Source organism: Macaca nemestrina, chromosome 20, assembly GCF_043159975.1.
Source record: "Macaca nemestrina isolate mMacNem1 chromosome 20, mMacNem.hap1, whole genome shotgun sequence".
Classification (NCBI taxonomy): domain Eukaryota; kingdom Metazoa; phylum Chordata; class Mammalia; order Primates; family Cercopithecidae; genus Macaca; species Macaca nemestrina.
Genome location: NC_092144.1, coordinates 58,463,580 through 58,714,699, shown reverse-complemented (window position 1 = coordinate 58,714,699; position 251,120 = coordinate 58,463,580). Strand labels below are relative to the sequence as shown.

At 53.3% G+C, this 251,120-nt stretch overlaps 11 protein-coding genes and 1 long non-coding RNA gene across 38 annotated transcripts in view; 5 read left to right on the top strand and 7 right to left on the bottom strand.

The window, feature by feature from the left end:
- The first annotated feature begins 13,932 nt into the window (after positions 1-13,932).
- On the top strand, positions 13,933-42,976 carry LOC105478643 (lemur tyrosine kinase 3). 6 transcript variants are annotated; one of them, XM_011736156.3, is made up of 16 exons: positions 13,936-14,082; positions 16,018-16,130; positions 17,037-17,170; positions 17,457-17,607; positions 18,118-18,194; positions 18,658-18,776; positions 24,623-24,710; positions 25,032-25,180; positions 25,812-25,896; positions 25,970-26,091; positions 26,229-26,378; positions 27,404-29,946; positions 34,534-34,949; positions 37,056-37,191; positions 37,330-37,467; positions 42,452-42,976. In XM_011736156.3, exons 1-16 carry the CDS (start codon positions 14,042-14,044, stop codon positions 42,466-42,468), a joined length of 4,479 nt encoding a protein of 1,492 aa, XP_011734458.2. In that variant the 5' UTR covers positions 13,936-14,041; the 3' UTR covers positions 42,469-42,976. The 6 variants fall into 6 exon arrangements, with proteins under 6 accessions (XP_070943445.1, XP_011734458.2, XP_070943443.1 ...); XM_071087342.1 differs by having other exon boundaries at positions 13,936-14,151; XM_071087343.1 differs by having other exon boundaries at positions 13,947-14,049.
- A 5,342-nt stretch (positions 42,977-48,318) lies between these two features.
- LOC105478640 (cytohesin 2) lies at positions 48,319-58,751 on the bottom strand. 2 transcript variants are annotated; one of them, XM_011736152.2, is made up of 12 exons: positions 58,355-58,751; positions 57,385-57,532; positions 57,216-57,282; positions 55,114-55,232; positions 54,175-54,255; positions 53,540-53,652; positions 53,234-53,382; positions 52,606-52,717; positions 49,413-49,489; positions 49,213-49,284; positions 48,966-49,120; positions 48,319-48,584 (listed from the first exon to the last, which is right to left on the bottom strand). In XM_011736152.2, exons 1-12 carry the CDS (start codon positions 58,371-58,373, stop codon positions 48,497-48,499), a joined length of 1,200 nt encoding a protein of 399 aa, XP_011734454.2. In that variant the 5' UTR covers positions 58,374-58,751; the 3' UTR covers positions 48,319-48,496. The 2 variants fall into 2 exon arrangements, with proteins under 2 accessions (XP_011734454.2, XP_070943448.1); XM_071087347.1 differs by lacking the exon at positions 58,355-58,751 and adding an exon at positions 57,838-58,018.
- A 251-nt stretch (positions 58,752-59,002) lies between these two features.
- On the top strand, positions 59,003-62,234 carry LOC105478641 (uncharacterized). 3 transcript variants are annotated; one of them, XR_011617753.1, is made up of 4 exons: positions 59,825-59,906; positions 60,549-60,717; positions 61,226-61,264; positions 61,897-62,234. It is a non-coding gene; the product is annotated as an uncharacterized lncRNA (long non-coding RNA). The 3 variants fall into 3 exon arrangements; XR_011617751.1 differs by lacking the exons at positions 59,825-59,906; positions 60,549-60,717 and adding an exon at positions 59,003-59,591; XR_011617752.1 differs by lacking the exon at positions 59,825-59,906 and having other exon boundaries at positions 60,303-60,717.
- Positions 60,851-74,075, bottom strand: LOC105478642 (potassium inwardly rectifying channel subfamily J member 14). The gene is made up of 2 exons (XM_011736154.2): positions 65,381-74,075; positions 60,851-63,674 (listed from the first exon to the last, which is right to left on the bottom strand). The coding sequence occupies exons 1-2, from the start codon at positions 66,092-66,094 to the stop codon at positions 63,078-63,080; spliced, it is 1,311 nt and encodes a 436-aa protein (XP_011734456.1). The 5' UTR covers positions 66,095-74,075; the 3' UTR covers positions 60,851-63,077.
- A 140-nt stretch (positions 74,076-74,215) lies between these two features.
- On the bottom strand, positions 74,216-83,522 carry LOC105478637 (glutamate rich WD repeat containing 1). The gene is made up of 7 exons (XM_011736150.3): positions 82,523-83,522; positions 82,215-82,332; positions 81,874-82,036; positions 77,507-77,720; positions 77,225-77,367; positions 76,826-77,023; positions 74,216-75,390 (listed from the first exon to the last, which is right to left on the bottom strand). Exons 1-7 carry the CDS (start codon positions 82,707-82,709, stop codon positions 75,073-75,075), a joined length of 1,341 nt encoding a protein of 446 aa, XP_011734452.2. The 5' UTR covers positions 82,710-83,522; the 3' UTR covers positions 74,216-75,072.
- A 1,114-nt stretch (positions 83,523-84,636) lies between these two features.
- LOC105478638 (glutamate ionotropic receptor NMDA type subunit 2D) lies at positions 84,637-137,351 on the bottom strand. The gene is made up of 12 exons (XM_071087341.1): positions 135,707-137,351; positions 129,207-129,826; positions 120,938-121,052; positions 120,475-120,686; positions 120,026-120,194; positions 119,057-119,210; positions 115,864-115,989; positions 115,431-115,660; positions 112,994-113,154; positions 86,760-86,947; positions 86,334-86,566; positions 84,637-86,115 (listed from the first exon to the last, which is right to left on the bottom strand). The coding sequence occupies exons 1-12, from the start codon at positions 137,150-137,152 to the stop codon at positions 84,778-84,780; spliced, it is 4,992 nt and encodes a 1,663-aa protein (XP_070943442.1). The 5' UTR covers positions 137,153-137,351; the 3' UTR covers positions 84,637-84,777.
- Positions 137,352-143,333: 5,982 nt separating this feature from the next.
- LOC105478636 (KDEL endoplasmic reticulum protein retention receptor 1) lies at positions 143,334-151,882 on the top strand. Its single transcript, XM_011736149.2, has 5 exons — positions 143,334-143,618; positions 144,347-144,447; positions 144,770-144,928; positions 149,688-149,940; positions 151,123-151,882. The coding sequence occupies exons 1-5, from the start codon at positions 143,528-143,530 to the stop codon at positions 151,155-151,157; spliced, it is 639 nt and encodes a 212-aa protein (XP_011734451.1). The 5' UTR covers positions 143,334-143,527; the 3' UTR covers positions 151,158-151,882.
- Positions 151,883-158,864: 6,982 nt separating this feature from the next.
- On the bottom strand, positions 158,865-170,560 carry LOC105478635 (synaptogyrin 4). 4 transcript variants are annotated; one of them, XM_011736147.2, is made up of 5 exons: positions 170,427-170,560; positions 169,035-169,234; positions 161,472-161,709; positions 159,492-159,631; positions 158,865-159,157 (listed from the first exon to the last, which is right to left on the bottom strand). In XM_011736147.2, the coding sequence occupies exons 2-5, from the start codon at positions 169,125-169,127 to the stop codon at positions 158,924-158,926; spliced, it is 705 nt and encodes a 234-aa protein (XP_011734449.1). In that variant the 5' UTR covers positions 169,128-169,234; positions 170,427-170,560; the 3' UTR covers positions 158,865-158,923. The 4 variants fall into 4 exon arrangements, with proteins under 4 accessions (XP_011734449.1, XP_011734447.1, XP_011734448.1 ...); XM_011736145.2 differs by having other exon boundaries at positions 170,405-170,545; XM_011736146.2 differs by having other exon boundaries at positions 170,260-170,429.
- Positions 170,561-170,698: 138 nt separating this feature from the next.
- Positions 170,699-196,462, top strand: LOC105478634 (transmembrane protein 143). Of its 3 annotated transcripts, XM_011736141.2 has the most exons (8): positions 170,699-170,902; positions 171,269-171,509; positions 174,730-174,834; positions 189,042-189,236; positions 190,867-190,997; positions 191,516-191,795; positions 194,626-194,815; positions 195,391-196,462. In XM_011736141.2, exons 1-8 carry the CDS (start codon positions 170,880-170,882, stop codon positions 195,603-195,605), a joined length of 1,380 nt encoding a protein of 459 aa, XP_011734443.1. In that variant the 5' UTR covers positions 170,699-170,879; the 3' UTR covers positions 195,606-196,462. The 3 variants fall into 3 exon arrangements, with proteins under 3 accessions (XP_011734443.1, XP_011734444.1, XP_011734446.1); XM_011736142.2 differs by lacking the exon at positions 174,730-174,834; XM_011736144.2 differs by lacking the exons at positions 194,626-194,815; positions 195,391-196,462 and adding an exon at positions 193,062-194,597.
- A 1,806-nt stretch (positions 196,463-198,268) lies between these two features.
- LOC105478633 (epithelial membrane protein 3 (MAM blood group)) lies at positions 198,269-203,967 on the bottom strand. 2 transcript variants are annotated; one of them, XM_071087340.1, is made up of 5 exons: positions 203,855-203,967; positions 202,246-202,338; positions 201,232-201,334; positions 199,335-199,475; positions 198,269-198,524 (listed from the first exon to the last, which is right to left on the bottom strand). In XM_071087340.1, the coding sequence occupies exons 2-5, from the start codon at positions 202,321-202,323 to the stop codon at positions 198,355-198,357; spliced, it is 492 nt and encodes a 163-aa protein (XP_070943441.1). In that variant the 5' UTR covers positions 202,324-202,338; positions 203,855-203,967; the 3' UTR covers positions 198,269-198,354. The 2 variants fall into 2 exon arrangements, with proteins under 2 accessions (XP_070943441.1, XP_070943440.1); XM_071087339.1 differs by lacking the exon at positions 203,855-203,967 and adding an exon at positions 203,566-203,848.
- A 1,784-nt stretch (positions 203,968-205,751) lies between these two features.
- Positions 205,752-234,337, top strand: ODAD1 (outer dynein arm docking complex subunit 1). Of its 13 annotated transcripts, XM_071087334.1 has the most exons (17): positions 207,745-207,824; positions 207,944-208,019; positions 209,066-209,105; positions 209,485-209,577; positions 211,063-211,162; positions 211,322-211,511; positions 217,268-217,390; positions 217,718-217,831; positions 224,130-224,197; positions 226,342-226,529; positions 226,698-226,832; positions 227,387-227,469; positions 227,624-227,792; positions 232,455-232,618; positions 232,698-232,795; positions 233,130-233,208; positions 233,280-234,337. In XM_071087334.1, exons 4-17 carry the CDS (start codon positions 209,508-209,510, stop codon positions 233,820-233,822), a joined length of 2,124 nt encoding a protein of 707 aa, XP_070943435.1. In that variant the 5' UTR covers positions 207,745-207,824; positions 207,944-208,019; positions 209,066-209,105; positions 209,485-209,507; the 3' UTR covers positions 233,823-234,337. The 13 variants fall into 13 exon arrangements, with proteins under 13 accessions (XP_070943438.1, XP_070943439.1, XP_070943436.1 ...); XM_071087335.1 differs by lacking the exons at positions 207,745-207,824; positions 207,944-208,019 and adding an exon at positions 205,797-205,812; XM_071087331.1 differs by lacking the exon at positions 207,944-208,019 and having other exon boundaries at positions 207,697-207,824.
- Positions 234,338-242,643: 8,306 nt separating this feature from the next.
- LOC105478631 (zinc finger protein 114) overlaps positions 242,644-251,120 on the bottom strand; it is a 9,269-nt gene continuing 792 nt past the window's right edge. The window contains exons 2-3 of the mRNA XM_011736138.3: positions 248,828-248,954; positions 242,644-244,807 (exon numbers count right to left, since the gene is read on the bottom strand). Of these exons, the coding sequence (XP_011734440.2) occupies positions 243,690-244,807; positions 248,828-248,954 (1,245 nt within the window). The 3' untranslated portion in view covers positions 242,644-243,689. The remainder of the gene's footprint in view (positions 244,808-248,827; positions 248,955-251,120) is intronic.

Genomic DNA, 251,120 nt, shown 5'->3' with positions numbered 1-251,120 from the left:
ACCAAACTCTGGACTCGCAGAAATCATGATATAATAAACAATGATTGTTTTGAGTTTGGAGATGATTTTTTTTAATTTAATTCAGATGAAATAAAAAATAATAAATCATTATTGTTATATGCTTCTTTACTAACATTAAATAACAAGAGCTAGCAGATCTGGCCAGGTGCAGTGGCTTATGCCTATAATCCCAGCACTTTAGTAGGCCCAGGTAGGAGGATCGCTTGAGCCCAGGAGTTTAATTAACCTGGGCAACATAGGGAGACAATGTCTCTATTTTTAAAACAAAATCAGGTTGGGTGCAGTGGCTCACACCTGTAATCCCAGCACATTGGGAGGCCGAAGCAGGCGGATCACAAGGTAAGGAGTTCGAGACCAACCTGGCCAACATGGTGAAACCCTTTCTCTACTAAAAATACAAAAATTAGCTGGGTGTGGTGGTGCGTGGCTGTAATCCCAGCTACTCAGGAGGCTGAGGCAGGAGAATCACTTGAACCTGGGAGCCAGAGGTTGCAGTGAGCCGAGATCACACTATTGCACTCCAGCCTGGGCAATAGAGTGAGACTTCATCTCAAAAAAAAAAAAAAAAAAAATCTAGCAGATCTAATAGCAAGTCTAATAACTGATATTTCTTTTTCTTTTCTTTTCTTTTGTTTTCTTTTCTTTTCTTTGAGATGGAGTTTTGCTCTTGTTGCCCAGGCTGAAGTGCAAAGGTGCGATCTTGGTTCACTGCAACCTCTGCCTCCCAGGTTCAAGGAATTCTCCTACCTCAGCCTCCTGAGTAGCTGGGATTACAGGCACGTGCCACCATGTCTGGCTAATTTTGTATTTTTAGTAGGGACAGGGTTTATCCATGTTGGTCAGGCTGGTCTCGAACTCCTGACCTCAGGCGATTCACCTGCCTCGGCCACCCAAAGTTCTGAGATTACAGGCGTGAGCCACTGCGCCCAACCTATAACTGATATTGCAAAACAGTGAGGAAGCAAAAGAATATTTCAAGAATTTGCAACAACCATGATGTGATTTGGAAATATCTGTGATTTATGTTGCTAGAATAATAAATTCCAGAATAAACAAAATCATAAGTCTTGTTAATGTTACCTATATTCATAATTGTATAAGTTATCTATTGCTGTGTAACCACTGCAAAACTTAATTGCTTAAGACAATGGTAATTATTTATTTTGTTTGTAGGTCTTCAATTTGGGTGGAGTTCAGAAGAAGCAGCTCATCTCTGATCAATGAGGCAACAACTGAGGCAGCTCCTCTGGGAGCTTTCTGATTTTATTTTTATTTTTCTATTTATATCTTCAGTGCCTCTAATAAGAAACCGCTTTCAAGATAGCTCACATGGCTGGCAAGTTAGTGCTGACTGTTGGCTAGCAACTTAGTGGGGACTAAGGGCTGGGGACATCATTTTCTCTCTTTGTGGGCTTTCTCGTGGACTCTTGAGCTTCCTCACAGCATGGAGGCTGAGTTCTAAGAATTGATGCTAGCTGTTGGCTGGCAGCTCAGAGGGAATTAAGGGCTGGGGATTTCATTTCCTCTCCATGTGGGCTTCCTCAGACTCTTGGGCTTCCTCACATCATGAAAGCTGAATTGTAAGAGTGTTTGTTTTAAGAAAACAAGGCATGGCATTTTTACAACCTGGCCTCAGAAGTCACATAGAAGCACTACTGTTGAATCCTTGTTAGTTGAGGTAGTCCCTTCAGGTTCAAGGTGTAGAGACATAGTTTTCACTTCCCAATGGGGAAGTGGCAATATCTGGAAAAGCATATAGTATGGGAAATATTATTGAGGCTATCTTTGGAAAATACAATCTGCCATGAAAATAGGAAGAAATACTAGATATCAGTTAGAGCTTAGTGAAAATAAAAATGTGATTTTTCTTCTTATCTAAGGCCATAGACCCCATGAATTATATCTACAAGCCTTTTAAGGGTCCCTGGACCCCAGGCCAAGAACCTTTCGGGTGGGTTCAGTCATGAGAACTTCTGGAAGGATGGAGGAGGTGCTATCTTTCAAAAACAGCGCTAGAGTATTCATTCATTTGTTCAACAGATATTTATTGAGCTAGCTTCCAGATCTTACAACTACAATCAAGACCAAGGTAGTCCCTGCTTGCCTGACACCAGCAGTGTAGTGGGAGTAGATATTTATAATTGCACTACTTAATTATATTACTCAATATAATATGCTAACAAAATAAGATGCTCTGAAATAAAGAAGCCAAGTTCTTTGAGAGCACATAGTAAAGGAAATAATCTAGATTGTGGTGCCAAGGAAGTAATCTCTTTAAAAAGGGACTGGTAAGCCAGGCTTGCTGGTGGATGCCTGTAGTCCCAGCTACTTGGGAGGCTGAGGTCGGAGGATTGCTTGAGCTCAGGGTTTCAAGGGTATAGTGTGCTATGATTATTCTGTGAATAGCTGCTGCATTCCAGCCTGGGCAACATAGCGAGACTCCTGCCCCTGAAAAAAAAGAAAAAGATTAACTGCTGTGCTTGGGTATGGATGTTCTACCTCACTCCAAAACCTCCCATGGCTCACCACTGCCCAGAGAATACAATCTAAGCAACTGACCTGGCATTCAAGATATTTTATGAACAGGCCTAACTTAAAATGCAAAGCCTCCTTATTGATACCCAACATCAATTATCCACCCCTCCTCCTCTTCTCTCTCCTTCCTCCTTCCTTTTCCTTTTCTTTTTCTTTCTTTTTTTTTGAAACAGGGTCTCACTCTGTCACTCAGGCTGGAGTGCAGTGGTGCGATCTCAGCTCACTGCAACCTCCACCACCAGGGTTCAAGCAATTCTCCTGCCTCAGCCTCCCCACATAGCTGGGACTATGGGTGCGCACCACCACACCCAGCTAATTTTTGTATTTTTTTGGTAGAGACGGAGTTCTGACCTGTTGGTCAGGCTGGTCTTGAAATTCTGACATCAGGTGATCCACTCAACTCGGCCTCCCAAAGTGCTGGGATTACAGGCATGAGCCACCACGCCTGGCCACCTATCTGAATTTTAAACTGACAATTTAAAATATATGGCGGCCGGGGCCAGGCACAGCGGCTTACACCTGTAATCCCAGCACTTTGGGAGGCCAAGGCAGGTGGATCACGAGGTCAGGAGATCAAGACCAGTCTAATCAACATGGTGGAACCCCGCCTCTACGAAAAATACAAGAATTAACCGGACTTGGTGGAGCGTCCCTGTAATCCCAGCTACTCGGGAGGCTGAGGTAGGAGAATCGCTTGAACCCGGGAGGCGGAGCTTGCAGCAAGCGGAGATCGACCACGGCACTCCAGCCCAGGCAACAGAGCCAGACTCCATCTCAAAAAAAAAAAACAAAAAAAAACAAAAAAAAACCCGGGCGCGTTGGCTCATGCCTATAATCCCAGCACTTTGGGAGGCCCAGGAGGGTGGATCATGAGGTCAGGAGATTGAGACCATCCTGGCGAACACGGTGAAACCCCATCTCTACTGAAAATACAAAAAAATTAGCCCGGCGTGGTGGCGGGTGCCTGTAGTCCCAGCTTCTAGGGAGGCTGAGGCAGGAGAATGGCGTTAACCCGGGAGGCGGCAGAGCTTGCAGTGAGCGGAGATCGCGCCACTGCACTCCAGCCTGGGCGACAGAGTGAGACTCCGTCTCAAAAAATAAAATATAAATAAATAAATAAATAAATAAATAAATAAATAAATAAAAATGAACAAAATAAAAATATAAGCATACTCAGTATGTATGAATATATTTTTCTTTTCAAAAAATTTGAGGCCAGGCACAATGGTTCACGCCTGCAATCCCAACACTTTGGGGGGCTGAGGAGGGCAGATCGCTTGAGGTCAGGAGTTTGAGACCAGACTGACCAACATGGGGAAACACTATCTCCACTAAAAATTCAAAAAAAATTCAAACACTATCTCTACTAAAAATTCAAAAAAAAAAAAAAATTGGCACATGCCTGTAGTCTCAGCTACTCAGGAGGCTGAGGCAGGAGAATCACCTGAACCTGGGAGGCAGAGGATGCAGTGCATGAAGATCATGCCACTGCAATCCAGCCTGGGTGACAGAGAGAGACTCCATTTCAAACAACGACAAAAATATTGAATGATACAAACCTCACATTTCATGTGCACCCTCAGTTTCATTACTATACTATCCTTGCACACCTTTTTCTGGGCGTGTGTGTGCATCAAAAAGCATCTTTGGGGCCAGGTGCAGTGGCTCACACCTGCAGTCCCAGCACTTTGGGAAGCAGAGGCAGGTGGATCACCTGAGGTCAGGAGCTCAGGACCAGCCCGGCCAATATGGTGACACCTTATCTCTACTGAAATACAAAAATTAGCAGGGCGTGGTGGTGCACGCCTGTAGTCCCAGCAACTTAGGAAGCTGAGTCAGGAGAATTGCTTGAACCCAGGGAGCAGAGGTTGCAGTGAGCCAAGATTGTGCTACTACACTCCAGCCTGGGCGACAGAGCAAGAGTCAGTCACACACAGAAAAAAGGAGCTTTGGTGGGAGGCTGAGGGGGGTGCGGATCACGAGGTCAGGAGTTCGAGACCAGCCTGGCAGACATGGTGAAACCCTGTTTCTAATAAAAATACAAAAATTAGCTGGGCATGGTGGTGGGTGCCTGTAATCCCGTCTACTAGGGAGGCTGAGGCAGGAGAACCGCTTGAAACCAGAAGGCGGAGGTTGCAGTGAGCCAAGATTGCACCACTGTACTCCAGCCTGGGCAAAAGAGCAAAACTCCATCTCAAAAAAAAAAAAGGAAAAAAAAGGCAGCTTTGGATTGTTGTTGCTTTCTGTTTTTTTTCTTATTTTTAGAGATGGGAATGGGATCTTCCTTTGTTGCCTAGGCAGGAGTGCAGTGACACGATCATAGCTCACTGCCACCACAAATTCCTGGGCTCAAGGGATCCTCCTGCCTCAGTCTCCTGAGTAGCTGGAACTACAAGAAAGGTTCCCATGCCCGGCTTGTTTTCTTCTTATGTAAATTGTATCACACTATTCTCATTGTTCTGTGACTTGCTTTTTTTCACTTCACATTATATCTTGGAGCTCTTGGAGCTTTCTCTTCCCAGGCCATCGTGTTCTCCCTCATTTTTTTTTTTTTTTTTTGAGATGGAGTCTCACTCTGTTGCCCAGGCTGGAGTGTAGTGGAGTGATCTCGGTTCACTGCAACCTCCACCTCCTGGGTTCAAGCAATTCTCCCACCTCAACCTCCCTAGTAGCTGGGATTACATGCATGCATCACCACACCCGGCTAATTTTTGTATTTTTAGTAGAGACAGGGTTTCACCATGTTGGCCAGGCTGGTCTCGAACTCCTGACCGCAAGTGATCCACCTGCCTTAGCCTTCCAAAGTGCTGGGATTACAGGTGTGAGCCACCACACCCAGCTTTTTTTTTTTTTTTAGAGACAGGGTATCACACCGTCACCCAGGCTGGAGTGCAGTGGTTCGATCATGGCTCACTGCAGCCTCCAGCTCCTGGGTTCAAGTGATCCTCCTGCCTCAGCTTCCTGAGTAGCTGGGACTACAGGTGTACACCACCATGCCCAGATTATTATTATTATTATTATTATTTTTTTTTTTGAGACGGAGTCTCACGCTGTTGCCCAGGCTGGAGTGCAGTGGCGCGATCTCGGCTCACTGCAAGCTCCGCCTCCCGGGTTCACGCCATTCTCCTGCCTCAGCCTCCTGAGTAGCTAGGACTACAGGCGCCCGCCACCGCGCCCGGCTAATTTTTTGTATTTTTAGTAGAGACGGGGTTTCACTGTGGTCTCGATCTCCTGACCTTGTGATCCGCCCGCCTCGGCCTCCCAAAGTGCTGGGATTACAGGCTTGAGCCACCGCGCCCGGCCCAGATTATTTTTTAATGTTTATTTTTGTAGAGCCAGGGCCTTACTATGTTGCCCAGGCTCGTCTCAAACTCTCAAACTTTGCACCAAAGTGCAAAGTGCTGTGATCACAGGAATGAGCCATCATGCCTGGCCTCAAACTGTACCCTTAAGATCCCTGCTTGCTGGCGGAGCGTGGTGGCTCACGCCTGTAATCCCAGCACTTTGGGAGGCTGAGGAGGGTGGATCACTTGATGTCAGGAGTTCGAGACCAGCCTGACCAATGCGGTGAAACCCCGTCTCTACTAAACAAAAACAAAAACAAAAAATAGCCAGGCGTGGTGGTGCATGCCTATAATCCCAGCTATTTGGGAGACTGAGGCAGGAGAATCACTTGAACCTGGGAGGCAGAGGTTGCAGTGAGTCAAGACTGCACCACTGCGCTCCAGCCTGGGCGGCAGAGCGAGACTCCATCTCAAAAAAAATAAATAAATAAAAAATAAATCTCTGCTTATTATTGTTTTAAATTATACCTCCATTAAAAGTGAAATAGGCCAGGCTGTGGTGGTCCACACCTATAATCCCAGCACTTTGGGAGGCCAAGGCAGGCAGATCACTTGAGGTCAGGAGTTTGAGGCCAGCCTGACCAACATGGTGAAACCCCGCCTCTCCTAAAAATCCACAAATTAGCCGGGCGTGGTGGCACACGCCTGTAATCCCAGTTACTCAGGAGGCTGAGGCAGGAGAATCTCTTGAGCCCAGGAGGCGGTGGCTGCAGTGAGCCAATATCGTGCCACTGCACTCTGGGCAACAAAGAGAGACTCTGTCTTAAAAAAAAAACAAAAAACAAAATAGGCCCGGGCGCGGTGGTTCAAGCCTATAATCCCAGCACTTTGGGAGGCTGAGGTGGGAGGATCATGAGGTCAGGAACTCGAGACCATCCTGGCTAACATGGTGAAACCCTGTCTCTACTAAAAATACAAAAAACTAGCCGGGCGAGGTGGCAGGCGCCTGTAGTCCCAGCTACTTGGGAGGCTGAGGCAGGAGAATGGCGTGAACCCGGGAGGCGGAGCTTGCAGTGAGCTGAGATCCGGCCACTGCACTCCAGCCTGGGTGACGACAGAGTGAGACTCCGTCTTAAAAAAAAAAAAAAGGCCGGGCGCGGTGGCTCAAGCCTGTAATCCCAGCACTTTGGGAGGCCGAGATGGGCGGATCACGAGGTCAGGAGATCGAGAGACGATCCCGGCTAACACGGTGAAACCCCGTCTCTACTAAAAAATACAAAAAAATAGCCGGGCGAGGTGGCGGGCGCCTGTAGTCCCAGCTACTCGGGAGGCTGAGGCAGGAGAATGGCGTAAACCCGGGAGGCGGAGCTTGCAGTGAGCTGAGATCCGGCCACTGCACTCCAGCCTGGGTGACAGAGCAAGACTCCGTCTCAAAAAAAAAAAAAAAAAAAAAAAAAAGTGAAATAAATGCTGTTTTGGCAGATATGGGAAAAGAAAAAATTTAAAAAGTAAAAACAAAAAAAAAAGTGAAATAAAATACCATTATTGATATTGCTGTCCCTTCAGCTTCTTTCTTTTCTTTTTTTCTTTTTTTTTTTTTTTTGAGACGGAGTCTCGCTCTGTCGCCCAGGCTGGAGTGCAGTGGCTGGATCTCAGCTAAATGCAAGCTCTGCCTCCCGGGTTTACACCATTCTCCTGCCTCAGTCTCCTGAGTAGCTGGGACTACAGGCGCCTGGCACCTCGCCTGGCTAGTTTTTTGTATTTTTTTTTTTTTAGTAGAGATGGGGTTTCACTGTGTTAGCCAGGATGGTCTCGATCTCCTGACCTCGTGATCCGTCTGTCTCGGCCTCCCAAAGTGCTGGGATTACAGGCTTGAGCCACCGCGCCCGGCCCAGCTTCTTTCTTTTCGTCCACCCAACCGGCCTGCTGGAATGGGGGCTTGTTTTGTTTGCTGAATGGATGAATGAATGAATGAATTAGTGAATGAAGTCTGAGGCAGCATCCTGGCCTCATGGAATATTCCTCCCCCAGCCTGTCATACCCTAATGGTCCTTCAGTTTCATAAAAGAGGAGGAGGCCGTGTCCCCCCAGTCCTGCAGCCTGGTCACCCTGGTCACCCTGCTTGCACACACACTCACTTTCCCAGTGGAGACTCAACTCCTTGGCTCTGCAGACAGAGCCTCTGGCAACCTCACCTCTGCCCACTGCTGGGGCTGTCTCTCCCTGTCATCCTAGCCTCATTCCTGCAGTCACACTCACTGAGACTCTTCTGTGTACCTGGCGCTGGGGACATAGCAGGAAACAAAAGCAAAGATCCTTGTTCTCCAGGGCTCCATGCACGAATATGCGGCCCCAAGTCAGGTGGAGCTGATTGCAATTATGAAAAATGATACTGGGACTGGCCGCGGTAACCCCAGCACTTTGGGTGGCAGAGGCGGGAGGATCACCTGAGGTCAGGAGTTCGAGACTAGCCTGGCCAACATGGTGAAACCCTATCTCTACTAAAAATAGAAAAATTAGCGGGGCTTGGTGGTGCCTGTAATCCCAGCTACTCAGGAGGCTGAGGCAGGAGAATCGCTTGAATCTGGGAGGCAGAGGTTGCAGTGAGCTGAGATTGTTCTATTGCATTCCAGCCTGGGTGACAGAGCAAGACTCTGTCTTAAAAAAAATAATAATAAAGGACGCTGGGTATCGTGGCTCACGCCTGTAATCCCAGCACTTTGGGAGGCCTAGGCAGGTGGATCACCTGAGGTCAGGAGTTTGAGACTAGACTGGCCAACATGGTGAAACCCCATCTCTACTGAAAATACAAAAATTAGTCTGGCGTGGTGGTGGGCGCCTGTAATCCCTGCTGCTTGGGAAGCTAAGGCAGGAGAATCACTTGAACCCGGGGAGTCAGAGGTTGCAATGAGCCGAGATCGCATCATTGCACTACAGCCTGGGCGACAAGAGCAAAACTAGGTCTCAAAAAAAAAAAAAAAAAAAGAAAGAAAGAAAAATTAAATGGGTTAAGGGACAAGAAGGGCATAAGGGTCAGGGTTGCTGCCTTGGTAGCCAAGGAAGGCATCTGTGGGGAGGCCACACGTGGGCAGAAGCCTAATTGAAACAAAGACGTCAGCCAGGTGCAGACCTGGGGAATGGGGACTCCCCGGAGAACACAGGGCGCTGAGTGCAAAGGCCCCGAAGCTGTTTCTCGCCTGTGCAGTGTTGGAGGAACAGGGAGGCCAGCGTGGCTGGAAGGGAATGAACAGGGGGAAGTGTACCAGCAAGAGGGTAGACAGACTTGGAGGGGCGGATCATTTAGAGTCACGTGGGCCATGGGGAGGATGTTGGCCTTTACTCCAAGTGAGATGGGAGCCGGGGGAGGGTTGAGAGCACAGGAGGGACGTGAGCTAACTTCGGAGTTAAGAGGCTTTCCTGGCTACTGTAGCAAGAAGAGATGATGGGGTGAGGAGCCGAGTGTGGAGGTCATCGAGGAGGCTACTGCAATAGTCCAAGCAAACAATGAGGGTGGAAGCAGAGGTGGTGAAAGGTGGCCAGATTCTGGAAATATTTTGAAAGTAGAGTCAGCTAATGGACTGGACGTGGAGGTGTGGGAAAAAGACAGCCAGTCGGCGATGACTGGGAGGTTTGGGCCAGAGCCACCGCGCTGGGGAGGCGGTGGGTGGGGCAGGTGCAAGTTTCCTGAAGGTCCCAAGCGGTTCCACAGCTCCAGGTCTTTGTGCTGTCTGTGGCCCCTGCTTGGAATGACCTCCCTGCTCAGCTCCCCACCCCCAGCCTCAGCCTCAACCCTGCTCCCAGCCACAGCTGGGCCTAAATATCATCCTCTCTGGAGGCTTCTCTGCAAGGAACCCTGGTTCAGTGCAGTGCACCCTTCTGCGTCCTCATGACAACTTTCTCTTCCTCTTCCCTGGAATGGACAGTCATAGTCCATCAGCTGGGAACTTGTGCTGAGTGGACAACACCCAAGGGACAGGGGAGTGCTCCTGGCTTGAATCAGTCATCAAATGCACCTGCAGGAAATAACCTTGTTCTTTCCTTCATTCAGCAAATTTATTGTTGTTGCTATTTTTGAAATAGAGCCTTGCTCTGTAACCCCGGCTGGAGCGCAGTGGCACCATGTCAGCTCACTGCAACCTCCACCTCCTGGGTTCAGACAATTCTCATGCCTCAGCCTCCCAAGTAGCTGGGACTACAGGTGTGCGCCGCCACGCCTAGCTAATTTTTGTATTTTTTATAGAGACGAGGTTTTCCCTTGTAGGCCACGCTGGTCTTGAACTCCTGACCTCAAGGGATCCTCCCACCTTGGCCTCCCAAAGCACTGGGTTTCCATTGCAAGTTAACTTATAAACCTATTTTTATAAAAATAACTATTTGGTGGGGTGTGGTGGCTCAAGCCTGTAATCCTAGCACTTTGGGAGACTAAGGCGGGTGGATCACCTGAGCTCAGGAGTTCAACACCAGCCTGGGCAATACGGTGAAACCCCGTCTCTACTAAAATACAAAAAATTGGTCAGGCATAGCGGCCGGCGCCTGTAATCCTAGCTACTTGGGAGACTGAGGCAGGAGAATTGCTTGAACCTGGGAGGAGGTTGCAGTGAGCCAAGATTGCACCACTGCACTCCAGTCTAGGCGACAGAGCAAGACTCTGTCTCAAAAAAAAAAAAAAAAACAAAACTAAAAGCTGGTCACAGTGGCTCATACCTGTAAGCTCAGCACTTTGGGAGGCCGAGGCGAGTGGATCACCTGAGGTCAGGAGTTCGAGACCAGCCTGACCAACATGGTGAAACCCCGGCTCTACTAAAAATACAAAAATTTCCAGGCCTGGTATCGGGCGCCGGTAATCCCAGTTACTCAGGAGGCTGAAACAGGAGAATCACTTGAACTCGGGAGGCAGAGGTTACAGTGAGCTGAGATCACCCCCATTGCAATCTAGCCTGGGCAATGAGATGAAACTCCATCTCAAAAAAAAAAAAAAAAAACCATTTTCAAAAAAAACTCAGTGCATCGCGTGGCATTGTGTCATTTGGAAAATTTTTTTTTTTTTTTTTTTTTTGACAGCATTCCACTCTGTCGCTCTGTGGCCAGGCTGGTCTCAAACTCCTGACCTCAAGTGATCCACTGGCGTCGACCTTCCAAAGTGCTGGGATTACAGGCATGAGCCACTGCACCCAGCCGCACATCTCTTTAATGTCTGGCTGGATCCTTGCATCTGTGTCTGTCTTCAGTGCCACCATTCATTACATGTTGGGCAACTTCTGGAAACTTCCACTGTCCACTCATGAGCGAACGAGAATAAAAAAGGCAGTTAACATCTCAGGAGGGTAATATACAAATAATTTCGACCTCATGGATCCCTCGAAAGGGTCTCAGGGACTCCTAGGGAACTCTGAACCATGCTTTGAGAACCACTGACATGTAGTTTCAGTTATTTGAAATCAATAAAGTGCCAAAAAGGAAAAAGTATTAGGATAAATTTGGTGATAAAACTGACCCAAACAGACTCATAATCTTTTTCTTTTTCTTTTTCTTTTCTTTTTTTTTTTTGAGGCAGTCTCGCTCTGTCGCCCAGTCTGGAGTGCAGTGGCACAATCTCAACTCAGTGAAAACTCCACCACCCAGGTTCAAACGATTCTCCTGCCTCAGTCTCCCATTACAGGCGTGAGCCACTGCGCCCAGCCGATTTTTCAGATTTTAAACAAGGTCACAGGAGTATCTACTGCTTCTGTTGAACAACCCCAGAGGGGCTTGGCAGCCAACCTGTCATCCAACACTGGAGTATGTCCATGGTGAGACTTAGTTAGGAACAATCTCACCTTACAAAAGAAACAATTTAAGAGTGTGAAGCCTGGGCTAGGTGTGGTGGCTCACACCGCTAATCTCAGCACTTTGGGAGGCCAAGGGGGGTGGATCACATGAGACCCGGAGTTCGAGACCAGCCTGGCCCACGTGGTGAAACCCTGTCTCTACTAAAAGTACAAAATTATCCGGGCGTGGTGGCACACACCTGTAATCCCAGCTACTAGAGAGGCTGAGGCAGAAGAATTGCTTGAGCCCAGGGGGCAGAGGTTGCAGTGAGTAGAGATAATGCCACTGCACAGCCTAGGCAACAGAACCAGACTCCGTCTCAAAGAAAAAAAAAAAAAGAAAGAAAGAAAAGTTTCATATATGGGCCATGCACGGTGGCTCAGGCCTGTAATCCCAGTACTTTGGGAGTCTGAGGGAGGTAGATTGTTTGAGGCCAGGAGTTTGAGACCAGCCTGGGCAACACAAGGAGACTCCCCATCTCTACAAAAATAAAATTTTAAAAATTAGCCTGGTGTGGTGGCATGCACCTGTAGTCCCAGCTACTCCAGAGGCTGAGGTGGGAGGATTGCTTGAGCCCAGGAGTTTGAGGCTGCAGTGAGCTATGATTGCACCGCTGCGCTCCAGCCTGGGCAACAGAGCAACACCCTGGCTCAACAACAACAACAAAAAGTTTCATACATTAACATTTCCTTTATACTGAGCATGCAGTCTGCTATGGCGTTCTAGTTTATTCTATTCCATTTTTGTTTTTTTTCTTTCCTTACTTTTTTTTTTTGAGAAGGAGTGTTACTCTGTCGCCAGGCTGGTGTGCAGTGGTGTGGCAATCTTGGCCCACTGCAACCTCTGCCTACCGGGTTCAAGAGATTCTCCTGCCTCAGCCTCCTGAGTAGCTGGGACTACAGGCAACTGCCACCATGCCCGGCTAATTTTCGTATTTTTTTTTTTTTTTTTTTTTTTTTTTTTTTTGAGACGGAGTCTCACGCTGTTGCCCAGGCTGGAGTGCAGTGGCGCGATCTCGGCTCACTGCAAGCTCCGCCTCCCGGGTTCCCGCCATTCTCCTGCCTCAGCCTCCTGAGTAGCTGGGACTACAGGCGCCCGCCACCGCGCCCGGCTAATTTTTTGTATTTTTAGTAGAGACGGGGTTTCACTGTGGTCTCGATCTCCCGACCTTGTGATCCGCCCGCCTCGGCCTCCCAAAGTGCTGGGATTACAGGCTTGAGCCACCGCGCCCGGCCCGTATTTTTAATAGAGACGAGGTTTCACCATGTTGGCCAGGATGGTTTCGATCTCCTGATCTCGTGATCCGCCCTCTTCAACCTCCCAAAGTGCTGGGATTACAGGCGTGAGCCATCACGCCCGCCCCATTAAAAAAAAAAAAAAAAAAAAAAAAAAATTGCTGATTGCCACGGAGTATTTTTTGTCTTTCTTTCTTTTCAGAGAGTGACTTTGTTTCTGAGACCACCGAGGATCTTGATATCACCCCTGCTAATGGCTGGGCGCTCACAGTTTGAAAAGCTCTAGGGAACCCCCTGTTACTCCCCAGACAAGACCCACTCCATCCCCACCCTGACTCAGAGGTGCCTGGCAGTGCTTAAGCCCTAATGTGCAATTATTCCACTCGTGGCTGCTTTCCTTGAATCCTCGAGACTTCCAGAAGTTGAGGGAACACGTCTCGCTTGCTTCCTGCTGCGGCCCCAGCTTCTGGCCCAGCGCCTGCCTAATCACATAGTGGGTGCCTAATAAACGTTTGTTGAGTGAATACATGAACCAGCGAGCTGGGGCCAGAGTCAGGACTGCAGCCCCGCTTGTGCCACTCCCTAGGACTCGATAATTCTGCTCACGTCACTTCCAAAGACCCATGCAGCGGACCCTCCCTCGGCTTCTGCTACCCGCATCCAGCCGCGGCTTAACCTGAGCCTCCTTACTGGGTTGAGCAGGACTACATTTCCTACAAGTCTCAAGGCCAGGACTACACTTCCCATAAGCCTCTGCTTCCGCCAGGTTCTGTGCCCTTCAGCCACCGGGGCAGCAAATTGCGTCTTTTCTCACTCCCCGCCCCCCGATTGCATCCCCTCCACCCTGCAGCCCTTCCGTGCGCCCCCTCCCTCCCGTGATGAACCTGCCTCAGTTTCTCCAATGAGACACCCCGAAGGCAGCCCCTTTCCCCTTCCCCTGAGCCCCCAGATGAGGAGGGCTGCGCTCTGCGGGGAGTGTGCACTGCCCGGCCGGTGTGCGCCACGGCTGCGCGTTTTGGTGGAAAGCCCTGGGCCCCTGCTGGGGGGTTGGGGTGGGGGGCTGGGTCGCCTGCGCCGAGTGTTGCTGAGGCTGCGTCTTGGGTGCGCAGCTCCGGCCCAGCCTCACCCAGGGGAACGCCTCGCAGGTGCTCACGGACGATGGAGAGGTCCGCGCCCAGGGTGGGAGTCCGCGCTTCCGGGTGTGTCTGCAGCTCGGGGCGCTGGAGGGTGGGATGTGACCCCGAGACGGCGGCGGCCTGGCACGTGATGTATGTGTGTCCTTGTCTGATGTGTCGGTGTCCCCGATGGACCGGGTTCCAGTCCCAGCTTTGCCACTTCCCGGCTTGTGTGCCTTGGGGCAGGTGACTACCCCGCGCTGTGCCTCAGTTGCCTCATCTGTACAATGGGCATGATTTAAAAATACCTGTCTCAGAGGGCGGTTATGAGGATTGCAAGGTAATTCTGTACGTGTAAAACGCTGCGGACGATACCTGGCACAGACTAAATACTCATAAGAATAAATACATTAAATAAACTATGATCATGTATCTTTTGTATGAGGCAAGTGCTGTGGTTGTGTAATGTCTGCGAAACCTCACGGGAAACGTGGGTATTTGCGATCCGTGTGACTGTGCGCGTGTCTGTGTCTGTGTTGTGGGTGTGTGAATCTTTGTATGTGTTATGTGTGCCCGTGCGTGTTTCTGCATGTGATGTGTGACTGTGGTGGGGTTCCGTGTCTTTGTAACCTTGTGTGAAAGGTGTGTGTATTTGTGATGTGTGTGTCCAAGTCTGTTTAGGTATGTGACACATGCATCTCTGTGTGTCTGTATTTGATCTGTGTGCCGATGTCTGTGTTTATGTGTAGTGTGTGACTGTGTATATGTGCATGTTATATGTGTCTGTGTATATCAGTGTGTGGTGTATTTATGTGCATTTTTGCATGTGATTTATGTAGCCCTGTGTGTATGAGTTGTGTGTGCCTGTATGCATGTGTAGGTGATGTGTCTGTATGTATCCATGTGTGTGAAGTGTGTGTCCGTGTGAATGATGCATGTTACATGTCCATATATATGCATGTGTTACGTTTCTGTGTACTCACGTATGTGATGTGCCGGTCTCTGTGTAGCTGCTGGGTCCGTGTCTATGTTAGTTCATATGATGTATGTGTCTGCGTGTGTCCATGCAATTGCTGTCTGTGCATGTCCATGTGACATGCATGTATGTGATACTTGTGTCTGTGGGTATTCTTTGTTGCTCATTTGTCTAGGGGCTCTCTGCGTGGCTGTGACTGTGAGTGTCAGCATGTCACAGTGGTGTCCGTGGGGATCTTTGTGCTGTGTGCGTCTGTGGATTTGGGGCTTTACTTTGTCTGGGGCATGTGTGGGTCTTTGTGATGCTTTGACGTTCCTGCGTGGCCGGGTGCATCTGTGCTGGAAGCCGGCCTGCCTGTGCGTTTCCAGTGCGGTCCCTGCGTCTTTGTGTGTGACGTGTACGTGTCCCCGTCTGCTGATGGCTGTCCACCTTTGTATGTGATGCGCTTGTCTATGAGGGTCCCTGCGACGTGTGTCAGCTGTGTGTGGGCTGCGCGTGCCTGACATCTGCATCTTGGCGTGTAGCACATGTGTCCATGCTGGTGGCATGTCACAGCGGTGTCCGGGCCAGGCACCCGTGGGCCCTGCCCCCCCTTCCCCCTCCCCGCCGCAAGCGTGTGCCAGTCCCTGTCTGTCCTTCCCCCTCCCATTTCCTCCCCTCCCTCCTGGCAGCCAATGCTACGGGGGAGCCAGTTGCCATGACGACGCTCCATCCTCCCTCCTCCCACCCTTCCTGTGACAGGCTCTCTGCTCCCCCAATCCTGGCTGCCCTCGGGGGCGGGGCCCTCTTTCTCGCCCCCCCCATCCTACCCTCTCCCCCCCACCCCAGCAACCCCGGCTCCCCAGCTCCTCTCCTCTGTCCGCCTCTCCATCCCTTCATCCGTCTGTCCCTTCAAAGAGGGGGAGGGGGGTACCTGAGCCAGCAAGCAGCCCCTCCCTCCCCCTGTCCTGCGTCTCCTGCCCCTCTCCTGGGCCGGGAGGAGGCCAGGGTCGCGCGGGTCCCCATGGCTGGGGGCTGAGGGCCCGCCCCCCCCTCCTCCCCAGCCGCCACCACCTCCACCTCCCTGCCATCCTCGACAAGATGCCTGCCCCCGGCGCCCTCATCCTCCTTGCGGCCGTCTCCGCCTCCGGCTGCCTGGCGTCCCCGGCCCACCCCGGTGAGTCTGTCGGGCCATCCGTCTGTCCGGCGGCCCCCACCCGCGCGGCGGCCTCGCTGTCTTCCCAGGGGTCTGTCTGCAGGTCCTGCCCCGTCACCTGGTGCGCGTCTTCCCGCAGCCCAGCCGGGCCCGGAGCGACGGGGACGGTGCCTCTGTCAGCAGGGCCTGTGGGAGGCAGGCTGAGGGCTGGGTGGGGAGGGGGCTCCGTTTGGGCAACATGTGTGTATGCGTGCACGCATGTGTTTGTGCTGGTGTGTGCAGGAAGCCGGGGAAGGATAGGGCCTCTGGGAGAATTGGGGGCAGAGGACAGGAATACTATTTCTAAGGGGGACACAACACGAGAGGCTGTCTCTGGCTTCTGAGGAGATCCAGGGCTTGCGGAGTTCCCTTCTTTGGGTCTCGGGCTGGGGATAGAGGACATCGGTGTGCGCCAAGCGTCCCTAAAAGAGACAGATCTTAACCCCACAAACTGGGGGGTTCCAGCATGGGCAAGAATCCTCTCCCAGCCTGCAGCTTAGAGCTCGTCCTCCTCCCCAATGAGGGGTAATGAGGCTGTCCATGGGAGCGTATTTTAAATTCTGCAAGCTCCAGGCTTCACTATTACTCCTCTTTCCTTCAGCCCTCACTGGAATTCATCCAAGCCTGGGGTGAGGGGATGGGGTGGGGTGAGGTGGGGGGGTCCCAGTTTGGGACCAGAGGAGAGACCCCACCCCCAATCCAACCACTTGGGAAGGCCCCAAACTACAACTCCCACAATGCCTTGGGCCACTCTGCACCTCTGCCAAGGGACCCTGGTCGCAGAGCATCATGGGAGTTGTAGTCCAAGACGTGCCGGGACGGGAGGGGGCATGATTCCGGTATCCAGGGACTTGAAGCTGGGACCCCAGCCCAGCCCTGTGCCCGCAGATGGATTCGCCCTGGGCCGGGCTCCTCTGGCTCCTCCCTACGCTGTGGTCCTCATTTCCTGCTCCGGCCTGCTGGCCTTCATCTTCCTCCTCCTCACCTGTCTGTGCTGCAAACGGGGCGATGTCGGCTTCAAGGTGAGGTGCATGAGGGGATTCAACCTGGGGAGAAAGACTCCAGCAAGGCCTTTACCCCCAACACAGGTGGTTGGTGGGGAGAGGGGGGCAGTAAATCCGAGAGCACCTTCTAGCTTGAAGCTATGGCAAGATCTGGAGCCTTGGGATGGAGAAACAGGGGGATGGAAATTGGGTTGGGACTGGGAGACAGTTACAAAAATGAAGGGGAGACAAACGTAAGAGAAAGACGATGGCGTGTCTCTCATCCCTGCGTTCTCCAACTCCTCCTCGCCTCTCTCGGCCCCAGGAGTTTGAGAACCCTGAAGGGGAGGACTGCTCCGGGGAGTACACTCCCCCTGCGGAGGAGACCTCCTCCTCACAGTCGCTGCCTGATGTCTACATTCTCCCACTGGCTGAGGTCTCCTTACCAATGCCTGCCCCGCAGCCTTCACACTCAGGTACTGCCCCACACCATGACCGGAATCCCATGGTGTCCCGGGAAAGGCCAGAAGATGATGAGTGTCTTCCTTTAGGGGCTGGGGCGGTTGAGACCAGGGTCAGCCAACGAGAAAGGCATAGGTGGGAGCCCCGGAATCCTGGAAGCAGCCTATGGGAAGGCAGACAAAGATCATCTTGGTGGTAGCCATTGCTTAATCCAAAACCAGATTTGGGGATTCTTGTGGGGCAAGCAGTGGTGAGATTAGCATAGAGCACAGTCTCAGAGGCAACCAATGGGAGGCTGAAATCACATCATAGGAGCTTGGGATGCCAAAGGGAAGGACTGATTGGATGCTGGAGTCTTGCGAGCAGCCAATGAGGAAGCTGAGATTCTGACATGGAATGCGGGTGGCAGCCAATGAAAAGAGAGTGATGTCTGCTCTGACCCCAGTCCCCACTGACTTGGGGTGTGTTGGTGGCACTCGGGAGGGGGGAGAGGCTCAGGGGCTTTCCCCTCTTGCCCTCCCCAGACATGACCACCCCCCTGGGCCTTAGCCGCCAGCACCTCAGCTACCTGCAGGAGATTGGGAGTGGCTGGTTTGGGAAGGTGAGTGGGCTGGGGAGGGGAGGCAGGGCTCCATGGATCCGAGCTGTCCTGTTCTGTGTCCACACCCCTGCTCTCACCACTTCTCATCTATCCCTCGCCTCCTCCCCGTACCCCCTCAGCCTCCCATTCCCCCTCCGTCCACCTCTCACCGGCTCCCACCCGCCCCATCCCCGACATCTGTCAGTCAGCGCCTCCCTCCTCACTCCATTGACCACTCCGCCGCGCCACCCGGCTCTCCACGCGTCCGTCCGTCTGTCCATCCTTCCATCCGTCCCTGCGTCCATCGGATTCTGGGCCCGTGAGTGTCTCACCCCATGTCTGGTGTGGGTCAAGGGTGGTGGGATGTGGAGGGAGAAGCTGGGAAGGAGCCGGGGGTTGGGAGCTGTGTGGTGGAGTGGAGCTGGTCCCAGGGGACGGGGCTGGGGAACTGGCACTCGCTGACTCCTGGGTTCCCCTTGACCAGGTGATCCTGGGAGAGATTTTCTCCGACTACACCCCTGCCCAGGTGGTGGTGAAGGAGCTCCGAGCCAGCGCAGGGCCCCTGGAGCAACGCAAGTTCATCTCGGAAGCCCAGCCGTACAGGTACTGGGGGTTTTTCAGTGGGTGTGCGCCTTGTTGAGGTGACATTCAGGAGTGGAAGGAGCGCTCTATGGGTCAAATGTGGAATCTACCTCTTCCCAGCTGTGCCGCTCTGGCAGGAGAACTTCCCTCCCTCAACCTCAGGTTCTTCCTCTGGACCGAGCTAAGGGTGGGAAATGAGAGGCAGGATGGTGGAGGAGGTGGGAGCACAGAAGCTGAGCTAGAGGCCTGTTCCTCTCCCCTCTGAACCTCCGGATGTTCATCTGGAAAGTCAGTCCAAGAAGCCCTAGTGTCCTCATGAAGTGGGCAGCTGAGAGGATGTGAGATTCCCATGTTCAATGTTGGGTACCGGCTGGTGCTTCCCTTCCCCAGGCCACAGACTAGGTTCCTGAGCAGGCCACTGTGGAGCTCCATCCCTGCCCTGCTTGGTCTCTACTCCACTCTCAGTGCTTCTAGGATGGTGTCTAGGTAAACACTTGCCAGATAAATTCCTTGTGAAGTAGTGAGTTCCCTGTTTTGGAAAGGGTGTGTTCGCAGAGACCCCTTATCAGAGCAGTTGTAAAGGTGGGCTTTACCCTGAGAAACACATCGGGTCTTGGCACTCCCTTGCTCCAAAACCTCCCATGGCTCCCAACTGCCTACAGGACACATCCACATCTGCTCCTCCTGACAGCCCACAGGCCCTGCAGAGTCTGACACAGTCCCCTTCCTTCCATTGTCCCCCTCACCCCAGCCACCCTGGCCTCCCCACTGACCCTCCCCACGGAAGCCTCTTCCCTGCCCCAGCGCATTGCTCCTTGCTATATCCTTTCTCTAGAATGTCACTCCTTGCACACCCCTAGGTGTGGATGGGGACCCTTCCCTTCCTCAGGCCTCAGCTCAGAGACACCTTCCCTTACTCCTCTCCTCCTTCCAAAGAGGGGCCTGGGATGCTCCACCCCGTCATGGTGTGTGTTTTCTTCATAACCCGTACCCCAGGTTGTCACTGTATCATCTGCTTACTTGCTTATTGCCTGTCTCTCCCTAAACCTGTGCCAGCAACCACTGGCCACATATGCCTATTACATTTAAGCTAAGATGGGCAAGGTGGTATACGCCTGTAGTCCCAGCATTTTGGGAGGCCAAGGTGGGAGGATCATTTGAGGCCAGAAATTGGAGGATGCAGTGAGCTATGGCTGTACCACTGCACTCCCACCTGGGCGACAGAGCAAGACCCTGCCTCTATTATATAAATAAATACATAAAATGTAAGCTAATTAAAATGCAATCAAATTAAAAACACATTTCCTCAGCTACCCTCATCATATCTCAAGTGCTCGATAGCCACCTGTAGCCAGTGGCTCCCCTGGTAGGCAGGGTTGGTCCAGAACATTCCCACCTTTGCAAAGCTCTGTTGGACAGTGCAGGTCTCTATGAGCAGCAGCTCGGGGTCCGTCTCGTTACCCCAGCACAAGTGCTGTTGGCTCTCTGTAGACGTTTGCCGAGCAAGCCACAGACCCGAGATGAAATCCCAACATTCCCATCATTACCAGCTGTGTGACCCTAGGCAAGTCACTTCACCTCTCTGAGCCTCTGTTTCCACCTGGATCAAATGGGGATCATCATCCTGCCTAGCAGGTTGCTGGGAGGATTTGACAGCAGAGCGGCCGGCCTTGGCCAGATTTGTGGGTGTACAGTGAATCCTGGCTTCCTCCTACAACAGCCGCCCCAAGTGCCGGGAACTCCAGCCACTGTTTAAGCCTCACACATGGCAGGAGTCTTGTGAACACTTTGTTGGACCGGGTACGGTGGCTTTGTCGGGCTGGGCACGGTGGCTCACGCCTGTAATCCTAGCATTTTGGGAGGCTGAGGTGGGCAGATTGCCTGAGCTCAGGAGTTGGAGACCAGCCTGGGTGAAACCCCATCTCTACAAATATACAAAAAAATTGGCCAGGCACAGTGGCTCACACCTGTAATCCCAGCACTTTGGGAGGCTGAGGCAGGCAGATCATGAGGTCAGGAGTTCGAGACCAGCCTGGCCAACATGGTGAAACCCTGTCTCTACTAAAAATGCAAACATTAACCAGGTGTGGTAGGCGGGCACCTGTAATCCCAGCGACTCGGGAGGCTGGGGCAGGAGAATCATTTGAACCTAGGAGGTGGAGGTTGCAGTGAGCCGAGATCACACCACCACATTCCAGCCTGGGAGACAGAGCGAGAAAACAACAACAATAACAACAACACTGTTGCACAATTCTTCCGCCAAGCAGGAGCAAGAGACCCTGTTCTCCTGAGAAGGACACACAGCATAAACAGCAGAGCTGTGGTTACACACAGGCAGTAGACGGCTGGGTACCGGGCAGCGGCCCCACAGCACACAAGTGGCTCTGCCTCCCGCCAGGCACCCAGTAGGAAAATAACTAGTAAGTTACTGTGCACCTACTCCTGGCCAGACCCTGGGCTGCAAGCCTGAAATATTATCTTCCTCCTGCAGACTTCCAAGCCAGTACTTCTCTCCGCATGTGTTTATTCAGCATCTACTAGCCTAGGCACCGGGGACACAGGCAGGAAGACACACCAAATTCTCATCCTAGGAAAGCTCACCCCCTAGTGGAAAAGGCACACAACAGATAAATAGAGACTTTTTTTCCTCCCCAAGGCTCACTTTAGCCTTGAGCTCCTGGGCTCAAGTGATCCTCCTGCCTCAGCCTCCTGCATAGCCACCAGGCCTGGCTAACTTTTATTTTTATTTATTTGTCTTTTTTTTTTTTTTTTTTCCAGATGAAGTCTTGCTTTGTTGCCCAGGCTGGAGTTCAGTGGTGCAATCTCAGCTCACTGCAACCTCTGCCTCCCGGGTTCAAGCGATTCTCCTGCCTCAGCCTCCCAAGCAGCTGGGATTACAGGCACCCACCACCAAATAATTTTTTGTATTTTTAGTAGAGACGGGGTTTCACCATGTTGGCCAGGCTGGTCTCGAACTCCTGACCTCAGGTGATGCACTCACCTTGGCCTCCCAAAATGTTGGGATTACAGGTATTTTTGTTTTGTTTTGTTTTGTTTTGTTTTTGAGACAGAATTTCACTCTTGTTGCCCAGGCTGGAGTGCCATGGCACGGCCTCAGCTCACTGCAACCGCCACCTCCCGGGTGCAAGCAATTCTCCTGCCTCAGCCTCCCAAGTAGCTGGGATTACAGGCATGCAGCACCACACCTGGCTAATTTTGTATTTCTAGTAGAGACGGGGTTTCTCCATGTTGGTGAGGCTGGTCTCGAACTCCCGACCTGAAGTGATCCACCCGCCTCGGTCCCCCAAAGTGCAGGGACTACAGGTGTGAGCCACTGCGCCTGGCCTCTTTTTTCTTTTTTAATTGTACAGATGGATTTTTACTATGTTGCCCCAGCTGGTCTCAAATTTCTAGGTTCAAGCCATCCTCCTGCCTCGGCCTCCCAGAGTGCCAAAATTTCAGGTGAGAGCCACCATGCCAAGCCATAAATCCATTTTAAAAAGAGAAACTGTCAGCCAGGCGCGGTGGCTCACACCTGTAATCCCAGCAATTTGGGAGGCCGAGGCAGGCAGATTGCCTGAGGTCAGGAGTTCAAGGCCAGCCTGGTCAACATGGTGAAATCCCATCTCTAATAAAAATACAAAAATTAGCCAGGCGTGGTGGCACATGACTGTAATCCCAGCTACTCAGGAGGATGAGGCAGGAGAATTGCTTGAGCCTGGGAGACGGAGGCTGCAGTGAGCCAAGATTGTGCCACTGCACTCCAGTCTAGGTGACAGAGCAAGACTCTGTCTCAAAAAAAAAAAAAAAAAAAGAGAGAGAGAGAGAAACTGTCAGAGAATGACAAGTACCATGAGGAATTGAGGCAATATGTGACAGAGATAGGGCCCACTTTGGACAGGACCATCAGGGAGGCTGGGTTGATCTGGAGGAGTTGGCCATGCAAAGCACCATGGGAAATGCAATCCAGACAGAGGGAACAGCAGGTGCAAAGGATGTAGGATAGGAAGAAGCTCATGGAGAGTGAATATCCCGGAAATACAGTTAGAATGCAGGGTGAAGGCTGGGCACGGTGGCTCATGCCTGTAATCCCAGCACTTTGGGAGGCCGAGGTGGGCAGATCACTTGAGGTCAGGAGTTCAAGACCAGCCTGGCCAACATGGTGAAACCCCGTATCTACTAAAAATACAAAAATTAGCTGAGTGTGGTAGCGTGCACCTATAATCTCAACTATGTGGGAGGCTGAGGCAGGAGAATCACTTGAACCTAGGAGGCAGAGGTTGCAGTGAGCTGAGATTGCACCACTGTACTCCAGACTGGGTGAAACAGCAAGACTCTGTCTCACAAAAAAAAAAAAAAAAAAAATGCAGGGTGAAAATAAAATCAAATAATATGTTGCCATTAAAACAGTAATTGCTAGGATCTCAGCACATACCAGCTTTTCTCAGATCTCATGAAATTCCTCGGAGGAAGTTGCTGTCTCTGTCCCCCTTTTACAGATGAGGGAAACCAAGGCAGGGAGCGGCGAAGTGACTTGCCTGAGATGACACACCTAGGAAAGTGGGAGTCAGGGTTCAAACCCCCCGAGTCTGACTCTTTCCCACAGCGTGAGGGTAAAGGGGGGTATCCAACCTGGTATTGCGGGGCAGCGAAGCTTCCAGGGGAGATGATGTTGAGGCAGAGGCCTGGGGGTGCCAAGAGAACTCCGATCAGAGGAGGGCGTTCTGCAGAGAGAGAACCATAGGTGCAGGCAGGGCATGGTGGCTCACGCCTGTAATCCCAGCACTTTGGGAGGCTGAGGTGGGCAGATCACTTGAGGTCAGGAGTTTGAGACCATCCTGGCCAACATGGTGAAACCCCGTATCTACTAAAAATACAAAAATTAGCCAGGCTTGGTGGCGTGCACCTATAGTCCCAACTACTAGGGAGGCTGAGGCAGAATCGCTTGAACCCGGGAGGTGGAGGTTGCAGTGAACTGAGATCACTCCATTGCACTCCAGCCTGAGTGACAAGAACAAAACTCTGTCTCAAAAAAGAAAGAAAGAAGAAAGAAAGAAAAGAAAGAAAGAAAAGAAAAGAGAGAGAGAAAAAACTGTAGGTACAACGGCCCGGGCCTAAGCAAGGGCCTGCAGGTTTGGGAAACCCACATAGGATAAAGCTGACTCCTGGGCCAGCCTGAGGGGCAGGAGGAATAAAAAAGCTGGTGCTCTATCCTGGGGTGCTGGGGAGCGACAGAGGGTTGTGTGCGGTGAAAAGCAGGTCAGGGGCAAAGGGAAGGGTAGAGACTGGAGCCAGGGAGGCCAGGAGGAGGCTGTGGGGATGAGGAGGAGAAGACTAAGAGTCAGGGGCAGGAATGAAGGTGGAGGTGAGGTGTGAGGAGGAAGAAGAGGTAAAGGGGTCCCTGGGGATCTGGCCCCAGGAGCAGGTCAGTGAGGGCCATCCAGAGATGGGGATCTGGGGAAGGACTGGGGTGCGGTCAAGGAGAGAGACTCTGAGGTGAGGAAACAGATCAAAAAGGTAAGAGTGGGCCAGGCTCAGTGGCTCACACCTGTAATCCCAGCACTTTGGGAGGCTGAGGGTGGATCGCTTGAGGTCAGGGGTTCGAGACCAGCCTGGCCAACATGGTGAAATCCCGTCTTTACTAAAAATACAAAAATGAGCCAGGCGTGGTGGCGCATGCCTGTAATCCTGGCTGCTCAGGAGGCTGAGGCAGGATACCAGCCTGGGCAACAGAGCGAGACACCATCTCAAAACAACAACAGCAACAAAAAAAGGGTGGAGGCAGCAGTTTGGCTGTGCTGGGAGGTTGGGGCTGGATGAAGAGGAAGGGGCTGTCTTCCCAACCCAGCCGCCTCCTCACTCCACAGGAGCCTGCAGCACCCCAATGTCCTCCAGTGCCTGGGTCTGTGTGTGGAGACACTGCCGTTTCTGCTGATTATGGAGTTCTGTCAACTGGTGAGGGTCTTGGGGGGTTGGGGAAGGGCAGAGGGGAGAGCTGGACGGGGCCGGGGCCAAGCCTGGTGCCCCTGGGCTTCGTCGTCATCATCATCGTAGATGATGTGTGGCATGAGCTAACATTTCATGAGTGCTGACTGTCCTGGGGGTTGCCCTGAACAAGCAGGCAAGATAGGTTGTGTTATTACCTGCTGCAAGCAGCAGGCAAAACTGAGGCTCAGAGGGGCTACCCAGTGACAGCAGAGGCCATTCCATCCTCCGGGCGGACTGGCTAGAGGCCTGAGCGACTGGTGCTGCTGACCTTCTTTGCTTCCCTCCCAGGGGGACCTGAAGCGTTACCTCCGAGCCCAGCGGCCCCCCGAGGGCCTGTCTCCTGAGCTACCCCCTCGAGACCTGCGGACGCTGCAGAGGATGGGCCTGGAGATCGCCCGCGGGCTGGCGCACCTGCATTCCCACAACTACGTGCACAGGTGGGCGGGCCGGGGAACCGCGGGAGGAGCTACTAAGGGAAAGGGAGAAGGAGGGGAGGCTGCAGGAGAGGGGCTAAAGGAGGGGCGTACCCATGACTGGCTGACACAAAATAGGGACGAACAGAGGAGGGTCTGGAGGAGGAGGGGCCAGGAGGGGAATGGGAGGAACCAAGTGAGGGGGAGGCAGGGTCAAGTGATGAGGGGAGGGGCCAAGAGAGGAGGAGGAGGAACCAGGGGAAGGGGAGGGGTCAGGGGAGGAGGAGGGATCAGGAGGGGGGAGGGGCCATGATAGGAGGAGGGGCCAGGAGAGGAACGGAAGGAGCCCGGGGATGGGGGGGGGAAGGCAGGGTCACGTGACGAGGAGAGGGGCCGGGAGAGGAGGGGGAGGAGTCAACAGAGAAGTAGGAGAAGCCAGAAGGGTCAGATGAAGAAGAGGAGCCAGTGCAGAGGAAAAGGAGAGGAGACTTGGAAGAACCAGGGACGGGGAGAAGACAAGACAGCAGGGGAGAATGAAAGCAGTCAGAGGGGAGAGACAGATCAAATGGAAGGGGTGGAGTCAGTGTGAAGGGGCGGGGACAGGGCGTGGCTGGAGGGCTGCCCCTGCGCTCACCTCCTCTCATTCTTCCCGCAGCGACCTGGCCCTGCGCAACTGCCTGCTGACCTCTGACCTGACCGTGCGCATCGGAGACTACGGGCTGGCCCACAGCAACTACAAGGTAGGGCTTCCTTCCGTCGGGGTGGGGGCTGTGGGGTGCCCTGACTCGCCTGACACCGCCCTGGTTCCCCCAGGAGGATTACTACCTGACCCCAGAGCGCCTGTGGATCCCGCTGCGCTGGGCGGCGCCTGAGCTCCTCGGGGAGCTCCACGGGACCTTCATGGTGGTGGACCAGAGCCGCGAGAGCAACATCTGGTGAGGACCACGGGCCGCGGGGGCCGAGGCAGGCCAGGAAGATGGAAGGGTTACTAGATGCCACCGGGTCTACAGATGGGGAAACTGAGTCCTGGGCGGGTCAGGGCTGGGCTCTGACCTCTCTCTGCTCTCTGCAGGTCCCTGGGGGTGACCCTGTGGGAGCTGTTTGAGTTTGGGGCCCAACCCTACCGCCACCTGTCAGACGAGGAGGTCCTCGCCTTCGTGGTCCGCCAGCAGCACGTGAAGCTGGCCCGGCCGAGGCTCAAGCTGCCCTATGCGGACTACTGGTGAGGGCTAGCCCACTCGGGGCTCCTGGCCTGCCGCACCCCACCCAGGATGGTCCCAGCTCCCCGTCTCGTTTCCCACATCACCCACATCCCGTTTGCCCTCCATACCCCTCAAGAGTGAAGAGGAGCTGTCCCCCCCATTTCTGCCAGCATCTGCTACTTGCAGGGGGACACAGGCAGGGAATGGCAGAGCTGTGATTTGAACCCACTTCATCCTAAGAGACCCCTGCTTCTTACCTGTCTGATTCCAGTGCTCACAGCCCAAACGGGGACACCACCACCCTTACCAGCTGTTCCCATCTGCTGCTGTGTCCCCTCTGCCTCCAGGTCCCTGTTACCCTCTCTCTATGGGCATCTTACCCCTACCCTTGCTTCTTTGGGTCTCAGTACCTAGCTCCCCAGCCCAGTTACCTCCTCTGAATCTCTGTCCTCTTCTGTCCCCTCTTCTCCCTGGATCCCTGCCCCACTTCTTGGGTCTCTGTCCCCCTCTTTCTGGGTCTCTGTCCCTCTCTCTCCTTTTTTTTTTTTTTTTTTTTTTTTTTGACAGAGTTTTGCTTTTGTTGCCCAGGCTGGAGTGCAATGGCACGATCTTGGCTCACTGCAACCTCCGCCTCCCGGGTTCAAGCGGTTCTCCTGCCTCAGTGTCCCAGGTAGCTGGGATTACAGGCAGGTACCACCACACCAGGCTAATTGTTTGTATTTTTAGTAGAAACGGGTTTTCACCATGTTAGCCAGGCTGGTCTTGAACTCCTGACCTCAGGTGATCTGCCTGCCTCAGCCTCCCAAAGTGCCGGGATTACAGGCATGAGCCACCAAGCCTGGCCCTCTGTCCCTCTCTCTCTGGATCTCTGTCCCTCTCTCTCTGGGCCTCTGTCCCTCTGTCTCTGGGTCTCTGTCCCCCTCTCTCTGGGTCTCTGTTCCCCTCTGCATCTCTGTCCCCCTCTCTCTGGTTGTCTGTCCCCTCCCTGGGTCTCTTTCCCCTCCCTGGATCTCTGACCTGCTCACTCTGCCCCACCTCTCCCCAGGTATGACATCCTTCAGTCCTGCTGGCGGCCACCTGCCCAGCGCCCTTCAGCCTCTGATCTCCAATTGCAGCTCACCTACTTGCTCTCCGAGCGGCCCCCGCGGCCCCCACCGCCGCCACCTCCACCCCGAGATGGTCCTTTCCCCTGGCCCTGGCCCCCTGCACACAGTGCACCTCGCCCGGGGACCCTCTCCTCGCCATTCCCCCTACTGGATGGCTTCCCTGGAGCCGACCCTGACGATGTGCTCACGGTCACCGAGAGCAGCCGCGGCCTCAACCTCGAGTGCCTGTGGGAGAAGGCCCGGCGTGGGGCCGGGCGGGGTGGGGGGGCACCTGCCTGGCAGCCGGCGTCGGCCCCCCCGGCCCCCCACGCCAACCCCTCCAACCCGTTCTATGAGGCGCTGTCCACGCCCAGCGTGCTGCCTGTCATCAGTGCCCGCAGCCCCTCTGTGAGCAGCGAGTACTACATCCGCCTGGAGGAGCACGGCTCCCCTCCTGAGCCCCTCTTCCCCAACGACTGGGACCCCCTGGACCCAGGAGTGCCTGCCCCTCAGGCCCCCCAGGCCCCCTCCGAGGTCCCCCAGCTGGTGTCCGAGACCTGGGCCTCCCCCCTCTTCCCTGCACCCCGGCCCTTCCCAGCCCAGTCCTCAGCGTCAGGCAGCTTCCTGCTGAGCGGCTGGGACCCCGAGGGCCGGGGCGCCGGGGAGACCCTGGCGGGAGACCCTGCCGAGGTCCTGGGGGAGCGGGGGACCGCCCCGTGGGTGGAAGAAGAAGAGGAGGAGGAGGAGGGCAGCTCCCCAGGGGAAGACAGCAGCAGCCTTGGAGGTGGCCCAAGCCGCAGGGGTCCCCTAGCCTGTCCTCTGTGCAGCCGCGAGGGGGCCTGCTCCTGCCTGCCACTGCAGCGGGGGGACGCCGTAGCAGGCTGGGGGGGCCACCCTGCTCTTGGCTGCCCCCACCCCCCCGAGGACGACTCCTCGCTGCGGGCAGAGCGGGGTTCCCTGGCCGACTTGCCCATGGCCCCCCCCGCCTCGGCCCCCCCCGAGTTTCTGGACCCCCTCATGGGGGCGGCGGCGCCCCAGTACCCCGGGCGGGGGCCACCTCCCGCTCCCCCCCCCCCGCCGCCACCTCCTCGGGCCCCCGCGGACCCGGCCGCGTCCCCCGACCCCCCTTCGGCCGTGGCCAGTCCCGGTTCAGGCCTCTCGTCGCCGGGCCCCAAGCCGGGGGACAGCGGCTACGAGACCGAGACCCCTTTTTCCCCCGAGGGAGCCTTCCCAGGTGGGGGGGCGGCCGAGGAGGAAGGGGTCCCTCGGCCGCGGGCTCCCCCCGAGCCACCCGACCCAGGAGCGCCCCGGCCACCTCCAGATCCGGGTCCGCTCCCGCTCACGGGGCCCCGGGAGAAGCCGACCTTCGTGGTTCAAGTGAGCACCGAGCAGCTGCTGATGTCCCTGCGGGAGGATGTGACAAGGAACCTCCTGGGGGAGAAGGGGGCGACAGCCCGGGAGACAGGACCCAGGAAGGCGGGGAGAGGCCCCGGGAACAGAGAGAAAGTCCCGGGCCTGAACAGGGACCCGACAGCCCTGGGCAACGGGAAACAAGCCCCAAGCCCGAGCCTCCCAGTGAACGGGGTGACAGTGCTGGAGAACGGGGACCAGAGAGCCCCGGGCATCGAGGAGAAGGCAGGCATCGAGCAGAAGGCGGCGGAGAATGGGGCCCTGGGGTCCCCCGAGAGAGAAGAGAAAGTGCTGGAGAATGGGGAGCTGACACCCCCAAGGAGGGAGGAGAAAGCGCTGGAGAATGGGGAGCTGAGGTCCCCAGAGGCCGGGGAGAAGGTGCTGGTGAATGGGGGCCTGACACCCCCAAAGAGCGAGGACAAGGTGTCAGAGAATGGGGGCCTGAGATTCCCCAGGAACACGGAGAGGCCACCAGAGACTGGGCCTTGGAGAGCCCCAGGGCCCTGGGAGAAGACGCCCGAGAGTTGGGGTCCAGCCCCCACGATCGGGGAGCCAGCCCCAGAGACCTCTCTGGAGAGAGCCCCTGCACCCAGCGCAGTGGCCTCCTCCCGGAACGGCGGGGAGACAGCCCCTGGCCCCCTTGGCCCAGCCCCCAAGAACGGGACGCTGGAACCCGGGACCGAGAGGAAAGCCCCCGAGACTGGGGGGGCGCCGAGAGCCCCAGGGGCTGGGAGGCTGGACCTCGGGAGTGGGGGCCGAGCCCCAGTGGGCACGGGGACGGCCCCCGGCGGCGGCCCCGGAAGCGGCGTGGACGCAAAGGCCGGATGGGTAGACTACACGAGGCCGCAGCCACCACCGCCACCGCTGCCACCGCCACCGGAGGCACAGCCGAGGAGGCTGGAGCCAGCGCCCCCGAGAGCCAGGCCGGAGGTGGCCCCCGAGGGAGAGCCCGGGGCCCCAGACAGCAGGGCCGGCGGAGACACGGCACCCAGCGGAGACGGGGACCCCCCCAAGCCCGAGAGGAAGGGCCCCGAGATGCCACGACTATTCTTGGACTTGGGACCCCCTCAGGGGAACAGCGAGCAGATCAAAGGTGAGGAGGCTGCGGGGCACAGTCAGGGCTGAGGTCCGGCTGTTTCCGAGGCTGCGGAGGGTGAGTGTGGGTAAAGATGTCGCATCGGGCTGGCAGTGATGAATGCAGGCCCTGAAGCCCGCACCACCTGGGCTCACATCCTGGCTCGGTCCTCTCTCTAGCTCTTTGGCCTCGGGCAAATGTCCTTGCTGCACGGTGCCTCAGTTTACCCATCTGCCAAAAACGGATGGCAGGGTTAGAACCTACCTCATAGGGTTACTGTGAAGGTTAAATGAATGAGGACGTCCAAAGCACTTAATCAGAGCTGGGGATTCAGTAAGCACTTGCTTTTATTATTGCAATTCACTTAGACCAGGGGTCTCAAACTCATGCCCACAGGGGCCAGAGGACATAGGGAAATGGATGAAGCATGCTGGGGAGGCAGAGTGGGGCTTCAGAAGAAAATGCCCTGTGTAAGACGGGGCAGCCACTTCTCAGGAATGTGCACCTGGTGTTGGCGAATCTGCTACTTTTCCCTTTTAAACCAGAGCTCTGGTTTTTGTTTAGTTTTGTTTTTATGGTTGCAGCCAATTCCAAGGAAGCCTGTCTGTGGATGGCTCAAGGCCCCCAGGCTGCCAGCATGTGCTGATTTAAACTTAATAAGCTGGCTGGGCTCAGTGGCTCATGCCTGTAATCCCAGCACTTCGGGAGGCCAAGGTGGGCGGATCACCTGAGGTCAGGAGTTCAAGACCAGCCTGGACAACATGGCAAAACCCCGTCTCTATTAAAAATACAAAAATTAGCCAGGCTTTCTGGTAGGTGCCTGTAATCCCAGCTACTCGGGAGGCTGAGGCAGGAGAATCGCTTGACCTCAGGAGGCGGAGTTTGCACTGAGCCAAGATTGCACCACTGCACTCCAGCCTGGGCCATAGAGCAAGACTCTGTCTCAAAAAAAAAAGAAAAAAAAATTAGCCAGCGTGGTGGCGTGCACCTGTAGTCCCAGCTACTCGGGAGGCTGAGGCACAAGAATAGCTTGATCCTGGGAGTCAGAGGTTGCAGTGAGCCGAGATCACATCACTGCACTCCAGCCTGGGTGACAGCAAGACTCTGTCTCCAAAACAAAACAAAACAACAACAAAACAACAACAAAAACAACTTTCCAATAAGCTAAGGCATCTATCCAGTGTGCCAGGCCCCCTGTGTGCCAGGCCCTGAGCTGCCCAAGGCTGGGACCCAGGGAGCGTCAGACCCTGCCCTGACCCAACTCCACCACCATGGGACTAGTGAGCTGGAAGGCACAGATATGCCTTTTCTGAAAATTAAGTTTTGGTAGGAATGCAGGAAGTGTTTTGCCACAGAGAAAACTGTTTAAGATAAATGAAGGGTGGCCGGGCGCGGTGGCTCAAGCCTGTAATCCCAGCACTTTGGGAGGCCGAGACGGGTGGATCACGAGGCAGGAGATCGAAATCATCCTGGCTAACACGGTGAAACCCCGTCTCTACTAAAAAATACGAAAAACTAGCCGGGCGAGGTGGCGGGTGCCTGTAGTCCCAGCTACTCGGGAGGCTGAGGCAGGAGAATGGCGTGAACCCGGGAGGCGGAGCTTGCAGTGAGCCGAGATCGCGCCACTGCACTCCAGGCTGGGTGACAGAGCGAGACTCCATCTCAAAAAAAAAAAAAATATATATATATATATATATATATATGAAGGGTAAAAATAAATAGCCCTTGTTTAGATGTGGACATAGGAAATACAGTTCCAGCAGAATCTCTGGGAGGCGCAATTTCCTTAAATATGGGTATGAAAGTTATAAGTGGCTGGGTCCTGTTTTATATTGGCAACCTCACAGCCACGCTTGAGGAAACAGTTATCATCTCCGGAGAGGAGCCTGTGGCTCAGTGGGCAAGAGTCAGGAAGTGGGCTGGACAGAGGACGTTTCTTCCTCAACGCCTGTGGTGTTCGAACACTGTCACTTCCTTGAGATTGTTGTAGGGAGTTTGTGACCAGCTGTATCAGGAAACAGCCCAGGCAGCATGAAAATGTTGGGAGATGAGCAGCTAAAATGCCTCAGAGGATCTGGGTTGGATTAGAACTGGGGGGTGAAAAGAGGCAGAGAATAGCCTGCTTTTTTCCAAGTGAACTACTCATCCTTCAAGACCCCAAATTTCCCCTTTCCAGGAAGCCTTCCTAATTTTTAAAGGTGTCACCCTGACCTTTATCTGCATACTCATAGCTCCAGAAAAACCCCTCTAGACTGGGCGCAGTGGCTCTCCCCTGTAATCCCAGCACTTTGGGAGGCCGAGGTGGGAGGATCGCCTGAGGTCAGGAGTTCGAGACCAGCCTGGTCAACACGGTGAAACCCTGTCTCTACTAAAAATACAAAAATTAGCTGGGCATGGTGGCAGGTGCCTGTAATCCCAGCTACTCAGGAGGCTGAGGCAGGAGAATCGCTTGAACTCAGGAGGTGGAGGTTGCAGCGAGCCGAGATTGTACCACTGCACTCCAGCCTGGGAGACAAGAGCGAGACTTCGTTTAAAAAAAAAAAAAAAAAACAAAACTCCCTCTATGCAGCATCCCCCATAACCCCATCACTCCGAGATGTCTGGTTAACAAAAGTGTGACTTTTGAGCAGATGTGAAGGAAAGGAGGGAGTGAGGCAGGTGGACGTCGGGGGGGAGAGTGTTCTAGATAGAGGGCACTGAGATGGGCACTGGCTCACCATGTTTAGAGAAAGAGTAAAAGAGGCTGGGCGCGGTGGCTCAAACCTGTAATCCCAGCACTTTGGGAGGCCGAGACGGGCGGATCACGAGGTCAGGAGATCGAGACCATCCTGGCTAACACGGTGAAACCCCGTCTCTACTAAAAAATACAAAAAACTAGCCGGGCGAGGTGGCGGGCGCCTGTAGTCCCAGCTACTCGGGAGGCTGAGGCAGGAGAATGGCGTAAACCCGGGAGGCGGAGCTTGCAGTGAGCTGAGATCTGGCCACTGCACTCCAGCCTGGGCAACACAGTGAGACTCCGTCTCAAAAAAAAAAAAGACATTAGCAAAAGGTAGTGAAACTTGAGTAGAGAGAATGAGGACCAGAGAGGGATCATCTGCATTCATCTTTCTACCTGCCCCACCTAAATCTTCCTCTTGCCCCTGCCATCAGCCCACAAAGGGCAGTTCACTTATGCAGTAATGGAGGGATAAGTGACCGCTGTTCGTTTGCCAGTGAGGAAACAGAGGCTCAGAGAGGTGGATCTAGCTGAGTGTGGTGGCTCATGCCTGTAATTCCAGCACTTTGGGAGGCCAAAGAGGGCAGATCACGAGGTCAGGAGTTCAAGACCAGCCTGGCCAAGATGATGAAACCCCATCTCTACTAAAAAATACAAAAATTAGCCGGGTGTAGTGGCACGTGCCTGTAGTCCCAGCTACTCAGGAGGCTGAGGCAGGAGATCTGCTTGAACCTGGGAGGTGGAGGTTGCAGTGAGCCGAGATCACGCCACTACACTCCAGCCTCGGTGACAGAGCGAGACTCCATCCCCCTCCCCACCAAAAAAAAAAAAAAAATAGAAAAGAGAGAGAGAGAGACAGAGAGGTGGATCTGTTTGCCCAGGGACACACAGCAAGCAAAGATAAACTTGGGATTCCAAGCCAGGTTTCCTCCTCCAGGGACCTCAAGTCCTTCCTTCCTAGCAGACTAAAATCGAAAAGTCTTAGAGCAGGGAAGGGGCCTGGAGATGGTTAGACACCCCAACTTTGGCGATCAGGCGCCAGACAGGGGAAGTGCCTTGGTCATTTTCATACAGCGGGAGCATTCACTCATTAATCCTACAGATATTGACTGAGTACTTCTATGTGCTTGGGGCCTGGAAATGAGGCTATGAATGAGCCAGACTCGGTCTCTGTTCTTTAGCGAGGCAAACACACTACCACAGAAGTATAATTACACGCTGAGAAAATCCGCTCAGAAGGAAGGTGCTCGGTGGATGGGGTGCAGAGTGGGTGCTCCTAACCTCCCAGGAGCCCTAGGAGATCTCTGAAGGCTTTGAAAGCCCAGAGCTGGAGGATGTGCAGGACTTGCATTAGAAAAGGCAGTCCAGGCCGGGCGCGGTGGCTCACGCCTGTAATCCCAGCACTTTGGCAGGCCGAGATGGGCGATCACGAGGTCTGCAGTTCGAGACCAGCCTGGCCAGCATGGTGAAACCCCATCTCTACTAAAAAGACAAAAAATTAGCCGGGCATGGTGGCGCGCGTGTCTGTAGTCCCAGCTACTCGGTGGGAGGAATGAATGGTGGGGTGGCCCATGTGGCTAGATGGACGTCAGGCCAAAGGAGGTGGGGACAGAGGCCAGAGAGATCAGAGGGCCAGGGCATGCGGGCCTGGTGGGCTATGGGAAGTTGGGGCTTAAAGCCGTTGGCACTGGGAAGCTCTGGGGAGGTTGAGCACTGGAGAGGACCTTTCCCACACTGCCTGGAGAAAGGCCCCGGGGCAGCTCTTCCGTTCACGAAGTGGGTGCTGAGGCCCAGATTGTGCGGAGGGCTTACCTGAGGCCACACAGCTAGGGGGAGGGCCTGCCTCAGTTTCCCCGGGACAGGGGCTCACCAGGTCTCTCCCCTCGCAGCCAGGCTCTCCCGGCTCTCGCTGGCGCTGCCGCCGCTCACGCTCACGCCGTTCCCGGGGCCGGGCCCGCGGCGGCCCCCGTGGGAGGGCGCGGACGCCGGGGCGGCTGGCGGGGAGGCCGGCGGGGCGGGGGCGCCGGGGCCGGCGGAGGAGGACGGGGAGGACGAGGACGAGGACGAGGAGGAGGACGAGGAGGCGGCGGCGTCGGGCGCGGCGGCGGGGCCGCGGGGCCCCGGGAGGGCGCGAGCAGCCCCGGTGCCCGTCGTGGTGAGCAGCGCCGACGCGGACGCGGCCCGCCCGCTGCGGGGGCTGCTCAAGTCTCCGCGCGGGGCCGACGAGCCAGAGGACAGCGAGCTGGAGAGGAAGCGCAAGATGGTCTCCTTCCACGGGGACGTGACCGTCTACCTCTTCGACCAGGTGCGGAACCCGCGGGGGGGCGGCCTGGAGGGAGCCGGAGCCTGGAGCGGGGCGGGGCCTGGAGAGAGGCCGAGCTTAGAGTTGGGCGGGGCCTGGTGGGAGGCAGAGCTGGAGTAGGGAGGGGCCGAGCTAGGGTGGGGCGGGGCCTGGAGGGAGGCCGAGTTAGGGTGGGGCGGGTCCTGAAGGGAGACCGAGCTGGAGTGGGGCGGGGCCTGAGGCGGGGCCTGGAGGGAGGGCAAGCTGAAGTGGGGCGGGACCTAAGGGGAGCTCGAATCTAGAGTGGGGTGGGGCCAAGCTAGGGTGGGGCGGAGCCCAGGGCGGGGCCTGGAGGGAAGTCGATCCTAGAGGAGCAGGGCCTGGGGCGGGGCCTAGACGAAGGCTGAGCTTACAGTGGGGCGGGGTCTAGAGCAGGGTTTGGAGGCAGGCTGAGCCTAGAGCGGGGGCGAGGCCTGGAAGGAGACCAAGCCTAGGATCGGGACAGAGTCTGGATCGGGGCCTGAGGGAGGCCAAGCCTATGGTGCGGCAAGAGGAGGCCTGGAGAAAGTCCACGGCTGGAATGGGGGCGGAGCCTAAGGCGGGGCGGATCGAGCAGGGCGCAGGCAGGGCCTAGGGGTTGAAGGCGGGCTCTGGGAAGAGACTGGTCAGGGAAATGGGGCGGGACTAGGAAGATGGGAGGAGGCTTTGAGTGTGAGGGCAGGCCTGACAGTGGGGCAGGGCCGGGAGGACGGGCCGAGCCTAGAGCTGGGGTGGGACCTAGGGTGAGGGCAGGGCTTGTGATGGGGGCGGGGTGTAGAGGGCGAGGAGAGGCCTGGAGAGTGAGGGTGAGTCTGGAAGGAAAGAGGGGGTACTGGGTAGTCAAGTATGGGATCCTGGAGAGACTAGGGAGGAAGTGTTGAGAAGAGGAAGTGTTGAGAAGTGGCCTGGATGGTGTGGTCGGGGCCTACTGAGAGTTTCGGCATTGTTTGTTGACTAGAGTTCTAGTATCTGTAGGGCTGGTTCCGGAGGGAGCAGATCTTACCCACTAGGGAAGGGCCATGGCTAGGCTGCAGGCGGGCTTCAGAGATGCAGCAGGCAGTCTTAAGGTATTTTGGGGTGGGGTCAGGGATGAGCGAACCTAAGGACTGGGACGGCTCTTTAGAGAGATGGGTAGAGGATTGTGTTAAGAGTTAGGCCAGTCGCGAGTGGCTCACGCCTGTAATCCCAGCACTTTGGGAGGCCGAGGCGGGAAGATCACTTGAAGCCAGGAGTTCGAGAGCAGCCTAGCCAACATGGCGAGACCTCATCTCTTAAAAAGAAAAAAATTATCTTGGTGTGGTGGTGCGCATCTGTAGTCCCAGCTACTCGGAAGGCTGAGGTGGGACGATCGCTTGAGCCCGGGAGGTTGAGGCTGCATTGAGCCATGATCACAACACTGCTCTCCAGCCTGGGCGACAGTGAGACTCTGTCTATAACAAAAAGAAAAACACGGATGGTGTTGAAGAGAAAAAGGGAGGGCGAGTGGTGCTGAGGAACTGGGGCCTTGTCTAGATGAACCTGGGGCGGGCATACCGGGCTGAGATTGTGAGAGAAATGGAAATAAGGCCAAGAATTGGGGACTGGGCCACTGAAATATATTCAGAGGGGTGGAACTTGGAGGTCGGGAGCAGGTCTACTTCTGAGGGAGGGTTCGGGGGCAGGGTCACTGCGTCCAGCATGGGATGCGCTCAGGATGGGGCAGGGGTTGGGAGGGCCACTGGAGCAGGTCTAGATCTCAGAGGTGGGTGGGACTGACAGGGACGGGGTGGGGCCTATGGAGATCGCCTTGGGTTAGGGGATCGGGTGGAGGCCGCGCGTTAATGAGCCAGGAGAGAATCCTTACGTTGGGCTACTTAGCTGTGCGTGGGGCTCAGCTGTCAGGTAAGTAGCCTCGGGCCAGGTTGAGGTTAAGGCTGGCCCGAGGCTTCGAAGCCAGATTAGGGGCTCCAGCCACCCCTCCAGAGCGTGTGATTATAAATTGGGATTCCTAGAGCCCCAGAAATATTAGCCAGTTTTGTTGGTTTTGGGGGATGCGGTAAATGGGACGTGACGGTTTGTCCCCTCTGGCTTCCCGCTAATCTGCCTTCACAGGAGACGCCAACCAACGAGCTGAGCGTCCAGGGCCCCCCCGAGGGGGACACGGACCCGTCAACGCCTCCAGCGCCCCCGACGCCTCCCCACCCCGCCACCCCCGGAGATGGGTTTCCCAGCAACGACAGCGGCTTTGGTGAGGGCGGGCCCAATGGGGCAGGAGGGGGCGGGAGCCATGGGGCGGACGGGGCGGGGCCTATGGGGTGGGAGGGGCGGGACCGGAGGGCTGGAGCGCCGCAGGTGCCTGCGGCCTGACTGCGGTCTTCTGCTGCAGGAGGCAGTTTCGAGTGGGCGGAGGATTTCCCCCTCCTCCCCCCTCCAGGCCCCCCGCTGTGCTTCTCCCGCTTCTCCGTCTCGCCTGCGCTGGAGACCCCGGGGCCACCCGCCCGGGCCCCCGACGCCCGGCCCGCAGGTACCATATCCTCGGCCCTGCCCCTCCTCTGCCCATCTCTGTCCCCTTATGTTCCACTGCCAACTTCTTGTGACCATCTTTCAATGTCCCTGCCTCTCTCTTCCCAGTCTCTTCTCTCTCCCCTCTCAGTCAACAGACACCCCACCCAGCTCTGGAACCAGCTCAGACCAGGCGATGTCCATCAGACGGTCGTAGGCAGGCAGGCCGGCTGTCCCCAACCCCTGAGCCTCAGTTTCGCCTTCTGTGGGGATTCCCCCCACCCCCAACTCTTGCCCATCTTTGTCCCATCTCTGGGCTCAGACTCCGGTCTGGCACTTGCCGGATCCTGATCCCACCTCTGGGGAACACGGTGCTCAGGGGCAGACAAGGAGAGAGAAACCCAGAGTGCTCAAAGCCGGCTGGTGTGAACCAGAGCAGGGAGGACACAGCTAGGGGTTAGAGAGCAGTCACAGCGGCACCGCTGCTCTCACGTGGACCCTGCAGTGCCTCACCACAGTTTAACCCATTTAATGTTCATTGCGATCCCATGGGGTGGATTCTAGTCTCGTCCTCATTTTTTTTTTTTTTTTTTTTTTTTTTTTTTTTTTTTTTGAGATGGAGTCTCGCTCTGTCGCCCAGGCTGGAGGGCAGTGCTCAACGCAACCTCCGCCTCCTAGGTTCAAACGATTCTCGTGTCTCAGCCTCCCAAGTAGCTGGGTTCACAGGCATGCACCACCACGCCCAGCTACTTTTTTTGTATTTTTACTACAGACAGGGTTTCACCATGTTGGCCAGGCTGGTCTCTAACTCCTGACTTCAAATGATCCGCCCACCTCGGCCTCCCAAAGTGCTGGGATTACAGGCGTAAGCCACCGGGCCTGGCCAATCTCGTCCCCATTTTACAAACGAGAACACCGAGGCACGGAAAGAAGTGAGGAGCTGGGATTCAAAGCGGCAGTTGCTCGGCCTCTGAGTCTGTGCCCTCTTTAGTAGTGAACATTGGTCAGGTTTCTTTCCTGGAGTTTCATATGTACCATATCGTTACTCCTCGTGGCCATGTTGGGAGAGGGGTCATGTCGCCCCTAGTTTCCAACTCTTAGCTATGCTAAGGCCACTCTCAGGGAGAGGAGGGCACATTGGCAGGTCCCAGCGCAGGACTGGAAAGGGACTGGGCTCTCTGCTGCCCCCTGCTGCCGAGCCAGGGAACACCCCAGGACACAGGGCTTGTACGCATCCCGGCGGAACAGGTGGTGATCCCCAGTATCAGAGCTAAGGTAGAAGGCGCCACTGGAGGGTTTCACTCCTATTTCCCCAATCTTGCCTGAGTCCAGATATTGTCCCTGCCATTTCTTAGATGTGTGACCTGAGGCAAGTCGCTTTCCCTCTCTGTGCTTCAGTTCCCTCATATATAGGGTGGGAATGATAACAGGATCTAATTCATAAGATTGCTGAGGGAATTAAATGGCTTAATCCTCCCGTGTATGCATGTATGCAGCACGGAGTCTATTCATGCAGCAGCGGTCTCTAACCATTAGCAATTATTATTATTTAGTTAGTTAGTATTTTTGAAATGGAGTTTTGCACTTGTTGCCCAGGCTGAAGTGCAATGGCGTGATCTTGGCTCACTGTAACCTCCACCTCCCGGGTTCAAGCAATTCTCCTGCCTCAGCCTCCTGAGTAGCTGGAATTACAGGCGCCCGCCACCACAGTCGGCTAATTTTTGTATTTTTAGTAGAGACGGGGTTTCACCATGTTGGACAGGCTGGTCTTGAACTCCTGACCTCAGGCGATCTGCCGGCCTCAGCCTCCCAGCTGGGAATACAGGCATGAACCACTGTGCTCGGCCCTGTTAGCTATTATTATTATTAGCTATTACTGCACTTAAAATTAAGTCGATGTTTTCTGATCATCCTCTGCGTGCAGGCGCCATGCTGGGCACGGGATTCTGAGTGGAGCAAGATGGGTGAGCCTGCTTGGTCCTCCCTGCAGATGCTGACCACACGCTGCTATGACAAATGAATAACTGCAAACTCAGGCTTGCAGAGGAAGCAGATGACAAGAGGAAAGGGTTTTATTTTCCCCTTAGAAGTGTCATTTAAGGCCAGGCCTGGTGGCTTACGCCTGTAATCCCAGCACTTTGGGAGGCCAAGGCAGGCGGATCACCTGAGGTCAGGAGTTCAAGACCAGCCTGACCAACATGGAGAAACCCTGTCTCTACTAAAAATGCAAAATTAATTGGGCGCGGTGGCGCATGCCTGTAATCCCAGCTACTTGGGAGGGTGAGGCAGGAGAATCGCTTGAACCCGGGAGGCAGAGGTTGCGGTGAGCTGAGATTGTGCCACTGCCCTCCAGCCTGGGCAACAAAAGCGAAACTCCATCTCAAAAAAAAAAAAAAAAGTGTCATTTAACTGGGGACTGGAAGGGTTGGTTGTCATTGACTAGGTGAAGGAGAAGGGGACTGCATGCTGGCAGAGGGGACAGCTTGCACACAGGGCCAGAGGCAAGAGAGAGCTTGGCCTGCTCAAGGAACAGAAGGAGACTGGTGTGGCTGAGGGTTACTCAGAGCGCATGGAGGGCTGAGGAGTGAGGGCAGGGGGTGCACTGAGGACTGGGACTTTGTCCTGGGGGTGCTAGGGAGCCATGGAGGACTATAAGCAGGGGAGGGAAGTCAATGTTGGGTGTAGGAAGACTGCTCTGGGGCCTCTTGGGGGCAGAAGGGCAAGAGTGGGAGCTGGGAGGCTGGGGAGAGGCTGGGGAAAGCACAGTGAGCCAGGGCCATGGGAATGGAGAGGTTGGACAGGGCAGAGAGTCAAGGGCGGGCGGGACAGGGCTGGGGGCTGACTCTTCCTTCACTTGGCTGCATGCTCAGGCTTCACTCTGAATGTCACTTCCTCCCTGAAGCCGTCATCGCGGGGCCCCTGTGAGGACAGAGTGGGGGTGCATTCCAGGGTATGGGGATACTGCCAAGTGGTGAGTCAGGGCTGAGCTGGCGGGGCCGGCAAGCAAGAATGACTTCACCTTTAATCATCAGCAGAGGAGATGGAGGGCGCGATCGTGCCAAACCCCAAATCCCTTCGCTCAGCTGACAAATACTTCTGCAGCAGCGTGGGCGACGAGCTACTGCGCCTGTCTGGCTCCCAAGACCATGGCGTGGGGGCCTGAGGCGGGTCCTCTTCTCTGCCCCGCTCAGTGTGGCTCTGTCCACTTAGCAAACATTTACTGGGTACTAAGAGATGCCACATAGCCCAAAGTCTTCATGAAGCATGAAGGTCATGCTTCCCATTGAAAGAGGGAAACTGAAGCTCAGGGGCTGGGAGTGAGGGCAATGATTTGACCCAGGCCCCCCAGGTAAGAAGTACAGGGTGGAGCATGAGGGAGCCTGATATGAGGCCCCCAGCGAGAACCTGCACCTCCCGGACCTTAGTTTTCTGGTCTGTGCAATGGATGGGGCTTTCATTCCGCTCGCCCAGGGAGGTCAGAGCTAGAGTCATGGGAAAGTTTGGTCGGAGTTCTCGGGGACAGCTCTTTCCACAGGGAAAAGGGGTGCCTTGTGCCAGACGGGATGCTGGGGACACAACAGTGACCACAGCCCCTGTCATCACTGAGGTTACATTCTATAGGAACAAGCAGACAGGAAGCTCCTCCCCAAGGACAGGGTAGGCCAGGCGCGGTGGCTCACACCTGTAATCCCAGTACTTTGGGAGACCGAGGCGGGCAGATCATTTGAGGTCAGGAGTTCGAGACCAGCCTGGCCAATATGGTGAAACCCTGTCTGTATGAAAAATACAAAAATTGGCCAGGCGCGGTGGCTCATGCCTATAGTCCCAGCACTTTAGGAGGCTGAGGCGGGTGGATCACGAGGTCAGGAGACCATCCTGGCTAACACGGTGAAACCCGTCTTTACTAAAAAAAATACAAAATATTAGCCAGGCGTGGTTGTGGGCGCCTGTAGTCCCAGCTACTCAGGAGGCTGAGGCAGGAGAATGGCATGAACCCGGGAGGCAGAGCTTGCAGTGAGCTCAGATCGCACCACTGCACTCCAGCCTGGGTAACAGAGCAAGACTCCATCTCAAAAAAAAAAAAAAAAGAAAAAGAAAAATTAGCTGGGTGTGGGTGTGGTGGCAGGCACCTGTAATCCCAGCTACTCAGGAAGCTGAGGCAGGAGAATTGCTTGAATCCAGAAGGTGGAGGTTGCAGCAAGTCAAGACCGCGCACTCCAGCCTGAGCAACAGAGCGAGACTCCGTCTCAAAACAAACAAAAACCAAAAAAGAAAAAACAAGGACAGGGTTGGCCGGGCACAGTGGCTCATGCCTGTAATCCTAGCACTTTGGGAGGCTGAGGCGGGTGGATCACGAGGTCGGGAGATGGAGACCATCCTGGCTAACATGGTAAAACCCCGTCTCTACTAAAACTATAAAAAATTAGCTGGGCGTGGTGGCGGACACCTGTAGTCCCAGCTACTTGGGAAGCTAAGGCAGGAGAATGGCATGAACCCGGGAGGCGGAGTTTGCAGTGAGCCGAGATTGCGCCACTGTACTCCAGCCTGGGCGACAGAGCGAGACTCCGTCTCAAAACAAAACAACAACAACAAAAAAAACAAGGACAGGGTAATCCCAGAGTGACAAACGCAAAACAGTCAGAGGGAAATGAGTGAGAAAGACCAGAGCGTGCAGGGGTGACTGCTCGACTCAGTATGGTTGGGGAAGGACTCAGTGGAGGGGATGTTGCAGGTGGGGCTTTAGTCACGGGGGAAGAATGTTCCAGGCAGCGGGAACAGCACGTGCAAAGACCCTGGGGTCGGAGCGTGCTGGGAGCACTGGAGGAACAGCAGGCGGCCCCGTGGCTGGAGCAGACGGGGGAAGAAGGGTAGGTGAGGACAGAGAAGAAACGCAGATCTTTTGGGCCACGATGGGTGAGGGCTTTGCTTTTCCACTGAGTGACTTAGAAGGCATGAGGCTGTCCCCCTAGTAATTTCCTTTCTCTCTCTCCTCTCTCCATTTTCAGGCCCCGTGGAGAACTGATTCCCCGAAGACCCGACCCCCCTGCACCGTCAGAAGAGGGGTTGAGAATGGAATCCTCCGTGGACAACGGCGCCACTGCCACCACCGCAGACGCCGCCTCCGGGGAGGCCCCCGAGGCTGGGCCCTCCCCCTCCCCCTCCCCCTCCCCCACCATGTGCCAAACGGGAGGCCCCGGCCCCCCGCCCCCAAGCCCCCCAGATGGCTCCCCTGACCCCCCTGACCCCCTTGGTGCCAAATGAGGCAGGAATCCCCCCACCCCTCCATAGAGAGCCGCCTTTCTCGGAACTGAACTGAACTCTTTTGGGCCTGGAGCCCCTCGACACAGCGGAGGTCCCTCCTCACCCACTCCTGGCTCCAGACAGGGGCCGCAGGCTTCGGGGACCTGGACCCCCCATTTCGCGTCTCCCCTTTCCCTCCCCAGCCCGGCCCCTGGAGGGGTCTCTGGTTCAAACCTTCGCGTGGCATTTTCACATTATTTAAAAAAGACAAAAACAACTTTTTGGAGGAACACGGGGCCTGTGCGTGTTTCACGAGGTGAGGCGGGGAGGATGTAGGGAGGGAGTGCGACCCTGGCCGGCCCGCATGGCGGATGGAACATCCATGCTCAGAGAGGCGGAAACTCCCGCGCAGTGGCGAGGCCCTGGCTTCTCTGCTTCTCCAGATCCTACTCTGCGCCTAGTGTGCGCATCACCCGACCTCGGCTGCTACAGCAGCAGCACTGCAGACTCAAGAATCCATAAGGATGAAGCAAGAGAATCGCTTGAACCCAGGAGACAGAGGTTGCAGTGAACCGAGATCATGCCACTGCACTCCAGTCTGGGTGAGAGTGAGACTCCATCTCAAAAAAAAAAAAGGAATCCACTGGGGTTGGGTGGGGAAGGTGCAGGCTGTGGTCAGAGCCACGTTTCTGCAAGGTGGCCCGCAGTGGTGGCCAGACACTATCCCAGGGCCAGGGGCTAGTGGAACAGGGACTCAGAAATGACCTGCTCATGCCCACACTGGATTATGATGACATCCCGCCCGCCTCAGGTCGGCACTGCCTGTTCCTTGAAGGTCCGGGTCTACCTCCCTGTCCACCGTGGTGCTGCCTCAGTTTACCCGTTTCTTCATGTGACGCCCACCTTGCTGACATTGTCATCCCTTGCTTTTACCTAACCGCACCTCTCCGTGTGGCGCGCTTTCTCTCATTTCCGTCCTTCTGGCTCCCCGTCTCACCCTGCCCCAGTTTTGGTCTCCATCTGATCTGGAGTTTTCCTGTCTCCCCATCTAAGTCTCTTGCTCTCGGCCTCCTCCTCCCTGTCTAATTCTATTTCGATGTCTTTGTCTCGAGTTCCTCCCTGCCTCCACATTTTTTCTCCTTGTCTGTGTCTCCCTGTCACCTCCTCCTGTCTCTATTATGGCCTTCTGCCTTGTGCTTTTGTCTCTATTTCCTTTTTTTATGAGACCATCTCAGTCTGTCGCCCAGGTTGCAGTGCAGTGGTGCGATCTTGGCTCACTGCAATCCTCCAGTGTAGGCATGAGCACGTCATTTCTGAGCGCCTGCCCCACTAGCCCCTGGCCCTGGGATAGTGTCTGGCCACCACTGCGGGGCACCTTGCAGAAATGTGGCTCTGATTCTCCTGCCTCAGCCTCCCAAGTAGCTGGAATTACAGGTGCCTGCCACCAGGCCCGGGTAATTTTTGTATTTTTAGTAGAGACAGGGTTACACCATGTTGGCCAAGCTGATCTCGAACTCATGACCTCAATGATCTACCTGCCTCGGCCTCCCAAAGTGTTGGGATTACAGGCGTGAGCCACCGCGCCAGGCTGTCTCTATTTCTTGTTCTCGGTTTCTCCTGGATTCTGTTTCTCACTCTTTTTCCCTCTGACCGGGTTTGTCTTTGCAGCTCTGATCTCTTGGTCTCAACCTATCTGCCATCACCTTGGTACCAGGTTCACTGGTGTATTTGCGGGATGTAGTTTGGATGCGGGAAGAGGGAAGGAGCAAGGGGTGGGAATCCAGTCCTTTCCCTCTATTAGGGAGGCTGTAGTGTAGACTCCGGCCTGGGAGTTAAGGTGACGGCAGCATTAGGGTCGCATGCAAGTCCTTGGCGGTGCCTGAAGTGATCCTGAGACATCTTCCACAGGGTGGGTGCTGCATGAACCAAACCAGGGGGAAGGTGACAGCTGGACTTTCTGGGTCTGAGAGGAGGGGCTGGGGGCCTAGACTCCTGGATCTGAGGGAGGAGGGGCTGGGGGCCTGGACTCCTGGGTCTGAGGGAGGAGGGGCTGGGGGTCTGGACTCCTGGGTCTGAGGGAGGAGAAGCTGGGGCCTGGATTCCTGGGTCTGAGGGAGGAGGGGCTGGGGACCTAGACTCCTGGGTCTGAGGAAGGAGAGGGCAGGGTCCCTAACTCCTGGGTCTGAGGGAAGAAGGGGCTGGGCCTGGACTCCTGGGTCTGAGGGAGGAGTGGTTAGTTCTCCAGGGCTGACATAACAACGTACCTCAAAATGAGTGGCTTAAATCACAGAAACTAATGGTCTCCCAGTGCTGGAGGTCAGAAGTCTGAGATGAGGGTGTCGGCAGGGCTGGCCGCTCCTGAGGCTGCGAGGGAGGATGAGTCCCCGGCCTCTACCTGGCTTCTGAGGGTGTGCTGGCAGCTCTGGTTTTCCTCGGCTTGTAGAGGCATCACCCCAATCTCTGCCTTCACCTCCACACGGTGTCCTTTCTGTGTGTCTGTCTCTGTCCAAACTTTTATAAAGACACGCATCCTACTGGATTAGGGTCCACATGAATGACTTCATCTGAACTAATTATATCTGCAATGACCTTATTTCCTAATAAGATCACATTCTGAGATTCTGGGGATTAGGATTTTAATATAAAGTTTTTTGTGGGGGTGGGGAGACACAATTTGACCTGTGCTGAGTCCATTTTGTGTTGCTCTGACAGAAGAACTGAATCTGGGTCTTTATGAAGGAAGAGGTTGATTTGGCTCAGATTCTGATGGCTGGAAGGTTCAAGACTGGGCAGGTGCACTCACTGAGGACCTCCCTCACCCCTGAGGCTGCTTCTGCTCTAGGGGGAGGGCAGAAGGATGTCGCTGTGTGCACAGAGATCACGTGGTGCTGAAGGAAGCAAGGGAGAGAAAACCAAATTCCCAAATTCCCAAGGGTGAGAACTGACTCACCCCTGAAGGCAGGCATTAATCTATCCATGAGGAATCCACCTCCATGACCACGTAGCTCCTATCAGGCCCCACATCCCAACACCTGCCACACTGGGGCTTGAATCTCAACATGAATTTTAGTGAGGACAAATGATATCCAAACCATAGCCACCTGAAAGAAGTGGGCTGAGGCCGGGCGCAGTGGCTCACACCTGTAATCCTAGCACTTTGGGAGGCTGAGGCAGGTGGACCACCTGAGGTCCGGAGTTCGAGACCAGCTTGGCCAACATGGTGAAACCCCATCTCCACTAAAAATACAAAAATTAGCTGGGTACGGTGGTACACATCTGTAATCCCAGCTACTCGGGAGGCTGAGGCAAGAGAATTGCTTGCACCTGGGAGGCGGAGGTTGCAGTGAGCCGAGATGGAGCCATTGCACTCCAGTCTAGGGGACAGAGCGAGACTCCCTCTCAAACAAAACAAAGACCAAAAAAAAAAACCCCAAAACAAAACAAAACAAAAAAAGAAGCATGCTGGGAGCTTAGGGGTCCTGGGCGAGGAGGGAGCCAGAAGTCAGAATCCTCAGGCCCTGGGGGAAGATGGACTGTGGGCAACGCTGAAGGTCAGTGTGCAGTGATGCAGCCTGGCTGGAATGTTCCACAGGTATCTCCAGCTTAATTTGGTCAAAACGGAATGACTGATTTCCCCTAAAATACTCCCTTTCGACCACCTCAGCCATGGCACTGTCATTCACCAGCTGCACAGCTCTCAGCAAGTCCTTTTGGCTCCTCTTTCAAGACTCCTAGCGTGGCCCATCGTTCTCTGCCTCCACAGCCACGCCATCCTGCACCGCACAGTCTCCTCTCACCTCCCTGCTCGCCTCCAAATTATTCTCTCTGCAGCAGCCAGGGGCCCCTCCTGCAACTTCAATCCAAACATGTCAGGCCCCTGCCTCCTGCCCTTGCACGGCATCCATCTCTTAAGAATCCATCCAGAGGCCCTCCCGGGGCTGCCGAGGCCCTCCCGGGGCTGCCCAGGCCCCACGCGACCGGCCGCCTGCCTCTGCCCTCCCCTCCCACCACATTCCCCTCCCACCGCATTCCCCTCCCACCGCACTCCCCTCTTCGCCAGGAGCGGGCTCCGCGCCTTTTCCTGCCTCTGCCTGCAACAGAGCCGGCCGCCCTGCACGCAATTCATCCGGGGAGGCGGCAGGAAAGGGTGACCTAGTGGCAGGACCCGCTGTTTACCCCGGGACCTCATCTCCCATGACCTTCTTGGGTCGATGACTCCACTTCCCTGGCACCTGTGGGAAAGAGAAGTGGGGAATTCTATTTTCTCATTTGGAACTCCATTTCCCACCAGCCCCTGGGGCCACGGCGGTCAAAGCCTCCTCTCTACCCTCCACAAAAGTACGGGATCGAACCAAGAAAAAGAAGGCAAACACCGCCACAGTCTCGGGAAACTGCGACGCCCGGAAAACCTCGGGTCTGGGTCTACCGTGGCGGGGGCGCCGCACAGCCTGCCGGGAACTGTAGTCCATCTACCCGCGGAGGGGAGCAGGGTACATGCACTGCGGTACCCTTCAGGCCGGCGGGTGCCTGTGGCCAAGGGCGGGACAGGGATAAAGGCCCAAAATTCCCAAGCGCCAGACCCCATCGGAGAGCTCAACAGCGAACACAGCGGGCGGGAGGGACTACAACTCGCGGCACGCCTCGGGGCCACCGATGCCTCTCCACCCACGTCCCTGTCCCTGTCCCGGGCCCTGCGGGGAGTTGCAGTTTTTTGTTTTTTGTTTTTAACTAAAGAGCTCCTTGGCTTCAAAGGCGGGCATGGGAGAGTGACATGGGACCTCCCAATCCGCCATTGCACCCTTCTCGGGATCCACGAGCCCTTGTTCTTTGGGGACACCACGCATACCCCATCTGGAGGGCAAAAAGGCACAGGCCTTAGCCCAGGATTCAGGGGTACCCCGCATGCCAAGACTTGACCTTCATAGAGGTGATCCTCACATTTCTTTGGCTGTCTAGAACCTCAGGTAAGACGTTAAGAACGCCGGTCCTCAGCCCTATCCTTGACACAAAATGTCCTCCAAAGGAGGCTAATCCTTTGGGGACAGACAAGCCTGGCTCTGGCACTAGCCCATAGTGCCGCCCTCTTGGCCCCATCTAAGGGTGCCCAGCCCTTCAGGACATCCCATCAGCAAGGCCATTGCAGAACACGGCCACCTCCCCGCTCATCCTTCCCTGACCCTCCAAGGTGGTCGCATTTATAGTTCTTCCAGCTCCAGGTTGTCCTCAAGGCCCTGGCCCAGCTCACCTCATCAGTTTTATCTCCTGCCCCTCAAAGACCTCAAGCCCCATGAAAGCAAAGATGGGAACCAGCTGATGGCTGTAGCATAACTGGCTGATGGCTGTCAGGCAACTTCTAGAATGAACGCTAGACCTTAACCCTGAACCCCTGCATTCTAAACTCCGTTTCTGGCCAATTCCAACTCCAGACTTCCACCACATGAACCTTCTCCCTTTCCTCCACTCCTGCTGGGCTCGGGGTGAAACCAGAACAGGCCCATCGGGACAGGCCCCAGGAGCCACACCCAGGCAGCACCCACAGACACAGGCGGGTCAGGCCCCTGTCCAGGGAAACAGGCTGGCTCCACCGAGCACCTCAGCTCTGTCAATCCCAAGAAATGAGGGGGTCAGCAGGCCAAGTGGTTAAATAATTAATAAGATTACCAACAGCGTGTTAATTACAAAGAACAGAGAGGAGCTAGAGGTGGTGCATTTTCCAAACAGGGAACCAGGATCCACAGCCCCAAGGCCCAGGGGTCCGGCCACCGAGGCGGGGCAGCTCCGTAATAAATAATGGAGTTGGGGGCAGGGGGTCAGGGCTGCTCCTGCTTCTTCTTGACTGAAATCCGCTTCTTTCTCGCTGCCAGCATCTCATAGAAGGGGTCCACACTCACAGCCGCCCTGCAGAAAGGGAGGGGTCCCAGGATGAGGGCCAAGGAGTCCAGGCCCCCAGCCCCTCCTCCCTCAGACCTAGGAGTCCAGGCTCCAGCCCCTCCTCCCTCTGACCCAGAGGCCCAAGCCCCCAAGCCCCTCCTCCCTCTGACCCAGGGGTCCAGGCCCCAGCCCCTCCTCCGTCAGACCCAGGGGTCCTGACCCCCAGCCCCTCCTCCGTCAGACCCAGGGGTCCTGACCCCCAGCCCCTCCTCCGTCAGATCCAGGGGTCCTGACCCCCAGCCCCTCCTCCGTCAGACCCAGGGGTCCTGACCCCCAGCCCCTCCTCCGTCAGACCCAGGGGTCCAGGCCCCAGCCCTTCCTCCGTCAGACCCAGGAGTCCAGGCTCACTGGATAGACTTGATCCACTCATCCTTCTCCTCCTGCGTCGGGGCCGAGATCCGGTACACCATGTGGTTCCCCTCTACCACTCGGCCGTCCGCCTCGGTTTTGCAGGCTTTGATGAGCTGCCCCTTATTGTTGGGGATGTAAAGTTCAAAGCAGTTCTGGGGACGAGAGAGGAAGGGTGCAGGTTAAGAGCCAGCCCTGGCCAGAGGAGGCCCCGCCCTGGCAGGAAGGTGTACAGAGAGGGTCTTACTGGTTTCCGGGGGTCGTCCACCTCTCGGATGCTCAGATTCTCCAGGGGGATGATTCCTCGGGGCTCCTTGTCCTGAAGAAGCAAGTTGAACAGAACTCAGACTTCCAAATCTTCACCCCAGCCCGCCTCCCTCAGCCCCAGGAGTGCAGGCTCGCAGCCCTTCCTCCCGGAACCCAAGGGCCCAGCCGGGCCCCGCTCACCGTGGTGTACTCGAAGTAGTAGAGGCAGTTGTCTGTGAGGATAAACCAGCGCCGCTTCCACGTCTTCACCCGGCCCCCTAGAAGGGAAGGGGCGGGAGGGGCCTGGGCTCAACGGGGGACAGGGCCTCTGGGAGATAGGAGGGGCATGAGAAGCAGAGCAAGAGCGGTAGAGGTGGGGCTCCTGGGGCCTAGGACAAAGCCACTGCGTGGGGGGAGACAGACAAGCAGGGCCGGGCGTGCTGGGGCTCCAGGAATCGTCCACCCCCAGCTTGGGGCTCCACATTTTCTAAGTCTGTCAGCCCCAGCCCAGGATCCTGAGCCCCCAGCCCCCTCCTGTGGGCAGGAGGCCAGGGCGCCAGGGCAGCCCCTCCCCTCGTCTAGTGATGGGAGACAAAGACAGGTCGTGTACCTACCTCCTGGGGCAGACAGCGAGAAAGCAGGCAGGACCAGGTGCAGGAGAAGGGAAGGCAGGAGAATGGAGCACCCCCAAGAGCCGCAGACAACAGAAATAGGGTGGGCGCAGGGAGGGATGCGCAGGGGCGGGACAGAGAGGCAAACACAGGAGAGAAACACGCAGAGAGGGAGGAGAGGGAGAGAGAGGGAAGAAAACCAGTTACATCCACATGAGGGGGCGATGGTCGGGGCCCCTCCCTCCCAGAGAGGCCAAGGGCCATGAGCCCCAGGTGGCAGGTGGCAGCCTTGAAAACCCCTTGCTTCGGTACAGGGCCCCAGCCTACTCCCTAAGGTCTGTCCTAGACCAGGAGGGTCCTCCCTCGACATGGTAAAAGTGCCTCTCCCCTGGAGGTGGCACCACAGGGGAGAAGGCAAAACCCCTAGTCCTTGGCCTGAGGAGGCCGTGGGGGCCCATCTCAGCTTCTGCACAAACTGGCTGTGTGACCTCAGGGCACTCTCTTGGACTCTCTGAACTCCAGCCTGGAGACTCACTTCAACCTCTACCTTCCTGTAGCAAAATGACCTGCTTCTGGCTTCCTTGTGGGCCCAAGGTTAAACAATGACAGTAAGAATGGCTTTTATTAGGCATGGAGTAGCAACCACCATCACCAATCTCCACTCCTGTATTTCCATCGTTTAAGGAAGGGGTCCTGGAGAACTGGCACAAAGGGAACAGAGGCCCTCTGGTCAGAGACGTCCCTGGGCTGGGCAGCCTTAGATGGGACTCAAAGCCAAACTGAGGCGTGAGCCTCAATTTCCTCATCTGGGAAATGGGAAAGGTTCCTGCTGACAGGGGCAGTTTTTTTTTTTTTTTTTTGAGACGGAGTCTCGCTCTGTCGCCCAGGCTGGAGTGCAGTGGCGCAATCTCAGCTCACTGCAACCTCCACCTCCTGGGTTGAAGCAATTCTTGTGCCTCAGCCTCCCAAGTAGCTGGGATTACAGGCGCCCGCCGCCACGCCCGGCTAATTTTCGTATTTTTAGTAGAGACGGGGTTTCACCATGTTGGCCAGGCTGGTCTCGAACTCCTGACCTCAGGTGATCCGCACGCCTCAGCCTCCCAAAGTGCTGGGATTACAGGCCTGAGCCACCGTGCCCGGCCTGACAGGCGCAGTTTTGAGGGAAGCAGTTCCGCGTGACGCTGGCGCCTTCCTGCTTCTTTCTGGCCCACTCACTCCCAGGGGCGCCTCGAGGACTCTCAGATTCCCCCAGCAGTCTGCCTCCCTTGGATCGAATGCGGGGATCTGGACCGGAGTGTTGGTTGGACAGTGATTTGCATGTTTTACTTTTATCTTATAGAGACAGGGTCTTGCTCTGTTACCCAGGCTGGAGTGCAGTGGCAGAATCACAACTCACTGTAGCCTCGACTGCTTGGGCTCAAACAATCCTCCTGCACCACCAGGCCCGGCTAATTTTTTAATTTTTTGTAGAGATGGGGATATCGTTATATTGCCCAGGTTGGTCTCAAACTCCTGACCTCTAGCAATCCTCCTGCGTTGTCCTCCCAAAATGCTGAAATTCCAGGGGGGGGCCACTGTGCCCAGCCTGACTTGAGTATTTTACATTTACCAGGAAACCCTGGCATCTGTGGAGGCGGTGATGCCCTGGTTTAAAAGATAGTTCCACATGGAGAGGCCCCCAAGACTCAAGAGGCCAAAGCTGCCTTGTCCAACCTCCTTCTGAGAAGCCTGGCCTTGACTCCCTTCACTGAGCTGGAAGCTTCCTGTGGGCTCTCCTGCTGCCACGGGAAGCCTCCACTATTGTGCTGGACTGTAACTCCCCAGATCTGTCTCTCTGAAGCAGCTGTGCACCGCTTCTCCGTTATAAACCACATCTCACACACAGGTGGCACCTACTGTTACCAGGCACGGCTCCAGGCCAGTGTCTCTCAACCTCAACTATGCATTGGGAGCTTAAACGGTGACTGATAGCCCTTCTGCTCCTGAAAGCCTGACTTCAGGAGTCTGTGGCCTGGCCACCGGAGTTTTCGAGGTGCCCAGGCAAATGTCATGTGCAGCCAGGGCTGAGAACCACTCCAGTCCTCGTGCTAACCCCTCATCATGCTACGATCCCGTCTGATCCATGCTAACCAACCTTGAATGTGCCAGTGCCACATGTTACAACGAAGACTCCCCCCTCCATCTCAGCTGGGTCTCCCGACTCATCTGCACCAGCCCTGGCTATTCCCGCCCCAGCCGGGAGCCAGAATCTGGGACAGGTTTCCTCGCCTGTTTGGCTCTTTTCTGCCTGTGGGTGGTGTTTCGGGAAGGATGGCTCCTGGATCAGCCAGTGCTCTGGGCCTGATGCCTTGGAGTGCGGGCTCAGTCCTGCCTGGGACCCTGGGAGTTCTTGCCAAGGGGAATAACATGCTCCGGGGGTTTGGCTCCCTTGGGCTGGGTTAACGCAGTAGAGAGAAGCCTCAGTGAACTCTTCCCCCACAAAAGGACAATGTCACCTGCCTCTCACTGCGTCCTCAGCCCAGCTCAGGGCCTGGCACAGAAGGGCTCCATGAACATTCGTGGGTAAAGAAAAGGGGTTGGGAAGTACTTACTACAGGCCAGGCCCAGCGCACGGGCCTGATTTTATTTTCAGCACCATTTTTTGGGTGTCGAAAACTGAGGTTCAGAGAGGTCGAATCATTTGCCTCAGTTCAGGCAGCAGGTGTGTGTGGAAGCTGAGTCCAGGGCCCAGGCCCACGAATGTCCCCCTGTGGAGGGACCAGCGGGGTCAGGAGGTCACGTACCCAGCTTCAGGAGCCAGCCCTCCCGGTCTGGGTTGAAGAAGGTGTGGGTCAGGTCGTTCCCGTCATCCTCAGGAATCTTGAAGGGCTCATTTCGGATGCTGTCGTAGAGGTTCTGAGGAGTGAAGGCTCCATTAGCCATTCAAGGCCCCTGGGACCCCACCCCCCGCCAAGGGTTACTCAGGGTGGGGGGCAGCGAGACCAGGGGTGGGATGACTCATGGTGGGGAAGAGAGGGGGCAGACTGGGGAGGAGGGGAAGTGAAAGGCAGAGAAGTGAAGGGAGGCCGAGGTGGGGGAGGAAAGAAGAGATGCCCTGGTGACAGGTGGAAGAGCCGGCTCCGTCCTCAGAGAAACAGACAGATGGGGAATGAGGCCAATCAAGGGCCAGAAAGCATGACAGCCAGAGATAGAGCAGACAAACAGGCCAAAACTGTCAGGGCCAAAGCCTGAGAGAGACAGTCAAGAAGAGAAGCAGCCAGAGTGAGAGAAAAAGATCACGCAGGAGTTGGCAGGATCGCACCATCTTGGGGGTGACGGCAGACAGCTCGGGCACTAGGAGACCACAGGTGGGGCGGGGGTGTCTGTGGCAGGAAGAGGGACAGGGCTGAGGGGCAAGGAAGGGGAGCTGACCCTGAGCAGCTCCTCAGGCAGGTCCCCGCCCTCGTTGATGCCCCGGTTCATGGCCACAAAGCGCTCCAGGCCTGGCTTGTCCCGGACATTGGGATTGTGGAGACTGGTGTTGAGCATGATGACGGCGAAGGACAGCACGTAGCACGTGTCTGCACCAGACAGGGCAGGTGGTGACGACCCAGGCATGTCAGCCCCCAGTGCCCCCACTCCCCAGGACCCCCAGCTCCCAGCCCCCTCCCTCCCTCAGACCTAGGGGTCTGGGCCCCCGTCTCCTCTTTCCCAGGACCCAGGAGTTGGGGCCCGCACCTGTGGACTGGAAAACCCCAGGGTTGCACAGGCAGTATCGCTGGGCGAAGGCCTCCATCATCCGGTCAATTTTCTGGGCCTCTCCGGGGAGGCGAAAGCTCCATAGAAATTGCCTGGGTTGGGGAGGGGCCAGGAATGGATGCTAGGGCTGGCGGGAGCCTGTCCCCACTCTCAGTCCCTGCGATAGGAACTGGTCCATGAGGAATCCCAACCTTCCGGCCTCAGCAGGTGGTTCAGGTAAGGTCACGTGATCCAATCTGACCAATGGGCACTGGCCACAGGAGTGCTGTGGAGCGGTACAGAAATAGCCTCTTTCTGCTAAGTTTGCTAGACAGGTCTGGGGGTTGGTTGTGGCTTGTTATCAGGTAAGAGGGGCTGCAGACAGCAATGCTGGCATAGTGGCAAATACAAGAGACAAAGAAAGTCGACTTTCTGACCACCATTTGAGCTCCCGGATATAGCTATGCCTGAAGGAGGCCATAACCTTGGACTTTGATGGTGCAGGACGCACTCGGTTCCCTAGTTTTTGTTTCTGTTTTGCTTGTTTCTGTTTTTTTCTTAAGGTTTGTCACTTGTAACTAGGAAGGCCCTGACAGGTACATTCCTGGCCTTCCAAACCCCTCCCGGTCACTCACCTGAGGGCCTGCACCAGATTGAGGTCGGTGAACTCATGCAGATCCACAAAAGCATGGAGCACCGCCAGGTTCAGCTCTTCCCTGGAAGGACAGGACAAAGTCAATGCAGTTTGGAGAGGATAGAGCAGGAGTGGGCAGGAGGCAAGGCCCTGGGGAAGTCGTGCCCCTTCTACTGCACCACAGCTGCCCTCTGCGGAGGGTGAAGTTTCCTGCTGGGCTCCCACACAGGCCTGCCCCCACGGTGGGGGATGCTCAGAACACACTCTTGGGAGGAATATATGGCTTGGGAACCCAGGTTAAGCCAGACCTTTGTACAGTTGGGAGAAATCCCGCAAACATGTATGCTACCTACTGTCACCTCTCTCAAACGATCCCCACGCTCCCCAGGTATCCAGACACAGTCCCCATCTCCCCCAGACATCCAGAGATGCTTCCCACACACCCCAGATCTCTGTAAATCCCTGATTCCCAGACGTCTACAGATGGCCTCCAACCATTTGCTGTCCAGTCCCATGCATTCTAGGCTTCCAAATGACCCCCACAACTCCTAGGCTCCCCACAAGGGCCCAGTGGTCCCCACAGCTCCCAGATGGCAACCCAGTGCCCATGCACAGCCACGGTCTACCCCTGTTCTCATGCTCCCATGACCCTTGAGAGATGCTCTCCACCCTTCTCAGATATAAATGGATGCTTCCCCACAACCCCCAGGTAATTCCAGAAGGCCCCGCATCCCCAGATGCTCTCGGGTGGCCGCAGGCTCCCCTAGCCCCTGTGTCCGTCCATTCTGTCACAGTCCAGTCAGAAGACGCATCTGCCAGGGCCTCTCTGTGGGGAGGCTGCAGGGCTGTTCCACCTGCGAGCTGCCGGTGTGAGGGCAGGAGCTGGGCGCAGGTAGCGGGAGGGGCGGGCCCCACAGGAGCTGAGTGGTGGCGGCCGTACCTCTCCCCCAGGTAGTCCCCGATGGCTGTCTTGTTCAGCCCCTCGCCCTTGTACAGGAAGCGGGCAATCTCCTCGGGTGTGTTCTGCAGCAGTTCGTTCTCCACCAAGAACTGGATCCCCTGGTGAGTGGGGACAAGGTCTCAGTGCTGAGCGCCAGAAAGCCACCCCCCTCACCTCCCTGGGAACCTCAGCATCCAGACCTACCCCCACCCTCAACAGACCAGGGCCAGGTTTCACTTTCAGCCTTCTCAAGGGTCTTAAATAGGATTCTTCCCAACTCATGGCCTTTGCACCTCATGGCCTACCCTCTCTGCCTTTGCCTGGTTAATTCCAGCACCAACAACAGGGTCTGGCAAGGAACAGGTGCTCGGTACATGTTCTTTTCTTTCTGAGACCTGGTCTCGCTCTACTGCACAGGTTGGAGTGCAGTGGCGTGATCACAGCTCACTGCAGCTTCGAACCGCTGGGCTCAAGGGATCCTCTCCCTTCGGCCTCCTGAGAAGCTGGGACTATAGGCATGTACCAATACACCTGGATAATTTATTTATTTTTATTTTTTCTAGAGATGAGTTATCACTATGCTGCCCACGCTGGTCTCAAATTCCTGCCTTCAAGCAATCCTCCCGCCTAGGCCTGTCAAAGCACTGGGATTACAGGCATAAGCCATGGAACCCAGCCAATAAATGTGTGTTGAATGACTGAACAGAATTCCAACTGCTTCAGGAAAGAATAACGTGACAACCTTGAGCAGACGCAGTCCCTCAAGGGCTGTGAACTCCAAGCCCTTGCTAGACTGGAGGCTTCTCTCGCTCTCTGTGCTATGAAGCCCTCTCTACTGCTGCCATATCTCACTCTGAATTGGGGTATCCATGTCCAGGGGCTGAGCACAGGGCAGCATCTAATTCTTCTTTGGGTCCCCAGCATTGCCCTATACAGGATCAGGCTCTCAAGAGGCCTCAGAAAATGGGTGTTAAAGGCTGGGCACGGTGGCTCACGCCTGTAATCCCAGCACTTTGGGAGGCCAAGGCGGGCGGATTACGAGGTCAGGAGATCGAGACCATCCTGGTTAACTCGGTGAAACCCCGTCTCTACTAAAAAAATACAAAAAATTAGCCAGGCGTGGCGGCGGGCACCTATAGTCCCAGCTACTCAGGAGGCTGAGGCAGGAGAATGGCGTGAACCCAAAAGGCAGAGCTTGCAGTGAGCTGAGATTGCTCCATGGCACTTCAGCCTGGGCGACAGAGTGAGACTCTGTTTCAAAAAAAAAAAAAAAAAAAAAAAGAGAACGGGTGTTAAATGAGTATGTGAACAGGCCGGACATGGTGGCTCATGCCTGTAATCCCAGCACTTTGGGAGGCTGAGGTGGGCAGATCATCTGAGGTCAGGAGTTTGAAATCAGCCTGGCCAGCATGGTGAAACCCCATCTTTACTAAAAATACATAAATTAGTTGGGCATGGTGGCGGGAGTCTGTAAGCCCAGCTACTTGGGAGGCTGAGGCAGGAGAATCGCTTGAACATGGGATGGGGAGGTTACAGTGAGCCGAGATCACATCACTGCACTCCAGTCTGGGTGACAGAGCAAGACTCTGTCTCACAAAAAAAAAAAAAAAAAGTAAGTGAACAAAAGCCATTCCTCCACCTAGTGAACACCTACTCATCCTTCAAACCCGACCTGAATGTCTCCTCCTCAAGGAAGCCCTCCCTGACTCCACCAGCCTGCCTCCTCCAGAAATCTACTACCCTGATACCTCCCTCTGTCATGGCACCTTTGCAGGAGGGAGGTCAACTCTCCTTTGTGCATATCACTTTGTCTACAGCCCTACAAGACTCGAGCTCATCTTGGGACTAGAAGTGCGCCCATACAAGTAGAAAGTGGAAGACAACCTTCAGGGCAGGGGACGAAACATAAGCGTCAGGAGGGCTGGAACACTTGGTCAGTGTTCAGAGAACAAATGGACAGCCAGTATCTGAATCCAGGGATTAGGACCAAGTCTGTCCACCTAGAATAGACCCGGAACCATCACGCTTCTGGAACCCGGAGGTGCCAGAAGCCCCTGCCCGGATGTTTGCCCAGCGGATCCCAGTCCTGTGGCCCCAAGCACCTTCTTGGGGTCCATGTTGAACTTCTTCCTGCCCATTGCCATCTTCCGGTTCCGCTGCAAGGTCTTACTGCAGGAGCAGAGAGCAGGGTGGGGGATGGGGGGTCAATGCCTGGGCATTCCTGGCCTCAGTCAACCCCACGCCCCCCAGGTCACCCGCCCCAGTCCTCACCTGCCCTCATTGGCCTCCAGCCCCTCCACCTCGCTCATGGCTTCACTGAGCTCCTCCCGCAGGCGCTGAATCTCCACCAGCAGCTCCTGCTTCCGCCGCCGGATGTTCTCCAGCTCCATCCGCTCCTCCGGAGTCAGGTCTGGGGGTTCTAGGGGTCGGGGTCACGGTTTAAAAGTCAGTGCTGGGGACCATGAGCCTGAATTCCTGCAATCTGGGGGCGGACAGAGCTGGGAGAGGATGCATAAGGGCCTTCCATGTCTGCACAGAAGACTGCGCTGGGGGCCTGGATTCCTCCGTGCAGAGAAGGGCCGGGGCTCTAAACTCTTGAGTCCTGGGGGGAGGAGGGGACTTGGGGCCCGGATTCCAGAGTCTGAAGGAGAAGGGGAATAGGTGCCTGAGCTCTTAGGTGTGAGGGAAGAAAGGGTTGGGGGCCTGAGTTTCTAGGTCCATTACTTGGAAGGGGACTGAGGCCTTGGTTTTCTGACTCCATTACTGGCGAGGTAGCTGGGGACCTGGTTATCCGGACTCCTGGGTCCATGAACAGTCACTACGGCCGGGGGAGCTGATGACAGCTCGGGAGAGTTGGGAAGACGGGGCGGGACATCGAAGGCCCCCGCCCCCCAAGATTTCTCCCCTCCCCGCAACCCGAGCGCCCCTCCCCGGCCCCGGCAGACGCTGGGCTTGCCCGCCCCTCCAGCGGGAATGGTTCCGCCCCGGCCTCGCCTCCACCGCTCCATCCCGCCCCTCCCGCCGCCACCGGAAACAGGATCAGCCCAAACAATGGCCTGGAACGCCCCGCTTTCGGGCCCCGCCGGAAGCCCGTCCAGCGCCCCACAAAAGCGGCGCGACAAGTCTACTACTGGGCCGAAAGCTTCTGGGCTGCGCGCTCCAGGGGGAAACGTTCGCGGCGGAACGTTCAGGAGAAAACGCTCCAGCAGCTCCCAGCCGACCCCGCCCCTCCCCGACCTACCATAGACGCCGTCCTCCATGGCGGCTAGGAAGGCCCGCGGGGAGTCCGGGGCGGTCCCGCCGGTCGGGCCTGGATCCGCGTTGGCCCGCGGGCTCGGGTGAGCCCGCTCAAACGCCCCGGGAGCCACCGCCGCCTCCTCAGCGCCAGACCTCAGCGCTGAAAAGACTCTCCCTTGGTCGCCCAACCGCCCCTTCAGTAGGGACCGTCCCTCTTTTTGACACCGTCCAATCCACAGTGGGCGCTTTAGTCCTCCCCGCCCTCGCCACCAAAGGATCGTCTTCCAGGGCCAACAGTCGTACAAAAAGCTGATGTAGGTATGTCCGGCCAGAGGTAGACGGCCCGCGGGGCCAATCGGAGTGCAGGCAGGGCAGCAGGCCCCGCCTCCGAAACAACAGAAAGCACTTGACAGGCTTGCTCTCCAATGGGAAGCCCCAGAAAGGTGTTGCGCGGAGGCGGACCTACGCGGTACAGACATCTCTGCGCCTGCTCAAAGGCCCTGGACACTCGGAGACTAGGTAAACCGAACCCCGCCTCCAATAATCCGTTGCTAGGGGGCGGTACTTGGTTAATCTTGTTGCCAGGAGGCGGGGCTAGAACTGGCTTGTTTCCGTAAGCCACACCTCCTAGCAGGCCATGCTGGCTTCTGACTGCAGAGGTTACCATGCAACCGGGAGCAGCCTTCGGCCTCCTTTTTATTTGCTTTTCTTCTCCGTGTATTTCCCCTCTCAGTCCCTTCTTACCTCCAAACCCTTTCCTTACGACCATCTATGCCCTCCCCATCCCCCTCAGCCTCTTCGGAGTCGTGGAGTGGTGAAACGAAAGACTTCTTCGTTTTTTCTTTTTCTTTTTTTTTGAGACAGAGTCTTGCTCTGTCGCCCAAGCTGTAGTGCAGTTGCACGATCTCGGTTCACTGCAACCTCCGCCTCCGGGTTCAAGCGATTCTCCGGCCTCAACCTTCCGAGTAGCTGGGATTACAGGCACGCACCATCACGCCCAGCTAATTTTTGTATTTTTAATGGAGACGGGGTTTCACCATGTTGGCCAGGCTGGTTTCGAACTCCTGACCTAAAGTGATTCACCCACCCTGACCTCCCAAAGTGTTGGGATTACAGGCGTGAGCCTTTGCGCCTGGCCAAGATTTACTCTTTTTTCTAAATGCTATGCTATCTGGTATTGGTCATGGAGAATGGAAGAGGGGAAGATCAAATTTCGTGAAAGCACAGGCTCAGCCTTCCTGGTACCTTTTGCCGCTCAGACTCCTCCCTCATTTCTCCAAACTTCTCCCCTTAGCTTAGCATCCTCCTAAGATTCCTCCCTTCCCCAAGCATCCTCCCGCTAAGACAACTCCCCTTTCCTCAGCGTCCTCCCACCTCTCTGATTCCTTCTCCCATCTCAGAAGCCTTTTCTTCCTCCCTGGCTCCCCTCACGTCCCCCCTTGTCCTCTCATACTATGGCCCTTTTTTTTTTTTTTTTTGAGACTGAATTTTGCTCTTTTGCCCAGCCTGGAGTGATCTGCCGTGATCTCAGCCCACTGCAACCTCCTCCCCCAAAGGTTCAAGCAATTCTCCTGCCTCAGCCTCCCAAGTAGCTGGGATTACGGGCACCCACCACCATGCCCGGCTAATTTTTGTATTTTTAGTAAAGACAGGGTTTCGCCATGTTGGCCAGGCTGGTCTCAAACTCCTGACCTCAGGTGATCCACCTGCCTCAGCCTCCCAAAATGCCAGGATTATAGGCGAGCCACCGTGCCTGGCCAACCTTGCCCTTCTTAAACTCCTCCCTCCTCTGAGACCCCTTCCCCTTCCCCAGCCTGTAGGTCCCATTATTTGTAAGGAATGGGATTAAAGGCTTGGCTGGAATGGGGAACCCAGGCACCCCTGTAAAGAGCGAAGCCATAATGGGGGCTGAAGTGGTGTCTGGGCCTCGTCCTCATTTTCTGTCCCTGGGCTGGGCAGGTGGGGACGGATTCGGGGCCAGGACCTGGTTAAGCTGCCGGATTAGACATGGAGGCTTCTAATCCCCTCACTGACCTTTATGAGTGGCCCAGGCCCTGCCCTCCCCAGTGGAAACCCAGGCTGGGCTGCCCTGCTCCCACTCTCCTTCCAAACAAAAGCCCCTCCCTGCCCCTTCACTTCCAACTTAACATCCTTCCCCAACCTTGCATTTCCATTGCCCCCATCCCTACCTACCCCAGACACCCTGAGCTGAGAGAGCAGCCAGCTAATTAATCCCATCCGGTTATTACATGGGGATTCCGAGGGATAAAGGGAAATGGAGAAGCTGGATGGGGGCATTTGGGTTGATGCAGCACTTGTGAAGGCTGAATGGCAATGACGGTGGCTGCCCTCGGTCCAGAATACAGGGTAGGAACATGTCCTCCTCCCTGTCACTGGCTCCCTATGCAGCTGGCTCCCAGCCTGCAGGGCACTTAGGTAGATGGCAGCATGGGCAGGGGGCCAGGTCCGAGGACCGAGAAGCACATTCACAGACACACCCTCTAGGGCTCCCAGTTCTTTAATCTGGGGGATGGGTCTCCCCCTAAAACAGTCATTCTCCCACAATGGGAAGAACCCTAGTGTCCAGAGCTACCTCCTCCTCCCCAGATCCGCAAGTTGGGCCAGGGAAGTGACTCTGGCTGTTAGCCACAGCCCACGCCTACCCTCGCCCTGTGATTCAGACACCCGAGTTCAGAGCCAGCCTCCAAGAGTATCTTACATCCCAGCCTCTCCTGGAAGGTCGTATGATCCAGCACTGGGGAGAGAAGGGAAATCCCCAGGACTCAAATGCCCATCCCACTCTCAGTGAAGTGAGGACTCATCCTGCTGGAAAGGCCCCTAAATAACTTCAAGTTCCAATATCCCATTTTTACAGATGGGGAAGCTGACATGAAGAGGAGTCCAAAGTGTCACAGTAAGTTGAGGCAGTATTGGGATTTAGAGCAAAGCTTCTGGGGTCCTTGAAAAGGACCTCATTCCAATTAGCTAGTGCTCCATCTCTAAGCCTGTTGTAGGGACCAGGGGAAAAAAATAGATATCTGTATTTATATTATATACATATATATAATATACATATGTATAACATCTTTAAGAAACAGACACACGGCTGGGCATGGTGGCTCATGCTTGTAATTCCAGCTCTTTGGGAGGCTGAGGCGGGTGGATCATCTGAGGTCGAGAGTTCGAGACCAACCTGGCCAACATGGCGAAACCCCGTCTCTACTAAAAGTACAAAAAGTAGCCGGGCATAGTGGCTCATGCCTGTAATCCCAGTGACTCGGGAGGCTGAGGCAGGAGAATCACTTGAAGCCGGGAGGCGGAGGTTGCAATGAGCTGAGATCACACCATTGGACTCCGGCCTGGGTGACAGAGCAAGACTCTGTCTCAAAAAAAAAAAGAAAAGAAAAGAAAAAAAGAAATAGACACACATCACTAGGTGTAGGGTTCCAGAGCATTCTAGACTCACCAGCCCTGGGCCTCTCCCTTCCCTTGTCCACTAATTAGCCCTGTGCCCTACAGGGCCTCACCTGAACCTTCAACTTCTAGGTCAACCCAGAATTGTTGCTTCTCAAGTCCCGAGTCCACCTCCTGGCACTGCTAAGAAGTCCACCTGGAGGTGATGAGAACTTACAGGCTTTGGTAATGGACAACTCTGGATGCCTGGAGCCTTCATTCCTTTTGGCATTACAGAACCACAAGAAGTCATCTAGAATCATCGAGATTCTCAACTCCATTGGCCAAGCTGGAACCAGCAAAATCTCAGACATCTAGAATTGCCACTGCTTCCTTGACTCTGTGATCAGTCTAGAGCCACAGAATCCTGATTCCCTTTGGACATTCTAGAATGGCACTTAAAAAAAACCCACCCCGTGGATCCTTTCAAAGCATTGCTTATTCTCTTGGTTGGGTGCTCTACAGCCAGAAGTTGGAGTTATCTAATATCAATAACTCCTAATCTGTTACTTTAGTCTTTCTAAACCCACAGACTCAACAATGTTTTGTGCATTCTAGAAACACTACTCTTTAGTTTCTGGAGTAGTTCAACTCTCCAGGTCAAACCTGTCCTAGAATCACCAGTGCTTGCCTCTGTGGTCAACCTAGACTCACAGAATTTCAACTAATGAGCTTTCTGGAACTACAGATCTTTTTCTTTTTCTTTTTCTTTTTCTTTTTTTTTGTCTTTGGTCAATCAAGATGATCTTCCATACTTGGGGCATTCCATAACCTTCCCTCCTTAGGTGGTCTAGAACAAATGATTTGCTACTCAGTTGGCTGAGTTGAGAAGCAACACTCCCTTGAAGCTTAGGTAAATCCAGACCTACAAACTCTTGATCTCTGATGCTGTTCAAGAACAGCCAACGTGCTTCCCCAGAGGCAGTCTATACCATTGGTTTCTCACCCTGGTCAACAATCCAGATCCCCCCATATAGATGGATCTAGAACCACCAGTCTTTTCCTCTTGGGTGATCCAGAACTCTGGTGAGACTCAGGGATGAGGCTCATAAAGGGGTCTCAGGAGACAGCACAGAAGCAGAGAAATTAAAATTAAGGTCCAGTATGTCCATGGTGGGTCACCAGACATGGCAGAACCTTACCACCTAGTCATTTACCCAGCAGGCCTGTTGGTCTTCGGGAACACCTGCCCCCATCCCAGGAGAGAGCCCTATCTCTCCATCTTGCTACCTTGGGGAAGGGGGCACACATGGGGAAGGCTACATCAGTTTGCATCACAGAGGCAGGGTCAGCGCCAGGGTTGGTGTAAGAACTCGGGGGCTAGCAGCCCCATCTTCTGTCTCCGCCCCATTCCCTTCCTCGGCCTCATCGTCCTCATCTTCCTCCTGGCAGCAGCTCAGAGCAAGTTCATTCTCATAACAAAATGCAGTCAGAGAGCCGGGGAAACTTGATTTGAGGCTGTGGGAAGCCTGCTCTGCCCGTTCATCCAGCTCCTTAGCACTGCAGACCGGCGTCCCTGGGACCTCGTAAGTGCGGTGGAAGTGGCGATAGTCGACCTCATACTGGGAGCCACGCTGGAAGAGAACTGGCTCAAAACGATGGCCCCAGAGAAGTTCACCAGGGAGGTAGGACGAGCGACACTGTGTGGTCATGGCTGTGGCCTCAACCATCCCCTCGAGAATGACCACCAGCTCGAAGTCAGCCCTGGCCAGCTCGGCACGTCCTAGTTCATAGAGAGGACTGGCAGAGTCGATCTCATGGACGATGGTGATAGGGGACACGAGGAAGATACGATCGGTGCCTCCATCAAAGCCCACATCCACATCCTGGTGGTCGAGCGGGATGTACTCACCCTCTGGGGTCACACGGGGCTGCAGCGGGAGGCGAGGAGCCAAAGACAGAGAGCAGGGAGCACAGAGACGGGCAGAGACAGAGGGAGTGAGAGAGAGGAAGAGATTCAGTGAAAGAAGGAGGTAAAGACCACAGGAGTGAAGGAAAGGGTGAGAACACGGATCCAGAGATGGGGCCGGCAACCCAGAGAGATGCAGGGGAGGGCACCCAGTGAGGAAGCCAGAGATCCAGGATGGGAGGAGGGGGGACAGAGACCCAGAGATGAAGAGAGAGGAAAGAGACTCAGGGTTTGGGGATAGAAAATGGGAAGAGGGGTGTGGCGGGGGAAGAGAAGGAGGAGAGAAGAACAGAGTGATATTGACATACAGACACAGAAATCAGCAAGACAGAGATGAAATCGAAGCGACAACGGAAAATAAGAATGACATCCAGCAGAGAATTGGAGAAGGAGGGGGAGAGAAAAATGGCTTTTAGTATGTGGCCAGAGAAAGATAAACCAGATGACAAGAAGGGAGAGTTAGGGCAACACAGGTCCAACATTCTGTACCCACCACTGCCTCAGGCTTATCCCTGGGCTCTCCCCTGAGCTATCCAAGCTGCCAGGGCAACTGCAAACCCTTCCATGTCATTCTGTATGAGCAAGCTTTGTGGGGGTGTGGGTATTTCCCCCTCACCTACCCGCTGGTTCCATAGCCACCTCCCAGGCCAAGTCACTGCCCCACAGACTTTTGCAAGAGCCAGTGTCCCTCTGATTCATGAATCCTGGCATCTCAAGGCATCAGGCAGGAGATAGAAGTGGGAGGTGGGCACCTATCCTCCTCTTGTAACTGTCTCTGGGAGCCCCAAGTAGAGGAACCCCAGAGGCAGCTGGGAGTTGCAGCTCCCACCACCCCTGATCCTTTCCAAGTCCAGCCTCAGCCCAGAGTTCTAAAGTCACTTTACTTGGGCAATGGCAGCTGCTGGCCCAGAGTTTCTTGGGAATGGAGATGTTTGAGCAATTTGACCACAATTCTAGGAACACTAAGGACCCTTCCTCAGGGCACAGGAGGGAGCCATTACCCCAGGGGCCAATGGGAGGTGCAGTTTCGTTTCGTTGCCACCTCCCACCCTGCTCTCAGAGGGCAGGAGGCTGGTGGGACACGATGGGCCATTGAGTTGGGGAATGAATTCCCCCACAGATGCTGCAGGACCCCACACCTAGAGGCCTGGAGAACTGTGCTCCACAGTGATGAACTGCACCCATTCCAGGGCCTGCTTCTCCCGTGGACCTCAAGTCACAGGCCCCCATCTGTGCCACAGGGTCCACTGGGAATTGTACACCCGAGTAGTAGAACGGTCACGCAGGCCCTCCACCCCCCCCCCGCCCCCCGGCAAAGCTGCATCTGAGGCCACCCCATCTTTGGGCAGGTCCCTTGACCCAGAGGCTTCTGGGAATTACGGCCCAGGGCCTTGACAGGCCAGGTGTGGCCCTTTCAGGTCTACCCACAGGCAGCCCATCCTCAAGCCACAGGAAGCTCTGTATGTCCCAAGTCCAGGCCTCCAGGAAGAGCTGATCACAGACCTCTCTCTTGGGTTTACATCCCCAACTGCCCAGTGTGACCCATTCGCAAGCCACAGGCCTGAGAGGCTGCTGGGAGTTGTAGTCCACGCTCCCTCCAAGACCGCATGCCCCTCACCCTCGGGCCTACATCTCCCCCAATCCCCCAGGGCTCGCGGAGGTCCGCACCTGCAGCAGCTGGGCACGCACGTGGGCCTCGACCAGGTGGCTGCGACGCAGGTTGCCGACGCGCCACATGAGGCAGAGGCGGTGGTCGCGCAGCGCCACGACAGCATTCTCACTGAAGACCAGCGTCTCGTTGCGCTTCTTGGGTTTGGCCATCTTGGCCATGACAGCACCCACGACGAAGGCGTCGAGCACGCAGCCGGCGATGCACTGCAGCACTACAGCGGCCACAGCGGCCGGGCACTCCTCGGTGACGCTGCGCACGCCGTAGCCGATGGACGTCTGTGTCTCCAGCGCGAAGAGGAAGGCGGCCAGGAAGCTGGCCACGTGTGAGAAGCAGGGCGCAGGCGGTGGCGGGGCGGCCAGGTCGCCGTGCAGCGAGGCTATGAGCCAGAAGGCCAGGCCGAAGAGCAGCCAGGAGGCGAGGAAGGAGCAGGAGAAGAGCAGGCACATCCAGCGCCAGCGCACGTCCACGCACGTGGTGAACAGGTCGCTCAGGTAGCGCGCGCCCTGGCCACCCAGGTTCACGAAGCGCACATTGCAGTGCCCGTCCTTCTTGACGAAGCGACCGCGGCGCCGGCCCACCGGTGACTGCACCCGCGCCGGCACCCACCCGTTGCGGCACAACCCGGGCCCGGCCTCCTCTTCATCGCCCGCCCGGCTGTCTCCCGAATCCAGGGCGCCGCTGAGGCGGCGTAGGGCCCTGGCCAGGCCCATTGGGCGGAGGGACCCCCTCCACTTGGACTAGTGGGGGGCAGGCGCCCCCAACCTGCTGGGACAAGAAACCGGTAGAAACGTCAGGGGCACCAGGAATAGGTGAGCTCATCGGCCAAGCATGCTCCCCGGTGGTGCTTAGTGACCTCATCTGTCAAATAGGTGGAACTATACTTTTTTTTGGGGTGGGGGGAAAGAGTCTTGCTCTGTCGCCCAAGCTGGAGTGCAGTGGCACGATCCTGGCTCACTGCAACTTCCGTGTCCCAAGTTTAAGCGATTCTCCTGTCTCAGCCTCCTGAGTAGCTGGGACTACAGGCGCACATCACCATGCCTGGGTAATTATTATTATTATTATTTTTTTTTTTTGAGACGTAGTCTTGCTCTGTCGCCAGGCTGCAGTGCAGTGGCGCAGTCTTAGCTCACCGCAATCTCAGCTCCCTGCAACCTCTGCTTCCCGGGTTCAAGTGATTTGCCTGCTTTCAGCCTCCTATGTAACTGGGATTACAGGCCCGCGCCACCGCGCCCAGCTAAGTTTTTGTGATTTTTTTTGTTGTTGTTGAGACAGAGTCTCGCTCTATCGCCCAGGCTGGAGTGCAGTGGCCGAATCTCAGCTCACTGCAAGCTCCGCCTCCCGGGTTTACGCCATTCTCCTGCCTCAGCCTCCCGAGTAGCTGGGACTACAGGCGCCCGCCACCTCGCCCGGCTAGTTTTTTGTATTTTTTTAGTAGAGACGGGGTTTCACTGTGTTAGCCAAGATGGTCTCGATCTCCTGACCTCGTGATCCGCCCGTCTCGGCCTCCCAAAGTGCTGGGATTACAGGCTTGAGCCACCGTGCCTGGCCAGTTTTTGTAATTTAGTAGAGAAGGGGTTTCACCATGTTGGCTAAGATGGTCTTGATCTCCTGACCTCGTCATTCGTCCGCTTCAGACTCCCAAAGTGCTGGGATTACAAGCGTGAGCCACTGCGCCCGGCCAGCCACCTCTTTTTAAAAATGTTTTATTAATTTAATTTTTGTTTTATAGAGACAGGGGCCTCACTATGTTGCTCAGGCTGGTTTCGACCTCCTGGCCTCAAGCGATCTTCCCTCTTCAACCTCCCAAAGTGCTGGGATTACAGGCCTGAGCCACCCCACCTGGCCCATACTCCCCTTCCAAGTTGGAAAATGCAGCATAAACAGCAATGATACTATAGAAGATACTTGTATAACAACAACAGAAAATACTGTAACAATAACGATTTTTTAACAAGTGCCACAATAATTACAGCATGCATTTATACAGTGCTAAATCTATGTACTGTTCATAATTTGTGTTCTATCAATTATACTGTTTATACAGTTTGGAGGTTGTTGTAAGCACTTTACATGAATTTACATATTTGAGCCTCAGAGCAAGCCTATGAGGCAGACATCATTATCCCCATTTTCTAGATGAGGAAACTGAAGCACAGAAAGTTTAAGTAACTTCCCCAAGACCACAGCTAAGTAAACTGGGATTTAAACGCTAGCCATCCAGCTCCAGAGTCCATGCTCCTAACTGTAAGGTGTAACTGGTTCTCAGCATGGAGAGATGCCTCAGGGATCTGAGGTTGACTGTGGTTGAAAAACAGGCTCGCAAAGTAACAAAAGGAAAAAATTACATCAATTGAATTGCATCAGAACTAAATAACTTTTTTTTTTTTGAGACGGACTCTCACTTTGTCACCCAGACTGGAGTGCAGTAGCGCGATCTTGGCTCGCTGCAATCTGTCTCCTGGGTTCTCCTGCCTCAGCCTCCCGATTACAGGCACGCACCACCACGCCTGGCTAATTTTTGTATTTTTAGTAGAGATGGAGTTTCACCATGTTGGCCAGGCTGGTCTTGAACTCCTGACCTCAAGTGATCCTCCCACCTTGGCTTTCTAAAGTACTGGGATTACAGGTGTGAGCCACTGCACCCGGCCAGAACTAAAAAACTTTTGTGCTCCCAAAGACACTGTCAAGAAAGTGAAGAGAGGCCAGGTGAGGTGGTACACACCTGTATCCTAGCGCTTTGAGAGGCTGAGGCAGGAGGATCACTTGAGCCCAGGAGTTCATGACCAGCCTGGACAACATAGCAAGGGGCCTGCTCTACAAAAAATTATAAATTAGCCAGATGTGGTAATGCAAACCTGTAGTCCTAGTTACTTGGAAGGCTGAGGTGGGAGGATGGCTTAAACCCGGGAGTTGGAGGCTGCAGTGAGTTACGATTGCACCACTGCACTCCAGCCTGGGCGACAGAGCGAGACTGTGTCTCAAAAAATTTTTTTAAGAAAGGGAAAAGACAACCCACGAATGGGAGAAGATACTGTAGTTGCAAATCATATACCTGATGAGGAACTTGTATCTAGCCTATATAAAGAGCCCTTGCAACTCAATAATGAAAAGATAAATAACCCCCCCCCGCCCAACCTTTTTTTGTTTCAGACAGAGTCTCAGTCGCCCAGGCTGGAGTGCAGCGGTGCAATCTCAGCTCCCTGCAACCTCTGCCTCCCGGGTTCAAGAGATTCTCTTGCCTCAGCCTCCTGAGTATCTGGAATTACAGGCTCACGCCACCATCCCAACTAATTTTTGTATTTTTAGTAGAGACAGGGTTTCACCATGTTGGCTGGTGCCCAGCCCAAATAACCCAATTTAAAAGTGGGCAAAGGGGGCCAGGCACAGCAGCTCGCGCCTGTAATCCTAACACTTTGGGAGGCCGAGGAAGCTGGATCACTTGAGCTCAGGAGTTTGAGACCAGCCTGGCCAACATGGCAAAATCCCATCTCTATTAAAAATCCAAAAATTAGCCGGGCCTGGTGGTGCACATCTGTAGTCCCAGCTACTCCGGAGGCTGAGGCACAAAAAAGTGGGCAAAGGATCTGTATAGACATTTCTCCAAAGAAGGCATACAAATGGCTAATAAACATATGAAAAGATGCTCAACATCATCAGCCATCAGAGAAATGCAAATCAAAACCAAGAGGAATACCATTTTGCACCCACTCAGAATGGCTGTAATAAAAAAAACAAGTGTTGGCAAGAATGTGGAGAAACTGGCACCCTCATACACTGCCGGGGGAATGGAAACTTGCAGCTGCTGTAGGAAGCAGCCTGGCAGTTACTTAAATGGTTAAACATAGAATTACCACATCACCCAGCAATTCCACTCATACTTATGTACCCAAGAGAAATGAAAACAGATGCAAAAACTTGTACACAAATGTTCACAGCAGCATTACTCATAATAGCCAAAAGGTGGAAACTCAAGTATCAACCAACTAATGAATAAATAAAATGTGGCATATTCATCCAATGAATAGCATTTTACAATAAAGACAAATGAAGTATGGATAGATGCAACAACATGGATAAACCATGAAAACATTATGCTGGCCAGGCGCGGTGGCTGGCACCTGTACTCCCAGGACTTTGGGAGGCCAAGGTGGGCAGATCACTTGAGGTCAGGAGTCTGAGACCAGCCTCGGCAACATGGTGAAACCCCGTATCCACTAAAAATACAAAAATTAGCCAGGTGTGGTGATTACAGGCACACGCCCCTGTAATGCCAGCTACTCGGGAGGCTGAGGCAGGAGAATCACTTGAACCTGGGAGACAGAGGTTGCAGCGAGCCAAGATCGCGCAACTGTACTCCAGCTTGGGCGAGAAAGCAAGATTCCGTTTCAAAAAAAAAATAAAAAAAATTATTTGTGATGGCTGCACAATTGTGAATATATGAAAAGCCACTGAATTTTACCCTGTAATGAGTGTATGATATGAGATGTGAATTAGATTTCAATGAAGCTATTATAAAATAAATGAAATGGGCTCATGCCTGACCCTCTGATCTTTGGCAACTCCTTCTGAGTCTCGGTTTCCTCAATTCTAAGGTGGGGAAATTGGGACTTCTTAAAAGACCAGGAAAGGCCTTCTTATCATATGGATAAGGGCCCGATCTTGGCTTAGTTGCTCACCCACCATGTCCCCTGGGATCTCTGGCTTCCTTTGCCAGAGACTCAGTTTGCTCAGCCATATTACTAAGTGTGTGACTGACGACAGGCCACATCCTTTCCTGAGCCTCAGCTCTCTCATCTGTGAAAGGCAGGAGGCCTGGGGAAGCTGGGCATGGTGGCTCCCACCTGTGATCCCAGCACTTTGGGAGGCCAAGGTGGGCAGACCACTTGAGGTCAGGACTTCGAGACCAGCCTGGCCAGTATGGTGAAACCCCGTCTCCACTAAAAATACAAAAATTAGCCGGGCATGGTGGCACGTGCCTATAATCCCAGCTACTCAGGAGGCTGAGGTGGGAGAATCACTTGAACTCAGGAGGTGGAGGTTGCAGTGAGCTGAGATTGCACCAGTGCACTCCAGCTTGGGCAACAAAGCAAAACTTCATCTCAAAAAAATAAATAATAATTGTGATGGCTGCACAATTGTGAATATACTAAAAGCCATTGAATTGTACACCGTAATGAGTGTATGATATGCGATATGAATTAGATTTCAATGAAGCTATTGTAAAATAAATGAAATGGGCTCATGCCTGACCCTCTGATCTTTGGCAACTCCTTCTGAGTCTCGGTTTCCTCAATTCTAAGGTGGGGAAATTGGGACTTCTTAAAAGACCAGGAAGGGCCTTCTGGATAAGGGCCCGATCCTGGCTTAGTTGCTCACCTACCATGTTCCCTGGGATCCCTGGCTTCCTTTTCCAGAGACTCAGTGTGCTCAGCCATTTACTAGGTGTGTGACTGACAACAGGTCACATCCTTTCCTGAGCCTCAGCTCTCTCATCTGTGAAAGGCAGGAGGCCTGGGGGAGCTGGGCATGGTGGCTCCCACCTGTGATCCCAGCACTTTGGGAGGCCAAGGTGGGAAGATTGTTTGAAACCGGGAGTCTGAAACCAGCTTGGGGAACACAGCAAGACCCTATCTTAAAAACAAAAATTATCCAGCCATGGTGATGCAGCTACTCTGAAGGCTGAGGTAGGGGATCACTTGAACCCAGAGTTCAAGGCTGCAGTGAGCTATGATGGTACCACTGCACTGCAGCCTGGGCAACAGAGTGAGACCCCATCTCTTTAAAAAAAAAAAACAGAGGGCAGATGCAGTGCCTCACACCTGTAATCCTAGTACTTTGGGAGTCCAACTCAGGAGGAACGCGTGAGGCCAGGGGTTTGAGAACCAGCCTGGGGAAGACAGCGAAACCCTGTCTCTAAAAAATAAATAAATAATAAAAAATAAACGAAGCAAAGAAATGGAGGGAATGGCAGCAGTCTGTCAGGGTGGAGGAAAGGAAAGGGCTAGGCATGGACCTGCAACCCTCATCGCCCTCAGGGTTCACTGCAAGGTTACCGAACGCTTGGCCCTGTGCTGGGAACTTCCCAGGAACTGGCTGGATCAGGACAAACCATACCAGGGGTTAAATAACATGTGCTGGAACCTGGGGATCCTCAGGGGTTCCTTGGCAGGGCCTGGCACACTCCATTTGGAAAGAAGACCATGAGACAACGTCAAGTTTGGCACCAACTGGGTCTCCCAAAGCCCTGCACCTGCTTCCCACAACCACCGGGGCAGCCCTGCCATTCGCTGGGGTTCATTAGGCCCACTTGACAGAGGCAAAGCTGAGGCTGAGGTGAGAAGGGACCAGCCTGGCTATGTCCGGCACCCACAATGTACCCCAACCTTGACTCTGTCTCACCCTTGACAACCCTGCATGTTAGAGACTGTTCTCCCAAAAAGGGGAAATAGGCTTGTTGCTCAAGGGGGCAGTCTGGAGGGCAACATCAGGATGCAGCGTCTACACTTGCAGCCCTCCCCAGCCTGGGGATCCCCAGCCTGCACTGGCTCCACCCTCGGGAACCACCCCCGTGGGCTGGGGAGGAGATGGGCACTGACACTGACCCGTGCTCCCCAGTCCCCAGCCTGGATCTCTCACCCCGACTTGCCCATCTCTCACCAAAGCCCTTTGATGAAGGGACGTGGCTTTCCACAGAAAAGCCAGCTGAGGCTCAGGTTGGTCCCTTGTCACAGGTCTCTCAGCCAGTGGGGAGAGGAGTGGCAAAACCTAACCTCCCACCCAGGCCTCCTGGGAGCCACTGCCCGAGTGCCAAACCACTGTCTTCCCAAGTGCACTCTGGTTTCAAACACACCTAGTACAGGCGAGGCCTCGCAGTGAGCTCCCGACATGCCCGCAGCCCCCACTGGACTCTCAGACCCCACTGCTCACCTTGGCCGCTCAGGATGCCGGGAGGTGAAGATCATCACCCCCTTTCACAGCTGGGGAACAGGCTCAGGGAACGCCACGAGCTGGCCAGGTCCCCGCAGTGCCAGGGAGAATGCCTGTTGGGTCCTAAGCCTTTCTTTCCTTCCCAGAGCTCTGCCCTTGAAATCCTCCAGTCCCACCTCAGCCCCGTGAGGCAGACCCACGTCTACTTCCCAAAGCCGACGGGGACCTTCACCAGGGGGCTGTCTGTGGCCAACATGGCCCAGCTCCCAGGCTGGCTGTGACTCAGGCTCGGGGCACCCCCCTCCCCTGGCAAAAGCAGGGCGGGAGGGAAAGGGATCCTCCACCTGACCTGCAAGAGCAGCTTAATGTTTCCATATAAAGGACATACAGGGCTTAAGGTGCTTCAACTTCGTGTCAAAGTCACTGTCTAATCTGAGGCCAAGAAGCCCCACCCCCAGGCCCCACCCTTACCCACCCAAATAAACACTCTCACTCTTCCAAAACCAGGGGTGTTCCCCGCTGCTCCCCACCTACCAGTGGGGGCTGGATGGCAGGTTGGAAAGCAGAGACTGCAGAAAGACAAGGACATGCAGAGATGGGAAGGAGGAGGGGTGTTGAGAGGGTGCCCCGAGAAAAAGTACAGGGACCAAGCAGGACAGGGACCCAGAAGCAAAGGGACAGAGATCCAGAGGGAAAGGGACAGAGACCTTGAGAAAGGACAGAGACCCAGAGAGAAAGGGACAGAGACATTGACAGGACAGAGACTCTGAGACAGAGGGGGGCAGAGACCCAGAGAGAGGGGGGGACAGAGACCTAGATGGAGGGAGACAGAGGAGACAGAGGTAGACAAGGCAATTGGGAAAATGAAAAAGAGAAAAGAAATGTTTTAAGAAACGGCGACATGGGGAGATGAAATTGCGAAGACACAGAGAGGCAGAGAGATGGGAGAGACAGAGATGCGGGGGAAAGAGAGAGAGAGAGACAGAGAGAAAGAGAGAGGCTTTGTTTGAAAGGATGGAAGCCAGTGAGAAAATGCATAACATGGGGATGGGGTGAGAGGTGGAGGCACTGAACCTGGGGGTAGATTCTCCTGGCGCTGAGCCTGTCGCTGATGGAAAGACAGGACCTCCTTGAGGGGGCCACGCTGAGGACAGGGATGCTGGGGGAGAGGTGGATGGGGACGATGCAGCAGAGCAGGAGGGGATGGCTCAGCGGGGCCTTGCGTGGAGGCACGTACCTGGTGGGGCGGCCCACCCCCATGCCCTCCGCTGGGGGCTCCTTGGTTAGGGCTGAGGGGAAGCCTCTGTGGGTGCCAAGGGGCTGTAGTCTGTCCTTGGTCCCAGGGGCCGTGTGACAGGCACCCGACCTCGGAGTCCACAGACGGATCAGAGGCTGGATGGAGGGGGGCCGGGGGTGGGGCTAGCTGAGAGCCGCAGAGGGGGAGCCAGGGAGGCCGGCCAGGCAGAGCGGCTGGGCCACAGCCCAGGCAGGCTGGACAGGAGACAGCGGCAGAGGAGACAGCAACTGGGGGGGCAGGGAAACTGACAGTGGGGGACACGAGACTCTGAAAGAGGGGGACACAAAGAAAGAAACGTGATAAAGGGGAGAAGGACTGAAGGAGAAATGGGCGCTCCTGAGTTCCCTGAGATGAAGCCTTCATCAGCTGGTGGGGGGCAGGGGTAAGGCCCCTGTCACAGCCCGAGTGAGTTCCAGATGAACGGACACTTAGAGAAGGTAGAACGTGGCAGCACCCAGTGGGCGGAGGGAGGGTTGCACTGGACTCCCAGTGGCCTCCCCTAGTCTAGCGGCCTGGGGGCAGCGGGCACCAAATTCCTCCCCACCCCCAAACTCCCCCCAGTTTCCTCACAGGGCTGTGGCCAAAGGACCAGAGTCTCACACGCACCTCAGGCCTCTTCCTGGTCCTTTATTGCTGCTCAGGAGCCCTGACCTTCCTCCCGACACAGCACCAGCTTCTAGGTCAGGGAGGAGAGGAGGGGGTCGCATGTAGCCCCCACATGGGGAAATCCTGGTCAAACCCAGCTGGCAGGAAGACAAGGGGCAGAAGCCAATTGTGTTGGAAGAACCCACACCTCAAATTCCATGCAGCCATTGTATATCCCCTGAGTTCCCTGCTGGGAACCAGCAGTCAAAACGGGGCCCTGAGCCGGGCGCGGTGGCTCACGCCTGTAATCCCAGCACTCTGGGAGGCCGGGGCGGGCAGATCACTTGAGATCAAGAGTTTGAGACCAGCCTGGCCAACATGGTGAAACCCCGTCTCTACTAAAAATAGAAAAATGAACAGGGTGTGGTGGCACATGCCTGTAATCCCAGCTACCCGGGAGACTGAGTCAAGAGAATCACTTGAACCCAGGAGGCAGAGCTTGCAGTGAGCCGAGATCGTGTCACTGCACTCCAGCCTGGGCGACAGACCAAGACTCCGTCTCAAACAAACAAAACACTGGGTTCTGGGGCACAGGTCAAATGGGTGACAGCTGACAGGAAGGAATCCATCGACACACAGGCCACACAAGTCTCTGGGTGGGCGTGGTCTCACAGAGCCCTGGTTAAACCAAGTTCTTTGGTGAGAGGAGTCACTGGGTCAGACCGAGGCCTTCTAGAGAACAACACACCAAACAGAATCCACCACGGCAGCCCAGAGGCTGGCCAGTCCCAGTCAACAGACCTGAATGAACCCCTTCCGGGGGACCCAGTTCGACTTCAGTTTCCAAGCAGGAAGCAAAAGCAGGGCCAGTGGGACGCCTCAGACGCTGATAGTGCGGAAGACGGTGAAGCCCGACAGCGCCGTGCTGACCAGGAGCCCCGGGCACTGCGGGTGCCAGTGCAGCTCCTTCAGCTCAGTTTCGCCCTGGTGCACGAACAGCAGCTGCTGCGGGAGGTCGGCCAGTCCGGGATCAGCCTCCACGTCGCCTGCCTCAGGGTCCCGCTCCACTGCCAGGTCCCACTGTGTGATCTGGTGGTCTGCACCCGAGGCTGCAAAGACCCCGCTGTCCTGGGGGTGCCACTCGACGGAGGTCACGGGGGCCACGTGCTGCTTGAAGGTGGCCACTGGGGAGCCAGACTAGAAGGACAGGATGGGAGTGGTGGGCTCTGAATGCCTCAGCCTGACTCCTCAGGGGGACCCAGGCAGAACCCCCAACCCCTCTCGAGCCTCAGGGTTCAGCCAGGGCCCCACCTCTTAAGCCCTCACAAGCCCACAGTCCAGAAAAGGGACACAGGGTAATTCTGGCTGCTAAGAAGGCTGACCAGCCCAGGGGTTGCTGGGAATTGGGATTGACTTGCAAAGAAGCCCCTCCCAGCTCAGGTCACAGCTGCTCTTCCCTCTGCCTGCCTGTTTCCTTCTCTGTAAAAGGACGGCATGGGCCAGGCGTGGTGGTTCACGCCTGTAATCCCAGTACTTTGGGAGGCTGAGGTGGGTGGATCACCTGAGGTCAGGAGTTGGACACCAGCCTGGCCAACGTAGTGAAACCCCGTCTCTACTAAAAATACAAAATTAGCCGGGCGTGATGGTGCACGCCTATAATCCCAGCTACTCGGGAGGCTGAGGCAGGAGAATGGCTTGAACCCAGGAGGGGGAGGTTGTGGTGAGCCAAGATCGCGCCACTGCACTCCAGCCTAGGCAATAAGAGCAAAACTCCGTCTCAAAAAAAAAGGAGGGCATGGCTCTCCCAGAGCTCTCCTGGCAGATTCTACAAAGGCCTGAAAGGAGGCAGAAGCACAATCCCCGGAAGCCAACCCAGAGAAAGACTAAGAATGACAGCACTTTCACTACAGCAAAGGCCCCGCTCAACTGGCATCTCTCTCATTAGGAGAAGCAGCTCTGAAGTTCCAATGGTCAACAAGCTGGGCCCCGTGTGACCTGGTGGGCCTGGGAGGCTGGAATCCATCTCCAGCCTCTTCCCCAGGGCTGATGCTATAGAAATGATCAAACTGGAGGGGGAAAAGGATGACATCATGGCAGCCCAGGAAGGCAGAGCCACACAAAGCTGTGGCTTTGTCCAGAGGGATGCCAGACACTGCAACTCCTCCCGCGCAGGGACCCTCCCAGCTCCACAGTGTCAACCCCTAGCTTGGCTGTCATGTCACAGCGGCTCCTGTCCTTTCTGTGCCTCAGTCCTCTCCTACAACGAGCAGGCTGGGCCCCGATTCTCAGTTGCATCTATAAATCTACCACTCTCTGAAGCTCTCAGCACTGGCTGTACAGACGGCTGTACTTCTGCCCACAGGCAGGTGAGAGGTCTGGTCTCTGCAGCCCTAGCCCCTCCATTTCTTGTCAGCTGTTCCCCTGGTGGAGTGAGTGACTCCAAGAGTGGAGACGCACCACCCTTCCTCTTGTTGAGCCTGTTTCCTCCTCTGTACCCTGAAGAGACGGGTGTCTAGTTCTAAGGGCTCTCCAGCTCTGTTGAATAAAACCATTCAACGAGGGAGGATCCTACAAATCCCAGGGCTGCTGGGAGCAAGCTTCTATAGACCCCGGGGGCAGGCTGGGAAAATACCTTGAACTGCCGAAGGTCCCAGATCTTGAGGGCCCCGTCGTCCCCGCCACTGAGCAGGAAGGGCTCCCGGCGGCTCCAGCTGATGACATTGACGTCCCCATCATGGGCGGTGGCCGTGGTGAGCATGCAGGCCTTGCTGGGGGCTGCCCGGATGTCCCAGATGCGGATGGAGGCGTCAGCTGAGCAGGAGGCGAACACCTGGGGGAGGCGGAGCCTGAGCGGTCGTGATGCCCGGCAGCGGTGGGCTACTCTCTCTTCCACCATCCCTCTTACTAGCACTTGGCCTGGAAACTAAGTCTCCGTCAGGCTCCCAGCCCTCTTTTCCCTCAGACCTAGGAGTCTAGGTCCCTGGCACGAACTCCATCAGAACTAGACGACCAGACCCCCGCCCACCCTCACCGTGTTCTCGGTCGGTGACCACTGCAGGTCCTCCACAGAGCGCGTGTGGCCCACGAATGGCCGCTGGTCCACGTGCCAGGAGCCGCCGTCCGTAGGTGTCCAGAGGTGGATGTTCTTTTGACAGTCACCGGTCAGCAGGCGACCTGGGGAAGGAAGTCAGGAAATGACCTCCCCCCACCTGGCCGCAGCTCGCCCCCTCCCTGGAGTCTAAGCGCCCCGCCCCTTGCTGCGGAGCCTGCTCGCCCCACCTCCCGGGGACTCCTCAACACCCCAGGGACTCACCGGGCACCCGGGGGGACCAGTCAAGGGCAAAGCCCTCGCCCATGTGCCCAGCAAAGGAGAAGATGGGCTTCATCTGGGCCTGCTCGTCCCGGAGGAAGGCCGCCAGGGCCTGGGGGTCCTCCACCACCTGCAGAAGCCGCCGCAGCGCAAACACCTCCACGTGGCCCTTCTCTGACCACACCCCAGCCACGGGCTCCTCACCCAGCCACGACACCTGCAGAAGAGCCGGGGGAGGAAGGGTGATGTGAAATGAGCGGAGAGGAGGATTGGGGCACTGACCACAAGCTCCCCATATCCCAGAGAACCAGAAGCGCGGTTCCTCAGATCTCCGAGGCCTGGAACTACAGCTCCTAGAAACCTCTGTGGGAAGAAAATCATAACCTGCAAAAACCAGCATGGTAACCGGGACAGTTCTCCACAGCGGGGTGGGAGTGGGCGGAAGGGGGAGTTGAGGTGGGAGGATAGAGCCCCAAGATGCCTGGGAGCTGAGGCTGCAATTCCTGCCAGTCCTTGGGAGGGTGTCCAGGCTCCTGGTCTTGGTAACCCTCTAAATGCTGGAAGGCCACAAGGCTCAGTCCTTGGATCTCCTTGCATCTGTGTTCACCAGGAGACCCAGTCCAGCCACAAGGTTTCTAGTACCCCTAGCCCTGACATCTCTCCTGGGCTCCAGACTCCTACTGCACTGACTGTTCAAACTTTTTTGTTTTGAGACAGGGTCCAGCTCTGCTGCCCAGGATGGAGTGCAGTGATGCCATCACGGCTCACTGCAGCCTCAACCTCCTGGGCTCAAGTGATCCTCCCACCTCAGTCTCCCAGGTAGTTGGGACTATGGGTGAGCACCACCACATCTGGCTTTAAAAATTTATTTTTTTGTAGGCCGGGCATGGTGGCTCACACCTGTAATCCCAGCACTTTGGGAGGCTGAGGCAGGCAGATCATGAGGTCAGGAGTTCGAGACCATCCTGGTTAACACCGTGAAACCCCATCTCTACTAAAAATGCAAAAAATTAGCCAGACGTGGTGGCGGGCACCTGTAGTCTCAGCTACTCTGGAGGCTGAGGCAGGAGAATGCCGTGAACCCAGGAGGCAGAGTTTGCAGTAAGCTGAGATCGCGCCACAGCACTCCAGCCTGGGTGACAGAGCGAGACTCTGTCTCATTAAAAAAAAAAAAAAAAAAAAAAAATTTATTTGCAGAGACAGGCTCTCACTTTATCACCCAGGCTGGTCTGGAACTCCTGGTCTCAAGTCATCCTTCTGCACTGGCTTCCCAAAGTGCTGGGATTACAGGTGTGAGCCACTATGCCAGCTTGAGCATTCAAACTTAACCAATGCCAAGCTCCTAATCGCCACCTGCAACTGCTCCCTCTCCACCTCAGGCCCAAAACTACAGGACTCATTCTTGTCTTGTCCCTTCTTCCTCATGCCCAGCACCTACGCTGGCTACACTAAAAATGCTCACTTCCAGGGCTGGGCGCAATGGTTCACGCCTGTAATCCCAGCACTTTGGGAGGCCAAGGAGGGCGGATCACCTGAGGTCAGGAGTTCAAGACCAGCCTGGCCAGCATGGTGAAACCCCATCTCTACTAAAAATGCAAAAGTTAGCCAGGCGTGCTGGTGGGTGGCTGTAATCCCAGCTACTTAGGAGGCCGAGGCAGGAGAATCGCTTGAACCCAGGAGTCAGAGGTTATAGTAAGCCAAGATTGCGCCATTGCACTCCAGCCTGGGCGACAAAAGTGAGATTCCGTCTCAAAAAAAAAAAACAAAAAAAACCCCTCACTTCCAACCCCCTTCTCATGATCTCTATTGCTGTCACACTACTACTGATGTCATCCTTGCCCTGAATACTATAAGTCTTCCCACAGGATTCTTTCCTCCTACCCTTGCCTCTCTGCAATTGATATTTAAAACAGCAGCCAAAGGGATCACTTTAAAACAAAAGCCAGACCCTGTCTTTCCTCTGCCCAGAACCCTCCAATGTCTCCCAGTTAAAAGCTGGAGTACTTAAAGTGGCCAACAAGGCTCTGAACAATGTCTTCTCTGTGCCTGCCCCCCAAATTGTGTCACTGTCCCTCCTTGTTCATTCTGCTCCAGACAGACTGGACTCCCCACCTTCGCTTGAAACTCTTCAAACATGCCAAGCTCACCCCAGAGCCTCTGAACTTGTGTTTTCCTTGCCTGCAAATTCTTGTCCAGGGTTCACTGCCCCACTACCTGTGAATATCTATTCAAATGGCATTTTATGACTGAATACTTCCTCACCACACTGTTTAAAAATAGCAACCCACTCCTGGAGCACCCTAACCCTCTTCCCCTGCTTCCTTTGAATTTTTTCCAGGATAGTTAACACCTTTGGACATGGTACACATTTACTTAGTTTCATCTCGTTCCCTTCCCCGACTAGTGTGTAAGTTCATGGAGCCGCAGACCTTTTGCTTGCTGCTAAATCCTCTGCATCTAGAACAGTACTGAAACATAGCAAAAATAATTTCATGGAAACAGACAGTCCCAGCTATAAGTCAAGTACTGCTCTAAGTGCTCTTCACATACCATATCATTCTATTTACAAGTCTACCTGATCAGAAGATATTTTAGCTTTGAAGCAAAAAAACAAATAAACAGGCTGGGCACAGTGCCTCATGCCTATACTCCTAGCATTTTGGGAGGCCAAGGTGGGCAGATCACTTGAGTTCAGGAGTTCAGGAGTTCATGTTGGCCGGCCTGGCCAACATGATGAGACTCCGTCTCTACTAAAAATACAAAAAATAGCCGGGCGCCGTGGAGTGCACTTGTGGTCCCAGCTACCTGGGAGGCTGAGGCAGGATAATCACTTGACCCTGGAAGGCAGAGGTTGCAGTGAACCGAGGTCACGCCATTGCACTCCAGCCTGGGCAATGGGAGTGAAACCCTGACTCAAAAACAAAACAAACAGCCGGCCGGGCGCGGTGGCTCAAGCCTGTAATCCCAGCACTTTGGGAGGCCGAGGCGGGCGGATCACAAGGTCAGGAGATCGAGACCACAGTGAAACCCCGTCTCTACTAAAAATACAAAAAAAAATTAGCCGGGCGCAGTGGCGGGCGCCTGTAGTCCCAGCTACTCAGGAGGCTGAGGCAGGAGAATGGCGGGAACCCGGGAGGCGGAGCTTGCAGTGAGCTGAGATCGCGCCATTGCACTCCAGCCTGGGCAACAGCGTGAGACTCCGTCTCAAAAAAAAAAAAACAAAAAACAAACAAACAAACAAACAAAAAAACAAACAGCCACAACCAAAAACAGTTCCTGAATGGTAACAGAAAATACATACCTCCTATTACATACAACCAGGTGCTATTCTAGGCACTATATGTTATTTCATTTGACCTCATGCCAGCCCCATCAGATAAGTTCTGTAACTCACTATGTTACCAAAGAGAAAAGTGAAGAACATAAAACATACCCTGACTTTGGGAGCCTGAGGCATGAGGATCACTTGAGGTCAGGAGTTTGAGACCAGCCTAGCCAACACGGTGAAACCTCTTCTCTACTAAAAATGCAAAAAATTGGCCGGACGCAGTGGCTCACGCCTGTAATCTCAGCACTTTGGGAGGCCAAAGCAGGCGGATCACGAGGTCAGGAGTTCGAGACCAGCCTGACCAACATGGTGAAACCCCGTCTCTACTAAAAATACAAAAATTAGCCAGGCATGGTGGCATGTGCCTGTAATTCCAGCTACTCAGGAGGCTGAAGCAGTAGAATCGCTTGAATCTGGGGGGCGGAGTTTGCAGTGAGCCGAGATCACGCCATTGCCCTCCAGTCTGGGTGACAAAGCAAGACTTCGTCTCAAAAAAAAAAACCCAAAAAACAAAAAATTATAAGGGTGTGGTGGCGGGCGCCTGTAGTCCCAGCTACTTGGGAGGCCAAGGCAGGAGAATCGCTTGAACCTGGGAAAAAGAGGTTGCAGTGAGTCAAGATCACACCACCCCACTCCAGCCTGGGCAACAGAGAGACACTCCATCTCAAAAAAAAAAAGGCCGGACACGGTAGCTCAAGCCTGTAATCCCAGCACTTTGGGAGGCCGAGGCAGGCGGATCACCTGAGGCCAGGAGTTCAAGACCATCCTGGCCAACATGGCCAAACACTGTCTCTACTAAAAATGCAAAAATTAACCAGATGTGGTGGCGTGTGCCTGTAATCCCAGCTACTCGGGAGGCGGAGGTTGCAGTGAGCCGAGATTGTGCCACTGCACTCCAGCCTGGGTGACAGAGCAAGAGTCGGTCTCAAAAACGAAAAAAAACAAAAAAAAGGACATGAGGATGTGTTGGGAGTTAGGGACACAGGGGTCGGGTCGGGTGTGTTTCAGAGTACACAGAGCAGGTTCCTGGGACCACACCTACCCGAACTCGGTTGATGCCACCATAGTGGGGCAACATGGCCAGCTCCAGCTGAGGCTTCCGCTCTTCCTCATCCTCTTCATCTTCCTCCTCCTCTTCTTCATCACTGCCCTCTGAGGGTGGGGGCTTCGTCCCATGCAGATTGTGCATACGAAGAATCATCAGTCTGGGGGAAATTGTGGGGTGAGTTACGCACTAGATGCCACGATTCTTAGGAAGGAGAGAGGCTGGAAACCCAGACTCCTGGGTCTGCGAGAGGCAGAAACTGGAAGCCCTAACTGCTGGGTCTTGAGGAAGGGGCTGGAAACTGAGCCTCCTGGTCCTGGAAACGCCTCGGGTTTTACCTGTTGCTCTGGGCGCTCTCAGCCTGGGTCCCAGCACACAAGTAAAGTGTAAGAGGAAGCTCTGTCCTGTTGTCTCCCAGGTGATCCCGGACTATGTCAAAGCTGAGACAGGGGGCGCCTGGGGATGGAAGGAGGGGTTTACGAGTTAAGACGGGACAGTGAGAGCTCAGTCCCCGTCTCCCTCATGGATCAACCGCCTCCGGTGTGAAATCCTCTCTTGGACCCCAGCCTTCTCTTCCCGAGCACCTCTCAGGTTAAAGGCTGGGGATTAGCCACCTCAGGACCCTGGAGTCCGGACTCAGCCCTACCAGTCTGCGCTCGGTGGTAGAGCACGTAGGCCTCCTCGTCCATGACCAGTTCCTCTCCTTCGCGTAGCGGCGGTCCCCGGCCGGGCAGGTAGACCTGGGCCGGGCCCTCGGGACTCGTGTCGCCAGACTCGGCTTCCATAGGTTCCCCGGTTTCACACGTGCGCCGCCGACCCTTGCGCGCCGCCATCTTCGAACCTTCTCACTGCTGACGTCCGGTAAGAGCGTCACTTCCGGGTTTCGCCTTCCGCCTAATGAGATCAGCCCTCCTGCGCGGTTACCTTGGAAACCCCAGGGACAGCTAATTCGAGAGGGTAATGCGGCAACGCGGGAGGAGAACTCAGGTAATGGCGCCAGCGAAAAAAGCCTGCGGATACGGAGAAACTGCATCTTCGCGTGACTTTGGGCGCTGTTCCTCGCGGTAGTGGCAAGGCCTCCTGGGAGTTGTAGTTCTACGGGAGGCCTGTTTTCCGCATCTTCCACTTTGATTCCCAGAGCGTTCTTTCCACTTAATTAATTATTCATGTATGCAAATTTGCTCTCTCACTGGCAAGGAGATTGGGTTTCTGCTCCCTGAGGACCCAAAAGGCCGGTTTCTTCTCCTCTCTCTGTTTTGATGGCTTTGTTTCAAAAATGCCTTCTTGTAGACAGGATGGATATTATCTGTAAGTTAGGCGGTTCAATCTACCCTCTAGGGGCAGTCAATTGCCTAACTAGACATTCACATTGCAGCTCTGGTCAGCGAGCACTTAATCAGAAAGTCCACCCTCTGGAGGCAGCTATTACAAGTGCTTCGTCTCTCTTTATCGCGCATCAGCACCAGCGGTTTGGCTAATTGACATAATGAAATGTTAGAAATAGATTCTCATTGGTGAGATTAACAGCATTCAAGATAATGCGGATTGGCTGGGATATGTCAGACACTCTCCTAGCTTGCATGAACAGGATATTAAGAATCTAGCAAGCCTTGGTGCCTATAGCCATAGGAAATAAAACCATACTTTTGATCCTAATATGTTTTGTCTCCCGGATCTATCTCACCACTCTCTTGGGGTCTCTGTCTGCCCCAGTACCCTCTGGATTTCTCTCTTTTCAGGGTCTCTTCCCACCTCCTCTTTCTTGGTCTTTGTCTCCCCACCCACCTCCTTTCAGAGCCTCTGTTCTCTCTCTAATTCTGTGTCCTCTTCCCCTGTGGGACTTTTGTGTTTCTGTTTCCTCCAGAGAAGTTGAGGGGGGCTAACAGACACGGAGCTTAGGCTTGGACTGAGGAGGCATAAAAACATGGTTTATTCCAAACACTGCAATGTGGAATAAGAGAGTGGGAAGGGAGGTTGGTGGAGAAGTGTGGACTCCCAGACCCTCCCCTCCGCAACCCAGCCCCAGACCCGGCTGGAGATCTGGGAAGAGGAGGTTTTTTGGAGGACTGCTGGGTCATCACTGAAGGGTCGCAAATAAGGGTTGGATTTGGAGAGGATGTGGTTGGTGACAAGTGGGGTGTCGGGAGGTGCGGCAGGGTGGGAAGTTTTGGCTTCAGGGAGGTTGGGTTCATCGCGGTGCAAGGGAAGGCGGGGCTTCCGTTGGGGACGTGTCCTAGGTCAGAGTAGGGAAAAGCGACCGAGGATGGAAGAGGAGGAGGGGGTGTCACGGTTTGATATCAAGGGTCACAGTCTGGTCGGGGCAGAGTCTGGGGTTCGGGTCACAGTTTGGGGTCAGGGGTCACAGTCTGGAGTCGGATGACCATTTTAGGAGTCGGATGTCACAGTCTGGGTCAGGGGTTTCTGTGTGGCGGGGCCAAGGTCTGGGGTCACAGTTTGGCGAACGCGTCTCACAGTTTGGAGTCCCAATGAATGAAAGGTTAAAAACGGGCTTCCCCGGAGGCGTGGCTGGGGCCGGGGAGCTGCACAGTGATGTGGGGGCCACGGCCCCGGGCGTGGAGGTGGGACGCGGGAGTGGCGTGACCCCCCCACCTCCCGCCCCATCTGGTGACGTTAAAAAGCCCTTGTCGGGTTTAAAAAAAAGTCCGGTGGGCTCCAAGGCCCCCGCTCCCTCGCTCTCAGCCTGGGTGATAATTGGGGGGACCAAATCCTCTCCGGCTTGCGGTTCCTCCAGAACCAGGGGGCGCAGGACGCTGCTCCAGGCGGGGTCCAGCCAGTTCCACTGCTTTCCTTCCCAACCCACGCGGGTCCTGTCCACTGCGGGCGCCCCCTCGGGCCGTGGCCTGCGCTGACCAAGGGGGCGGTGGGGCCCCCGGGGCCGCGTCATACCTCGGACTCGAGGCTGGAGAAGTGTGCAGAGCCCCTGCGGGTGCCCAGGTCCCCGCCCCGGTGTCTCCGGTGGGAAGCTGTGGGCAGCGGCGGCCCCCAGTGCGCGGCGTGAGGGCACCTGCGAGCGTGGCGGGAGGGCCCGGTAAGCCTGCGCGCAGGGGCGGCGCGAGGGCACGAGCTGAGGTCCTCAAGCGAGCGCGAGGTGGGCGCGGGCGGCGGGAGGTCCCAGCCCCCAGCGGCGCGCCGGTGCCGGTGGTGGTGGGGCGCAGCAGCGGCGGGTGTGCGGTGCGAGGCCCGCGGGCGGTGCGGGTGTGACCGCGGGCACCCGCAGCGGGCACGGCGTCGGGGTGGAGGCCCGGCGGCCCAGGGTGGAGGCGGCGGCGCCCACCAGCCGCCGTCCAGGCCATCGTGCGAGCAGCTGAGATGGCGCGGCGGCGGCAGCAGCTCCAGGCTGGCGCAGTGGCGACAGTGCCAGGCGGCCGGACCGCTGCGCGGGGGCAGGTAGTCCCAGCTCCCGGCGCGCCAGCCCCCGAGCTTGTCGACCGACCAGTAGCGGCCGGGCGGCGGCCCGAGGCGCTCGGCGTACGGGTAGGGGAAGTCGGCGAACCACCAGGGCTCCAGGCCGCCCAGCGACGCGCCGCCCAGGCTCTCCGAGTCCTCCGAGTCCGACGGCGACGGCTCGAGGTCGAGGTAAGGGCAGGGGGGCGGCGCGGCCCGGCACGGGGGTGGAGCGGCCGGGGCTCCTCCGCCCGCGCCTCCCGCGCCTCCCGCGCCGGCCGCGCCCGGCCCCAGCAGGGGTTGGCTCTCGGGGTCCGATCGCGGCCACCGCGCGGGCGCCGGCGGGCTCTCGTCCTCGAAGGCCAGGCGGCAGAGTGGCGGCCCGACGGCGGTGGCCGCGGCGGCGGGGGGCGCGGGCGGCGACGGGAAGCCGGGGAAGGCGCCGGCGGGGGGCTCGGCCGGCTCCTTGTCGCGTACGATGGCGAAGTAGGAGGGCGGCGGCTTCTGCGGGGGCTGAGCGGCCGGCGGGGACAGCGGGCGCCCGGCTGCGCCCCGCGGTGCCGCACGCGCCTCGCCCAGGCCCAGGCCCAGGCCCTGCGGCTCGATGGGGCCGTAGTAGCGGTGGAAGCCGTCGGCCAGGCCCGCGCCCCCCGGCGGCCCCGCGCCCTTGGTCCGGCGCCAGCGGTCCACTGCGGCGCGCTCGCGGGGCACGAAAGGTGCGGGCCCGGGCGCCGGCCGCGGTGCGGGGTACGCGGGGCTGGGCAGGGGCTGCGGCGGCGGCGGGGGCTTGGCGGGCGGCGGGGCGGCCTCGGCGCTGCAGCAGCTGTACATGCCCTGCGGGTTCGGGGACAGGATGGGGGTCAGCGCGGGGTGCCCAGGAGGCCTACCTGCCTCCCCTCAGTCCCTCCCTCCTCTCCATTTCCCAGCCTGCGTCTCCCGCTCTCTTCCCCACTATCCACATCTCGACCCACATCTCCATGTCTCTGCCCGGCTTTACCTTTGTCCCCTGCCCCCGCCATCTCCCCTTCTTTGCCTCCCTCTCTGCCCCGTACCCTGGAGAAGGCCAGCAGGAAGTCCATGCGGTGGGTGGGCCCCAGGCAATGCCGCAGGCGCCAGTACACCAGGTGCTCCCAGGCGAAGACCAGCAGGGACAGGCCCATGGCCACCAGGAGCATGTAGAAGACGCCCGCCATGTTGTCGATGTCCAGCTTGCTGCTCATCACCTCGATTTTGTCATTGTGGCAGATCCCGGAGAGCCACAGCCGCTCCAGCATCTCGATCTCATCTGGGGAGGGGCGGTCAAAAGTCACCTGCTATGAGTACCCTCAGAGGACCCTCGTCTGTGATGTGGGAGTGTAGGCCCTCAGCCCCTTCCTCCCTCAGACCCTGGTGTCCGGGCCTTTGTCCCTTTCTTCCCCAGAACCCAGGGGCCTCGCCCTCCCCCTCTCCGCTGTGGAAATCCCTGCGCGCAGCCGCACCATCCCCCAGGAACTGCAGCAGCGCCAGGTCGATGGGCCGCTTCCAGCGGGAGCCCTTGTGCAGGGCGATGCCATAGCCTGTCGTGGCGAAGACCTTGCCGGAGCCGATGGTGACAAGCTTGCAGCCCTCATCCTTGCGGGCCATGTAGTTGAGCACCGCAGCGTCGTAGATGAAGGCATCCAGCTTCCTGGAGGGAGGGGGAATGGAGGGCAGGGTCAGTCCCACCTAGATGCCCTCGCTGCCAGGCCTGGAACCTCCTCACCTCTAACCTCCAACTGCTCCAAATCCTAACTGGCCCTGAGCTCTTGAGCCAATCATTGCACTTCTCTGTACCTCGGTTTCAACATCAGTAAAATGGGCGTGGCAGCAATATCTCCCTTCAGAGTTGTTGCAAAAGTATGTTTTTAAGAGACAGGGTCTTGCTCTGTTGTCCAGACTGGACCAGAAATCCTGGGCTCAAGCGATCCTCCTATCTCAGCCTCCCCAGGAGCAGGGACTATAGGCAAAGGTTAGATAGTACCTCAGGCAAAGGAGGTGTTAGCTGTGACTTTTTTTTTTTTTTTTTTTTTTTTTGAGACAGAGTCTCACTCCGTTGCCCAGGCTGGAGTGCAGTGGCATGATCTTGGTTCACTGCAAGCCCCAACTCCCAGATTCACCCGATTTTCCTGCCTCAGCCTCCAAGTAGCTGGGATTACAAGCGCCCACTACCATGCCCAGCTACTTTTTGCCTTTTTAGTAGAGACAGGGTTTCATCATGTTGGCCAGGCTGGTCTTGAACCCCTGTCCTCGTGATCCGCCCATCTCGGCCTCCCAAAGTGCTGGGATTACAGGCATGAGCCATGGCAGGCGGCCAGAACAGAATGAAATAGTTACTCCTTTAGTCCTCACTGTAGTCCTCCAAAGGAGTGCATTTACTCTTGCATTTTAAAAAAGAGGATTGAGACCAGCCATGGTAGCTCATGGCTATAATCCCAGCAATTTGGGAAGCCAAGGCAGGTGGATCACCTGTGAACTCAGGAGTTCCAGACCAGCCTGGCCAACATGGTGAAACCCCATCTCTACTGAAAATACAAAAATTAGCCAGGTGTAGTGGCGGGCACCTGTAATCCCAGCTACTCAGGAGGTTGAGGCAGGAGAATTACTTGAACCTGGGAGGCAGAGGTTGCAGTGAGCCAAGATCGAGCCACTGCACTCCAGCCTGGGTGACAGAGATAGATGCCATCTCAAAACAAACAAAGAGGAGGATCGAGGCTTAGAAGGAGAAATGAGGAAAAAAATAATAATGCGAGTGAATGATTGCTTATATTGTGCCAGGCATTGTTCTATCTAGTCTAAGAACTCTTTTTTTTTTTTCCTGAGATAAGGTCTCACTATGTTGCCCAAGCTGAAATGCAGTGGCACCATCATAGCTCACTGCAGCCTTGACCTCTTGGGTTCAACTGATCCTCCTGCCTCAGCCTCCTGAGTAGCTGGGACTACAGGCACACATCACCACACCTGTCTAATTTTTGTATTTTTTGTAGAGACAGGGTTTCTCCATGTTGCCCAGGCTGGGCTCTAACTCCTGGGCTCAAGTGAGCCTCCCGCCTTGGCCACCCAAAGTGCTGGGACTACAGGTGTGAGCCTGTAGGGAGATAACCATTATTTTCAGATGGGAAAACACAGACCCAGACAAATACCTTAACTTGCTTGGGTTCTCCCACCAGGCCCTGATTTCTTTCTTTCTTTCTTTTTTTTCTTGAGACTGAGTTTCGCTCTTGTCCCCCAGGCTGGAATGCAGAGGTGTGATCTTGGCTCACTGCAACCTCCACCTCCCAGGTTCAAGCGATTCTCCTGCCTCAGCCACCCAAGTAGCTGGGATTATAGCCATGCACCACCACACATGGCTATTTTTCTATTTTTAGTAGAGATAGGGTTTGGCCATGTTGGCCAGGCTGGTCTTGAACTCCTGACCTCAGTTGATACACCCGCCTCGGCCTCCCAAAATGCTGGGATTACAGGCGTGAGCCACCACACCTGGCCTAGGCCCTGCCCAGGCTGGAGCACAATAGTGCCATCTGGGCTTACCACAATCTCCACCTCCCCAGATCAAACGATTCTCCTGTCTCAGCCTCCAGAGTATCTGGGATTGCAGGCATGCACCACCACGGCTAGCTAATTCTGTATTTTTAGTGGAGACAGGGTTTCTCCATTTTGGTCAGGCTGGTCTTGAATTCCCGACCTCAGGTTATCGGCCCACCTTGGCCTCCCAAAGTGGGTTTCGCCCAAGGTGCTGGGATTACAGGCATGAGCCACCATGCCCAACCTAGGCCCTGATTTCTAAGACTTGGTGGGAAGAGGCGCAGGGCTGTGGAGTTAGTTCTCATGGATGCATTTGTTATGGCACATGCTGCTATCACTCTCATTTACAACTGCTGTCATTTTACATTTATTTCTGTGGTGGTTCAGAACCTTCTGAAGGTGGTTCTCAACCTTCCCCATGAGACTGCAAGACCCCCAGGGTCCCAGTTGGTCTCGTTCTCATCTGTGACTGGGGCATAGTTCCTGGCACGTAGGATGGCGTTGATAGATATTTGCAGAATAAATGAGTGAATGAATAAATGAATCCACACAGAGGAATACTGTGTAACTCTTCTGTAGTATCAGATAAATGCTTATGATCTGACAGGTGAGGATGTATGGGGTATATTTTATATATTTTTAAAATATGTATATGTATATTTTTCTTTTATTTTTAGAGATGGGGTCTCACTCTGTTTCCCAGGCTGGTGTCTCAAACTCTGGGGCTCAAGCAATCCTCCTGCCTCAGCCTCCCAAAATGCTGGGATTACAGGCGTGAGCTTTCACACCCAACCTAGGGGTGTATTTTTTAAAAAGTTAGGCTGGGTGTGGTGGTTCATGCCTGTAATCCCAACACTTGGGCCACATAGTGATACCCTGCCTCTATAAAAAAAAAATTAGGCTGGGTGCGGTAGCTCACGCCTGTCATCCCAGCACTTTGAGAGGCCGAGGTGGGCGGATCATGAGGTCAGGAGATCGAGACCATCCTGGCTAACACGATGAAACCCTGTCTCTACTAAAAATACAAAAAAAAACTAGCCGGGCACGATGGCGGGCACCTATAGTCCCAGCTATTCGGGAGGCTGAGGCATGAGAATGGTGTGAACCCAGGAGGCGGAGCTTGCAGTGAGCCAAGATCGAACCACTACACTCCAGCCTGGGCAACAGAGCGAGACTCCATCTCAAAAAAAAAAAAAATTAGACAGGTGTGGTGATGCACCTATATTCCCAGTTACTCAGGAGGCTGAGGCAGGAGGATCCCTTGAGCCCAGGAGTCTGAAGCTGCAGTGAGCTATGATGACACCACTGCACCCCAGCCTGGGTGACAGAGGGATACCCTGTCTCTAAAAACAAAAAAACGAACAAAAAAAATTACTCCCAGAATCCTATATAAAATATGAGTTCATATTGGCTGGGTGCAGTGACTCACACCTGTAATCCCAGCACTTTGGGAGGCCGAGGCGGGCGGATCATATGAGGTCAGGAGTTCCACACCAGCCTGGCCAACATGGCGAAACCCCATCTCTATTAAAAATACAAAAATTGGCCGGGCGCGGTGGCTCACGCCTGTAATCCCAGCACTTTGGGAGGCCCAGGCGGGCGGATCACAAGGTTAGGAGATCGAGACCACGGTGAAACCCCGTCTCTACTAAAAATACAAAAAAAATTAGCCGGGCGCGGTTGTGGGCGCCTGTAGTCCCAGCTACTCGGGAGGCTGAGGCAGGAGAATGGCGTGAACCCGGGAGGCGGAGCTTGCAGTGAGCCGAGATCGCGCCACTGCACTCCAGCCTGGGCGACAGAGCGAGACTCCGTCTCAAAAAAAAAAAAAAAAAAAAAATACAAAAATTAGACCGGGCGCAGTGGCTCAAGCCTGTAATCCCAGCACTTTGGGAGGCTGAGATGGGCGGATCACGAGGTCAGGAGATCGAGACCATTCTGGCTAACCCGGTGAAACCCCGTCTCTACTAAAAAAATACAAAAAACTAGCCAGGCGAGGTGGCGGGTGCCTGTAGTCCCAGCTACTCAGGAGGCTGAGGCAGAATGGTGTAAACCTGGGAGGCGGAGCTTGCAGTGAGCAGAGATCCGGCCACTGCACTCCAGCCTGGGTGACAGAGTAAGACTCCGTCTCAAAAACAAACAAACAAACAAACAAACAAAAAAAACCACAAAAATTAGGCCGGGCGCAGTGGCGGGCGCCTGTAGTCCCTGCTACCCAGGAGGCTGAGGCAGAATAATTGCTTGAACCGGGGAGGCAGAAGTTGCAGTGAGCTGAGATTGCACCACTGTACTCCAGCCTGGGTGACAGAGTGAGACCCTGTCTAAAAGAAAAAAAAAAAAAAAGAATATAATTTCATATTTATTTACTGAATGATATTTGTTGTGGGGTAAAATTTTGGTCATCTTAACTGCAGACATTAGACTAGCTCTTAGAGGGAGGTACCTCTCCTTCCTGAGTCCAGCATTATCCAAAAGAACGTGCTCTGATGATGGAATGTTCCCTCTTCGCTGTCCAGCATGACAGCCAAGAGCCACATATGGCTCTCTAGCACCTGAAATGTGACCAGTGTGACAAAGGGGTGAATTTTTTTTTTTTTTTTTTTGAGACAGAGTCTTGCTCTGTCACCCAGCTGGAGTGCAGTGGTACAATCTTGGCTCACTGCAACTTCTGCCTCCCGGGCTCAAGTGATTCTCCTGCCTCAGCCTCCCAAGCAGCTGGGATTACAGGTGTGCACCACCATGCCCGGCTAATTTTTGTACTTTGAGTAGAGACAGGGTTTTGCCATGTTGCCCAGGCTGATCTCGAACTCCTGACCTCAGGTGATCTGCCCGCTTCGGTCTCCCAAAGTGTTGGGATTACAGGCGTGAGCCTTAGCTCCTGGCCACATTTTATGTAATTTCATTAATTTAAATGGAAGTAAGTATTGTACAGCACAGTTCTGGGAAGCCAAGATAGATAGATAAAGACAATAGATAAAGATAAAGAAAGATAAGACAAGCTAGGGCCAAGGGCGGTGGCTCATGCCTGTAATCCCAGCACTTTAGGAGGCCAGGTGGATCACAAGGCCAGGAGTTCATGACCAGCCTGGCCATGCTGAAACCCCATCTCTACTAAAAACACAAAAATTCGCTGGGCGTGGTGGTGCACGCCTGTAATCCCAGCTACTCGGAAGGGTGAGGCAGGAGAATCACTGGAACCCGGGCAGCAGAGGTTGCAGTAAGCCAAGATCAAGCCATTGCACTGCAGCCTGGGCGACAGAGCAAGACTCCGTCTCAAAAAAAAAAAAAAAGCATGGCTGGATGCTGAGTTGAAGAGAAGCCAAAGGATCTTCCAGGGAATACTTAACCTCCAGTTTTGAGTGGTGAGCCCGTCTGTTGATTTAAGTCCTCCTGTGTCCCCAAACCTTCAGAAAAGTCCTGTCCACACACTCACAGGCTCACATATAAATGCCGTGTGTGTGTGTGTGGTTGGTTGCATAGAAATCAGGGAAAAGGACTGAATTAGTCCATACGTGCTAAGTGGGGAAAGAGACAGGAAGTGGATTCCCCAAACTGAATGTCTCTCTAGCTGAAGCAAAGACTCGGGGGTGGAGAATGTGAAGCTCTGGAGAATTAGCAGAAACCTGGGGAGGACGTTCATCATCCCACTGTTGTAGAATGGGGTTTGAATTAATTTTATATAGATCCTAACAGGGAGTTCCCAGATGACATCTGGAAACATAAGTATAGGTGAGAAAAATCCAGCCACTGCCTGCAGGCACTTCTGCCTTGTAGGCAAACTGGAATTTTTCCCTCTGTTTCTCTTTGTTTAGGAAGATGCCCTTGGGGGTGAAAGGTGAATTGCTATTGATGTTTTTTTTTTTTTTTTTTTTTTTTTTTGAGACGGAGTCTCGCTCTGTAGCCCAGGCTGGAGTGCAGTGGCCGGATCTCGGCTCACTGCAAGCTCCGCCTCCCGGGTTCACGCCATTCTCCGGCCTCAGCCTCCCGAGTAGCTGGGACTACAGGCGCTGCCACCTCGCCCGGCTATTTTTTGTATTTCTTAGTAGAGACGGGGTTTCACCGTGTTAGCCAGGATGGTCTCGATCTCCTGACCTCGTGATCCACCCATCTCGGCCTCCCAAAGTGCTGGGATTACAGGCTTGAGCCACCGCGCCCGGCCCTATTGATGTTTAAGTGGAAAGAAGTTTCTAGAGTTAGGTTGAAGGGGAGGGATGGAGGGGCTGGGACTGGGATAAGATGGAAGGAGTGTCTCCGGGGTCCTTAGAGGACAATGGGGAGTGGAAGGAGAGACTCCAGTTGAATTTTGGAGAAAGCTAAAAGTCAAGGTTCCCAGTGGTGGAAATATTTGAGAGATTTCAGAAAGAGGAGCTCTAACAGCATTCACTTTCAATTGTTTGCTCAGTTGTTCTGGGATATACTGTCTCCCTCCCCTCTCACATCCACCCCACCACGCCCTCATGGTCCCTAAATATCTATTTAAACTCAGCCATTCCAGGGGCCCTGGCTCATGCCTGTCATCCCAGCACTTTGGGAGGCTGAGGCAGGAGGACTGCTTGAGTCTAGGAGTTCAAGACCAGCTTGGACAACAAAGGGAGACCCTGTTTCTACAAAAACTTTAAAAATTAGCCAGGTTTGGTGGTACACGCCTGTCGTCTCAACTACTTGGGAGGCTGAGGTGGGAGGATTGCTTGAGGGCAGGAGGTTGAGGTTACAGTGAGCTATGATTGTGCCATGCATTCCAACCTGGGTGACAGAGGGAGACCCTGTCTCAAAAACAAAACTAAAAGACCTCAGCCATTTCCTACAGCCTTTGTTCGGGTGTAGGTTTGGGAAAAATTAAAATTCTCTGTATCCGTCCTTTCTTTCTTGTTTGTTCTTACTCTGTCATCAGAGGGATCTTAACATTTGAGTCAGCACTGTCCCTTTTCAGCTCACCACCCTCCGCTGGCTCCCCTCGTCACTCAGAGTGACTTGGATCACCTTGAGTTTCGAGGCCCTGTGGCACCTGACACCCCCCATCCCTCCTTACCCGTCCGCCCTCATCTCCCAAGCCCCCCTCACTCTGGCCTGGGAGATGCACTTGGACCTCTCCAGCTTGCTCCCGCCCCAGGGCCTTTGCACTGACTGTTCTGCCTGCTGGAACATCCTTCTCCCAGGTAGCTGCCTGACTCACTGTCTTACCTTGAAACCTCCTTTGCAAAATTATGAATGACAGTGAAAGAAATCAGACCTAACCAACTCCATCTTGCTTCTAACCCTTAAGCTGTCCGTGCTTATTCCTGGGCATAGGCCGAACTAACTTTGGGAAGGAATTTCGTTCATGGGTTGACTCTGAAACAAAATCGGTAATAGCCCTTTCCTGAAAGGACCCCTTCTTGCCTGAGGACCAGTCTATCTTTGCAGGAGTAACAAATTAGCTACAAGATTAGACATTACATTTAGGGGTCACGCAGCCTCTGGCTCCTCAGCCTTCTCCTGGGGATAACATCACTATTGTAAAACCTAAGATGAGTGCTTGAGATATTCTACAGACCCTACACTTGATCAGACTGGTCATCTGGCTCAACCAGTTCTACCGTCCCACCCAGGAACAGAAAACAGCAAGAAAACCTCACTTTGATGCCCTGTGATTCCATCTCCAACCTGACCAGTCGGCACTCCCCACTTCCCAAGCCCCTGCCCACCAAATGATCTTTTCAAAACTCTGATCCCCAAATGCTCAGGGAGACTGATTTGAGTAATAATAAAACGGAGTCTCCCGCACAGCCGGCTCTGCGTGAATTACTCTTTCTCTATTGCAATCCCCCCTGTCTTGATAAATCGCCTCTGTCTAGGCAGCAGGCAAGGTGAACCCACTGGGCAGTTACAACCTCCATCAGGTGTTTGCTCCAAAGACACCTTCCTGAGCACCCTATTTGATACTGCAACCTCCAGCCGCCCGCCCCAGTTTCCCAAATGCATTCACCCTGCCCTATTTTTACCCATAGCATGTATCCCCTTGGAATGCACTATAGAATGTTCTCATTTATTCCGTGCATTGTGTGTCTCCTTTCACTGGAATTTAAGTTCTATGAGGCAGGGACTTTGCCCGTCTGATTCACCAGTGTATCCACAGGATCTGGAACAGTGCCTAGCACACACTAGGTGCTTAATAAGAAATGGCTGAACAGCTGGGCGTGGTGGCTTACGCTTCTAATCCCAGCACTTTGGGAGGCTGCCGGGGGCGAATCTCCTGAGGTCAGGAGTTCATGACCAGCTTGGCCAACATGGAAAAACCCTATCTCTACTAAAAATACAAAAATTAGCCCGGTGTGGTGGCGGGTGCCTATCATCTCAGCTACTCGGGAGGCTGAGGCAGGAGAATTGCTGAACCTAGGATGGATCACCTGAGGTCAGAAGTTCATGACCAGCATGGCCAACATGGCAAAACCCCATCTCTACTAAAAATACAAAAATTACCGGGTGCGGTGGCACGTGCCTGTAATCTCAGTTACTCGGGAGGCTGAGGCAGGAGAACTGTTTAAACCTGGGAGGAGGAGTTTGCAGTGAGCTGAGATGGTGCCTGGGCAACAGAGCTAGACTCCGTCTCCAAAACAAAACAAAAAAAGAAGTGGCTGAATGGACACTTAAAGGGAAGACAAGGTGAAGAGACAGAGGAAGAAGGCAGCTTTTTACAAGCCGAGGAGGAAGGTCTGGAACAGGTCCTCCCACAGCCCTCGAAAGGAGCCATCGCTGCTGACACCTTGATTTTGACCTAGCCTCTACAATAGCGGGGCGATACATTTCTGTTGTGTAAGCCACTCAGTCTATGGTATTTTGTTATGGCTGCCCTAGCAAATTAATAGAATTGTATATAGAAAATCCCAAAAGATCCACAATAAAAATTATTACAGCTAATAGAAGTTCAACAAGGGGCCGGACGTGGTGGCTCAAGCCTGTAATCCCAGCACTTTGGGAGGCCGAGACGGGCGGATCATGAGGTCAGGAGATCGAGACCATCCTGGCTAACACGGTGAAACCCCGTCTCTACTAAAAAATACAAAAAACTAGCCGGGCGAGGTGACGGGCACCTGTAGTCCCAGCTACTTGGGAGGCTGAGGCAGGAGAATGGCGTAAACCTGGGAGGCGAAGCTTGCAGTGAGCTGAGATCCAGCCACTGCACTCCAGCCTGGGCGACAGAGCAAGACTCCATCTCAAAAAAATATATATATACAAAATAAATTATATTCCTGTATACTAGCAATGAACAATTAAAATGAAATTAAAAGAATTCCAGGCCGTTTGTGGTGGCTCATATGCCTATAATCCCAGCACTTTGGGAGGCCGAGGCCAGCAGATCCCTTGAGTTCAGGAGTTTGAGACCGGCAAAAAAATAGAAATAAAAATAAAATAAAATATTTAGGAATAAATTTAACAAAAGAAGTTCAGGTCTAGTGTGGTCACTCAAACCTGTCATCCCATCACTTTGGGAGGCCAAGGTGGGAGGATTGCTTGAGGCCAGGAGTTTCAGACCATCCTGGGCAACATAGTGAGACCATCTGTACAAAAAAAATACAATTAAAATTTTTTTAAAAAAGAAGTTGAAAAGAAAAGAAGTGGACCGGGCATGGTGGCTCACGCCTGTAATCCCAAGAACACTTTGGGAGGCTGAGGTGGGCGGATCACCTGAGGTCAGAAGTTCAAGACCAGACTGGCTAACATGGTGAAACCCAATCTCTATTAAAAATTTAAAAACTAGCTGGGTGTGGTTGCGTGCGCCTGTAGTTCCAGCTACTTGGGAGGCTGAGGTAGGAGAACCGCTTGAACCCGGGAGGTGGAGGTTGCAGTGAGCTGAGATCACACCACTGCACTCCAGCCTGGGTGACAGAGTGAGATGGCATCTCAAAAGAAAAGAAAAGAAGTGGCCAAATGAGTAAATTCAGACTGGTCCAACGGAGGCCTTCCATGGCCCAGACACTGGAGCTGAGAAGTAGGATTCCATTAACACAGAAAAGATGCCAAAAGGGCGTTCTCCATGGAAAGAGGCAAGATGAGAACAGTGTGTACTGTTAGTTTGGAATGTGTGAGTGTGAATTCATCCATATATATATATATATATATATATATATATATATATATATATTTTTTTTTTTTTTTTTTTTTTTTTTTTTTTTTTGAGACAGAGTCTTGCTCTGTCGCCCAGGCTGGGGTGCAGTGGCCGGATCTCAGCTCACTGCAAGCTCCGCCTCCCGGGTTTAGACCATTCTCCTGCCTCAGCCTCCCGAGTAGCTGGGACTACAGGCGCCCGCCACCTCGCCCGGCTAGTTTTTTGTATTTTTTAGTAGAGACGGGGTTTCACCGTGTTAGCCAGGATGGTCTCGATCTCCTGACCTCGTGATCCGCCCGTCTCGGCCTCCCAAAGTGCTGGGATTACAGGCTTGAGCCACTGCGCCCGGCCTCCATATTTTAATTGATCCAAAAGAAATAAAAAATAATGCTTACGTTAGGGCAAGGGGCCTCGATATTTCCTTTTTTGCCCCTGAGTGAGTGAAAAATTGGACATCTCTCATGGAATGGGCACCAAGAACTGGCTGGTAGGAGAAGCTGTGTTTCTCTATTTCCTTTTAGGACGTGCATTTCCTTTCTCCCCCTGCGGCGTTGCTTGACCGCAGCGGTAGGGTGAGCCCACGTTTGGCCGCTGAGCTGGCCAGAGCCCTGGGAGCTGCCTCTCCCTTGTGCCTCACTGTAAAGATGGAATTTTCTAGTGCTGTCCTCTATGGCAACCACTAGCTTGCCACATATGGCTATTTGGATTTAAATTTTATTTATTTATTTATTTATGTTTTATTTTTTATTTTTGAGATAGAGTTTTGCTCTCGTTTCCCAGGCTGGAGTGCAATGTCCTGGTCTCAGCTCACTGCAACCTCCACCTCCCAGGTTCAAGCGATTATGCCTCAGTCTCCCGAGTAGCTGGGATTACAGGCGCCTGCCACCACAACCGACTAATTTTTGTATTTTTAGTAGTGATGGGGTTGCACCATGTTGGTCAGGCTGGTCTCAAACTCCTGACCTCAGGCAATCCGCCCTCTTCGTCCTCCCAAAGTGCTGGGATTACAGGTGTGAGCCACTGCACCTGGCCTTTAATTAGGCGTGGTGGCTCACGCCTGTAATCCCAGCACTTTGGGAGGCCAAGGTGGGTGGATCATTTGAGGTCAGGAGTTCAAGACCAGCCTGACCAACAGGCTGACCCCAAGGCTGCCGTGAGCTATGACTGCCTCACTGCACTCCAGAGTAAGACCCTGTCTCTAAACATAAATAAATAAACAAACAGAGAAATGAAGGAGAGGGAGATAATGTACATAAAAGAATTTAAGAAAATTCAAGAAATTTTCTCAGAACAAATGACATGAGGATACGATTGAAAGACCCAGCAATGAAAACAGATCAATGGCCACGTGCAGCAGCTCACGCCTGTAATTGCAGCATTTTGGGAAGCCAAGGCAGGAGGATCGCTTGAGCCCAGGAGTTCAAGACCAGCCTGGAAAACATAGTGAGAACCTGTCTCAAAGAAAATAAAGAAAAGGAAAGAAAAGAAAAGAAAAGAGAAAAAGAAAAGAAAGAAAGAGAAAAGAAAGGAAAACAGGCCGGGTGTAGTGGCACACACCTATAATCCCAGCACTTTGGGAGACTGGATTGGGTGGATCACCTGAGGTCAGAAGTTTGCAACCAGCCTGACTAACATGGTGAAACACTGTCTCTACTAAATACAAAGAAATTAGCTGGGCATGGTGCCACATGCCTGTAATCGGAGCTACTTGGGAGGCTGAGACAGGATAATTGCTTGTACCTGGGAGGCAGAGATTGCAGTGAGCCGAGAACGCGCCATTGCACTCCAGCCTTGGCAACAAGAGTGAAACTCCGTCTCAAAAAAAAAAAAACAAAAAACAGATCAAGGCATGTCACTGATAAATGTCAGTCCACCAAGGACAAGGAAAACAACAGGTTACATACAAAGGCATAGGAATAAGAATGACCTTGGATTTCTCTATAGTAGCACTGGATATTAGAAAACAATAGAGTGACTCTTCCAAATTCTGAAGGAAAATGAGCTCTAATCCAGAATTCTATACCCAGCCGGACTGTCCATCAAGTACAAGGACAGAAAAAAGACTTTTCAGATTTGCGATGTCTCCAAAAATATACCTGCTATATGCCTCTGTCAGGAAGCTCAAAAGAACAAGGAAGCAAAACCCAGAAAGAGTTAGAATTTGTGCTACAACAGGATCCAAACCAGAGATGAAGGGATGAAGGTGAAATGTGATCCCAAGATGGGGGCTGTGCCCCAGGCTGGAGCAGGCCATAAGGCCACAAGAGCAACTTCTTCAATAAGATGAAATTGACAAGGCTAGGCACAGTGACTGACACCTGTAATCCCAGCACTTGGGAGGCCGAGGTAGGCAGATCACTTGAGGCCAGGAATTTGAGACCAACCTGTTCAATATGGCGAAACCCCACTCTACAAAAAATACAAAAATTAGCTGGGCATGGTGCTGCACGACTGTAATCCCAGTTATTTGGGAGGCTGAGGCATAAGAATTGCTTGAACCCAGGAGGCACAGGCTGCAGTGAGCCGAGATCGTGCCACTGTGCTCCAGCCTGAGTGACAGAGTGAGACCCTGTCTCAAAAAAAAAAAAAGAAATTAACAGAGTGTCTGATACTTCTAACATATTAAGTATATTAAGATACTTCTGAACATATTAAGAAGAGATTTAGACAGTTAACAGATAATTTGGGTTTGAATTAGTTAACCACAAAGAAAACTCAGCCATGTGGCCGGGCGCGGTGGCTCACGCCTGTAATCCCAGCACTTTGGGAGGCCGAGGCGGGCGGATCACAAGGTCAGGAGATCGAGACCACGGTGAAACCCCGTCTCTACTAAAAATACAAAAAATTAGCCGGGCGCGGTTGTGGGCGCCTGTAGTCCCAGCTACTCGGGAGGCTGAGGCAGGAGAATGGCGTGAACCCGGGAGGCGGAGCTTGCAGTGAGCCGAGATCGCGCCACTGCACTCCAGCCTGGGCCACAGAGGGAGACTCCGTCTCAAAAAAAAAAAGAAAAAAAAAAAAAGAAAACTCAGCCATGAAGCAACTGAAAAAAGAAAGAAAATGAAAAAAGACAAAAAGACAGTTACTAACTCAAGAAAAATAGACTAGGCAGCCAGGCACGGTGGCTCACGCCTGTAATCCCAGCATTTTGGGAGGCCAAGGCGGGTGGATCACGAGGTCAGGAGATCGAGACCATCCTGGCTAAAACAGTGAAACCCCCGTCTCCACTAAAAATACAAAAAATTCTCCGGGCATGGTGGTGGGTGCCTGTGGTCCCAGCTACTCTGGAGGCTGAGGCAGGAGAATGGCCTGAGCCCGGAAGGCGGAGCTTGCAGTGAGCGGAGATCGCGCCACTGTGCTACAGCCTGGGAGACAGAGCGAGACTCCGTCTCAAAAAAAAAAAGGAAAGAAAAAGAAAAATAGACCAGGCATAGTGGCTCACACCTGTTGTCTCAACACTGGGAGCCTGAGGTGGGCAGATCCCTTGAGCTCAGGAGTTTGAGACCAGCCTGGCCAACATGGTGAAACCCCATCTCGACTGGGCAAATGTGGCTCATGCCTGTAATCCCAGCACTTTGGGAGGCGAGGCAGGCTGATCACTTGAGGTCAGGAGTTTGAGACCAGCCTGGTCAGCATGGTGAAACCCCACCTCTACTAAAAATACCAAAATTAGCTGGTTGCAGTGGCACACGCCTGTAGTCCCAGCTAATTGGGAGGCTGAGGCAGGAGAATCACTTGAACCTGGAAGGCGGAGATTGCAGTGAGCCGCGATCATGCCACTGCACTCCAGCCTGGGCGACATAGTGAGACCCTGTCTCAAGAAAAAAAAGAAGAAAGAAAAACAAAGAATTGTGTAGGAGAGGAAAGTAATCATGGTTTACTACTGTGGCAGCTGTGAGAGCATTTACATAGTCATAACATGTAAACACTGAATATTCATCTAGTCAGAGTCACAATGTGGGAGGCTGAATTGATTTAAATAAGAGTATGAGTATGTCTTCCATAGTGAGAAGCGGATGGAAAATGCCTAAAATTGAAAAATCAAGAGGTAGTCATACAAACATGGTATTTAGAGATAGGGAGATAAATCGCAAAATGACACAATAAACGAGGTGAAGGTAGATTCTTTTCGGGTGAGAGAAATGGAGGGTGCCATTTTTTTCCTTAAAGAGAAAATTCTTGCCAGGCACGGTGGCTCGTGCCTGTAATCCTGGCGCTTTGGGAGGCTGAGGCAGGAGGATCACTTGAGCCCAGGAGTTCAAGACCAGCCTAAGCAACATAGTGAGAACCTCGTCTCTACACACACACACACATACAGATACAAATTTAAAAATTAAAATTAGGCCGGGCCTGGTGGCTCGTGTCTGTATTCCCAGCACTTTGGGAGGCTGAGGTGGTCAGATTACCTAAGGTCAGGAGTTCAAGACCAGCCTGGCCAACATGGCGAAACCCTGTGTCTACTGAAAATACAAAAGTTAGCTGGGCATGGTGGCAGCTCCTGTAATCCCACCTACTCAGGAGGCTGAGGCAGGAGAATCGCTTGAACCCAGGAGGCGGAGGTTGCAGTGAGCCAAGATTGCACCACTGCACTCCAGCCTGGGTGACAAAGCAAGACTCCATCTCAATAAAATAAAATAAAATAAAATAAAATAAATCAGATGTGGGGGTGCACACCTGGAGTCCCAGCTGCTTGAGAGGCTGAGGTGGGAGGATCGCTTGAGCCTAGGAGCTTGAGGCCGCAGTGAGCTATGATTGTGCCACTGCACTCCAGCCTGGGTGACAGAGTGCGACCTTGACTCCAAAACCAAACTAAACTAAACTAAAAGTATTGTATTTGACTCTCCAAACCATGTGGATGGAGAACTCTGATAAATATAGAACCAAAATTTAGAAAAAAAAAAAAGTAACAAGGGATACTGGGGAAAAAGAATTCAGCAGAAGCAGGAAATCAGAGCAAGAGGCGACAATGAGAAACACAGGGGTGTCCTTTGTGAATCATGAAGCTTCCAGGGAGGGGACAAAAGGAGTGATTCTGGGTTGCTCAGGGCACATGTGAGGCAATATAGCCTAGTGGTGAGAAACTGGGCTGTAGAACTGGGCTGTCAGGGTTCAAGTCCTAGTTCTGCCACTTAGATGCAGGAAGCTTGCTGTTCCTCATGTTTCCAATAATACCCACCTAAGATTTTTATGAGATCTTAGGGTTTTAGTTGTGTTCCCTCCCCCAAATTCACAAATTGAAGTCCTAGCCCCCGGTACTTCAGAATGCGACCTTATTTGTAGATAGGGCCTCTACAGAGGGAATCCAGTTAAAATGAGATCATTAGGTTGGGTTCTAGTCCAGTATGACTAGTGTCCTTATAAAAAGGGGAACTTGGGCCGGGCGTGGTGGCTCATGCCTGTAATCCAAGCACTTTGGGAGGCTGTGGCAGGCAGATCACCTGAGGTCAGGAGTTCGAGACCAGCCTGAGCAACATGGTGAAACTCCGTCTCTACTAAAAATACAAAAATTACCTGGGCTTGGTGGCACACACCTGTAATCCCAGCTACAGGAGGGAGGCTGAGGCAGGAGAATCACTGGAACCTGGGAGGTGGAGGTTGCAGTGAGCTGAGATCATGTCACTGCACTCCAGCCTGGGCAAAACTCCATCTCAAAAAACAAAAAAAAAAAAAAGAAGTTTGGCCACAGAGACGCACACAGAGGGAAGATGATGGAAAGAGATGCAGGGATCAAGAGTCAAGAGCCAAGGAGAGAGAGGCCTGGACAGATCCTTCCCTCACAGCCCTCTGAAGGAGCCAAGAGGACGCCTAGTCTCCAGGACTATGAATCAAAACATTGATTTGATTAATTTTTTGCAAACTAATTTGAACTTAGTTAGAACAGGACTTGATATATAATAAACATGAAAGTAAATTAAAAAGATACAGGAATAGACCGAGGAGGGTGGCTCACGCCTGTAATCCCAGCACTTTGGGAGGCCGAGACAGGTGGATCATGAGGTCAAGAGTTTAAGACCAGCCTGGTCAAGATGGTGAAACCCCATCTCTACTAAAAATACAAAAATCACCTGGGCGTGGTGGCGGGTGCCTGTAATCCCAGCTACTGGGGAGGCTGAGGCAGAAGAATCGCTCGAACCCAGGAGGCGGAGCTTGCAGTGAGCCGAGATTGCGCCACTGCACTCCAGCCTGGGCAACAGAGAGAGACTCTGTCTCAAAAAAAAAAAAAAACCGGAATGTTCATAATGACCAAATACTGGCAATAACCTGAATGTCCACCAGCAGTAGAATGAAAGAATTATGGTACATTTATATAATTGTATACTCAATGATATTCAGCAATGAACAATCTGGTGATAACACTGAGGAAAATAAGCCAGACAGAAAGGTCTTAAATGCACTGTTTGACTCCATTTAGAGGATGTTCGAAATCAGGCAAAACTAATTATGTGATATTCTGTGGTGACTGGAGGGGCAGGAGAAGCTTTATGAGAAGCTGGGAAATTCACCATATCTGAGTCTGGACCTGGTCACATGGCTGTCTATGAATGTATAAATAATGAGTTACATGCTTTTTGTGCCTCACTGTACCTCACTGTATCTATGTATGTATCTCAATAAAAAAAAAAGATGAAAAATATCTATAAAAAGACACGGGATGAGGTCTCAGCTATTTTTACTTATTAAAGGCTGGTGATGTGGCTGACATTTGTATGGGGAAAAAAAATACAGGTATCCTGCTTTCTCTGAACTCAAGGCGGGGACAGATTTAGGTTCATTTTGAGAGATGGGGCTGGTCTCTCTTGCTAGTCACATTCTCACCACTTGCTATCCAAAACTTGGGAACCAAGTAGATTCAGAAAGTGGCATTGGCTGGGTATGATGGCTGACACTTGTAATCCCAGCACTTTGGGAGGCTGAAGCAGGTGGATCACTTAAGGTTAGGAGTTCAAGACCAGCCTGGCCAACATGGTGAAATCCCATGTCTACTAAAAATACAAAAATTAGCTGGGGGTGGTGGTGTATGCCTGTAATCCCAGATACTTGGGAGGCTGAGGCAGGAGAATTGCTTGAACCCGGGAAGCAGAGGTTGCAGTGAGCCGAGATTGCATCACTGCGCTCCAGCCTGGGCGACAGAGCGAGACTCCATCTCGTGGGATTTCCCCCCCTCCCCACCGAGAGTCTCTGAATTCTTGCTCTCCAGCTGCAAGGACTGAGCAAGCTGGCAGTGTGAGGTATCCCTGAAGGGGTAAAAGAGGAAAGTGATTCTGTTTGCAACCATCCCTGCCTTCTGAGGAAGGTGCAAGTGAAGTAGGGGTGGGAGGTGGCAGCCTGGAAAGGCACTCTGCTTTGCCTGAGAGAGAGAGAGAGAGAGAGAGAATCTGGAATTCTCAGGGTCCTTCCTGGAGGGAAGGGCTGGGGAGGAATAAAACGGAAGAAGTGGGAAGAGGGAGAGATGAGTCGGCAGGCTGGCTGGGGAGAATGCTCTGAGTAAGGAAGTGAAAAAGTCCCAGAGTCCTGGGGTGCGGCCAGCGCCCTTTTATGTGTTCTATTCATTATGTTCACTAGGAAACTGTTTGCGTTTGGGTGATGTTGACCTGGGCGGTCCAGTGTGGCAGTGACACGCCACTAGGGCTATGGATCACTTGAAATGTGGCCACTCTGAACCGAGATGTGTTGTGAGTGTAAAATGCCCCTGATTTCAAAGACAGCATGTGGGGAAAAAAAATTATGCAAACGGTCTCAACCATGTTTATACTGATTACGTGTCAAAATAATATTTTGGACATAGGTAAAATATATTATTAAAAGTAATTTCCGGCCAGGCGCGGTGGCTCACACCTGTAATCCCAGCACTTTGGGAGGCCAAGGCAGGCAGATCACGAGGTCAGGAGATCGAGACCGTCCTGGCTAACATGGTTTCACCTGGGCAACAGATCGAGACTCCATCTCAAAAAAAAAAAAGAAAAAGTAATTTCACCTACTTTTTATTGTTGTTGTTGAGATGAAGTCTCGTTTTGTCGCCCAGGCTGGAGTACAGTGGCCCGATCTCGGCTCATTACAACCTCCGCCTCCCGGGTTCAAGCAATTCTTCTGCTTCAGCCTCCCAAGTAGCTGAGATTACAAGCACCCGCCACCATGCCCAGCTAATTTTTGTATTTTTAGTAGAGACCGGGTTTCACCATATTGGTCAGGCTGGTCTCGAACTCCTGACCTCAAGTGATCCACCTGCCTTGGCCTCCCAAAGTACTGGGATTACAGGTGTGAGCCACCTAGCCCGGCTTCACCTGCTTCTTCTTCTTCTTTTTTTTTTTTTCGAGACTGAGTCTTACTCTGTCACCCAGGCTGGAGTGCAGTAGTGTGATCACGGCACACTAATCAACCTCTGCCTCCCGGGTTCAAGCGATTCTCCTACCTCAGCCTCCTGATTAGCTGGGATTACAGGCACGTGCCACCACAGCAGGGCTAATTTTTGTATTTTTAGTAGAGACAGGGTTTCACCATGTTGGCCAAGCTGGTCTCGAACTCCTGACCTCAGGTGATATACCCACCCCGGCCTCACAAAGTGCTGGGATTACAGGCGTGAGCCACCGTGCCCGGCCACCTGCTTCTTTTTAGGTCTTTTTATGTGGCCACTAAAAACTTAGAATTACACTTCAATGCATGCCGCATTCATTCTACAGGACAGTGCTGTTCCCAGTCTTCAGTCCACAGCCCCGCTTACTGCCAGTGGGGGTTTATGTGAGGATTAAGGGAGGGGTGGGTTCCAATTCTGGTAATAGGCCCTGGAACTGGGAAGACAAACTGTGGCCAGTGAGATGGTCCAGAAAGTGAATTAAATCCTGCAAAAAGGAGCTAGAAGCCAGGGTGACCGCGAGAAGCCCAGGAATTTGCAGAATTCTCAGCAAGAGGGGTTGGAGCCAATGTCATCTAGATCCAGGGCATGAAGACCCTGAATGACATGAGGGTGAAGGAAAGCAAAGGAAGAGATGACGAAGGGAAAAAAGTACAAGTGAGAGAAAGAAGAGAAGGAGGAAGAGGAAGAAAGGAACAAGAGAAGAGAGGAAGGCAAGGAGGGAAGAAAAATAACAGAAAATATTTTTAAAATACAGTTTTAGTTCTACAGTCTGTTGTGACAGCCCCTAGCCAGATGTAGTTATTGAGCTCTTGAAATACACCGAGTTCGAACTGACATGTGCCATGAGGATAACTATACACTGGATCACCTGCCAAAAAGTACCAATAAAAACATAAAACATCTTATTAATTTTTATATTGATTGCATGTCAAAATAACGTTTTGGAACTATTGGAGTACATAAAATAAATTTTGAGGCCAGGTGTGGTAGCTCAAACCTGTAATCCCAGCACTTTGGGAGGCCAAGATGGGCAGATCACCTGAGGTGAGGTGTTCGAGACCAGCCTGACCAACATGGTGAAACCCCATCTCTATTTAAAATACAAAAAAAAGGCCGGGCGTGGTGGCTCAAGCCTGTAATCCCAGCACTTTGGGAGGCCGAGACGGGCGGATCACGAGGTCAGGAGATCGAGACCATCCTGGCTAACACGGTGAAACCCCGTCTCTGCTAAAAAAATACAAAAAACTAGCCGGGCGAGGTGGCGGGCACCTGTAGTCCCAGCTACTCGGGAGGCTGAGGCAGGAGAATGGCGTAAACCCAGGAGGCGGAGCTTGCAGTGAGCTGAGATCCGGCCACTGCACTCCAGCCTGGGCGACAGAGCGAGACTCTGTCTCAAACAAAACCAAACAAAAAAAAAACAAACAAAAAAAATTATACAGAAAGCAATAAAGTGACAGTCATACTTCTAAATATATATATATACATACATACAATAAAATACAAAAAAAAAAAAACTTATCCAGGCATCGTGGCACATACTTGTACTCTCAGCTACTCGGAAGGCTGAGGGAAGGGAATTGCTTGAACCCGGGAGGCGGAGGTTGCAGTGAGCCAAGATCGCACCACTGCACTCTAGCCTGGGCGAGAATGAGACTCCATGTCAAAAAAAAAAAAAAAAAAAAAATCATGAAGTAAATTTCAGGCCGGGCGCAGTGGCTCACACCTGTAATCCCAGCACTTTGGAAGGCCGAGACAGGCGGATCATGAGGTCAGGAGATCGAGACCATCCTGGCTAACACGGTGAAACCCCGTCTCTACTAAAAATACAAAAAAAAAAAAAAAAAAAAAAAAAAAAAATTAGCCGGGTGCAGTGGCTGGTGCTTGTAGTCCCAGCTACCTGGGAGGCTGAGGCAGGAGAATGGTGTGAACCCGGGAGGCAGAGCTTGCAGTGAGCCGAGATTGCGCCACTGCACTCCAGCCTGGGCGACAGAGCGAGACTCCGTCTCAAAAAATAATAATAATAATAAAATAAAATAAAAATAAATTTCAGTGTGTCTACTAGAAAATTGTAAATGATGCAGAGGTTCCCCAGCACTGCTCTAAAAGGACAGAAGGAAACCCCTCAAACCACTGACATCAAGGAAGGGGGAGGGACAGTTCTTCATTTTGACAATAACCAAGTGTTGGCAAAGAAATTGATTAATGAAAGGGAGAAAAGGGAATTGAGGAAGGAAAAACTTCATTCTCCACGCAGGGGAATGTGAAGGAAGACTACAGGTGCTGGGCACAAGACGGCTCTCCAAATGGGGGAGCCCTGGGAAGAGGGCTGAGGAGCCCATCAAGCTTCAAAGCTGATGAGAAGGCATGAGGCTGGTGAAAGAAGGGTGATTAGAGACAAATGTGAGGTTTTTCCTCCCCATAGGGTCCTCGCACCTTTGAATGCGGAAGATGAGCTGGGCGAACCACATGACCACGCCCCACCCCACCATGCTGCTGATTGGTCCATGCTAGCATAGACACTTGACCCTCCCCCCAAAGCTGGACCAATCAGATCCTCAGTATGTGGGGCTGTGACACGGAACCGTTGCCCAGAGCCACTTGATGGGCAGGAGGGATTGTTGACCCCCGTAATAGGGAGTTGGAAATTCGGGCTCAGGAGCAAGTAAGGGATGTAGCTCCCATTGGAACCCAGGACCATCTGGTTCTTTTTTTTTTTTTTTTTTTTTTTTTTTTGCGACAGAGTCTTGTTCTGTCGCCCACGCTGGAGTGCAGTGCAGTGGCGCGATCTCGGCTCACTGCAGCCTCCGCCTCCGGGATTTAAGCAATTCTCTCGTCTCAGCCCACGGAATAGCTGGGATTACAGGTGTGCGCCACCACACCTGGCTAATTTTTGTCTTTTTAGTAGAGATGGGGCTTCGCCAAGTTGGCCAGGCTGGTCTTGAACTCCTGACCTTAAGTGATCCGCCCGCCTCAGCCTCCCAAAGTGCTGGGATTGTAAGCGTGACCCTCTGGGCCCGGCCTCCATCTGGTTCTAAACTCACTGCTGTTAAGCATCCCCAGGATGCTGTGAGAAACTCCCAGGCCATGGGGCATCCTATGGGGAGATGTAGAAAACCGTCCTCCAGAGAGAAGGGAATTAGATGGGGTGCAACTTGGAAGCAAACAGAGCTGAACAAAAAGATGGCCAGAGAGAAACTCCATGTTTCAAGATCTGATATACTTTAAGGGGTAGATATTTATTTATTTATTTATTTATTTTTTTTTTTTTTTTTTTTTTTTTTTTTTTTTTTGAGACGGAGTCTCACTCTGTCACCTAGGCTGGAGTGCAGTGGCCTGATCTCGGCTCACTGCAAGCTCCACCTCCCGGGTTCACGCCATTCTCCTGACTCAGCCTCCCAAGTAGCTGGGACTACAGGCGCCCGCCACCACGCCCAGCTAATTTTTTGTATTTTTAGTAGAGACGGGGTTTCACCGTGTTAGCCAGGATGGTCTCGATCTCCTGACCTCGTGATCCACCGGTCTCGGCCTCCCAAAGTGCTGGGATTACAGGCTTGAGCCACCGCGCCTGGCAGATATTTATAACATCTGTGTGTTTTCCACCTCCCTCCATTAGAAGGGAGGCTTCAAGTTACCAGGGACCTAGGCATCTGGCACAGAGCCGAACACATCCAAGGTATTTGGTAAGGACTTCTTGAAAGTAATGAATCGATGGATGAATGCACAATGTAAAAAATTTACTTTTCGCTGGGCGCGGTGGCTCACATCTGTAATCCCAGCACTTTGGGAGGCCAAGGCGGGTGGATCACGAGGTCAGGAGATCGAGACCATCCTGGCTAACACGGTGAAACCCCGTCTCTACTAAAAATACAAAAAATTAGCTGGGCGTGGTGGTGGGCGCCTGTAGTCCCAGCTACTTGGGAGGCTGAGGCAGGAGAATGGCGTGAACCCAGGAGGCGGAGCTTGCAGTGAGCCCAGATCACGCCACTGCACTCCAGCCTGGGCCACAGAGGGAGACTCTGTCTCAAAAAAAAAAAAAAAAAAAAAAATTTGCTTTTCCCGTTCTGTGCTGTGTGTTAACATCTCTGTCTATAATTCTACAAATTCAATACCTATTTTAGGCCTCAGGCAAGGGGGTGTTGTTGTGGGCCCCATTTTTTTTTTGTGAAACAGAGTGTTGCTCTTGTTGCCCAGGCCAGAGTGCAGGCACGATCTCGGCTAATCACAACCTCCGTCTCCCAGGTTCAAGCGATTCTCCTGCCTCAGCCTCCCAAGTAGCTGGGATTACAGGTGTATGCCACCACACCCAGCTAACTTTTTGTATTTTTAGTAGAGATGGGATTTCACCATGTTGGCCAGGCCACCCACCTCAGTCTACCAAAATGCTGGGATTACAGGCAGATTTGAGATTGTTAATGGTATTTTTAAGCTATCGTGCCAGCCCTGGATTTCTTATTGGAGAGATAAAGAAACCTCTGTCTGTTAAAGCACTCCTAGCTAATGTGGGGAACTGACCTATTTTGTTAACTGTTGTTATCCAGTGCAGGAACTATACCTGGCATAAAGTTGGTGCTCTTAAATTTTTCTTTCTTTCTTTTTTTTTTTTTTTGAGACAGGGTCTTGCTCTGTTACCCAGGCTAGAGTGTAGTGGTGCAATCATAGCTCACTGCAGCCTCCATCCCCTGGGCTCAATGATCCTTCGACCTTAGCCTCCCAGGTAGGTGGGACTACAAGTGCGCACTATGACGCCTGGCTAATTTAAAAATGTTTTGTTAGCCAGGCGCGGTGGCTCACGCCTGTAATCCCAACACTTTGGGAGGCTGAGGCAGGTGGATCACCTGAGGTCAGTAGTTCCAGACCAGCCTGAACAACATGGCGAAACGCCGTCTCTACTAAAAATACAAAAATGAGCCGGGTGTGGTGGCGGGCGCCTGTAGTCCCAGCTCCTTGGGAGGCTGAGTCAGGAGCATCACTTAAACCTGGGAGGCAGCGGTTGTAGTGAGCCGAGATTGCACCACTGCACTCCAACCTAGGCGACAGAGCGAGACTCCATCTCAAAAAAAAAAAAAAAATTTTTTTTTTTTGGTGAGTCAAGGGGTCTCACTATGTTTCACAGGCTGGTCTTGAACTCCTGGTCTTAAGTGATCCTCTCACCCTGGCCTCACGAAGCTTTAGGATTACAGGTGTGAGCCACTGCAACGGGCATTAGAAATTTTTTAAGCCGGGCATGGTGGTTCACACCTCTAATCTCGTAACTTCAGGAGGCTGAGGCAGGCAGATCACCTCATGTCAGGAGTTCAAGACCAGCCTGACCAACATGGTGAAACCTCGTCTCTACCAAAAATACAAAAGTTAGCCAGTCATAGTAGTGCACGCCTGTAATCCTAGCTACTCAGGAGGCTGAGGTGGGAGAATTGCTTGAACACAGGGGACGGGGAGGTTGCAGTGAGCTGAGATCGAACTACTACACTCCAGCCTGGGTGACAGAGTGAGACCCTGTCTCCAAACAAACAAACAAAAACAGAAATCAGATCGTACCCTTCCTTACATAAAGTCTCCACTCCCCAAGGCTTCTCACTGCCCTTAGTGTAAAGTCCAGCCCTGACCTTGGCCTCATGCCCAGAATCCTCCCCTCATCTACTCTCTCACCTCAGCTCCTTGCCCTTCACCCACAGTGGCCTTCTTGCTGTTCCTCCAGTAAACCAACACCACACCTTCCTCAGGCCCTTTGCACACCCTGTTTCCTCCACCTGAAGGCTTTGCTTCCGGAAGTCCACCTGGCTAGCTCTTTCACCTCCTGCAGGGCTCTGCACAAATGTCACCTCCTCCGAGAAGCCTTCCCTGAACACCCTGGTGAAAATATCCCAGCCCAGCCACCCTCTAGTTCACCATCACTTTCTGAAAAGATCTTGGTTTTTCTGTTTGCATGTTTATTGTTCATTTCCCACCTCTAGACCTAGGAATCGGGTCTATTTGTTCACTGCCCGGCGTAGAGTAGAGGAGAAGAAGAGTGCACACGGAAGGACTAAGTAAATGCAGGACAGGGAGAGAGTTACTGTGCTCAGCCTTGTTGGAATCGTGGGCTGCACGTTGGAGCCTCAACTCAACTTTTTTTGTTTTGTTTTCTTTTTGAGACGGAGTCTCTCTCTGTTGCCCAGGCTGGAATGCAGTGGCACAATCTCGGCTCACTGCAACCTCCGCCTCCTGCATTCAAGTGATCCTCCTGCCTCAGCCTCCCAAGCTGCTGAGATTATAGGCGCCCACCACCACGCCCGGCTAATTTTTGTATTTTAAGTACAGACAAGGTTTCTCCATGTTGGCCAGGCTGTTCTCGAACTCCTGACCTCAAATGATCTTCCCGTCTTGGCCTCCCAAAGTGCTGGGATTACAGGTGCCTGTCCCCACACCCAGCCTAATTTTTTTTTTTTTTTTCTCGAGACGGAGTCTTGCTCTGTCGCCCAGGCTGGAGTGCAGTGGCACGATCTCAGCTCACTGCCAGCTCCACCTCCCGGGTTCACGCCCTTCTCCTGCCTCAGCCTCCCGAGTAGCTGGGACTACAGGCGCCCGCCACCATGCCCGGCTAGTTTTTTGTATTTTTTTTTTTTAGTAGAGACGGGGTTTCATAGTGTTAGCCAGGACGGTCTCAATCTCCTGACCTTGTGATCCGCCCACCTCCCAAAGTGCTGGGATTACAGGCGTGAGTCACCGTGCCCGGCCATAATTTTTGTATTTTAAGTAGAGACGAGGTTTCACTATGTTGGCCAGGTGGTCTCCAACTCCTGACCTCAGGTGATCTGCTCACCTCCGTCTCCCAAAGTGCTGAGATTATAGGCGTGAGCTACCGAACCTGGCCTCTGAATTTAACTTCATCCCTATGATCTGGGAAAGGGATGTAAAAAGATAAGAAACACAATCCAAGCATTGATTCCAGTGAGTTCAGGTCTAATGATAATGATAATACCAGCAAACACCTAATGATAATATCAGCAAACAGTGCACCGGGCACTGTTCTAAATAAATAAATAAATAAATGTTCTGAATGGATTAACTAGTTTAATTCCCTTTTTTCTTTTTTTTTTTTTTTGAGATGGAGTCTCGCTCTGTTGCCAGGCTGGAGTACAGTGGCATGATCTCAGCTCACTGTAACCTCCAACTCCCGGGTTCAAGCTCTTCTCCTGCCTCAGCCTCCTGAGCAGCTGGGACTACAGGCGCGCGCCACCACGCCTAGCTAATTTTTGTATTTTTAGTAGAGACGGGATTTCACCATGTTGACCAGGATGGTCTAGATCTCCTGACCTCGTGATCCACCTGCCTTGGCCTCTGAAAGTGCTGGGATTACAGGCGTGAACCACCGCGCCCGGCTTGCTAGTATAATTCTTGTAACGACCTTATGATCATTACAGTTGGGATACTCTTGTTATCCTCATTTAGAGGAGGAAACAGAGGTTCAGAGAGGCTGAGTAACTTGCCCAAGGTCACAAAGCCAAGAAGGGGAAGAGCAAAGATTTGAGCCCTGTCAGTCTCACCCCAGAATCCAGAACTACTGCATCCCAGAAAATATCCCAAGGAACCTATTCCTGGGAGGAGTCCACTTCCACCCTGGGTGACCTCCACCCCCCAAGCTGACCCACCCAGGGCTGACCTCTGGGACTGAAGGAATGAACCTGGACCCCTTGCCAACTCTGAGCATCCTCAGGTCCCCAGTGGCCCCACCCCCACCCCCGGCCCGAGTCTGCGCTGACCCTGCCTTGAGCTGAGTGAGCGCTTCCTCTACGCGGGGCTGGTTGTAGCGCACCATGTAGCTGTGCATGTCGGGATAGTTGCTGCGGATGTTCTTCTCCGTGGACCCGTTGGGCACGGTCCCAAACTTCAGGGGCGGGTACTGCTCCTGGGGCCTCTGGAACTGGGGCAGAATGGGGAGTGATTAGGGCACCCTCCGCAGGGACATCCCTAACACAAAGCCCCCGTTCTGAGAGACACCCGCTATCTGGCAGACACCCCGGTCCCAGAAGTATTCCGTATTTCTCAGCACTTGCTCACTACCTTAGGAAATGCTTTTTCACTCCCACCCAGCACACACAGTTGCAGACACGTAATCCAAAAGTTCATGAGAAGCCTCGCTGAGGCCCCTGATGTGCCAGGCATTAAGCCTTCACTTACTGAATCACGGGAGGTCCCGGGGGCAGAGACTGGCATGGCAGGAGCTGGGGCCTGTTGCTATTTACCAATCCGTTCAGAAATAGTTCACTATTTATTTATTTATTTAATTTTTTTTTTTTGAGACGGAGTCTCGCTCTGTCGCCCAGGCTGGAGTGCAGTGGCACGATCTCGGCTCACTGCAAGCTCCGCCTCCCGGGTTCATGCCATTCTCCTGCCTCAGCCTCCCGAGTAGCTGGGACTACAGGTGCCCGCCACCTCGCCCGGCTAATTTTTTGTATTTTTTAGTAGAGACGGGGTTTCACCGTGTTAGCCAGGATGGTCTCGATCTCCTGACCTCATGATCCGCCCGCCTCGGCCTCCCAAACTGCTGGGATTACAGGCGTGAGCCACCGCGCCCGGCCTCACTTTTTTTTTTTTTTTTTTTTAAACGGAGTCTCGCTCTTGTTGCCAGGCTGGAGTGCAATGGGCAATCTTGGCTCACTGCAACCTCCACCTCCCAGGTTCAAGCGATTCTCCTGCCTCAGCCTCCCGAGTAGCTGGGATTACAGGTGCCCGCCACCATGCCCAGCTAATTTTGTATTTTTAGTAGAGATGGGTTTCTCCATGTTAGCCAGGCTGGTCTCAAACTCCCGACCTCAGGGGATCCGCCCGCCTTGGCCTCTCAAAGTGCTGGGATTACAGGTATGAGCCACCGCGCCCAGCCAACTAAAACAAGTTTTGCAAAACCAAACTTACTACATAAGATGCAGTCAACTATTCTATTCTATTCTACACCATTCCATCAAAAACTGCTTATTGCAACCCATCAAACTGATTTCTCAAGCCTCTAATAGGTCATGTCACCCAGCTGGTTAATCACTTTAGTCTCAAAGTGTGCTCTGCAAACCACCAGTCCCTCAACAAATGGTGATTGCAGTGAGGTGCGTACAGGAATGGAGGGAGTGAGCATTTAGAACGATTTGACAGGATCGTTACTTGTCTGTTGAATCTAATAAATAGAAATATGAGTTTGGCTCTTTTTTTGAGGTAGAGTCTCACTGTGTCACCCAGGTTAGAGTGCAGTGGTGTAATCATGGCTCACTGCAACCTCCACCTCCCCGGTTCAAGCGATTCTCCCGCCTTAGCCTCCTGAGTAGCTGGGACTACAGGCACCCACCACCACACCTGGCTAATTTTTGTATTTTTAGTAGAGACAAGGTTTCACTATGTTGGCCAGGCTGGTCTCAAACTCCTGACCTCAGGTGATCCACCCACCTCGGCCTCCCAAAGTGCTGGGATTACAGGTGTGAGCCACGGTGCCTAGCCAGGTTTGACTTTTGTCTGTCTTGGTTTTACACCTTATTTTACTTTTCTAATAATTCATTTCCGTTGAATTTTACAAAAGCATTGTCTGCAATAGACTAGAAGTTTCTTTCTTTCTTTTTTTATTTTTATTTTTGAGACGGAGTCTCACTCTGTGGCCCTGGCTGCAGTGCAGTGGTGCCATCTCGGCTCACTGCAAGCTCCACCTTCTGGATTCACACCATTCTCCTGCCTCAGCCTCCGGAGTAGCTGGGACTACAGGCGCCCGCCACCACGCCCAGCTAATTTTTTGTACTTTTAGAAGAGAGGGGGTTTCACGTGTTAGCCAGGATGGTCTCGATCTCCTGACCTCGTGATCCGCCCACCTCAGCCTCCCAAAGTGTTGGGATTACAGGCGTGAGCCACCACACCCGGCCTTAGAAGTTTCAAAAATTAATCCTTCCTCACAGTTTGAGAGAAGCACTGGTTCTAGAATATTCCATTTGGCACAACTGCCCCTAGAACATTCAAGGACACCCTCTTCCCTAGGAATATTTAAAATGGCGCATCGTGAACCGTGTTCTTTCTCCATCCACAACATTCCATTCTACCATTCTGGAATTCAGAGACCCCTTCCCGCCCTCCCCCCACTCCCTCCCCCGCAAGAATCCCCTCTAATCTACCACATGCCAAGCTCTGTGACCTCCAGCCCCAGCCCATCCCTGGACCCACACACACCTTGCGGTCACTGAGCCCGGACACGGTATCCACGTACTCCTCCTGGATCATGAAGGCGGCCAGGTTGGCTGTGTAGCTGGCGAGGAAGATGACGGCGAAGAAGGCCCACACCAGCACCATGATTTTGCTGGTGGTTCCCCGGGGGTTCTCCACGGGCACTGAATTATTGAACACCAGGGCCCAAAGCAGCCAGATGGATTTCCCAATGGTGAAGGTTGAGCCGCCAGGGCCTGCAGGGGGCCAGGACGTGGACATGGACCCCAAATCCCTTCTCAATAAGGGAGCAAAAGGAAGAACTACAATTCCCAGTGGCCCTCAAGGCATCTGGCGCCCTAGCTTGACCCCCCCCCCCGCCAGGGGCTGCTGGGAAATGTAGTTCTCTCTCTGTGGTTCGGGAGCTCCGAGGCAGGGGGATGGAGGAAGGGGGACTCACGCTTGCCCGTGGCCAGGCTGCGGTTGTAGCCAACAGGACTGAGGTACTCGAAGATGAAAACAGTGACGGCGACCACAGTGAGGCACATGACGAACATCATCACCCACACGGCAGGGCTGTAGGGCTCTGGGGACAAGGGAGTATGTGGTCATGGCTCAGCCAAGCAAAAGACTAGGGAATGAGGCTGGGGTGGTGCCTCCCGCCTGTACTCCCAGAACTTTGGGAGGCTGAGGCAGGAGGATCACTTGACGCCTGGAGTTCAACACCAGCCTGGCCAACATAGTGAGACCCTGTCTCTACAAAAACAAAACAAAACAAAAAAACACCTAGGGTACTACCTGAAGGTGAACAAGGTGCAGCCCAGATCTGACCCCATCCTATTCTGGCCCTATCTCTGTTTCTCCATCTCTGAGATAGTCTTATGGCTCACCCAGACCCCTAAGAAGCAGCCATTCTCAAAGAGAGCCATCGCAGGCATGTCTGTGGTTTCAGCCACAAATAGAAACTGTCTCCTAAATGTTTCCTGAGTCACAGGCCCAAGCCTCCACCTACCCCAGCCATCCCCCCAGGCCATTCATCATGTCCCATGCTGAGCCCAGACTAGCTCCCATGCTCCCCATGATGGGAGCCCCACCATCCACCCAGTCACAAGCCCAAACCCCATGTGCCATCCTCCCTCCCTCTCCCTCGCTGGCCACAGCCTGTCAGTCTCCAGCCCCACGCTCCTGCCCCTGATGCTACTTGGGCCTCTCTTTTCCATTCTCATGGCCAACAGGGCTCAGGCCTCATCTCCCACCAACCATTTCCCCAGTGTCCTGAGCTCCTGTCTGTCTCCTACAGCCTATCCCCCACACAGCACAGAGACGACCTGGCCCCTCCCCTGCTTACAGCCCTCCCCGGGCTTCCTAGCACCCCCAGGACAAAGTCCCTGCCACTCAGCCTTGTCACACTCTCCTCCCTGGCCTAATCACTCTGTCAATCACCCATGCTTTAACTACTCAGAACTCACAGGTGGCTGGGTGTGGTGGTTCGCACCTGTAATCCCAGCACTTTGGGAGGCTGAGGTGGGAGCATCACCTAAGGTCAGGAGTTGAAGACCAGCCTGGCCAACATGGTGAAACCCCATCTCTACTAAAAATACAAAATTAGCTGGGCATCGTGGTGGATGCCTGTAGTCCCAGCTATTCAGGAGGCTGAAGCAGGAGACTTGCTTGAACCCAGGAGGTGGAGATTGCAGTGAGCTGAAATCGTGCCATTGCACTCCAGCCTGGGTGACAGAGCAAGACTCTGTCTCAAAAAAAAAAAAAAAAAAAAGAGAGAACTCGTAGGTGCCTGAACCAGCGACACCCTCTCTTACTTGTCTCCTAAGTGCCCCTGCTAGAGGTAACACCCTGCGCTGTCCTAGACAACCTCCCATTCACGGGTCCCCTCCTCACATTCGATAACCGTGTGTCGCCCCTGGAGCTCACCAGCAATAAACCCAAATCACCATTTCATTGAGGTTAGGACCAGGTGATTCAACTTCCCAGGGCCAAGTGTGAGCTGCCAGGACTGCCCCCGTCACAGCAAGGTCAGCACCCTGGACTGTCACTGCGGCAGCTGGGGACACGCCTGTCACCTCTGCTGGGCAACTTGGTGGGGCATAAATAGGACCTTGTCACTCCCCTGCAGTGTGCTGCCTGCAAACAGGGGCCCCACGTGGTGCTTCTCAGTGTGCCCTGCAGAGACCTTGGTGCAAAGAGGAGGCCACAGGAGACACCGTTGGGCAAAATAAACAGAAAACAAAATACAAAGGAAGGGATGGCTCTTCTTCCAGCCCCTCCCCTCTCCCAGGAGCTTTGCTCACACTTCAGAGAGCAAGTGGAAACTGACAAGCACTGTTACCCTTGGCGGAGGCACGCTTCTCTGGCTCAGCAATGGGCCATCTACCCTATCCATCCCAAAGCCACCAGCCCATCTGGTGGGCAGCTTCCTAACCACACTCTGCGTCTGTCTGTTGTCACCTTCCTATTGCACACCCCCACTCTGTCTCTGGCATGAGCCTTGCAGTAGCATCTCCACCAGCCACTTGCTTCCACAAACTGGGATTTTTTTCTTTTTTCTTTTTTTGAGATAAGAGTCTGGCTCTGACATCCAGGCTGGAGTGCAGTGGTGCCATCTTGGCTCACTGCAACCTCTGCCTCCTGGGTTCAAGCCTTCCTTACACCTCAGCCTCCAGAGTAGCTGGGATTACACAGAGCTGGATATTTTAAAAACCTAAATCTCATTATATATCCCCACACCATCTCTGTAGTTAAAACCCTTGTCCAGGTTCAGTGGCTCACGCCTGTAATCCCAGCATTTTGGGAGGCTGAGGTGGGCGGATCACCTGAGGTCAGGAGTTTGAGACTAACCTGGCCACCATGGTGAAACCCCGTCTCTACTAAAAATACAAAAATTGGCCAGGCGTGGTGGTGCTTGCCTGTAATCCCAGTTACTTGGGAGGCTGAGGCAGGAGAATCGCTTGAACCCAGGAAGGAGGTTGAGGTTGCAATGAGCCGAGATTATGCCACTGCAACTGCATTCCAGCCTGGGCGACAGAGTGAGACTCTGTCTCAAAAAAAAAAAAAAAAGAGGGAGAGAGAGAAGTTTATCTTCTGTCTCCTTCACAAGGCTGAGAGATCCTAGCGGACAGGGATTTGTGGCTTCCTCCTTTGCCACTGTGTTCCCAGTGTGGAGCCCACTGCCTGGCACATAGTAGGTGCTCAGTAAACACTGATGGTGACTTAAGTGCTTACAAGGTATTGGTACCATGCTAATTTGTTCTCTTCGTCTTATACCTAGGTACAGCAAAACACTTGGGTTTTGTGGGGCCTGAAGCTTGCACAATTTGGAGGGCTCTCTTTGAGAAAAAATAATTCAACCTTATGGATATAAACCAGGTGCAGCGTTTGGAAGCTGCAGTGCAAGAGACGGCTCCTGAGTTCAAGCTTCTTTAGCCTCTTGACAAAATGTCTTCTGGGTAGGGAAATTATTTCTTCCATCTTGTAGATTAGGAAACTGAGGCTCAGAAATGATGTCACTTCACCGAAGTTGCATTGGGGGTTCAGTATCCATGATACCGGGAACCCAGGTTTTCTGATCCCAGGGCCCACACGGTTGGGGGCAGCTACTTTGCCTAGGGCTGGCTCCCTGTCCCAGGGCCCCAGCTTACCGAGGAAGGCCGAGGGGGACACCGTGCCATTGCTGCGTGCCACCATGACGCTGATGCCGGTCTCCACGAAGGGGACGGAGAAGTCCACGATCTCGGAGCGCTCCTCGTTGATGGTAAGGGAGCCGATGGCCATGTCTGCGCGCTGGTAGAACACCTGGGGTGGGGGCGATGAGGAGTGGGCGAGGGAACCTGGCTCAAGCGGACAGACTGACACGGACGGCGGGCAGAGACGGGCCCCGGGAGCAGATCAGTGACAGGGTGAGGGAAAGGGCTAAAAGGGATTGCGGGGTGGGTGAGGAGGGAGGGGGACGCAGAGTGGGGAAAGGAAGGGCGGAGGTGAGAGATGGGGAAAAAGATTGGGAATTGGTAGCCCGCGTCCTAGCCCGCTGCTCCCAGAAAGTCCTCAAGGCCTTGGTCCACATCTTCCCGGCCCCACCCTCTTCTCCTAGGAGTCCCACCCTCCTAGCCCCGCCTCCTCTGCCCCAAAGTCCCTCCTCCAAGCCCCGCCCCTGACACCTCCTGATCCCGCCCCTTGTTCCAAGGCCTGTCCTTCCCGCGGCCCCGCCCCAGGCCCCGAATCAGGTGTTTCCTCCATTTGGCCGCGCCCCTACCCCAGGGTGCCCGCCTCTTGTTTTAAATTTTTTTTTTGAGACGGCATCTCGCTCTGTGCCCAGGCTGGAGTGCAGTGGCGCGATCTCCGCCTCCCAGGTTCAAGCAATTCTCCTGCCTCAGCCTCCCGAGTAGCTGGGATTACAGGCGCCTGCCCCCACGCATGGCTTATTTTTTGTATTTTAGTAGAGACGGGGTTTCACTGTGTTGCCCAAGCTGGCCTCGAACCCCTGAGCTCAGGCAATTGGCCCGCCTCGACTTCCCAAAGTGCCGGGATTACAGGTGTGAGCCTCCGCGCCGGGCGGTGCCCACCTCTTCACTCCGCCCTGAAGATTCCCTGCCTCCCGTCCACCCCCTCACCTCCCCGATCATGCCGTTCCAGACGCCATCGATCTTCTTTCCGTGCTTGCCGTTGGTGACCAGGTAGAGGTCGTAGCTGAAGCCGATGGTGTGCGCCAGCCGCTTCAGAATGTCGATGCAGAAACCCTTGCAGCAGCGCTTTTCTGGGCGGGGGGCATCCGGTGGAGGGCTGCGGGCAGTGACCAGGCTTGGGGAGTTTGGGGACCCCCTCCTCAGATTCTCCCATGAAGAGAGGATATGGAGGAAGGGACAGGCAGCAGCTAAAACTATGGTTAGCGCTTTCAGGGGGAAACTGAGGCTCAAAGAATTCTGAGGTTTGCCCAAGGTCACCAAGCTGGAGGGCTTTGTGGGTCCTGGGTCCCAAGGGAGGAGGTGGCTGGGGGCCCGGACTACTGGGCTTCACGGGAGGAGGGTTTTGGAGCCGGAACTCCTGGATCCCGAGCTGTCACCTGTGGGTTCGGTTGAGCTGGCTCCGGCAGGGGACGGAGTCTCGGATGCAGGTGCCACTGATGGGGTCTGCAGGCTCCACGATGACAAACGGCCTCTCCTCCAGCGTGGCCACCGTGAGATGCTGCGTGTCGTCCACTGGCTGCAGGAAGCGACCATAGCGGGACCACAGCGGGTACTTGAGGCGGAGCGTCTGCTGCTCCCAGCTGCCCACCTTGGCCAAAGGGAAGGAGAGTCAGGCTTCCTGGTGTATCCTGGCCATCATGATCCTCTTCCTCAGACCTAGGTGTGTGGGCAGCAGCTTCCTCCAAGATCCAGGAGCCCCTCCCACCTTCAGATCCCAGGACCCAGGAGTCCAGGCTCCCTGTCTCCTCCTCCCTCTTAGTCCAGGACCTCAGAACCCCCTCTGCCGGGATGCAGGAGTCCAGGCCCTCTGCCATGCCCGAGGTCTGGGCTGTGACTCACCACCTCCCACGTCCTGTCTCTGGTGAGGGAGATGACCACCAGGGAGGGGTTTACTAGGAAGCCATCCTCATTGAAGGAGTAATCCCGGTTATCCCACGTGATGTTCATGAAGTACCTGCCCAGGAGGAGGGAAAGGAGACGTGCTGGGACCTGGGCTGGACCTTGGCTGCTGAAGGCAGAGAAAGTCCCCCTTCTACCCATCAGCCCCAGCCCCGAGCTGGAATCTCTCCTCTTTCACCTCCAAGGGCTCAGAAACGCGATATACCCCTTCCCTGCTCAGCACCCTCCCTTTGGCTGCCCAGTGACCCCAGGATAAGGTTCCAGACTCTCTTTCAGCTTGGAGTTGAGGCCCTAGAGTCCCCTTTTGTTCTTTCTTTCTTTTTTAAAGCACAGATGGGATTTGACTATTTTTCCCAGTTTTTTTTTAATTTTTTTTTTAGACAGAGTCTTGCTCTGTCGCCCAGGCTGAAGTGCAGTGGGCGTGATCTTCACTCACTGCAACCTCCACCTCCTGGGTTCAAGTGATTCTCCTGCCTCAGCCTTCTAAGTAGCTGGGATTGTAGGTGTGCACCACCATGTCCAGCTAATTTTTGTATTTTTAGTAGAGACGGGGTTCCACCACGTTGGCCAGGCTGGTCTAGAACTCCTGACTTCATATGATCCACCTGCCTCAGTCTCCCAAAGTGCTGGGATTACAGGCATAAGCCACTGTGCCCCGCCTCTTTCTTTTTTTATTTTTTTAATGCATTTTTTTTTTTTTTGAAACAGAGTTTTGCTCTTGTTGCCCAGGCTAGAGTGCAACGGCATGATCTCGGCTCACTGCAACCTCTGCCTCCCAAGTTGAAGCAATTATCCTGTCTCAGCCTCCCAAGTAGCTGGGATTACAGGCGCCCACCACCATGCCCAGCTAATTTTTTGTATTTTTAGTAGAGATGGGGTTTCACCATGTTGACCAGGGTGGTCTTGAACTCATGACCTCAGGTGATCCGCCCGCCTCAGCCTCCCAAAGTGCTGGGATTACAAGCGTGAGCCACTGCGCCTGGCCTGGCCCGCCTTTTTTTCTTTTCTTTTTCTTTTTTCTTTTCTTTTTTTTAAGTAGAGATAGAATCTCACTATTTCTCCCGGGCTCGTCTTGAACTCCTGAGTTCAAGTGATCCTCCCACCTCAGCCTCCCACCGTGGTGGGATTACAGGCGTGAATTGCTGTGCCAAGCCCCGAGAGTCCGTTTTTGTTCTGGCTTTGCCTTCCTCTGAAGCCGCATATCTGAGACTTTCCCACTCTCCAACTCTTTTCACCCCAAAATTCTTTTTTTTTTTTCTGTGTCAACACTGGTTGCAAGGTGTCTCCCAAACATGTCAAGAGATTTCTTATCTCTAGGCCTTTGCAGATGCTGTTCTTTCTGCCTGAAAACCCTTATACCACCCCTTATCCTGACCAATTCTTCTTCTTATTTATTTATTTATTTATTTATTGAGATGGAGTCTCGCTCTGTCACCCAGGCTGGAGTGCAGTGGTGCCATCTCAGCTTGCTGCAACCTCCGCCTCCCAGGTCCAAGCGATTCTCCTGCCTCAGCCTCCTGAGTAGCTGGGATTAGCTATGCCACCACGCCCGGCTAATTTTGTATTTTTAGTAGAGACGGGGTTCCACCATGTTGGTCAGGCTGGTCTTGAACTCCTGAACTTGTGATCTGCTCACCTCGGCCTCCCAAAGTGCTGGGATTACAGGCGTAAGCCACCGCGCCCGGCCTATTATTATTATTATTATTGTTTTGAGATGGGGTCTCACTCTGTCACCCAGATCGGAGTGCAATGGCGTGATCTTGGCTCACTGCAACCTCTGCCTCACAGGCTCAAGTGACCCTTCCACCTCAGCCACCTGAAGAGCTGCTAGGACTTTAAATGTGCACCGCCACACCCAACTAACTTTAATTTTTGTATTTTTAGTAGAGACAAGGTTTCAACATGTCTCCCAGGCTAATCATAAACTCCCAAACTCAGATGATCTACTTGCTTTGGCCTCCCAAAGTGCTGGGATTACTGGCATGAGCCACTGCTCCCGGCCTTGACCAACTCTATCTGTCTTAAAGACTGAGCTCAAACGTCTCCTCCTCCGGGTAGAAGTGCCCAGGGCCAGGGATAGCAGGGGGTGTCCTTGGACTCCTCGATATCTTCACTATGCAACATTGCCTTGTATACTCTGACTGCCTCTCATGTCATCCACCCCGTCACTGGACTAGACTCTCAGCTGCCTTCTTCCCTCCCCCTACCCAGCCCATCTGTCCCCAAGTCTCCTTCTTCCTGGGCTGGGGCTTTCTCTGCTCTGTCTTCTTCTGTGCCTCCCCACAGCCCTCCTAGGCCCTCATCCCAGCCTCCTGCCTGGGCTCCAGCCTCCAATCTCTCTACTCCAGTCTGTTCCCCACCAGGTCCCAGAGGCATCTTTCTATACCCAAAATTCATGCCACCCATCTCCTGCTCATCACCCACCCCTGGCTTGCCAGTGCTGTGGAACAGATCCAGGCCTCTCAACCAGGCATTGAAGGCAAAGGCCTGGTGCCACCCACCTCCCAGCCTTGTCACCACTCTGACTCCATATTTTTTTTTTTTGATTCAGAGTCTCACTCTGTCGCCCAGGCTGGAGTGCAGTAGCATGATCTGGGCTCACTGCAACCTCCGACTCCCAGGTTCAAGTGGTTATCCTGCCTCAGCCTCCTGAGTAGCTGGGATTACAGGCACACACCACCGCAACTGGCTAATCTGTGTATTTTTAGTAGAGACGGGGTTTTGCCATGTTGGCCAGGATGGTCTCAATCTCTTGACCACGTGATCTGCACGTCGGCCTCCCAAAGTGCTGGGATTACTGGCGTGAGCCACCATGCCAGGCCTGTCACTCTGACTCCTAATTCTGTGGCCTTCATCTGCTCGGAACTATTGTGGTCCCACCATCTGCCCAAGTTTCTCTCCCCTCTGGGTTGTTGCACATGCTGTTTCCTGACTGGAATACTACTTCCGGTGAGCTCCCCACTACTCTCAGAATCAAGTCCAGGCTGGGCGTGGTGGTTCACGCCTGTAATCCCAGCACTTTGGGAGGCTGAGGGGGGCAGATCACTTGAGGTCAGGAGTTTGAGACCAGCCTGGCCAACATGGTGAAACCTCGTCTCTACTAAAAATACAAAAATTAGCCAGGCATGGTGGTGGGCACCTGTAATCCCAGCTACTTGGGAGACTGAGGCAGGAGAATCACTTAAACCCGGGAGGGAGGTTGAGGTTGCAGTGAGTCAAGATCGCGCCACTGCACTCCAGCCAGGCAACAGAGTGAGACTCTGTCTCAAACTAAATAAATAAATGAATAATGAAGTCCAAACCCCTGCCCCTGGTCTAAAGGCCCTTCACAAGCTGGGCCCTGCAACCCTCTCCATCCACTACTCATACCTTCCTTCTCCTTGCCCACTATGTTCCAGCCACACCAGCATTGCAGGCTCCCAAACAGGCTTCCAAACAGGCAAGCTATAATTTGGATGTCTGTCCGCTCCAAAACTCATATTGAAATTTACGGCTGGGTGCAGTGGCTCATGTCTGTAACCCCAGCACCTTGGGAGCCTGAGGTAGGCAGATCACCTGAGGTCAGGAGTTTGAGACCAGCCTGGCCAACATGGTGAAACCCCATCTCTACAAAAATACAAAAAAAAAAAAAAAGAAATTTCATTTACATTGTGATGGTATTGGGAATTAGGAGGTGGAACCTTTTTTTTCTTTTTTTTTTTTTTTTGAGACGGAGTCTCGCTCTGTCGCCCAGGCTGGAGTGCAGTGGCGCTATCTCGGCTCACTGCAAGCTCCGCCTCCCGGGTTCACGCCATTCTCCTGCCTCAGCCTCCCGAGTAGCTGGGACTACAGGCGCCCACAACCGCGCCCGGCTAATTTTTTGTATTTTTAGTAGAGACGGGGTTTCACCGTGGTCTCGATCTCCTGACCTTGTGATCCGCCCACCTCGGCCTCCCAAAGTGCTGGGATTACAGGCGTGAGCCACCGCGCCCGGCCCCTTTTTTCTTTTTTTTAGAGACTGAAGCTTACTCTGTCACCCAGGCTGGAGTGCAGTGGCGCAATCTCCGCTCACTGCAAGCTCCGCCTCCCAGGTTCACGCCGTTCTCCTGCCTCAGCCTCCCGAGTAACTGGGCCTATAGGCGCCCGCCACCACACCGGGTAATTTTTTGTATTTTTAGTAGAGACTGGGTTCCACCGTGTTAGCCAGGATGGTCTCGATCTCCTGACCTCGTGATCTGCCCGCCTCGGCCTCCCAAAGTGCTGGGATTACACGTGTGAGCCACCGCACCCAGCCCTCGGAGGTGAAACCTTTAAGAAGCATTTCGGTCATGCAGGCTCCAGTGCCCTCAAAAATTGACTAAGGCTGTTGTTGCAGGAGTGGGTTTGCTTGATCTCCCCCACTTCTCTCTTTGCCTTTCTGCCATGTGATGCCTTCCATCACGTAATGATGCTGAAAGAAGACCCTCCCCAGATGGTGACATCTTGATATTGGACTTCCCAGCCTCCAGAACCAAGAGCCAACAAATTTCTGTGCGTTATAATTACCCAGCCTATGATATTCTGTCACAGCAACACAAAACAGACTAAGACAAGGCAGTTCCAGCCCCATAGGCTTTGCACCTGCTGTTCCCTCTCCCTTCACTGAGATCTTCCAATGCTTGGCTCCTTCGCTTTATCCATTTCTTTCTCTCTCTCTCTCTCTCTCTTTTTTTTTTTTAAGATGGAATCTTGCTCTGTCACTGAGACTGGAGTACAGTGGTGTGGTCTCGGCTCACTGCAACCTTCGCCTCCCGGGTTCAAGTGATTCTCCTGCCTCAGCCTTCCAAGCAGCTAGGATTACAGGCACCTGTCGCCACGCCCAGCTAAGTTTTGTGTTTTTTAGGAGAGATGGCATTTCCCCATGTTGGCCAGTCTGGTCTCGAACTCCTAACCTCAAGTGATCCGTCCACCTCAGCCTCCCAAGGCCCTGAGATTACAGGTGTGAACCACCACACCTTGCTTACCTATTTCTTAAATTTTAATTTTTAAAATTATTTTAGAGACAGGGTCTCACTTTGTTGCACAGGCTGGACCGCAGTGAAGAGATCACAGTTCCTTATGGCCTCAATCTCCGAGGCTCAAGTGATCCTCCCACCTTAGCCTCCCAAGTAGCTAGGACTACAGGCACACACTACCAAGTCCAGCTAATTTTTTTTTTCTTGTTTCTTTTTTTGAGATGGAGTCTCGCTCTGTCGCCCAGGCTAGAGTGCAGTGGTGCAATCTTGGCTCACTGCCAACTATGCCTCCCGGGTTCACACCATTCTTCTGCCTCAGCCTCCAGAGTAGCAGGGACTACAGGTGCCCGCCACCACTCCCAGCTAATTTTTTGTATTTTTAGTAGAGATGGGGTTTCACCATGTTAGCCAGGATTGTCTCGATCTCCTGACCTCATGATCTGCCCACCTCAGCCTCCCAATGGGCTGGGATTACAGGTGTGAGCCACCATGCCCAGCCAATGCCCAGCTAATTTTTAAATTTTTTGTAGAGATGGAGTTCTCACTATGTTACCCAGGCTGGCCTGGAACTCCTGGCCTCTAGTGATCCTCCTGCCTCAGCCTCCCAAAGTGCTGAGATTGCAGGCGTGAGCCACGGTCTAGCTATCCATGTTTTTTAACCTCCAAATTTCACCTATTCAGAAAGGTCTTTCCTAACCACCCCACCTAGCATAGCCCCCTATGCATTTCTTATCACATTCCCCCGTCTGATTTTCATAGCAGAAGTTATTGCCTGCTTGATATTTCATTTTCTTAACTTATTTGCTCATTGCGTTTCTCTTTTATTAGACTGTAAGCTCTGAGAGAGCAAGGACCTTATTTAACACTATATATACCCTGTGCCTAAAGCAATGCTTGGCACATAGTAGACTTTCAATAAAGGGCGTTTCAATCAATAAATGAATCAATGAGCAATTCATCCCTCAGTCACAGCTCAGATATCTCCTCCTAGAAACCTTCCTGACTCCACAGGCTGACTTGTGACTTTTGCACCCTGGTTTGGAAGGGAGACTGAAGCTGATACATTTCCTCTCTTGGGATGACATTTTGCTATGAGATCTGGAAGGATGAGTTGTGACCAGCAAGAGCTGAAGTTATGAAGGAGAAGAAATTCTGGGTAAAGAACTGAACAGCCTCTGGGAGAGGCAAGCCTGAGAAACAAAGAAAGGGAGAGCGAGGGAGGAGACGGACAGAGGGAGGGAGGGAGAAAGCATAGAGTAAGAAGGACAGAATCAGCCGGGTGCGGTGGCTCACGCCTGGAATCCCAGCACTTTGGGAGGCCGAAGCAGGCAGATCATTTGAGGTCAGGAGTTCCAGACTGGCCTGACTAACATGGCGTCTCTCTTAAAAATACAAAAAAAAAGTTAGCTGGGCGTGGTGGCACATGACCGTAACCCCAGCTACTCAGGAGACTGAAGCAGGAGAATCGCTTGAACTCGGGAGGTGGAGGCTGCAGTGAGCCCAGATCGTGCCATTGCACTCCAGCTGGGCAATAGAGGGAGACTCTATCTCAAAAAAAAAAAAAAAAAAAAAAAAAAAAAAAGAAAGAAAGAAAGAAAGAAAAAAAGATAAAAAGAAAGAACCAGAGAGAGCTGAAACAATAGCTGGCCCCAGGCTTAGCCTCAATTCCTGGCTTCTCATTCCTCTGTGTGTGTATTTTTCCAATAAACCCCCTTTTCCCTAAGGAAATTCCAATGAGACTCTGCTTCGTGCATCCGAAAATCTCCTGGCTTAGCCAGTGCTTCTCTCCGTGCCCCCGCCATGCCCGCATGACCTCCATTACTGCAAGCATCATGCTGTGTTGCCATTATCCCCGTCCCTGTCTGCCACTCTTACAGGACCCTGCGTTCTTTGAAGAATAAGTCCATGGTCTTATTCATCTATGTTCCCAGCGCCCAGCATGAGCCCTAGTTCCTAGCGGGTGCTCAGTAAGTATTTATGAAGAAGGGATGCTTTTCTCACCCTTTTTTTTTTTCCGGGGATCCTGATTTCCATCTCACCAGTTCTCAATTCCCCTCTTTTAGGTCTTCTTCCCCACCATCATCTCTTCCCAAATTCACCTCATCCTCATTCAGGATTAAAGATCTCTCTTTTCACAGTTCTGTCACCAAACTCATCAATTTTTCCACTCCCAGAGCTTCCTATCGTGGAGATGCTGTTTTCCAACAAACTCTGTTCTCCTCTTCTAAAATCATAGTGTGTAAATTGGGCACACACCTGTCCAGCTAGGATTGACATTTCCCAGTCTTCCTTGCAGTTGGCCTAGGCCATGAGCCGCAGTAATAACCAAAATATCTAGCAATCGGCACTGCACAGGCGCTAGCCAATCGGAATGGACGTCTAGCCAGGAATGGAAGTCTAGCCTATGGGAATGGACGTCTAGCTAATCAGAACAGGCATCTAGCTAATCCCAGCAGACGTCTAGCCAATCCCAGCAGACGTCTAGCCAATCAGAATGGACACCACTGTCAACAACCAGTAAGCCAGCCCTGACCATATGACTACCTTCTCAACAGTAAGGTATGAGGTGTGTCCATTCTGCCTCACTTACTCAAAAGGAAAGTGCTTGCTGTCCACTTTCTCTCTTTTCCCCCTCTCATGAGCTGCAATTAAGACATCTGCACGACCTGCTTCGACTATGCAGAGAGGCCAGAGCAACCAGGTGGTAGGACCCTGGGTCCCTGAATGATCACATGGAGCAGCAGTCTCCTGATAACCAGGAATGCTCATCTCTGGGTTGTTATGTGAAAGAGGAACAAACTTCGACCTCATATGGGCCGCTGGATTGTTGGGTCTTTTTTGCTACTGCAGTTCAGTTTATAGTCTAGGTATTTAGACTAAATCTAAAATGCTCTCAAGTGTAAGATGCACCACAAAGAAGGACAAAAGTGCTGCCAATTAAGCCATGATAAGCCATCAGTTATAAGACACATCTTGTTTTCAAATACACTAAAATGTGAAAAATTATGCGTCTTAGAGTCATGAAATATAGTAATTCACTCACTTTATCTCAGACGCTTTTTCCAAATTACTTGATTTAACCTCAGAAAAGAGACCCAGTTGCACCCACTTTACAGAAAAGAAAATTGAGGCTCAAAGAGCGGATGTGAACCATCTGAGCCACTCATTCAGTGAGTACTGCAGGTAGTTAGGCTCTGGGAGCCCTCCCACATCCCTCCCGTTCCAGCCCCACTCACCTATGCAGACTCTCGCCGCGGTGGGTGCGGTTCTGGGCGCGACAGTCGTGGCCGAGCTCAGGAAGGAAACCATAATCACGCAGCAGGGCCTGGGCACCTCTGGCCACTACGGCCACGCCAGCTGCCACTCGCCGAGCCAGGTCATCCCGCCAGCCAGCCGAGCGCACTGCAAACAGTCCGGCAGGAAGGGGGGCGCCTCCTGGCAGAAGAGGGGGCTCACCAGGGGCCCCAGAGCCCCCGCCTCCAGCCAGCTGGGGCCCCACCATGAACCAGACGTAGCCAGACCCAGTGAGGCCAGCCTCCTCAGCTGCGCGGAACACGGGCTCGGCCTCCTCTCGGGCGCAGAAGAGCAGGCGGATCTGCGCACTGACACTGCGGAGCTGGGCACTGAGCACCGCCTCGCCCGCCCCAGGGTCCAACGTCAGCGCTCCGCGGTGCTCCCAGCCCACCAGACTGCCGTCAGTCAGCACCTCGATGTAGGACAGGAAGGCCCGGTGGCCAGGGGCACGCGTGGTCACGGCTACAAAGGACGTCCAGTCGTACTCCTCCAGCACCTCAAAGATGACCTGAAGCTGTTGCTCGGTGGAGGAGCCCAGCTGCAGGAAGGTGGAGCCCTTCTCCTGCCAGGAGGGACGAGGATGTCAGGACTCCCGATGTGGGGACCTCATTTCTCAGCAATTAATAAGAGGACCACAGCTCCCAATATGGCAGATTGACTAGATAGGTTCACTAAATCTATCTCCTTTTCCTCCTGAGGCACAGGGCTAGATCTGGATTAGGCTTAGCCACCTGACTGAGTTATTCTAGACTCATCCATAAAACCTTACTTTTTCTTTTTCTTTCTTTCTTTTTTTTTTTTTTTAAGACAGAATCTTGTCTGTCGCCCAGGCTGGTGAGCAGCGGCATGATCTTGGCTCACTGCAACCTCCGCCTCGTGGGTTCAAGTGATTCTCCTGCCGCACCCGGCCTAATAAAACCTTACTCTTTTTTCTTTTTCTTTTTTTTTTTTTTTTTTTTTTTGAGAAGGAGTCTCGCTTTGTCGCCCAGGCTGGAGTGCAGTGGCCGGATCTCAGCTCACTGCAAGCTCCGCCTTCCTGGTTCACGCCATTCTCCCGCCTCAGACTCCCGAGTAGCTGGGACTACAGGTGCCCGCCACCTCACCCGGTTAGTTTTTTTGTATTGTTTTAGTAGAGATGGGGTTTCACCATGTTAGCCAAGATGGTCTCGATCTCCTGACCTCGTGATTCGCCCATCTCAGCCTCCCAAAGTGCTGGGATTATAGGCTTGAGCCACCGCGCCTGGCCAAAACCTTACTCTTGAAGCTTACTCTTTTCCCTGTTTTAGGGCAGATGCAGAGGCCCCAGAAAACTCTGAAGTCCTCTGAAGGGGATTACAGAGCCACGAGAGAGAGAGCCTGAAACCCCGAGTCACCGCATGGAGGAAAGCCACCTCCAATCAGGAACACCTGTTTGGATTTTTTTTTTGAGACAGAATTTGGCTCTTATTGCCCAGGCTGGAGTGCAATGGCGCAATCTTGGCTCACTGCAACATCCGCCTCCTGGGTTCAAGCAGTTCTCCTGCCTTAGCCTCCCAAGTAACTGGGACTACAGGCGTGTGCCACCACGCCCGACTAATTTTTGTATTTTTAGTAGAGACAGGTTTTCTCCATGTTGGCCACGCTGGTCTTGAACTCCTGACCTCAGATGATCCACCCGCCTCGGCCTTCCAAAGTGCTGGGATTACAGGCGTGAGCTACTGCGCCTGGACTGGATTTTATGTGAATGAGAAATAACCTCCTGTTGGGTGATCCACTGAGATTTGGAAGTTCATCTGTTCCGGCAGTTAACATCACTGTCATTAACACAACCAGCATCCAGTAAGGGAACTACAGCTCCCAGCACCCACTGAGAGGGACTGGTTCCCTGAAGGCAGTGAGGAGACTACATCTCCCAGCATGCAGTGAGGGTGCTGATGGCATTTCCCAACTGGAAGAAGCTTTGCAAAGTGTACTTTCCCTTCTTTGGTTTTCCTCCTACCTCTCTGTCACCTCTTCCTCTGCCTCCTTTGCTGGCCCTTCTTCCTCAGCCAGAATGCTAAGTATAGGAGTGCCTTAGTGTTCTCTTGTCTTCTTGATTCCTCTCTCCCTGGTGATCTCAACCAGGCCCATGAGTTTAAAATACTGTCTGCCACACTATCCAATATGGTGGCTGTTAGCCACTCATAGCTATTCAAATTCAAATTCAAATTCAAGTTAAATAAAATTTATCCTGAATCAAGGACCAGAGGAAAAAACTATTAAATAGAATTTAAAAGTTAGTTTTCTGGTTGCACTAACCACATGTCAAGTACTCAACAGCCACATGTGGCTTGTGGCTTTCAAATTGGACAGAGCAGCTATAGACCACCTTCATCTTTGCGGAAGGTTTTATTGGACAGTGCTGGATATGCTAATGGCTCCTGTCCTCAGTCATAACCTCTCGTGTGAGCTCCAGACAAATCTATACCCCTGCCTTTTTTTTTTTTTTTTTTTTTGAGACAGAGTCTTCCTCTGTTGCCTGGGCTGGAGTGCAATGGCACAATCTCTGCTCACTGCAACCTCCGCCTCCCCGGTTCAAGCAATTCTCCTGCCTCGGCCTCCAGAGTAGCTGGGATTACAGGCGTGTGCCACCACACCCGGCTAATTTTTGTATTTTTAGTAGAGAGGGGGTTTCAACATGTTGGCCAGGCTGGTCTCGAACTCCTGACCTCAAGTGATCTGCCTGCCTGAGCCTCCCAAAGTGCTGGATTACAGGCATGAGCCAACACGCCTGGCCCTATCCTCCTTTTTATTCAGTATCTCCTGTTGGATTTCCAAGAGGTGTCTCAAAATTAGCAGAATGCTTGATCTTTCCCCTGTCTTAAGCCTGTTACCTATTCTCTCTCTCTTTTTGTAAAGGAGTAAAGAATCTAAAGGAATAAAGAGGACAACTGCCTTTTTTTCCCTCTCTCTCTCTTATTCACCCTGATGCTCAGGCCCCAGACCTACATCATCCTTTCCCTTTCTTTTCCTCACACATCCAGCTATCTCCAAGTCTTCTTAGCTCTACGTTCAAACATAGCTCCAGTTGTCCACTCTTCACTGCCATCACTGTCACAACTTTCATTGTCACCCTTTCTTGCCCAGCTATCTACAACATTCCCACCCATCTGTGTTTTCTTTTCCTTCCCTCCTTCCTTCCTTCCTTTCTTCCTTCTCTCTCTCTCTCTCTCTTTTTTCGGAGTCTTGCTCTGTCATCCAGGCTGGAGCGCAGTGGTGAGATCTTGGCTCACTGCAACCTTCACCTCCTGAGTTCAAGCGATTCTCCTGCCTCAGCCTCCCTAGTAGCTGGGATTACAGGTATGCACCACCACGCCCAGCTCATTTTTGTATTTTTAGTAGAGAGAAGTTTCACCATGTTGGCCAGGCTGGTCTCAAACTCCTGACCTCAAGTGATCCACCCGCCTCGGCCTCCCAAAGTGGTGGGATTCCAGGCATGAGCTACTGTGCCCAGCTCATCTTTGTTTTCAATCTTGCATCTTCCAGTCTATTCTCCAAACAGCAGCCAGAGTGATTGTTTCAAAATATTAATTGGATCACATCCCTTCTCAGTTGAAAACCTTCCAGTGATTCTACCTCAGAATCAAAGCCAAAGTCCTCGCCATGGCCCTGCATGACCTGGCCCCTGTTGCTTCTCTGACCTCTCATCTCCTGCCACCCCAATCCCCCAATGTGCTCCAGCTACACTCCCTTCTTGCTCTTCCTCAAATACATCAAGCTCCTTCCTGCTTTAAGGGCTTTGTCCTTAGTTGTTGCCTCTCCTGGGGACACTTTTCCCTAGCTCCTCCATGCCAGACCTTCACCTGACACCTCCAGCTCAGATGTCACCGCCTCAGGGAGGCCTCCCCTGACTGCCATCTGTTGAAACTCCATCCTCAGTCATTACAACATCCTGTGTTGATTTCCTCCAGGACTGCCAGATTTTACTGTTACTGGTTTTGTGTGTCTCACCATTAAAATGCAAGCTCTATAAGGCAGGGACCTTGTCTCCCTCTCTTTTTTTCCCCCCTCTAGAACTGTATTCCCCAGGAATTAAAACAGCCCTGGCACAGAATCAGCTCTCAATAAATCTTCCTGTAATGCAATGAGAACAGCAAGTGGGCTTTTTCCCTAGGCTCATGCCTGTGGTAAAATGCGTAGGGGACACTGCAGCTGTCCTGAGGGGATGAGGTCTTTTTGTTTATTGTTTTCTTTGAGACCTAGTCTCACTCTCCCCCAGGCTGAAGTGCAGGGGCACGATCTCGGCTCACTGCGATCTCGGCTCACTGCAACCTCCGCCTCCCAAGTTCAAGCGATTCTCCTGCCACAGCCTCCTGAGTAGCTGGGATTACAGGCACGCGCCACCACCCCCGGCTAATTTTCGTATTTTCAGTAGAGACGGGTTTCTCCATGTCGGCCAGGCTGGCCTCAAACTCCTGACCTCAGGTGATCCGCCCGCCTCAGCCTCCCAAAGTGCTGGGATTACAGGCGTATGCCACGGCATCTGGCCGGAAATGAGGTCTTACTGTAACGCAAGGAGAACCTCTTCCTTCAGTAGGTGAAGGTGGGCTGAGGGGACCACATTCCCAGCATTCAATGGGGCACAGATGGAGCTGCGAAGATCACTCTTTCTTCCATCCGGGGACAGCAAGGGGACTACATTTCCCAGAATGCTATGGGCGTACACTGAGCCGACCACAGTGCCCAGCGGACAATGAAACAGAGCGGACCACACTTCTCAGCAGCAATGAAGGCACGAGGGATCACGTCTTTGAGTATGCCTCGGAAGTGGCAGTTAAGAAATAAGTTTGCCTCCCAGGGTATCTACCTACAAATCTCTGAAAAGTACCATGCCAAGGGGAACAAAAAAGTTGGACAGAGGTCCTTCCCAGAACGCTCTGGACAGGAGTACTAGGAGCCTCTGCATACAACAGTGATGCAGTCACACAGCCGCAGGCCCGCACAGCAGGGAATGGGCAGATTGAATGAAGCTCTACCCACTCAGGTGGCTCCATCGTCAAGGTTGCATTGGCCCCACCTCTGAAGAGGCCCCGCCCCTTCTCAGGCCCCACCTCCTAGTTTACCCATTCTTCTCAATCCACAGGGCAGGCTTCGTCCAATTCTCTCCTTCTCTACCAGAGGTCTGCCATAACTGGGTCCTTCTGTGCCCTTGGGAGTCAGGCCTTTCTCCAGGCTCTGGCCAGCTCCAGCCTCTACCATCCCTTCCCCAGCAGGCTCCTGGCTTTGATTTCTCATTGGCTGGGTCCGTCTCCACCATAAGCCTTCATCCTCCTGCCCATCCTCTGGACTCTAGCTTTCCACACCTCACAGGGGGTACACCCCTTCTCAAACCCTACTCTCAGGACCGGCTTCCTCCCTAGACCCACCCCTTTATTAGAGTGCTTAGACCCCGCCCCTACCTTGCCCCGCCCTAACTGGCTAGCCCCGTCCCCTTTCCTGACTCACTCCTTCCCTGGCTGGCCTCTCCCTAAACCTCAATTCCTTGCTTCCTAGTTCTACCCCTTGCTCGTCCTCCTCTCTCTAATGACTCCTCCTCTTTTCCGACTCTTCCACTTAGAAGATGGTTCCTCCATCCCTAGCCTACCTCTAGACCCTATGCTTAACTGGCCGAACGCCTCCCTAAACTCTGTCCTTGGTACCTGATACCTCTGATACTTCCTGGCTGCCACCTCTCCACTAGACTTCGCCCCTTTCTTTCTGAACTCCATTTCTTTTCTTTCTTTCTTTTTTTTTTTGACAGAGTCTTACTGTGTCACCCAGGCTGGAGTGCAGTGGCACGATCTCGGCTCACTGCAGCCTCCGCCTCCCGGATTTAAGCAATTCTCCTGCCTCGCCCTCCCGAGTAGCTGGGATTACAGACGCCCGCCACAACGCCCGGCTAATTTTTGTATTTTTCATAGAGACGAGGTTTCACCACGTTGGCCAGGCTGGTCTCAAACTCCTGTGCCCTCAAGTGATCCGCCGGCCTCGGCTTTCCAAAGCGCTGGGATTACAGGCGTGAGCCACCGCGCCCGGGCCCATTCCTTTTCAACTGACTTCTTCCTGCGCTGATCCTAGATCCCACCCCTCCCTCAGATTTTGCCATCTGGGGCTAGTCCCTTTTCGTTACCAGTCCCCAACCCTTCCCTCGATTCGCCTTTTCCACAGACCTTTACCTACAATGAATGGGCCCACGTCCTCCCTATACTCTGATCATCGAGGACTGGCCTCTTTCTGACCCTAACAGCCCAGGTTACCCTACAGACCAGCCCGCTCCAAGTCAGCCCCGCCTCTTACCTAGCCCTAAGCCCTGCCTGCCATCTGGGCCCAGCTTGTCCCAGATGCGGACCCACAGGACAGTCCCCGCCCCCTCTAGGCCCCGCCCCCGCTGGCTGTCCCAGACCCGCCCCTCCTGTGGCCCCGCCCCGCCCCCGGTCGCGCGCACCTTGGGCGTGAGCACGAGCGCGGCGCCGCCGTGCACGGCCACGATGGGCAGCGAGGTCTGCGCCGACAGGAAGTCGAGGATGGGCGCGACGGCGGGCGCGCGCGAGTCGTCCTCGAAGACCACGCCGTGCACGCGCAGCCCCGACAGCAGGTCGCAGAGCTGCAGCACGAGGCTGCGCGGGTCCGAGCCGTTGAGCACCAGCGCCACAGGCCGCACGTCCAGGCCCGGGCTGCGCACGGCCGCCGCCACGGCCGGGCCCAGGCGTGCCGCCTCGGCCGCGTACGCGGGCCCCGAGAACACGAGCGCAACGTTGAGCGGCCGCGCCCCGCCGGGGCCCCCGCCGAGCCCACCGGCGCCGCCCGGCCCCGGCGCCTCCTCCGGGAACGGGCTGGCGCAGGCCAGCGCCAGCAGCAGCAGCATCTTAGCGGGGCCCCGAGGGCCGCGGGGGCCACCGGCGCCGCGCATCGCCTGCGGGCCCCGCCGGGCGGCCTCTGAGCGCCAGGGCCGGGAGAGACAGAGAGGAGAGGGAGGCACAGACGGGAGACGCAGAGACAGGGAGACGAGATAGAGAGACACACCGAGGAGATGCAGCGAGGGACAGGCGCCGAGATGGGGAGGACAGGGAGCGGTCGGGGTGATGGAACAGAGGGAGAGACAGGAACGGAGGACGAGAGAGATGGAGGGGAGAGAGACAGAGGGAGAGACGGGCAGAGGGACAGAGAGATGGAGGAGAGACAGGCAGAGAGGGAGAGACGGGCAGAGGGAGAGAGAGATGGAGGAGAGACAGGCAGAGACAGAGGGAGACACAGACACAGCAGAGGGAGGTGGAAGAGAGAGGTGGGGAAGAAACACCAGAGGAAGAGGTGAAACAGGGAGAGACGCAGAGATAGGGCGAGACAGAGGTAGGAAGAAGTGGTGTATGGGATTGGGGGAGACGCAAAGGGTGGATAATGGGGTCAGGGGAAGATACAGAGGTAAGAGGGGAGAGAGGAAGAGAGACAGACGAGGTGGGGATGGGGAGACCCACAGAGATGGGATCAAGATAGGAATAGAGAGAGACCCAGGGAGACAGGGAGGGAAAGAGTGGCAGGAAGAAAGGGAGAGACGGAAGAAGCAACAGAGACAGGGAGAAGACGGAGAGAGAGAGGACGGAGTGACAGAAACGGGAATGAGGGAGGCCCAGGGAGAGGATGATAGAGGCGGGAAGAGATGCAGGAAGGCGGGAGAGAGAAGTGAGGCAAGAAAGTTGGACAGAGAAGAAGACAGCAAGGCAGGAAGAGGGAGATGGAGACCCCAAGGCCGCCAAGAGACACGCACACATAAGGGATGGGGAAACAGAATTGAGATTGAGGGAGGCAGGCAGAGCGGAGCGAAAACAGGAGGACAGAAATAGCGAGGCAAGGCCAAGATCGGGACCCCCACCAGGGAGGTGCCCAGCACAGACATGAAAGTAAGGCGGGGAAAGCGAGTGGCAGGAGGGAGCAGAAATAAAAGGGAGAGAAAAAATGAGAGAGGGAAAAGGGGTCAGGTGTGTGGGGAGAGAGAGAGAAAGAGAAATTAGTGGGGCACCCCAAGGAGAGAATATCCCTGGGTGACCTTACCCTTCACCCTGACCACAGACCCCTAACCCATTTTGTCCCCTTACTCTTGCCCCTGTCCCCTCATTCTCAAAGCAAGAGAGTCATGGCCCCAGCTGGGATGTGGGGTTGGGGGGCACAGCTGTGGAGAGCTGGGTGGGGCGGAGGGGTCCCTGGCACCCAGCCTGGAGCAATTTGGTAAATTAGAAGAAATACAGCCTTTCTTCCTGTGTCCCCTGTTGAATACTAGCCGCCTGGGGTGGTTGGGCTGGAAGCCAGGCTCCTGGGTCCTGCCTGGGACTGAGGGAGGAGGGCACTGGGAGTCTGGACTCCTGGTTCCCAGAGAAGGACTGGAGTCTGCACTAGGGGCTTCCTGAAGGGGTGAGGGTCCAGACAGGGAAGGGTTCTCTCCTGGCTGTCAGGCTCCTGTCCGGTTGCCATGGTAGCGCAGGCCTCGTCCACCCCACAGCCAGCCAGGGTGGGGGAAAGGCCCACCCCCACCCCCCTGCCTCGAGACCACAGCCCCTCCCCTCTGCCCACCACCTCACCTTCCCAGAGATCGCGGCCCCTGTCTCCCCAGGGAAGGGGGTGGGGGCTCCTAGTATGCCCATCCCTCCCCAGTCCTGGCTCCTCTTTGCCCCTCCTCTCCATTGCCCTTCCCCAAGCAGCTGGCTCAATCAGCGCTCAGAATAACCCCCCCACTCCGCCCCAAAATAACCCACAGCTGTGGCCTGGCCCCCGCGGGGTTAACACTCGCGCTCCCCTCCCTTCCCAGTGGCTGCTCACCCTCCAGCCCCTCCTCTGCCTCTCCCAGACCCACCCCTACCTGGCTTCTGCTCTTAGGGACCCCGGGTCCTGCTCCCTGCCGAGGCCCAGGAGGGCAGCCCCTGGCCCCACCCTTCTCACGGGGGCTGCATGCTCAGTTCCTTCCCACAGGGATTAGGGAGAGCAGCCTCCCCCACTCCAGGGACAGAGGAGGGACATCCCCAGTCCTCCAGGACTCTGAAGGCCCAGCCCCCAGAACCCACGCCCTCCGGGATCACAGAGTCCAGCCTCTCGACACCCCCCACCCCCACCCTCGCCTCCATCTCCACCTCCTCGTGAGCCTCCGTTTCCACTTCCATCTGCACAAGGCTAAAGTCCCTGACTCTCATCCCCTGCCCTGTCAGGGACTCAGGAGACTGAGCTCCCAGCCTGTCCTTCCTCAGTCAGAAGCGCTATCGCCTACCTCCTCCCATAAAGACCCAGGAGTCCTTCCGGCAGACCCTTCCTCCCCCAGGCCTTGGGAGTCTGGGCATTCGGTCCTATTCTTTCCCAGGACCCAGGAGGCTGGGCCCTCCTGCCCCAAGACTCTGGAACTCCAGTGCCCAGCCTCCTCTCCCCGCAGGAACCAAGAGTCCAGGTCCCCAGCTCCCCTCTTCCCCCAAGGACCCAGGAGTCTGGGTTCCCACTCTTCTCCTCCCTTAAGGTTTCAAACCCCATCATTCCCAACATCCTGGGTGCCCCCCCCAGCCCCAGCCTCCCTAGTCACCCCACTTAGATCCTGTACATAGCACAGCCTGTCCCCAAGCGGGGAGGAGGAGGAGGGTGCCAGAAATTCCTAGGGTGTCCCTGTCTTCATTGCCCCCCACAGCATCCAACACAGAATAGAGAAGCGGCCACTTTGATCAACAGCTCCCCCCCGCAACCTCGAGTTGTGCTGCAGACGGCATCCCGTTTCCTCCCCCCTCACCCCCCAACACACACAACACCGGTCTCTCCCCACCCGAATCCTGATGCTTGGAAGAGGCTGTAAGGGTGTTCCAGAACCTTGAGGAAGGGGTGGGAGCTTGGGGCGAGGGGTGCTGGGGGCCTGGATGCCCTCAAGGTCCTTGGCAGGGGTATTAATAGCAGACTCATAGCTCTGACATGGGAGGGGAGAGCGAGAGGAGAGAGGGAGAGGGCCGGCCGGCGATGGGGAGGACTGATGCAGGGAGGGGGGTACAGGGAGAAGTGAGATAGATGGAGGCACAGGGATATGGGGCATCAGGTATGTGGGGCTGGGGAGAGGGAGTCAAGTGTCAGAGAAATGGGGGGCGTGAAAGGTCTGAGGTGTAGGGACCTAGGAAAAAGGGGCTCAGAGAGGGAGAGAGAGACAGGGTGGAGGAGAGTCCCTGAGGGACAGGGGAGCTAGGTGGGGGTCAAGACCCCTGCCCACCATTCAACCCCCCTCCCTCCAAGAGGCTCCTGGCCAACTTCCCCTGTCCTAGATTTGGGGGTCCACATTCCCACCACCACCCCTGCATCCCCTGTCCCCGCCTTACCTTTTCATGACCCTGTTCTGTTGGGGGGATGGTGGGGGGGCCAGGACCGGAACCCGGTGTCCAGTGACCCCAAGATTCCGAGGAGGGCTCAGAGAGCCGATGTCGGGGGGCAGGCCCCGGGGCAGCAGCAGTGGTGGTGGCGGCAGCAGCGGCAGCCCAGACCTCCTGTCTGTCCCTGGCTCCGTCTCTCCTTCCTCTTCCTTGGTCCTGTCCTGCCCTGTCTCTCCCCCAAGGTTGCGGCCACCTGGACTAGGCGAGGACGTGGCTACACATGTTGCTCTGGAAGTTGGGCCCCGGACATTGCGGAGGCTGTCGGGGTGTCCTCTTGCTGCCCCGACCCCGTGGGGATCCCCCCTCCGCCCACCCGGGGTGCCCCCCTCTGCCGCTTCAGCCCCGGCTCCTCCCCCCTTTCCATGTGTCCAGTCCCGCCTCTCCCTGGCTCACTCGCACCCCCGCTTTGTGCCCTCAGCCCCCCCACCCCCCCTTCCAGCGTCTGTGTCTGTCTGTCTGTCTGGGTCACCTCTGAAGCTGGTGGCTAGTGTGTGTGTGTGTGAGGAGCGGGAGATTGCCTGCTTAGGGAACTGCTTTTCCCTTCCTCGCTTGGCCACCTCCAGACCCCCCCAGATGCCCCCACTCTCAAACACAGGCAGAAACACACACACGCACACATGCACGACCTCACTTCCCTGGGATTCCCCAACACCCCCAGAGCTTGAGGAGGGACACACACAGACACACACACACAGAGTGGGGGGTCTAATGGGGGCCAGGCTGCCACTGCCAATAGGGGCTGTTTGGACAGACAGGAGGACACAGGCAGCCGGGGACGCCCAGACGCCTGGCCGGACGCAGGCAGGAGGCACAGAACCCAGGTACACACCATCCATCTGGCTTTGGGGGGGCCGGGGGGAAGGAGTGGGGGCCCCATGACACCCAGGCAGGCGGCTCAGGGTCGGTATAGACAGACAGACCCCTCCCTCCCTCCACCGCCGCAGCGCTTACAGACACACCCCCCCTCCACCAGCCAGCCTCAGACACCCGGACATACAGATCCTCACCGGGCAGATGGCAGACGCTCGAGAGACCCCTGGGGGCCAGGCGGACCCACCCAGGCGACACCCCCCAGCAGGGCACCGGTGGCCGAGGGAGGCTGCGGGAGGCTGCGGGCGAGGGTGGCGGCGGCGGCCGCGGCTTGGAGGAGCCGGAGCGGGAGGGACTCACACACTTGCTGTGTTCTCGCACACACACACTCACTCGGGATGCGATTAACATTCAGTCCCCGTCCGCCACTGCCGGGAGACCCACAGCCCCCCCTCCTGGCCTCCCTGGGGACCCCTCCTCCTGCTAGGCTTGGGGAGGGGGCCGCCCCCCACCCCAGCTACCAGCCTCTGCCTTCCTCCTGGGACAGGGGAGTGAGGGGCTGAAAATAAAACGGAAGGAAGAAGTCGGGTTGGGGACTGAGCAGGGACTCAGAACTCGGTATGGAGACATCAGCTTCAGAGCTAGACTTCAGGTCTGGGGGTTGTTGCCTTCTGCCCCATCCCTGCCTTGAGGCTCTGGAAACAGGAGGCCTTTCCCTGACTTCAGTGTTCGCCATACTAAGACCCAATCTGTGGCTTTTATTGCCCCACAAGGCCAGGCCTGAAAACCAGGTCTCCACCGTGGACCCAGGAGTCCCGCCCCCCAGTCCCTTCTCCCTCAGACCCAGGAGTCCCCTCTCCACTGGGACCCAGGGATTTGGGGCCCGCCTCCAAGTCAGAGTCTCTTTTAAGGACTCTGTCATCCAGACTCTCCCCCAGTACAAGCCACCTTCAGGGACCCAAGACTCCTGGATGTCCCCCTTGGACCCAGTCCTTCCAACCCTCTGAAGAAACCAACATGCCTGCTCCCCTTCTTTTATTGAGGGACCCTGGCCTCCATCACCTGTGGGTACCCCATCATCCAGAAGGGAAGCAGCATCTGTCTCCTCGTAGACGCAGGAGTCCAGACCACAGGCTGTTCCCCGAGGGTCCCACACCCAGATGCCCACTATTCCCCTCCTAGGGGGCTGGGCCCGGCACTTTTATAAAGCCACCGGTGCGGCTCTAGGGTAGAGCATGGGGCAGGACCGCTGGGCCTCTGAGGGTGGAAGAGGGTGTGTGTGTGTGTGGGCAGGGCAGAAATTCTGGAGCAGGGAGGAAGCCAGGGCCAGGGGCTCCTGAGATAGTTTGGGTCAGAGTTTCAGCCTTGAGCTTCCTGGGTGGGGTTCCTGTTTCCTTCATCCTCAAGGTCTGGGAGAGCAGAGTGAGGTGCACATTCCTGAAAAAGAAGAGAATCAGGGCCTAAATGTGTGGGTCGTAAAGGGAGAAAGAAACCGTAGATCTAGATTCTTAAGGTTAGGAAGCTTGAGCCATAAGATGGTGGGGGGTGGGACCCTAAGTTCCAAAGAACAGCATCCTAGGAGGGAAAAGGGCTGCGGCCCTGGACTGCTGAGTCTCAGGGAGGAGGGGCTGGGGCCCTGGACTCCTGGGTCTGAGGGAGGAGGGGCTGGGGGTCTGGACTCCTGGGTCTGAGGGAGGAGGGGCTGGGGGTCTGGACTCCTGGGTCTGAGGGAGGAGGGGCTGGGGATCTGGACTCCTGGGTCTGAGGGAGGAGGGCTGGGTGTCTGGACTCCTGGGTCTGAGGGAGGAGGGGCTGGGGGCCTGGACTCTTGGGTCTGAGGGAGGAGGGGCTGGGGCCTGGACTCTTGGGTCTGAGGGAGGAGGGACAGGGGCCTGGACTCTTGGGTCTGAGGGAGGAGGGGCTGGGTGTCTGGACTCCTGGGTCTGAGGGAGGAGGGCTGGGTGTCTGGACTCCTGGGTCTGAGGGAGGAGGGGCTGGGGCCTGGACTTCTGGGTCTGAGGGAGGAGGGGCTGGGGGCCTGGACTCCTGGGTCTGAGGGAGGAGGGGCCTGGTGTCCTGGACTCCTGGGTCTGAGGGAGGAGGGGCCTGGGGGCCCTGGACTCCTGGGTCTGAGGGAGGAGGGAGCTGGGGCCTGGACTCCTGGGTCTGAGGGAGGAGGGGCTGGGGGCCTGGACTCCTGGGTCTGAGGGAGGAGGGGCTGGGGCCTGGACTTCTGGGTCTGAGGGAGGAGGGGCTGGGGGCCTGGACTCCTGGGTCTGAGGGAGGAGGGAGCTGGGGCCTGGACTCCTGGGTCTGAGGGAGGAGGGGCTGGGGGCCTGGACTTCTGGGTCTGAGGGAGGAGGGGCTGGGGGCCTGGACTCCTGGGTCTGAGGGAGGAGGGGATGGGGGCCTGGACTCCTGGGTCTGAGGGAGGAGGGGCTGGGGACCTAGACTGCTGGGTCTGACGAACGGGCTGGGGCCTTGAGTCCTGGGTCTAGGGGAGGAAGTGGGTGGGGTATCTTTCTTGTCTTCTGGGGGATTGGAGCTAGAGTGCCTGAAAGGGGCAGAAGCTGGCAGCTGAGCCTCTGGGTTCCTGCAGGATTTTTAAAGCTCAGAGGGCAGCCTCTACATCCCTGCAAGGGCTGAGGGTGGTGTACTAGACTGCGTCCCTTCCAGAGACACAGACTGCCTGGGCAAGCCGGTGCCGGATTTGGCACTTTCCGAGCCCTGCGACCCTCCCAAGTTCCTAAGGGGCAGCTTTGGGGGTGCATTTAGCGCCGCCACGGCAAAGCAGGAGGTGGACGATAGGGGGCGCCGGGGATCCGGGCCCCGCCCTCGGGGGCGGAGCCTCCCGGCCCGGACTCCTCCCCCTCCCGCTCTCCTCCCTCTTCCCGGCTCCAGCTCCGCCGCCAGCTCCGGCCTTTGCTCCCCCTCCCAGAGTCCCCTCCCCGGAGCGGAGCGCACCTAGGGTCCCTCTCCCTTTCCCCCAGCCCAGCCTCCCGTTCAGACCAGCAGCCTCGGGGGGCAGCCCCCCGCCAGCCTGCCTCCCTCCCACTCAGCCCTGCCAGGGCCCCCCAGCCATGAATCTCTTCCGATTCCTGGGAGACCTCTCCCACCTCCTCGCCATCATCTTGCTACTGCTCAAAATCTGGAAGTCCCGCTCGTGTGCCGGTGAGAGGCCCACCAGGGCTGGCGAAGGAGAGAGATTGAGGGCGGGGGTTGGGGGCGTCCCAGGACTCAGGCAGGGTTTGGGGGCACTAGGGGCACAGGTTCCACCCCCACTGCTTGCTGGGGGATCTCTCTTCTAGGTTCTGGGTCTCCAGGGGATCAGCTCCCTTCCCCAGACTGGCGGGGGTGCATACAGTTTGATGTGAATGGCTTTAGGCCCCCAATTCAGCCACCCCCAGCCTCAGTCTGGGCAGCCCGAGGGTTCACGGACCGGGAACAGGGAACCATGGCAGGCGGGGAGGTGGCTGTGAGTTGGTGACGTGGACCGTGGCGGCCAGGAAGGGAACGGGAGGAAGGTGACCAGATCGGGGGGCTGAGGTCAGGGGAGGTCCTCCCTAGGCCCCACCTCAGGTCCGGACTGAAGGAGGACCCTGAGGGGGTCAGGGGTGGCCATGAGGCCTAGTCTGGGACGGAGCCTCGGGCTGGAGTAGCTTCGGGGGCCTGGGCTGCCCCCTGGCTGTGGGCCGTGGGAAAGGGCCCTGATGAGGCGGGGCGGGCTGGGGAGGCCTCCGGGGACAGCTGCACTCCAGAGCTGCCTCCAGGCTGGTCCCGGGCGCCGTGCCTTAGTTTATTGCCCATGCAGCCCACCCCCAGCCTCCTCTCTCTCTTGCTCGCTCTCTCTCTCTCTCCCTCTCTCTCTTTCCCTCTCTCTGTCTCTCTCTGGACCACAGGAATTTCAGGGAAGAGCCAGGTCCTGTTTGCTGTGGTGTTCACTGCCCGATATCTGGACCTCTTCACCAACTACATCTCACTCTACAACACGTGTATGAAGGTAGAGACTCCTCCCCACCCCTCTGGCCCCCACTGAAGCACTGGAGCCGGGTGTGGGTCCCAGACTCCTGAGTCTGAGGGAGGAGGGGCTGGGGGCCTGCACTCCTGGGTCTGAGGGAGGAGGGGCTGGGGCCTGGACTCCTGGGTCTGAGGGAGGAGGGGCTGGGGGCCTGCACTCCTGGGTCTGAGGGAGGAGGGGCTGGGGGCCTGGACTCCTGGGTCTGAGGGAGGAGGGGCTGGGGGCCTGCACTCCTGGGTCTGAGGGAGGGGTCTGGAGTTGAGGCCTGTGAGTTGAGGCCCCTTCTTATCATCCTCCTCCTCAGGTGGTCTACATAGCCTGCTCCTTCACCACGGTCTGGTTGATTTATAGCAAGTTCAAAGCCACTTACGATGGGAACCATGACACATTCAGAGTGGAGTTCCTGGTCGTTCCCACAGCCATTCTGGCATTCCTAGTCAATCATGACTTCACCCCTCTGGAGGTAGGTGCCTTGCTGTGACTCCTTATTTGGGGGGATGGTTGTGGCAGAGTAGCGGTGACAGGAGACCCTCTCACAGGCTTCCTTCTGCAGGCTGTGCCCAAACTGCCTTATTTTAGGACGCATAAGTTCAGTGCATGGGCTGTGGGGTCAGAGGAGATTCACACAACATCAGCAAGACTCACTATGTGTCAGTCACTACCCTAAGCATTTCACCTACTTACCTTTCTCAGCAGCCCCATTTTACAGATGAGGAAACTGAGGCTTAGGGATCCTTTTTTTTTTTTGGAGGCAGAGTCTCACTCTGTTGCCCAGGCCGAAGTGCAGTGGCACGATCTCAGCTCACTGCAACCCCCGCCTCCCAGGTTCAAGCAATTATCCTGCCTCAGCCTCCCGAGTAGTTGGGAAGACAGGTGCACATCACCATGCTCTGCTAATTTTTGTATTTTTAGTCGAGACAGGGTTTCGCATGTTGACCAGGCTGGTCTCAAACTCCTGGGCTCAAATAATCTGCCTCTCTTGGCCTCCCAAAGTGCTGGGATTATAGGTGTGAGCCACCACACCTGGCCCAGCCTTCCTGAATTTGAATTCCAAATCTGCTAGTTTCTTTTTTCTTTCTTTCTTTTTTCTGAAACAGCCTCGCTTGGTTGCCCAGACTGGAGGCAGTGGCACGATTCTGGCTCACTGCAACCTCCACCTTCCAGGTTCAAGTGATTGTCCTGCCTCGGTCTCCTGAGTAGCTGAGATTGCAGATTTGCCCACCACCACGCCAGTATAATTTTTGTGTTTTTAGTAGAGACAGGGTTTCAACATATTGGCCAGGCTGGTCTCGAACTCCTGACCTCAGGCATGAGCCACCATGCCTGACCCCAAATCTGCTAGTTTCTATTAGCATGATCCTGGGCATGTGACTTGACCTCTCTGTACCTTGGTTTCCACATTTGTAAAGTTGTGATCAGGTCATTGTGAGAATTTACTGAGATTTTGGAGCATTGCCTGGTGTCAAAACACATAAAGACTCTAGAATCAGAGTGTAAAGATTTGGATCCTGCCTCTACCACATAGCAGCTATGGGATTCTGGGCAAATCACATAACTACCCTGTGCCTCAGTTTCCTCATCTGTAAAATGGAGATAATCAGTTCCTGTGTCATCGGGTTCAAATGAGAGGTTGGTATGAATAAAGCACAGTGTCTGGGGTGAGGTAGGAAGTGCCGTGTCAGTGTTCGGTGACTGAAGTGTTTAGTCCCATCTCTCATACTTTTAAATGTTTGCTGTTATGATTTTTTTATTCTATGGTGTTTTTGCTGGAACCTGTACAAACTCCTGGGAGGAATTTTGGGAGAACCAATGCTAAGTTTGCGATCTCTTGCGTCCTGGGGCCTGGCAGGAATAATAAATTCAGGGCAACCTTTTCTTACCTATGCCCACTCCTGCCTTATAGGAAGATAGGCCTGGGTGGCCAGATGTGCTGATCTTTTCAACAGAAGCCATAATTCAGGAGTTTTCAGGCAAGATGTCGCATTTTAAAATTTTAGCCACAGATTCAAACTATCTTGCTTTCTTGCTTGCTTTCTTTCTTTTTTCGAGACGGAGTCTCGCTCTGTCGCCCAGGCTGGAGTGCAGTGGCGTGATCTTGGCTCACTGCAGCTCCCGCCTCCCAAGTCAAGTGTTTCTCCTGCCTCAGCCTCCTGAGTAGCTGGGATTATAGACGCTTGCCACCATGCTTGGCTAATTTTTGTGTTTTTAGTAGAGATGGGGTTTTGCCATGTTGACCAGGCTGGTCTCAAACTCCTGGTCTTAAGCCATCCTCCCATCTCGGCTTCCCAAAGTGCTAGGACTACAGGCATGAGCCACTGTGCCTGGCCTTCAAAATATAGCTCTAAAAGCACTGTACAGGCCAGACAAATCCAACAGAGGGTGACTTTGGCCCATGGGTCAGAGATACCAGAGGGAGGCTGCATCATACTGTGGCAGGAATCCTGGATTTTGCAAATATATTGTTATCACCTTGCTTGGATCACTTATCCAAGCCCTTGACTTAGCTCATAACTGTCCTGTTGACTAGGGATTACTAGACCCATTTTGAGGATGGGGAGACTGACTGAGGCTGAGGGAGGTAGTGCGGCTTGCTAAAGGTGGAGGAGGCCAGACCAGAACACAGGCCTCTTTTTTTTTTTGAGCCTTGCTGTGTCGCCCAGACTGGAGTGCGGTGGCATGATCTTAGCTCACTGCAACCTCTGCTTCCCGGGTTCAAGAGAGTCTCATGCCTCAGCATCCCGAGTAGCTGGGATTACAGGCAGCGGCCACCATGCCCAGGTGAAATTTTTTTGTATTTTTAGGAGAGACGGTTTTGCCATGTTGACCAGGGTGGTCTTGAACTCCTGGCCTCAAGTGATCCGCCTGCCTCAGCCTTCTAAAGTGCTGGGATTACAGGTGTGAGCTGCCATGCCTGGCCTAAGGAAAATATTCTTTAAAAATTCAGACAGGCTGGGCGCAGCGGCTCATGCCTGTAATCCCAGAACTTTGGGAGGCTGAGACAGGTGGATCATGGATCACGAGGTCAGGAGTTAAGACCAGCCCGGCCAAGATGCTGAAACCCCATCTCTACTAAAAATACAAAAACTAGCCGGGCGTGGTGGCGCGCACCTATAATCTCAGCTACTCGGGAAGCTGAGGCAGGAGAATCACTTGAACCTGGCCAGCAGAGGTTGCAGTGAGCTGAGATCGCACCACTGCATTCCAGCCTGGGTGACAGAGCAAGACACCGTCTCAAAAAAATAAAAAATAAAAAAATAAAAAATTCGACATCATGGAATAGATAAAAATGCAATAGGGCTGGGTGCAGTGGCTCACGCCTATAATGCCAGCACTTTGGGAGGCTGAGATGGGTGGATCACTTGAGGTGAGGAGTTCAAGACCAGCTTGGCCAATGTGGTGAAACCCTGTCTCTACTAAAAAAAAATACAAAAATTAGCTGGGCGTGGTGGTGAGTGCCTGTAATTCCAGGCACTTGGGAGGTTAAGGCAGGAGAATCACTTGAACCCGTGAAGCGGAGGTTTGCAGTGAGCCAAGATTGCGCCACTGCACTCCGGCCTGGGTGACAAGAGCGAAACTCGGCCTCAGGAAAAAAAAAAAATGCAACAGACCTTCTATCTCTGCCTGAGCTATGACTCTATTCCCTAAGGGCAACCCCAGGGGTAAGAGTTGAATGGGCATGAATTTCATGGTTTCGTGTCCCAGCAGCATTAACTAACCTGGCTTGACGAGAGCCTCCCTGGAAGATTCTGCAGGATTCTGCAGGATTCTGGGAGCAGGTCCTGGACTCTACCTGCCTCAGTGGGAATCTGGACACGTTTCTTATCCCTTGGGCCTCAGTTTCCTCATCTGTACAATGGGAATGACAATAGTACCTACCTCATGGGGTTAAGGCTCAGGCCAGTGAACACCCTAAGGAGCGGTGCCTTGGATGTCGTAAATGCTAGAAAAGCTGGAGTTGTTATGAACAGGTCCTGGTGCCCCCACCTTCCTCCCACTAACCAAGACAGCCGAGGAGCCACACCTGCCACCTGGCTTTGCACTCTGAGGGGAGGTTTCAGTGTGTCTGCAGATCACACATCACCCCAGGTGGCACTTTCAGGGAGCTGGGGACTGAAAGGGGGCTGGCAGATGTCTTCTCCCCTGTCCCATGATGTCCTGTCCTGCTCATGAATGATGGTTGTCACTGTTCCCTAAATGGTGGCCTGTGCTGAGCACATGGGGACCCCTTTATAGATGCTCGCTCCCATTTCCTCACTCATTCAAGAACTGTACTAGGTGCTACGGCCGTGGGGTGAACAAGTAGGATCCCAGCCTTCACGGAGCTCAATTGCTGGTGCGGGTGGCCAGGAAGGAGATAAGATGGTGTGACAGTCCTGGGGGAAGGATGGCCAGGGAGGGTCCCTCTCAGGAGGTGACTGATGAGCTGAGGCTGGGCGAATATGGAGTAGGCAGATGTGTGACAGTGTGGGGAAGAGCTTTTCCTGCTGCGGGAACAGCATGTGCAACATGCCGCAAGAAATGGCATGTGGGCCGGGCGCGGTGGCTCACGCCTGTAATCCCAGCACTTTGGGAGGCTGAGGCGGGCAGACCACCTGAGGTCAGGAGTTCGAGACCAGCCTGGCCAACATGGTGAAACCCTGTCTCTACTGAAAATACAAAAATTAGCTGGGTGTGGTGGCAGGCGCCTGTAATCCCAGCTACTCAGGAGGCTGAGGCGGGAGAATCACTTGAACCCAGGAGGCAGAGGTTGCAGTGAGCTGAGATCGCTCCACTGCACTCTAGCCTGGGTGACAGAGTGAAACTCCATCTCAAAAAGAAGAAAAAGGAAGGGAAATTTCCAAGGCAAGATTCCAGCCCAGCCTGCCTTTCAGAGAGGCTCGACTGCAAAGTATTCATGAGGATGGACCGCAGATCCTTGGTTCGAATCATTGCTCTGCTGCTTGCTGGCTACATGGTCTTGGGCGAGTATCTTACCTTCTCTGGTGTCAGTTTCCTCATCTGTAGAATAAGTGTGCTAATCATAGGATCTCCTCGCCGGGCCATGGTGATGATTAAATCAGAGATACCAGTAACTCAGGCAGAACTGTGTGTGGCACGTGGCAGCGCCTGGACTACCTTCCTTCTCTCTCCACCTTCGCAGCACCTGTAACTGCCATGTCGTCCTCTGCCTTCTCTCCCGCCCTGTCCCCTCCCACCTCATCCTGTCCTTGGTCTCTCTGCAGATCCTCTGGACCTTCTCCATCTACCTGGAGTCGGTGGCCATCTTGCCGCAGCTGTTCATGGTGAGCAAGACTGGCGAGGCGGAGACCATCACCAGCCACTACTTGTTTGCGCTGGGCGTTTACCGCACGCTCTATCTCTTCAACTGGATCTGGCGCTACCATTTCGAGGGCTTCTTCGACCTCATCGCCATCGTGGCAGGCCTGGTCCAGACAGTCCTCTACTGCGATTTCTTCTACCTCTATATCACCAAAGGTAGCCGGGATGTGGGGCGGCTGGACGGGAACCTCCTATTTCTGCGGCTCCTGCCCTCCCTGGAGCCTGGGGTCTGTCTCCTTACCCCTGTATTATGCAAAGGAGGGAGCGTTTCTTCACCTGGTTTCTGGGGTTGCAGGCCCACCATCCTCCTAGGAATTCAGACCGTTAGCCTCTGTCCTTAGCCCCCGTGTCACTTGGAGTGCAGGCCAGGCAGGGCAGGGACTCAGCCCACTGAGATTCGTTCATTTATTCATTCAACGAACGTATTGAGTACTTTCTGTGTCCCCAGCCAGGTGCTAGGCTCTGGGGATACAGTAGGAGGAGAAAAGACAGACAAAGACCTCCATTTCCCTTTTATTCTGGTGGAGGAGATGGTGAATGAACAAGTAAAGAGAGATAATCGATCGGGCGTGGTGGTTCACGCCTATAAACCCAGCACTTTGAGAGGCCACAGCGGGCAGAAGGCTTGAGCCCAGGAGTTTGAGACTAGCCTGGGCAACATGGCGAGTCCCTGTCTCTACAAAAAAATAGAAAAATTAGCTGGGTGTTGTGGCATGCACCTGTGGTTCCAGCTACTCAGGAGGCTGAGGTGGGAGGATCCCCTGAGTCTGGGAAGTTCAAGCCTGCAGTGAGCTGTGATTGCCTGGGTGACAGAGTGAGACCCTGTCTCAGAAAAACAAAACAAAACAAAAACCCTTAAAAAAATACATAGAAAGAGAATTGGCCAGGCACAGTGGCTCATGCCTGTAATCCCAACACTTTGGGAGAATGCTTAAGCTTAGGAGTTCCAGAGCAACATAGCAAGACCCTGTCACTACAACAAATAAAACATTAAAAAATTAGCTGGGCATGGTGGTGCATGCCTGTGGTCCCAGCTCCTTGGGAGGCTGAGGTGGGCGAATTGCTTGAGGAGGTCAAGGCTGCAGGGAGCTGTGACTATGCCACCGCACTCCAGCCTGGGCTATAGAGTGGGATGCTGTCTCAAAAAAAGAAAGAGAATTGCCAGTAGCGAGAAGGGGTAGGAAAGAAAGAAACCAGGAATGTATTTGTGAGTCCTGGGGACCTCCCTCCCTGTGGACCTGCCCATCTAGTGTGCCTGCCCTGCTCTGGCTGTGGGAGACTGTCCCCTCCCTGCAGGGGCCCCAGCGGTAACGTCCTCCCTGTTTTCTCTCCTCACAGTCCTAAAGGGGAAGAAGTTGAGTTTGCCGGCATAGCCCCAGTCCTCTCCATCTCTCTCCTCGGCAGCGGCGGGAGGCAGAGGAAGGCGGCAGAAGATGAAGAACTTTCCCATCCAGGGGTGACTTTTTTAAGAGCCCACCTCTCGCGCTCCCCATCCCGCCTCCTGCCGGGTTTCAGGGGGACAGTGGAGGATCCAGGTCTTGGGGAGCTCAGGACTTGGGCTGTTTGTAGTTTTTTGCCTTTTAGAGAAGAAAAAAAAAAATCTTTCCACTCTTTAGTTTTTGATTCTGATGACTCGTTTTTCTTCTACTCTGTGGCCCCAATTTTTATAAAGTGTTTTTGAGTGTCCTGGGGGCCGGGGCAGGGTCCAAGATCTTTTCCCTTCCCCAGGCCCCTCGGCTCCCTCCCAGATCCCACCCCCAGCCCCACTGGTTGCCAAACACTAAATCTGCCGACACCCATCTGCCCCACCTCCTGCCATGGCCATGAACTGCAACCCCCCCTAAATTTCTAGGTTGGGGATAGGGAGAAAGGGAGGCCCAGGAAGGTCTCCCCTGATTTTTTTTCATAGTAATTTTTTCCCCCAGAGTTTGAGTTTTTTGGTCTTCTCATGGTTTTTTGGCAAATTAGGGGGGCCCGGGGCTCAAGTGCAGGAAGGGGGCTGGGCCGAGGGTCCCATGGCTCTCACACCATGTTTTTGTACAGAACTGATGGTTGATCCTTTGTTCTCTTGAAATAAACAGAAGAAAATGAAACCTTTCTTTCGCTGCTCCTTGCCGCTCTGTCTCTGGCGTGTGTGGGGTCTCGCCCCTGCCCTTCTTTCTGCTTCTGCTTTTGCCTTGTTGACCATCTGCAGGCGACAAGGCCTGGGAGGAGCAGGAAGAGGAGAAACTGGGTCTCCCAAGACTCTCAGCTGTGCAGTTCCTTGCGGTGCTGCTGGGAAGAAGTTTTGGAGAGAATCTTGAAGAGTCTTCTTACCTTGGCACAGAACTTGTCTGATGGTTCTCCAAACCCTCAGGGTTGCAGAGGACCTTCAGGAGCATTGGCTGGGCGTGGTGGCTCATGCCTGTAATCCCAGCACTTTGGGAGGCCGAGGCAGGTGGATCACCTGAGGTCAGGATCACCGGCCTGGCCAACATGGCGAAACCCTGTCTCTACTAAAAATACGAAAAAAATTAGCTGGGCGTGGTGGTGCACACCTGTAGTCCCAGCTACTCAGGAGGCTGAGGCAGGAGAATTGCTTGAACCCAGGAGGCGAAGGTTTCAGTGAGCCGAGATTGCGCCACTGTACTCCAGCCTGGGCGACAGAGTGAGACTCTATCTCAAAACAAAACAAAAAAAAAGAGCATGTATGTCAGGGACCACACGTGGGCAGCCCCCGTCCCACCCTAACTTGACATTTTTTGTTGAGGCATTGTTTTCTTAAAAAAATAATGGGTCGCTAGCCTTTAAAAACCAGATTTTCACATTAAAGTCTAGAATCTAGATTTCTGGCTTCTCTTGAAAAAAAAAAAAAAAAAAAAAAAAACCATCAGTCTAACAATGCTGGGTCCTCATTTCTGGATGGCAACAGATGGCTGGATCTGAATGGATGGGACGCAGCTCTTTTCACCACAGTCCCCAGGACTTGGCTGCAGGCTTGTTACATTTATTATTGGGCTGACGCCATGTGGTTATTTTTGTTTGTTTGCGAAGTTAAGAGGAAAGTGAAATATTTTCCTTGTCTCTCTCCAGATTGGCCTCACACCTGGCCTACTTTCTTCACTTATGTTACCTGCCTGGCTGTTGTTAGCTTTTGGATTTTTGACCCTTGACTAGGTCAAACTTCCTAGATGTCCTCTAAGACCTTCCTAAACTGTATAACTGCCTGCGGCTTCCCTGGAGCCTGGCTCTGGAAGCCTGAGGAGGCCGGGAGCTGGTGTTTCCTGAGCTCTTGAAATGGGCCAGGCCCTGTGTGTTGCGTGGATGAGCTCCTGCGACCCTCACGGCGTCCCTACAGAGGGAGCAGTTTGTGGATGAGGAAACAGGTTCAGAGGGGTGAGTGGCAAAGGTGGGCTCTGCACCTGGGCTTTGTGATGCTAGAACTTGTGTGTTTAACCAACGCTATGTGGTTTTTCAGTGTTTTTTTTTGTTGTTGTTTCTTTCTCTTAAGTCAAGGGACCTTCTGTTTAGATTTGTGCCTGGAAGCCGAATATGGAAAACAGGAGCAGGGCTGCTCACTCGCTGGGGTTGACTGGGGAAGGGGTTGTATTGCTGCCTACTCAACCCAAGCCACCTGTTTTTTTTCTTCTTTTTTTTTTTTCTCACTCTCCCAGGCTGGAATGCTGTGGCACGATCTTCTCTCACTGCAACCTCTGCCTCCCTGGTTCAAGTGATTTTCCTACCTCAGCCTCCAGAGTAGCTGGGACTACAGGCGTGTACCATCAAACCTGGCTAATTTTTTTTTTTTTTTTTTTTTTGAGACAGAGTCTTCCTCTGTTACCCAGGCCAGACTGCGGTGATGCGATCTCACCTCGCTGCAACCTCCGCCTCCTGGGTTCAAGCAATTCTCCTGCCTCAGCCTCCCAAGTAGCTGTGACTACAGGTGCCCGCAACCACACACAGCTAATTTTTGTATTTTTTAGAGACGGGCTTTCACCATGTTAGCCAGGCTGGTCTTAAACTCCCAACCTCAGGTGATCCACCTGGCTCAGCCTCCCAAAGTTGCTGGGATTACGGGTGTGAGCCACCGCACCCGGTCTAATTTTTGTATTTTTTGGTAGAGACAGGATTTCACCATGTTGGCCAGGCTGGTCTCAAACACTCCTGACTTCAAGTCTTCCAGCCTCAGCCTCCCAAAGTGCTGGGATTACAGGCATGAGCCACCACACCCAGCCCCGAGGCATCTCTTTTTTTTTTGCTTTTTTGTTTTTTTGAGAGAGAGTCTTGCTTCATGGCCCAGGTTGGAGTACAGTGGCACAATCTCAGCTCACTGCAACCTCTGCCTCCCAGGCTCAAGCGATTCTCCTGCCTCAGCCTCCCGAGTAGCTGGGACTACAGGTGCCTGCCACTGTGCCCAGCTGATTTTCTTTTTTTTCTTTTTTGAGACGGAGTCTCGCTCTGTCGCCCGGGCTGGAGTGCAGTGGCCGGATCTCAGCTCACTGCAAGCTCTGCCTCCCGGGTTTACGCCATTCTCTGGCCTCAGCCTCCTGTGTAGCTGGGACTACAGGCGCCCGCCACCTCGCCCGGCTAGTTTTTTGTATTTTTTAGTAGAGACGGGGTTTCACCATGTTAGCCAGGATGGTCTTGATCTCCTGACCTCATGATCCACCCGTCTCGGCCTCCCAAAGTGCTGGGATTACAGGCTTGAGCCACCGCGCCCGGCCTTTTTTTTTTTTAATATAAAGTATTGCTCTGTCACCCAGGCTGGAGTGCAGTGGCGCGATCTTGGCTCACTGCAAACTCTGCCTCCCAGATTCAAGCAGTTCTCTGCCTCAGCCTCCCAAGTAGCTGAGATTACAGGTGCCCACCACCACATCTGGCTAATTTTTGTATTTTTAGTAGAGACGGGGTTTCATCACCTTGGCCAGGCTGGTCTTGAACTCCTTCCCTAGTGATCCACCTGCCTCGGCCTCCCCAAGTACTGGGATTACAGGTGTGAGCCACTGTGCCCAGCCCAATTTTTGTATTTTTTAGAGATGGGGTTTCACCATGTTGGCCAGGCTGGTCTTGAACTCCTGACCTGAGGTGATCCACCCGCCTTGGCCTCCCAAAGTGCTGGGATTATAGGCATGAGCCACCGTGCCTGGCTGGCATCTCTTTGAAGAGTCTGAAAAGCATCCATCTGAATCCGGTTCAATTCTTTAGCTGAATGCAGTGGCTCACGCCTGTAATCCCAGCACTTTGGAAAGTGGAGGTGAGAGAATTATTCGGGCCCAGGAGTTCAAGACCAGCCTGAGCAAAAGAGTGAGACACCCTCTTTAAAACAAACAAAAAAAAGAGGCCGGACGTGGTGGCTCACGCCTCTAATCCCAGCACTTTGGGAGGCCAAGGTGGGTGGATCACGAGGTCAGGAATTCGAGATCAGCCTGGCCAACATAGTGAAACCCCATCTCTACTACAAATACAAAAATTAGCTGGGTGGCATGCGCCTGTAGTCCCAACTACTCAGGAGGCTGAGGCAGGCGAATCACTTGAACCTGGGAGGCAGAAGTTGCGGTGAGCCGAGACTGAGCCATTGCACTCCAGCCTGGGTGACAGAGTGAGACTCCATCTCAAAAAAAATAAATAAATAAAAAACAAAAAACTAACCGGGCATGGCGGCCTGCACCTTTGGTCCCAGCTACTCAGGAGGCTGAGGTGGGAACAGCCTGGGCAACAGAGATCCTGTCTTTGAAAAAAAAAAAAAAATCTAATTATTTAGTTTTATAGCCAATACAACTCGGGCCCAGTGACACACCCAAGCTTATCCAGAGGGATGTCTAGCGCTGAGTCCTTTCATTTCCGTGTCAGAACACTTCCTGTCTCCCTGCGCTGCTGCTGTTTTCTCTCTACGCCCAGCGGGACCACGTAGTTATTTCTTTTTTTTCTTTTTTTTTTTTTTGAGACAGAATCTTGCTCTATCGCCCAGGCTGGAGTGCAGTGGCGCGATCTTGGCTCACTGCAAGCTCCGTCTCCCGGGTTCACGCCATTTTCCTGCCTCAGCCTCCCGAGTAGCTGGGACTACAGGTGCCCGCCACCAGGCCTGGCTAAGTTTTTGTATTTTTAGTAGAGACGGGGTTTCACCGTGTTAGCCAGGATGGTCTCGATCTCCTGACCTCGTGATCTGCCTGCCTCGGCCTCCCAGAGTGCTGGGATTACAGGCGTGAGCCACCGCGCCCGGCCTCACGTAGTTATTTCTACACCTCCAGGTACAGGGCCAGCCACACAGGAAGCCTCCAGAAAAGGACTAATGGAACCCAAATTTGATTCCCCACATCTCGTATCCTTTCGTCCGCTTTGTGAACTAGTGCTCTGCAGGCCACGATGGCCCCGGGCGGTGTGTTTCATTTGGCCTACCCAACGTTTATTTTGTATTTGTTGCCCACCGATTTCAATTTCTTTTTTTGAGATGGAGTCTTGCTCTGTCACCCAGGCTGAAGTGCAATGGCGCCATCTCGGGTCCCTGCAACCTCCGCCTCCTGGGTTCAAGCAATGCTCCTGCCTCAGCCTCCTGAATAGCTGGGACTACAGGTACCTGCTGGTTGTCGTTAATTTTCGTATTTTTACAAATACAAATTGTAAATTTTGTATTTGTTAATTTTTGTGTTTTTTGGTTAATTTTTGTATTTTTAGTAGAGGTGGGGTTTCACCATGTTGGTCAGGCTGGTCTTGAACTCCTGACCTTGTGATCCACCCACCTCGGCCTCCCAAAGTGCTGGGATTATAGGTGTGAGTCACCGCACCTGGCCTGATTTCACATTTTATTTTATTTTATTTAGAGACAGAGTCTCACTCTGTCGCCCAGGCTGGAGTGCAGTGGCGCAATCTCAGCTCACTGCAACCTCCCCTCCTGGGTTCAAGCGATTCTCCTGCCTCACCCTCCTGAGTAGCTGGGATTACAGGCGCCCGCCACTATGCCCGGCGAATTTTTATATTTTTAGTAGAGATGGGGTTTCACCATGTTAGCCAGGATGGTCTCAAACTCCTGACCTCATGATCCACCCGCCTCGGCCTCCCGAAATGCTGGGATTACAGGCGTGAGCCACCGCGCCCGGCAGATTTCACATTTTAAAACCCTCTCACAGAATGGATGTCCAAATTGTCGTAGAAAAACTGGAGTTTCTATAGCTGCACAGTCTGGTAGGGTGGCCAGTGGTTATGTGTGACCGTTGAGCCCCTGAAACCTGGCGAGTCCACACTGAGGCGTGCTATTGGTGTAAATACACAATGGGTTTCAAAAACTTAGTACCAAAGAGTGGAAAATGCCTCACTAATTATTTTTATGTTGATTACATGTTGAAATGATATTTTGGATATATTGACATAAATAAAATATAAAAATTAATTTCACTTGTTTCATTTTACTTTTTTCTTTTTTGAGACAGAGTCTCGTTCTGGAGTGCAGTGGCGTAATCTTGGCTCACAGCAACCTCCACCTCCTGGTTTCAAGTGATTCTCGTGCCTCAGACTCCCAAGTGGCTGGGATTACAGGCATACCCGACTAATTTTTGTATTTTTAGTAGAGACGGGGTTTCACCATGTTGGTCAGGCTGGTCTTGAACTTCTGGCCTCCTCAAGTCATCCGCCCACCTTGGCCTTTCAAAGTGCTGGGATTACAGGCATGAGCCACCACATCCAGCCTTGTTTTACTTTTCTCAATGTGGCCACTAGACTATTTTAAACTCTCCTTGGGTGTCACATCAGATTTCAAGTGGACAGCACTGTTCTAGAAACCCCAGGCTGGCCAAGTGGTGGCTCATGCCTAGAATCCCAGCACTTTGGGAGGCCAAGGCAGGAGGACTGCTTGAACCCAGGAGTTCAAGACCAGCCTGGGCAACAGTGAGATCCCATCTCTTCAAAAAATTGAAAAATTAGCTGGGAGTGGCGGCACACACCTGTAGTCCCAGCTACTTTGGGGCTTGAGGCAGGAGGATTGCTTGATGCCAAGAGGTCAAGGCTGTAGAGAGCTATGATTGTACCACTGCACTCCAGTCTGGGCTGCAAAGCAAGATGCCATCTCAGAAAGAAAAGAAAAGAAAAGAAACTTCAGGCCCCGTTACCGAATGTGCGCTGATTGGAGGCTGCCCCTCCTGGACGTGGCCCTGTCCCCACTACTCCCTTAATAGGCGCTTCACCCACTGGGGTTTCCTGCCTGGCTCCTACAGGTCGGAATGTTTGTGGCCTGTGCCTGAGTCCCCCGCTTACCACTGGGGTTCTCCTGGAATAAAAACCCCTCCTCCCCGAAGATATTCTTTGAAATATTTGAAGACAAGGGTCTCCCTTGAATCTCGTTTGCGGACTCAGCACCTCGTTCCTTCACCAACTCCTCACACGCCATGGTTTTTAGTCTTTGGTCACCGTGGGGAGTGAAAGGGCTTGGGCTTGAGTGACAGGGCTGGGTCCCATTGTTGGCCCTTCTTTTTGGTGTTCTCTCCACAGGCGGAAGCATTTTCTCTCTCTGAACTTTTGCTTCCTCAACTGTAAGAGGAGGCTCCTTGTGCCTCCCTCCCCTGGCCAGTGTGGGGACTCAAGGAGTAATGACAGGACTTAGTGTGCAACAGGCCTGAAAAAAGTGCTTCCTGGCCAGGCGTGGTGGCTCACGCCTGTAATCTCAGCACTTTGGGAAGCCGAGGTGGGCGGATCACAAGGTCAGAAGTTCGACACCAGACTGACCAACATGGTAAAACCCCGTCTCTACTGAAAATACAAAAATTAGCCAGGCTTGGTGGTGCGCACCTGTAATGCCAGCTACTAGGGAGGCTGAGGCAGGAGAATTGCTTGAACCTGGAAGGCAGAGGTTGCAGTGAGCTGAGATTGTGCCACTGCACTCCAGCCTGGGCGACACAGTGAGACTCTGTCCCAAAAAAAAAAAAAAAAAAGTGCTTCCCTCCTCTCACCACTTCCAATCCATCACTGTCAAGGTGGTGCCCCAATGATGGCTCCAGAGGATGCTATGGAAATGTGACCCAGTGCAGAGACCCCAATAGTGACCTTGTGGGATTCTTACCCACCCTCGCCACTCAAGGGAAAAGAGTGGAACAGACATGATAAGGACTGAGGGCTGTTTTTAGAAACCCTTCTGGAGGGAGGATTCTCTCTTTATTGATGTGGATAAGGATATTTAGTTGTCAGGCATCATAGCGAGGCGGGGGGCCTTTGGAGCGGTCAGACAAGGGGACAGGGCAGAGCTGGCATAACTCAGGCTGTTGGGGCCAGTGGTGGGCATGTTCACAGAGCTGGTGGCGGAGGGCGAGGGGAGGGTGGTCAGCACCATGCCGCCCTCATCCAGGGAGCGCTTGTAAGGGACTGGAGCATCATTTCGGAGGTCCTGGAATGCCAGGTAGGCCTGGAATATCTGTGGGCAGAAAACAGCATGCTGAAGGCTGGCTTGGGCTGGGCAGGTCAGGAGAGGGACTGGGCTGGGGACTGGCCTGGGAAGGATACAAAGGGTACCGGTGTTTGGACTGCTCACTGTCCAGGAGCCCTGGACCAAAGCACAGGCCCTGATGCTGGGCTGTGGCTGCTCAGAGGAAGCGGCACCTGGAAGGGACCAGCGGAGTCCTGGGGGAGCCCCCTCGTCCCTGGCTCCCAGGGGAGCTAAGTGAGAGCAGGAATGTTCTAGCCCTTTCAACCCCACCCTGCAGAGGGTGCCCCTCCTAGGGAGGGGCGGTGGAGGGGCTTGTCCTCACCCAGACAAGGATGGAGAAGAAGGTGAAGGCGATGGCCGCCCGGGCACTGCTGCTCCCCAGGAGGAACGCTTTGGGCGGCGAATGCTGCCACTGGTTGGCCAGGAAGCAGAAACCCACGAACCAGACAACTGCCCAGAGAACTGTGGTGTCACAGGGAGAGAAGAGGGGGCAGAAGGAAAGCTCGCTCAGGCAGGGCTGCTGAGGCATGGGAAGGATGGGGCTGGCGGTCTTGCTGCATGACCTTCTACGTGTTATTGAAAAATACTTTTTGTATCAGCTTCTGTGTTGACACATCTCCCAGGAGTCATTCCCCAATCCCTCCTTGCCTTCCCTAGAGCGAGCTGCTGGAGCAGAGTTGCGCTGTCTAATACAGGAGCTGCCGGCCACATGCAGCTGTTTAAATTTCTATTCATTAACACAGGATTTTAGGCCGGGCGCGGTGGCTCACGCCTGTAATCCCAGCACTTTGGGAAGCTGAGGCAAGTGGATCACTTGAGGCCAGGTGTTCGAGACCAGCCCAGGCAACATGGCGAAACCCCGTCTCTACTGAAAAAAAGAAAAATTAGCCAGGCATGGTGGCGGGCGCCTGTAGTCCCAGCTACTCGGGAGGCTGAAGCAGGAGAATCGCTTGAACCTGGGAGGCGGAGGTTACAGTGAACTGAGATTGTGCCACTGCACTCCAGCCTGGGCGACAGAGTGCAACTCTGTCTCAAAAAAAAAAAAAAAGTTTCTCAGCTGCACTGGCCACATTTCTTTTTGTTGTTGTTGTTGTTGAGATGGAGTCTGGCTCTGTTGCCCAGGCTGGGGTGCCACGGTGCAATCTCAGCTCACTACAAGCTCTGCCTCCCGGATTCAAGCGTTTCTCCTGCTTCAGCCTTCCGAGTAGCTGGGATTACAGGCACTCACCTCCCTGCCCAGCTAATTTTTGTATTTTCAGTAGAGACGGGGTTTCGCCTGTTGGCCAGGCTGGTCTCGAACTCCTGGCCTCAAGTGATCTGCCTGCCGTGGCCTCCCAAAGTGCCAGGATTCCAGGAGTGAGCCACCGCGTCCCGCCAGTGGCTGCATTTTAAAGTGCTTAGTAGCCACGGGCTGGAAGTGGCTCCTGCATGAGAAAGTGCGGGCACAGAACATTTCCACCCTCACAGGGAGTTCTCCTGCATAGCACTAGATTGAATGACCTTCCAGGGCTCCCTTGGCCCTAAGTCACTGGGAGTGGCCCAGTGGGAAGGAGGAGCGGCAGGGTGGGGAGGAGTTGAGATCAAATAGACTGAGAGGAAGGAGGTCAGGCCCCAAAGAAGGACACACATTTTGTGCTAGATGTGTGCCAGGCTCCATCGGGAGTGTTTGGCAGTGGTTAGGAGGCAAGACTTTGGCTGGGCGTGGTAGCTCAAGCCTGTAATCCCAGCACTTTGGGAGGCAGAGGCGGGCAGATCACGAGGTCAGGAGATCGAGACCATCCTGGCTAACACGGTGAAACCCCGTCTCTACTAAAATACAAAAAAAATTAGCTGGGCATGGTGGCATGCGCCTGTAATCCCAGCTCCTCGAGAGGCTGAGACAGAAGAATCGCTTGAACCCGGGAGGCGGAGGTTGCAGTGAGCCGAGACTATGCCAGTGCACTCCAGCCTGGCGACAGAGTGAGACTCCATCCCCTCCAAAAAATAATAAAAATAAAGATTTTCTGTGAACGAGAGAAGCAAAGAAAATACAGGGCAGAAGGGAGGCTGCTATAATTTGCCTGGGGGTCAGAAGAGGTGACCCTTACCCAGAGTCTAAAGGGTAATAATAATTCCCCAGGAGGAGACAGCAGGTGTCAGGAGCAGTGAGAAGCTCTGGGCCACTTGTGGTCAGATGCCTCCTGCTGGGAGGACGGTCAGGGTGGAGGCCGGCTGAAGGGTTGTGCCCGGGAGGCCCTGGGGAGCCAGGAGGGCTGTGAGCAGGAGGAGGGGCAGCTCTGGGTGGGAGGTCCTGGGGGCTTACCAGCCAGGATGAGGTCCAGGAGCTGGAAGGCTGTCTTGAAGCGGGTGTCAGCAATGTGGGTCTCCTGGGTGTCCAGGACGAGGAAGGCCAGGCAGCTGAGGAAGGCCAGGAAGCCAGCTACCACGGCAAAGCTGCAGGCCACATTGTTGCTGTTGAGAATGCAATGGAGCTGCGGAGACTCCATCTTGTTCTGGTAGCCATCGGTCAGCAGGGATGAGAAGATAATCAGGGAGAAGACCTGTGGATTCCCAGGGGCCAGAGAGGAGCTCAGTCTCTCCCTGAAGTTGCTCCTCCTTCCTCCCTGGTGCTGTCGATCTTTCTGTACCCCCAGTCACTGGTCCGTCTGGGCCCCTCCCTCCTTGTCATTGTCATAGTGTCACAGCCCTCAGCTTCCTGCCCCTCGTCCCCTCTGCTGCATCCTGGCTCAGGCCTCGTCCGCTCTCCTTGGCCCTTGCCCCAGCCTCCTCCCAGCCTCCTCCCACCTCCAGTCTCCCCCACCTCAGCCCATCCCCACCACGGCCCCAGAGGAGTCTTTCCACACCCTGCCCCTCCCTGCCCACAGTCCCTCATGGCTCCCCAGTGCCTCAAGACTGAGTCCCAGCCCTGAAGCCTGGCCTTGGAGGCCCTGCAGAATCTCCGCTCCCCTCACTCTTCCAGTTTCATCTCTCCCCACTCACCCCTGCCTCCTCCACATTCTCCTTCTGCCACCAAACCCAGGTACCCGTAAAAAATGCTTGGCCCGGTGCCCGGGACATGGGAAGAGCTGAATCAGTGTTTGCAGTCGTGATTATTCTCTCTGCCTCTCAGCTCTTCCCTCTGGGGTGGTTCTGAGGACTAAATGAGAGGAGGCACTTAGAGCCCTTCCCTCTGCGACTTCTGTCTCCTCCCTCCTGGCCTCACTAATTCCTATTCATTTCTTAGGTTCAATTTGCAAAATCGTCCAAGCATACAGAAAAATACGAAGAAACATAAATGCCCAGTGTCGACTGGCCAAACTAACACATATTAACATTTTGCCTTGTTTTATGGCTTCGGGATTTTGTTTTAGACAAATAACGACACTGATCTGGTAACCCTGTCCCTCTTGTCTGTGCATGGTGCACAGTCTGCGTCCATGCCTGTCTTCTATGTGTATTTGCTAAATAAACCACAGAAACAGTCTACAAAGCCTCACCCAGGTCATCCTTACAGCCACCCTAGGATGCGGGCACGACTCACAGCCATGTGTTTCAGATAATGGAACTGAGGCACAGAGAGGATAAGGAATTGGCTGAACCCAATTAGCTGGCTGGGCGAGGTGGCTCATGCCTGTAATTCAAGCACTTTGGGAGGCTGAGGTGGGAGGATTGTGTCAGGCCAGGAGTTCGAGACCAGCCTGGGCATCAGAGTGAGACCCAGTCTCTACAAAAATATTAAAAACAAAAATTGCTGGGGGTGGTGGTGCATACCTGTAGTCCCAGCTACTTGGGAGGCTGAGGCAGGAGGATCACTTGAGCCCAGGAGGTTGAGGCTGCAGTGAGCCATGATCATGCCACTGCACTCCAGCTGAGGTGAGAGAGCAAGACTTTGTCTCGAACCAAACAAACAAACAAAAGGCCAAGCACGGTGGCTCACATCTGTAATCCCAACACTTGGGAGGCCAAGGTGGGAGGAATCGCTTGAGCTCAGGAGACCAGCCTAGGCAACAGAGTGAGACCTAGTATCTACAAAAAATTAAAAAAAAAAAAAAATGAGCTCAGTGTGGTGGCGTGCACCTGAAGTCCCAGGTACTTGCGGGGCTGAGGTAGGAGGATCACTTGAGACCCGGAAGTCAAGGCTGCAGTGAGCTCTGATAGTGCCACTGCACTCCAGGCTGTGAGACACAGTGAGACCCTGTCACAAAAAAAAAAAAAAAAAAAAAAGTGAGCTGGTCAGTGTCAGTGTCAGAGCCTGGATTTGAACCGAAGCAACCTGGCTCCTGAGTCTGCCCTTGACCGCCTGCTCTCCTACCTCATGCTGGACCACGCGCCTTGAGTAGGGGGGCTCCTATCAACGAAATTCAGTGAAAATTTGAATCCCCAGTGATTTGTCCCAGATGGTCACAATGCAGCAGGGCAGGTCTGTGCCAGACAAAGATGAGCTGGTGTGTAGATGGGGCGGTGGGGAGGAGGCTGGGGCCTGGGGTCAGGGAGAGAGTCAAGGCGGAAGCCGGACTGAGGGCTGGATTTAAGGTGAGTTCTGAACTGGACCTTAAAGAACAAAGAGTTTCTTGGGCAGACAAGAGGAGGAAGGGCATTCCTGGCAGGGCGGACAGCACGTGGAAGAGCCAGATGCTGCAGAGCGGGCAGCTTTCAGAGATAAGAGAGAAACTCACTGGAGGGTTTTGGTGTGAGATGAGGCTGGAAAAGTGGGTGGGAGCCAGGCTCTAAGAGGCCTGGAACACCAGGGCCAGGAGCCAGACTTGGGGAGCCATGGAAAGCATTCAATGTTATGAATGGGAGGATTCTGTGCAGGGGACAGCCAAGGTCAGCCTTGGGGTTAGAGAAGCCCTCTGCGGTCACGTGGCTGATGGATTGGAGGTAGGCAAGACAAGAGGCCAACACACCTGAGAGGAGGCGCGGAGGCCCAGGCGAGAAACGCTGAGGCCAGAGCCCTGGGGAATTCAGTAATATTTAGCGTGTAAAATAGGACGTGGTGATTGATTGGAAGTGGCAGTGTTGGCGATAGGGGTTGGGGGTGAAGGTGGGTAGGCCAAGGGAAACAGACTGTTGAAAATCTTCCCTTTGGTCTGGTGTGGTGGCTCGTGCCTGTAATCCCAGTGCTTTGGGAGGTTAAGACGGAAGGATCGCTTGAACCCATGAGGTTGGGAGTGCAGTGAGCTGTGACTGCACCACTGCACTCCAGCCTGGGCAACAGAGTGAGACCCTGTCTCAACACAGAAGAAAAAGAAAATCTCCCCTTCGTTAGAACTGGAACTCTTCCTGGACAGGCTCCACACAGGACTCTCTCTCTCTTTTTTCTTTTTTTGAGACTGTCTCACTGTGTCTTGCAGGCCGGAGTGCAGTGGTGTGATCACGGCTCACTGCTGCCTCGACCTCCTGGGCTCAAGCGATCCTGCCACCTCAGCCTCCTGAGTAGCTGGGACTACAAGTGTGAAATACCATGCCTCACTCATATTTAATTTTTTGTAGAGACGGTATCACTATGTTGCACAAGCAGGTCTCAAACTCCTGGCCTCAAGCAATCCTCCTGCCTTGGCCTCTCAAAGTGTTGGGATTACAGGTGTGAGCCACCTTGCCGGGCCCCTCCTCCCTATCCCCAGCATCCAGCACTAGACTGGACTTCAGCAAATGTATGTTGAAAGAGTGAATGACTTTGGTTTTGTCTCGACTCTTGCCCTGCCCTTCAGAGTGGAGATGGAGGACGCAAAGAACTGACCCCTAAACTCCTCAGCTTCCGTCCCTCCTCCCTTCTCCTTTGCCTTAATTGCCTTCTGTGAACAACAGCAGCAACACCCTGACTCCCTGTTTTTGCCTAGCCCTTCGGCAATAACCAAGGGTATTCACATCCATCATCTCACTTGATCCGCATAGCAACCCTTGGAGGGAGGCTGTAAGATGATTCTGCCTATTTTGGAGCAGAAGAACTGACTATAGAGAGGGCGTGTCTGGCCCTGCTGGTCTGAGGCAGAGCCAGGTCGAGGATGGGAAAGCACATCGATCATTTTTGAGACCATATTCATTTTACCTGTGCTACCTCCCTGGAACCTCACACCGGCCCCACGTGGTGGAGGTTATTAATTCATTTCTGTTTCACAGGTGATAAATCGAAGCCATTTTGGTGGAGTGGAAAGAGCCAGACACGTCTGACTGCGCCAGCTGTATGGCCTGGGGCAAATCACCCATCTCTTGGAGCCTCAGTTTCCTGGTCTGTTTCTATGCTATGAAAAGGAGGAATGCGGGGTAGGGGCTTGGGTCTACCAGGGGCTCAGGAAAATGGTCGTTCTTGTGATTTGCCCAGAGAGGGGAGGCGTCCTCTCAAGGTCAGTAAGTGGTGGAAGGGGGATTGGAATCTAGCCCTCCTGACATCTAGGTGGGTGGGCTGTCTGTCCACTGACCCCCAAAACCCTGGGCTGTGCATGAGCCCGGGGCACTGGAGATTGGAGGAGCAGGGGCTCATCTGGGCTGGAGGGACCCTATCCCTCTGAAGCCTCAGTCCAAACTCCTTCCATGCCCTCCCTGGCCTGTCCCTAGGGAGGGAGCAAAGATTCATCAGTTAAGGTACCAGCTGGCAGGCGGCAGTGAGGACAAGAGTACCAGCTGCCCAGAGACTCCCTACTGAGGAGCCAGACCAGGGGGGAAGGAGGAGAGGGCGGGGGGGTGGGGAGGGTGGATGGAGGCGGCAGGCAAAGTCCGTGACCAGAACGTCTGGCATGGTTGGCGGCTCTTCCTCCCCTTTCCCTGCATCAGTCCACACCAGCTGGGCTTCCGTCTCCCTTGCCACCCGCCCTGTCTTCTGAGGCTTTCCAGATGGGTGGGTGGATCCGAGTTGGCCTTGCTCATTAGCTGGGTGATGTCCTTGGGCAAGCCACTCAGCCTCTGTGAGCCTCAGTTTCCCCTTGGGCTAAACAGGGATCGTAATGCCTGTGTCATAGGGTTGTGGTGAGGAGTAGCGAAGTTAACACCAGCAAAAGATCAGGTGCTGGGATGTGGTTTTCAAGATTCCCCTCTTTCCCTGGGGAAGGACAATGGACACAAATCTCGATCATCCTAGGCCCTCTCCTCACTCACGAGTAATGGTTTGTTTTGATAATAATCACTGTTTAAGGCTGGGTGCGGCGGCTCACGCCTGTAATCCCAACACTTTGGAAGGCCGAGGCGGGTGGATCATTTGAGGTCAGGAGTTCAAGACCAGCCTGGCCAACATGGTGAAACCCCATCTCTACTAAGAATACAAAAATTAGCCAGGCGTGGTGGTGCATGCTGGGAATCCCAGCTACTCGGGAGGCACGAGAATTGCTTGAACCCGGGAGGCGGAGGTTGCAGTGAGCTGAGATTGCACCACTGCACTCCAGCCTGGGTGACAGAGCAAGGCTCTGTCTGAAAAAAAAAAGAAAAAGAAAAATCACTAAGGAAAGATCACTACTTGCCTGTCCCACGCTAATCAGTTTATAGGCATTAATTTGTTTCATTTTCACAATGGTCCTTCCTAGGAGTAGAGTATTAGGATCCTCTTTTTACAGACGAGAGTATGGAGATGTTCAGAGAAATCAAATAGCTTGCTCAGGGTCACACAGACACAGAGTGACCACGCAAGCCATCAAACAAAAGGGGCACTTTTGAGAAAGAAAGATGCTGCTGTTGGTAATGATGTCAGGCCTGGCCCAGGTAAACTGGGCAGTAAGTCACTTTGTATGGACAGCACGTGGCTGAGCCAGGATTCCAGGCCTGTTTGTTCCTTCTCCAACCTCAGGCTCTAGAAGGGGCAGAGAGGAGATACTCTGGATTAGGACTTAGGGGAGACCCTGGGTTTGAGCTGGGGAACCCCACCTACTCCCAAGACCTCGATCAAGTCTCATCATCTCCCTAGGCCTTAGTTTCCAATTCTGTTAAAGCAGAGCGGTGGAAGCAGCACAGGTTAAAGGTCAGAGCCACAGCTCTAACCCTTCATGTACTGAGATCCAGAGATGAGCAGTGATTGGTTCAAGATCACAGAGCAAAGTCTGCGCTGAATGAGGATTTGACTTCAGGTGTCCAGATTCTTTAGGAATGTGGGGATGATGAAATGAACGGTGCCGTGGTGCCTGGCACACAGTGACCACCCAACATCTGGCACTTTAGGTCTGCACTCCTTATTCTCTTCCTAGAGGCCCCAGCCCCTGTTCCTCTCCTCCTCCTCCCTCAACTGGGAGGTGGAAAATAAATGGGCTCTGGCATGTCACAGATCTGAGTTTGAATCCTGCCCCTGCCTCTTACTGAGTGACCTTAGCCAATACTGTCTAACAGAACTTTCTGGCATGATGAAAATGTCCCATATCTGCACTTTTTTTTTTTTTTTGAAATAGAATCTCACTCTGTTGCCCAGGCTGGAGTGCAGTGGCATGATCTCCACTCACTGCAAGCTCCATCTCCCAGGTCAATGCCATTCTCCTGCCTCAGTCTCCCGAGTAGCTGGGACTATAGGCACCCGCCACCATGCCTGGCTAATTTTTTTGTATTTTTAGTAGAGACGGGGTTTCACCGTGTTAGCCAGGATGGTCTTGATCTCCCTACCTCGTGATCTGCCTGCCTCAGCCTCCCAAAGTGCTAGGATTACAGGCGTGAGCCACCGCGCCTGGCCACAGTTTTGTTTTTTTTTTAAGACAGGGTCTCACTCTGTCACCGACGCTGGAGTGCAACCTCCGCCACATGGGCTCAAGCCATCCTCGAGCCTCAGCCTCCTATGTAACTGGGACTACAGGCTCATGCCACCATGCCTGGATTTTTGTATTTTTAGTAGAGACAGGTTTTTGCCATGTTGGCCAGGCTGGTCTCAAATTCCTGACCTCAAGTGATCTGCCCACCTCGGCCTCCCAAAGTGCTAGCTTTACAGGCATGAACCACCACACCCAGCCTGTACTGTTTGAGAGTCCCCAGCTACATGTGGCTGTTGAGCACCTAAAATGTGGCCACTATGACTAAAGAATGAACTCTTTTAATTAGCGCAACGTGAGGTAACCACATGTGGTTGTGGCTACCCCATTGGACATCCCAGATTTAAGAAATTTACTGAGGCTGGGTGTGGTGGCTGACACCTGTAATCCCAGCACTTTGGGAGGCTGAGATGGGTGGATCACTTGATGTCAGGAGTTCGAGAGCAGCCTGGCCAACATGGCGAAACTAAAAATACAAAAATTAGCCAGGCGCAGTGGTGCACACCTGTAATCCCAGCTACTAGGGAGGCTGAGGCAGGAGAATCGCTTGAACCCAAGAGGTGGAAGTTGCAGTGAGCAGAAATTGTGCCACTGCACTCCAGCCTGGGTGACAAAGCGAAACTCCTTCCTTCCTTCCTCCCTTCCTCCCTCCCTCCCTTCCTTCCTTCCTTCCTCCTTCCCTTCCTCCCTCCCTCCCTCTCTCTTTCTTTCTTTTGAGATGGAGTCTGGCTCTGTTGCCCAGGCTGGAGTGCAGTAGTACGATCTCCGCTCACTGCAACCTCCACCACCCGGGTTCTAGAGATCCTGCCTCAGCCTCCTCAGTAGCTAGGATTACAGGTGTGTGCCACTATGCCTGGCTAATTAAGACTGTTTCGAAGAAAAAAAAAATTTACTTAACTTTTCTGAGCCCGTTTTCTTATCTCGGAGATGGGACTTGCAGCACCTACTCTGAGGGCTGTTCCTTACTATGAGAGTCTGTAAGTGCCTCAATAGCACGGGCCCATAGTGGGGTGCTCAGGAAAAGGTGGTGTCAGCATTTGCTCCCTGTTGCCTTGTCTCCCCATCTGACCCCTTCCTTGCCTGCCCCCCTCCCACCTCCCGCACTGTCTGGGAGTTGAGAGCTCCTGGCTCCTGTCACCCAGGGGCATAGTCGGGCCACGGGAGGGCCTCACCCCCTCGAAGACCCGCGTGATGGTCTTGGGCCTTCTCAGAAACTGCACGGCTTCGCTGCTGGCCAGGTCCTGGAGGCTTTCGGGGATGTGCATGGCAGCTGTTCTCCTTTGGGGCCACTGGGAGGTGGGAGTCAGAGTGCTGGGCGCTGCCTGCTGGGCACTGCCGTCCGGGGGCTTCAGGCTGGCCCTGGGCTTGGCTGCTGTGGGATGACACAGATGGGGGATGCCAGTCAGGGAAACCGGGTGGATGGGCTGTTGGAGGCCCCAGGATTGGGGGACATGGGGTGGGGATGGGGGGGTCCCTGGAGGGGAGTTGTGTGGGGTGACGCAACTGCTGAGCCTCTTAGGAGTCAGGGTGTGGGGTGAATGGGTTGTCAGGGGCCCCAGAAGTGGGGACATAGGATGGGGATGCAGGTGGGTCCCAGGGAATGGGGTTGTGTGGTGAGGGGGCTTCTGTGGGCCCCAGGAGTGGGGGCACAGGATGGGGGTGATGGGGGGTCCCAGGAATGGGGTTGTGTGGGGTAAGAGGGCTGCTAGGGGTCCCTGAAGTGGGGGACATAGGATGTGGGTGCTGGGGGGCTCCCAGGAATGGGATTGTGTGGGGAGGGCTGCCAGGGGTCGCAGAGGTGGAGGTGCAGGGTGAGAGAGCCGCTGAGGGTCCCCTAGGTTGAGGTGTGGGTTAAGGGGGTCTACGGAGGATTCCAGAGAGGTGAGGGCCTGGGGTTAGGGGGATTCTGGGGGTCCCAGGAGTGGGGGGACATAAGTGAAGGGGCTGCTTCAGGTTCCAGAAGTCAGGACTGTGGGCTGAGGGGGTTGTGGGGTGAGGGCTGTCAGGGGTCCCAGAGGTGGAGTGCAGGGGAGGGCTGGGATATTTGGGGACCACGTCTTGTGACCCAGGAGCAGAAGGACTGGGTCCTTCTGTGAGAGGACACAGGTGGGATTTTCTGGGAACTAGGGGGTGCGGCCATTGAGATCAGCCCTTGGGAGGTCTGAACCCAAAGAATCCCTTTCAGGTTTGGGGGTGACAGCACCCTTCGTGGAGAACCCAGGTATCTCAGGGCATATTTCAGGCTGTCTTGTGTCATTTGGGGCTATTTCCCAGAATAAGGGCCTCCCTTTCGAATTCAGCTCCATTTTCATGAAAGTGCACTTCCTCAAGCTGGGAGTCGGGACCTCGGATTTGTGGGGAACCTCAGAATGAGGCCACGCCCCGCCACTGGGCTACCTTCTTAGAATCGCGGTCTCCCCTTTAAGGACCTGGAATGGCAGTGCTGGGGTTTGGGGGTGACACCGCCTAAGAAGGGGCCGCCCCGTCTCTGGAGGGCCAATCTGCGTCACCCGAGGGCCCGCCCTTCCTTTCGCCCGCCCACCTCTCCTGATCCCTGGCGCCACCTTCGCCTTCTTTTGGTTCCGCTTTTTCCCGCCTTTTCGCTCCTCCACAGCTGATTGGCTGCGCTCAAGTCCCGCCCCCTCCCACTTTCCGCCTACTCAGGAGCTGACACGAGGGGGGGCGTGGCCTCGGTGGACGTTGGACTGCGCGCCGTTGGCGTACTGCGCGCGGGAGCCCTGCCCCGCCCCATTCCTCTGGGGAGTCTCGCGTCCACTCCGCCCCTTTCCTTTGTAGCAAGCTGACAAGGATACACTCCTGTGGCGCATGCGTTGCGCCCAAACGAGGCCAGTGGTGGAGAAAGGCAGGCAGATAGCGCATGCGTAGTTGAGATAGGGAGGTGGCAGTGAGAAATGGACAGCTCGCATTGATACAGGCTTTACGCATGCGTTTTACTGCTGGCTGAAGCTGAACCTCGGGAGCCCAGGACGCCTTCCTGCACATGCGCAGGAGGCTCAATGACAGTCGAGCTTTGGCTAAGGTGAGGGAGAGATTGGGGGATTGCATGGCCAGGGAGGGCGGCCCTGCACCCCCTAGGTAACCTTTCCGAGCATTCCTGCTCTCCTAAGATCTACCTCGCTGTCTAGACCCCAAGCAAACGTTGTACCACTACAGGATCTCTGGGCCTGCAAAACGCCCCGAAACCTAAGACCTCTGACCCCTGTGTGGGACCCAGGCCAACTGAACGGTGTGGGAAGGGGACAGGCAACAGGGGCTTCGAGGCGAGCAGATGGGCTCTGCGCCCTGCCTGGGGTAGAGACAGCTTCTGGAGGGTGGGACGTGGAGGTGGAGAGGGCGCTTTTCCTCTAGATGGCCTTTGACCCCCTTCCCATTTTCCTCTGTTTAGGCTCCAGGGAAAGGGTCTAGCCATGCTGCATGTGACCCGGGGGGTCTGGGGGTTCAGGGTCCGAGTATGGCCACTGTTGCCCGCGCTCCTCGGGCCCCCCCGGGCCCTCTCATCGCTGGCAGCCAAGATGGGGGAGTATCGCAAGATGTGGAACCCCAGGGAGCCCCGCGACTGGGCCCAGCAGTACCGCGAGCGCTTCATTCCCTTCTCTAAGGAGCAGCTGCTCCGCCTCCTAATACAGGTACCGCCCGTCCCGGATCCAAGAGCCTGGGGACTACCGCTCCCAGCAGGCTTCACGGCGGCAGGGCCCTAGTTGCTGCAGAGAACTGCCCTGGCGCCTCCTGGGAGTTGCAGTTCCCGGGTCCCTTCGTGGTTCCCTGGTGGGCGGGAGATGAGCTGGAATGCAGGAGCCAGGTCTCCGAGATCAGATGCAGCATCCATTCCCGATTCTGGCTTGTTCTGAGGGCTTGAACAGGCACTCTCTGGGGCATGGTTTTTCCCTCTGTAAGACGGGTATAGTAATGATCCTCATCATTACTATGTCTACTACCTGATAATAATTGTACCTATAAAGTCACAACGCTGTAATCATAATTATTATCACACAATTTGAGCTCTGACTCTATGGCACTGTGCCAGACATTTTTCATGTATTGTTGAGTCATCAGTAAGAGAGATACCACCATCATCCCCATTTTACAGATGAGATAATGGAAGCATAGGAAAGGAAAGTGACTTACCCAAGGCCACAGCATAGTGGCGTAGATTTGAACCAAAGTGGTCTGACTCCAGAGCTGGCCCAGGACTAGGGTTAGGCAAGTGAGGCATTCGCTGGACCCTAAGAGTGAGTGCCTCCATTAAATTTTGCACCCTTGGGTGTCATATTCACGTCATCCTAGGCTTGGTGTCACTCTAGAACCTGAGTACTTATTACCACCATCGTCATCATTGTCATTATTGAGGATTTTGAGGATTATTATTCATTCATTCATTTATTTTTGTTTATTATTATTATTATTATTATTATTATTATTTTATTTATTTATTTTTTTGAGACGGAGTCTCGCTGTGTCGCCCAGGCTGGAGTGCAGTGGCCGGATCTCAGCTCACTGCAAGCTCTGCCTCCCGGGTTTTTACGCCATTCTCCTGCCTCAGCCTCCCGAGTAGCCGGGACTACAGGCGCCCGCCACCTCGCCCGGCTAGTTTTTTGTATTTTTTAGTAGAGACGGGGTTTCACCGTGTTAGCCAGGATGGTCTCGAACTCCTGACCTCGTGATCCGCCCGTCTCGGCCTCCCAAAGTGCTGGGATTACAGGCTTGAGCCACCGCGCCCGGCCAATTATTATTTTTTTGAGATAAGGTCTCACTCTGTTGCCCAGACTGGAGTGCAGTGGCACAATCTCAGCTCACTGCAATTCTCTGCCTCCTGGACTCAAGTGATCCACCTGCCTCAGCCCCTCAAGAGGCTGGGACTACAGGTGCCCATCACCACGCCTGGCTAATTTTTGCATTTTTAGTAGAGACAGGGGATTGCCATGTCGGCCAGGCTGGTCTTGAACTCTTGGCCTCAAGTGATCTGCCCACCTTGGCTTCCCAAAGTGCTGAGATTACAGATATGAGCCACCACACCCAACCATCATTCATTCATTTAACATTTATTTATTGAACATCTACTGTATGTACTCAATTCTGTGCTAGACTTGATACACACACAAATATATGCATACAAATACACACAAGTATATGCAAATACACACACAAATACATTCTCACACAAATACACAAATATATGTACACAAATGCATAAATATACACATACAAACACATACAAATATACATACACAAATACGCATACACAAACACGCACAAATATATGCACACAAAAATGCACATATATACACACACATAAATACACAAATATATGCACACAAATGTAAACACATGTATACAGGACACGTGTAATCTCATCAGATTCTCACCATAGCCCTCTGAGACAGAGGGTGTGATCCTCTGTTGCCAGTGAGGAAACTGAGGCTCAAAGAAGTGAAGACAATTACCCAGGACATTGAGATAGGAAACATAAAGAAGTGGCTCAAGGCCAGGCGTGGTGGCTCATGCCAGTAATCCCAGCACTTTGGGAGGCCGACGCAGGTGGATCACCTGAGGTCAGGAGTTCAAGACCAGCCTGGCCAACATGGTGAAACCCCGTCTCCATTAAAAGTACAAAAATTAGCTGGGCATGGTGGCAGGCACCTATAATCCCAGCTACTCAGGAGGCTGAGGCAGGAGAATCACTTGAACTACGGAGGTAGAGGTTGCAGTGAGCTGAGATGGTGGCCACTGCACTCCAGCCTTGGCAACAGAGTAAGACTCCATCTCAAAAATAAAACAAAACAACAAAAAAACCCCAAAATGGTTCAATGTGTGCTCTGGTGTCAGAGAGACCTAGATTGCAATCACTTCCCACAGACACTGCAGCCCTTACCAAATGACTTTTCCAGAGCCTCAGTTTCTCCTGCTGAAAAATGGGAGTTATAATTCCATCAACCTTGGGGGGATGGTGACTCAGCCTCCCAGCACTTTGGGAGGCTGAGGTGGGAGGATCGCTTGAGCACAGGAGTTCAGACCAGCCTGGGCAATATAGTGAGACTCCACCTTTATAAAAAATTGTAAAAAATTAGCGAGGCATAGTGGTGGGCACCTGTAGTCTTAGCTGCTCAGGAGGCTGAGGTGGGAGGATCACTTGATCCCAGGAGGATGAAGATACAGTGAGCTGAGACTGCACCACTGAGCTCCAGCCTAGGTTACAGAACGAGACCCTGTCTCAATATAATAATAAATAATAATAATAATAATAATAATTCCATCTACTTCTGGAGGATGACATTACACTGTCAAACAGTTCCTGGAATTGTGTGAGTGTTGGCTAGGAAATGTGAAAGCAAAAACTTGAACCTCCAGCTTTTTAAGCCCAGTATAGTTTTTCACTATATTTGGCTGCCTCAGTTTCAGTAAAATGAACAAACTTTTTTTCCAACCAAAACAAAACTTTTTTTTTTTTTGAGCCGGAGTCTTCATGTTGTCTAGTTTGGAGGGCAGTGGTGCGACGTCGACTCACTGCAGCCTCCGCCTCCCCGGTTCAAGCAATTCTCCAGCTTCAGCCTCCCGAGTAGCTGGGACAACAGGTGCACACCACCACACCCGGCTAATTTTTGTATTTTTAGCAGAGACAGGATTTCACCATGTTGGCCATGCTGGTCTTGAACTCCTGACTTCAAGTGATCCACCCGCCTCGGCCTCCCAAAGTGCTAGGATTACAGGTGCGAGACACTGCGCCCGGCCCCAGAACAAAACTTCAAAGTCCGGAGCTCTGATTGTGTAGTTAGGTTGCCAGGGGAAGAATTCTTTCGCTTGGGGAAGGGGAAAAGGCCTACAGAGAAGTTTTGCTTCCTGAGGTAACAGGAATTCCACTCGAGTCCGGCAGAGAAGGCGGCTTTGGAGGCGTTCTCGGCCCACGTGGACTTCTGCACCCTGTTCCACTACCACCAAATCCTGGCCCGGCTGCAGGTGAGGATGGAGCCCCTCCAGCCCTGCGGCGCTTGTTCGCTCATCTGCTCATTCAGCAAACATTCTCTGACACCTTCTTGGAGCCTGGCCCTTATTTTAAGTGCTGGGGATTCAACAGTGAACATGGAGCCAACATTCCAACTGGGGAGACAAGGAATCAAATACATATAAAATATGATGCTTGCTGGTGATAAGTGCCATGAACAATGAGGCGGAGTAGTGGGATAAAGAGGGATGAGATGGGCCGGGCACGTTGGCTCATGCCTGTAATCCCAGCACTTTGGGAGGCCAAGGCGGGTGGATCACGACGTCAGGAGATCGAGACCATCCTGGCTAACACGGTGAAACCCCGTCTCTACTAAAAAAATACAAAAAAATTAGCCTGGCGAGGTGGCAGGCGCCTGTAGTCCCAGCTACTCAGGAGGCTGAGGCAGGAGAATGGCGTGAACCCGGGAGGTGGAGCTTGCAGTGAGCTGAGATCGAGCCACTGCACTCCAGCCTGGGCGACAGAGCAAAGCTTTGTCTCAAAAAAAAAAAAAAAAAAAAAAAAGGGGTGAGATGGGGCCTGTTTCAGATGGGGTGGGTGGGAAAGGGCTCCCTGAGGAGGTGATATGTGGGCTAAAGGCTTAGCGAAGAGGGGGTATGAGCCTGATGAATGCCTGGGGGAGGATGTTCCTGGCAGATGGAAGAGCAGGTGCAAAGGCCCTGAGGTGAGCGGGGGCCTGGAGTATTGAGCAGTGAGGAGGCCACTGTGGCTGCAGGAGAGTGAATGTGCGGGAAGGGTGGGATATGAGGGCAGAGGGGATGGGGACAGATTGTACTGGGCCTTGCGGGCCACGGTGAGGACCTTGCTTTGTTTTTTGTTTGTTTATTTGTTTTTGTTTTTGAGATGGAGTTTTTGTTCTGTCACCCAGGCTGGAGTGCAGTGGTGCGATCTCGGCTCACAGCAAACCTCTCCCTCCCCAGTTCCAGCGATTCTCCTCCCTCAGCCTCCTGAGTGGCTGGGACCACAGGTGTCTACCACTTCTGCCTGCTAATTTCTGTATTTTTTGTAGAGACGGGGTTTCACCATGTTGGCCAGGGTGGTCTTGAATTCCCGACCTCAAGTGATCCACCCGCCTCGGCCTCCCAAAGTGCTGGGATTACAGGCGTGAGCCACTGCGCAGGCTGAGGACCGCTTTGACTCTGAGTGAGCCGGGAGTCATGGGAGGGCTCTGAGCCAAGGAGATGTGAGCAGCGGATTTAGGTGTTAACAGGATTTCTCTGGCTGCAGTGTAAGGAACAGACTGTCAGAGGCAAGGACATCTATGAAAGAGTCTATTATATTTGTCTAGGTGAGAGATAATGGAAACTCTGACAAGGGTAATAGTGGTGGAAGTGGTGAAAAGCAGTCAGATGCTGGTTATGTTGGGAGGCATTAGCGTTCTGCTGATGTGCTGGCTGTGGGGGTGTGGTGGGGAGGAAGAGAGGAGAAGTGGTGCATCTCCAGCGGTTCTGGCCTGAGCCTCCCGGAGGATGAAGCTGCCATTTACTGGGATGAGGAAGACCGTGATGGGATGGGGAAAAAGATCTGCAGGGAGGACTCAGAGCTCAGTTTTGGACTTAAGAATTTGAGCTACTTGGCCGGGCGTGATGGCTCACGCCTGTAATCCCAGCACTTTGGGAGGCCGAGGCAGGTGGACCACTCCTGGCCTATTCTTTTGAATTAAAAAAATGTTTATTTCAATAGTTTTTGGGGTACATGTGCTTTTTCGTTACATGGATGAATTCTATAGTGGTGAATTCTGAGATTTTGGTGTGCCCATCACTAGAGCAGTGTACCCAATCTGTAGTCCCTCACCCCCATCCCAACCCCCCTCCCTGAGTCCCCAAATTCCATTATATCACTCTGTATATCTTCCCCCCCTCATAGCTTAGCTCCCACTTATAAGCAAGAATATAAGCTATTTGGTTTTCCATTCCTGAGTTCCTTGACTTAGAATAATGGCCTTCCAGTTCCATCCAATTACTGCAAGAGACATTATATTGTTCCTTTTTATGGCTGAGTAGTATTCCATGGTATATATAGACCATATTTTCTTTATCCATTGAACTGCCTTTTAGAAAGCCAGGTAGAAAGATGGACTTGAATATGTGGATCTGGAGGTGAAGGGAGAGGTCTGGGCTGAGAAACTGCTGTGGGAGGATCTATTAATAGATGGTAGTACTGCCAGGCGTGGTGGCTCACTCGTGTAACCCCAGCACTTTGGGAGGTCAAGGCAAGTGGATCACCTGAAGTCAGGAGTTCGAGATCAGCCTTGCCAACATGGCGAAACCCTGTCTCTACTACAAATATAGAAATTACCAGCCTGACCAACATGGTGAATCGCCATCTCTACTAAAAATACAAAAATTAGCCAGGTGTGGTGGCGTGTGCCTGTAATCCCTGCTACCCAGGAGGCTGAGGCAGGAGAATCGCTTGAACCCAGGAGGCAGAGCTTGCAGTGAGCCAAGATCCCGCCACTGCACTCCAGCCTGGGCGACAGAATAAGACTCTGTCTCAAAAAAAAAAAAGAAAAAAAAAAAAGCCGGCCGTGGTGACGCATGTCTATAATCCCAGCTCCCAGCTACTCGGGAGGCTGAGGCAGGAGAATCGCTTGAACCTAGGAGTGGGAGGTTGCAGTGAGCTGAGATTTTGCCACTGCACTCTAACCTGGGTGACAAAGCAAGACTGTGTCTCAAAAAAAAAAAAAAAAAAAAAAAGGGGGGCTGGGTGTAGTGGCTCACGCCTGTAATCCCAGCACTTTGGGAGGCCAAGGAGGGCAGATCATGAGGTCAGGAGATCGAGACCATCCCGCCATCCTGGCCAACATGGTGAAACCCTATCTCTACTAAAAGTACAAAAATTAGCTGGGCATGGTGGCTCGTGCCTGTAGTCCCATCTACTCAGGAGGCTGAGGCAGGAGAATCGCTTGAACCCAGGAGGCAGAGGTTGCAGTGAGCCGAGATTGTGCCACTGCACTCCAGCCTGGGCAACAGAGCAAGACTCTGTCTCAAAAAAAAAAAAAAAAAAAAGGAAAAAGTCACATGGGGCAGAATCCAAGACAGACCAGGTGTGAGCATCCAGCTGTCCTCTCCTGGTGGAGTCATGAATGGCACTTAATTCTCCCAGCAATATGTGTGACAACACGCAAGCAGTGCTGCCAACCGGGGACGCTCCTGTAAGCCTGGGTGTCCAGGGTTTTTACTGGGCGTCAGTCACATATGCATGGTGGCTGACCTGAGACTCCAGCCCTTCCAGAGGCCAAGCTGATACCAAATGGCTCCAGGCCCTGACCATAGATCACAGCATTAGCATACAGCATCCAGTGTGGCTCCAGGCCCCAGGTAAATCAAGACACTTTTTTTTTTTTGAGACGGGGTCTCGCTCTGTCACCCAGGCTGGAGTGCAGTGGCCGGATCTCAGCTCACTGCAAGCTCCACCTCCCAGGTTCACGCCATTCTCCTGCCTCAGCCTCCTGAGTAGCTGGGACTACAGGCGCCCACCACCACGCCTGGCTAATTTTTTGTATTTTTAGTAGAGACGGGGTTTCACCATGTTAGCCAGGATGGTCTCGATCTAAGACACTCTTATCAGTCAGGACATTCCAAGGGCTTAGAGGTTCCCTCCCAGAAGCTGTCCAGGGCCTGTCCTTTCTTTGGAATGTGCGGGGTTTGGACAACTCAGGCCTGCTGCATTCACCCCTCGCTGCATCCCACCACAGCCTTCTGCAGCTCCCTGCTTTGCTTTGAATAATAACAACCCCAGCAATGGCGGCATCACAGCCCATCGTTGCTGAGCGCTTGCTGTGTCTGGCTTATTGACTCCTTCCTGCAGTGCGGAGAGGCAGCTGCCATCAGCCCATACGTACAGGGAGAAACTGAAGGTCTCAGAGGGCCTGGGTTGTGCCCAGGATCACACAGTTCATAATTGGTGGAGTCGAGATCAAGTCCCTGTTTGCCTGCCTCCAAGCTCTTCCACAGGGCACCTGTGGCCTCTGGAGCCACAGTTTTTTTTTTTTTTTTTTCTATTTTTCTAAAAGTTAAGGCCGGACACGGTGTCTCATGTCTGTAATCTGAGCACTTTGGGAGGCCGAGGCGGGCGGATCACTTGAGCCCAGGAGTTCGAGACCAGTCTGGCAAACATGGTGAAACCCTGTCTCTACTAAATATACAAAAATTAACCAGTTGTGGTTGAGGGGGTGCCTGTAGTCCCAGCTACTCAGGAAGCTGAGGCATGAGAATCACTTGAACCCGGGAGATGGAGGTTGCAGTGAGCCAAGATCACGCCACTGCACTCCAGCCTGGGTGACAGAGCGAGACTCTTAAAAAAAAAAAAAAAAAAAAAAGTTAAAAAAAGCCCATTTTATTATAGAAATGTGTAAATATATAGAAATGTGGAAAGAATATAAGTGAATAAGCATATATCTCCCAGGCAGGAGGTTTTAAACAGAGGCAGAGGCAGGGTAGAAGTGGCAGAGGCGGGTGAGGCCTGCTGGGTGACCATTAGCCGATGACTTAAGTCCTTTGAAGATGTGGCCTGGGCAGGGAAAGAAGCAGCATCGCCTCGGTTCCAACAATAGCTTGGTTGTTCACTAGTGGGGTGGGTGACCTTGGCGGGTGACCTCTCTCTGATCTTTTTTCCCTGATTCATTCATTCATTGAATTCGCTCAGTAAATATTTACTGGGCACCTACTGTGTCTCTGGAATGGCTTGAGGCTCTGGGGGACAGTGGACAGCGTGACAGATGTGCCTCACAGGCTCTGTTCTACTGAGGAAGAGACCAGCAACAAGGTAAAGGAGTGACATTTGGCTGGGCACAGTGATTCACGTCTGTTATTCCAGCCCTTTGGGAGGCCGAGGTGGGTGGATCACTTAAGGTCAGGAGTTCGAGACCAGCCTGGCCAACATGGTGAAACTCCGTCTTTACTAAAAATACAAAAATTAGCTGGGTGTGGTGGCGGGTGCCTATAGTCCGAGCTACTCAGGAGGCTGAGGCAGGAGAATCACTTGAACCTGGGAGGCAAAGGCTGCAGTGAGCTGAGATCGCACCACTGCACTCCAGCCTGGGTGACAGCAAGATTCTGTCTCAAAAAAAAAAAAAAAGAAAAGAAAAAATCTGGATGCAGTGGCTCACGCCTGTAATCCCAGCACTTTGGGAGGCCGAGGCAGATGGATCATATGAGGTCAGGAGTTCGAGACCAGTCTGGCCAACATGGTGAAACCCCGACTCTACTAAAAACACAAAATTTAGCTGAGTGTGGTGGCACATGCCTGTGATCCCAGCTACTCGGGAGGCTGAGGCAGGAGAATTACTTGAACCCGGGAGGCAGAGGTTGCAGTGAGCCGAGATCACACCACTGCACTCCAGCCTGGGCAACAGGGCAAGACTATGTCTCAAAAAAAAAAAGTAGTGAAATGTATTAAAAGGTGTTTCCTTGTGGAGGTCCTGAGGGGGAACCATCCATGGTGTCTCTCCTGGCTTCCTGTAGCGGCCAGCAACCCTTGGTGTTCCTTGGCTTATAGATGAGTCACTCTAACCCCTGTCTCCATCTTCCTGTGGCTGCCTTCTCAGTGTCCTGTGTGTGTCCTTTTCTGTCTCTTATAAGGACACTCTCACTAGATTTAGATTCCACCCTAGTTTAGTATGATCTCATCTATATCTTTACCTTAATTCTACCTGCAAAGACCCTATTTCTGAATGAGATCATATTCTGACGTTCCAAAGGGATGTAAATTTTTAGGGAAAACATTCAACTCATTATACCCAGTAAATTTGAATGTCAGATAAACTATGGATCATTTTTTAGTAGCGTATGTGTGTCTTGTGCAATACAGTCATCCAATATTGCACGGGACATAAACTAAAAACATTGTTTGTTGCTGGGCTGGGCGCAGGGGCTCACGCCTGTAATCCCAGCACTTTAGGAGGACGAGGCGGGTGGATTACTTGAGGTCAGGAGTTCGAGACCAGCCTAGCCAACATGGTGACAGCCTGTCTCTACTAAAATACAAAAAACAAATTAGCTGGGCGTGGCGCGCGCCTGAAATCCTAGCTACTATGGAGACTGAGGCAGGAGAATTGCTTGAACCCTGGAGGCGGAGGTTGCAGTGAGCCGAGGCAGAGGTTGCAGAGTCACGCCTCTGCACTCCAGCCTGGGCAACAGAGTGAGACCCCGTCTGAAAAAAAAAAAAATTGCTTGTCGTTGATCTGAATTCAGATGTTACTGGTGTCCTGCACAGTCAGCCCTTCATATCCATGGGTTCTGCATCTGTGGATTCAACCAACTCGTGGATAAAAATTATTTGGGAAAAAAATTGTATCAGTAGTGAACATGTACAGACTTTTTTTTTTCCTTGTCACTATTCTCTGAACAATGTAGCATTACAATTATTTACATAACATTTTCATTGTATTTGGTGTTATAAGTAATCTAGAGAAGATGATGATTTAAAGGACACATGGCCAGGCACAGTGGCTCATGCCTGTAACGCTAACACTTTGGGAGGCTGAGGCGGGAGGATCATTTGAGGACAGGAGTTTGAGACCAGCTTGGACAACATAGTAGGGCTCCGTCTCCACAAATTTTTTTTTCCTTTTTTTTTCTGAGACAGATTTTCACTCTGTTCCCCAGGTTGGAGTGCAGTGGCGTGATCTTGGCTCACTGCAATCTCTACCTCCTGGGTTCGAGTGATTCTCCTGCTTCAGCCTCCCGAGTAGCTGGGACTACAGGTGTGCACCACCACGTGTGGCTAGGTTTTGTATTTTTAGTAGAGACGGGGTTTCACCAGGCTGGTCTGGAACTCCTGGCCTCAAGTGATCCACCCGCCTCGGCCCCCCAAAGTGCTGGGATTACAGGTATGAGCCACTGTGCCTGGCCTTCACATTTTTTTTTTTTTAAATTAGCTGTGTGTGGTGGCACACACCTGTGGTCCCAGCTACTCAGGAGGCTGAGGCAGGAGGATTGCTTGAGCCTGGGAGGTTGAAGCTGCAGTGAGTCATGATTGCAGCACGGCATTCCAGCCTGGGGGACAGAGCTAGACCCTGTCTCTAGAAAAATAAAAATAAAGTATATGAGGGGATGTGCAGAGGTTATATGCAGACTTATCTTTTTTTTTTTTTTTTTGAGACACAGTCTCGCTCTGTCGCCCAGCCTGGAGTGCAGTGATCTCGGCTCACTGCAAGCTCCTCCTCCTGGGGTCACGCCATTCTCCTGCCTCAGCCTCCCGAGTAACTGGGACTACAGGCGCCCGCCACCGCGACTGGCTAATTTTTTGTATTTTTAGTAGAGACGGGGTTTCACCGTGTTAGCCAGGATGGTCTCCATCTCCTGACCTCGTGATCCGCCCACCTCGGCCTCCCAAAGTGCTGGGATTACAGGCGTGAGCTACCACGCCTGGCTGCAGACATGTCATTTTATATCAGGGGCTTGAGCATCTATAGGTTTGGGTATCCATGGGACATCCTGGAACTGATCTCCTGTGGATACCAAGGGATGGCTGTATTTTTCTTTTTTTCAAAACCTAATAAGGAGAAAAGGAACGCAAGGGAGGGTGTGTTTTGCAGTTTCAGGTAAGGTGGTCAGGAAGGCCTCACTGAGCAGAGCACATTTGAGCAGAGACAGAGACCTGAAGGAGGCGGGAACAAGCCCTCTGGATAGCTGAGGGAACCCTACGTGCAAAGGCCCTGGGGCAGGAGTGTGCATGGTATGTAGAGGAACAGCCAGGAGGCCTGCGGGGCCAGAGCCCGGCGAACCAGGGGAAGAGAGCAGGAGGTGAGGGCAGAGGGAGGGGGACCTGAGGCCAGATCCTGCAGGGCCCCCTGGGCGGTGGTGAGGACTTTGCTTTGACTGAGTGAGCAGGTGGCTAAGCGGAATGTTCTAAGCAAAGAGCGGAATTGCTGTAGGTGCCAACGGGCACCCTCTGGTGGCTGCTTGGGGAACACACTGGGGATGGGGATGGGGCTCCCAGGCCAGGGAGGAGGGTGGCTGAGACCGAGGGGTGAGAAGCGGTCAGATTTTGCATCTGTTTTGAATGTGGTGCCATCAGGATTTGCCAATGGGTTGGATGTGTGAGAAAGGGAGGACTCCAGGATGACCCCCAGGCTTTGGGCCTGAGCACCTGGAAGGATGGAGTTACATCTTTTGAGATGGGGACGACGGTGAGAGAAGCAGGTTTGGGGCATCGTGGGTTTAAGAGGATGCCCTTGGCCAGGCGCGGTGGCTCACACCTGTAATCCCAGCACTTTGGGAGGCCGAGGCGGGCGGATCACAAGGTCAGGAGATCGAGACCATCCTGGCTAACACTGTGAAACCCCGTCTCTACTAAAAATGCAAAAAATTAGCCGGGCGAGGCGGCGGGCGCCTGTAGTCCCAGCTACTCGGGAGGCTGAGGCAGGAGAATGGCATGAACCCGGGAGGCGGAGCTTGCAGTGAGCCGAGATCGCGCCACTGCACTCCAGCCTGGGCGACTAAGCGAGACTCTGTCTCAAAAAAAAAAAAAAAAAAAAAAAAGAAGAGGATGCCCTTGCGGAGGCGTTGAGAGACCCACGGGCCATCTGTGTGGAAGTATTGAGTAGACGCCCAGCCGTGTGAATCTGGAGCTCAAGCGAGATATCTGGACTGCAGATGGAAATCTGGGAGTCCTCAGTAGACAGATGGCATGTGACAGCCACAAGGGAATGCTTGATGGTGGAAAATGGCAGCAGCAATTGCCACGAAGACCCAATTAAGTCATTCTTTTTTTTCTTTTTTTCTTTTTTTTTTGAGACGGAGTCTCACTGTCTCCCAGGCTGGAGTCAATGACACTGTGTTGGCTCACTGCAACCTCTGCAACCTCTGCCTCCTGAGTACAAGCAATTCTCCTGCCTCAGTCTCCCAAGTAGCTGGGACTACAGGCGTGCACCACCACGCCTGGCTAATTTTTGTATTTTCAGTAGAGACGGGGTTTCACCATGTTGGCCAGGCTGGTCTCGAACTCTTGACCTCAAGTGATCCGCCCGCCTCAGCCTCCCAAAGTGCTGGGATTACAGGCGTGAGCCACTGCGCCGGCTCCAATTAAGTCATTCTTGTAGCAGATGTTTGTGCGAGGCCGGGTGCCAGGTGCTGGGTCTTCATTGAGGAGTGAAATTGGGCCTGCATCATGCGCTCTGGGAGCTGAACGTGGATGGTGGGGACGGTCATGAATCGGATGCTCTCCCCAGTGATGGTTAAGTTCAGACCATGAGGGCAATGGGCATGGTGCCCTGCAGGCGGATAACAGAGTGGACCTCGGTTGCTATACTGGGGTCCATGTGCAAATTAGAAAAAGGTGCCACTTTCTGTAGCCTGGCACTGTCCGTTATAGTAGCCACGAACTTCGTTAAATTTACAAGTAGCCTGGGTGCAGTGGCTCACGCCTGTAATCCCAGCACTTTGGGAGGCCGAGGCAGGTGGATCACGAGGTCAGGAGTTTGAGACCAGCCTGGCCAACATAGTGAAACCCCGTCTCTACTAAAAAAAGTACAAAAAAAAAATTAGCTGGCATGGTAGCAGGCTCCTGTAATCCCAGCTACTCTGGAGGCTGAAGCAGGAGAATCCCTTGAACCCGGGAGGCAGAGGTTGTAGTGAGTCAAAATTGCACCATTGCACTCCAGCCTGGGTGACAGAGCAAGACTCTGTCTTAAAAAAAAAAAAAAAAAAATTAAATGTAGACACTAGCTGTTAAAATTTAACATAACTAAAACAAAATTAAACATTTTGTTTCTCAGCATACTGATCGTGTTTCAGTGCTCAGTAGCCACCTATGGCCAGTGTCGACCTTATTGGACAGTGCAGATCTAGAACATTTTCCTCACTGCAGGGAGTTCTAGTGGATGGTGCTGTTCTGTTCCTTTATTTCCATCTGAAGGGTGGCTATCATGATAAATGGACAGGTCTGCCCTTAGATCTGGTACCTTTGTGCAGTGCACATCCTGCCCAACCACACAGGGTGGCCCTGTTCAGTTTGATGAGTAGAGGAAGGCTTCTTCCTTCTTCCTTCTTCCGTCTCCCTTCTCCCTTCTCTTCCTCCTTCTCCCTCCTCCCTCCTCCTCCTCCCTCCTCCTCCCTTCTCCTCCCTTCTCCTCCTCCCTTCTCCTCCTCCTCCTCCTCCTCCTCCTCCTTCTTTTTTTTTTTTTTTGAGACAGAGCCTCACACAGGGACATACTCTGTTGCCCAGGCTGGAGTGCAGTTGGCACGATCTCAGCTTACTGCAACCTCCACCTCCAGGGTTCAAGTGATTCCCATGCCTCAGCCTCCAGAGTAGCTGGGATTACAGGTGCCTGCCACCACGCCCAACTAACTTTTTTGTATTTTTAGTAGCAACGGGGTTTCACCACATTCCCCAGGCTGGTCTTGAACTCCTGGCCTCAAGCAGTCTTTCTGCCTTGTTCTCCCAAGGTGTTGGCATTATAGGCATGAGCCACTGCCCCTCTCTGAGGCTTTTTGATAGTGAAAATGGAGCTAGAATATGAGAGAGAATAAGACTTCAATAGTGAAAAGGGAAGAAGGCAGGAAGGGGTAGGAAGAGTCTTCCAACAGCATGTGCAAAGTCTCTGTGGCTGGAGGAACTAAAACCAATCTGGTTTGTTGTTGTTGTTGCTGTTTTGAGACAGGGTCTTCTCTGTTGCCCAGGCTGGAGTGCCGAAATGTGATCATGGCTCACTATAGACTCAATCTTCTGGGCAATCCACCTGCCTCAGCCTCCTGAGTAGCCCCACAGGTGTGCACCACCATGCCTGGCTAATTTATATATATATATGTGTGTGTGTGTGTGTGTAAATATATATATATATATTTTTTTTTTTTTTTGGTAGAGATGGGGTCTTGCTATGTTGCCCAGGCTGGCTTTGAACTCCTGGGCTCAAGCAATCCTCCCGCCTTGGCCTCCCAAACTACTGGGATTACAGGCATAAGCAATTGCACCCAGGCAACCTAAAGACAATCTGGATGGTATGGAGTGACCGAGGGGGTTTGTGGTCCTGTGAGGCCTTGCAGGCCCTGCTATGAAGCATGATCCTGATTCCCGAGGGCAGTAGAAGCCTTGGAAGGGTTTCAGCAGGAGATTGACATGGTCAGATGTGTCATTCTGGTTACACTGCCTCCTGGTCATGTGACCTCGAGCAATTACTTAACCTCTCTGTGCCTCAGTTTCCACATCTGTAACTGAGGAGTTTCACACTGTGAGAATGTGCATGTAACATACTTCAGTCTGCGCCTGGCACACAGTAAGTGCTATGTAAATACGCACCATTATCATTGATGATGGTTGTTGTTATTATTTGACAAGATCTCCCTGGAAGCTGTGCACAGAACCGATTGGCAGGGGATGGGGTGCGTTACAGGATTTGGGGAGACCATTGAGAAGGCTGTTGGTCTCACCCAGGCTGGATGAGATGGTGGTGGCTGGCACGGACTGGGACAGGGCTGGTGGGGAGGAGAGAGCTGGGTGAAGTGCCGGTCTGCTTGGAGGTGGAATCAGCAGGATTTATTGTGACAGGGAAGGGAGCAGCAGGGATCACGTGCAACGTCCAGGATTTTGGCCCAAAGCCCTGGGAGGATGTGAAGTTTCCAGAAGAGAATCTGGTTCACAGTGGACATTTGATCGATGCAGATTTCTTTCTCCTCCAGCTTTCAAACTGCAGCTCAGCCTGGGAATGGAATTTCTCAAGGTTACTCTATAAGTCCCAGAACTGCTCGACGAATCTAGGCTGGAGGATGTGGGCACAGCCCTAGGGCTTACTTCAGAGGAGGATTTTCTTGACTTGACTCTTTCTCTTTTTCTTTTTTTTTTGAGACAGGGTCTCGCTCTGTCGCCCAGGCTGGAGTGGAGTGGCATGATCATGATTCACTGCAGCCTCAACCTCCTGGGCTCAAGTGATCCTCCAACCTCAACCTCCCAGGTAGCTGGGACCACAGGCATGCACTATCATGCCTGGCTAATTAAAAAAAAAAAAAAAAAAAAAAATTCCAGGCGCGATGGCTCACACCTGTAATCCCAGCACTTTGGGAGGCCAAGGCAGGCGGAGCACGAGGTCAGGAGTTTGAGACCAGCCTGACCAATATGGTGAAACTCTGTCTCGACTAAAAATACAAAAAATGAGCTGGGCGTAGTGGCGTGAGCCTGTAGTCCCAGCTACTCGGGAGGCTGAGGCAGGAGAATTGCTTGAACCTGGGAGGCGGAGGTTGCAGTAAATTGGGATTACGCCATTGCATTCCCGCCTGGGTGACAACGAGACTTTGTAACAACAACAACAACAACAAAAGTTTTGCAGAGACAGGATTTCACCATGTTGCTCAGGCTGGTCTCAAACTCCTGGATTCAAGTGATCCTCCCACCTTGGCTTCCCAAAGTGTTGGGATTACAGGCATGAGCCACTGTGCCGGCCTCTGAATCTCTTCTGCATCCCAGTGTCTTTGCTCAGTTGTTTCTGAGGCCCTAGGCTTCCCCACCACCAAACCTTCGCCTAGGCCATTCCTCCCACTTGGAGGACCCGCCGTCTCTCCTTCCATTAATTCAGAATCGCACCTGGCCTGAACAAGCTGTTTCATAGAGCGCCTGCCCCCAAGAGACACATGGAGGGTGAGGTTTATGGCCTGGTGTTCTAGAGGGGTGATTTCCTTGGAGGCTCTTGTAGTCTGGGACAAGTTATATGTCATCCTGAGACTCAGTCTCTCCGTGAGCAAAATAGGCTAGGCAGCTGGAAACTCACTTGACATTCATTCTAAGACTTTTTTAGGACGGATGTGTAGGGACATAAGATGAGGTGGGCAGGGTAGATGCCAGTTGTGAGGGACCTTGAAGGTCATGGAAAGCTTCTAGATTTTATTCTAAATACAGTGGGAAGCCGTTGGAGGGGTGGATCGTGGGAACCGTTTACAGCCTCAGTAAGTTCTTCCCAATGGCCACGTGGATACTGGTTCAAAAGTAGCAAGAGTAGGCCAGGTGCGATGGCTCACACCTGGAATCCCACCACTTTGGGAGCCTGAGGTGGGGGGATCCCTTGATGTCAGGAGTTCGAGACCAGCCTGGCCAACATGGTGAAACCCCGTCTCCAATAAAAATACAAAAATTAGCCAGGCGTGGTGGTGGGCACCTGTAGTCCCAGCTACTCAGGAGGCTGAGGCAGAAGAATCACTTGAACCTGGGAGGCGGAGGTTGCAGTGAGCTGAGATCGTGCCATTGCACTCCAGCCTAGGCAACAGAGTGAGACTCCATCTCAAAAAACAAAAAAACACACACAAAAAACAGATAAATACAAAGAAAGTAGCAAGAGTAAAAGTTGGGGAACAGAAGCCCTAGGTAATTGTTTAAGTGAGAGATGAAGGTGACTTCAGTGAGAAGATAGCAGCAAAGGAAATAGGAGGATGGATTTAAGAAGATTCAAGGGTTTAGTAAGTGAACTTGCCAAAGGACTGGATATGGGGGTGACAAGAAAAGAATCTGCCAGGCACAGTAGCTTATGCCTGTAATCTCACTTTGGGAGGCCGAGGTGGTTGCATCACTTGAGGTCAGGAATTCAAGTCCAGCCTGGCCAACATAGTGAAACCCTGTCTCTACTAAAAATATAAAAATTAGCTGAGTGTGGTGGCGTGTGCCTGTAATCCCAGCTACTCAGGAGGCTGAGGCAGGAGAACTGCTTGAACCTGGGAGGTGGAGGTGGCAGTGAGCTGAGATTGCGCCACTGCACTCCAGCCTGGGCGACAGAGCGAGACTCTGTCTCAAAAAAGAAAAGAAAAAAAAAAAAGAAACACAGGCCAGGCATCGTGGCTCACGCCTGTAATCCTAAAACTTTGGGAGGCCGAGGCCGGCAGATTGCCTGAGCTCAGGAGTTCAAGACCAGCCTGGGCAACATAGTGAATCCCCGTCTCTACTAAAATACAAAAAAAAAAAAAAAAAAAAAAAAATAGCCATGCGGCGGCACGTGCACCTGTAATCCCAGCTACTTGGGAGGCTGAGGCAGGAGAATTGCTTGAACCCGGGAGGCAGAGGTTGCAGTGAGCTGAGAAAGTGCCACTGCACTCCAGACTGGGTGACAGAGCGAGACTCTGTCTCAAATAAATAAATAAGTAAATAAATGGAAGTATCTGGAAAGTGACGTCCTTAGGTGTCCCCAGAATCCTTCATGCAGTGACCTAACCCATCTTTTTCTTTTCGACTCTCCTCTTAGGCCTTGTATGACCCCATCAACCCTGACAGGGAGACCCTTGAGGAGCCATCACTAACGGACCCCCAGCGTCTGTCCAATGAGCAGGAGGTGCTTCGGGCTCTGCAGCCCCTGCTGGCCCAGGCCAACTTCTCCCCACTGTCCGAGGACACCCTGGCCTACGCGCTGGTGGTCCACCACCCTCAGGATGAGGTCCAGGTACCTGGCTTCCCAGGAGAACGAAACTACCTAGAGGCCTCTAGGGTGGGGCAGAGCCTCTGGGAGGCAGGGGCTGCTGGGAGTTGTAGTCCTGAGCCTGGGACTCCCGCCCATGTGGCGCGCTTGGTGAACTCAAAGAAGGTGCTACTTTTGGCGGGGTGCAGTGACTCAAGCCTGTAATCTCAGCACTTTGGGAGTCCAAGGCGGGCAGATCACCTGAGGTCAGGAGTTCAAGACCAGCCTGGCCAACATGGTGGAACCCCGTATCTACTAAAAATATAAAAAATCTGGGTGTGGTGGCAGGTGCCTATAATCCCAGCTGCTGGGGAGGCTAAGGCAGTAGAATCTCTTGAACCCCGGAGCTGGAGGTTGCAGTGAGCCGAGATCTTGCCATTGCACTCTAGCCTGGGCAATAAGAGTGAAACTCCATTAGAAAAAAAAGAGGTGCTGCTTTCTCAGGTCACTTCGCTGCCATCTGTTGGAAAAGTATCATATAATATGGCTCTCTCACGGCGAGAGACTTAGCACCATCTGCCAAAATTGTAATGATAAATAATATAATATAATACAAGGCCAGATTCAGTGGCTCATTCCTGTAATCCCAGCATTCGGGAGGCTGAGGTAGGAGGATTGCTTGAGCCCAGGAGTTCCGGACTCATCTAGGCAACACAGGGAGACCCTGTCTCTACAGAAAATACAAGCATTAGTTGAATATGGTGGTGCGGGCCTGTAGTCCCAGCTACTCGGGAGGCTGAGGAGGTGGGAGGATCATTTGATCCCAGGAGTTTAAGGCTGCAGTGAGCTGTGAGCCATGATCTTGCCACTGTACTCCAGCCTGGATGACAGGGTCAAAAAAACAAAACAAAGCACACACACACATACAAACGCAAACCCCAAAAAGCACGCAAAATGCTAACAAAATTATAAGAAATACTAAAATCAGCTGGGTGCAGTGGCTCACACCTGTAATCCCAGCACTTTGGGAGGCCAAAGTGGCAGATCACTTGAGGTCAGGAGTTTGAGACCAACCTGGCCAACATGGTAAAACCCTCTCTCTACTAAAAATACAAAAATTAGCCAGGCATGGTGGCGGGCACCTGTAGTCCCAGCTACTTGGGAGGCTGAGGCACGAGGATCACTTGAACCCAGGAGGCGGAGGCTGCAGTGAGCTGAGACTTTATTTTTTAAAAATAAAAACAAAATAAAAAATACTAAAATCTCCCAAAATTCCACATTTTAGTGATTTTAAACTGCAGTTTTTCCAAAGTTATGTTTTGTCGTCTCTGAAATTGGGATGCGAATTACAGGTGGTGCTGTGACACCATTTAATCGGCAGTGTATTTAGGTTTTAGTTGCTTCATAAAGTAATCGGGCAGAGTCTGTGGCACCTTAGATTCTAGGAAATACGGTAATAAAGATGACTTCGACGTGAACGGCACCATGTTAGATGATGAACCCTGGTGCAGTATACTACATGGACAACCATATGTGACGGCCCTGCCTAGACAGTGAATGGTGATAAATGGGAAACGGGGGAATTATTTAGGGGCGGGGCATCTGATTCTGGTATCCTGCCCTCAACATCCCTGCCCATGTTCACCCGCCACTGCTTCCTTCATCTCCCCGGCAGGTGACAGTAAATTTGGATCAGTATATCTACATCCACTTCTGGGCCCTGGGCCAGCGAGTCGGGCAGATGCCCCGGAAGTCCAGCGTGGGCTCCAGGCGTGGCTTCTTCACCAGGCTGCCCCCTGCAGAGAGGTGAGGCGGCTCTTGTTCCCCAGCTGCAGCAAGAGGGAGCAAGGTTAGAGTCAAGAGGGGACTGACAGGTCAGTGTCTGGTTTGGGTGTCTGGGCCCTGGGCGGGAAGTTGAGAAATGGGAGGCGTGACTCATCCAAACGCTGTCTTTTCTTCCCAAGGGAAAGTGAGTACTACACTCGATTCCCAGGGGAAGAGAAAGGATGGGGACAGTTCTCCCCATTTTCCAATAAGGAAAACTGAGGCTTGGAGAGGGAGGTCCACATTCTGAAGATGCAGCGCGGCCAGGATTCCAACAAACAACCTGCAAGTCCAACACCAGGGATCGATGGTGTGACTGAACTGATCCCCGGTGGTTGGACACAGCTGATCTCTGGTTTCTTCCCCATGGTTACTGAGTCGCTTTTAAGATGGTTGTGCGACTGTAGAGCCAGAGCGAGTGTCCTGGGATTGGAGGGGGCTCCCCAGGGCAGTGCAGTCCCGATCCTGCTCCTGCCTCTGTCCCTGTCCCTGTCCCTCAGGAGATACTTTAAGCGGGTGGTGCTGGCAGCGCGGACCAAACGGGGACACCTGGTACTGAAGAGTTTCAAGGACACGCCACTGGAGGGCCTGGAGCAGCTGCTGCCGGAGCTGAAGGTGCGCACACCCACCCTGCAGCGCGCCCTGCTCAACCTCATGCTGGTGGTCTCCGGCGTGGCGATCTTCGTCAACGTGGGCATGGTGGTGCTCACCGACCTCAAGGTGGCCACCTCCCTGCTGCTACTGCTCTTTGCCATCTTCATGGGCCTGCGGGCCTCCAAGGTGAGCATGCGCCTGCCACACCTCCTGTGGCCCTGCGCTGTGGGGACCAGGTCAGGCCACCTATAGTTGTCTCTGTTTCATGAATTGTTCCTGCATCATGTTCTTCTCCCTCCCTCCCTTCCTCCCTCCCTTCCTTCTTTCCTTCCTTCCTTCCTTCTTTCCTTCCCATTCTTCCTCTTTTCTTTCCCTTCCCTTCCCTCCTTGTCCTTCCTTCCTTCCTTTCTTCCTTCCTTCTTTCCTTCCCATTCTTCCTCTTTTCTTTCCCTTCCCTTCCCTCCTTGTCCTTCCTTCCTTTCTTCCTTCCTTCCTCCCTCCCCCCTCCCCCTTCCTCCCTTCCTCCCTCCCCCTTTCCTCCCTTCTTCCCTCTCTCTCCTCCCCTTCCTTTTCCCCTTTCCCTTCCCTTCTTCCCCTTCCTTCCCCCTCTCCTCCTCTCCCCTCCCCTTTCCCCTTCCCCTTCCTCCCTTCCTTCCTTCCTGTTCCTTTTCCTTCCCTTCCCTCCTTCTCCCCACCTCCTTCCTCCCTCCCTTCCCTTTCTCCCTTCCCTCCCTTCCTGCCCTCTCCTCCCCTCCCCTCCCTTCCCCTCCGTTCCCCTTCCCTTCCCTACTTCATTTACTCAACACCCCTTGGGTGGGTTTCTGAATCTCTCTGAGCCTCAGTTTTCTCATCTGGAAAATGGGGATGATAGCGAGATCTGCCTTGTAGGGTTGTGAGCATGAAGTGAGTGAGTCTGTGAGAAGCACTGGGCAGTGCTCGGCTCGTGGTAGGGGCTACATAAGAGTTGACAGCCGCTCACTGAGCGCCGGCTTTATGGGCGCTTTAGTGATGTGGTGAAGGGGAGTGTGTTCTGGAACCGGACTTCCTGGATTTGAATCTGGCTCTACTGTCTTCTCACTGTGTCATCTTGAACCTCTCTGTGCCTCAGCTCCAAAATCTGCAAAGTGGGGATGATGGTGGGACCTAACTCAGAGGGATGCTGTGGGGATTAAATGAATTAACATGCACAGTGTGGAGAACAGAGCCTCCCACGTGGCACAGGAAGTACTATGTGAGAGTTCGCTAGTGCCAGGATGATGGTTGTTAGCATCACTAATTGGGCTGTTTGTTCCAAGTCCCCATCCTGACTGGGGATCATTATCATTGGGGGAGCTGGCTGACAAATGCAGCCTCCTGGGCTCCAGTCCTAGTGGACTGAATTGGAAACTCTGGGACTGGGGCCCAGGGAACTATATTTTTAACAAGCTCCCTTTTGATTCTGCTCCATGTGAGTGCTGGGCTGCCTTAAACAGTTGCACGGGTTGTTCACCATCCAAGGATCCGTGGCCCAGGGACCAGGTGGAGGCTGACCCCCAACGTGTGCTCCACTTGCCAAAACGCGTGTCCTGTCTCGAGGCTGAGTCAGCCCAGAGGGGAGTTGCCTTTTACTGATTCTCCCCAGGGTTGGCACCGGCCCCAGGAGTGTAGACTGGTGTGAAGCATCTGTCGTACCCGATCATTCACCTGATGGCTCATTGGTTTTCAAGCTGTTTTCAGCCATGCTGACAGGTTCTTAGGAAGGCCGGTAATAAATCCCGCAGATAATAGCCAGGCTGCACAGCCTGAAATGGTGCTGGGATACTCGGGCCAACAGAGGGGCTGGGGAGGGAGCAATTTCTGCTTGGGACCAGGGCTCAGGTAGGATCTGAAGAAAGCTCTGGAAGATGGGGGATTGAGCCTGGTGGAGAAAGAGCCCATGAGCTCAGCCTGGCGTATCTCATGGGGCTGGATCCAGTGAGCAGCGTAGAGAGAGGAGGCCCCAGAGGGTGGTGAGGGCCTTGAATACCCAGAGTGGCACCCTAGGTCTTATCCTGAGAATTGCAGGGAACTGTGGAAGGGTTGTAAGCATGGAGGGACAGCTGCGACCCTGGAGGGCAGAGGGGAGGGGCGAGATGAGAGTCAGGGAGGCGGGTGCCTCTGGGGAGAAGACTCTGAGTCCCAGCCCATGGTGACCATCCGCCCTACCTGTCTCTGGCCTCAGGGGGTTTGTGGAGCCTGTCAGGCTCTGAAAGACCCTATTTCAAACCCAATTCACACCAGGCATGGTGGCACATGCCTGTAGCCCTAGCTACTCAGGAGGCCAAGGTGGGAGGATCGCTTGAGCCCTGGAGTTGGAGTCCAGCCTGGGCAACATAGTGAAACCCCAAATCAAAAAATAACAATAAAAAAGCCCAGCCGGGTGCGGTGGCTCACACCTGTAATCCCAGCACTTTGGGAGGCCGAGGAGGGGAGATCACGAGGTCAGGAGTTCAAGACCAGACTGGCTAAGATGGTGATCACTTAAAGTTAGGAGTTCAAGACCAGCCTAGGTGAAAATCCCATCTCTACTAAAAATGCAAAAATTAGACCTGGCTCATGCCTGTTATTCTAGCACTTTGGGAGGCCAAGATGGGCAGATCACTTGAGGTCAGGAGTTCAAAATCAGCCTGGCCAACATGGTGAAACCCCAGCACCATGGGAGGCTGAGGAGCTAGGATCGCTCCAGGCTGGGAGTTTGAGACCAGCCTGGGCAACACAGGGAGAACCCTGTCTCTACAAAAAATACCGGGCTTGGTGGCACACAACTGTAGTCCCAGCTACTTAGGAGGCCAAGGCGGGAGGATGGCTTGAACCCAGGAGTTCAAGGCTTCGGTGCGTTATGAGTTCGCCTGTGAATAGCCACTGAACTCCAGACTGGGCTATAGAGCGAGACCGTGTCAGAAAAAAAACAAAACACCCAGCGTGGGTGACCCCGGTGGCTGTGTATGGGTGGGGGCGCACCCCGAACTGAGCCCACGGGGCGCTGTCCCGCCCGCAGATGTTCGGGCAGCGGCGCAGCGCGCAGGCGCTGGAGCTGGCGCACATGCTCTACTACCGCAGTACGTCCAACAACTCGGAGCTGCTCAGCGCCCTGGCCCTGCGCGCGCAGGACGAGCACACCAAGGAGGCGCTGCTGGCTCACAGCTTCCTGGCCCGGCGGCCAGGGGGCACTCAAGGCTCGCCCGAAGGTAGGACGTGACCCTGGGACACTGCCCCCGGGGGCCACACCCCCGCGAGGCCCCGCCCCAGCGCGACACGTCCCCACTCCCAGTTCCCACGGGTGGACCTGACGGATTTGCTAAGAGACCCCGACCCTCAACAGACAGGACCTCCGAATCCAGCCTCCGATCTTGGTCCCTGATGTGACCGCCCTTTCCTAACCTCAGCCTGGTTGGGAGTCTTGGCTCCATGGCACGGAACCCTCCTGTCACTCTTTTCCTCTACCTGAGCTGACACTCTCCTTACAAGAGACCCTGTGCGCTCCTTGTGTGGGCCCCAGGTGGTCCCCTTCCCTACAGGAGCCCCCACCTTCCCTGCGCAGGAGCCCCTGACTGATCCCCAGACGGGAGTCCCAGAGCTGGGCCTTCTGGCCCTCTCAAGCCTCCTGGGCCTTGTTCTGTTCCCTTCCAAACCTCAAGATCACTCCTACGCTTCTCCCAAACCCAGACCCTTCCTGTTCTTTGCCCTACGCCCCTCCTTGCTGGTCCCCCAAATCTTCCCCGATCTCAGTGTGACCTCAGAACACCTGCCTCTCCCCTTGCAGAGACCTCCAGGTGGCTCCGGTCGGAGGTGGAGAACTGGCTCCTAGCCAAGTCAGGCTGTGAGGTGGCCTTCAACGGAACTCGGGCCCTGGCGCATCTGCAGGCCCTGACCCCCAGCATGGGATTGTACCCACCCCCGGGTTTCCCCAAACTAGACCCAATGACTCCAATCACTTCCGAGCTCCCGCAGGCCACGCCCAGCAGTAACACCCCCTGAGTAGAACCTACCTTCCTGCCCAGTCAGCAGACTAGGAACTAAGCCCCGCCTTGTTCACGACAGGCTGTCAATTGCTGTTATACTTTTTGACTCCAACTTCCAATGACAGGTAATTATTTTTGCTACACTGTGTGCTTGAGCAAAGCAGCCAATCAAAGTAGCCAGCAGTTGCTGAGTCCCCCCCGCCCCTTCTATGAACAGCCAATCAAAGCGACTTAGCTCGGTTTCTATTCCATTTCTTAGTCCCACCTTCACCATAAACATCCAAGTGTGGTTTGACCGAGGAGCTGGGGGTGTCTGCCAATCACAGCTGCTCAGCTCTGGCTTCTGCAAACCGCCAGGTAGAGTGAAAGCTGCGCCCTCCCGAGACTATATATCATTGTCTTTTTTAGCCCGCTCCAGGCAAACTGCCCATCATGTGCACCAAGGCCGTTTAGCCCTGCCTCCTGGCAAACAGCCAGTGACAGCTGCTGGGTTCCATCAACCTTGGGCAGCCGGTTGTCGCTGCAGGGAAGCCACCAATAAGAATTTCGAAAGGAAACCTGATCTTGCTATCAATTGCTGCTGCTTAAATGGCAGGCCAGCTGGTCAGCTGCTGATCAGGGTGTCTAGGCTGAAGGAGTTAGAGACCTTGTGCTAGGTAGGTGAACCAGAAACCACCCTCGCCACCAAGACTCGCTCCCAACCTGGCTCCCGGCAATCTCAGGTGCCTTCCTCGCCCAGGTCCTTCACCCTTTCTACAGAAACTACCTCGGTCTGGATCTCCCCACCACCAGCAGCCTGTGCAATATTTATTAGTCTATCAATTTCTCCCCGGTCTCCTGTCCCAAAGTAATAAATCATGTTTAGTAAGTCTGGATGAGGCTACTCTCAACACACTGCCTTTAGGGTAACCTTGCTGTGTAGGAGCAGTTAAAAAATTATTTTAAGAAATCTGGATGAGTAGAATGGCTGCAGGAGTGGGAGGGAAGGAAAGCAATTGAATCCTGGAAAGAAGGGAGGGACTCTAGCTAGATCTTGGGGTCCCAGACAGAGAAAGCTGTAGTCCTAAAAAGAGGCTGGGTTCATGGTTGGTGAAACAAAGACAGTCATAGAAGAGGATCTTAGAAGGATCTGATTCCTGAGGAGTCCCAGGGCCTGATGAACAGAGGAGATAGGGTAGCCATGTGCGATTATGCAGATTTGCAGATTTTTTTTTTTTTTTTTTTTTTTTTTTGAGACGGAGTTTCACTCTTGTGGCCCAGGCTGGAATGCAATGGTGTGATCTTGGCTTACTGCAACCTCCATCTCCTGGATTCAAGTGATTCTCCTGCCTCAGCCTCCCGAGTAGCTGGGATTACAGGCGCCTGCCACCATGCCTGGCTAATTTTTTGTATTTTCAGTAGAGATGGGGTTTCACCATGTTGGCCAGGCTGGTCTCGAACTCATGACCTCAGGTGATCCACCCACCTCAGCCTCCCAAAGTGCTGGGATTACAGGTGTGAGCCACCAAACCCGGTCTGTGCAGATTGTTAACTGCACAAAGGAACACAGCCACGGCTGGGTGGCTGTAAGATCCAGCTCATACCCCTGCATGTGTCCTGGTGTGGGGCTGGGTCAGCAAGAAGAAGGGGGGTGCCTTCTAATTTTTGCTAACGTGTCATATGGGCTAGAGGCAGCCTTTGGAGAGAGGGGAAGTTTCCCTCTCTAGGACCCCAAATGTTCAGTCCCTAGAGAGGGAGACTGGGCCAGGTGTGGTGGCTCACGCCTATAATCCCAGCACTCTGGGAGGCTGAGGTGGGTGGATCACCTGAGGTCAGGAGTTCGAGACCAGCCTGGCCAACATGGTGAAACCCCGTCTCTACTAAAGATACAAAAATTAGCCAGGCATGGTGGTGGGCGCCTGTAATCCCAGCTGCTCAGGAGGCTGAAGCAGGAGAATTGCTTGAACCCGGGAGGCGGAGGTAGCAGTGAGTGAAGATCACGCCACTGCACTCCAGCCTGGGTGACAGAACGAGAACTCCGTCTCAAAAAGAAGAGAGAGAGAGACTGGTTTCCTAGAGGGAAAAAGAAAGCTCTTTTCCCAAATGGAAAGTTAGTAGAAAGAATAAAGAGTCCAAAGTTAGCCAGGTGTGGTGGCTCGTGCCTGTAGTCCCAGCTACTCAGGAGGCTGAGGCAGGAGAATCGCTTGAACCGGGAGGCGGAGGTTGCAGTGAGCCGAGATCGCACCACTGCACTCCAGCCTGGACAAAAAGAAAAGAGTCCAACAATCTAGAAACACACACTATGCCCGGGGCTCTGAGAGAGAGCAACAGAGTGCTAGAAGCTTGGGCAAAGAGACAGGACTGACTGGTCACTGCAGGCTTCCTATCCTAAGAGGGTTTGCTGGGACCCAGAATCCAGGTTCTTCCCAGAAGTGTCAGAAGGTCTAGATTCAGGTGCCTCTCAGAGGTCTCTTGGGCCTTGAGAGGGGAAGGCCCAGGCTCTTGGGTCTGTGGGAGGGAAACGGTGACTGGGGTCCTGGCTCCTGTGTCCTCGGGAAGAAGGGATAGGGGGCTGGGAGATGGGCATTCTGAGGGCTGAGCAGCTGGTGGTGGGAACCCAAATAGGTTCAGGAGAGGTCAAGCGTGCGCAGCCTGGGTCCCTGGAGGCGGAAGGAAGGAAGGAAGGAGATCAAGGCAGAGCCCGCGGTAAAACAGTTTTATTTTCTGGAGGACGCGCGGCGAGGGGGGCCGGGAGCGGGCGGGGGCCGCCGGGCGAGGCGGGGCGCTCACTCCCGCTTCCGCAGGTGGATGTAGATGATGCCGCTGACCAGGGCGAGGGGGAAGGCCACCCAGGCCAAGGCGAAGCAGTATCCGAAGCTGCCGCCTCGCGGGTGCTTCGCTAGGATCTCCTCGGCGTGAATGGCATAGATCAAGGCCCCAGTAAACACCGCCACGCCTGCGGAAGACGAAAACCACGCGTCACGCAGTGCCCCTCAAGAAGACTACATTTCCCAATATCCCACGGGGGCAAAGAAACGCCGGAGGGCGAGTGGGCAGCGCCGTTGCCCTCTGGGAGTTGTGGTTCTCTCTCCCCAGCGCCGTGCAACTGCAGCGCGGCCTTAGGTAACCGATTTAATCTCTCTAGGTCCGATAATATCTATCCATCCAAGGAATACTTTTGAATGTGTTTCTATAAGACAAACATGCAGTAGTAAATTAATAAAGCAAGAGAGAGGCTTTGCAAGAACGTAGAAAAATAATGTTCCCCAAACTAAGGACTATGATTAAGTTAGCCCTTTGCACCTTAAGTCAAAAAATTAAAAAGTAAGCAAAACTCCTTGAAGTGTCTGATGCACAATAGGCACGCGAGAAACAGCAGTTGACTGACATAAATACCATTACTATTATGATTCAGAGCTCTCTACTGAGGTACTAATTAGCTTATCCCCCAACGTCGCCCCCAATCCCTGGGACCAAAACTATTTACCTATACCTCCTTCCCCAGCCCCGGCTCCCTGAAGCTCTAAGTTCCCTGATGACTCATAGGCACAAGCCACAACTATCATTAGCCACTGAAAACTACAAGTCCCAGCAATCCCTGGGGGCAGAGAGGTAGCCCACGGAGGCACCTCTCGTGCTCTTGGGGTGTTGAAAATTGTTTTCTTCTGCGAGAGGCCCATTCTCAGGGCCCCCAGCATCTTGACGCACCCCACTTCCCTTCTGCTCAATTCTTGGGGGATTAGGGGTGGGGAGGGGCAGTGCTTACTGGTGCAAAGCTGGCAGAGGCCGGTGGCATAGAAGAGACCTCCTCGTCGCATTGTGTAGAGCTGGAACATGAACAGGATGAAGGACAGACAGCAGAGAATGAGGGAGAGCACCATGAGGACCTGCACCGCCTTCAGCCAGCCTGCAGTAAGGAGGACACAGAAGGGGACAATCACGGTGGGTCCAGAGTGCCAGCTCCACCTGATTGCTCACCATGTGACCCTTCTCTGCCCCATCCCTGCTCCTGTTTAGACCCATACAAGCTCACTTAGATTATTGCTTATGTTGACCTTGAGCCCTGTTACCTTGCTAAATTCCTGTCTCAGTTCTAGTAGTTGCTTTGCAGATTTTTTTTTTTTTTTTTTTTTTTTTGAGACCAGGTCTTGCTCTGTTGCCCAAGCTGGAGTTCAGTGGTGCAATCATAGCTCACTGCAGCCTCATCCTCCAGGGTTCAAGAAATTCTCTTACCCCTGCTTCCTGAGTAGCTGGGGTCACAGGCACAAGCCACCACACGTGGGTAATTTTTAAATTTTTTGTAGAGACAGCGTTTTCCTATGTTGTTCAGGCTGGTCTTGAACTCCTGGGCTCAAGTGATCCTTCCTCCTCAGCCTCCCAAGGTGCTGGGATTACAGGTGCGAGCCACTGTGCCTGTCCACTTTGCAGAATTTTAATGGATTTTCTACAACATGTTTACTGGGAATAGAGACACTTTTTCCTAATTTATTTCCCATGCCTTTTATTTATTTTTCTTGCCTTCTTGCATTGGCTACTCCAGTAAAACGTTGAATAGAAGTGGTAAGAGCACACCACTTCCTTTAATCTTAGTTTTGCATTAAATCTTTCACATAGAACTTTAGATAGATGCAGCTCTATTTCTTTAGAACTCCAATGCACCTGGCCCCACCCCTTTAGCACCTTAAGTGGTTTCAGCCCCATTCCCTTGGAACTTGGATGAAATGGTCCCAGGCATCCATTCAGAGCACCAGCCCCATCTCCTTAAGGCTTTTGAAAAATACTCTTGGGATCAGAATCTTGGGAGGTTTTTCTCTATTCTTTTTTTTTTTTTTTTTTTTTTAAGATAGAGTCTTACTCTGTCGCCCAGGCTGGAGTGCAGTAGTGCAATCTCAGCTCACTGCAACTTCCACCTCCCGGTTCAAGCGATTCTCCTGCCTCAGTCTCCCGAGTAGCTGGGACTACAGGCATATGACACCATGCCCGGCTAATTTTTTTGTATTTTTAGTAGAGACGGGAATTCATCATCTTGGCCAGGCTGGTCTCAAACTCCTGGCCTCATGATCCACCCGCCTTGGCCTCCCCTCTCTCTTTAAACCTATAGCATGCCGTCTCACCCTTTCTGAGTCAGAGAAGGAGGCTTTTATCTATATGGCCTCTTCAGAACAGGAGCTACTGGCTGGACGCGGTGGCTCACGTCTGTAATCTTAGCACTTTGGAAGGCCGAGGCAGGTGGATCACCTGAAGTCAGAAGTTTAAGACCAGCCTGGCCAACATGGTGAAACCCTGTCTCTACTAAAAATACAAAATTAGTCAGGCGTGGTGGCACACACTTGCAGTCCCAGCTACTCGGGAGGCTGAGGCAGGATAATTGCTCGGAACTGGGAGGCAGAGGTTGCAGTGAGCCGAGATTGCGCCACTGCACTCCAGCCTGGGCAACAAGAGGAAAACTCCGTCTCAAAAAAAAAAAAAAAGAAAGAAAAAAAACCAAGACGTAGGTACATCCAGACAGGCGGACATGCATTAGCCCTAGGCTCTCAGCAACTCAGGCCTGGACCCCGCCCACTCCAACTTTGTTGGGGGAGGGTTCCCAATCTTGGTTCCCTGAGGACACTAAGGGTTTCCCTTCCCCTTCGAAGACCAGTCCCGCCGCCCTCACCCCTCACCATTCTCGCTGACGTTACTGCAGGCCCACGTTTTGGTGTCATTGTTCCACGTGCAGTCGTACCAGAGATTCAGGGACTCTTTCCCGGGGAGAGTCCACCAGGACTGAGATGGACAGAGAATGAAACAAGGGGCAGGGTTAGGAAAGGGGAGGGGACAGGGTCAGGGAGACTGTGGGAAGGGCTGGGAAAAGGGTGGGGTATCTGGGATGGGGCAGAACTGGGGAGAGCTAGGATTTAGTATGAGAGGGGGTAGGGTCAGGATAGGGAGGAGGCATCGGAGGTAGAGCTAAAAGGGTTAACCTGGTGGTTCACGCCTGTAATCCCAGCACTGTGGGAGGCTGAGGCAGGCGGATCACTTGAGGCCAGGGGTTCGAGACCAGCCTGGGCAACATGGTGAAACCCCGTCTCTACCAAAATTAAAAAAAATTAGCCGGGCGTGGTGGCAGGTGACTCTAATCTCAGTGCTCGTGGGGCTGGAGAATCGCTTGAACTGGGAGGCTAAGGTTGCAGTGAGCTGAGATCGCACCACTGCATTCCAGCCTGGGGGACAGAGTGAGACCCTGTCTCAAAATAAATAAAATAAAGGCCGGGCACGGTGGCTCAAGCCTGTAATCGCAGCACTTTGGGAGGCCGAGATGGGCGGATCACAAGGTCAGGAGATCGAGACCATCCTGGCTAACACGGTGAAACCCCGTCTCTACTAAAAAAAATACAAAAAACTAGCCGGGCGAGGTGGCGGGCGTCTGTAGTCCCAGCTACTCAGGAGGCTGAGGCAAGAGAATGGCGTAAACCCGGGAGGCAGAGCTTGCAGTGAGCTGAGATCCGGCCACTGCACTCCAGCCTGGGCGACAGAGCCAGACTCCGTCTCAAAAAAAATTAAAAATAAATAAATAAATAAAATAAAATATAAAATAAATACTAGGTAAAGGGGGCGGGGCCAGAGTGCCTTTAGAGGAGGGGCATGGCAAGATTCCAAAGGGGAGCAGAAGGGCCCTGAGCTCCAAATAGGCTTACCTTGTCCAAAGTGGCCACAAAAAGCAGGATGAGAATGAGGATGTGAAGGGCTGAGACCACCAGCAAGAGGAGTGACATGGCTGCGGTGGAAGCCTGGGGAGGGGGAGCAGGGGACGGAGTCTCAAGAGGTTGGCACAGCCCAGGCACAGTGGCTCACGCCTATAATCCCAGCACTTTGGCAGGCTGAGGCAGGCGGATCACTTGAGGTCAGGAGATCGAGACCAGCCTGGCCAACGTGGTGAAACCCCATCTCTACTAAAAATACAAAATTAGCTGGGTGTGGTGGTGCACGCCTGTAATCCCAGCTACTCAGGAGGCTGAGACAGGAGAGTCACTGGAATCCGGGAGGCGAAGGTTGCAATGAGCCGAGATCGTGCCATTGCACTCCAGCCTGGGTGACAGAACAAGACTCTGTCTCAAAAAAAAACAAAAAAAAAAGGCACAAAGGCAGGTGAGATGTCTCCTGATGGAGGAAGGGCTTGGGTGCAGACTCCTGGGTCTCTCAGGGAGGAGGCCGCTGGGGCCTGGATTCCTGAGTTCCCCATTGGCTGGAGGGGTGGAGAGGGCCAGAGGTGGATTCTTGGGGTCCTTGAATGAGGAGGACTCACAATGTGGCTCCTTTCTCCCCAGAACCCTGTCTCTGGGTTACATACAGGCCAGATGGTGAAAATTCAAGTTGAGACCCCCGCCCCAAACCCTGATGTATCAGGATGGAGGAGCTGTCCCCAGCGACAGGCATCCTTGACTCACACCACTCCTCTCCTGGGGTGAGGGGAGGAGGGGGACCTGGTGAGTCATCTGGTGACTCATTCCTGCTCCCCCCCATCTCTAAGCACCAGGGAAACCCCAGCCTCTGGCTATGTCCACGAGGTCCTCACCCCACCCTGCTGCCAGACTGGTGATTGCTGGACATCTTCTGGAGGAAATGGATGGGATTCGCCTTGCGGGGAAGAGAGGCCTGAGAAGGAGTTAGCCTCCCAGGACCCTTTGGTGCCCAGGAACAGGGGACCTAGAGGTCTCCCAGATTTGGGGTGTTCTCATGCAATGCCCTGATCTCAGGGCCCTCAGAGGACAGTGGACACCGCTGAGGAAAAAACTGCAGGAAGTTTTCGGTGGAGGGCTCTGCTGGGACCCCAAAACTTTGCTGGGCCCCACCCCTTCCCATATCCCCACCTCAAGTGCTAAGAGATCACTTATTAAATGACAAGGATTTCCAAGAGTAAGGGGCGTCTCTCCCAGCCTGGGGGTGTCCTTCCCAAACTGCTACATTCCCAAGTAAATTAAGAAGTCCCAGCCCTGAATAACGGACTGGAAACTTACCGAGAGCCGCGAAAAAGTCAGAGCTGGAGTCGGTCTCGTCCCTCGCTCGGGCCTCCGTGCCCCGCCCTTCTCCTCCCTCCTTTCACCCTCCCGAGGCCCCCGCCTCTCTCACCGCCTTCCTCCCTTGCTCTCCCCTCCAATCCGGAACCCTTTCTCTCTCGCTCTCTCTCCTTCTGCCTCTCCTCTCTTCCTCCTGCCCTCACTGTCTGGGCCGCCTTCTCTCTTGCTCCCGTTTCTCTTTCTCTCCTCCTCGCAATATATACTGACCCTTTTATAAACCCACTCTCACCGCGCCCAGCTGAGGTCCGCCGCCAGTGGGAGGGCCCAGGCACTCCGGTTCCTCTTTCTTTGGGCCCCCACCCAATCCCCTCAGACAGACATCATCTGGGGCTCCCTCCCAGAGTTGAGAGAAGAAACTCTTGGAATGGGGCCCTGGGGAGGGGCAAGCGTCACGGGTGGGAGGGCCCGATTCTCAGGACCCTTGGGTTTTGAGGTCTTGTCTTGGGACCGGATGTCTGCTTTCCCTGATGGAGCCTGGGGCTGGATAGGAGTCTGGGAAAGGAGGCCAGATTTCTGTGGCATGCATTGAGATTGGGCTGATGAAGTTGGCCCCGTGGTGGGGGTTAGAGGATGGGAGATGAAGTTTGTGAAACTCCGCAGGGCAATGTGGCTCACGCCTGTAATCCCAGCACTTTTGGGAGGCCGAGACGGGCAGATCATCTGAGGTCAGGAGCTCGAGACCAGCCTGGCCAACATGGTGGAAACCCGTCTCTATCAAAAATACAAAAATGAGCCGGGCGTGGTGGCGGGCGACTGTAATCCCAGCTACTCGGGAGGCTGAGCCACAAGAATCGCTTGAACGCGAGAGGTGGAGGCTGCAGTGAGCTGAGTTTGCACCACTGCCCTCCAGCCTGGGTGACAAAGTGAGACTCTGTGGCAAAAAAAAAAAAAAAAAAAAAAAAAAAAAGGCCGGGCGCGGTGGCTCAAGCCTGTAATCCCAGCACTTTGGGAGGCCGAGGCGGGTGGATCACGAGGTCAGGAGATCGAGACCATCCTGGCTAACATGGTGAAACCCCGTCTCTACTAAAAAATAACAAAAAACTAGCCGGGCGATGTGGCGGACGCCTGTAGTCCCAGCTACTCGGGAGGCTGAGGCAGGAGAATGGCGTGAACCTGGGAGGCGGAGCTTGCAGTGAGCTGAGATCCGGCCACTGCACTCCAGCCTGGGCGACAGAGCGAGACTCCGTCTCAAAAAAAAAAAAGAAATGCGTGAAACTCTGGAAGGCGGGGAGGAGGAGACAGAAGTTAAGAATCCCAGCGCCATCATTTCCTGGCTCAGTGACTTTGAGCCAATTATTTCACCCACCTGGGCTCCAGTATCTTAGTCTATGTCAAGAGTATAATAATACTGACAAAATACTAATACTGATAATAATAATTCTGATACTTATGCTGAATGAATAAGGTAATACTGGTACACTCACACACCTAAGCTGTTCCTTCATCAAACATTTATTGAACATGTACTCCGATCTAGGAGTTAATAATGAAAACAGACACGACCCCTGCTGGTATTATGGAGCTTGTCTTCTAGTAGAGGAAGACAGACAAGAGAAAACATCAATGATGAAGATAAATCTCAGCTAGGGATAACCGCCTTGCAAAACAAATACAATAGGGTGGACGCGGTGGCTCATGCCTGTAATCTCAGCACTTTGGGAGGCCGAGGCTGGAGGATCACCTGAGGTCGGGAGTTCAAGACCAGCCTGGCCAACATGGTGAAACCCTGTCTTTACTAAAAATACAAAAACTAGCTGGGCGTGGTAGTGGGCGCCTGTAATCCAAGCTACTCGGGAGGCTGAGACAGGAGAATTGCTTGAACCTGGGAGGTGGAGGTTGCAGTGAGCTGAAATCATGCTACTGCACTCCAGCCTGGGTGACAGAGCAAGACTCCATCTCAAAAAAAGAAAGAAAAAGAAATAAATAATAAATCAAACAGTGATGGAGATAATGACGGAGTGCAGGGGAGACTACTTGAAACAGGAGAATCAGGGAAGGCGTCTTGGAGGAGGTAAAATTTGAGCTGAAGACAGGAGTCATTTGAATGCTGGGGTCGGGGAGCGGTGGGGGGAAGTGGGGGGAAGAGGAAGTGCAAAAGCTCTTAAAGCTTTTGAGAACAAGCTCAGGTTGTTCAGGGAGCAGACAGAAGGACCAGTGTGGCTGGCACATAGGGAGACAGAGGGAGCGGTAAGAAGGGAAATCAAAGGGTGCCCTTGAAGACTAGGGGAGGGGCTTGGATTTCATTCTAAATGCAGTGGGAAGCCATTAGGTTTTAACGGAGTGTAGTACCAAAGATTTTTTTTTTTTTTTGAAATGAAGTCTCGCTCTGTCATCCAGGCTGGAGTGCAGTGGCATGATCTCAGCTCACTGCAACCTCCACCTCCTGGGTTCAAGCAATTCTCCTGCCTCAGCCTCCTGAGTAGCTGGGATTGCAGGTGCCCGCTACCATGCCCGGCCAATTTTTGTATTTTTAGTAGAGACGGGGTTTCTCCATATTGGCCAGGCTGGCCTCAAACTCCTGACCTCGTGATCTGCCCGCCTTGGCCTCCCAACGTGATGGGATTACAGGTGTGAGCCACTGTGCCCAGCCCCAAAGGTTTAATGTTAATTATTATTATTCATTTTGGGGATATTAAATTAGGATGGGGGGTGATGATTACTATGTACACGAGTCTCTGGGGAGGGGACCAGGTGTCCAAGACTCTGATAAATTGAGAGCAGGGGAATTCAAATCCTGGATCCAGGGAAAGGAACTGGATGATGGGATGTCTGGGTATCTGATGGGCCAGAGCTGGGTTTGGGATAGCTGTTGGTGATTTGAGGGATGGACAGTTCAGTGCCTGGCTGGGTACCCCGAGACCTGGAAGCTGGGATACCAGTATAGTACAGACTGTAGAGCCACACTGGTTGGACTCAAAATCCAAGCTGTTTTACTAATTGGCTGTGTAATTTTTGGCAAGTTACTAATAACTTCTCTTTTTTTTTTTTTTGAGACGGAGTCTCGCTCTGTCGCCCAGGCTGGAGTGCAGTGGCGCGATCTCGGCTCACTGCAAGCTCCGCCTCCCGGGTTCACGCCATTCTCCTGCCTCAGCCTCCCGAGTAGCTGGGACTACAGGCGCCCACAACCGCGCCCGGCTAATTTTTTGTATTTTTAGTAGAGACGGGGTTTCACCGTGGTCTCGATCTCCTGACCTTGTGATCCGCCCGCCTCGGCCTCCCAAAGTGCTGGGATTACAGGCGTGAGCCACCGCGCCCGGCACTAATAACTTCTCTATGCCTCAGTTTCATCTGAAAAATAGATAATAGTAAATACATTATAGGGCAGTTCTTAGGGTAGTGCTAGTCATATCAGGCATTGGGGCTCTGAGTGGAGTCAGTACTGGGGGACCCTGATTCAGGGTCTCTAGGAGTTGGGGAAGGGGCAAATTCTTGGGTCCACTGGGTCCCAAGGCTAAAGTTGGGAATCGAAAATGAGGGTCCCTGGGGGAGAATAAATAGTTTCAAACTTAAGTGCCCGAGAGGGACAGAAACTGGGGTCTGCACTCAGATCCCTACGGAAGTTGCAAAGTCTGAGTCACTGAAGGAAAAATTAGGGGCTGGGGAGACGTGTTCCTTTTGGGGTGCAGGAAAAGAGGGCTCCATCTTCTTGAGAGGACTAGGGGGAGCTAGGGGCTAGGAAGATGGAAACTTGAGCCGGGGAGGTGAAAAACACGAGTCTAGGACTCAGAATCAAGTTCTCTGAGTGGAATCGGCGCCAGGCTTGGGTACCATGGGGCTATTAGGGGGGTCCCCACACTACGGCTATGTAGAAGGGGAAGAATCAGGGGATCTGAAGGTGGCGGCGGGATCTCCCCATCCTGGGCCTCCGAGACATTAAGCTGAGCTGAGCGTACGCAGGCCGCTTCCTCCCACAGGAAACCGCAGGCGTCGGGCACACCCAGCCTGCAGGGAGAGGCGCCCACTGCCCGCCCGCCCGGGGAGGCCCACGTGGGCAGCAGCCTCCGCGGAGGGGGCGTGCCTTACAGAGCGAGTGGGTGTAACCAGCGGGGGCGTGGCCGGAAAGCGGGGGCGGTACGGAGTGCCCGAGGCCCCGCCCGCTTCCGCCTTCCAGCGCGCGGACGTGGTAGGCGGCCAAGGGTTTTTGGCGGCTTCCCGGGAAGCCGTTGGTCGCGGTTGCGTAGTGAATCGCTGAGGCTGTGGTGAGCGCTCCTTCTCCCAGCAACTGGCGGCTTCGGCACCGCCTTCTTTCCTATGAATCCTTAATTTAATGTGGTCATAGTCATCTTAAGACATGCACCTCTTCGGCCCCGTCTTGTAGGACCTCGGCCTGGCCTGGAGGGCTTCCCTACAGGTCCCCGCAGGCTCTTTCAGCTCCCGCCGCTTCCAGGCCCGCGGTACTACCGAGACCTCAGCCTCGAGCTCCCCAGGACCGTTCCGACCTCCCGCAGACCTTCCAGACCTGAGCGCCTCCCGATTAGCCCGCCCTTCACCTCCCTCCCACCAGGCCCCTCGTTAGGCCTTCCAAACGCGACCCGCGCAGCCCGCCTCTTACGGGGAAGCCCCTTCCCTCGCCAGCCCCGAGGTCCCGCCCTTTACGGGTGCCCGTGCCACTAGCCTAGTCAGCTCAGAAGCCCCGCCCTTTACAAGTGCCCGTGCCCCTCCCCTCGCCTAGTCAGCTCAGAAGCCCCGCCCTTTACAAGGGCCCGTGCCCCTCCCCTCGCCAGCTCCGAAGCCCGGCCCTGTACAGTGTTCGTGCCCCTTCCCTCGCCGTCTCCGAAGCCCGTCCTGTACAGGTGGCGGTGCCCTTCCCCTCGCAGGCTCCGAAGCCCCGCCCCTGAAGTTCCTCCCACTCTCTTCACAGGTCTCAGCCCCGCCCATCACAGCTCCCTACGGCACGCCCCTCTCAGGCCTCACACGCCCCTCCCCCGCGCAGGGCTCCGCAGCCCCCGTCCACAGGCCCTCCCGGCTCCGCCCCTCGCAAGACCTCCCCGCCCATCAATTTTGTTTGTTTGTTTATTGAGAAGGAGTCTCGCTGTCGCCCAGGCTGGAGTGCAGTGGCGCGATCTCGGCTCACTGCAATCTCTGCCTCCCAGGTTCAAGCGATTCTCCTGCCTCAGTCTCCAGAGTAGCTAGCTGGGACTACAGGCACGAGTCGCCACGTCCAGCTAATTTTTGTACTTTTAGTAGAGACGGGTTTCACCATCTTGGCCAGGCTGGTCTCGAACTCCTGACCTCAAGTGATGCATCCGCCTCGGCCTCCCAAAGTGCTGGGATTACAGGCGTGAGCCACCGCGCCTGGCCTCGCCCATCAGTTCTAAGTCCGTGGGAACCCTGCAGGTCTACGCCTCGCATCCTTCTCCGCCCTTCCATAGTTTCTCCCGCGGCCTCCGTCCCTCCCTGGCCACTGTCCTCAGTCCTCATTGGTCCCTTATCTCCCCAGTAACCAGACCACAACACTGAGCTTGGAGCACCAAGAACAGGTCAGGCCCGTCGGCAGGTAGGGCCCAGGACTCCCCCGACCCTGCCCAACCCCCCTACAGCAGGCCGGGGTTTCCCTCTCCCCTGCGACCAAACAGCCTGGCCTCGGATATCCTGAGAGCCCAGGAGACCTGTCCCCTGCCAAACCCGCGCCAGAATCAGAGCCGAGACGCAAGACCCAGAGTGTGAGAAGTGGGAGGGCGGGAGAGGTGGGGAGAGGCCTGAGAGAGGTCCCCCTCCAACCCCTCTTGGAGGAATGAGGCCAGCGTGGTTCTAGGGTCACCCCCTTTCAATTCCCAGTCACTCTCAGTTCATTGCCCACCCTCCTCTGGACTCTGGCTCGCCTGCTGTCTGAAGGGTCTTATATGTCCATCCATACAGGAGCCCCACCTTCTTTGGCCAGGATGCCTTTGGGACGCTTGTCAGGGAGCGCCCGCTCCGAGGAGGGAAGCGAGGCCTTTCTGGAGGGAATGGGTAATTCATTCATTGTTTATATCACTCACCCATTCTTTTCCAGCCCCCAGCTTTCCCCAGTTCCACGTCCTGTAGGGAGGGAGAGAGCGTGTCTGTCCAGGAGCGCCCTCTGGTGGGAAGAGACATGCGCCCTGAGGGAGGTGGGGCGGGCACCCCCGTGGGTGGGCCAAGCCTGGGCGGTGGGGCAGGCTGGAGACTTCAGGCAGCAGAAGTTTGAGTGGGGCCCAGAACTCCCCGTAGGAATTGCCAAGGGGAGAAGGAAGGAAGGGTGTTTCTGCAGAGGTGATAGAATGTGGCTAGAGGAGACTTTCTCAGCCTCAGTGCTGTTGACTCTTGGGTGGGATAATTCTTTGTTGTGGCGGCAGTCCTGTGTGTTGTAGGATGCCAAGCAGTGTGCATGGCCTCTACTCACTGGATACCAGTAGCCCCCTCCCTTCCCCACAAGTCATGGCAATGACAAATGTCTCCAGGCTGGGCGTGCTGGCTCATGCCTGTAATCCCAGCACTTTGGGAAGCTGAAGAAGGAGGATCACTTGAGCCCAGGAGTTCAAGACCAGCCTGAGCAATACAGTGAGCCCTCATCTCTACAAAAAAATAAATAAATAAAATTAGCCAGGTCTGATGGTGTGCACCTGTAATCAATCCCAGCTACCCGGGAGGCTGAGGTGGGAGGATCACTTGAGCCTGCGAGGTGGAGGCTGCAGTGAGCTGAGACTGTCACTGCGCTCCAGCCTGGGGGACAGAATGAGACCCTGTCTAGAAAAAATAAGTCTCCAGACACTGCAAATGTTTTTGGAAGGCAGAATCACCCCCGATTGAAAATTACTGGGCCTTTGGAGGTGGGGAGCGTGTGGGCAAGACTGGAGAGGTGGGTAAGGTCAGGTCATTTGGGGTCTTGGATCCCAGGCTGAGGTGCTGAGACTTTATCCTGCAGGTGCTGGGGCATCATGGGAGGCCTGTGAGGGGTAGGGTCTGCTATGGGTGGGGTAGGGCCGGCTGTGGGTGTAGAGAGACCCTCTGGGACTGTGTGGGAAGGCTGGAAATTGAGAGAAAGGTTGAGGTGATGGTCCAGGTAGGAGAGGATGAGGCCGAGCCCAGGGATGGGTTGAGAGAGGGAGGAGGGAAGAGGATGGGGCTGAGGGCTGCTGATGGTGGGGAGAAAAGGAGGGAGGGAGCAAGAGCCTTCCCAGTTCCGGGTGGTGTGCCCAGGTCCCAGAAGACCCAGAGGCCTTCCAGAAGTGCCCCTGGTGGGATGGGAGTGGGTTTTAGGGGAAAAAACCCTGAGTTCAGTTTTGGGTATGGAGGGATGAGGAAGCTCGAGGGATCCCGGAACTGAGGTGCATTCCTAGAGGGATGTTGGGGGCTGGATCTGCAGTTCAGTTGCAGTTTGTGAGACCTCAAAGGGAGCAGAATTCCTAGGTCCTGGGTTGGAAGGAGCTGGTGGCCAGGATCCCTATTGAGTCCCTTGGCCGGCCCTGTTCTCAGTGGATTGGGAGCTGAGTAGGCTGCAGCGCCAATGCAAGGTGATGGAAGGGGAGAGGCGGGCCTACAGCAAGGAAGTCCACCAGCGCATCAACAAGCAACTGTGAGCTGGGTGCCTGGGCCCTGAGCTGGGGAAGAGGGGGTCAGAGGGGCTGGAAGCTAGACTCCTGGGTCTGAGGGGGAGCGCAGGAGCAGTGCGTCCTGCCTTTAGCAATGCTGAGTTCTACCCCCTTACTGGCCGGCTACCTCCCTGCCTGGGTAGCGAGGAGATCCGGCGCTTGGAGGAGGTACGGGGCAATCTCCAGGTGCAGATCAGCGCAGCCCAGAACCAGGTCAAGCGGCTTCGGGACAGTGAGCGGCTGGAGAACATGGACCGCCTGCTGAAGGGCCGGGCCCAGGTGCAGGTGGAGATCGAGGAGCTGCAGGAGCAGACCAGGGCCCTGGACAAGCAGGTGGGTTCGAGATGGGGTTCTGCAGATCCTGCTCACGGGCAAGTGTTGTAACCTCCCTGAGCCTTAGCGTCCTCATGTGAAATTGGGGTTATTGGGCCAGGTGCAGTGGCTCACGCCTGTAATCCCAGCACTTTGGGAGGCTGAGGCAGGCAGATCACTTGAGGCCAGGAGTTCGAGACCAGCCTGGCAAATGTGGTGAAACCCCGTCTCTACAAAAAAAACAAAAATTAGCCAGGCATGGTGGCACATGCCTGTAATCCCAGCTACTAGGGAGGCTGAGGCAGGAGAATCGTTTAAACCCGGGGGGCAGAGGTTTCAGTGAACCAAGTTTGTGCCACTGCACTCCAGCCTGGGCAACAGAGCAAGACTGTCTAAAAAAAAATAAAAAAATAAAAAAATAAGGGCTATTGAAAGCATCCATCTGGTAGAGTTGTGTTCAGTGGAAATATAGATGTTTGCTGCTTTAGCACAGTCCCAGGCATTCGCAAACAGGACTGGTGAGGTTAAGCAGGAAAGAGTCGTGTGGTAGAGTCCCCAAAACCTGCATTAGAGCCCTGGCCCTGCCATCGGAGCTCTGTGACCCCGGGCGGGCAGGTTTTCACCTCTCTGGGGCCTAGTTTCTTCATCTGCAAACGAGGATGGTGGTAATGCCGCAGTCTAGACAGGTTGCAAATCCCATCTGTTTCAGGACCTTGCTATTTGACCTTGCGAACAATGTGATTTTTCTAGGCCAGTGATCTGTCAAGTTTTTATGACTGTGACTCATGAGGTGTAGCTCATACACACCAAGATGCATACAGATGTAAACACACACACATATATTAATATATCTGAAACAGAAGTTTCAGCAAATAATATATATATATATATTTTTAAATGTGGAATTCATTCTGCTAAATTCTGGTCTACCCTTCATTTAAAAAAACAGTTTGTCAGTTGGGCACAGTGGTGCGTGTCTTGAGGCTGAGGGGGCAGGACTACTTGAGCCCAGGAGTTTGAGGCTTCAATGAGTTATGAGTGCCCCACTGCACTCCAGCCTGGGTAACAGAGAGAGACCCACTTTCTTTTTCTTTTACTTTTATTTATTTATTTATTTTTGAGACAAAGTATTGCTCTATCACCCAGGCTGGAGTGCAGTGGCAGGATCTTGGCTCACTGCAACCTCCGCCTCCCAGGTCAAGCCATCCTCCTGCCTCAGCCTCCTGAGTAACTGGGACTACAGGCACATGTTACCAAGCCCAGCTAATTTTTGTATTTTTGGTAGAGACGGGGTTTCGCCATGTTGGCCAGGCTGGTTTCAAATTCGTGGCTTCAGGTGATCCACTCACCTTGACCTCCCAAAGTGTTGGGATGATAAGCGTGAGCCATTGTGCCTGGCCCAGACCCCCTTTCAAAAACAAAAAACAGCGGTGTGGCCACAGGTAAGGCATCCACAAGTCAAGGAATCCCACCTGCAGAAATTGGCAAAGGCAAGGAATAGAAAGACAAGTTCCAGACTGGGAGAAAATATCTGCAAAGCATGCATCGGATAGAGAACTTGTGTCCAGAATATATTAAGAACTTGCCCAAACTCCATTAAAAAGACAGACCATACCAAGTGTTGGTAAGGATAAGGAGAAATTAGAACTCTCGGGGCCGGGCGCGGTGGCTCAAGCCTGTAATCCCAGCACTTTGGGAGGCCGAGACGGGTGGATCACGAGGTCAGGAGATCGAGACCATCTTGGCTAACACGGTGAAACCCTGTCTCTACTAAAAAATACAAAAAACTAGCCGGGCGAGGTGGTGGGCGCCTGTAGTCCCAGCTACACGGGAGGCTGAGGCCGGAGAATGGCATGAACCCGGGAGGCGGAGCTTGCAGTGAGCTGAGATCCGGCCACTGCACTCCAGCCTGGGCGACAGAGCGAGACTCTGTCTCAAAAAAAAAAAAAAAAAAAGAAAGTAGAACTCTCATACTCCACTGGTGGGAATGTAAAATGGCACACTACTCTTGGTACACAGTTTGGCAGGTTTTTTTTTTTTTTTTTTTTTTTTTTTAGACGAAGTCTCACTCTGTCACTCAAGCTGGAGTGCAATGGCACAATGTCAACTCACTACAACCTCTGTCTCCTGGGTTCAAACATTCTCCTGTCTCAGCCTCCCAAGTAGCTGAGATTACAGGTGTGTGCCACCACTCCCAGCTAATTTTTATATTTTTATTTTTATTTTTTCATTTCATTTATTTTTTTTGTTTTGTTTTGAGACTGAGTCTCACTCTGTCGCCCAGGCTGGAGTGCAGTGGTGAGATCTTGGCTCACTGCAAGCTCCGCCTCCCGGGTTTACGCCATTCTCCTGCCTCAGCCTCCTGAGTAGCTGGGACTACAGGTGCCCGCCACGACGCCTGGCTAATTTTTTTTGTATTTTTAGTAGAGACGGGGTTTCACCGTGTTAGCTAGGAAGGTCTCGATCTCCTGACCTCGTGATCTGCCCACCTCGGCCTCCCAAAGTGCTGGGATTACAGGCGTGAGCCACCGCGCCCTGCTTTATATTTTTAGTAGAGAGCGGGGGGTTTCACCATGTTGGCCAGGCTGGTCTTGAACTCCTGCCCTCAAGTGATCCACCCTCCTTGGCCTTCCAAAGTGCTGAGATTACAGACGTGGGCCACCACGCCTGGCCCAGTTTGGCAGTTGCCAAAAACCAAAACGTATACTTGACGATATGATTCAGACATTCCACATTCAGTTGTTTACCCAAGAGGAAAGAAAGCCCACGTCCATATAACGAATTTTACGTGAATATTCGTAATAACCCAACTTGATTTGTAAAATCGAAAACTGAAACAACCCAAATGTCCGTCGGTGGGCGAGTGGACGAGCAAATTGTGGTCTATACATGCAATGGAATGTGACTCATGAATAAAAGGAACCCGGCTATTGATACACACAACATGGGTGGATCTCAAAATAACTATTCTGAGTGAAAGAAACCAGATACCCCTTTGATCCCCAAAAGAGTCCATACTATACAATTCCATTAATATAAAATTCTAGGCCGGGCGTGGTGGCTCACGCCTATAATCCCAGCACTTTGGGAGGCTGAGACGGGTGGATCACGAGGTCAGGAGATCGACACCATCCTGGCTAACACGGTGAAACCCCGTCTCTACTAAAAAATACAAAAAACTAGCCGGGCGAGGTGGCGGCGCCTGTAGTCCCAGCTACTCGGGAGGCTGAGGCAGGAGAATGGCGGGAACCCGGGAGGCGGAGCTTGCAGTGAGCTGAGATCCGGCCACCGCACTCCAGCCTGGGCGGCAGAGCAAGACTCTGTCTCAAAAAATAAAAAATAAAAAAAAATTCTAGGCCAGGTGAGATGGCTCACGCCTGTAATCCCAGCACTTTGGGAGGCCGAGGTGGGCGGATCACGAGGTCAGGAGATCAAGACCATCCTGGCTAACACAGAGAAACCCCGTCTCTACTAAAAATACAAATATATATATATTAGCCAGGCGTGGTGGCAGGTGCCTGTAGTCTCAGCTACTGCCCAGCTGGGAGGCTGAGGCAGGAGAATGGCGTGAACCCGGGGGGCGGAGCTTGCAGTGAGCTGAGATCGCGCCACTACACTGCAGCCTGGGCGACAAAGTGAGACTCCGTCTCAAAAAAAAAAAAAAAAAAAAAAAAAAAAAAAATTCTGGAAAATGCAAACCAATCTATAGTGACGGAAAACAGATGAGTGATTGCTGAGGGGAGACTCGACTGCAGGAAGAGAATGAGGTGAGGAACTACAAAAGGGCACGAGGAAACTTTTAGGGGTGATGGATATTTTCACTATTTTATGTCAAAACATATCAAATTATACAGTTTGTTTGTTTATTTATTTATTTATTTAGAGATAGAGTCTCGTTCTGTCACCCAGGCTGGAGTGCAGTGGCGCAATCTCAGCTCACTGCAATCTCCACCTCCCAGGTTCAAGCAATTCTTCTGCCTCAGCCTCCCGGGTAGTTGGGACTACAGGTGCCCACCACCGTGCCTGGCTGATTTCATATTTTTAGTAGAGACAGGGTTTTGCCATGTTGGCCAGGCTGGTATTGAACTCCTGACCTCAGGTGATCTGCCCACCTCGGCCTCCCAAAGTGCTGGGATTACAGGTGTGAGCCACCGTGCCCAGCCCAAATTGTACACTAAATATGTGCAGTTTTACTGTATGTCATCTATTCTTTAATAAAGCAATTATTGAGACAGGAGGATTGCTTGAGTCTGGCCTGGGAGGTGGAGGCTGCAGTGAGCTGTGATGGTACCACTGTACTCAGCCTGGGTGACAGAGTGAGACCCTGTCTCTAAAAAAAAAAAAAAGAAAAAAAAGGAAGAAAATTTTTTGGGATTCATGTGCAGTTGAAAAAATGCAGAGATATCCCTTGTACACTTTGCTGCATTTTCCCCCAGTGTCAACATTTTGGGTATTTCTTTTTCTTTTCTTTTTCGAGGTGGAGTCTTGCCCAGTCACCCAAGCTGGAGTGCAGTGGTGCAATCTTGGCTCTTTGCAGTCTCCACCTCCCAGGCCAGGCTCAAGTGATTGTCGTGCTTCAGCCACCCGAGTAGCTGGGATTACAGGCACGTGCCATTACGCCCAGTTAAGTTTTGTATTTTTAGTAGAGACGAGGTTTCACCATGTTGGCCAGACTGGTCTCGAACTCCTTACCTCAGGTGATCCACTCACCTCGGCCTTCCAAAGTGCTGGGATTACAGGCATGAGCCACTGTGCCTGGCCAACATATGAGTTTTTACGGGACATGATTAAACCCATAACAGAGTACAAATTGAAGTGTTAAGCAATTCATTTGTCTGTTTAGTCCGCATGTTATGTTGAATACCTTCTTTGTCTCAGACACGGAGAAAACACAAGACTCTCTGTCCTCATGGAACCCCCAGTTTGCTTGGAGACACACAGCACACCCCAATAAGTACCGATGAATACAGAAATGAGGACAGATTGGAAGCTGGTTTTAGGCATAAGCAGACCCAGGGATACTAATGTCATTGGGTTCGTTCTCACCATCTCTCCAACTCTCATCTCCACTTCTGTCCACTGGCCTCATCCTCCCAGGATCCTCCCTGTGGTGGGGCTATGACAGCAGAAGTCCTGGAATCCCACCCTTCCATCTCATGTGCTTCCCCCAGACTATCAGGAAACGAGTCAGAGCTGGGCGCCGTGACTCTTGCCTGTAATCCCAGCACTTTGGGAGGCCAAGGCGGGTGGATCACTTGAGGTCAGGAGTTCGAGACCAGCCCAGCCAACATGGCGAAACCCCATCTCTACTAAAAATACAAAAATTAGCTGGGTGTGGTGTACGTGCCTGTAATCCCAGCTATTCGGGAGGTTGAGGCACGAGAATTGCTTGAGCCTGGGAGGTGGAGGTTGCAGTCAGCCAAGATCACGCCACAGCACACTCCAGCCTGGGCGACAGAGCGAGACTCTGTCTCATTAAAAAAAAAAAAAAAAAGGAAACGAGTCAGGCTGGCTCTATGGGGTCGCGTTCCCATCTCTAGGCCAGTCCCTGTGAGTGTCCAGACCTGGGTCATGTGGCTGACAGGGTGACACACTGTGGGTGGAAGGCCCACCAGAACCACATGGAGGGCTGGATAGTGTCAGCAGAAGGGTAGATGTTATTCTGGGGCTACAGGGACAGCAGATGTCTGCCATGCTTAGTGACTCATTTTCCCTCGGCCATTCAATCTCTCCCACATTCAGGCAACCATAAACGGGTACCGTCCTCTTTCTTCTAGATCCAGGAGTGGGAGACACGGATCTTTACCCACAGTAAGAATGTCAGGTCCTCGGGATTCGTCCTGGATCAGAAGGTCAAGATCGGGCGAAGGATCAGGATCCTAGAAGACCAGTTGGACAGGGTGAGGGTCAGCCTCCTGGTCCCTCGACCTGAATTGCGGGGTTATGGGAAGAATGGGGCATGGTCGTTGGGTTCTGGAAATGGTGGACAGTGTGTGCACATGTGTGTCAGGACACAGGATTCTGGAGGGATGGAGGTTCCCAAGGAAAGGAGACTGATGAGTCCTTAGAGGGGAGTGGACATTGATTTCAGGAACCCCAAAGAACCGATGTTTCTCAGGAAACAGGCCGGCCCCACCTCTGATAAGCATCTCCTCCTTGGCTGAGCTTGGAGGAGGCAGGCAGGCCTGGCCTCAGACCCACTCTTCCATCCGCCTTTCTACTCCCAGGTCATCTGTCACTTTGACAACCAGCTGGTGCGGAACGCGGCCCTGCGGGAGGAGCTGGATCTGCTGCGGATCGACAGGAACCGCTATCTGAACATGGACCGCAAGCTGAAGAAGGTCAGTGGCCCTGAAATCCAGGGGAGGAGAGAGGGACCCCTGCCCAGGTCCTCCCCACAGCTGTTTGCCCTTCCTGCTCTAGCACTCAGGCCTCAAGTATGGAATTGACTAGAGCTGTAGGCTTGCTTTAGTCCAGAAGGCATGGAGGCCTGGGAAATGTTGGAGGACACTTCCAACAAAAAGTGGCCTCATTTATAGTTGTAGAAAGCAGAGTGTCATTCTGAATAGTATTACCCAGGGCAATCTATTGCCTGACTATTGCAAGACCATTTATTATACATTCCACGGGGATCTTTTGAAGAACCAGCCCTGTCCCGTCTCTTTTGACTTTCTTTCTTTCTGTCTTTCTTTCCTTCTCTCTCTCTTTCTCTTTCTCTTCTCTTCTCTTTTCTTTTGTTTTGTTGGAGTCTTACTCTGTCACCCAGACTGGAGCACAGTGAGGTGATCTGGGCTCACTGCAGCCTGTGCCTCCCAGATTCAAGCAATTCTCGTGCACCAGCCTCCTGAGGACCTGGGACTACAGGCGTGCACCACCACGCCTAGCTAATTAAAACGATTTTTCTTTTTTTTTTTTTTTTGAGACGGAGTCTCACTCTGTTGCGCAGGCTGGAGTGCAGTGGTGCGATCTTGGCTCACTGCAAGCTCCGCCTCCCAGGTTCACGCCATTCTCCTGCCTCAGCCTCCTGAGTAGCTGGGACTACAGGTGCCTGCCACCGCGCCTCGCTAATTTTTTGTATTTTTAGTAGAGACAGGGTTTCACCGTATTAGCCAGGATGGTCTCGATCTCCTGACCTCATGATCTGCCCGCCTTGGCCTCCCAAAATGCTGGGATTACAGGTGTGAGCCACTGCACCTGGCCGATTTTTTTTTTTTTGTTATGGACAGGGTTTCACCATGTTGCCCAGGCTGGTCTTGAGCTCTGGAGCTCAGGCAGTTCGCCTGCCTCAGCCTCCCAAAGTGCTGGGATTAGAGGCATGAGCCACTGCGTCTGGTCTTGACTTTCATTTTGAAATAATTTCAAGTTATAGAAAAGGTGCGAGAATTGTACAAATAACTCCTATATATCTTTCACCAAGTTTGATAATTTGCCACATTTATTCTCTTTCTCCCCAACTCTTACTATTTGTGTGTGTAATTATTGTTTTGCTGAAAATAATTTATTATCCTGATTGCTGAACTGTTTGACAATATGTTGTCGACATTATGCTCCTAAGTACTTTAGTGAGCATTTCCTAAGAACAACGCCATTTACTTAGTGCTGTTATCCAAGTCAGGGACATTAGCATTGTTAGAATTCTAAATAGTCCATATTTCAAGGCACTGATTGTCCCAATGATGTCCTTTACAGTGAACTTGATTTTCCTGCTCTAGGCTCTGGTCCAGAATGCCACGTTGCATTTGGTTGTTCTGGCTCTGTTCATCTGGGTCAGTCCCTTGGGCTTTTTTTTCTCCATGACGTTGACATTTTGGAAGCATCCAGGCTGGTTGTGTTGTGCAATGTCCCCTGACACGGGTTTATCTGGTCTTTTTTTTTTTTTTTTTTTTTGAGACGAAGTTTTACTCTTGTCGCCCAGGCTGGAGTGCAATGGTGCGATCTCGGGTCACTACAACCTCCACCTCCCGGGTTCAAGTGATTCTCCTGCCTCAGCCTCCTGAGTAGCTGGGATTACAGGTACCTGCCACCACGCCTGGCTAATTTTGTATTTTTAGTAGAGACGGGGTTTCTCCATGTTTGTCAGGCTGGTCTCGAACTCCTGACCTCAGGTGATAAGCCCGCCTCAGCCTCCCAGAGTTCCGGGATTACAGGCGTGAGTCACCGCGCCCGGCCGGTTTCTCTGATCTTTCTTCATGATTAGACTTGGTGTCTGCACTTTGGGGGGAATGTCACAGCAGTGATAGTGTGTCCTTCCTGTGCAGGATCTCAGGAGGCACCTGATGTCAGCTTGTCCCATGACTAGTGGTGTTGTCTTTGGTCACTTGGCTAGCCAGGTTTTTGCAATGGAGAGTTTTCCTTTTCGTAGTGAATATGTGGTCCGTGGGGAGATTCTCTGAGACTGTGTAAATATCTTGTCCCCTGACACACCTTCACTCAATCATTTTTTTACGGGATCTTTCGGGCGTCACTTTTCTGGCTGGAAACCTCCTTGGCCAGTGGTGCCTTTGCCCGAGTTCTTGTCCTGTGTCCAGGAAGAAGGAGGTAGGCAGACAAGTGGAGAGGAGCAAGATGAAGAGGAGCTTTATCGAGTGTTAAGACAGCTCAGAGGAGGCCGGGCGCGGTGGCTCAAGCCTGTAATCCCAGCACTCTGGGAGGCCGAGGCGGGTGGATCACGAGGTCAGGAGATCGAGACTATCCTGGCTAACATGGTGAAACCCCGTCTCTACTAAAAATACAAAAAACTAGCCGGGCGTGGTGGCGGGCGCCTGTAGTCTCAGCTACTTGGGAGGCTGAGGTGGGAGAATGGCGTGAACCCGGGAGGCGGAGCTTGCAGTGAGTTGAGATCACGCCACTGCACTCCAGCCTGGGAGACACAGCGAGACTCCGTCTCAAAAAAAAAAAAAAAAAGACAGCTCAGAGGAGACCTGCAGGGGGCAGTTCCTCTGTAGGCAGGTGGTCTCGTCTAGTGTTCAGCTATCAGCCGTGAGGAGGCCCTGGAGAGGGTGGCTCCTCTCCGCAGGCAGGTTGTTCAGATGTCTGCAGGCCTCTGAAGCTCTCAGCAGAGAGGGTAGCTCCGTGGGTGGCCATGGGCAGGCCTGGAGGAGACGCTGCAAGTCCCCACTCGTTCTACAGTACTGGCAACCTGGCCCCCAGACGTCAGGCCCTCCCTGGCCTAAAGGAGGGACCTTACTGGGGACCTGCCCTCTTCTGCCCAGGAATGTGTCTGCCTCCTGCTGCCATTCATGGCACTGGGCTGGACCCCAACCCCTCTCTGAGATCAGAGTGGGTGCAAGAGAGGAGAGAGGCCGAGCAGCAGGAGCAGACACCTCTGAGCCTGCAGGGATCGGGGGGTGCTTTCCTGGGCTTCTGAGGGTGCAGGCTGCAGAGAACTTCAGAGATGCCTAGGTCCTGTGGTTGGGAGGGTGGCCGCAGCGGCGCTCCGGGAGCTCCCACCCTGCCAACTCGGAAGGGGCAGGACCCTCGCTTGTGCCCGGCTGCTGCCTGCTTCGTGGAGCAGAAGGCCTGGGTCTGCAACTGTGGTTCAGATGGCTACAGCTGCATCCGGGGAGCTCCCACCCCAACTCAGAAGGGGCAGGGCTCCCACCGGCTGCATGGAGTGTGCAGCCCCAGCCAGCAGCTACTGCCATCAATTTTAGCATCCATGAATGATTCTTCCCTGAACGGTTATTACTGTAATGGCTGCAAAAGGGTGATTTAAAAAAACTCTATCATTTCTCCCACATTTATAAGATGGCATTTTCCTTAAGGAAACATTTCTCAGCCGGGGGCGGTGGCTCATGCCTGTAATTCCAGCACTTTGGGAGGCTGAGGCAGGCAGATCACCTGAAGTCAGGAGTTTGAGACCAGTCTGGCTAACATGGTGAAACCCCATTTCTACTAAAAATACAAAAAAGTAGCTGGGCGTGGTGGCGGGCACCTGTAATCCCAGCTACTTGGGAGGCTGAGGCAGGAGATCACTTGAACCAGGGAGCCGGAGGGTGCAGCGAGCCAAGATTGCGCCATTGCACTCCAGCTTGGGCAATAAGAGTGAAACTCCGTCTCATTAAAAAAAAAAAAAAAAAAAAAAGGAAAAACTTCTCTTTCTCCTTGTCAGTGAGCATGAATGTATTGTGACTTCATAGATGACAATCTGTAACTGCCATTCATTTTAGTGTTCAAATTGCCCCAGATTTGGTTGGGGGGGCCCCTTCAAGCTGGCTCCTGTGGCCTTTGGACACACCCCCTCACTTTTGGGGAGTACTTCCTCACTCTCTGGCACGGGAAGATAGCCGAGGTAATCTGGACCTTGTTCTGCCCCATCCCTGGGGTTGGCCGTTGTTCTGAGGAGTCCCGATTCTTTCTGGGGAAGAGTAGGTGTGGAGGCACTAAGAGAGTTCGTTGCTACTTGGGTGTCATTGCTTTGAGGCCCTTTCTCTGGAGAGAGCTCGGAAGCACACATATTTTATATGTTTTAAAATTCTTTTTTTTTTTTTTTTTTTTGAGACGGAGTCTCACGCTGTCGCCCAGGCTGGAGTGCAGTGGCGCTATCTCGGCTCACTGCAAGCTCCGCCTCCTGGGTTCACGCCATTCTCCTGCCTCAGCCTCCTGAGTAGCTGGGACTACAGGCGCCCGCCACCGCGCCCGGCTAGTTTTTTGTATTTTTAGTAGAGACGGGGTTTCACTGTGGTCTCAATCTCCTGACCTTGTGATCCGCCCGCCTCGGCCTCCCAAAGTGCTGGGATTACAGGCTTGAGCCACCGCGCCCAGCCTATGTTTTAAAATTCTATTTAGTTTTTGTAGAGATGGGGTCTTACTGTGTTGTCCAGGCTGCTCTCAATCTCTTGGGCTCAAGTGATTCCCCTGCCTTGGCCTCACAGAGTTTTGGGATTACAGGCATGAGCCACTGCGCCTGGCTGACGTATTTTACAATAGTGAGTTCACGCTGATTCCTCTGATTCCATTCCGGTACCACCAGGTTTTTCCTGAGCATTCCTCATTTCATCTTTCTTTTTTGAGACGGAGTCTTGCCCTTGTTGCCCAGGCTAGAGTGCAATGGCGCGATCTTGGCTCACTGTAACCTCCGCCTACTGAGTTCAAGCGGTTCTCCTGCCTCAGCCTCCCGAGTAGCTGGGATTACAGGCATGCGCCACCATGCCTGGCTAAGTTTTTGGATTTTTAGTAGAGACGGGGTTTCTCCATGTTGTTGAGGCTGGTCTCAAACTCCCAACCTCAGGTGATCCGCCTGCCTCGGCCTCCCAAAGTGCTGGGATTACACGCGTGAGCCACTGCGCCTGGCCTCTTCATTTCATCTTTCTGGCTCTCTTCTCCCACAGTGGGAACACCAGTTCCCAACCACATCAACATACTTACTCATTTGCTGAGTCATATGACACATACAGAAGAATTACAGAATTACCGCAGCCATACCACCACCCCCAAACCTGATAAATAGGGTTCAGGATTTGTTTGCAGTTTGTTTTGTCCTCTGAGAATATGAGTATTTATATATCTTTTCTTTTTTTCTTTTCTTTTTTTTTGAGATGGAGTTTCTTTCTGTCGTCCAGGCTGGAGGGCAGTGGCCATGACCTTGGCTTACTGCAACCTCTGTCTCCTGGGTTCAAGTGATTCTCCTGCCTGAGCCTCCCAAGGAGCTGGGATTACAGGCATGCATAATCACACCCAGCTAATTTTTGTATTTTTAGTAGAGATGGAGTTTCACCATGTTGCCCACGCTGGTCTTAAACTGACCTCAGGTGATCCGCCTGCCTCAGCCTCCCAAAGTGCTGGGATTACAGGCATGAGCATCAGCCTATCTTTTCAAATTATTCTATTCAGAAGTTATTTGGATTAGTTCCTTTTCTTTTGACCTTCTGTGTGGTTATTAATATAATAATAATAATTATTATTATTTTTTGAGTTGGAGTTTCGCTCTTGTTGCCCAGGCTGGAGTGTGATGGCACAATCTCGGCTCACTGCAACCTCCACCTCCAGAGTTCAAGCGATTCTCCTGCCTCAGCCTCCCGAGTAGCTGGGATTACAGGCATGCGCCACCACGCCCGGTTAATTTTGTATTTTTAATAGAGATGGAGTTTCTCTATGTTGGCCAGGCTGGTCTCGAACTCCTGACCTCAGGTGATCTGCCCACCTCGTCCTCCCAAAGTGCTGGGATTATGGGCGTGAGCCACCGCGCCTGGCCCTGTTAGTATTTTTAAATACAGTTAAGTTCACTTGCTTCCATTTGCATTCAGTTTTAGTTTTCTCTCCTCTCTTTATTGATTTAATTTCCTTTATGAATATGTAAAACATTAACAAGGTTCTCAAATCAAAACTGTTCTAAAAGGTTTCCTAGAGAAACATCATTTCCTCTCCATCTCCCCCACCTCATTTCCACCCAGCCCCCATAGGTTACTAAATATTTTCTTAGTTTGTGGTTATCTACAGAAAGAGCCTTTTGATCCAGCTTATCAGTTTGTCTCATACCTCTTTAAAATCCCTTTCATGGGCAGTCACTAATGAGGAGGGTCCACATTTGGAAGGCTCAAGAGCTTTGCTCTTTATTGGAGAAGCATGGGGCCAAGAGGAAAGACTCTGAGCAGTGAGGTTGTAAGAAGTGGCACTGATTTTTTTCTCCTCCCCCCACAGGAGATCCACCACCTGCGGCACCTGGTCAGCTCCCTTATCCTCTCCTCCACCTCTGCCTACGCCGTCAGGTAGGGACTGCGGGTATCCTGGGGTTGTGGGACCCAGATGACTCAGGACATACCTTTCCATAAAGCAGTGGTGGGAAGGTTCAGGGCTCATGAAACAGACGTCAGAAGCTATTTTTCCCCCCATAATATCCCCCTTTTCTCTCTCTCCCCCACCAGTTCCCCACCTCCACTCTCATGGTCCTGTTCTTTTTTTTTTTTTTTTTTTTTGAGACAGTGTCTGGCTCTGTCACCCAGGCTATAGTGCCGTGGTGTGATCTCGGCTCACTGCAACCTCCACCTCCCGGGTTCAAGCGATTCTCCTGCCTCAGCCTCCCGAGTAGCTTGGACTACAGGTGCTCGGCACTACGCCTGGCTGATTTTTGTATTTTTAGTAGAGACGGGGTTTCACCATCTTGGCCAGGCGGGTCTTGAACTCCTGAGCTCATGATCTACCCGCTGTGCCTCCCAAGGTGCTGGGATTACAGGCATGAGCCATTGCACCCCACTGGTCCTGTTCTCTTCCTTGGGCATGTAAATTAACCTCTACTGACCCCATCTAGCACATAAGAATGCATCTAGTGGCCAGACGCGGTGGCTCACGCCTGTAATCCCCACACTGTGGGAGGCCAAGGCAGGCAGATTGCTTGAGCTCAGGAGTTCAAGACCAGCCTGGCCAACATGGTGAAATCCCATCTCTACCAAAAATATAAAAACTTAGCTGGGCATGGTGGCGGTGGCGAGTGTCTGTGGTCCCAGCTACTTGGGAGGCTGAGGTGGGAGGATTGCTTGAGGCCTGGGGTCAGAGGTTGCAGTGAGCCGAGATTGCACCACTGCATTCCAGCCTGGGCAACAGAGTAAGACTCTGTCTCAGAAAGAAAAAAAAAAAAAGTGCATCTAGCACATATATAGTGCAGCAGGGTTCCTGGAAGCATCTGGCGAATTTGTTATTTGTCAGCATTGGTTGCAAGGGACAGAGATTCTCTCGGGCCACCTTCAGATAGAGACACGCTGTAAGGAGTTGAAGAGCTGAAGCTGCTTTAGGTGCTGGCTTCTCTCTCCTTCTCTGGGGCTCTCATGAGCTCCAGGCTCTCTCTCTCACTCCATCCCTGCCTCTTTCTCAGCTTCGCCCTCTTCTCCTCTTGCTCCAAACGCTTCCTTACCTTCTACTGAGTTCTTCTCTGGCTTCTGTTTTCTCACGGTCCCTGATCGACATCAGTTGTGGCCTGGGTCTGCCTTAGGGTCTCTGTGATTTCTCTCTTTCTCTCTCTCTGTTAAAATAAACATGGCAAAATTCACCCTTTTCAAGTACAGAATTTAGCAGCATTTAGTCCATTCACAGGGTCGTGCAACCGCACCACTTCTGTCTAGATCTGAAATATTTCCATCACTCCAAAAGGAAACTGTACCCGCCACCGGGAAGTGCAGGAATCCTCGCTTCTTAGTCTTACTTGGGAGAAAAAATTCGGCCTAGAGACTGATTTAATCAACAGAGAGACTTTACTGAAGGCAAATAGAGAACAGAGGGTTTACACAGAGAGACAGCACACTCTGAAGCATGAGGAGAGCAGGCTGCTGAAAGAACGTGAGCCAGCAGCACACTGAGAGTTTTGTGTTGGGTTTTTAATATGATGTCGGACTCTTTTGAAGGTCTTGCCTCCGTCTTTTTTTTTTTTTTTTTTTTTTTTTTTGAGACAGAGTTTCGCTCTTGCCACCCAAGCTAGAGTGCAGTGGTGCGATCTCGGCTCACTGCAATCTTCACCTCCCAGGTTCAAGCGATTCTCTTGCTTCAGCCTCCCGAGTAATTGGGATTACAGGCATGCACCACCAGGTCTGGCTAATTTTTGTATTTTTAGTAGAGATGGGGTTTCACCATGTTGGCCAGGCTGGTCTCAAACTCCTGACCGCAGGTGATCCTCCTGCCTCCCAGATTGCTGGGATTACAGACTGAGCCACCGTGCCCAGCCAGTTCTCTGCTTTTGTGACCACAGGATAACTGCAACCTGATTCAGCCCCATTCCTGTGACCCCAGGCTGGCCCTGCCCATCTGGGACACCAGCTGACTCCACCCCACCCCCACAACCTCTGGCTGACCCCGCCCATCCCCAGGATCCCAGGCCGACCCCAGCCCAGCCTCCAGTCATCCTGACCCCGGCTGACCCCCCCAGGGAGGAGGCGAAGGCCAAGATGGGCTTGCTGCGGGAGCGCGCGGAGAAGGAGGAGGCCCAGAGTGAGACGGAGGCGCAGGTGCTGCAGCGGCAGATCTCACACCTGGAGCAGCTGCACCGCTTCCTGAAGCTCAAAAACAACGACAGGCAGCCGGATTCCGATGTCCTGGAGAAGCGTGAAAAGCAGGGTGAGGCCGGGGCTGCCGCCTTTGCATCTCGAGGGCCTGGCCGCCCCTGGGGCACCTGCAGCACTCCTTGGTGCCCCGGGCGGGACCACGCTTTGCTCACCCTCGCCCAGGAGGTCTCTGTGCTGGAGGCCACCCAGGAGGCCGACCTGCTGTTCTCTCTTCCCCCAGCCCGGGAGGTGGCCGAGGGCGTCCGGAAGACCTCCCAGGAGAGGCTGGTGCTTCGCTACGAGGACGCCCTGAATAAACTGTCCCAGCTGATGGGGGAGAGCGACCCCGACCTGTTGGTGCAGAAGTATCTGGAGAGTGAGTGGGGCCCTGGGTGGGGGGAGGAGGCCCAGGGGCCCCGGCACCCCCTGAGTCCAGTGCAGGCTGGCTTCAGCTCTGGCTCTGGGGACTCCTCCACCTGCACTGGAGGAGCAAGGTGTCAGGCCTGGGACCCGCCACCCATGTCCACTGGCGTCTTACTGTGGCCCTGTCTCTGCCTCTCCCCATCCCCTCCTCACTCCTGGGCCTGGGGTCACTCTCCACATCCTTCCCTCAACCCCGTCCCTCTCTGTTTCTCTCCTTACCCATATCTACCGTTCTCCCTGCCTGCATCTCCCCGTCTCCCTTGCTGTTACCGAGTCTCTCCGGCTTTCCCTCTGCCTTGCTATGTGTTTCTGTGTCGCCCCTGCCATATCTTCCCACGCCTCTTGGTCTCTGTGATTCCTCTCTGTTCATCTCTCTGCCTTGGTCTCTGTGTGGCCTTCCTCATCCTCACTTTCTCTGGCCTTCTGTGTGCCTCTCTGTCTCTCTTCTCTCTGTATCTGTATCTCTGTCTTCCTCTCTCTGGGCCCCGCCTTGCCCAACTTTCCCAGTCGAGGAGCGCAACTTTGCTGAGTTCAACTTCATCAATGAGCAGAACTTGGAGCTGGAGCATGTGCAGGAAGAGATCAAGGAGGTGAGTGAGGCCTGCCCTCTCCATCTCCTCCTCTTCTCCCTGCCTCCCTGCCCCCTCCCCTCCCTCAGCCCCCCTCCTGCCTCTTCTTCCCAGCTCCACACCCCCCAGCTCCCGAGGCTGCCATCTGGCCCAACATTCAGCCCTGTCCCCACAGATGCAGGAGGCATTGGTGAGTGCGCGTACCAGCAAGGATGACCGGCATTTGCTGCAGGAGCAGCAGCTGAATGCGTTGCAGCAGCGCATGGACAAGGTGCGCATGGAGGCTGAGCGCCTTGAGGCCCGCTTCCAGGATGTGCGGGGACAGCTGGAGAAGCTCAAGGCTGGTGAGCACCCACGGGCGCCCCCTCCCAAGCCTGGCTTCTCCACTTGGAAGGACACCATTAGCCTGTGGGGCTTGGAGGCATTGCATGGACAACCTGGTTCACTTGCTTATTGGTTGCTCCATATCTGTCCATCTTTCCAACCAGGGTCTATCCCTCCAACTGTCTCATGTCCATCTATCCATCCAGCATCTGTCCCTCCAGCTGTGCTACACCCATCCATCCACCCATCCATCAGTGCATCCATCCATCCATCTAGGGTTGATCTCTCCAACTGTCCCATATCCATCCATCCATCCATCCATCCATCCATCCATCCATCCAGAGACTGTCCCTCCAACTGTCCTATATCCATCATCCATCCGGGATTTATTCCCTCATCTGTCCTATATCTATCTCTCCATCCAGGGTCTATCCCTCCATCTGTCCCATATCCATCTATCTATCCAGGGTCTGTGCCTTCATCTGTTCTATATCTATCTATCCATCCAGGATCTACCCTTCCATCTGTCCTATATCCATCCATCCATCCATCCACCCAGGGTCTATGCCTCCAACTGTCCTTATCCATCATTCATCCAGGATCTATTCCTTCATCTGTCCCATATCTATCTATCCATCCAGGGTCTATCCCTCCATCTGTCCCATATCCATCTATCTATCGAGGGTCTATTCCTTCATCTGTTCCATATCTATCTATCCATCCAGGGTCTACCCCTCCATCTGTCCTATATCCATCTGTCCGTCCATCCATCCATCCATCCATCCATCCATCCATCCATCCATCTATCCATCCATCCATCCATCCATCCATTCATCCATCCATCCATCCATCCATCCAGGATCTGTTCCTCCAACTGTCCCATGTCCATCCATCCATGCAGGGTCTATCCCTCCAACTGTCCCATGTCCGTCCATCCATCCATCCATCCATCCCTCCATCCATTGTCTATCCATCCGTCTGCCTCCAACAGCCCCACATCCATCTGTTCATCCATTTATCTGCAATGACATTTGACTTTTGTCTTCCTAGTCTTAGTCTTAGTTACCAAATTTCTTCTTAGTCTTAGTTACCAAAAATGTTATTATTTGTAAAGAAAATGATGATAAAATATAATAGCAATGTTTATTATGTGTCATTCACTCTGCTAGGCACTTAGGCATTATTCCACTTGTTTCACAAAACACTGAAAAACAGATGCTGTCCCTCCCACTGTCCCATATCCGTCATCCACCCATCCATTCATCTATCCAGTATTCATCTATGGATCATCCGTGTACATCTGTCTGTCTATAAATGCCTAGCAATGTGACTGACGGGTCTTAGGGTGGGTATATGTTGATATTTATTGGAAAATGCCAAACAGTTTTCCAAACTGGTCGCAAGATTTTATGCTCTCACCTATGTGAGCATATGGGGGTCCCAGATGTTCCACACCCTCTCCACTGCTTCCTAGTGGCAGCCATTTTTTATTTTATTTTATTTTTGAGATGGAGTCTTGCTCTGTCACCAGGCTGGAGTGCAATGGTGTGATCTCGGCTCACTGCAACTTTCACCTCCTGGGTTCAAGCGATTCTCCTGCCTCAGCCTCTCGAGTAGCTGGGACTACAGGTGTGTGCCACCACGCCCAGCTAATTTTTGTATTTTTAGTAGAGTCAGGGTTTCACCATGTTGGCTAGGATGGTCTCGATCTCTTGACCTTGTGATCTGCCCGCCTCAGCCTCCCAAAGTGCTGGGATTACAAGCGTGAGCCACCGCGCCCGGCCATCGGCCATTTTAATATTAGCCATCTAACGTTTGTGCAGTACTATCTCTATTAATTTAATTGGCATTTCCCTAGTGACTAATAATATTGAGTATCATATTGGCCATTCGGATATCTTTGTGAAGTTCCTGTTCAATCTTGTGCACTCGTTTTTTTAAAAGTTGGGTTTTCTTGCTATAACTGAGTTGTAGGAGTTCTTTGTATATTCTAGACACTAGACTTTTGGTAAATATTTTCTCCTATACTGTAGCTTGCCTTTTCACTTTTTTTGGTGATGAACTGAAGTTTCTTAGTTTTGAGATCTAATTTATGAAATTTTCTTTTTGTAGTTAGTGACTTTGTGGCCTGCCTGAGAAATTTTTGCCTGTCCTGAGTTTACAAAGGCATTGTGCTGTGTTTTCTCCTAGAAGTTTCATTGTTTGAGCTCCCACATTGAAGTCTGTGACTTATGCCAAATTGATTTGCATGTATGGTATGAGGTAGGGGTCTAGAGTTTCCTTTTTAAAAAAATTTTTAGATTTTTTTCATTTATTTATTTTTTTGAGAGGAATTTTGCTCTTTTGCCCAGGCTGGAGTGCAGTGGCGCAATCTTGGCTCACTGCAACCTCTGCCACCCAGGTTCAAGCAATTCTGCCTCAGCCTCCCGAGTAGCTGGGATTATAGGTGCACACCACCACATCCAGCTAATTTTGGTATTTTTAGTAGAGATGGGGTTTCGCCATGTTGGCCAGGCTGGTCTCAAACTCCTGACCTCAGGTGATCCACCCGCCTCGGCCTTCCAAAGTGCTGGGATTACATGTATGAGCCACTGCACCTGGCCCTTCCCTTTTTTTTTTTAGAGATGGGATCTTACTATGTTGTCCAGGCTAGTCTTGAACTCCTGGATTCAAGTGCTCCTCCTGTCTTGGACTCCCAAAGTGCTGGGATTACAGGCATGAGCCACCACACCTGGCCGAGTTTCTTTTTTTTTTTTTTAGACGGAGTCTTGCTCTGTCGCCCAGGCTGGAGTGCAGTGGCCGGATCTCGGCTCACTGCAAGCTCCGGATCTCGGCTCACTGCAAGCTCCGCCTCCCGGGTTCACGCCATTCTCCTGCCTCAGCCTCCCAAGTAGCTGGGACTACAGGTGCCCGCCACCTCGCCCGGCTAGTTTTTTGTATTTTTTTTAGTAGAGACGGGGTTTCACCGTGTTAGCCAGGATGGTCTTGATCTCCTGACCTCGTGATCTGCCCGTCTCGGCCTCCCAAAGTGCTGGGATTACAGGCTTGAGCCACCGCGCCTGGCCTCTTTTTTTTTTTTTTTTATCCTTTCCGTGGGTATCAGTTGCATCCACCTGTGCATCCTCCCATCGTTCTCTTTTATTTCTATTATTATTATTATTATTATTTTTTAATTTGAGAGAGAGTCTCGCTCTGTCCCCCAGGTTGGAGTGCAGTGGCACCATCTCCATTCACTGCAACCTCCCCCTGCTGGGTTTAAGTGATTCTCCTGCCTTAGCCTCCTAGTAGCTGGGATTACAGGAGCACACCACCACGCCCAGCTAATTTTTGTATTTTTAGTGGAGAGTGGATTTTGCCATGTTGGCCAGGCTGGTCTCAAACTCCTGACTTTAGGTGATCCACCCGCCTCGGTCTCCCAAAGTGCTGGGATTACAGGCGTGAGCCACCACACCTGGCCTCATCTTTCTTGTTTTTCAGGAAGTAGCCATGCAGAGCACTCAGGAGTCAGGCTGTCCTGTTTTTTGTTTTTTGTTTTTTTGGTTTTTTTTTAACATTTATTGTTAGCTTTTATTATTTATTTATTTATTTATTTATTTATTTATTTATTTATTTGAGATGGAATCTCACTCTGTCAGCCAGGCTGGAGTGCAGTGGTGTGATCTCGGCTCACTGCAATGTCCGTCTCCTGGGTGCAAGCGATTCTCCTGCCTCTCCAGTGACTGGGATTACAGGCACGCACTACCATGCCCGGCTAGTTTTTTCGTATTTTTAGTAGAAACAGGGTTTCACCATGGTGGCCAGGCTGGTCTCAAACTCCTGATCTCAAATGATCTGCCTGCCTTGGCTTCCCAAAATGCTGGGATTACAGGCGTGAGCCACTGCACCCAGCCTGTCCTGGGTTTGAATCTCAGCTCCACCAATTATGAACCTTGGTGTGTGGCTTCCTCCTTGTGAGCCCCTCTGGGAATGGGGATGGCAGTGCCTTCTTTGCAGGGTTGTCATGAGAATTAGAAGGGATGACAGATGGAGAGAAAGGTGGGGGGTGGTGGGGAGCGATCTGGGGAGCCCCCTTGGGGCACACCGTAGGAGCTCAAATATGGGCAGGTCCTCCTTCCCGCTGTCGTGACGGCTGAGCCGAGCCCTGTGCTAGGTGATGTGGGCACAGTGGGGAGAGGCCCTGGAGGGGACTGACCTGAGCACTGGGCACTCATCACTCAGGGGCTAGGATGGAGGACACCCAGGCTCTGGGGGCGAGAGGAGGCCGTAACTCAGTCTGCAGTGCAAGACCATAATTTGTGGGGCCCAGTGCAGAATGAGGGGCCCCTTATTAAAAAATTGCCAAGATTTTCAAGATAGGAAGAGCAGCAGCGTGTCAAGCCAAGTGCAGGCCCCTCACCACCGTCTGGGTCTCACACTCACCAAGCCAGCTCTGCTGGGGTCACTGGGAAGGCTTCCTGGAGGCAGTGATACCTGAGGCTGATTTTGAAGGACAAGCCAGGGAGAGAGGGATGCACAGCAGTGCCCTCCCCCTGCCTGGCTGGCTGAGCTCGGGTGACTCCCTTTTGGTCTCTGAGCCTTGATCGCAGTCTCTGTAGAATGGGGCAGTGAGGACCTGAGTGGGGAGAGGGCTAGCACCCAGCTGGCGGTGCCAGATCCCTGACAGCTGGCCCTCCATGACGCAGACATCCAGCTCCTCTTCACCAAGGCCCATTGCGACGGCAGCATGATCGATGACCTCCTTGGGGTCAAGACCGGCATGGCGGACCGGGACATGGGCCTCTTCCTGAGCCTCATCGAGAAGCGGCTGGTGGAGCTCCTGACAGTGCAGGCCTTCCTGGATGCCCAGGTGGGAGGCGGCAGGGAGCCAGGACGGGAGGCAGGTCTCAGGGGTGGCCCAGCTGACCACAGGCTTCCACACCCTCCAGAGCTTCACCTCCCTGGCCGACGCCGCCCTCCTGGCACTGGGCCAGAGCCTGGAGGACCTTCCGAAGAAGATGGCCCCACTTCAGCCCCCTGACAATCTGTGAGGCGCAGGGCAGGAGGGACGCAGGGGGGACGGGGCTTCCATGGGGGCAGAGGGAACACACAGGATAGAGGGTTTTGGGGGGCTTTTGGGGACTGGCTGGTGGATGTGGCCCTGGGGGTTTAGAATATGAGGTGTGTGCTTTGAGGCAGCCAGAAGGAGTAGGGGCTTGGCACCTTTGTGTGGGAAGACGGGGCCCCGGGTACCCCAGAAGGGGAGGGCACTCAGGGCTGGTGGGAGAATGACTGAGGTTCCTGGGGTTGAGCAGGAAGGGCCACTGGCCTTTTTGAGGGCTGGGAGTCTAGTCTTTTCCGGTTTTCCTTCCCCTCCCCAGAGAAGACCCCCCAGGTTTTGAGGCCAGCGATGACTACCCCATGAGCAGGGAGGAGCTGCTGAGCCAAGTGGAGAAGCTGGTGAGATTGGGGCCCTCGGGGGTGGGGCCAGGCCTCAGTGTGCGTCGGGGCCCAGCTCACCTTCCCTGCAGGTGCAGCTCCAGGAGCAGGCGGAGGCGCAGCGCCAGAAGGACCTGGCCGACGCCGCCGCGAAGCTGGACGGCACCCTGAGCGCGGACCTGGCCAGCACCCAGAGGGCTGGCTCCAGTACCATCCTGGTGCCCACCAGGCAACCCCATACCATCCCCGGGTCCATCTTGAGCCACAAGACTAGCAGAGACCATGGCTCTCTTGGCCGCGTCACTTTTGGTCCCCTCAAATCCAGCCTGGGGCATTTGCCCAGTCACGTCACGCACGGTGACCCCAACACTGGCCACGTGACCTTTGGCTCCACCAGTGCCTCGAGTGGGGGCCACGTGACCTTCAGACCTGTCAGCACCAGCAGCTACCTGGGCTCCACTGGATACGTGGGGTCCAGCAGGGGCGGAGAAAACACAGAGGGTGGTGTGGAGAGCGGAGGCACAGCGTCTGATTCCAGCGGAGGCCCCGGGTCCAGCAGAGGCCACGTCTCCAGCACCGGCCCTGCCTCCAGCACTGGCCCCGGCTCCTCCACCAGCAAAGACTCCCGGGGCTAACACGAGGGGCCTGCAGCCCCCACCCTGCCCTGGCTCTCTGTAGAGGTCTTTTTTTGTGTCTCTACTTCCCTGTTTGCCTTGTGGGTCCCTGTCTTTTTCTCCCAGTCCCAGGCCTCTGTCTTTTTGCCCCTCTTAACTGTTTTCATCTGCCCTTCATCACCGCCTCACCTCTGTCTCCTGGTTCCTTTCTCTCTGCTCCTGACCCTGCTTTTCCCTCTGCCTCCCGATCTCCTGTTCTCTCGGCTTCCCAGTCAGTGTCCGTCCTTCTTGTCTCCATATCTGCCCCTTCCCTGTCTGCTGAGCCCTGACCCCCTGTGGATTCCCCACCTTCTGTTGCTGGCTCTCTCTCGTCTCCATCTCCCAGGCTCTGCATACATCCTGTGTCCCTCTCTCTGCAGCTCCTCACTCCCCAAGAGCCCTCTAGTGCTGCCGGGCATGGGACAAGTCAGGGCGAAGATGCCAGGTTCCGCATGGGAAATGGGACTGTGGAAATAAAGCCTATGTGGGGAGAGCCGGCTTCAGGCATGGCTGCTTCCTCTCCCTCCGGCCTGGGGGTCATCTGTGACCCTGTCCCGATTCCCTGCCATTCATTCATTCACTCACTCATTCAGCATTCTTATTTATTTATTGAGATGAAGTTTCCCTCTTGTCGCCCAGGCTGGAGTGCAGTGTCACGATCTCAGCTCACTGCAACCTCTGCCTCCCAGGTTCACGCCATTCTCCTGCCTCAGCCTCCCAAGTAGCTGGGATTACAGGTGCCCACCACCACGCCTGGCTAATTTTTGTATTTTTAGTAGAGATGGGGTTTCACCATGTTGGGCAGGCTGGTCTTGAACTCCTGACCTCAGGTGATCTGCCCACCTCAGCCTCCCAAAGTGCTGGGATTACAGGCTTGAGCCACCACGCCGGGCCTATTCATCCATTTTTCTGAGGCCTCTCCTGGAGCTGTGTTGGTCAGGGCAGTCACAGCTGCAGATTCTCCGTGGTCCTCAGGCAGCAGAGGTTTCTCTCCTTTGTGGGCCAGCCAAGCGCTGTCCTCCATATCACCCGTGTCCCCCAGGCCCATGGCACAGCCATCATCTGGAATGCTGCCAGTCCTTTGGCACAGGAAGAAGAGAGGATGGCACAGCAGGCAGTGACTTGCGAGGCTCGGACCTGATATGACACCTGTCTTCTTAGCTTACACTCAGCCAGAGTGGGTCCCCTGGTCACCCCGAACTTCACAGGGGCACCGGGAAGCGTAGTCTTTTCATGTGTCTGGAAGGAGAGAAAGGAAGGATTATTTATGGACAGCCCTAACTCCAGTCGCAGGGTCACAGAGAAAAAGCTGACCTTGACCCTTTCCTGCAGCGGGGGTGGGTGTGGGAGCGAGAGGGCTGAGAACACCATGATAACTCTTGCCTGTAGTTGAGCCATGCCAAATTCCCTGCCAGCATTTAATCTGTTGGTGTCAAAGCTATATAAAAACTTTAAAAAAAATCAGGCTGGGCGCGGTGGCTCACGCCTGTAATCCCAGCACTTTGGGAGGCTGAGGTGGGTGGATCACTCGAGCCCAGGAGTTCAAGACCAGCCTGGCGAACATGTGAAACCCTGCCTCGACTGAAAATACAAAAATTAGCAGAGCATGGTGATGTGCGCCTGTCTTCCAAACTACTCTGGAGGCTGAGGCATGAGAATTGCTTGAATCTGGGAAGCGGAGGTTGCAGTGAGCTGAGATCACAGTACTGCACTCCAGCCTGGGTAATAGAGTGAGACTGTCTCAAAAAAAAAAAAAAAGTTCAAATCCAAACAGATAATCCATCATCCGCCTTCCTAATCCAGGAATGTAGCACCCTGAGCCTCCCCTTAAAATGGCTTGATAATAGTACATCCTTTTTTGTGTGAGAATACAATGAATTTATACACACAGCCTTAGAACAGTGGCTGGGCGCGGTGGCTCACACCTGGAATCCCAGCACTTTGGGAGGCCGAGGTGGGCAGATCATCTGAGGTCGGGAGTTCGAGATCGGCCTGGCCAACATGGTGAAACCCTGTCTCTACTGAAAATATAAAAATTAGCCGGGTGTGGTGGCGCATGCCTGTAACCTCAACTACTTGGGAGGCTGAGGCAGGAGAATCACTTGAACCCGGGAGGCGGAGGTTGCAGGGAGCCAAGACCGTGATACTGCACTCCAGCCTGGGCGACAAGAATGAAACTCCATCTCAAAAAATAAATCAATAAATAAAAATAAATTGTCTTGATAATAGTACATACTGTTTTGTGTGAGAATAAAATGAACTGATACACAGCCTTAGAACAGTACCTGGCATGTAGTAAAAGCTCAGAAATATATGTGACTATTAGTAGAACAGTGATAAAGATGAAAGTGTAGTGTTTTCTATTTATTTATTTATTCATTCATTCATTCATTTTTGAGTCTCACTCTGTCACCCAGGCTGGAGTGCAGTGGTGTAATCTCGGTTCACTGTAACCTCTGCCTCCCAGGTTCAAGCAATTCTCCTGCCTCAGCCTCCCAAGTAGCTGGGATTACAGGCACCTGCCACTATGCCTGGCTAATTTTTTTTTTTGTATTTAAGAGGGGGTTTTACCATGTTGGCCAGGCTGGTCTCGAACCCCTGACCTCAAGTGATGCTCCCATCTCAGCCTCTCAAAGTGCTCAGAATACAGGCGTGAGCCACTGAGTCTGGCCTGTGTTCAGCAATATTTGAGCCAGTTTTCCTTACAGAAAGAGAAATACTTATTTTTGTGTTTTAAATAAAACTGGTGTAGGAAAGTTTAAAAAAAAAAAAGACTCAATTTCTCCGCTTACAGCTGCACAGGAGGGGACATCCACACAGCTTTCCTCGTTCATTTGATAAATATTTATTGAGCAGGTACTGTGTGCCGTATATCGTACTAGGTTCTGGGGATGGGAGAGTAAAGGAGAAAGTTGAAAATGGCATTTCAGGAGGGAGGTGGAAAGGAGCTCCTCTGAGCCGTGGCTCCTGGCAGTGGAGCTGCTGTTCTTCCTCCCTGGGGGCCCAGGAAGTCTCATCTTGGTGTGGAGCTGAGTCCGTGACCACCAGCCCTAACTACCATTTCGGAGCGATTTCCTCCTCTTTCCTTCCAAAGACAGCAGAGCCAGCACAGCAGACCGAGGCTTCTGATTTGCTCCCCATGCAAAACGGCGTCATAGACCACCATAGTTTGACCGACTCAGGCTAACCACAGCTGTCTGTCATCTCAAGGATCCTAGTCCTACACCGAGCAGGTTCACCTCCTCTACCTTCCCCTGGACCGGGGCTGGGCTCGCCACTTATAGATGGTCAACCCTGCAGCACCCAGCTCCGAATACATCGAAGGCCACTTTAGAGACGCCTGAGAATTCAACCTAGATTTTTTACTTTTTGTTTTTTTGAGACAAGAGTCTTGCTCTGATGCTCAGGCTGGAGTGCAGTGGTGCAATCTCGGCTTGCTTCAGCCTCCACCTCCCAGGTTCAAGTGATTCTCATGCCTCAGCCTCCTGAGCAGCTGGGACTACAGGTGTGCGCCACCGCGCCCGGCTAATTTTTGTATTTTTCGTAGAGATGGAGGTTTCCCCATGTTGGCCAGGCTGGTCTGGAACTCCTGGCCTCAAGTGATCCTCCCGCCTTGGCCTCCCAAAGTGAAAAAGACATTTTAAAGTTTGACCTCTGGAATGCCTTTAATTTACGTGGTATAGTCTAAGAGAATAGCAGGTGAGTGCAGCTCAATCTTATCAGCAAAAGTGGAGGAAGGACTGAATTAAATTGTACTCAATAGCAGTAAAATTAGGGATATTTAATCATTTTCCTCCTCCAGGAGTGAGGCAGAAATGGGCACTGCCACATCCAGGCTGTGTGGTCTTGGGCCAGTGTCTTCAGCACTCTGAGCTGTGACTCATCCTGAAACCAGAGCTGGCAGCGAATCCCAGACGCAGCTTTGTGTGGTGGGGAAGGCTCACTGGGAGGCAGTGTGGGTGTGAACCTGTTCTTCATCATAATCTCTGTCAAGTGAAAAAACATGGGGATAGTCTAGAACAGTGGAAACCTGTATCCCAGCTCCTTAGAGAGTTAGGAAACCATTTTAAGGGAAACTGACCAGCATTTAAAAATAGGAGTGAGCTCGGAAAGGTGGCTCACGCCTGTAATCGCAGCACCTTGGGGAGCCAAGGCGGGTGGATCACCTGAGGTCAGGAGTTCAAGACCAGACTGGCCAACATGATGAAACCCCATCTTTACTAAAAATACAAAAATTAGCTGGGCGTGGTGGTGCATGACTGTAATCCCAGGTACTCAGGAGGCTGAGGCAGGGGGATCGCTTGAACCTTGGGGGAGAGAGGTTGCAGTGAGCCAAGATCATGCCTGGGTGACAGTGACACTCTTGTCTTAAAAAAAAAAAAATGGAATATAAAGCATTCTGTAATACAGGGTGGTATTTTTAAAACTTTTTTTTTTTTTTTTAGACAGAGTCTCACCCTGTTACTCAGGCTGGAGTGCAGTGGCGTGATCTCAGCTCACTGTAACCTCTGCCACCCGGGTTAAAGCAATTCTCTGCCTCAGCCTCCTTAGTAGCTTGGATTACAGGTGCCCACCACCACACCCGGTTTTTTTGTTTTTTTGTATTTTTAGTAGAAATGGGGTTCACCATCTTGGCCAGGCTGGTCTGGAACTCCTGACCTCGTGATCCACCCGCCTCGGCCTCCCAAAGTGCTTGGATTACAGGCGTGAGCCACTGTGGCCGGCCTAAATTTTGTTTTTAATTGTACATATTTATGGGATGCGGTGTGATGTTTCGATACATATATAAATTATGTAGTGATCAAATCAAGGTTATTAGCAAATCCATCATCCCAGACGCTTGTTATATCTTTGTGGTGAGAACATGCAAAATGTTCTAGCTATTTTGAAGTATACAATCCATTATTGTTGACTATAGAGGGTGGTATTCTTTTGTAACAGTGTGCTGATGCGACCGGGCGCGGTGGCTCATGCCCGCAATCTCAGCACTTCGGGAGACCCAGGCGGGCGGATCACTTGAGGCCGGGAATTCGAGACCAGCCTGGCTAACATGGTAAAGCCCCATCTCTACTAAAAATAAAAAATTAGCCAGGCGCGGTGGCGGGCGCCTGTAATCTCAGCTACTCAGGAGGCTGAGGCAGGAGAATTGCTTGAATCCTGGAAGCTGAGGTTTCTGTGAGCCCAGATCGTGGCACTGCATTCCAACCCGGGCAACAGAGCAAGACCTTCTCTCAAAAAAAAAACAAAAAACAAAACAAAAAAAAAACGCTGATGCAAAATGATTTCTTACTGGGCGTCAGAATTTTGGAAGCCACTGGTAGACAGTCCTTAGTTTCACACAATGATTTTCAGACAACTGCCTATTCGTCAATTCCAACCACCTCGCCCCACTGCCAAAATCGAACGTTTCTGGTCTCCCGGCGGCGCCGCCTTAGCAGGATCCGCCGCCAGGTGGCGCGCGCCCCCCGCCCGGAGTGGGTTTTGTCTCATCCCGGACTTAGATCTTCCAAGACAGTGATTTCCTTCTGTTCGGGTCTCTTCCCGAGAATCCGCTTTACTCGTACTAGAAGCTCTGACCTCGAATGCAGTTCCAGAAGCAGAACCCTGCAGGGGGTTTCAGGCGGCCAAGAAGGGAAGTGGCTCTCCTAAGACCGTCCTGGCTTCGGTCCACGGCGCTCATTAAATGCCTCCCACGCCAGACGAGGTCCCCGTCCCCGGAGCTGGCGTCCCAGGGGTAAGGACACACACGAACCCTCCTGCCCCCATTCGCGCCCCGTCAGTGCAGGGAGGCTCCGGCCTGGGGCTGAAGAGCCGAGTCTCTCGTGCCTGACAGCACGGGGTCGAGCCCCTCCCGGCCACCTGCTGGCTGTGGGATCTTGGGCATCGTGCTTGGCCTCGCTCTGCCTTGGTTTCCCCCACTGTAGTGATAGTGATAACAGCAGCCACTTCATAGGGTTGCAGGCGTTACATGAGTTAATAGATGCAAAGCGCTCAGAAGGGGGCCTGGCATATGTTTGCTAAACCGATTGTTGAAAATTCTCAATTTACATCTGTGAGAACTGAGGACCAGTTGGGGGTGGGGGTGGGGAACCCCCAAAGTCGGCTAAGTTCAGCCTCAGCGACTGGAGACGGGAGGGGTGTTCCCTCACCTACAGATAGTTTCCCGCCTCCTGCGCCGGCCCCCTCCACCCCCAGCTGAATCCAGGCATTCTGATTTCAGTCAAGGTCCTTCTCCTCCTGACAGCGCTCCCTGGGGGTGGGAGTGGACCCAGGCCCCTTGGCAAGGTCTGGGGCTGCCCTGGCGGAGCAGCCTCCCCTCCTCCTCTTTATTCCTTCCAGGATGGGGAGGGCCACGAGTCATCCAGATTCTATGATAAAGCGGCAGATTCCTGGGAAATGCAGGCAGCAGGGGTCCGGGAGAAAGGGCCAAGCTGGAGCCCGCTCAGTCACAGTGGGGGTCCCCAACCTGCAGGCCCTCCCCAAACACTGAAAGCTGAACTTAGCAGTGCTGGGTCATGCAGAATGGGCGCCTAGGAGGACCTCTGCTCTTACCAGTGGCATTTCTCTTTTCTCTCTCCCGTTTTCTTTTCTTTTCTTTTTTTTTTTTTTTGAGACAGAGTCTTGCTCTGTCGCCCAGACTGGAGTGCAGTGGCATGATCTCAACTCACTGCAACCTCCCCCTCCTGGGCTCAAGTAATTCTCCTGCCTCAGCCTCCCGAGTACCTGGGACTACAGGTGCACGCCACCATGCCTGACTAATTTTTGTATTTTTAGTAGAGATGGGGTTTCACGTTGGCGAGGCTGGTCTTGAACTCCTGACCTCAAGTGATCCACCCGCCTCGGCCTCCCAAAGTGCTGGGATTACAGGCGTGAGCCACCGCGCCCAGCCAACAATGACTTTTGTAAAATGCTCATTGGGAGGGCTTTGCAAAATTGGTATCAGCAGCCGTGTTTATAATCTCTAAAGTGAGATACAGAACCAAGGTCTCTGGAATGAATATAACTAAGAAAGAATGAATGCCACCTGCACCCTACCTGCTTAGCCTTTCTTTTCTTGAAAGAAGGCACAAAGAAATATTCTATGCCATGCCATCATATGTAGCATAAACATCAGCAAAACTAGAAAACAGGGTATTTGGGGGATTTCTGCATAGGTGCAAATGTAAAGATGAGGGAGGGGGGCGAATGATAACAAAATGAACCACAGTGGTTTCCTCTGGGGGCTGGAGATATCCTCTGTGAGGCACAGACATGAATTGCCTGGCGTTTAATGATGAGCTGTTTATGGGCTTGGATTGTGGGTATAAGGGTAATCACTTTATTAACTTTGAAACGTCGTGGTGTCAGGTGCCTGTAATCCCAGCTACTTAGGAGGCTGAGGTAGGAGGATCACTTGAACCTGGGAGGCAGAGGTTGCAGTGAGCTGAGATCGCACCACTGCACTCCTACCCAGGCAACAAGAGCAAAACTCCATCTTGAAAAAAAAAAGATATATGTGTGTACATTTTCATACATTTTCAGGTAGTCATATTTCCCAACTTTTATTTATTTTTATTTGGGTTTTGAGGTGGAGTTTCACTCTTGTTGCCCAGGCTGGAGTGCAATGGCACTACTTCAGCTCACTGCTCCCGGATTCAAGCAATTCTCCTGCCTCAGCCTCCTGAGTAGTTGGGATTATAGGCATGAGCCCACCATACCTAATTATATATTTTTAGTAGTGACAGGGTTTCTCTATGTTGGTCAGGCTGGTCTCGAACTCCTGACCTCAGGCGTTCTGCCCACTTTGGCCTCCCAAAGTGCCGGGGTTACAGGCATGAGCCAACATGCCTGGTCATTTCCCAACTTTTAAAAAATTAAAAAGAGGCCGGGCACAGTGGCTCACGCCTGTAATCCTGGCACTTTGGGAGGCCAAGGCAGGCAGGTCACTTGAGGTCAGGAGTTTGCGACCAGCCTGGCCAACATGGTGAAATCTCGTCTCTACCAAAAATACAAAAATTAGCTGGGTGTGGTGGTGGATGTCTGTAATCCCAGCTACTCGGGAGGCTGAGGCAGGAGAATCACTTGAGCCTGGGAGGCGGAGGTTGCAGTGAGCCGAGATTGCCCCACTGCTCACCAGCCTGGATGACAGAGCAAGACTCTGTCTCAAAATAAATACATAAATAAATAAAGTAAAAATAAAAAGAAGACATTAAACAGTGCTCATTGTGGAAAGTGAGTCTATGTGCCCTTAGTAAAGAAGATGAGAAGAATGGAGATGGCAGGGAAACTGACAGAATATGACACATCAGACTGACAAAGTCATAACAAGTACCCCAAGTTGGTACCAAAAAGACTACATACTCTGACCATAATGCAGTAGCACAGTGACCGATAAGACAAAAATGGTCTCATGGAGCATATGAATCCCAAGTCTAAACTGAATGAGGCTCAAAGAAGGCTTCACATTGAAAATGAGACCATGTGTATGTGAGTGAGTTGTAATGAACCTGCTATATATCAACATTTATGTGGCAGAGCTGGGAGGGTGCAAAGAGGGATATCCTTCATCTTGTAGCATTTTTTTTTTTTAGAATGGAAAAACTGGAAAATCATTAACATTTACAGTGTTTCAGTCCTACTGTGCACTCATTGTGCCTAAGTGAAGAGCTGGACCCAAAAGTTGCCTCGCCTCGCCTTTCGCCTTTCCTTTCCTTCCCCTTCCCCTTTCCTTTCCTTTCCTTTTTTCTTCTTTTCTTCCCTCCCTCCCTCCCTCCCTCCCTCCCTCCCTCCCTCCCTTCCTTCCTTCCTTCCTTCCTTCTTTCCTTCCTTCCTTCCTATCTTCCTTCACTTTGTCACCCAGGCTGGAGTGCAGTGGTGCAAACACAGCTTACTGCTGCCTCGGGCTCCCAGGCTCAAACGATCCTCCTGCCTCAGCTCCCCAGGTAGCTGGGACTACAGGCATGTGCTACCACGCCTGGTTAATTTTTGCATTTTTTGTTGTTGTTGTAGTTGTTGAGATGGGGTTTCTCCATGTTGCCCAGGCTGGTCTCAAACTCCTGGACTCAAGCAATCCTCCCACCTTGGCCTCCCAAAGTGCTAGGATTACAGGTGTGAGTCACCACACCTGGCCTTGAAAGCTTTCTTATTTTTATTCCAATGGTAGCCTCCCTCCAGGATGTGGATTCACATATAACATGAGTGGTAACTGTTTAAAGAGGACTTTCCCACATTTTTTTTTTTGAGATGGAGTCTCGCTCTGTCGCCCAGGTTGGAGTGCAGTGGTGCAATCTCGGCTCACTGCAAGCTCTGCCTCCCAGGTTCACGGCATTCTCCCGCCTCAGCCTTCAGAGTAGCTGGGACTACAGGCTCCCGCCACCATGCCTGGCTAATGTTTTGCATTTTTAGTAGAGACGGGGTTTCACCATATTAGTCAGGATGGTCTCAATCTCCTGACCTCATGATCCACCCGCCTTGGCCTCCCAAAGTGCTGGGATTACAGGTGAGCCACCACGCCCAACAGGTCTTTCCTACATTTTTTACTTCCGTAAGGAGGCTCTGCAGTGTGAGTTCTTGTATGAACCATGAATTTGAGACGACGCTGAAGGTTTTGTCATGTTCCTTTTAGATTCACAGTTTCTCTCCAGGGTGAGAACAAATGTCTACTCAAGATGAATGAAGAGGAAAGGCTTTCCCTAGACTTTACCTTTGCAGGGTTGTTTTTTGTTTTTTTGTTTTTTCACATTTCTGTAAGATAGGAGAGTTCAGGGAAGATGTTCTCATGCATGCTAGCCCCTTGAGCTCCCTTCCAATATGTCCTCCTCCCATGTTCAGTACAGTTAGAAAATTAATGAAGATTTTCCCACCTTCCTTTCATTCACAGCGCTTCTCATCATTGTGGGTCTTCAGATGTTTTTTAAGTCCTGACGACTTTGTAAAGCCTTTTCCACATGTCTTACATTTATAGGGTTTCTCTCCAGTGTGGCTCCTTAGATGTGTGTATTTTGAGGACTCCCTGATGACTTTCCCACATTCTTCACATTCGTAGGGCTTCCTCCGCACGACGTGCTTTCTTAAATGCTTATGAAGGTGTAAGGAATATCTGAAGGCTTTTCCACATTTCCCACATTCGTACGGTTTCTCTCCAGTGTGAATTTTCATATGTCTCATAAGGAATGACTGATAAAAAAAGGCTCTCCCACATTCGGGACATTTGTGGCTTTTCTCTCCAGTGCAGTGACTCTTGTGTGAACCGGAATTTGGGGCGTTGGCAGAGGTTGCTCCAGTCTGACAATCCTTCTTATTTGTCTCTGCGGTATATGACTGCATCTGCACGGCATGAACTGAGTTATTTCTGGAAGTGTTCTCGCCCTGAGTAAAATCATACATTTTCTCTCGAACACGAGTGTTGTGTGCCCTAAGGGATCCGTCTTCATGGAAAGCTTTTCCAAATGGATTCTGTTGGTGCCTGTTTGCTCCCGTATCAATTTCATCACGTCTACGATGCACGGCGTTCTGACTGCCAGTCCATGTGCTTGATTTCAGCTCTGTTTTTCTCCCACACGGAACCCACTGAATGTTCTGCCCCAAGACTTCATCGTGTCCGTTGTTTTCATGTGTTTTTTGACTATCGTTTAAGAAAGGATTATACTTGAAAATACTTGAGTCACATGTCAGGATACATTGTCTTGTGGAATCTCCCGGTGAAGGCACACGCCTGCAGGTAGGTTTAGGGCGGCTCCTCATTTCGTGATCTTCACAGACGCTAACAGAAGATTCATCTTTCTCAGGGGCCACTGCGGGTGGCTTCACATTATTCGCCCCCTGCCTGTGTGGTCCCTCTGTTTTGGGGCATCTCCAGTCTTCTCTCAATGTGGAGAGCTGGGAACTGATGCTCGTGAGACACACACTGTTGGCTTCAGGATATGTTCTTTTAGGAAGAATATCCGGCTGAGGGGTTGCATCTTTGGTTTCGCACGGAGTCGCCCAGTCTGAAATACAGTGGCACGAAAGTTAAATTCTTTGTTGAAAGTAAAGGTGGGTTAGAGATGATAACATAGGCAATGTCTGTGCGGATTTCTCTTTCTTTCCCCCTTCCTTCCTTCCTTCCTTCCTTTTCTTCCCTCCCTTCCTTTCTTTTTCCTTCCTCTGCTTCCTTTCTTCCTTCCCCTTCCTTCCTTCTTTTCTTCTTTCTTTTCCTTCCTTCCTTCCTCCTTCCTCTGCTTCCTTTCTTCCTTCCCCTTCCTTCCTTCCTTCCTGTCCTTACTTTTTTCTGTTCTTTCTTTCTTTCTTTCTTTCTTTCTTTCTTTCTTTCTTTCTTTCTTTCTTTCTTTCTTTCTTTCTCTTTCTTCCTTCCTTCCTTCTTTCTTCCTTCTCCTTCCTTCCTTCCTTCCTTCCTCTCTCTCTCTCTGTCTCTCTCTCTCTCTCATTCTCTCTTTCTTTCTCTCTTTTCAACAGAGTCTTGCTGTGTGGCCCAGGCTGGAGTGCAGTGGCATGATCTTTGCTTATTACAACCTCTGCCTCCCAGGTTCAAGCAATTCTCTGGCCTCAGCTTCCCGAGTATCTGAGATTACAAGTGTGTGCCAGCATGCCTGGCTAGTTTTTGTATTTTCAGTTGAGATGGGGTTTCGCCATGTTGGCCAGGCTGGTCTTGAATTCCTGGCCTCATGTGATCCACCTGCCTCAGCCTCCCAAAGTGTTGGGATTACAGGCGTAAGCCAACGTGCCTGGCCTCTGTGTGGATTTCTTTCTAGATGTTCCCTCAACATATATGATAAAAATGTGAAGGGGAAGAAAGCAAGAGGAAGGAGGCAGAGAAAGACCTCAGGGATTCTGCAGTGTCAGGAATGTGAGGATGGTAAGGTCAGGGGTTCAACATGGAGAGCGTCATGTTACTGAGGAATGATTCTGCAGAGATCAAGGAAACGATCAGGAATTTTAAGTGGAAGAGAATTGTACAGAAAGTCCATGTGAAATTTTTATTTTTTTGAGATGAGGGTCTCACTAGGTTGCCCAGGCACTGGGTGCAGTGGCTATTCATAGGCTTAATCATAACACACTGCAGCCTTGAGCTCTTGGGGTCAAGTGATCCTCTTGCCTCAGTCTCCCGAGTAGCTGGCTCCATGTGCAATTTTTTTTTTTTTTTTTTGAGACGGAGTCTCACTCTGCTGTCCAGGCTGGAGTGCAGTGGCCGGATCTCAGCTCACTGCAAGCTCTGCCTCCCGGGTTTACACCATTCTCCTGCCTCAGCCTCCCGAGTAGCTGGGACTACAGGCGCCCGCCACCTCGCCCAGCTAGTTTTTTGTATTTTTTAGTAGAGACGGGGTTTCACCGTGTTAGCCAGGATGGTCTCGATCTCCAGACCTCGTGATCCGCCCGTCTTGGCCTCCCAAAGTGCTGGGATTACAGGCTTGAGCCATCGCGCCCGGCCTCCATGTGCAATTTTAAGGAGAAAAGGAACAGGCCTTTCTCTGGGAAAAATGAATATATGAGAGGATGGATAAAAGTCAAAAAACATAAGCTCAGCCAGGCGCAGTGGCTCACGCCTGTAATCCCAGCACTTTGAGAGGCTGAGGTGGGTGGATCACTGGAGGTCAGGAGTTTGAGACCAGCCTGACCAACGTGGTGAAGCCCCATCTCTACTAAAAATACAAAAATGAGCCGGGCATTGTGGTGTATGCCTGTAATCCCAGCTACTTGGGAGGCTGAGGCAGGAGAATCACTTGAACCCAGGAGGCAGAGATTACAGTGAGCGGAGATTGCACCACTGTACTCCAGCCTGGGCAAGAGGGTACCTGTGTTTTTCTTTCTTTTTAAATCAAAAAAACTTTTTTAAGACAAAAAAGAACAGGGTTTTGCCATGTTGGCTGGGCTGGTCTCGACCTCCTGGCCTTAAGTAATCCTCCTCCTGCCTCAGCCTCCCAAAGTGCTAGGATTATAGGTGTGAACCACTGTGCCTGGCCTATAGGTCTCCTTAGCTGCTCTGTAGATAACAACTTGAAAATTACAAAGCATTAAGTTTCCACTTTGAGATATTCCTTCAGGTCCTGCATTCTGATGAAATGACTATGCCAACTGGTCTGAGGAATGCCGTGAGAAACTGACGCACCAAAGAATGTACTTTCCTCATCCCGACAATTTCATCCCCCTTCCTCTGACCAATCAACATCTCCAATTCTCCAGTCCCTTGCCCTTCATGATCCCCTTGAAAATGAGAGCAGTGGCTCACGCCTGTAGTGCCAACATTTTGGGAGGCCAAGGTGGGCGGATCTCTTGAGGTCAGGAGTTCGAGACCAGCCTTGCCAACGTGATGAAACCCCATCTCTACTAAAAATACAAAAATTAGCCAGGTATGGTGGTGTGTGCCTGTAGTCCCAGCTACTCGGGAGGCTGAGGCAGGAGAATTGCTTGAACCCGGGAGGCAGAGGTTGCAGTGAGCGGAGATCGCACCATTGCACTCCAGCCTGGGCAACAAGAATGAAACACAGTCTCAAAAAACAAAAAAACAAGAACCCCAGAACCCCTCAGGGAAAAAAATGTGAGCGTCTCCTCCCATCTCCTCGGTCGGCACCAGATAATCATGAAACTTTCTCTGTTGCAAACCTTGCTGTCTCAGTGGCATGAGCCTGTTGCTCTGTTACCATGCTGCTGGCTTACAAACCTGTTGGTCCTGTAATGTTCACGTCTGCCTGGCACTGAGAGGCATGAATGCCTGGACAAAACTGCCCTGCACTGTTTTCAGACCACTTCTTGCTCCAAATGAGAGGGCAGACTGGGTTTGCCTAGTGGAGATCCCGTTCACTGGGCAAGCACGTGGTGTAAAGGAACTATGCCAAGACTTTCTGTGAAATGGACACAAGCTTTGGTTTGCTGGGGTTCCGAAGCTGACGATGTGTGAATAGAAGAGTAACAGTGGTCCCTCTACTTTTCTCATCAATGCACTAAAACTCTGCCAAAAGGGCTCAGAATGACCCTTTTCCTGTGTACCATGTTCACCTACATAAGGATCCCCCAAAGTCTGTTCGATCACCAAGAGAATAAAAATGTAATGCATTAGTTGGGCGTGGTAGAGCATGCCTGTAATCCCAGATACTCAGGAGGCTGAGGCAGGAGAATTGCTTGAGCCCAGGAGGCGGAGGTTGCAGTGAGTCGTGATGGTGCCACTTCACTCCAGCCTGGGTGACAGGGTGAGACCCCATCTTCATGAAAAGAAAAATAGGCCGGGCGCGGTGGCTCACGCCTGTAATCCCAGCACTTTGGGAGGCCGAGACGGGCGGATCACGAGGTCAGGAGATCGAGACCATCCTGGCTAACACCGTGAAACCCCGTCTCTACTAAAAATACAAAAAACTAGCCGGGCGCGGTGGCGGGCGCCTGTAGTCCCAGCTACTCCGGAGGCTGAGGCAGGAGAATGGCGTAAACCCGGGAGGCGGAGCTTGCAGTGAGCTGAGATCCGGCCACTGCACTCCAGCCCGGGCTACAGAGCAAGACTCCGTCTCAAAAAAAAAAAAAAAAGAAAAATAAAGGCTGGGTGTGGTGGCTCACGCCTGTAATCCCAGCACTTCGGGAGGTCAAGGTGGGAGGATCACTTGAGGTCAGGAGTTCAAGACCAGCCCAGCCAACGTGGTGAAATCTGCCTCTACTAAAAATACAAACAAAAATTAGCCAGGTGTGGTGGTGTGCACCTGTATTCCCAGCTACTAGAGAGGCTAAGGCAAGAGAATTGCATGAACCCAGGAGGCAGAAGTTGCAGTGAGCTGAGATGACGCCACTGCACTCCAGCCTGGGAGATACAGTGAGACCCTGTCTCAAAAAACAAAATAAAATAAAATAAAATAATGCAACAAACTATTTCCAGTTTCATGGTGAACCCTACATCTACTACTTGGGGGACAACAGTTCTGTCTCTGGAATTTAACCCAGTTCCCATTTTCCAATGCACTTCCCAGAACACGGTTCCAAACTAGCACTGGTCCCATCACTGACTAAGTGCAGGAAGGGGGCCTCCTTACCTATGAATGCCAGGTTCCTAGAGTTCTCCAGCATCACATCTCTGTAGAGATTCCTCTGAGCTGGGTCCAGCAGGGTCCACTCCTCTTTGGTGAAGTTCACAGCCACGTCTGCGAAGGTCACTGAGTCCTAAAACAGCACACGCGGTTTGGCTCAGTGGGGTGTCCTGTTATCAGTTTGAACTGTGACCCCGTTCTCCACAAAAAAAGGTACATTGAGGTCTTAACCCTTGGTACCTGCAAAGGTGACCTGATTTGAGAACTAGAGTCTTTGCAGATGTCAATGAATTAAGATGAGGCTGTGGCCAGGCGTGGTGGCTCACACCTGTAATCCCAGCACTTTGGGAGGTTGAGGCGGGTGGATCACAAGGTCAGGAGTTCGAGAGCAGCCTGGCCAACATGGTGAAACCCCATCTCTACTAAAAATACAAAAAATTAGCCGGGCATGGTGGCAGGTGCCTGTAGTCCCAGCTACTTGGGGTGCTGAGGCAGAGAACTGCTTGAACCCAGGAGGTGGAGGTTGCAGTGAGCCGAGATCACGCCACTGCACTCCAGCCTGGGCTACAAAGTGAGACTCTGTCTCAAAAAAAAAAAAAAAAAAAAAGGTGACGTTGTACTGGGGTTGGGTGGGCCCTAATCCAATGACTGGTGTCCTTATAAGAAGAGGAAATCTGGCCAGGTGCGGTGGCTTGCGCCTGTAATCCCAGCACTTTGGGAGGTAGAGGCAGGATGATTGCTTGAGGCTAGGAGTTCAAGTCCAGCCTGGGCAACAAAGTGATAACCCGTCTCTATAAAAAATAAAAACAATTACCCGTGAGTGTGGGTGGGCACCTGTAGTCCCAGCTACCCGGGAGGCTGAGGAGGGAGGATTGCCTGAGCCTGGGAGGTGGAGGTTGCAATGAGCTATGATCCTGCCACTGCAGTCCAGCCTGGGCAACAGAGCAAGACCCTGTCTCAAAACAAACAAACAAACAAAAAATATATATATATAAAAGAAGGGGAAATGTGGACAGAGGTAGGGACACAGAGGGAAGAATGCCATTTGGTGAGGGAGGCAGAGACTGGAGTGATGGGTCCACAAGCCAGTGAATGCCAACGATGCCAGTGACTACCAGCAGCTAGGTAAGAACATGGAACAAATTCTTTCTTGGAGCCTCCAGAACGAACCAACCCTGCCGCCATTTTGATCTTGGACTTCCAGCCTGCAGAACTGTGAGAAAATCAATGTCTGTTGCTTAAGCTACCCCATCTGTGATAGTTACGGCAGCCTGAAGACCCTAATGCAACGGGAAGAGCATACACTCGATTGGTAGAGACTGACGTCCGGTCGTATGACTCAGGTGCTCTTTCTTCTGAGATAGGGTCTTGAGCTGTCACACAGGCTGGAGTGCAGTGGTGCAAACGCAGCTCACGGCAGCCTCTAACTGCTGGGCTCAAGCGATCCTCCCACCTCAGCCTCCCAAGTGGCTGGGACAACCGGCACACACCATCGTTTTCGGCCCCATCTCAGGAAAAAGAGTACCTGAGTCCCGCGACCGGACTTCAGTCTCCGCCAGTTGACCGGCTGTGTGTCTTTCTGATGCATTAGCCTGTTCAGGCTGTCATAACAAACGATCACAGAGGGGTGGCTTAAAAATCCTTAAACCCTGGCCAGGTGTGGTGGCTCATGTCTGTAATCCCAGCACTTTGGGAGGCCGAGGCGGGCGGATCACCTGAGGTCAGGAGTTCAAAACCAGCCTGGCCAACGTGGAGAAAGCCCATCTCAACTAAAAATACAAAAAATTAGCCAGGCGTGATGGCAGGCGCCTGTAATCCCAGCTACTCAGGAGGCTAAGGCAGGAGAATCACTTGAACTTGGAAGGCGGAGGTTGCAGTGAGCCGAGATCACGCCATTGCACTCCAGCCTGGGCAACAAGAGAAACTCTGTCTCAAAAAAAAAAAAAAAAAAAAAAAAAATTTGGAGTGGGGTAGGCCGGGCGTGGTGGCTCACACCTGTAATCCCAGCACTTTGGGAGGCTGAGGCGGGAGGATCACAAGGTTAGGAGGTCGAGACCATCCTGGCTAACACGGTGAAACCCCGTCTCTACTGAAAATACAAACAATTAGCCGGGCGTGGTGGTGGATGCCTGTAGTCCCCGCTACTCGGGAGGCTGAGGCAGGAGAATGGCATGAACCCAGGAGGCAGAGCTTGCAGTGAGCCGAGATGGCGCCACCCAACTCCAGCCTGGGCAACTGAGCAAGACTCCATCTCAAAAAAAAAAAAAAAATTTGGAGTGGGGCACGGCTCAGTCCACTC

Excerpts from the sequence above, each read along its gene's own strand:
- ODAD1 (XM_071087327.1), top strand. The coding sequence starts at position 209,469 with ATGTCCATCCATACAGGAGCCCCACCTTCTTTGGCCAGGATGCCTTTG. Across the intron at positions 211,512-217,267 it reads CCAGGGCCCTGGACAAGCAG|ATCCAGGAGTGGGAGACACG; the intron begins GTGGGTTCGAGA and ends TCTTTCTTCTAG. Across the intron at positions 227,793-232,454 it reads GCTGGAGAAGCTCAAGGCTG|ACATCCAGCTCCTCTTCACC; the intron begins GTGAGCACCCAC and ends TCCATGACGCAG.
- LOC105478634 (XM_011736141.2), top strand. The coding sequence starts at position 170,880 with ATGACAGTCGAGCTTTGGCTAAG. Across the intron at positions 170,903-171,268 it reads ACAGTCGAGCTTTGGCTAAG|GCTCCAGGGAAAGGGTCTAG; the intron begins GTGAGGGAGAGA and ends TCCTCTGTTTAG. Across the intron at positions 190,998-191,515 it reads AGGCTGCCCCCTGCAGAGAG|GAGATACTTTAAGCGGGTGG; the intron begins GTGAGGCGGCTC and ends CCTGTCCCTCAG.
- LOC105478638 (XM_071087341.1), bottom strand. The coding sequence starts at position 137,152 with ATGTCTGTGCTGGGCACCTCCCTGGTGGGGGTCCCGATCTTGGCCTTG. Across the intron at positions 86,948-112,993 it reads CTCACTCAGCTCAAGGCAGG|GAAGCTGGATGCCTTCATCT; the intron begins GTCAGCGCAGAC and ends CCCTCCCTCCAG. Across the intron at positions 86,116-86,333 it reads TCCTGCTGGCCTTCTCCAGG|GGCATGTACAGCTGCTGCAG; the intron begins GTACGGGGCAGA and ends CCGAACCCGCAG.
- LOC105478636 (XM_011736149.2), top strand. The coding sequence starts at position 143,528 with ATGAATCTCTTCCGATTCCTGGGAGACCTCTCCCACCTCCTCGCCATC. Across the intron at positions 143,619-144,346 it reads GAAGTCCCGCTCGTGTGCCG|GAATTTCAGGGAAGAGCCAG; the intron begins GTGAGAGGCCCA and ends TCTGGACCACAG. Across the intron at positions 149,941-151,122 it reads CTACCTCTATATCACCAAAG|TCCTAAAGGGGAAGAAGTTG; the intron begins GTAGCCGGGATG and ends CTCTCCTCACAG.
- LOC105478643 (XM_071087342.1), top strand. The coding sequence starts at position 14,042 with ATGGAGAGGTCCGCGCCCAGGGTGGGAGTCCGCGCTTCCGGGTGTGTC. Across the intron at positions 17,171-17,456 it reads GGGGCGATGTCGGCTTCAAG|GAGTTTGAGAACCCTGAAGG; the intron begins GTGAGGTGCATG and ends TCTCGGCCCCAG. Across the intron at positions 29,947-34,533 it reads GAACAGCGAGCAGATCAAAG|CCAGGCTCTCCCGGCTCTCG; the intron begins GTGAGGAGGCTG and ends CTCCCCTCGCAG.
- LOC105478640 (XM_071087347.1), bottom strand. The coding sequence starts at position 57,922 with ATGGACCCAGGAGTCCGGATAACCAGGTCCCCAGCTACCTCGCCAGTA. Across the intron at positions 55,233-57,215 it reads TCAACATGGACCCCAAGAAG|GGGATCCAGTTCTTGGTGGA; the intron begins GTGCTTGGGGCC and ends CCCACTCACCAG. Across the intron at positions 49,121-49,212 it reads TGGACGACCCCCGGAAACCA|AACTGCTTTGAACTTTACAT; the intron begins GTAAGACCCTCT and ends TCTCGTCCCCAG.
- LOC105478635 (XM_011736147.2), bottom strand. The coding sequence starts at position 169,127 with ATGCACATCCCCGAAAGCCTCCAGGACCTGGCCAGCAGCGAAGCCGTG. Across the intron at positions 159,632-161,471 it reads CCTGGACCTCATCCTGGCTG|TTCTCTGGGCAGTTGTCTGG; the intron begins GTAAGCCCCCAG and ends GTGACACCACAG. Across the intron at positions 159,158-159,491 it reads TCTTCTCCATCCTTGTCTGG|ATATTCCAGGCCTACCTGGC; the intron begins GTGAGGACAAGC and ends TTCTGCCCACAG.
- LOC105478637 (XM_011736150.3), bottom strand. The coding sequence starts at position 82,709 with ATGGCGGCGCGCAAGGGTCGGCGGCGCACGTGTGAAACCGGGGAACCT. Across the intron at positions 77,368-77,506 it reads CTGGTCCCCCCGGGTGCCCG|GTCGCCTGCTGACCGGTGAC; the intron begins GTGAGTCCCTGG and ends TTCCTTCCCCAG. Across the intron at positions 77,024-77,224 it reads GGTCACCGACCGAGAACACG|GTGTTCGCCTCCTGCTCAGC; the intron begins GTGAGGGTGGGC and ends CGCCTCCCCCAG.
- LOC105478633 (XM_071087340.1), bottom strand. The coding sequence starts at position 202,323 with ATGTCACTCCTCTTGCTGGTGGTCTCAGCCCTTCACATCCTCATTCTC. Across the intron at positions 201,335-202,245 it reads TTGTGGCCACTTTGGACAAG|TCCTGGTGGACTCTCCCCGG; the intron begins GTAAGCCTATTT and ends TGTCCATCTCAG. Across the intron at positions 199,476-201,231 it reads CAGTAACGTCAGCGAGAATG|GCTGGCTGAAGGCGGTGCAG; the intron begins GTGAGGGGTGAG and ends TCCTTACTGCAG.
- LOC105478642 (XM_011736154.2), bottom strand. The coding sequence starts at position 66,094 with ATGGGCCTGGCCAGGGCCCTACGCCGCCTCAGCGGCGCCCTGGATTCG. Across the intron at positions 63,675-65,380 it reads TGCGTGCCCAGCTGCTGCAG|CCCCGTGTGACCCCAGAGGG; the intron begins GTGCGGACCTCC and ends CTCCCGCTGCAG.